The 240082-nt window shown below is 32.7% G+C and overlaps 18 protein-coding genes and 1 long non-coding RNA gene across 35 annotated transcripts; 9 read left to right on the plus strand and 10 right to left on the minus strand.

The window, feature by feature from the left end:
• Positions 1-2162: 2162 nt before the first annotated feature.
• Positions 2163-7504, minus strand: LOC139098300 (uncharacterized). The gene is made up of 6 exons (XM_070650438.1): positions 7242-7504; positions 5174-7176; positions 4152-5109; positions 3916-4093; positions 3371-3856; positions 2163-2872 (listed from the first exon to the last, which is right to left on the minus strand). Exons 2-6 carry the CDS (start codon positions 5428-5430, stop codon positions 2772-2774), a joined length of 1980 nt encoding a protein of 659 aa, XP_070506539.1. The 5' UTR covers positions 5431-7176; positions 7242-7504; the 3' UTR covers positions 2163-2771.
• Positions 7505-7627: 123 nt separating this feature from the next.
• Positions 7628-10200, plus strand: LOC139098073 (uncharacterized). The gene is made up of 2 exons (XR_011545144.1): positions 7628-7849; positions 7950-10200. It is a non-coding gene; the product is annotated as an uncharacterized lncRNA (long non-coding RNA).
• LOC139098072 (chitinase-3-like protein 1) lies at positions 8065-9869 on the minus strand. The gene is made up of 4 exons (XM_070650192.1): positions 9717-9869; positions 9277-9656; positions 8478-9215; positions 8065-8421 (listed from the first exon to the last, which is right to left on the minus strand). The coding sequence occupies exons 1-4, from the start codon at positions 9775-9777 to the stop codon at positions 8122-8124; spliced, it is 1479 nt and encodes a 492-aa protein (XP_070506293.1). The 5' UTR covers positions 9778-9869; the 3' UTR covers positions 8065-8121.
• A 20390-nt stretch (positions 10201-30590) lies between the features above and the next one.
• ec (ubiquitin specific peptidase echinus) lies at positions 30591-103245 on the plus strand. 5 transcript variants are annotated; one of them, XM_070650030.1, is made up of 7 exons: positions 30591-31243; positions 45317-45562; positions 78063-78155; positions 92958-93251; positions 96468-96584; positions 97901-98206; positions 98280-103245. In XM_070650030.1, exons 2-7 carry the CDS (start codon positions 45389-45391, stop codon positions 102630-102632), a joined length of 5337 nt encoding a protein of 1778 aa, XP_070506131.1. In that variant the 5' UTR covers positions 30591-31243; positions 45317-45388; the 3' UTR covers positions 102633-103245. The 5 variants fall into 5 exon arrangements, with proteins under 5 accessions (XP_070506131.1, XP_070506135.1, XP_070506133.1 ...); XM_070650034.1 differs by lacking the exons at positions 30591-31243; positions 45317-45562 and adding an exon at positions 66395-67680; XM_070650032.1 differs by lacking the exons at positions 30591-31243; positions 45317-45562; positions 78063-78155 and adding exons at positions 86355-86428; positions 92332-92860.
• Positions 103246-103607: 362 nt separating this feature from the next.
• Positions 103608-106101, minus strand: Brd7-9 (Bromodomain containing 7/9). The gene is made up of 2 exons (XM_070650150.1): positions 105953-106101; positions 103608-105843 (listed from the first exon to the last, which is right to left on the minus strand). The coding sequence occupies exons 1-2, from the start codon at positions 106008-106010 to the stop codon at positions 103706-103708; spliced, it is 2196 nt and encodes a 731-aa protein (XP_070506251.1). The 5' UTR covers positions 106011-106101; the 3' UTR covers positions 103608-103705.
• A 32-nt stretch (positions 106102-106133) lies between these two features.
• Positions 106134-107012, minus strand: Ercc1 (DNA excision repair protein Ercc1). Its single transcript, XM_070650518.1, has 2 exons — positions 106706-107012; positions 106134-106648 (listed from the first exon to the last, which is right to left on the minus strand). Exons 1-2 carry the CDS (start codon positions 106965-106967, stop codon positions 106164-106166), a joined length of 747 nt encoding a protein of 248 aa, XP_070506619.1. The 5' UTR covers positions 106968-107012; the 3' UTR covers positions 106134-106163.
• A 53-nt stretch (positions 107013-107065) lies between these two features.
• rig (rigor mortis) lies at positions 107066-110809 on the minus strand. The gene is made up of 5 exons (XM_070650280.1): positions 110589-110809; positions 109038-110530; positions 107908-108969; positions 107634-107772; positions 107066-107571 (listed from the first exon to the last, which is right to left on the minus strand). The coding sequence occupies exons 1-5, from the start codon at positions 110753-110755 to the stop codon at positions 107205-107207; spliced, it is 3228 nt and encodes a 1075-aa protein (XP_070506381.1). The 5' UTR covers positions 110756-110809; the 3' UTR covers positions 107066-107204.
• Positions 110810-110841: 32 nt separating this feature from the next.
• Positions 110842-112646, plus strand: LOC139098160 (zinc finger protein 93-like). The gene is made up of 3 exons (XM_070650282.1): positions 110842-110997; positions 111051-111449; positions 111503-112646. The coding sequence occupies exons 1-3, from the start codon at positions 110893-110895 to the stop codon at positions 112502-112504; spliced, it is 1506 nt and encodes a 501-aa protein (XP_070506383.1). The 5' UTR covers positions 110842-110892; the 3' UTR covers positions 112505-112646.
• Positions 112647-113172: 526 nt separating this feature from the next.
• Positions 113173-116076, plus strand: eas (ethanolamine kinase 1). Its single transcript, XM_070650284.1, has 4 exons — positions 113173-113362; positions 113666-114078; positions 114169-114627; positions 114975-116076. The coding sequence occupies exons 1-4, from the start codon at positions 113255-113257 to the stop codon at positions 115033-115035; spliced, it is 1041 nt and encodes a 346-aa protein (XP_070506385.1). The 5' UTR covers positions 113173-113254; the 3' UTR covers positions 115036-116076.
• An 8-nt stretch (positions 116077-116084) lies between these two features.
• On the minus strand, positions 116085-118520 carry Dbct (Dihydrolipoamide branched chain transacylase E2). The gene is made up of 3 exons (XM_070650283.1): positions 118349-118520; positions 118165-118277; positions 116085-118102 (listed from the first exon to the last, which is right to left on the minus strand). The coding sequence occupies exons 1-3, from the start codon at positions 118430-118432 to the stop codon at positions 116914-116916; spliced, it is 1386 nt and encodes a 461-aa protein (XP_070506384.1). The 5' UTR covers positions 118433-118520; the 3' UTR covers positions 116085-116913.
• Positions 118521-119532: 1012 nt separating this feature from the next.
• ND-75 (NADH dehydrogenase (ubiquinone) 75 kDa subunit) lies at positions 119533-122389 on the minus strand. The gene is made up of 5 exons (XM_070650281.1): positions 122285-122389; positions 121872-122049; positions 120768-121806; positions 119880-120712; positions 119533-119819 (listed from the first exon to the last, which is right to left on the minus strand). Exons 2-5 carry the CDS (start codon positions 122040-122042, stop codon positions 119676-119678), a joined length of 2187 nt encoding a protein of 728 aa, XP_070506382.1. The 5' UTR covers positions 122043-122049; positions 122285-122389; the 3' UTR covers positions 119533-119675.
• A 430-nt stretch (positions 122390-122819) lies between these two features.
• Positions 122820-126572, plus strand: Usp16-45 (ubiquitin specific protease 16/45). Its single transcript, XM_070650111.1, has 4 exons — positions 122820-122970; positions 123238-123580; positions 123652-125650; positions 125876-126572. Exons 2-4 carry the CDS (start codon positions 123251-123253, stop codon positions 126256-126258), a joined length of 2712 nt encoding a protein of 903 aa, XP_070506212.1. The 5' UTR covers positions 122820-122970; positions 123238-123250; the 3' UTR covers positions 126259-126572.
• A 1172-nt stretch (positions 126573-127744) lies between these two features.
• Positions 127745-146068, minus strand: bves (popeye domain cAMP effector bves). Of its 8 annotated transcripts, XM_070650668.1 has the most exons (8): positions 145974-146068; positions 144413-145550; positions 138794-138951; positions 137259-137505; positions 136752-136896; positions 135890-136313; positions 134070-134102; positions 131385-131476 (listed from the first exon to the last, which is right to left on the minus strand). In XM_070650668.1, exons 2-6 carry the CDS (start codon positions 144869-144871, stop codon positions 135967-135969), a joined length of 1356 nt encoding a protein of 451 aa, XP_070506769.1. In that variant the 5' UTR covers positions 144872-145550; positions 145974-146068; the 3' UTR covers positions 131385-131476; positions 134070-134102; positions 135890-135966. The 8 variants fall into 8 exon arrangements, with proteins under 8 accessions (XP_070506770.1, XP_070506763.1, XP_070506764.1 ...); XM_070650669.1 differs by lacking the exon at positions 135890-136313 and having other exon boundaries at positions 127745-131476; XM_070650662.1 differs by lacking the exon at positions 134070-134102 and having other exon boundaries at positions 127747-131476.
• LOC139098455 (transmembrane protein 205) lies at positions 141469-143682 on the plus strand. The gene is made up of 2 exons (XM_070650670.1): positions 141469-141883; positions 142120-143682. The coding sequence occupies exons 1-2, from the start codon at positions 141633-141635 to the stop codon at positions 142757-142759; spliced, it is 891 nt and encodes a 296-aa protein (XP_070506771.1). The 5' UTR covers positions 141469-141632; the 3' UTR covers positions 142760-143682.
• Positions 146069-147117: 1049 nt separating the features above from the next.
• Positions 147118-167279, plus strand: sev (receptor protein-tyrosine kinase sevenless). 6 transcript variants are annotated; one of them, XM_070650683.1, is made up of 14 exons: positions 147118-147508; positions 153849-153920; positions 158363-158425; positions 158508-158858; positions 158928-159161; positions 159526-159670; positions 159812-159894; positions 159947-160320; positions 160390-164960; positions 165025-165323; positions 165395-165767; positions 165828-165969; positions 166056-166184; positions 166254-167279. In XM_070650683.1, exons 1-14 carry the CDS (start codon positions 147308-147310, stop codon positions 166927-166929), a joined length of 7713 nt encoding a protein of 2570 aa, XP_070506784.1. In that variant the 5' UTR covers positions 147118-147307; the 3' UTR covers positions 166930-167279. The 6 variants fall into 6 exon arrangements, 5 of the variants coding, with proteins under 5 accessions (XP_070506784.1, XP_070506788.1, XP_070506786.1 ...); XM_070650687.1 differs by having other exon boundaries at positions 165028-165323; XM_070650685.1 differs by having other exon boundaries at positions 159815-159894.
• Positions 167280-167470: 191 nt separating this feature from the next.
• Positions 167471-168455, plus strand: LOC139098098 (WD repeat domain-containing protein 83). The gene has a single exon (XM_070650216.1). The coding sequence runs from the start codon at positions 167512-167514 to the stop codon at positions 168415-168417; it is 906 nt and encodes a 301-aa protein (XP_070506317.1). The 5' UTR covers positions 167471-167511; the 3' UTR covers positions 168418-168455.
• LOC139098527 (uncharacterized) lies at positions 168438-178034 on the minus strand. The gene is made up of 5 exons (XM_070650757.1): positions 177891-178034; positions 170436-170932; positions 169907-170321; positions 169560-169713; positions 168438-169464 (listed from the first exon to the last, which is right to left on the minus strand). The coding sequence occupies exons 1-5, from the start codon at positions 177907-177909 to the stop codon at positions 168510-168512; spliced, it is 2040 nt and encodes a 679-aa protein (XP_070506858.1). The 5' UTR covers positions 177910-178034; the 3' UTR covers positions 168438-168509.
• Positions 178035-179435: 1401 nt separating this feature from the next.
• Positions 179436-183060, minus strand: LOC139098349 (transcription factor Clamp-like). Its single transcript, XM_070650519.1, has 8 exons — positions 182592-183060; positions 181568-182524; positions 181445-181509; positions 181292-181378; positions 181136-181208; positions 180174-180194; positions 180016-180106; positions 179436-179955 (listed from the first exon to the last, which is right to left on the minus strand). The coding sequence occupies exons 1-8, from the start codon at positions 182808-182810 to the stop codon at positions 179756-179758; spliced, it is 1713 nt and encodes a 570-aa protein (XP_070506620.1). The 5' UTR covers positions 182811-183060; the 3' UTR covers positions 179436-179755.
• Positions 183061-185027: 1967 nt separating this feature from the next.
• LOC139097971 (putative uncharacterized protein DDB_G0282129) lies at positions 185028-235952 on the plus strand. Its single transcript, XM_070650028.1, has 4 exons — positions 185028-185241; positions 199711-199899; positions 224602-225157; positions 229876-235952. The coding sequence occupies exons 2-4, from the start codon at positions 199813-199815 to the stop codon at positions 232185-232187; spliced, it is 2955 nt and encodes a 984-aa protein (XP_070506129.1). The 5' UTR covers positions 185028-185241; positions 199711-199812; the 3' UTR covers positions 232188-235952.
• The last annotated feature ends 4130 nt before the right edge of the window (positions 235953-240082 follow it).

A 240082-nucleotide genomic window follows, 5' to 3' on the forward strand; every position in this document is an offset into this window, starting at 1 on the left:
ATAGAATTTGATCATTCGGAAACGATTTACAACTTTCGATAAATTTTAGGTCTGAAGCTGCACAAGACCTTTATAAACAATTTATCAAATCATTAACTTAATTCACAGCGCAGATTCCTTTAATCTCCCAAGTCAAGTTGGTATCTTGGAATGAAGATCTCAAATTAACAAGAATTTCCCATAGATCAGTGATGGGCAACCTGTGTGTCGTCAAAAAATGTTTGAAATGCCATGAGTTGTATGCTGTGTTAGGTTTCAGGTCATGGCTTGCGGCCAATGTGTGAAAGTTTGCCCACCACTGCCTAAGTATACCAAAAACAAAATAGAAACACCAAACATAAACCGGCTTCGTTTGTCTTCTCCGAACAGAAAATGGATACCCTAAGATACAAAGAAATCGCTCTTAGGTACCGTAGTAGATTTTTGCCCTGAAAGAGAATTTTCTTTGCCTGTAACATACATATTAAGCCAAAATTAAGCTTATTACGCTCATTTAATTGTAATGCATACTCAGTGATTGTTAGAGTTCCATGGCATCCATATGGACACCACATACTGACGACTTGCATTTGGTGTTAACATAGGAAATCTGAAGGTCGCCAAGCCTTTTCCATTTGTAATGATTGTTATCCGATCAACACAAATGACAACCACTTGGTCACCACATGGCAGTCACTTGCTCTGGCTACTTTTGATTGATTCCTAAAGACATCAATATGAACAGTTGTATATGAAGAACCAAGCCTCAAACACTGAACCGGCTTAAACCCAAGCCTTACTAATGTTAAAGAGAACAAGATAATTCTTCTAAAACAATGTCTTATTTATTTATTCCATACAATATATATATACAATCAACAAAAAATAAAATTCAAATATTTAGTAAGGAAACCTTCCTGTATTGTAATTATTTCCATACGGCGTTCCATACGGTGTACCATATGGAGTTCCATACGGCAGTCTAGATATGGTGTATGGATATCGTCCACGATATCGTTTCTTTTCTTTTGATTCTCTTGAATGACTGTGTGAGTGACTATGACGTCGATGATGATGATGAGAACTGCTATGACGTGCAACGTCACGACTCAAAATTTTGATAAGCTCTGCTTTTCTCTCTTCAAAGCTTTTTCCATTGAGTGTCAAGGCATGGACGCAAATTATAGAAATTATCATAAATAACAGTAATACTTTCATTTCTATTGGGCACTGGAGTTTGACTTTTGGAAGGTAAATTAGGAATGTTGAAATATTCTAGTTCATTGCTACATTTTATATACGTAAGGTGAAAAGTTATTTATGAATGAACAATTAAAATAATTGAAGTTCTGATTGTTAACGTTTTTTCAATAATTGTTTGTTATGGAAATTCCAAATCTGTTCTGTTTGTTTTTAAACCTTGAAGTCCTTTTTGGAAGTATTTATTTATAGTTTTCAAGGTTGAATTTAAGTAAATTTGTGTGCTTTAGAACAACCTTAGCAGGCAAATGGTAACAGGCATGCTCATCTAGTATATTAAAGATGAGCATAATCTTTGCCTGTTAGGAAAAGGTCGGTAAAGTAGTCTCAAATTGCACAAATCTACTAATGGATCCAAAATATGGCACCAGAATGACGTGAATCTGGCATTGTTTGATTTCCTACTGACATAACTGCATTCTCTTACACTTGGTTAAAGTACGAAATAGTTCTATATCGACAAATTCCCGAGAATTCCCGATACAATCCTAAGTGACCTTCATTTTGGTTCCTTTTCGAGAAACCTGAACATTTTATTGCCGTCTTCAAGAGGAGGATTCTCAGAGCAATTTATAAGCAAGGGCAACAAGAAAATTTTTCAGCATTTTAGGGACGCTGACATTGCAAAGAATAAATGGAAGCAAGCTGTCGATCGAGATAGTGTTGCATTTGGAATCAGGAATTGACTGGCTGCTTTTGGGGCTGGTTTTAGGAGACATTTTAGGAAAGTCCCGGATCACAACTGATCTGTCCGGCCAGCGAAGTAAGTATGTAAATAAACCCGAACAGACAAATACAATGCTCAAGTGTATGCTCAATGCTATTGATTGAGTATAGTCATTAGTACTCTCATTAGGTGAGTATGCTCAAGATCTGTTAGAACAACATTTACCAATTCAATAAATAAGTAACAATATATACAATTGAAATTTTAATAAATCTAATTATTTTATTGACCATAACAAACAACATTCAGTACATTCAAAACATTACTTCTTCTTCTTTCCAAATAAATTCATAGGAAATGGCGGTGGAGTCGTGAAATAATAAAATGGAAATGGCAATGGTGGAGCTGTTGTGAATAAATTGAATGGAAATCCAACAGTTGTGTAGTAAGGATTATAGTAATTCCCACCATATCCACCATATCCTCCATATCTGTTGCCTCCATAATATCCATAAGGTGCATTCGGGTTTTGTCCATATCCATTATTATTATATCCATTATATCCACCTGGATATCGACGCTCATGTGATCCACTAAAAAGCTCAGTTTTGTCATTTTTTAGATCCTTTATTAAGCTTGCCTTCTTATCGTCGTCCACATTTATTGAGTTTATGGACACAACAGTTAGTGATAAAAATATCCATAAAAGTTTAATTCTCATTTTTTTGGTACAACTTATGCCGATAAAACCAGAACGATGAATGATATTAAATTTCATGAATTTTAAGCATTTTGAGTAATGACTAGCAATTATCTTCGAAAAAACGGGTGATTTTGTAACTTTTGATGACCTTTTTAATGTAATTTACTTCATGGATACTGGCGAGTACGGATGACATCTTGGTAATTTGGATGATGGCTTCGGCATTTGATCAATCTCACCAACTTGGACTATTAAGGCCATACCTAAATTGGAATAATTTGAGGTTATATTAGATACTCTAGGCATTGGATCCTAGCAGGCAAAGAGCGTGCTCATTAGAGTAGAGTAAGCTGGAAGCAAGCAAGTGACCATACTTAACTTGTATGTATATTAAAGTACAGACTCTTGAAAACATACTCATTGTCTGTTAGGGGATGGAAGGAACTGAGAATCTACTGAATGAACTGATTAGCTACTGAAGGAACTGATTAGCTACTTTAGGAATTGATTAACTCCTGAAGGAACTGATTAGCTACTGAAGGAATTGATTAGCTACTGAAAGCACTGATTAGCTACTGAAGGAACTGATTAGCTACTGAAGGAACTGATTAGCTTCTGAAGGAACTAGAGCTTGGACATACTTAAGTATCACACAGAACTGGAAGTCGACTCAAATTCTATATGGAGTCGAGTCAACCTGAGTTGACAAAATCCAATTCGACTTCAAGTTTTGGTATCAAATCCCTAAATCCACAACTTACCAATCGATATATGCCAATCAAAATGACAATGAAACAGCCAAAATCCTGGATTATTAGCATGAAACCTAAGTCTTGTATATCCAGGGAATGGTAAGATAGTTGTGTCCTTAAACGGAGGATTCATGCCACTCAAATCTAAATCATCATTAAGCTCTGATCGTTTATGAATATCCTCAAATAATCCCTGGTCTATAACTTGAAATTTATGTCCATGAAGATGCATTGGATGTGGAATCTTATCCTTAATGTTGTAAATGATAAATTCAACTTTGGAGCCAAGATCAACTTTTAATCTGTGAATGCATTTACAGACTGTTGCATTTTCGCCGTTCAGACAGTCCATATCTTGTAAACTATGTCCATTACAGAACATGGACTCTACAAGACGATCTGGTTCCAGTAATAATGGAAATGGTGGATATGACAGTGTTATGTTGTTGATTGTGGCTACAAAACTTGAATTTGAGTTCGAGTCGGAAGTTAAGACTGAAAAAGGATATAAGATTAATGACATTAAGTAGCAGAATCAGGAAATATGGACTTACATGTAAATTCCTTAAGATTCTTCCTTTTGAACATAATTGAGTTGAGAAATGCAGGCGAATCCACAAATAAATGATAAGAATAATCAGGTTCTGTCTCAAGTAACATCCTGTCAGTTTCAAGTGACTGCAAATTAATCAGCGGAACATCCTCGACTTTTGGCTTTAGAGAATTGTAAGCCTAGAATGACAAAAATAGATTTTTAAGTCAATAGCTTAATAAATTCATCAATACTTACCATTATTTTAGGATATGATTCATTCCATGACGGCGGTTCCTTAACAACAAAGCTCATTTTCGACTGTGATGCTCTGACTTCCTTATCTTGATACCGAAGTATAGCAAAAGCTTCAATATTCTTCCAACATGGTTCCAGTTCCCTTATTCTGATCCAATAATCTCCTGCTGGCTGATTTGCATCAATAACAATATCAAATCTCTCACCAGACAGATAATAAAGGGTATCAGCAACAACTGGCTTGATATAACTCAATTCTGTTGCAATAATCGTAAAGTTATGCTTCTCAATTTGGAAGTGATAAGGACAGACATTTGTTGCACCATTAATGAGCCTAAAGCGATATCTCTTTCCTTTCTGGACATAAAAAACAGATAATGGCGATTTTGTGTAGTTTCCAGCAGATTGCAAAAATCGTCCACGACCATTAATCAAGATTGATTCCGTCAATGCTGATCGTTTTGCCATACCCGGTAAATAATTGTCAGAAAAGTCATGCATCCAATCAGACGTAAAGAGCACATGTTGTGGTAGATCAAAGTCATAATATTTGCGTATCGGGTTATCAGCATCGACTTCTCTCACAATGAGAGCACCAGAGAGTCCATCGGCTTTTTGATTACCCGAATGTGAATGATAGAAGTGAGTACCGACGTCATCGGCATTGAATATATATCGGTAATTTGAAAAATATGGAAGTGGACATTGAGTTAGGTATGGAACTCCATCGCTAAATTGTGTACCCATTTGTTTCATTCCATGCCAGTGGATACTTGTGGCAATTCCTTCAGCTTCATTGAAGACGTCAACAATAATGATGTCATGTTTACAGACATGAATGGCTGGACTTGGAAGTTGAAAATTGATGCTCAAAAATCCTCGTTGAAATCCATCGCCTGTGACGCATTTCTTGATAATACACATTGTTATATTTCCATTCAGGCAGTCATCGCACGCCCTTAAATGTTGAAAAATATTTACAGGAATTATGATGCACAATAAAAGAATCCAATTGATCTTACCCGCTCAAAACTTGATAATATTTAATTTGAAATTTAAAATAACAAACTTTTGTGTCATTTTTCTGACAATCGCGATAGCACGTATCACCATGAACTGCATATTTCATCAGATTCTCCTTAATGTCTTTATGTTCATCATATTTTATTGATGTTAAAAATGTATCAAGTACATTTCTTGCAAAAAATGGATATGATAGAAATCCATTAATGCACAACGCAAAATTAAGCAGCACAAATATTAAAATGATGATCTTCATTCCGATGAATTTAAAATGAGACTGCAAATCTTGAGAAATATGAATTGAAACTTGATAAGAAATGTTCTGAGAGAATTTTGATTTCAGTATTTTGAGCGGCGCCAATAATAACAATAAAAAGATTAAGGCAGTGATGAGTAATCTGTATGCCACGACATACTAGTGTATCGCCAATTTTTTCATGGATATGTCAAAATTTAGCCAATGCTTACCATCTAGGTGCGCCGAGAAAAATAAAAAGGTTGTCCACCACTGGAATAAAGACTAGTCAGCGGAAAATCTGGTCAGATCTGGGCCAATGATCCGCTCAATTTGTGCGGATTGTGATACGCAAATTGCCGTCAGGTATATTGCATTGCCATACCCTAGGTCATGTAATTGAGGGATTAATTGCCATACCCTGGGTCATTCACTAAAAATTGACTTTTAGGTTAAGACGGCTTCGGTAAACAGGGTCAATATCAATGCTTCCAACCAAAATTGACAGGCTCTTTGGGAGTCCTGACCTAAAATGCCCAAAAAGACGTCTCTCCCATGAAGTCGTTTCCCAATAAAGAAGGTCGCCTCCAATTAACTCCGGACTCCAGTAAAGGTGCCTCCACTTTGAGTCCCAATTCTCCTCTGCTCCCAACAAGCACTGATTGATCATGCACATAATTTATTGTACAGCTTTCAAAATCCATATCAAAATTTTGGAACAGCTTTCAAGTTCACAATATTAAAATAATTATGTCACTGACCCCATCCAAAATGCTTTGAACTTGTATTTAGTAATGAATTTTTTATCAGCAAGCCCAAACACATTCTTATCATCTAAGTGACTTAAATCGCGATGAGCAATGAAGTAAATCAAGCCACTTTGATGTCTAAGACTTCCATACATTAATCATTTTTTAAGTAAAACTAGGAAGCACTTTAAGTTTTTCAATTATTTACAAATTGTTATCGATATGTCAATGAAGTGAGTAGATTAAAAGCTTTGAAAGTTGTAGAAACGTTGCTTGCTATCAGTGGGGGATTTTTCGATGCAGGCTTTTATGATTGTTGAACGGAAACATTGAAGCAGCATTGGAGAATCTTTACTCGAGCGACATAATGCAGAGAACTGCATTTTTTGATGTAAAAATTGGTCGGAATCAGTAGTAATGGAATAGTCAGAGTAACTAAGACTGTTGACGGAAATAAGGCGATGTAGCTATGCTCTAGCGAACACGTTGCACCTAACAGACAAAGAGCTTGCTTGAATGGTACAGAAAGACCACTACGGTTACTAGAAGTGGCCTCTTTGTCTATTAAGGGATGCTGTTCGGATTAAAGGATATGCCTCTTCATATTTGAGCAAAAAAGGCTGCGATCAATCGACCGTATGTCTAATCATTACTTACATACTCCTTCCTTGGCGGTGACATACGTGGGTGCATTGCTGCGCGGAGATAACGTCTTTATTTATTGCATTAACTTGACATTATACGCCAAGTTCCACAAATCACTTTAAAAAAACTATTTGAAAAGTAAATTAAGAAATTAAATTTTATTGTTCTATCCAATCACTGAATACAGCATTAATCAAAAACACTCAAATTTCACCATACTTAAAGCTAATTTTTTTTCATTTCATCTGATTTTCAAACTTGATCCCTTAACCAGACAAACCAAAGAATCAGGAATATAATTCCGATTATGACTAAAGGTCCAACAATGAGACAGCATATAAGTTGAAAACCACAGGCACATGCAGCACAAATTCTGAAGATTTTTTTTTTTTTTTTTAATTTTTTGGCATTTTTGAGATTATTTTAAATTTTTAATACCCAGTACAGCAGCATGAGCACGTCTCGCTTACACATACTTCACAACAATTGTCATCATCACTCATTTTGGACTTTCTTAGTTACTTCCGTATGTTATCAAATGCTAAATATTACTGAGACTTTCACGAAATTGACAACTTTACAGCTTTTAATATCAATAATATTTTATTTATTGACAATAAAACTGATAAACTATCTTGTTGATATCCCTTATCCACTAATGAGTTAAATAATACTGTTGTTAGTAAGCGTGTGCGTTACTAAAGTACTTGCTTTTTTTCCAAATGATTCATTTCTCATCGATTCAATCGAGTCTCTTTAAATGATAAGATATAATTGTCGTGATAAGATTAGCATGCGAATTCGCCTTTGTTGTGATAGTTGATGGAAGTACGTTTTTCAGTCTGTGAATTGTATTGGGGTGGAATTGACTGGGACTAAGCTCATTTTTATTGTTGTTTGGAAATCAGAATCCCACTTGAGATCCGTTATTCCAAATTATACTTTTTCTGTCAAATCAGCACATAAAACGCTTAAAATTGGAAACAGTGTGCCCAGTTCTACACCTAATTTGACTTTACCCAAGAAGCTAGCTCCCATTCCTACATGTAATATATAACGTTCATTTGAGATTTGAATAATATTTATTGAACATAGTTGCAAACCCCTTTTTCATACAAAAGCTCATTCTGTTTTTAAATTCCAAAGAATAAACATAATTGTGAATTGGAGAATCAGCTTTAGGCATTATCTGAGTGAGACCATGGATCACAGTTAATCTGTACGTCCAGCAAAGTTAATAAGTAAGTGAATTGACACAAAATTTCATTTAATCAAATTCATTCCATTTTATTCAATATAAATCCACAATCAAACTGATTTAACATTTATAGTTACTCGGATAATCACAATAACCATTTGGATTATAGACAAAGCCTACTTGACAATATTGAAGCCATGCGACTCCACCCCAACAATTATAAAATGAGTTACAGTCAGCTGGATTCTTGAATAATCCATTTCCAGGGCAGACAAATGGACCTGCTGGTGAAACCGTTGTGGTTGTTGTTGTTGGAGCTACTGTCGGTGCCACTGTTGGAGTTTGCGTTGGTCCAACTGTTGGCGCTACTGTCGTTGGTGCAACTGTAGGTGGTACTGTAGTTGGTGTCGTGATTGTTGTCTGAAAATTTCAAAGTTCATACCTTAAACTGTATTTAATTAATTGAATCTACTTACATTTCCAATCAATGCCTGATAAGTCATTTTAATTAACGGGAACTTGCCATTTCCACAAATATTATTAAAATCTTCAGTTTCAATGCTCCAGAACATAGCACCGCCTAAATTATTATCTTGAATATAATTTACTTTATAAGCTATTGACTCAGCGTCATCGTATCCAACCCACTGATTTCCACCAACTGCATATGGAACTTTTTGTGTATTTTCCCAATATCTTGCAAACACGCCGTTCTTAATGTTATAGCAAATTTCATTATATGGCAAGAAACCATCTTGTGCAACAAATTTACCAGCTGTTCCAGCACCACTTGAAGGAGCTCCAACAAAGTAATTACTCGAATTTGAAAGTGTGAATGAATTTCCATAAAGAGGAATTCCAACAATTAATTTATCCTTTGGTGCACCTTGTGCTAACCAATATTTTATAACTGCATCAATGTTCAATTGCTGTTGATATGATGTAATGTCTCTGGGTCCTGCATATAAAGGAGCATTGATTCCTGTTACACCATCCCAAGATCCATGAAGATCATAAGTCATGAGATTAATAAAGTCAACATTTTTAGCCACATTTGGAATATCATAAGACAGAGATGCTGATGCTTGGACAACAGCTACGGCAATTGTGAGTAGCTTGCCATTTGCTGCTAATTTAGTCTTCAATGTTTGAAGGAGGGCAACAAAATTGGCCTTGTCAGCAGATCCATATGCTGTATCACGTTGTGCTGGATACTAAATTTAATTAATTTAAGGTTAAATAGATTTAAATCCACAAAAAACAGCAGTTGCTTACCTCCCAATCGAAATCAAATCCATCAAATCCATGCTTATTAAGCATATTCAAAACATTTTGTGCGAAAGTGTCACGTATTGATGCACTAGCTGCAATCTTTGAATATACAGCCGAACCAGCATTCCATCCACCAATTGACATCATGAATTTAGTGTTTGGACTTTGAGATCTTAAGGCTATGAATTTGTCGATGTAGCCTTTTCCCCAATTGTCTGACAAGTCCATGAATGAGTCAAGATAAGTTACACTTCCATCTTCTTTAGCGCCCATAAATGAGTAGATGATGTGCGTGCAGATTGTTGGATCTATGTTAGTGACTTCAAATTTTCCATTTCCAGCACGATAAGCTGCCCATGTACCCCAAAAGCAGACGACTTTTTCTAAAATAACAGAATCAATTTTATAACGTCATTTAGAAATTTAAATGAGTAACTCCATACTTTGAGCTGATATCAAAACAGCTGCATGCAGCAATAAGCAACAAATTAATGTAAATTTCATTTCAGTATGTACACTTAACTCTTTGAGAATCTTACAAGCACTTGAATATTTTGCACAATTTTTATCGTCTTTTATATCAAAGACAATCCTAACCAGAACAGCTGATAAGATACATACTAGAATCATCAACGAAATTTGTTTATTTTCTTTATTTTCTCCGAAGACTTACGTCCTTATCTTTATAAGTAAATAGCTCCTCATTAAGATTTTATTAGACATAGTGTTATTATTTCAGTGCAGCAAACTTGAACCTAGTTTCACAATTCCTTTAACATGATTGATGGCTACTTGTGACAAAGGGTACTGGATTTGTTGTTATTATGCTTTTAATTGATTTATAGCTTGATTTTGTAATTTAAACTGATAAATATTGATTCTAGGGTAATAAAGCAGATGTTTTTGTTAGTCAATATTTACAAAGTAGACTTCGGGTTTTGTTCTTTAAGTTCCTTTATGCAGATTTTACTAGAATTTTCATGAAAATCAGTTCACGACCACTGATTTGAATGAAAGGTGCTGGGGTGATTTTCTTAATACTTACTTACTCACTTCTCTGGTTGTACAGATCAAGTGGGATCCATGGTACATCGCTTGCTACCGCTTGCCAATTGATAAACTACACATTATACCTAAAAGGACACGGTGAAGAGAAGTCATGTACGGTAAAGTATTGGTACAGCACTGATACGTTACAATTGTATGGCAAAGTGGACATGTACTGTACCAGTGATGTATCTGTACCATACGATTCCTACCATGCCATACCATGCCTACCAAGCAGTATCGTTTTACCACTGGAAAAACTTACTGCTGGTAAATTGAAGAATTTTGGTCCAAAATGGATGATGTGAAATTCAATAAGATTCAGGTCATTGAGATAAAGAGATGCGGCGCTAGAGTAATTCGATGAGAGCGCACCAGACCTCTGTACCCAATAGACCAGCTACAATTTATAGTGAGATCAGATCCACTCCTTTAATGACATTAATTACTGTAGCTTACATGTGACTGTGAGCTGTGCTACAACTGCATATGATTCAAAAAACGATAAGCAATGAAAATTTCTCCTGCCGAGTCTCGAACCCATGACCTCATAGTCGAGTCTCTTTTGCCATAATTATGTACAAAAGTACTAAACCATTCCGCCACCAAGCCACTACGACAACTCATTCACAAAACACTAATTTAAATATTTTTCTGAATTTTTATAGCTTGCAAATATGCGGAATAAAAATTTTATCTAAAATTGTTGATTTAATTTTAACACCGGATGTCATATCTCTCAGGTTTTTGAGTGTATAAATTATTTTATTTGATTTTGTGTTATAAAGAATTTATTGGTGCCTTTTTCTACGTAAATTTGAATAGTGTGGCAAAATACTTCTTATGTGACAGTGATTCAGAATATTTTGGAGCGGCAGATCAAGACGATGACGTTGTGAATGCATTTTTCTGGATGTAATGGACCAAAAAGCTGACAACTCTGGTAACAAGTTACAAAAATGTAACAAATAAGTGACAAAAATTTGACATACTTTGACATGCTTGAGTTGTGCACCTCCTGTGTCGCTCGAGTTATCCATATGACAGTTGTGTGTCACTAGAGTTGCAAATACATTGAGTTGGTGGAACCAAGATCTTGGAAAATCATTTTCAGCTTACAGCCAGACAAGTGCTTTTAAGTAACACGACATGGACAATTAATGAGTATAATTAATTGTTTGAATTACATCAGGAAATACGTTCATTAGCTTAATTGACAAATTAGATATTATGTGTGCAATTAGAAAGGAGTGTCAAGGCTGTAATTGTCTAATTTATACAATAAAGTTCAAGAGAAAGCTTTTAGCAGATATTGTAAATTTCCTTTCATTGAATTTATCCTTCTGTTCGTCCGCCAGTGTTGAGAATTGTATGAAGAGAATCTGGAAGTAATCAATAGCAAATTTATTGAGATTTTTTCGGAAAGGTTCCCTATCAGGCAAAAAGGTCGCTATGAGGTACCACAGTGGTCTTTGTGCACGACGAAGACATACTCTTTGCCTGTTTAGGATTTTCATTTAACTAGCTTGTATATTTATTTCTGAGGACGATTTATGTCGATTTGCCATTCTTAGAGATAAACCCTGAACTAGATGTGTCCGTTTGACTGCCTTTGCAGCAACATTTTAATATCTCCCAAGCGGCACAATGTCGCGAGGTACAAAAACATGAGTCGTCATGGTGAAGTCAAGTCAACTTTGCATCTTATCACGTCTTTTTAAAATTTTACATAATTATAAATAAATTACCAAATATGTCATCAATCCACCGACGATTGAAACAAATAGTCTGAAATTTATGTTAGCTATGCTGCTTGAATGAAGTGTAATCCTTTCCTGATGAATTTGAAGTGAAAAGTAATGAATCTGGAAGTAAATATTATTTCAATTAGTCATATGGCTTACAAATGGCTCATAATGGATCCTCAAGCAATTATAGCAGTGGTGCACAACCTTTTATTTTATGTGGCACACCTTGATGGTCAGCCTCAACCAAAATCGCATAAAGCATACTGTTCATGGCATTTTCAAAAAAATTTGGGTCCACACAAGTGTGCCACGGCACACAGGTTGTCCACCACTGTATTGTATCACACAATATAGTACATTTCCTTACAATTTGATACAGCTCCACATCGTCCTCATTCTTCTTAATCGAATGCAATAAATATCCAATTTTTGATGCTTCACATTGTATCAATTCAGCCTCATATAATGGTAAAAACATGAAAATTGTTGGACCAAATGCTGATATATAGACAGTGAATAAATTGTCATCTATAATCTGACTTAATGATATATAAATGTAATAATATTCAGTTCCACTTTCGATGAATTCATGAATAAAATTGAAATTAATTGAAAAGCAAAAGAACTTGTTGGTTGAGTCTGTGATTTTGTAGAGCAGCTGATAAAAATGCTTTAAAATTTGTAGTCTTTTAGAAATGATTCCAGTTCCATCTCGTGTAGTGCATTTTGATGAGTACAAAGCAATCATTTCCAGTTCCTGATTGATCATTTTGGTATAGAATCTGATCAAATTCAGGTAGTAAATGTACTGCATAGTCCGAAGTCTGCAAGCAACAATTGGTATGACAATCAACAGCCAATAACATTTCCATTTATTTGATGTCACTGTCGAAACAATTTGAACTTCCACAATAAAGACTAAGGCTGTCATGACAATAAACTTACAGGCATAAGTCTTCCTCATGTGGAACTGAAATTTATTAAAATTTTCAATTCCTTCAAACCTTTTGCAAGACATTTGAAGCTTTTGGAGTCGTTTCCATCTTAAATTAGTTTCAATCACATTGATTGCGAATGCAGCATAGACAGTAACAAATTTAAGAATGTCATTTGCTCTTCCGATTATATAACTACTGAATATTTCATCTTGCCTGCATAAAGCATGTGATATATAAAATAATATTCCACTAATGATGCAGAATGACCAAACTTTTAATGATATTTCCACAAGTTTTTTGTAGGTCTCAGCTTTACATGTAGAAATTGGGAAGTACCCAAATGACTGAAGCGATAGCTTGAAGAAAGCTTCAATGAATTTGTAGAATTTTTCCATTTTCATGATGTCAACAGCTGACCTATTTGGTATGCGAAATGGAAATGCAATGCAGTTAGTCATTGTCAGGTAATTATTAAGCCTTATGCTTAGTAAATTATTAATTAATTAGCATTAAGTAATTGGATGATAAGTATAGTCGCTAATTTAATGGTCAAGTTTTTATGTCTGTACTTTTATGCAGTTGATTGGCTGTGTAGATCAAATGTGATACAATGCTTCCTTTAGATGGCATTTCAGACTGATTCAAACGCTGCATTCAGCTGGCTACAGCTTGTCAATTCTCAAATTGAATGTCATTATATCCCTGAAAGTCAAGTTGCGACCCAGATGTGACATTATGAACCGTTTTCTGTGTGTTATCGACACTTATTATTAATGTGAGTCCCAAATGGCGACGAGGCGGCAGTTCACTAAGAACCAAGAGGCAGCCACTTCACGAAAAAAAAATTAAATTTGCGGGACTGTATTAAAATGATACATAAATAGAAGTTCCTGTGTTGTAAGGTCGTTTTCATGTCTTACATTAAATGCGACGAGTTAATGGCTTTCTAACATCTTCGTTGTGCTGTTCGAAGTCCTTTCAAAAGCTTCTATCTCGAACAGCCCAACGTAGTTACTGAGTTATTGCTTCATTATCTGTATCAACGAAAAGAAGTAAATTTACCTTAGTGACACCTTGGAAGCTGTTTCTATCCAATATCCATGACAAAAAATGAAATTTTCCACATTGTTCCTCTTGGCTATGAATTCTTAAAAATCTACAGCATTCTAAAAAATATCCAATCTCAAAATCCACAGCTACTCATCCGCCGAAGCTCAATTTCATATTCTATCCATTCAGCACCATCTACACGTCAATACAGCAACTTAACTCAATCACTGATCTTATAACTAACACAATCACACAATAAATACACAAACAGGTTTCTTTAAAGCTTCCATTACTATTATTATAATCATCGACAACATTACAATATTACTTTGTAAACACAATACGTGCTGAATTTGTTACTAACGCATATTAAGACCCAAGTCAGTTAAATAAATATTTAAATATTTTTTTCTTCACTTCTTGTCGTGTCGAGGGAATTTTTTCATCTTCAAACCTTTTGTTTAACTGCATCTCATGAATGACATCATCGTCGTCACTGTAGAACTGTTGCTGTCGTCAACAGTTTTTTTCTTTACATAGTAATTGAAATGTGAGATGCTTATGACTGCATAATGTGAATAGAACAGACAATTAATTATGGCAACAAGAATTGTCATAAAATATTAGAAGAACTGACTTTGAAGAACTTTTTTTAAATGTCATGAATTTAATTTGAATTAATTATGGAAATTTTTATGTCAACTGAAGGACTATTAAGTATTTCTGTTCTGTTTGATCTGCTTTTTCTATGTCTTTATGCTTGTGCCGAATGTTGATGATACTAGGCTGTTATTGGGATTGATTTATGCTTGGGTTAAACACTAATAAGATTCTTAATTTGCATAGATTAAAATAAGGCTTTATGGCAAATCGTTAATTAAGATTTTGGATGCTTATTTGATGACTTTTAGTCATGAATTCTGCTGATCAACTCGAGTACTATTCCCTAAATCTAATGAATCTAAAATGGGTAAAATCCTCGAAAAATTAGACTTATTCTTACACTTCTTCTTGGCCGTGCAGATCAAGTGTGATCCATGGTGTGGAATGCATACGGTGTTGAAATGGTCGGAAACTCAGCCATAGGTCAGCTTGACTCTGGTTTAAGACTGTTTACATAGAAATCAAGTTGGGTATGTTAAAATGATCGGATTATCCACTCCCAGACCGACTTGACTCTCGTCGGATGCTGATCTTTTCGAAACTGGCCTTAAGTCAGGGTCAAACTGCCCTGGGATTGAATATCCTGGCGTTTTTACGCCGTTTGCCTTCCGAAAATGCAGGCAACTATAAAGGATATAGAGCTAAATTCAATACTTCTCTAAAAATTAATCTATATGCGACTAAGAATAAGTAAGCATAGTGATGATCTATCAGAATAAGTATGATTTTGAATAGCGGATCCTGAGTTGGATTCGAACCCACGTCGTACAATTTTCCCACAACTGACCATTATCCTACCACTGAGCTATCTGAGATTATCAAAGTGTCATATTAAAATTATACATCATCTATATCCACCTTCCTCCTTCATTATTAATGCTATATGTTGATATTATAGTCCTATTCCAACACATAGCCTCACAACCTTTCATTAAAAATTCATACCCAAGTTTATCGCAAAAATTAAATCTTTACAGCACAAAATTACATCTTTCAATCCGATGATAAATCTACAAAAATACTTACAATTATAATTCAATTAACGCCTTAAACGAAACAGCACATAATTATGATCTTTAAATGACCAACTCGGGTTCTTAGTGCGGTTTACAGTCGCAAAAGCATTTTTTCCTTAGTTAAATCCGATTAGTTGATTCTTTTATTGTTCCTTATATCAACATTTTTACTGCGAGAATCGCTTGGGGGTTTGTTCGGTTATTACATAACGTTTGTAGGAGGTGTGGATGAGAGCTGCTGACAAACTCGAGTGCTATTTTCTTGTGGGTGTGATTCTGATGTAAAAATAGCAGAAACTCTACACCAGGTGCAGATTGACCAGTTTTAAGGCTTAAAACTGACCGAAAATCAGTCTCAGGCTGTCTTGACTCTTGTCTGAGGCTACCTACATAACAAATGGACGTCCCCGCTTCGTGAAAATCGCTTTAAAATGCGTTGAGATTGATGAAGCATAAAGGTATAAATTCTAAAAGAATTGAATTGATTGCGTCATAAATGGCCACAGGAATGAAAGGCTTTAGCTCTTTTAAAAGGTTTTTTAAGAACTAAATCATTAAAAGATGAAGTTTTAAAGACGAAGAATTTCAAATTATCATCATCATTGTTTGTTTATACCAATTAAGTGTGAGAGATGCAGCCATTTGTGAAGCATAAATGCGTGATGATGATGAATAATTTTATGTCCATTGATTCATGTCTCATCATCTTCATATGCTGTATACAAAATATTTTTATGATTTTAATGGGAAAAAGAATATTTTTTTGATAAGAATGAGAATATCCAATAAAGTAAGAAGACATTGTGCCTTAATTGCCGTTTAAATATTTAAATTAAAAATATTTCTTCGCAGCTTCTGTTGTGCCTTTAATTAACAGCATGAAGTCTTTATTAAGAAAAAATCTCATCTCCTGTCTTCAAAAATGTTGTTGGACATGAAATAGTTTACTCCAATTTTGGGATTGTTGCTGCATCATTTAACGATAAAAATCTCAAATTAATATTTTTTATACATCATAACAGAAGTATTTCATGATGGGCACGAGAAGAATTGGAGCTGCTTTATTTACTGACTGATTCCATTTCATATTCCAATATTGCCTTCGTTTATTCTCTTGTCTTCTTGTTATTGTGATTTAAATCTCTTAAATGCCTTTTTTGTTCTTCAATTCTTTTGCTTTTCTCGCTCTCTGCTGCTTGCTAATGCTTCTGATGCTGATCATGATGATTAAAAAAATAACTTTTTTGTTGTTGCTTTGTGCGTTTGCAGTCTTTATTTTTTACAACATTTTCTTCTTTCCTTTTCAATCCACAGACACGAGCTACGAGCATCAATTGATGATATTCTTATGCTTGTTATTCTCCTTTCGATTCTCGTTCGATATTTATTGAAAAGAACTTGGTTCTTAATTTCTATTCTGTTTTCATGTCCATATTCTTCATCAAATAGACTCAAACTTTACTTTTCATCCTCTTAGCCACAAACTATATCCAATTGTTACATTTTATTGAGGCATTGTTTGATTTCTGACTTGAAAAATCAAAAAGGATTTGACTGCATTCCTTAAAGGAAACAATATCAATTTAACCACAAATATTAATCTAATTAAATGCATAGAAAGTGTTCCTATTCATCCTACATATTTATTCTTATGTGCATTCAATCCAAAATAAGATATACAGCATATAGGAATGATCGATTTCAACATTGTTGCCTTTGTGTCTCTTGATTCTCAAATATTTTTAAACTTGTAGCATTTGTGATTGATTGAAGGAACGAAGGATGGAAAATGAAGTAATTCTTGTTTTGATCTTTTCAGCTTTTGGACATCCACAAATGATTTTTAAATACACAAAAAATATTAAGTTTGAAATTTTCTTCCACGCCCATTCGAGCAACAACAACAACAACGGAATTCCACAAAAACTGAGTGTTAATTAAGATTTGGACTAATGACATTGCATAATGTCTGGTACATGAAGTATGTAAACTACATCAATTACTTTTCAAATTTATGTCCAATGCAAGATAAACAGGCAAGACACAAAAAAGTGGCAAGTAATGGCCAAATGAATGAATAAAAATGGAAATGAACTCAAAATTTTTCATGCCTCATTATGGCAAATTCAGACTAGGCACACAAAAGAGTCCAAGAGTGATTTTGGACATACGCAAATGAATGAAATTGAAATTTTTATTGCTGCTTCCACTAAAATCCATTCGAAATGCTTCCAACATTAATTCATCTCAGCATGTAGCTTTACACATTCTGTTCCTATATGCTGAATCAATTCTAGATTCTCAAAACTCGATTTCTATTCATCATGACTTGAATGGCTAACGAGAACAAATGATGTGCAGCACTAAGTGAAGAAATTGGATTAATTTCAACTTTTTATTTATTTTTCCTTCTTCTTCGTACTCGCGCGTGCTGCTTGACCACAATTGCTCATTCTTATGCTGTTTGTTGCTGTCGTAAAAATTTTCATTCGCATTTTTTGCTTCTAAATCAATTGAAAAATTTGCAGCATTTCTGGTTTTTAATGAAGTGCAAAATGCTTTTGCCAGAACTTGCTTGACTCGTTGTTCTTCAGCATCTGCAGTGGACATTAACAGAACTAATGAAAAATGGAAAGACATCATGAGTGTGGATGTTAATTGATTTCATAACATTAAGTTCAATGTTGAAGCCACACAAAGGCTTTTCATTTAATGGACATGGAACTGACTTTGATGATGATGCTTACTGTAAAGGAATTAAATGGAAGTGAATTGTGAACCCGGAAGGAATCAACATTGAAGTACGATGATTATGAAAAATTTCTTGAATCAATGCTGTTGCATGATCACATGCTGGATGTTTACACAATATGGAACTGAACAAAGCATTTAAATTATCATAAACAAAGAATCCAGCAAATGAGTAATGAGATTCACAGTCAAGTGATGGTGCTGTTGATGAGATTCTAATTTGATTCATTTATTTCCATAATATTCAGTTCCAAAAGTTCTGTCTGAAGTCGTAAAAAGTCATTCTGGATTTCAAAACTAGATTTATGATCTGAACTGCTAATCGTTCCTTAAATGGACATCCATAAATGCCAAATTAATTCACTCATAATTCTGTTATGTCTGCCTACTTTTCTGTGTGTTCTAATTTATGTTCCTTAATGTGCTGCTCATGAAATATTGCTGCATAGACGCGCACACATAAAAAGGAGAGGCAGCAAGTAAATTGAATTAAAATTCTATAATTCACAATTCAATCTTAAAATGGCAAAAGGAAAGAATCCAAAAAGGCAGAGTAAGCAATAACAATTGAAATAGTTCTGAATAAAAGCAGATTCTGCTTAGTGCCGTAGCTATTATTTGAGTTTAATGATTATTCCATTAATCACATCATTCTCATTACAACGATGATGATCAGCAATAACTATATGTTGCTGATTATTACTTACGCGAACATTGGAATGAGATGAGAAGATTGAGTAATAATTGAAAGTTTCATGCACGGATCATTCAGTTCTTCTTAATCAGAATTGTCTGTGAATGGAATGTGACTCAATTTTGAGACTTGCATAAGTCATGTTTTGATGCTGTTGTAACTTCCTGTGGATCACTCATTGTCTATTCAAAATTGATCATCAATTCAGCTTCTAGTCACTGCTGTCAATGACGTGCTTGTTGTCGATTGATTGATTATGTTTTCGAAAATTACATTAAGTACGCTTACTTATGTTGCTGCTTACTTTCGTGTGTCTGAACTGTGCTTTTCATTATCTTCTGTTTAATAACGGAATTAGCTATAGATTCATGCTGATCTGATGTTTCATTCAGTGATTATGTGATGAGCATGGGCGATGAAAAGAAGGAATTGGAAACAAAGACTTTTTGAACTTCTTCTTGAAATTTTTGGGTTCATTCCAGGTGAGATTCTGAGAATTTTGAGTAAGAAGACATGAAGCTGATGTCTGACCCTGAATATTATGATCCAGTGGATTGACTCAATACTGCAAGATTCAACTGAGCAACTTGACTCAACCTTGACATTCTGAATCTCTTTAACTTAATTAGCCACAAAAAGTAATGGATATGCAGCATAGAGCATTAAACGAAAGATTCAAATCATTAAACAAGCAATGAACTTGATTGTGATGAAATCAACGGAACTGAGCATGCAACATAAACAAAAATTATTGAAAATGTGTGAAAAATTTTTCATGCTTTATGCTGTACATAAATTTTTATGTTCTTCTTATGAGCCGCAAGCATTTTTCTTAATTCCTTACGCATAATTCGACTTTATGTCCAGCAATTAAAAATTCAAAAAACTTTTTCTCATAATTTTAAATTCCGTGAAATTTTCTGACATTTTTCAGCCACAAAAAATGAATTAAAATGCGTGCCTAGCTGCTCATGTTCATGTTAATGTTATTTCAACATATTTTTATGTATGTTAAATGCTTAGAATTAATCGATCGATTGTTCTCAAAATACAAGTGCATTCATGTGTGTCCACTGAACATGTTTTATTGCCCATATTACTTTTTCTGACCCTTTCGAGTTCAGGCTTGACTGTATTTATGTGTAGAACTAAACACAGAACAATATGGTTCAATTTTATGTAATTTTCATGTTCAAATAAGAACAATTACTCAGGTGCACATGTTTGGTGAAACATTTATCGACTCATTGTGCATCAATCGGTGATGATTATGTCTTGTAAGTCTCGCCTCGTCTTGCTTCATTTCATTTTCACCTTTTCATCATTTATTTGGTGTTATGAGACTTGTTTAACCATCTGCTATTACTTCTATGCTGCTCATTGCCTTCTAATTTCCTCAAACTCTTCTCAATTCAAATATACAGCATAATCATCATCTCAAGTGCTTCATTGTCAAGTGGATTTTGTTTAATGATCTTCACAAATTTCTTATATGCTGTCTTATTGGAACTATCCACTTGAAATTGACTTTCTGTCACCAGACAACAATTTGTTCTTATTTTTGAATGCAGCATGTGATGAGTTTATGGGAAAATTTTTATGATATTTTCATTAGCTGTGCTATAATTTTCAATTATTGTCTGTTCTTAAATGTTTTGTGGATGGAACTAGAATTTGAAGATTTGGTTGAGTTTGCAGATCAAGTCATAAACGCAGAGCTTCATAATACTAAGCATAACGAGTCACAAAGCTAGTAAGAATAGATAAAATAGAAGTGAATCAGCATGAAATGGAACCCTTCACTTTTAGATGCAATCATTTCCATTTTTAATATCAAGGCACATCTTATCAACATCTTTAAAGACTTCTTATTGCCTTTTTTTTATTCCCATTTCTTGTTATTCTTTCAATTTTTTTTTGTGTGTTTGTGAGGTTAAAGAAGGCATAAAAAAGATCCAAGACAAGTGAAGCATGAAGCACCTTTAAGTTTATTTCATGTGATTAAAAAACAGTCAGTTTTGTGCTGCATAAAATTGATTTTTAAATCTTTTTTGCTCATATTCAGAAATGAATTTTTTTATATTTGATACTTTGTTGTCTGAGCTTAATCCAGAGTAAACGGTGAAATGGCAGCAGTGGTCTAAATTGTAAAGCGCTGACCTTACGAGCCAAAGATCCTGGGCTCAATATAAGGTAATGTCTAATTGTCGAAGCTCTTTTTTTAATTTCACCGTTCTAGTTATGAAGCTCAGTTCGTGTGTTGGGTGGAGTTTTGAGGTCTTTGGCTCATGGGTCTTACTGCTAGGTATATAAGGATAAACTCGTATTTTGATGACTTTCCTTACGAAATCTTGTACACACAAATTGTTATAAGTTATATTATAGGGTACATCAGGTCTTATGACGTGTCTTTGAAATATGCAGAGCTTACAAGTGATTCGGATCCCACTTTAAACTGTAGATTTAAAGGGTGTGGTAAAACAGATTTAAAATCGCAGTGCCTCTAGTTCATAAGGCTGGGCCCTTCAAGCATTATTTATTAATCCCGAGCTGCAAAAAAAACAGCTCACATTTGGACGTTTAGAGGAGCCTTCTTACACAAAATCAGTTGAATGAACACATCATATCATTTAAGTCTGTTTTATCTCATAAAGATATGAATATAATAATTTTTTATTTTATTGAATCATCAAAAATGACATCAGAAAGATTATTAAGATAAACTTAGAGAGCAGTCCGCAACTTCCATTATTGCGCTGACCGTCAGAAGTGTGATTTAGAGGAACATACTCTACAGCTTCATATGACGTGCTGAAAAGCTTTCTGTAATCCAAACTTCTGATGACAGGTCGGATATAACCAGAATAATTAGCATCATTGGTGTAATGGATTAATGTGATTCCAGACAATGGAGACTTGATGTCAAATGAAACTTCATTTCCATCAAAATATGGAACAAAAGACTGTCCAGCATCTTTATCCTCATTACTAATGCCAAATTCGACTCTTCTGTTCGTTCCAATTGTAAATTTTTTTCCTGATGATAGTCCAGGAATCAAGTCTGTTGCATTAAATTTGACAAGTGATCCTGTGGTTCTTACTTCAACTTCATTTCCTAAAATTCCACGGTTGAAATCGACAATTTGTCTTCCATAAATTGCCCATGATGCACCAATGTAGGAACTTTGGAACTGAACACCTACGAGAAAAGAATAATAAAGGATAAGGCAATTAGTCAACTATAATGACCAAAACATGAATGTCTAGTGCTGGTTTGAAATGAGCTTCTGAGCAGGGCAGCACAATATAGTCACTAGAATGCTGCTAAAATACCAAGTTACGTCAGGCAATCTCACATTGTAGCCCAATGTCCTGAATTGTAGCCTAAGTTCAGGCATTGCACCCCAATGTCAGGCACTATAGCCCAATGTCAGGAATTGTAGCCTAAGTTCAGGTACTATAGCCCAATGTGAGATTCCATGACGGCTGAATTCAAAGATTGTAGCTTAAAGACAACTTACCAGTCACGACAGAATCAGTAAATCTTATTATCGATGGATCTCCAAAGTCAATGCCATGCTTATCATAATCAAAAATAACAAAATTGTGAAAACTTGGAATGTCAAGCCAAAAAACTGAACTTTGATCAACTGTGGCCAATGGAAGGAATTTTCCAACTTGAATTTGTGGATAAATTGCTTTGTCAGTTGCAACAAATTTGATTCCAGTCACAACGCTGTGAATGTAGCAAAAGTTATAAGTACATGCATGATTCATAAGCACAAAAGTACTTACTATCCATCTGGTGCTGTTATCTTTCCAGTGTAAATTTTTCGTAATGTCTTACTAAATGAGTGCTGATCACAAACACATTTACAGACAAAACAGCCGTGCACACGTAGTAATCCAATCTGTCAAAGGAAGAAAGTTGTCTTCTTGCAGATAAATTAAAGTGTCTTCACGCAGATTGTGTCTTCCGGTAGACTTCCGCAGACAACTGTCTTCCTGTAGACATTTTCTTTTTTGTCTACCAGAAGAAACAATCTGCGTGAAGACACTTTTATTTATCTGCAAGAAAATAACTTTCTTCCACAGATAAAATATTTTGAAAGATAAATTCTGTGGAAGAATCGACTGTCTTTGTCTTCGGCAGGCATCTTTCATTACTAACTCGTAGATATGATGTCTATAGAAAAATTGGAGCAGATGATTAATATTGAACAGATTTGGTAAGGACTAAATAAATCTAACCTTTAGTTCCATGTCTCGATCGCTCTTATCATCCTTTCCATATCCATACCATTTATCATTTAAAGAATATCCTAAATAAATTCGATCAACTTGTGGATCTTGTCTCAAATATCGTTCTGTATGATAAAGTGCTACTCCATACTTGCAATCCCTTACACGTCCTTCGCATCCACTTCCATTGTACTCGCTGTTCTTAAAATGATCACAACGGTCAAAGTAATTACCGATCTGACTAAGCTTTTCTTTATTTTCCCAGAAATATTGTAGGACATTAATCATCCGAACACTACTTTGATTTCCGTTGACTGAGAAATCGATGAATCCGTCCATGTCACTGTCGTGAATTTTACTGAATGTTTTTTTGAGGGATTCGAAGAAATTTTCTAAATTTTTATTCTTCATATGATTGTTGTAGCGTCTATCCGCTTCATAATTGTCACCAGTAATGGCTGTCTTTAGATTTACAGCACTGTCAAGGATAATATTAGCTTTGAGAATGGCCATGAATGCTGTAATGTAAACATCATAGACAGTCTTCATTGTGGACGATCCAGATGAGCCGGAATTCTCCTTATGATAGGAACGACTCAGCGATATTAAGTCATCAACAATAGAATTAGAAATTCCGGCACCAGAATCGAGAATATTCACAAGCTTAGTGTCTGAGCTTTGTTGCCAATAATCTTCAATGAATTTGTTTAGTTGATACATAACTGATTTAGAATCGGAAGTAAAACTTGATATGATAGCTTCAAAACGTTGCTTTAATGCTGTTAATTCATTAACATGTTTCAAATAGTCTCGGAATTTTACTTCGGATATGATCTTTTTTGTAGACTGTGTAAGTTTAGAATCTAAAAACGTGATCTAAACAGAATGTCAATAAAATCAGACATTAGATTGTCGAAAAATTCGAACTCAACTTATTTTAAAATAAAAGAAGAAAAGAAACAGTAACGGTGATAAAAAATTTGAATTTTAACGACAAAATATATTTTTTTGAAAAAAAAAAATTAACGGTCGTTTTTGAGAAAGCCACAATCTGAATAAAATTTTCTTTGCCAAAAATGGAAAAGCATTAAAAATTCATACCTGTTCGGATATGGCATCGAGTTTAGCATCAATCTTATCCAATTGTTTTGTGATGTTCTTCAAATACTCTTCAGTTTCATCTTGATCCTCTCCAACAATTGTCAGTACAAATACAAGTATGTCGCCAGCTGGACCGGCATATTTACCAAGCTTTTTAGAAATTGATGCAATTTTCTTGAATTTGTCCCCAAGCTTTGTGCCCCATTCTTTAGCAAGATCACTTGTTACTAGGTTATTCAGTAATGCAATTGATTCTTTTGATGCTGTGGTTGCAACTGTTTCCGAATTATCTATTGATGCTGATAAACACAAAATTAAGAAAATAAAGATTTTCATCTTTTCGTCTCAAATTAAATCTCACAACTGCCTGAAAATAATAATGTGCTTAAAAAAGTTGCTATTTTTATTCGTCACAATAAATGAGTCGTTCACTTATTTCGTGCGCTTTTTAGGGTGAATCAGGGTTTGACAATTTTAGAAGGGGCCGTTCACTGATTACGTTACGCAAAAAAACGAATTTCTAGAACCCCCTCCCCCCCTCGTTACAAAATGTATATAAAAAAAATTTTTTGGGTTTAGGCTGTTACAAAAACCTAGATCCTCCCCTGCCCCCTTAAAAGGGAACTTAATAAGCGAACGGCCCCTAACAGGTTTAACAAAAGAGGAAGGTTAGGGAAAGGAGTCTAAAAATTCCTTACGTCATAAGTGAATGGCCCCCTAATAAAAACTTTATCTTTTTTTATGCGTAATATTTTGGAATTATGAATTTTTTTGGAAAACAAATGACTATAACTTGTCATTTGTTTTCCAAAAATATTTCAAATCATCATTTTATCAAAATTTTGATATTTTTATGAGTCCACATAGCTTAGTAATGTTAGTTGATTCAGAAAAGTAATGCCTGGATCTATCATTGACCCAGTTTGGACGCTGTCTTCAAAATTTCAGAATAAACCAATTATGATTCCTATTTCAGAACTATGCATGAGATAACTTTATCATATTGGCACACAATTGCAACACCTGTCAGAATTTCAAAAAATTGCCATGTGCTCTACGCTACGCAAAAAAATTGACTACAAAATTACTTTGCAGCAGTTACTAAATGTGGTCTCGATTTGAGGCAATTTTCTTAGAGCCTAAAAGCGATAGAATGGAAATAAATTTAAATGTCTGAAGGTTGAAGAAGAAGAAATGAGAAATTGTATGTGCCCTAAGGCAGCAGAGCAACAATGAGAAGGAAGAATAAGATGTAAGAAATTTGAGAAGAAATTCAGCGAAAAAAAACTGAAATAAGAAGGCAAAGCAGGTGAATTGAGTTAGCATGCTATGGCTTATGCGACCGATCTCATCAAATTAAGTTTGCCTTTATGTCTTGTTCAATTTATGCTGCAATTCATAATTTTTATTTGCAATTTATGCCAATTTTGACCATGAAAATAATTTTTTTATGCAGCATAAAACATGAAAATTAATTTGAATAGAAAAGTTCATGAATTGGCAGAGACAGAAGGTAAAATGGAAGAGTTAAAATGAGGAATTGGAAGCATCTTCCCATGACGAATAATTAAGAAGGCAGTAACTGAGGCAGTAAGAAGTAATAGATGAAGAAGAATCAAAACCATAATAATAATATTAAATTTTTAATCAAGCAGCTCTCATGTGAGAATATTCAGTTCTTTCTCTCTGTCTTTTATTGCTGTGCAGATTGTTTTAATTACTTACTATCCATTCACACACAAAACATCCACAAAACAAAGTGATTATTACAAATAAAATGTTGGAAGTGACTTGAATCTGTAAATTTTGCAAAATTTATGCAAGAATCGGAACTGAAGCATGAAAGAATGGATGTTAGGCATGCAAATGATGTTCCTGTAACTTCCTATCAAGACAAAATAAGACTCTTGGACATCAAATCCAGTGAAAGTTTCTCAATTAATCAATCATGTCATCAATAAAATTCATCATCTCAGCAATCATTTCCAATTCCATGCAGCGCATATCTAATTTATATTCATGTTCGCATTTTTATGCAGCATAAATTAACATTTCTTATGATTGATTGGATTTGAAAAAGTTTTTTTTTTAAATTATTCAAGTCACATCTAAAATACAAGATTGAATTGCCATTGAACATTTCCATTGTTCCTTTAAAATGTCAAACATATGTTTGGAACAGGAACAACAAGATGTTCACATTATGCAACATAAATATTCATGCCTGCATAAATTATAGTAAATAAGTCAAAGACACTTACCTGAACTGCACAATTAAGGAAACAATTGTTTTGTCCTGGACCATTGAGAAGTCCTTTTGTGTCCATTAAATGATATTGTTGATTTACAGGCGGTGATCCATAAAAATTCCTTAAATTTTGCATCATCGTGTGCTGTTGTGTCTGTTGATGAGTATGAAAAGCTCCGACTGTCATTTTTATTGTTTCGTTGTCAAATTTTCACCTCGTAATTGAATTTAGTGCTGCTTACTACCTCTAAATCATCATCTGGAATGGACAAGAAGAAGTAAATAATGAAAAAATTATGTGGGCTACAAATAACTATTATTTAAGCAGTTCCGAATACAGAAATTCGATGAGCTAATAAAATTGACTACGCTTATTTGTTGCTGATCAAGAAAATATTTTCAGAATTGGACATAAAGAAAGTAAAAATCACGATTGGAAGTAGAAGTAATGCCGAGATAAAAAGAAGTCATTTTAGTTCCGAAAGAACAGTTACAGAATTTCTGTCAGTTCTTTTTTGTTCCACGCAACGTGATTATCATCATCATTGACTTTATTGGAATCAAGACTTGATGATGCGATGTCTCATAATTTCACGCACCAGATTCAGTCATGCATCAACGTCGCCAATGATTTTTACTCAATTTACCGCTGCTGCAGTTGATTTTGTTGTTCTCAAATGCCGGTAAATTGGTTCCAATTGGTAGCTGTTGATGCCGACTTGTTGGAGTTACAAATTAATTGACCAAAATAAATTCTTGTCCACGATTGTCGTACAATTGATGTTCAATAGAAGATCTTCTTCTTCCAACAACACCAAACTACTCATTGCCGTCCTCTTCAGTTGGATATACTTTCTATGTCATCAAGCATAATTATGGACATTATGATCATCATACGATGAAAAGCAAATCGTTTTGTAAGTTCAGCATTGAAATGTGACGAGCAGTAACACAAGAAAGCATTGCCAAAGCAAGCAAAATTGCCAAAGCAAGCAACACTTGAGAGTCAATGGAAGAAAGTTTAAAAGGCAATCGACAAATTTTTTCGCTTTTCTTTTCTCATTTATCGGCCAGTTTTGACACATTCGACTTACTTTACTTCCAAACTGGAAGAAATCATTAAAATGTTGGAGATGATGAACTAAACTGATAAGAGCATAAAGCAATTATGTTGATGACATTCAACAAATCAATTCAGGTTTGTGATTGGACAGACAATAAGCATCGAGAGTTCTTCATGTCAAATATTTGGTCTTGAAAATTGGAAAGGAATTAAATTTTGGCATTTATTGTTATTTCTGATGTTGTGAAAGGTTTGGCAGTTTTCAGGCATTTTGGCAACAATCTCAAGATTGTAATTCACAGGCTCGTCAACATCTAAATTGATCCATTAAACTAATTCGAGTATATTTAGCAGAAGTAATGGAAGTTCCCTTGAATTAAGTCTCAAAATTGGAGTCATTTGCACTCAAAAATCCTTCAAAATGCAAGCATATTAAGCTACAACTCATTTCATATCCATGCAAAATAGAGCATAACGTGCTTAACAATTTGTCGACTTTTGACTCATTAGCAGAAAATGTTTAGATCTAAAAACTCTTTCTTATTTCCTTTTATAGTTGATTCTTCCACACCCAAATGTAATAACAGCAACAATATGCTAAACAGCTGAACAGCATGGATATAATATCAGACTCTGATTTCATGTGGCTTACTCAGAAAGGCTTGTAAATGTTGATAATCGATCTCAGGCACGAGTCATACTTTGCGGTAAGCTTTGAATGGACCAATTAATTGAATTAAGAAGCTTGCTGATCTTCTACGAATATTTGGAGCAATAAGCTAGAGTGGAAGTAATTTTGGATAGAAAGTAGCAACAAAAAGTTCAATTTAATTTAATTTTCCTTCTCGCTGAACTGCTTAAGGCACAAAACACAAAACGAATGACAAAAGCAAGCGACAAAAAGCGATCAGCAACAATGTGTCAACGTTCATGTAAAACAGATTTGATCGCAAGTCACAAGAAGAAAATGGCAAAATAATATGTGCCATGAGCCCATCCTACAAGACATAAACTTATTAAATTATTCTTTTGTATGTAATTCGATCTTAGTTTAGAATTTTAAATTAGATCCATAAAAAATTTTATTTTGTTCTCATTTAAGGGCCTTAACATTCTCCTGATGTCATTGCCGAATTTTTTATTCCAAAGATTAGCGGAATTTGTGGCAATAAAATGTAAAATTTATTTTTTATTAAAAAGTCTTGCTTAATGGCAAGTGAGATTACGGAATTGATGATTATTTTGTATTAGTTGTTGCCTTTTATGGCTACATTTTCGATTGTAATGTACAAAATGTAAATGTCAAATGTAAAATAAAATTCAAAATTTAAAAAGTCGTTAAAATTTCTTTTGAACGTTTCAAATTATTAAAACGCTTCAAATGTTTTACTTCAAACTTACTTACTTCGACTGTAAAATATGGACTGTAATTACATGCAGCCTGCCAATCATCAATACGATCGTCTAAAACACATAAAATATTAAAAAATTGTCCTCAAATTCAACAACCAGCTTACATTCATTAGCATTAGCGAATAATGAATTTAAATAAGCATCTGCAGCTATTGTATAATGCATTCTCAATCACCTGCATGCCATTGCATCTCGATATGTCATTAATCTTTAATTCAATCGAATAAGCACTTAATATTAATTATTTAAAAATTTACAAACAAAAAATGAACTTGAGGAATTAAATTTACAGATTCTCATTCCGCAAATTCCTTACGATGCTCGATTCATCAATTTTAAATCACGATTTAATGTAATTAATCTCACATTGAATGACTTACCATCACGTGCGCCATCTGGTAGTGAAACAACAGTCGTCTGACAGCAAACAAATCAACCAACACATCCAAACTTGTTGATTTTTTCAACATTTTCTCTTTTTTTTGCTTCTTATTTATGCGGTGCGCGCTTGAAAAATAAAAATTTTACGTGCGTCTTGTTTGAAAAATGTTCCACTGGTACTCTTTAGTCTCTCAAAGTTGTTTAACGGAGGTAGATCGTACGCCGTTTTACGTCGTATGTAATACAAAAAACAGGATTTGTTTATAGTGATGATCACATTGGAATCTGTCAAGAATTTACATGGAATTTTAAAAAATCAAAACATTTGAAAGTGAATTTGAAATTAGAATATTTTAAATCTGAAATATTTTTAAATGTGAAAATTTAATAAATTGAATGAAATTTTTAAGCAGTCTTAAGGAATTAAAAGTTGAATTTTGAAGAAAAAAAGTGAAATTTTGAATTTTTGAAATCAAAAATTTTGAATTTTTAAGTCAAAGAAGGCATTGAAAAGTGAAAATTGAACTTAAATGTTGAATTGTGCAACTGAGAATTTGAAATTTGTAACTAAAAATTTGAATTTTAAACTGAATTTTGAAAAATGATTAATCAAAGAAAGCATTGAAAAGTGAAAATTGAACGAAAAATTTGAATTTGATAGCTGGAAATTTTAGATTTGTAACTGATAATATGAATTTTAAAACTGAAAATTCAAATGGGTTTTGAAAATTCAAAAATCAAAGCAAGCATTTGAAATAAAATTGAATCGAAATTGAACAAAAAATTTGAATTTTTCAACTGAATTTTGAAAGATAAAAGCAAGCATTTGAAATAAAATTGAATCGAAATTAAACAAAAAATTTGAATTTTTCAACTGAATTTTGAAAGATCAAAGCAAGCATTTGAAATGAAATTGAATGAAATTTGAACAAAAGATTTGAATTTTGAAAATTCAAACAAAATTTCAAGTGAAATTGAGTGAAAATCAAACTTAAAAAGTGAAAAATTCAATAAATTACAAACAAATTCAATTCATGAATACAAAAAGTGTTGATAAAAAGGAATGATCAGTGACAAATCAAGCAAAACTCACAAAAAATATCCAAAATAATTAACAGTGACAAACAAAAGTGCTAAAGTGAAATTCACAAAAATACAAAAAAAAAAAAATTACACACAAGCAAGCCATGAGCCAGAAAAGCTAGTATTTACTCAATAAGCTTGTTTACTTCCCGAAGACAACTTCTTTTACTTTTTTATTATTTTTATTATACGTGTGCTGTGTATTATTTAATTCTTTTTTATTGTGTGTACGCTTAGCTTACATATCCAACAAGATATATACATGAAAACAAAATGAAATTTGAAATAGAAGTGGAATTTTGAAAACAAAAAAGAGAAAAAATGAAAAAATAATTAAGGAAGAGATTCAAAAGAAGAAGAAAAAGGGATTTAAAAAAAATCCATCCATCAGTTTAACACCAAAACAATAAAATATTAAAGGAATTAAAGGAGAGAGTCATTAATTATTCTACGGTTCTACTTACCTTTTTGGATAAATTACAACAAATATTGGAATCATTTATCATTCACACGTCTTATAATCCATATTAAGGTACGTTCATTTATGGTCTTAAAAATATTAATTACGCAATTATTTTTTTTTGCAATTTTTGGGGATTGATTACAGAGTTGGGAGTTAGCCTTAGGCACTTTAAACTCTTTTTGTTGCTGATAAATCTGATGATTTTCGTCTTTTTTGACGTTTTTTCGGTCATATGACAAAAAAGTCTTGTTCCTAAATAGCACAAGTCAGTCGATTGATCCGAAATCCAGAACCAAGCAGACAAGACTCTGGCATGGGAATCTCATACTTGTGCTATTCAGGCACCAAAATATCAGTCATTAAATTTAATTCAAACTAGTTTATTTCTATACACTTTTAAAGTTCAAGAGGAATTGATTTCACCGTGGCAATGAGCATATAAACAATTGAATTGGGGGGAAACTAGCTTAAATTTAAATTATATATCTACAAATTAGGCATTTATTTGATGCTTTATGCCAAAATCATGGTGAGACTTCAAAAAAATATTTTTTATGCAAAAATCGTGCCAATTAAAATAAGGTTAATTAAATTATTGGATGTAGATTGTTATCCAACGTCAGACATATTTTGGGAGGGAACCACTTGCTAGGCTAAATATTAATAATGATGACAATGAAAATATTTAAGTCATAAAATGTCAGTTGATGTTGCTTCTATATTACCGAAAATAGACATCAATCATTGAAATTTTGTTGGATATACAATACATTTTAAGTATGTCGGCTTAAGTTTGGATTTAGATGTGTCAATAGAAGTGTCTGAGTTGTGCTTAGTGGCTTAGTCAGGGACTTGCTACCTGGTGTGATGTGTTCGTTGTTGCTGCTTGGCTGGGGCGCATGAGGACCTATTGTCGCGTCTATAACCATCTCTATCATTTGAGAACTTCTTGGTGTACAATAGGATATGTCCACTCAGGTCATACTTAAGTTTGAGTGACTTTTATCTGAATTTTTAAATTTTTTAACGGTTTTGAAAAATTCAAATTTTTGGTAGATTCGCCCCTTGAATAAAGAGCATGTGTACCCATTGCCGCGCGGAGAGAATGTCTTAAGTCTTCGATAACTTCTTGGTGTACCATAGGATATGTCCACTCAGGTCATACTGAATTTTTATCCAAATTTTAACGGTTTTCAAAAATTCAAATATTTGGCAGGTAATTAGGGTAATTCGCAGTAAAGATTATCAGCCCTACCCGTTCTTACCGACAAATAATTTCAATTCCTAACGGTGTTTCTTAATAAATCTCTTATAATCTCAACAATTTATCATCAATCAAACAACAAATCTCCCCAAAGCTATTCAAGTCTCGCAAATAAATTCGAATGTCAGGAGCTAATATAAGTGCTTCCAAAAAAGAAATTGATAAGTAATTAGCTTTATTTTCTTCATCATCATCAATAGAGCATTGAACCTTATTTCCCTCACATTCTCCTTTCTCCCTCCTCAATTCTTTCAATCTATTCACATATTATTGATGATTCTTGTCTCGCTACTATCGAGATCATGTTTTACTTTATCGATCAAACCGTTCAAAACTCATTGTTTCACTTTTCGGTAGGTGGAGAAGTCTGTTTTTAATGAAAAATTTTCTTTTGTATGTTTTGTTGTTGTTTTTTTGTTCTTTAAACACACGAAATTCAAAAAATTCGACAATCCAATCGACTGTTGATGAGTTATTAGGGTGATGTCATGGTGAATTTGATATTTTTTTCATGACATTCCATCAATGTGTATGGTATTGCTTTCTCATAAACTCGAAATAGCTGTCCCGCTTAATTATTTTTAGTACTTTTGTTCTGTTGATGTTCGTTATTATCGCAACTTGAGAAGTTGGTGCTGGAATAATTGGGTATATGGGATTGGAAATGAGATCATTTTGGCAAATTATCGCAATTAATATGAAGTAAGTCAATATCATGTTAGTCATGAAATTTGGTAAGATAAATAACGGCATTTTAAAATTCAAATTTTTAACGGTTTTTGAAAATTTGAAATAGAAAATCTGAAATGAGCTTCAACAAGCTTCAAATTAGTTATGAAATTCAGTAAGCCAAATAACGGTATTTTAAAATTTAAATTATTAACGGGTTTTGAATGTTTGAAATGGAAAATTTTAAGAGAATAAGCTTCAAGTTAGTCATAAAATTTAGTAAGGCAAATAACGGTCTATTAAAATTCAAATTTTTAACGTTTTTTGAACGTTTGAAATGGATAGTTTGAATTGAGCTTCAAAATTTTTCCATATTTAGTTTATAAACATCAATTTTCGAGTCTAGCGATTAATTCATGCTTCCAAACTAGTCAATAAGCCTGTAACTCGATGGCACAGATCTAACAGTTGATCTGCCAACTCTATACAATGTAAATCTAGTTGATTAACTAGAAATTTCGAGGTTATATACCAAAAATTTCACAAAATATCACTCAAGTGCGCTATCAAGAACCTTATATCCCACCGACATTCTAACCACCATTTCTCGCTTTGCTTACTGCTTATAAATAACAATGAGATCATGTTGCAATATTATTTTTAGCATTTCTGTATTTTTATACACAATAGTTTTCGCGCGAACTCTGATAAATATGAAAAAAAAAAAACACAAAAATTATATACCATGATGGTTGTTCGACTGTATAACGGCAGCGACGAAGAGCCTTGAAAAATCTGAAACGTGACACCAAAGTTGGAATCGAATAAATTTCATGTGAAAATGTGATGGAATCAAGTGGAAGAGCAATGATTGCTAAGATGAGTTGTTTTAAATCAGCGATAAAAAAAAGAATGTGCTAATAATGGTCATCAAATGAGATTTTTCAGTGCATTAAACTTCTAATTTTGTACTCTATGATGAAAGAATGATGAAAAAAAGGCAATTTTTTTCTGTACCACGCTTATTGCCATCATTATCTTCACTTTCGATGATGAGTGTTTTGTTTGTGGGAAGAAAATTGTAGTTATCGGTGTGGGTTGATTTGGCACTTTCCATTGTTTTATAAATTTTCTCAATACTTTGAATTCTTTCACCGACTTGATTGAGTATTAAATTTATTTTTTGTAGGAAGAAAAAGAAAATTGCGGAAAAAAACAATCATTTGTCGGCAATTTGAAAAGTGTTTTCACTTTCGGACACATTGATGTTGAGAAAATGTAGAGTAATTGAATTGATTTGAAAGTTAACGGCTAATTTGAATTCAAACTTTACTTAGAAAAAAATTTTCCACTTCGAAAAGTTTTTGCATAAAAATCTACTTTAACTGACAATTTTAGATCGTATTCAGATACAGAATTGTAGAAAAAGATGGCAAAAATAGAATGCAAATATTTTATTACAATATATCCTGCAGTTTTGTTTAAAAAACAATAAAAAACTAAGATTAATCAAGTGCACGTGTTCATCAAAAGTTCGTTAAAAAACTGAAATAAACTTCACACAATTAATGAATTTTGATACGCTTCAATATTAGCTGATTTTTTATGCATTAGTAGTAAATTTGCGAAATTAAATACTAACAACTTTGTGATTTATGCAAACTATTTCCATTTGTTATCGACTTAAATTACACTGCAATTTGAGATTTTTTTTTCACATTCTTTTTCTAAAAACCACTGGCATTAAACTGCATAGAATGCTTTTAGCAAAGTACTGTCATTAAATCTATGACTATTATCTACGTCAGTGGTGGGCAACCGATGTGCCGTGGCACCATATTGTGAAATTTTTAGGAATGTCATGAATCGTATACTGTATGCGGTTTTGAGGCTTCTCACCAATATGTCCCGCAGAAAATAAAAGGTTGTCCACCACTGAGCGACGTAAAACAACCACGCCAGCACAAACTTTCATGTTTGTTTTCCTACTCGATGGGAAAAACTTCTTATTTTTCTTCTGTAACATGGCAATTATTGCATTTTTTTATTATAGCTAAAACAATTTGCAATAAATATTATTTAGCTATTGTGTCTTGAGGGAATTTTTGTGGCCAAAGGCAGTCATAGCTCATAAGAAAGAATTTTCTGATCATTAAATTCAATTTGAGAATATGAGTGAGAAGTATTTTGCGGATAATAAATGACTTGTAATTTGTTAAAATTTATCTGATTTTAATTCATGAATATTTAATTATATTAATGGCCATGACATCCCATTTAATTGCTAATTTGATGATGTTATTTAAAAAAAAATTGTTTTAAATATTTTTTAAGGACTTTGTCGACATGTTTGATTAGGTTTGATGACAATCTGAATCAAATTTGCAAAACAAGCATTTGTTACAGACAAAAACCGTACAATTTCTTGGTAATTTGTATGATTTTGTAAGAATACAAATTACATTAAAAGCTGTACAATTTCTTCTTATTTTGATGGTTTTTCTTACAAAACCATACAACTAACAAGGAATTGTAGGGTTTTTCTTCCAGAACCCTACAAATTATCAAGAAATTGTACGGTTTTTGCCTGTGACATATGCCAGTATTGCCAGTATTGCAATTCTGATTTGATGATATTATGTCTCTATAAAACAGTTGGAACTTACTTTATTTTATTTTGCGAAACGAGTTCTTGTTGGGTGGCTTATCTAGCAAGGTTGTGTCTTAATAGGCAATAAATTTTAAGATCCTATCGAGATAATTCTTAGATTAAAATTCATCTTGTATTTTTTAATAAGCCACAGGAAGAATTTTATTACTTTCCTGACTTTAATGATGTTTTCTTAACTTTAATGATGCTTTAGATCAGTGGTGGCCAACCTGTTATTCTTAATGGCACTTATTGATAGCAAGCCTCGATCAAAATTGCACTCGACATTCAGGTTTGTAGCATTTTTAGACATAATTGGCTGCAAACTAGTGTGCTGCGACACACATGTTGTCCATGACTGATTTAGATCAATTTTGGGCCTGTAGGAGGGTGTAGGTCTCTGGTGTGTCTTGAAAAATCTTAGCTGTACCGCGAAAATTCCTCAAAACTTGCCCAACCTCACAAATCATCGTCTATTTGCTACCGGTTTCTGGTAGGATTCGAACAACTTCTTCGATGACATTCTATACCTCTTAGACTTCAATTAGGTTCATGTCATGTTACCAGACAATCATACAATCGAGTCATTCAAACTCATTAATTCAATTGTCCTAAAAACCACAAATTGGCCATTTACCTAATCATCAACCTGTACTTGCAAAGTCTCAATATCACAGACCATATTAAGTAATTTCTTATCAATCATCATCTTTTATGAGTACATGAGAAGTAAAAGTCAAATGATATTCAGGCCAACAGGTCAATAAGAGAAAGAAAAGTATCTAAGCAATTTATTAACATTCCGTGTGATCACCACAACATAGCTAACACGACATCGACACACAAGATGAATTATGTCTATAAAAAGTAGATTAAACAACGGAATTGATCCAAAAAATTTAATTTAATAATGGAGCTTTAATTAGTAATGTGCAAAAAAAATACTGTAGCCATAACCGTATGTGCCAAGGAATCAAGGTTGCACGCAAAAAACCACAATCAACGAGTAATGGCAAAAATAATAATAATTGAGAACCTTGACAGCTTGTGAGTTTCCGTATACTGAAAGTCTTAAATTAAAAGCTTTCGATACTTTGTTGTGTGAAGATTGTCGATTTTACTTCCAACTTCCATTCAGCACTTTAAGTTTTATGGTTATGTATTTTAAAAACAATGCAAATTGAAAAAAAATAATGAATTATCAAGTAGAGTAGGCATGTGTTGTGGGTGGATAAGGCGCATTTTATTTTTTATTTGAGTAGGGTCCTTAATATCCTTAACTGACTGAAGTTTTCGAGGGATAGAGCTGTCTTTACTTACTTACTAACTGCAACCATGTTCCTATGTGAAGCCTAGGTTACAACAGAAGGCTTTCCATCTGACTCTGTTGCTGGCTCTTTCATTTAGTTTGTACAAATTCCCTGTCCGCACATTGAGCCGACAGTTTTTCAATACTCTTCTGTGCCAAGTAGCTTTCGGAGCTCCTGGTCGCCTTTTCTCTTGTGGATTTCATCCAAGGGCTGTGTAACAAACTTGTGTTTCTGTCCCAGCTGTCTTTAGACATTCCCTACGCGTGGCAATGAATCCTCGAGCGACGTAGCCAAGGAAGTAAGTAAGTGAGTAGATTAAAATGCTCTAAGCTTAATCATGTGGAAAATATCCTTAACTCATACTTAGTTACTGAATGAACAAGAGCAGAAGTGAGCAATCTGTGTGCCGCGGTACACTAGTATGCCGGCAAGCATTTTTGGATATGCCACGAACCGCATACTGTGAGCAAATTTTGATTAAGACTTACCATCAAGCTTTGTCCCGAAAAATAACAGGTTGACCACCACTGAACTAGAAATTCAACATTTTTTGACAATTCAAGGTCTCTTTAAAAATCAGCAATTTATGATTTAGCATGCTTAAAATCAGTCTATCCAGCACACTGTGACACATTTTCATAGGCATTAAATAAAATATAGTAATTTATAGTCAGCATATAATTCACATACTTACCACTATGCCTGTCCAACGTAAAATGTCAATTAATGATCACTTAGATTAATAATACTTTTTTTTTCTTAAATGTCAGTAAATTCCAGTGGTGAGAATAAAAATTCCATCAATTCAGCACAAACTTCATTAAAAGTTACTTTATTCTGCATAAATTATTCCTTCCCTCCATCGAGTCTAATTGCTTAGTCGTTTAATTTACACAAAATTCCAGTTCTTCAATACAATTATTTATTTTAATGAGGAGAAGTAAAGCGACTTCATTTCTAAAAACCTTTGACGATATTTACCTACCTATAGAAATTGCCATTGCCAGTATACGCATAATCACAATACGGTTGTTGGAAAAGAGAAACAGCTTGAGTGAAATTATTTTGCTGACGAGGTCATTGCGGCAAATTGCAAATTACTCATCATTTCCGTGACATTTATTTGTGGCTTAAATCCAGTGGTGGACAACCTTTTATTTTTTGCGGCACACCTTAATGGTAAGCCTCGATCGAAACTAGCATACGGTATACGGCTTATAGTATCGCTATACATTTTTCAAGTATGGTGCCACAGCACACAGGTTGTCCACAACTGAGCTAGATAACACATTTTGTAGCAATATGAGACTTACCGTATGATTTGAGGCACAAAGATTTCACATTGAATATTTCTGGATGAAAATTCGTCACTTTTGCTGGATGATGATGGGGTATGGATAGTATTTATAAATTTCAGTAATAAACGTGAATTTGTCAATGCCTCGAGTATTTTTAGTAATTAAAAGTGAAACTTTTAGAGGCATTACTGAAAACAAATTGGAATTTTGTTGAAAATGCTATTGTTTGTGTTTTGTCTGTCTGTCTGTCCATCTGTCTGTCTGTCTGACCGTCAGTCTGTCCGTCAGTCTGTTCGTCAGTCTGTCTGTCAGTCTGTCTGTCAGTCTGTCTGTCAGTCTGTCTGTCAGTCTGTCCGTCAGTCTGTCCGTCAGTCTGTCCGTCAGTCTGTCCGTCAGTCTGTCCTTCAGTCTGTCCGTCAGTCTGTCCGTCAGTCTGTCCGTCAGTCTGTCCGTCAGTCTGTCCGTCAGACTGTCCGTCAGTCTGTCCGTCAGTCTATCCGTCAGTCTGTCCGTCAGTCTGTCCATCAGTCTGTCCGTCTGTCCATCTGCTATTATTTCTTTGAGTCTTTTATGTCATCAACATCCATCCAGTCACCATAATTGATACATGATTCTTGTGCCATTCGATATATTGCAATATGTCTGCAGATGGACACAACTATTATGTAATCCAATGAGATAAAATAATTATGTCGTGGGTGAATGCAGCACATGAAATCAGAATTAAGGCAATTTAATTGAAATTATGATTCGTGGACGATGCAAAATTTGATTTTGGACATAAAGAGTTGCTCATTAGTGACTTTACATTAATACAGTGATGGTCAACTTTTTATTTTACACGGCACACCTTGGTAGTAAGCCTTGACTGGCATTGCATTTTCAGAAATTCTAGGTTGTACACTAATGTGCCGCGGCACCAACATCAATGCATTAATGCAGACAATTTTTGAGTACGAAGTAAGGACTGTACACTAATAAATCATTTTTGATGGATGTCATATCCTCAAAAAAGAGTCGTGGAATGACGACTCACGATGACTCAATCCCCCTTTTCATCCCATCCTGTCATTCATTAAGCCACAAAAAATCTCATTCTCTTTCACAAAATTGCACTAAAAAAACATTAAAAATCATGCAGCAAGTCATTTTCATATGAAATTGATTAATTTGTGGGAATTCCTCAGCAAATAATGAAAGTTGATGTTAATAATTCTGGTAGCTTATGATCGTGACTTAACATCTCGACATCACCATCTTCACGAAGATCAAATTTTACACATATCAGTATGTATTTTTAGAAAGGCTTAAAAAGTTCTTCAGCCTCAATTGTCATTAAAAAATATATAAAAAATATTATTTACCATTCCTACATTCGAATCATAATCTTTGTTGATGGCTCATTAAAAGGCTCTCTTCTTTCGTTTCTAATTAACCGAATGGAAATCGGTCAACAGACGATGATGTTAAAAATTTGAACATAATTAATGTAAATCTCTGTTGAATATCAATGAATTTATAATCAAATGCTTTGCGAGATATTTTTATATTTTGTGCCTTTTTTTTTCTTGATTTTCTTGATTCAAAGTCGAAATTTTTAATCTTGTAAATTGAAAGAAATCAGAGAGAATGAGATAAAAAAAAAAGATTTAATTAATTAATTTTTGCTGAGTGTTTGAGTTTCCAGTGTTGTTATGCTGGTTTATAGCAGTAAAAAGCAGAAATGGCGTAGTGGCTAGAGTGTCGTATAACTGATTCTAACGACCCAGGTTCAATCCCAGGGAAAGCCTAAATGAGTTTGAGATGTTTTTTAAGCTGTTCTGACAACGACAACTTGTTTTGTGTGATTCGCGACACACAAATTGTGGCTAGGTACAAACTGGTTGTATTGATACAAACTGGGTCATGAAATGTGCAGAGTTGAGAATCTAGCGTTATCAACAAGCTTCTGGCTAGGTGTCTTACTCACTAACTTCTTTGGCGAAGGCACACGAGGGCTCATTGCCGCATTTAGACTTCGTCGGAAGCTGGATCGGTCTTTAGATAATGTCTACCAGTTTCTCAATGAAGTCACCAGTACGACATAGCAATGACTGGCTTTAAATTTTTCAATAGAAGGGTGTATCAGCAGAGTTGAATTTGGAGTATCGAATCATATATAGGCAATTATGCCAGTGTAATAGGAAGTCCTCTGAGGCCGAGTAGTCGAACAATCGAGTTTCATGGGTTCGAATCTTATCAGATTCCGTACTTTTAGTCGTTATATTGAGTCGTTTCGACATGACATTGATTAGAACGACATTGTAAATATCCAAGCTTTATACCATGTAACTAGCTGCAATAATTAGAAGTCTCAGTCTCTACAAGGTTCTTAAAAGGCAACCCAACCCTGTCAATTTCTTCATCATTTACTTCATATCTTTAATTTTCAACTAATCGTAATAATAATTGGATTTATTTATAAATTATGTGACATTTGTGCCAATTTTTAAGGTGTTATCTAAATTGTGACAAATTTGTTTATCAGCACTTTACGTTGTTGATTAGAAGAAAGTTTTTAAATGAATTGAAAGCTACGAATATGTTGTGCTCTATAGCAGAGAATATACAGACATAAGAAATCAATAAGTATTCAAATTTTATTTAAATTTCCAATCTATTTTGCAAAAATATCATCTTGATTGTTATGTCTTCTGACTGTATTCTATGTGATTTGAATAAATTGAACCATAATATTAAGCAGTAAGACATAAAGAACTCATATACCACAATTTACCGTTCGATTAACCGCTTAACTCCAAAAACATCAATCAGAACATCAAGAATTGTCAATGTAGCTTAAACCCACTTAGATATGCCTTTAAATCCATCATGCATTAAATTGAAAATAAGAAAATCATTATTTATTTCCTCATATTCACATCCAATAACATTAGCAATAATCATCATCATCAATTCGACTTAAATAATTGAATTATTCGACATGTACAGACCATAAAAAAATTGATAAATCTTTAAAAAAAGAGTCACAAGACATTATTGGCAAATAAATCCACCAAATATGGCCGAATCACAATAAACATAAATATAAGAAAAATGAGATTCAGCAGAAACTGAAACAGCCAAGTCTAAATAAAAATGTTTAAAGTCCTCGTGTTATTGATCGAGGAGCTTAAACGCATTTTCGCTAATTGATCAGGATTAGATTGACAAATCAGTACAATAAACTCAGTGCTCCAACTATAATGGAAGTTACTGTATGATCAATTTTGTTATTTAACGGTTTTTTTCAAATTCAAACCTCTTAACGGCTTATAAAAATTCAAATTGAACATTTTTTGAAAGTAAACTGAAAGTTGTATTAAAAAATTTGATCAAAAGTTTTTGGAAAATTAACGGTCAGAAAAATTTAAATTGTCGTCGAGGGGAAAATTTTATCAATTTTGTTAATAAAGCAGGAAAATCATTAGTTAAAGCATTAATCGATAGTTTAAAGCTAGTAAATCAAACGGTAAGCCAGTAACTTGATAGTAATGAGCTAATGCTTCAAACCCGAGCTCTCAATAATGTCTGGTTGCTAAGATCACACGTTTCACTCAGCAAGCCAGCAAGCCTGAGATTCAGTCATTCAGCAAGACAGTCCGTCAGTCGTTCAGCCCGGCTGTCCGACTGTCCGTCTGACCCTTAAGTCCGTTAGTCCATTAGTTAATTAGTCCGTCAGTCCGTCAATTCGTCAGTCAGTCAGTCAGTTAGTCCGTCAGTACGTCAGTCCGGTAGTCCGTCAGACAGACAGGCAGTTAGTCAGTCAGTCAGTCCGTCAGTTAACTCGTGAGCCAACCATTTTCTTAAACATGCTGAAAAATATTAATGAAAAATTCCAGCAGCGATATCAATCGGACTTTTGAAAAATTTTATGCGACATGCTTTGATTTGATAGATTTGAATAAAAAGTAGAGATTGAGTTATATCTATTATACATGGATATATATTTAGATTATTGATAGCGCACCTGTTTAACAATCGGAATATTAAGTAGATAAAGGAATGAAAGACAAGACAACAGAACAGTCCATACATGTAGGAATGCTTTTTTTTATTGTCAATTTTGATTGGAATTGAAAGCACGAAAAATCCATCAAATAAATGATATTCAAATCATGATCATAAAATGAAGTTTTACGTCTGTTTTTGATTTGTAATTTGTGATTTTTTTAATATTTTTTTAACTTTTTCATAAGCATAAAAGAAGTTTAAGAAGCATAAAAAATGAATCTTCAATAAAAATTTCCTCTAATTTGTCATAAATGACTTAAAAAGTAGTTAATGTTGTGGCATCATTAAAAATGAGACGTAAATTTTTGGTAATAAATTAAGCTAGTTGAAAAGCTTTTGTTACATTTTTTGTTGGGTGAATAAAGCGCAGTTGGATGTGCTTATTGTCATGGTTTTTTTGGTGTATTGTTGCTGTAGAATGTGTCAGACATTGTAAATTAATGGAACTGCACTGAAATTTAGGAATTGATAGCTTTAAAGGAGCCTAAGCTCCAATTCCGAGTATGGTTTAAGTTCCAGTTAGTTAGTAAGTTTCCTCAGCTTCTAAAACCTAAAATAAACCCAAGCTAGGCAAATTAACAAAAGACTTTCCAGCCCCAAAGCCTAAATCACACAAAAAATTCAGTTCCTACCTTCAATAATAAAAGAAATTTTATTCAAAACATTTTGTAGACGAAATCATCATTAAAATGACATTAGAGCATAATTTCATATCCATCAGTAGCAACAAAGTATTTCCCTCACAGCCTTAAAACAATTGTTAAGCTACAAAGAACAAAATTGAGACATTTTATGTAAGAACAGAAATGCCGAATGGCGATGTTATGTTCATTTCCTGAAAAAAATTTATCATCATCATCATGTGAGGCAGAACAAGCAATTTACTATACGATCACTACTGTTTTATAGACATTTAAACTTATTAAGTGAAACATACGAAATGGAAGTGAATATCTACTAGAACTTGTGGATATCGAGATTGTAGATCTTGGATATACATTGACAATCACTGCTGTACCTTTGTGCCATTCTGTAGATATATCAGCATTCGAATTGAAATTAAAATCACAAAGTTTACAAACAAATCAGGAAAACAGTATAAAGTCATTGCTATAAAGGTTGGGCGCGCAGCATATACAGCACATGTTATTATACTCGTTGCTTTTCTTCTGTTTTCGCTTACTTTTTAATCTAACAAATCTGTTTTTTACATGAACGTTGACACATTGTTGCTGATTGCTTTTTGTCGCTTTCTTTTGTCATTCGTTTTGTGTTTTGTGCCTTAAGCAGTTCAGCGAGAAGGAAAATTAAATTAAATTGAACTTTTTGTTGTTACTTTCTATCCAAAATTACTTCTTCTCTAGCTTATTGCTCCAAATATTCGTAGAAGAACAGCAAAACTTCTTAATTCAATTAATTGGTCCATTCAAAGCTTACCGCAAAGTATGACTCGTGCCTGAGATCGATTATCAACATTTACAAGCCTTTCCGAGTAAGCCATACTAATATTATATCCATGCTGTTCAGCTGTTTGGCATATTGTTGCTGTTATTACATTTGGGTGTGGAAGAATCAAATATAAAAGGAAATAAGAAAGAGTTTTTAGATCTTAACATTTTCCGCTAATGTGTCAAAAGTCGACAAATTGTTAAGCACGATATGCTCTATTTTGCATGGATATGAAATGAGTTGTAGCTTAATATGCTTGCATTTTAAAGGATTTGCGAGTGCAAATGACTCCAATTTTGAGACTTAATTCAAGGGAACTTCCATTACTTCTGCTAAATATACTCGAATTAGTTTAATGGATCAATTTAAAAGTTGACGAGCCTGTGAATTGCTGTCTTGAGATTGTTGCCAAAATGCCTGAAAACTGCCAAACCTTTCAACATCAGAAATAACAATAAATGCCAAAATTTGATTTCTTTCCAATTTTCAAGACCAAATATTTGGTCTTGAAGCAAATACTTCTTCTACTTTTTCAAGCAAATACTGGATTTGCTGAATGTCATCAACATAATTGCTTTATGTTCTTATCAGTTTAGCTCATCATCTCCAACATTTTAATGATTTCTTCCAGTTTGGAAGTGAAGTAGGTCAAATGTGTCAAAATTGGCCGATAAAGAAGAAAAGAAAAGCAAAAAAATTTGTCGATTGCCTTTTAAACTTTCTTCCATTGACTCTCAAGCGTTGCTTGTTTTGGCAATGCTTTCTTGTGTTACTGCTCGTCACATTTCAATGCTGAATTAACAAAACGATTTGCTTTTCATCGCATGATGATCATAATGACCATAATTATGCTTGATGACATAGAAAGTATGTCCAACTGGAGAGGGCGGCAATGAGCAGTTTGGTGATGTTGGAAGAAGAAGATCGTCTATTGAAAATCAATTGCACGACAATCGTGGACGAAAATTTATTTTGGTCAATTAATTTGTAACTCCAACAAGTCGGCATCAACAGCTACCAATTGGACCCAATTTACCGGCATTTGAGAACAACAAAATCAACTGCAGCAGCGGTAAATTGAGTAAAAATCATTGGCGACGTTGATGCATGACTGAATCTGGTGCGTGAAATTATGAGACGTCGCATTAAGTCTTGATTCCAATAAAGTCAATGATGATGATAATCATGTTGCGTGGAACTGAAAAAAGAACTGACAGAAATTCTGTAACTGTTTTTTCGGAACTAAAATGACTTCTTTTTATCTCGGCATTACTTCTACTTCCAATCGTGATTTTTACTTTCTTTATGTCCAATTCTGAAAATATTTTCTTGATCAGCAACAAATAAGCGTAGTCAATTTTATTAGCTCATCGAATTTCTGTATTCGGAACTGCTCAAAAAATAGCCCACATAATTCTTTCATTATTTACTTCTTGTTGTCCATTCCAGATGATGATTTAGAGGCAGTAAGCAGCAGTAAATTCAATTACGAGGTGAAAATTTGACAACGAAACAATAAAAATGACAGTCGGAGCATTTCACAGTCATCAACAGACACAGCAGCATACGATGATGCAAAATTTAAGGAACTTTTATGGATCACCGCCTGTGAATCAACAATATCATTTAATGGACACAAAAGGACTTCTCAATGGTCCAGGACAAAACAATTGTTTCCTTAATTGTGCAGTTCAGGTAAGTGTCTTTGACTTATTTACTATAATTTATGCAGGCATGAATATTTATGTTGCATAATGTGAACATCTTGTTGTTCCTGTTCCAAACATATGTTTGACATTTTAAAGGAACAATGGAAATGTTCAATGGCAATGAAATCTTGTATTTTGGATGTGACTTGAATAATTTAAAAAAAAAAACTTTTTCAAATCCAATCAATCATAAGAAATGTTAATTTATGCTGCATAAAAATGCGAACATGAATATAAATTAGATATGCGCTGCATGGAATTGGAAATGATTGCTGAGATGATGAATTTTATTGATGACATGATTGATTAATTGAGAAACTTTCACTGGATTTGATGTCCAAGAGTCTTAATTTATCTTGATAGGAAGTCACAGGAACATCATTTGCATACCTAACATCCATTTCTTCATGCTTCAGTTCCGATTCTTGCATAAATTTTGCAAAATTTACAGATTCAAGTCACTTCCAACATTTTATTTGTAATAATCACTTTGTGTTGTGGATGTTTTGTGTGTGAATGGATAGTAAGTAATTAAAACAATCTGCACAGCAATAAAAGACAGAGAGAAAGAACTGAATATTCTCACATGAGAGCTGCTTGATTAAAAATTTAATATTATTATTATGGTTTTGATTCTTCTTCATCTATTACTTCTTACTGCCTCAGTTACTGCCTTCTTAATTATTCGTCATGGGAAGATGGTTCCAATTCCTCATTTTACCTCTTCCATGTTACTTCTGTCCCTGCCAATTCATGAACTTTTCTATTCAAATTAATTTTCATGTTTTATGCTGCATAAAAAAATTATTTTCATGGTCAAAATTCGCATAAATGCAACATAAAAATTATGAATTGCAGCATAAATGGAACAAGACATGAAGGCAAACTTAATTTGATGAGATCGGTCGCATAAGCCATAGCATGCTAACTCAATTCACCTGCTTTGCCTTCTTATTTCAGTTTTTATTCGCTGAATTTCTTCTCAAATTTCTTATATCTTATTCTTCCTTCTTATTGTTGCTCTGCTGCCTTAGGGCACATACAATTTCTCATTTCTTCTTCTTCAACCTTCAGACATTTAAATTTATTTCCATTCTATCGCTTTTAGGCTCTAAGAAAATTGCCTCAAATCGAGACCACATTTAGTAACTGCTGCAAAGCAATTTTGATACCAATTTTTTGCGTAGAGCACATGGCAATATTTAGTGATGTCGACAGGTGCTCAGGTACTCTCTATTGTAATAAACAATGTTCGTGTCATGCAATTCGATTCTTATTTTAATCTGATTAGATTCCTAACCAGCAAGTCTGTCAGAATTATTCAGGATTTCTTTCGGTTTCTAATTAGCATCTATGACGCTTCTGGTTCCAATGGAATGAAGGAGATTAAAATGAAATTAAAGATCATAAAAAGACTTTCTTGACGCTTTTTTTTTCGGTGTTTTTTTATTTAATCTGAAGAATTTTTGTAATAAAATTCAACTACTGGTCTTTAAGCAGTTCCTTTCTTGATGCCGGCATAGAACAAATAAATGAAAAAAGAATAAGCAATAACAGAAGATGTGTGCGTTGGAAGATGTAAAAAAAAATCAAATTCCATTCAAAATCTGTTCTTTTTTTTGTTGTTCATCTTGATGCCGCTTGAATTTCATTTCATTTTGATTTAGTGTGAATTGATTTATTTGAAATTATTTCAAAAAATATGAATGGAAATATTGGGCGTGGATGTAACCAACCTAAAATAACTCAAATGACATTCAATGCTTTTGAAAAAAAAATTTTTTTTTTTGATGGAAAATGGAATATTTTTTGATAATGTAGAGCTGACTGTTGAGGTGGACGTCCATCTGAGTGACTTTTGGTGGGACAGATCCACTTATGGTATCTGACTTATGGCTGAATCCTAAGTAGACAATTTGACGTTCCGTTTATTAAGACGGCATTATAAGTCGGAATCTCAATGCTCTATACATATCAAACACTCATTAGATGAGAACTTGAGTCTTATTGAACGGTACAATACGCGAAACCACATCTGTCACCATATAAATGGTTTAAAATCAACCATCAAGTTGCCATCAGCGTATATAATTCTTGAAGGTCCATCCTTATGAGCTGGAGACACTGCGGTTTAAATCTGTTGTACCACATCCTTTAGACTTAAAGTTTATAGTGAGATCCAAACCACTTATTAGCTCTGCACATTGCAAAGACACGCCTACAGTGTAACTTACCATTTTACTGATTATACCCCTAATAGACACTAAGGATACTCACCCTAGACTAGATCGCTAGGCTTTTGCTGCTTAAACTTGGTTCTAAATTAGAGAGAATTATAGCTGAATATTGAATGGTCAGCCTATTGTTGAACGACATTTTAATGCATAATTATGGCGTGTATGATCACAATCTTATTTCTAAAGCACTTCCAAGCTGAATAATAGATTGTTGACTATTCGAATACTCAATAAATTAATTATACTAAAATATCAACTAGATGATAAATTCATCCAGAACAAAGGTACAATTTGTAACTCACAAAAAAGTGCGCTTTAATCACAAAAATTCAATCTGAATTTCATTTCCACACCTATACTCAATTCCACTACCTTCATTTATTGAATTCCTAATGTCATTAATTTCATTATTATGATTATTATCACATTTGTACGAAGCATCAAAATTATCATCAAGAAGCAGCATAAATAGGAAACAAAGAGTTCAAGAACCTTCAACAACAATGCTCATCAGCATGATTATCATTATGTAACTTTTTTTTTTCATTCTTATGCTCGACTGCATTCACGGCTTCTTGAGTAAGTTGACTGAAAATGTTGCACAAAAGAAGTGGATTTTCATTTTTGTGACATTGAAGCAAAATGTCTTGAAAGTGAAAATTTTGCAGGACTTTGAGGTGCTATAAATTATTGCAGAAGAGATTTTCACACAAAGTCATGAAAAATGCAGCACAACTGACTGATTTTTAATCACATGAAATAAATTTTCTTAAAGGTGCTTCATGCTTCACTTGTCTGGGATCTTTTTTATGCCTTCTTTAACCTCACAAACACACAAAAAAATTGAAAGAATAACAAGAAATGAGAATAAAAAAAGGCAATAAGAAGTCATTAAAGATCGTCAGATGTTGATAAGATGTGCCTTGATATTAAAAATGGAAATGATTGCATCTAAAAGTGAAGGGTTCCATTTCATGCTGATTCACTTCTATTTTTCTATTCTTACTAGCTTTGTGACTCGTTATGCTTAGTATTATGAAGCCCTGCTTTTATGTCTTGACCTGCCAAATCAACCAAATCTTCAAATTCTAGTTCCATCCATAAAACATTTAGGAACAGACATAAATTGAAAATTATATCACAGCTAATGAAAATATCATAAAAATTTTCCCATAAACTGCATCACATGCTGCATTCAAAAATAATAACAAATTGTTGTCTGGTGACAGAAAGTCAATTTCAAGTGGATAGTTCCAATAAGACAGCACATAAGAAATTTGTGAAGATCATTAAACAAAATCCACTTGACAATGAAGCACTTGAGATGATGATTATGCTGCATATTTGAATTGAGAAGAGTTTGAGGAAATTAGAAGGCAATGAGCAGCATAGAAGTAATGGCAGATGGTTAAACAAGTCTCATAACACCAAATAAATGAAGAAAAGGTGAAAATGAAATGAAGCAAGACGAGGCGAGACTTACTATACATAATCATCACCGATTGATGCACAATGAGACGATAAATGTTTCACCAAACATGTGCACCTGACTAATTGTTCTTATTTGAACATGAAAATTGAACCATATTGTTCTGTGTTTAGTTCTACACATAAATACAGTCAAGTCTGAACTCGAAAGGGTCAGAAAAAGTATCGACAATAAAACATGTTCAGTGGACACACATGAATGCACTTGTTTTTTGAGAACAATCGATTGATTAATTCTAAGCATTTAACATACATAAAAATATGTTGAAATAGCATTAACATGAACATGAGCAGCTAGGCACGCATTTTAATTCATTTTTTTGTGGCTGAAAAATGTCAGAAAATTTCACGGAATTTATGAGAAAAAGTTTTTTTGAATTTTTAATTGCTGGACATAAAGTCGAATTATGCGTAAGGAATTAAGAAAAATGCTTGCGGCTCATAAGAAGAACATAAACATTTATGTACAGCATAAAGCATGAAAAATTTTCACACATTTTCAATAAATTTTGTTTATGTTGCATGCTCAGTTCCGTTGATTTCATCACAATCAAGTTCATTGCTTGTTTAATGATTTGAATCTTTCGTTTAATGCTCTATGCTGCATATTCATTACTTTTTGTGGCTTGGTAATTAAGTTAAAGAGATTCAGAATGTCAAGGTTGAGTCAAGTTGCTCAGTTGAATCTTGGAATATTGAGTTAATCCACTGGATCATAATATTCAGGGTCAGACATCAGCTTCATTCCTTCATACTCAAAATTCTTAGAATCTCACCTGGAATGAACCCAAAAATTTCAAGAAGAAGTTCAAAAAGTCTTTGTCCAATTCCTTCTTTTCATCGCCCATGCTCATCACACAATCACTGAATGAAACATCAGATCAGCATGAATCTATAGCTAATTCCGTTATTAAACAGAAGAGAATGAAAAGCACAGTTCAGACACGAAAGTAAGCAGCAACATAAGTAAGCGTACTTAATGTAATTTTTGGAAACATAATCAATCAATCGACAACAAGCACGTCATTGACAGCAGTGACTAGAAGCTGAATTGATGATCAATTTTGAATAGACAATGAGTGATCCACAGGAAGTTACAACAGCATCAAAACATGACTTATGCAAGTCTCAAAATTGAGTCACATTCCATTCACAGACAATTCTGATTAAGAAGAACTGAATGATCCGTGCATGAAACTTTCAATTATTACTCAATCTTCTCATCTCATTCCAATGTTCGCGTAAGTAATAATCAGCAACATATAGTTAGTGCTGATCATCATACTCGTAATGAGGATGATGTGATTAATGGAATAATCATTAAACTCAAATAATAGCTACGGCACTAAGCAGAATCTGCTTTTATTCAGAACTATTTCAATTGTTATTGCTTACTCTGCCTTTTTGGATTCTTTCCTTTTGCCATTTTAAGAATGAATTGTGAATTATAGAAATTTAATTCAATTTACTTGCTGCCTCTCCTTTTTATGTGTGCGCGTCTATGCAGAAATATTCCATGAGCAGCACATTAAGGAACATAAATTAGAACACACAGAAAAGTAGGCAGACATAACAGAATTATGAGTGAATTAATTTGGCATTTATGGATGTACATTTAAGGAACGATTAGCAGTTCAGATCATAAATCTAGTTTTGAGATCCAGAATGACTTTTTATGAGCTTCAGACAGAACTTTTGGAACTGAATATTATGGAAATAAATGAATCAAATTAGAATCTCATCAACAGCACCAACACTTGACTGTGAATCTTATTACTCATTTGCTGGATTCTTTGTTTATGATCATTTAAATGCTTTGTTCAGTTCCATATTGTGTAAACATCCAGCATGTGATCATGCAACAGCATTAATTCATAATCATCGCAGTTCAATGTTGATTCCTTCCGGGTTCACAATTCACTTCCATTTAATTCCTTTACAGTAAGCATCATCATCAAAGTCAGTTCCATGCTCATTAAATGAAAAGCCTTTGTGTGGCTTCAACATTGAACTTAATGTTATGAAATCAATTAACATCCACACTCATGATGTCTTTCCATTAGTTCTGTTAATGTCCACTGCAGATGCTGAAGAGCAACAAGTCAAGCAAGTTCTGACAAAAGCATTTTGCACTTCATTAAAAACCAGCAATGCTGTAAATTTTTCAATTGATTTAGAAGCAAAAAAATGCGAATGAAAATTTTTACGACAGCATAAGAATGAGCAATTGTGGTCAAGCAGCACGCGCGAGTAGGAAGAAGAAGGAAAAATAAATAAAAAGTTGAAATTAATCCAATTTCTTCACTTAGTGCTGCACATCATTTGTTCTCGTTAGCCATTCAAGTCATGATGAATAGAAAATCAAGTTTTGAGAATCTAGAATTTATCCAGCATATAGGAACAGAATGTGTAAAGCTACATGCTGAGATGAATTAATGCTGGAAGCATTTCGAATGGATTTTAGTGGAAGCAGCAATAAAAAAAATTTCAATTTCATTCATTTGCGTATGTCCAAAATCACTCTTGGACTCTTTTGTGTGCCTAGTCTGAATTTGCCATAATGAGGCATGAAAAATTTTGAGTTCATTTCCATTTTTATTCATTCATTTGGCCATTACTTGACACTTTTTTGTGTCTTGCCTGTTTATATTGCATTGGACATAAATTTGAAAAGTAATTGATGTAGTTTACATATTTCATGTACCAGACATTATGCAATGTCATTAGTCCAAATCTTAATTAACACTCAGTTTTTGTGGAATTCCGTTGTTGTTGTTGTTGCTCGAATGGGCGTGAAGGAAAATTTCAAACTTAATATTTTTGAGTATTTAAAAATCATTTGTGGATGTCCAAAAGCTGAAAAGATCAAAACAAGAATTACTTCATTTTCCATCCTTCGTTCCTTCAATCAATCACAAATGCTACAAGTATTAAAATATTTGAGAATCAAGAGACACAAAGGCAACTATGTTGAAATCGATCATTCCTGTATGCTGTATATCTTATTTTGGATTGAATGCACATAAGAATAAATGTGTAGGATGAATAGGAACACTTTCTATGCATTTAATTAGATTAATATTTGTGTTTGAATTGATATTTGGTTCCTTTAAGGAATGCAGTCAAATCCTTTTTGATATGTAGCCATGAAAATCCTTTTGATGGATCAATTTAGTTCCTTTTTTCATATTTATCATGCCTTTATTCAGTTCTGTTGCATTCTTTTGTCAAAAATTTGATTCAATTTCTAAGCCGATTGATGAATTTTTGGATATTAAGGAACATTCCATTCCTCAACACATATTTTACTACAGCACTAATTAACTTTATGGATTGAGAAATGATATGTAGAGTATAGGAAGGTATTAATGACTCGAGAGTCAAAATACTAACAAATTGTGGACATTTAAACAAAAGAGAATCATTTTTCAAGTCAGAAATCAAACAATGCCTCAATAAAATGTAACAATTGGATATAGTTTGTGGCTAAGAGGATGAAAAGTAAGGTTTGAGTCTATTTGATGAAGAAAATTGACATGAAAACAGAATAGAAATTAAGAATCCAGTTTTTTTTCAATAAATGAATCGAACGAGAATCGAAAGGAGAATAACAAGCACAAGAATATCATCAATTGATGCTCGTAGCTCGTGTCTGTGGATTGAAAAGGAAAGAAGAAAATGTTGTAAAAAATAAAGACTGCAAACGCACAAAGCAACAACAAAAAAAGTTATTTTTTTAATCATCATGATCAGCATCAGAAGCATTAGCAAGCAGCAGCGAGCGAGAAAAGCAAAAGAATTGAAGAACAAAAAAGCATTTAAGAGATTTAAATCACAATAACAAGAAGACAAGAGAATAAACGAAGGCAATATTGGAATATGGAATGGAATCAGTCAGTAAATAAAGCAGTTCCAATTCTTCTCGTGCCCATCATGAAATACTTCTGTTATGATGTATAAAATTTATTAATTTGAGATTCTTATCGTTAAATGATGCAGCAACAATCCCAAAATTGGAGTAAACTATTTCATGTCCAACAACATTTTTGAAGACAGGAATGAAATTTTTTCTTAATAAAGACTTCATGCTGTTAATTAAAGCACAACAGAAGCTGCGAGAAAATATTTTTAATTTAAATATTTAAACGGCAATTAAGGCACAATGTCTTCTTACTTTATTGGATATTCTCATTCTTATCAAAAATATTCTTTTTCCCATTAAAATCATAAAAATATTTTTTATGTACAGCATATGAAGATGATGAGACATGAATCAATGGACATAAAATTATTCATCATCATCACGCATTTATGCTTCACAAATGGCTGCATCTCTCACACTTAATTGGTATAAACAAACAATGATGATGATAATTTGAAATTCTTCGTCTTTAAAACTTCATCTTTTAATGATTTAGTTCTTAAAAAACCTTTTAAAAGAACTAAAATCCATCATTTATGACGCAATCATTTCCAGTTTTCAATTTCTATCTTAGATTTTATTCCTTTATGATCCATCAATCTCTAAACATTTTCTAAGAATTAATTCATGTCATATTGAAGTAACTGACTTACAGATTGAGTGATTAATAAGAATAAAAGTCTAATCGGATTTCACAAACACATAAAAAAAAGGTTTTCTAAATGGAGACAAATTTTAAGCTCCTTTGGAAAGGATTAAAGAAAATTTTTTGAGGCAGTCACATAAATTCACTTAATCCTGACTGGATGAGTTAGTCAATGACAAATTATTATTCTGGACATCATAGTTCAACATTTAGACATAAGTCTCTATTATTTAAAAGTTCTCATAACCTTGAATTTGCAAACTACGCCCCGGAATAGATACATTTAGATGAGGCTGAATTGAAGATTTTTAAACCGATTATTATTATGAGTAAATTATGACATTAGGTTGTGAATATGATGATTGTTTGGGATCTCAGTTTGTCTAGTTGATGATTTGTTAAAGGATTGAGATTGAGTTTGAAATATGGAGGAAGTCGAGCTTGGCTAGAGAATATTGTTTATGATTTTGGACTAGTATAGATGCTTGATAATGAAGAACGTGATTGTTAGGACTTGCATCTATGATTTTGTGCAAGTTTTGTGACATTTTTTACAAGATTATATCGACTTGTCTTAGTCAGATTCTGAAATATATAGTTAAGTGCCTTTGTATATCAATCCGCTACGCGCTTGGGTCAAATTTGGTGTGGTAACTTGAAAGTCGTCGGTTCGAATCCTGCCATTTCGAAATTTGTACTTTTTAAGAAGCTTTACATGCTTCAACTGCTTAATGTACGATCAAGATAAAATTGAGCATCTTGTCAACTTAAGATTAGATCCAAGAGTCGGACACTCCAAAATTGCCACATACTCTTTGACATTCGAGTCGACGTTGAGGTCTGTTTGGACTTAGGGACGGGTCAGCAACATGAAGTGTAGATAGAAATAAAGGAACTAGACATCAGTATGATTCAGGCATTAATATTGATTTGGTAAGTCCTTCTCAAATGGGAAAGCCACTAAATTAGTAAGCCTTACTTCCTTAGCTTTCTAGTAAGCCTTACTTCCAATGAAATATCAACATAAGCCTCAAAAATTCAATACTTTAATGGACTTCATTTAACTGACAATTTAATCCAAAAAATTCCAAATTTAATTCAACATTCGAAAATAAATCATTAAATCCAAAATTAACAGTCAGTAAAGTCATTAAACTTCCTCAATAAATTCAAATCAATTTCCACAAAAAAAAGATATTCGCTACAACCTCCAATCATCAATATTTCCTTACTACATCACTAATTTATGGTTTGTTGATATTTTATGATCCTCGGTAGCTCTTGTTACTTTACAAAAAAAGAAGAGATCTCACATCCAAATGTGTGTATGATATTTGTATTTCGAATTAAAGCAACAAAAATGCCATTGTGTAAAGCAATTCTCTTTCATTTGATGATGATCCATAAAAGTATTAAATTTCTTAATAAATCAAACCTGATTTTTGATTCACGAGATATAAACTGACTGCACTGTTGCTTGTCACATGTCAAATATTGAAATTTAAGTAAGAAGAAAGACAAACGCCGTCATTTTGTAGCTTATATGTGTGAGACACATTGTCACATGCTAATTTTTTTTTGGTTTTGTTCCTATACCAACAAGATTATTGTTTATGGAATTGGACATTTGTCAAGCCAACACATTATTTTGTTTATTTCCGTTCAACCAACTTGAATAATCGATCTTGATGAGGTCTCATGTTTCTATACCTATGAAACTGTATACGCACCAATATGTATCTAGACCCCTTGAGATGCAGACATAAGTTAGAGTTGAAGGTTAGGAAATATTTTAAAGTTGGGTACATAAATATTAATTTTAATTATAATTTACATGCCGAGATGAAATTTGACTCGAATTTAAGATCCATAAAAATGGAAATTCAATTAGACTCAAGCAACAAGACACAAGACAATGATGAGCATTGATGTGGACAGATAAATTGGATAAAAAAAATGTTAAGGTTGAGCAAATTAAATAAATCACGAGATTTTTCACGGCTCTTATGGTCAAATTCATCAGATTTAAATTTTTATGAATATTTTAAGCAATGCTTCATAAAATCAAGTTGATATTCATTCAAAGGGGTCACGCATGGAATTGACTTATGCATCTTCGTGCAATCGAAAAAAAATTCCAAATGATTGGTCTTCAAGGGCACTTGATGTGTAATGAATATGTACATTCAACCTGCAATCGAAAGCAATCTTGTTTTCTTTAATTTTGGGATTGTTTTTAAATGATGTGCAGCATAGATCAGGGAGAGTTTATGAGACAGTGTAGTCTAAACTGTGTGACGCAAGAATACTATGATTGCATACTGAGCAGTGAGGTTATGGATCGTAATTGATCTGTACGGCCAGCGTTCAAGTAAATAAGCATGACGTGTACGGTTTTGATTGTGGCTTATCACTAAGGCTTGCTATGGGACAAAGAATTAGGAGAATACTGAATTATAGTGGAATTTTGAACAATTCTAATCTCAGAATGTTGCAAAAACATGACAAACTCCTAACAGACAATGAGCATACTTACATAGTACACTGACAAATGGTTCTGGGTTCTAAATAGGCTTAATAAGAATTCGAACCCGTATTCGTACACCGCAGAACATGAAATAGATGAAAATCACCAGATTTTGCTAACTCCAGCTCCATGCCAGAGTCACGCCGGTCTGAGGACACTGTTGTTTGCCATTTAAGACACTCCGAGTCAGCAATTATTCCAATGATACCAAAATGAGCTCCAAATCAGAGTTGTCAAACAGGCACCTGGAACAGGTACAAAAACTGTACAATTTCTTAATAATTTGTATGGATTTGTAGGTAAAGCCATACAAATTATCAAGAATTTGTACGGTTTTGTCTGTCACAGGAGCCTCTTCTCCAAATTTCCCGCTTTAAATCAGGAAATCAGTTTTGACCTTCAAATCTCCCATATCCCCATGAATACGCTCCTGCTTTGACTTCAATTCCCAAACATACATCATTTATCATCGACCCTTCATCAAAAAGTAATCACATGAAGATGAGCAAAAAGGTGAAAAATATTTGAAAACGCATAATTTAAGAGATATTTATCTTCAAGCATATACATATACATATATTCCTGCATACATCTCATCAAATATAACGGAGAATGTAATGATCAAGAAGAGCGTGTAATACTTGAAGACGCTTATTTATTGTGACAGCATCTCAGGAGCTTATTTACATTCTTTCGCTCTCTTATAAGCTTTTAAATTCTTTATTCTCTCTTACAACTGTACATGCTTTGAAGATTTATGCATTGTGTAGATTAGTCTTTTTTTTGGGGCTGTACATTAGCTGTACAAGAATAGGAGGACTGGTCAGCTATAGACATTAACATTTATTTTTTTCTCTAAGTAAATCTCTCTTGACAGGACTTCAATTTTATACTTAAATGGACTTTAAAGATGTTAGTCACTCATATCAGATGATGTTGGACTAGAAATTTTATGTTTTGAGATGTAGATTGTGAGGTATTATTGACAGTTGAGATTCAAACTTTCATTTTTTGATAGTCAATATTTTTTAATGTTATTGACACTTAGCCAGCCCTTCTTGATACTGGTGGGTCTAAGTACATATTGCCTGGAGCTACAAGCACACTTTAGTGTTCCACAACATTAATCCCGAACAGCATAACATGGTCGGCATCACAAAGGCTGCTTTAAGACGCGAAGCTGCCTTGACAGCAGATTACGACCCATTTTTATGGCAAAAAATGCGTGTATGCAGCACGGGAAATAAATTTACCTTTTCATCATTCTCTCGACTGCCAATTTCTACTCCTATATTACAGCTACAAGCTAGTAATCAAGCTTATCCGTCCATCTATGCAGATTGATAAATACCACCGACCAAACAAGGAATCCAACATACTCAAATCCATTTGTATCTTTCAATCATATAAATGTACTTTTTTCTTCCAAATTGCTTGCTTCCAGCCCCAAACACATTCATTCCAACAGTCATAATAGTACATAATGTGGATATACAAAATAAAAAGTTATTTTTTTTTTATAAATGAATAAATTATAACGGATTAATTAATAATATGATACGCTGTTGCTGCCGACATTGCCTTTTGCTTACTGCAACGACTGCATTTCTCTTATTTCTTTTTATGACTTGTTTGTTGTCCACAATGCACAAAAATAATATTATTGTAATCCAACAAATAATGCGAGAATGCACGCTCGCGGGATTAAATAGTTAGAATGTATGGTATGGGAATTTTGATGGAAATTGGATTCTGTGGCGCATTTTACAGAAAATCACATATGTCCAGTTAATTTGCTTTGTCAGCTATACTTCATGTGAATCTCATACGACACACTACTCTACCGAGGAGTATGGTTTGAAGAACACTGGTCAAACGTTTCGAAACCTGAATTCTAAACATACAGAAACAAAAGTGCGGAACTGATCAATCACCTTTTGACAGTTTTTGATCATTTTGTTCAGTTTTATTCCAAATTCTCCACTCAAACTTACAAAATGTTCATTAGTTTAAGTCTCACAGATACAAATGTTCATGTAAGTTTGTATTGTCGTCAAAGCAGTGGTTCGAATCCTAGTTTTTTATTACGTCCAGATCTAACTTGGAAAGCATACAACTTGGAAATGTTCGAAAATCCTATCCGCAGGACGACCCGACTCTAGACCAAGACCAGACTCATTGAATTCTGGTCTGATGTCTTTGACTTGTTGGCTTTAGCTGGATTATTGGTCATTTCTAAGTCTTGTTTCTTTATAGTTAGCACGTGGTTTTTCATTAATTATCCTTTTAAAGCAGAGCTGGGGGTGAACTGGACGATTTCTCATGAAAAAGTCGACTTAAGTCAGCTCAACTCCATATAAAATTCGAGTCGACTCCGAGCTCTAAACCAAATCTAGTTTAAGATCATCGACAGCTAGGTTGTCGGTCATCTTAACACCGTGTGGTCCTCATGGTAACCAACGTGATCTTCCAAATACTAATTTGTCAAAGATACATGAAACGTCCCTAACGCATGTGCAGCATCTGATTATTTTCAGTATATAAACCTCAAGAATTTCGATTCCGTTCTATCCAAGCATTTAAATCTTCTGAATTATTTTCAAAATATAATTCATTTATAACAAAAATCCAATTGCAGTTCACGACGATAACCTTTTGCCTGACAATCTGACCAGCCCACGACAGTCGCTATCTTTTACCCCAAACAATCAACTCATTAGAATAAGAAGTAAAGAGATTTGAAGAATAAAAAACACGAAGATTGATGATACTTTCAATGCTCACAACACGACTTATTTACTAGTTCTTAAATCTCTATTCATCCGTTATTGTTACTATCATTAAATGTTGTAGTTGTGGTCCGCTATCATCCATATTTTAAGTATCTCATGATCAAATAATATAGAGTATATAAAATATTGTGGCTAGTCCATAAATGGAATATTTCAATAGCTTTTATTAAAAAGTATGGTCAACGTCGTCGTCGCACGAGAGACAGTCACAAACCGCAATAAATAGAAATAGATAAAAGACAAAAGAAAGAGAGACAGAAAAATTGACTTTTTTTTATTTCGGGAATTGGAGTTTGGTAATCAAAAATGCAGAGTGCGTTGGCTTTAGGCCTTATAAAGATTGTCTTAAGTAAGTGTATTGCGTGTGCGGTTTTATGATGGATAATCTTATTCACGATGTGTCATTATACATTACATTTATTTTTGCTTCCATACCGGACTCTTCAGCAGCTATAATAATAATTGATAGATTTCCTCTCATATCTCATTTAGATGCTTCATGATTATTTATTATTGTTAAGACATTGACATTTAATGTCTATTCATAGAAAAAAACATTGACTAGGCTTGTGTGACTCAATCAGCTTTGTGATCTGGTGTCTATAATTGTTCTACAATTTCCTTCCTCTTACTTCCTTTCTATGTCATTTACTGCTTATCGGGAGCTGTGACAGCTACACGAACATTTTTATTATCACATCCTCTATCTTCCATTCATAAAAAAAAGTTCTGTTAATTTGCGTATACATAACTGAATGAACTTTTTTAGTGCATATTTGATAAGAATACAGCTTGAAGTTTCACTTTGATCTGCAGGCTGACTTTGTGAGACTTGATATATTAACTCCTAGATATCCTAGAGAGTTGACATTTGAAGTATTAGCTTTGTCTTATTGAGTTACTGGATTATTGCTTGATCTCTTTGATCTACTAGGTCTAAGACAGTCTAGAATAGTGGTGGACAACTTGTGTGCTTCCAAAAATTGTTGACAATTCCATAAACCGTATACAGTGAGCAATTTGGGTCGGGGCTTACTACTAAGGTGTATCGCGGAAATAAAAGATTGTCCAACACTGGTCTAGAAGCTTACGACTGTTGCCAAATTCCTTAATTAATGGTTTTTCTGCATTATTTACAAAACTCCTTAGAATTTTCCCCTTCGATAACAATTTGAATTTTCTTTGACCGTTAATTTTCAAAAAATAAATTGATCGTTATTTTTCATGAAATTTTTGCTGAGGATCCAGTATTGATTGAATACTTTTTACTAACCCCGAGTGGACAAAAATACGTTAGAACTAGGCATCAATTACTCACTAACTTGTCATTTATAATGCTGATCGATGGACAAAAAATGCGTTCAAGTTCCTCGATATCACGAGAACTTTCTTCATTTTGTTTACTTCAAACAACATCCGATCAGTTAATGTTTATGCTTATTATTCCCTTTCCATGCTCATTTGTTGCAATTTTCAATCTTTATTTTTCACATTAACCTTGCGGTTAGCTTCTGCACGATGAATCTCATTTTCATTTCATTAACTTTCGATTTTTTTGTTTGAGCGGCAATTGTTATGTGCTATTCATCGTTATTTACTTTTCATTAATTTCGGCACAAGATGAAGCTAGTTTGTGATGAATTAGCATGAAAATTGATTTTCCCAGACTGGAAAGACTTTTTAAGACAATTTCCAACTTTAAAGTTGAAATTCTGAGATCTTTCTTATAAATGAACGACATCTGGCTTCTCTGATTTTTTTCCCATCCATAAAACCACAGATCGGTATCAAATTTAATTCATGTATCTGTTCCTCATGAATTTTTCACAGCCTACAAATATTCAATGCACAGCAATAAATCAAAAATTTGAAAGAAATTTAATAGAAATGTTGAGTGTTATCACAAAAAACCTTTAAAATTTATGTCCAGCTCTACCTGCTCATCCAATATGCTGCATAATAAATAATTCGGCAGTCTCATCCACTCAATTACGTTAAAAATAACAACAAGTATAAAGAAGAAAGGCAAGAAAAATTGAAATTGATGACCATATTTCCATATTAAGGCATAAATATCAGGTCAAGAAAGTCAAGAAATTTCGTAACGCTTACCAGAAAATTACAAAAAAAAAAAATTAAAAAAAAAACTTGATTACAAATCTGATAAATTTAAGTCGAGTGAAAGCATGGGAAGTAAGCAATTCATAAAAATGCAAGTGGATGATCAATCGAATTGTAAATAAAAAGGAAACAGTAAATAAAATGCATGAAAATGTCTCCTTTTAACATGCGTATAAACAGACACAGTTGGTAGCAATTTTAAACAATACATTTTCTAAATTCCTTTCCAATGACGATCGATCTTCCTTATTTTCTGTCCTTTGAGGTTGATTTTTTTGGGAAATGAGCATTTTTGGGTTGATGTTGTGGCTGGATGGCTGTTGGTTTTGATGAATTTTGATGCAAAACATAGAGACGACTTGGATATTTTATGAAGAAGCTAGTTCGATTCCACACAAAAAGTGAGACTAAGCTGAACTCTGACTTTGGTTATGTTACCTTAACATGCAAACGACTTTTTAACCTACTAAGGAAGAAGTCACTTGGAACTCTTATGCTTATACATAAAAGTATCGTAGATTCTTTATGACTGCCTGAATTTGCCTGGTAGGGACGTCTGAGAAGTCTCATAATTATCTAAATGACACTTAAATGTGTTCGTTAGGCAATGGCACAATCATCAATTTTATAGTTTCAGGAGGGATTGCTACTGCGACTAAGTCTCGGTCTTGAGTGGGAAGTCTTCATTGACTAGACTGGAATGTCTTGCTTTCGGTCTCAAAAATCCCTAATTTTTAGAATATTCTTGAATTTTTTCTAAAAAAATCCCTAAAAATTGAAGACAATTTTTTCTAGACTCCGCTGTCTTTACAGATCATCAGTGATGCATGCCCTCCCTCAGTTTGCGTCTAAACTCAAACCCTCAGTTTGGGTCTATCACTGGTTGCTCTTTGTCACTTGTCAATACCAAATACTTCACTGACTCTATCAACAGCCTCTCTCCAAGAGTTCTTTTTATCATATAAGCTACACTAAGTAACTCACCATCAGCACAACCTCAAAAAAAAAACCTTAATTATTTATATCTAATTACCCAAAAATGCGCCTTAAACATCCAAAAACATCAAATATCCAATTCTAACTTGTCATTAATATTTTCTCGCATGATGACAAATCTAAGGACAAACACAAAATATACAGCAAGGTAAATACATATTGCATGGTGCAACATAAAATTTTTTTACCTGCATGTTTGTACAAAAAACACAGCAGAATGTTGAGGGTGGGATAGTAGTTAAAAAGGACGTGTATACACAAAGGATCTTAGAGGATTTAAACAAGAATATGATGAAAAGGAAAGGTTGAATAATCTCAATTTTTATGGAATTTTATGATGCATGTCTAGGGATATAAAGAAAACATTTATGCATTTTATTGTTACTGAAAATGTTTATGATTTCCCTTCAGCCAATTGATTATTTCTGTTATGGGAAAGTAAGAATATTTCGGGTCGGTGCATGTCACTGCTTATTTTTTTCCCATGCCCATGCACCACTAAGTTACGCAGAAAAGGAACTATAAGCTGCCATAAAAAATTTAAATGAGTTTATTTGTGATAATAAATTTTAGGTATTTTTTGGCAAATTGAAGACACCAACTACATGCTGATGTTTTATGGCTGTTGGATGTTGTAAATATAAATTCCATATACAGGACATACATCGCATAACTTTCATTCCATTCAAAATTGGTTCATCACACGAAAAAAAATTTCTCTCTCATATATTTATGGCCTCAATATTCCGGGGATGGGAAGTGGCAGAAACGACAGCGTTGAGCATTCCACTATCAATATCACGCTTTATCATGCTGCGTGCTTGAATGTAGAAGAGATGATACACATGAAATATGTAAATTGACAAAGATATCTCTTCTGTATTTTTCAGCATAAACATAAAACAGCCATTTGAATGAGGTACAAATGATGCTTAAAAATTCCAAAAGATCCACAAAAATTTGAATATTTATTTAAATTTATTGCTAACTGTCTGCTTATATATTCAATAAACTTGTACAGAAAAAGCTCCAAGTTTAAGCTTTTCGCGTTCGCCGGCAAGTCTGTTGCTTGTTCAGCGCTTGTTTACGCGCGTCTATTCCCATAAGATTCTTATTGTATTCATTTTCAAGCCTGTTTCTTGACTTTGTCGATCGCGCGCATTTTTTTGTATTTGTTGTCTTCTTCTCCTTCTCTTCATCTTCTTGTTCATGGTTTCTTTTCATTTTAATTCCAATCTCAAAGAGTTTTTTAAAGAGATAAATTGTACAGCATAAGCATATACAGAGATTTCTTATTTTGTTGTATTTTTTCTGTTTCTTGTTGGAAATCAGAGAACCGGTTTTGTTTGTGTCTCTTGAGCTCTTTGCGAGTCTCTTACAGCCGGAATACAGCGAGGTTTTATTGCTTTTATAAAGAAAAAGAAGGAATAAGTTGTTGTTGTAGCCAAAGCGTATCGTAAAAAAAATACTTTATTTATAAATAATATTGAAAATAAAAAAAACGTGTATTTGATCGCGCTGTGCCTGTTTTTTTTCTTATGGCACGACATTGCATTACTCTTTACGATTCTCCTTATGGCTTTTTATATCTCTCGATATTAAGGAGAATAACAAAACAATAGAAGTGAGACTTATGTCCTGAATAATCCTACTTTACATTTATAATCCCATTCATCACGTCTTGGTTCTGTTTAATAAATCCCATCAGACTCATTTAACCTTTAAAAGCATGAATACAAAAACGAAATAGCACAATGGTCAATATTTGTGGACTAACTTATTTACATTTGCGAGAGAGCTTAATGAACATTTGCGAAATGAACGATCAATAAAGCCATTTGGGAATGTTTTATTTGTTGAACATTTTTGGGAGGAATTGCCATGATTTTTAAAATTTTTTGAAAAGGTAAAATTTGAGGATCAATAAGCTGGGACTTGATGAAGTCGATTTGAATTTTGAATGAAGTCGAGTCGACTTCGAGCTCTGAATATTCCATTATTTATAAGTTGATAAATGAAGTATGTGACATAATGTTGGATACAAAGAACTGCCCTGAACATGGTAAATTCCGGACTTTAGAATTAATGATGCTCGTGCTTAATTTCGATAACATGATCCTTAAGGTAGTTGTTAACCCATTACTTACTTACTTCTTTGGCTGTATGGATCAATTAGGATCCATGACCTCCCTTAGAAGTCTCCTAAAGTTAACTCTTTAGCTGGCTTACGTCGCTTAGTTACCAATACCGAATCCACTACTATTTATACATCAACTTATCACATATTTCTGTGGAAGGCAACCAATGTGCCGTGACACACTAGTGTGCAGCCAAAAATGATTGAAAATGACATTAAACATATGCTGCGTATGATTTCGGTAGAGATACCACTAAGGTGTGGCGAGTATAGTAAAAAGTTGTCCACCCCTGACATAAATGCAAAATCTGAGCATCTTACAATTTAAAGTGTGACAAAACTCAGACCTCTTCCTGCTTTTCGGTACCTTAAAAAACTCATGACCCTTAAATCAGACGTCATAAGCGGATCATTCCCTAATACCAAACATCACCATTGAATGCCTCCCAAAATAACTAATCAAACAAACTCAATACCTCATTAAATAGCAAAAAAACCACAAGAATCGACCATAATATGCGACAAACCTTGAATCATAAATCCATACCACACAATTGTTATGACCATATGAGCATAGAAATACAAACTAACGATTTATTTTCTCGAGCAAACTCTAACAATAAACAAAGCAAAGCAAAAAAAAGGTTTTCAGCACTAAATTTCATTTTTTTTTTAGTATTTGCAAAATCTTATGTACCTTTAAATTGTGCCCAGCCTCACGAAAGAAGAAAGAAAAGCAAAATATAAAGGCATAACGTAACAATCATTTGTGTTATGCTTCTTACTATACAATTCGCGAAATGGCACAAGAACAACAGATTGTGTGGCGTAAGAATAAATTAAGGAAGAATCAATTTTTGTGCCTTTCTTTTAATTTTTTTTTATTTTTGGCTGGAAAATTGCGCGCAATTTCTTTGGCGCGAAATGAATTTCTTTTCTCTTTTGATGCCCACAAAAAAATATTTTCTTCCTGATTACCATTAAAATACTTGTACGATCATTAATGCTGCAGTGCATTGATCTTGATTCTGTTGGCAAGTTTTTGCGCGCGCTCTTAAAACAATATTTAAAGAGTCCTCGCGAAATTTCAAAAGTTGACCTCGAAACAGCTACACAACAGTGATAGTTTGCTGCTGTTTTGGATGCTGTGGCTGTTTCATTTATGCTTTTTTAAATCGACTCATAATATTTAATAGCACTATTGTGTAAAATCAAGTTAAGATTGGATACTTTTGCTATTATATTTAACTATCGCAATGTATATATGTTGTGCCTTTAAGCCTAGAAATACCTTAATAAATGAAAAATTTAAATTGATCTCGCGAGATATTTTTTTTTTTTCAATTCATACGTGTAAAGTCATAGATAGTCAATCATTTTCAATTGTCCAGTTGACTTTTCGTACAGCATAAAAAATGTAGAAAACTATGAAGAAATACAGATTTGTATGTATGCATGCCTAACTATACCCTTTCAATGTGTCTTGTCTTATAAGAGCGATCATACATATATTTTATACTGTCAGTAAGACAAGCTTGTTTCTTATTTTTTCGAGTTCAACATACCAGCCAGCGTCAGCAAAAATAATACTCGTACACATATATCGTGACCCTCTTTGTAGCTTGTTGCTTGTTTCTTTATTCCATCCATTTAACGAAGCATAAAAGAAACTCTTTCGTTAAGTTATCCGATGGAGCTGAATGTTTTCAAAATGGCTGGCATTGCTACACACTTTGCTATTCAACATATTTTATAGCAAATTAACTTGTATTTGTAAACTACATGCGGTACAGTTGTACAAATATACAGTCACCGTACACAAAGGTAAGATCATTTTCTTACCTTTCTTTTTACTTCGTTCTTCTTCGTCATCGGCAACATCGTCGGCAATTCTTCGTTGAATTTTTTTTTTTTTCAAACAAAGCGTTAGTTTGAAAGTAAATAAGTTAAACATAAGACGTATTTTTGCTGTACGTCGTGAGCATTTAAATGTAAAATCAAGATTAAGGCAATAAAGAGAAGAAATTTCACTCAAATACACAGAAACAAAACCTTCAATAAGGATTAAATGTCTATGAATATGTGAAAGTGACATAAAAAAATTGAAAATTTAACATTTGATAAAATATTTTTGTGCAATTTTTATGAAGAATAAAGGAACGAATGTAATCAAAATAAGCAATTATAAATCACATGCGATTCCAAATTAAAAAAGCTTAAAAAGCTCTGAAAGCTCAAAATAATTTAAATATTAATAAGCATAAATTTTTTGTGAAAAAGTGGGAACCAAAAAAGTGAATGTATTCATGCTCGAATGTCCACAATATGCTTGGGAATTGAAGACCATAATTTTTTTTTTTCGAGTGAACTTGAATTTTTTTTTTATTTTTAATTAAAACAATAAGAAGCGACCGAGAACATATTCAAAAGTGCATAAATGTTGTAATCATCATTAACGCATGACATCACATCCGTTGATATTTTCCCAAAAAAAAAGAATAATATTATTAAACATGTGGATTGTCTTATGGTAATAATAAACAGAAACCCAAAGTGAAACAGAAGTTGAAACTAAAAGACAAGTGCATGTTCTAGTTCCATATTTGTATAAGTGTATTTGATATTATTTGAAGAAGATACGGAATTGTAAGCAGCAAATGCAAGCAACCAAGCAACCCCTCAGAATTATATTTTTGACATAAAAGTGAATCATCTTTATTCTACTATTTGTGCCTGTATGTGTACATAATGTTGAAGAACTCAACATAAAATAAAGAAGAATAAGAAGAAGAACCAAAAAAAGGTAGAAAGATCGCAGGTGCGCTTGGGATTCTATCTTGAATATAATATTTATACTCAAATTGAATATAAAAGAAGTGACTTAAAGCATAAAAAGAAATAAGAATTTATTAAGGGTGCAACCAGAAAAAAATATATAAAAATTCATCAAGTGTACAATTCTTATGTGAGAGATTCTTATCGTATATCCAATAAAAGAGAAGTAACACACTTGAATGTTTACATCACGTGTATCCAAAAAAGAGACCTTAAGAACTGTGAAATGATGTCTGATCATTAGATTCTAGTATAGAAAGTGGAAACATATTAAATAATTGTGGCTGTTGATCACAAATATTCAACGAGAGGATATAAAAGCCCGGAAGCAAAAATGTATATGGATAAGAAACATAAAAGCGCCGTCAAGGATAATATCGGTGCATTCTTTCAAACATGCAAGGTAACAATTATATTTAATATTCTATGGATTAGAAGAGTTAAGACAGGAACAACAATCCACGACTTTCACAATCTTACGACCAGCGACTTAATGATGATTAAGCATTGGGCGTCCACGATAGACTTGAATTTTCATCTAAAATTGGATTTATATTTCGTTTCGGCTTTTTGTCGAGTCATTTATGGTCTTAAACATGCTGATTGACTTTTGCAAGTTTTTAAGAAAATTTGGGGGTTTGGATATATTGGCGCCGAACTTAATTGATTTAACATATTTTTTTTTTGTGGATCATTAAATGTTCTGGTTGGCATTTAATGTTTGGCATTAATTTTTTCCTTATTTTGTTGGTTGGACAGAATATCTGTGGATCATGGTTTGTATTAGTCGATGTCTAAATCTGGCTGTATCGCTGACTGCCCTTTGCGAATTGCCAATACCAAATATTTGGCATTTGATTCTGAAATTTGAGCTGTTAGGAAGTATGTAGTTGCTGGTTAGGCTGACCATTGAGTTAGCATTTAAATGCGGGTTATGTACCGAGTTAGGGAAGGTAATTTGGTACTTACTGCAGGATGCAGCACTAAATATTGAATCTTACATTATCCCACCAAATAGTTCACATTCAGACATCCCAAACAACAATGCATTCCAACTAACAATTGAGCTATTAAATCATACATCCAACCCACATAGTAGTATGCAAATATAAATCCACAGAATGTACAATCCAATCATTAGAAAACAAAAGATTCATAAATGTTGTTAATCTCCTTCCGCAAAAATGCACTTAAAAGCATGGCTTTGCTGATGCATTCTTTTATCTACCTTAAATTTCCCTAAGCATGAATGTTGAAGTTATTTACACTACATTCCTAAAAATTATCTCTTCTTCCTTTCCACAGACATGCCCTTAGAAATAAAAAAAAAACCATTAAATAGAATTTGTAAAGAATTCCACAAGAAATAATAAATAATAAAGGGCAGTAGCTTCATAGAGCAGGAAATGACCTTATTGAAGATCATGAGAAACTCACACACATCATTAATGTGAATTATTATGAATGCACGGCAACCCTTTTTTCATCACCGCTGAATTTGCCGGCTCATTAGGTTACGACCCCTAAGAAAATTGAGGCATTCAATATGTCAATTTTGTGTGCTTGTTCCCATGACACAATTTCGATTATTGGCGCCTGAATTATGCAATTTGTTGTTCCTCATCGATGCAAATGGTATGGCTGTTGAGTTCATAAACTTCAACTCAATTATTTGAATGACCGTCCATAAAACACCAGAAAAAAGAGTGTATAATAACTAGTGGATAATAAAAGCATGACTAATAATTACGATTGCGTTATTTTGCGTCATAAAGCACACCAAAAAGTGTTACAATTTGGTCCAAAAAGCCTACTGATCTCGTAATCTCTTTTATTTCTTTCCGCGATGCAATAAGGTGTCGATTAGCCATTGATAAATTTAAATTTAATGGACATTAATCGTGTTCGAGAATAATTCATGATGCAATGTTTGGCATCTCTATCTCTTGTTATGTAAAATTAAGCTTAAGCATAGCGATGATCTCTTCTTAAATCGTCAATTATTGCTTTTATTTCACATTTTTCTCTTTATTCCACTCATTAACTCTTCTTTTTCTACATACTTTGTGTTACTTACTATTTGCTCTATCGCTTTGTGTATGTGTTACTTAATGTTTATGGAGATTATTTTTCTTATGTACGTAAAAGTTCTTTGATCTTTTTTTTTTGCTGCGCGTGAAGTTAATAAATCTATAATTTTAACTGGAACAATGTTTTCTTAATTCTTATGCTGATTTTTCTCTCTTTCCGTATTGTTAGCTGCTCTTTAGATTCATACTTTTATGTCTTCTTCTACTAATTTGGATATTTATATAAAAATAAAGACTTCATAGGAAGGAAACAAAAATTCTAATAAGTCCTATTGTTCATTTTGGAGCGTGATTCATTTTGTTTGGCGTATCCAAAAGGCTTTATAGTAAGGTAGAACATGGCTAATGAGTCATTAATGACGATTCTTTCTACCTTCCTTGAAATTAGAACTTAAAAATTATCTTAATTGCTGTTTTCGATCCTTTTTTCTTTTTTGAAGGTTAGAAGGTTTGATTTTTCTAAATTTCGAGCTCATAATTGCTGGGTTACTCCTTTTGATACTCGATACGAGACTTTCCCGGTCTCGGTTTCGATCACGACATCGAGAAAGCTGAATCCTGCAGCATTCTTGATTTCCTAATCTGAAACGCATTTGTTAAGAACATCTTAAAATAGATTCATTCTTCAAAAACTTTTCTGTCAGAGACTATACCCGAACAGCAGAATTCGGCGAACCGCACTTTCTGTTGTAAAAATGAATCAAAATAAGCCGTCATGGTGCCGTCAATGCAACTTTGCGTATTACTGTCAATATGGCTTAGAGTCATTTTCCAAACTTCCAATCAATGTTCCCTACCAAGAAAAGAGCATGCTCCTCAATGACAATGATCCGGAAATACCATTAAGGTACCTAAAAATGTTCAATATGACTGTTAGGATTTACAGCATTCAAGTTCCAAACTACAATTCTAATGCGCCATCAAGTCACTCCACCTAACACCTCACTACATCCAACTTGCTATAATTTCCATCCAATGTATTTTTTCTAGTATAAATTTTATAAAACTGCAGGGAACACGGCAGCGATTCCTCTTTAATTTCTGATTAAACTGTCTATCAAACGAAGAGAAAAAGTTGTAATTTTACTGTTGTGCTGACTGTATGATACATATTAAAAGAATATCAGATCTTCACACAATTCAACTGTCAGATTGTGCAATCATCGAAAAAAGGTTGAATTCATGAAAAAAAGATGGGAGAAATGTCTTCTTTATAGCCATGAAATTTGTTATTCTGCATATAATTAGAGCAATTTTCGGGCATGTTGACGATTGTTGTTGTTGTTGTTGTCGTAAAACTCATTTTGCGTTGAATTTTTAATGAAAAAAAGCCACGAAAATATTCTGAATTATTTTATATTTTATATGTGCTCTTTAGAAATGGATGAAAGAAGCTAAATATGTTTTGAGGAAAGCAATGGCAATAGTTGTAAAATAAGAATAGAATAAGAATATAAAAGATTCCCATGCCATTTCCATAGAATGGAGTGAAAATTGAATTCATTTCGTTGTGTATAGAACAATCATGGACACAAAAAACGGAATTGAAATGAAATTTCTTAAGAAATAATTAGATTTTCCGTTCCTTTGGCTTGTTGCTTACCAAACAAGAGATGATGGTAAAGAAGAAAATATCTTCTCGATTTTATGGATGCCTGTTGTTATGTGAGCGCATTTTTTTGCTCTATCGATTGATTGTTGTGCTTGTTATGGGTACGGTCTGAAACGTGATAATTTGTGGAAGTGATTATTTATTTGTTACACTTCTGTGATGTTGTTCTTAAGTTGTGGAAATGAAGTTAAAGTCTATTTTTAGACTCACCAACAAGACTTTACCAACATACCTTCTCGCGGTAGAGACCGTCATTCCAAGCTTCATAGTCAGGTGGAGTCAAACCTGGGTCTGGTTAATACAGGGTGCGTTGGCCTACCAAGCAACCATCCTTAAACCAAACGTAAAGAGACCAAAAATTGAGGAAGTCAAGGAACCTTTTATATCCTCAGATCCAATCCCGCCCTATAAACTTGACATAATTCAAGAATGACATCAAAAATGCTTAGAATAATCCAGTCAAGTCGACATTTCCATATAAAATTCGACTCAATTTCGATTTCTGTACCAAAAATCCAACTAAACTTCGACTTCTGTACCAAGAATCTTAACTTTCTACCCATGACGCATTCAAACATCTGCTAAATTCTATCCATTGCCAAAATGAGATCCAGAATCACATTATATCCACCAAAAAAATACCTTATTTGTTAAATTTTCCTTTATTAAATCGCCATAAAATGAAATCGAATCTATAAATCGAAATGAATAAGAACAAAACAAGAATAGAAGTTTCGCACATTGCCTCTTGATTCTCAAAAAATCTCTTTTGTAATTCTCGTCTTAATTCTCCTCATCCACACACAATTTAGCGATCACTTACGGAAGTCGAACATTAACTTGACCCGATAATTTACCAAAATTTGTTTTGTTGTATTGTGGATGAATCAGTGACGAGTGTGTAAGTTTACTTTCATGTTATTCATTCCTATCATGCGTTGCATGTCGCCGGCAAAAGCGAACGGAAGAAGAATTTCCCTCTAAAAAAATCGTATAAATAAGCAAGCAAACCGCAGAATTGCAAAGTTTTGATCTCAGAGAGAGAAATTCCCTTTTTTCCGTATGCAATGAATATAGACTGAGGTAAAGCACTGACCGATGTTGCTTATCCATTAGACATCTTGCAAATTGAACATTTACGATGTGTGTAAAATGAGAAATGAAACGAGATGCGACCGATTCTCTATGAAAATAATTTCAGACATCTCATCTCACAGCAAGATGATCTTCTTCCTATTCAAGTTTCTTCTTTTAAATTGTTTTATTGCTGTTGTTGTAATATCTCTTCTACTTATTCCACTTATTGTTGGTGTTGTATTTAAAGATGTGCTAATGATTCTTCTTATTTTTTTTGGAAAAAAATTATATTCATACTTCTTTTTTTGCACACTTTAAGAAAAATTGAAATTCAAGTTGAATTTTTGGGGGTTGTTCATGAATGACGTCTATTGGGAAATTGGATTTTTGGGGCCTAATTTGAATTTATTATAGAGAATTTTTAAACAATGGGATCTGCGCATCTAAAATTCAGACCTCAGACTCTTCCCCAAACCCTAAAAACCCCAAATTTTCAACATTCTGTCACTATGTACACTATACATCACTTACGAACTTTCCCCCCCCAATAAAGCTTCAATTGAAAATGAGTTTGAAAAAATATTATTATGGATGAAATTATCGAAGAATTAATTATGAGTGGAATTAAATATTTGTAATTAATTGAATTATTAGCTAGTCAAATTCACTTTTAATTTCAATACTTTCATTCGCTGCTATTGTCTATTATAATATTATGTTTGGAAAGCAATTTAATTATCTAAAATGGATTAGATCCAGTGGTGGGCAACCTTGGTTTCGCGGCACATTTTAGTCGTAAGCCTCAACAGAAATTCATGATTCATGGCATTTCCAGCATTAATCACTAGAGTGTCGCAATTCACAGGTTCCCCATCACTGGATCTGTCAATTCAGTTGAAAATGAAAGGTGTTTGTTGCAGAGGAAATTGAAGTTTTTAGATCATCGAAAGCTATAATTAATTAAACACCTTGAAATCAATCGAAATGTTTCCTTGAAAAACTCATCTTTTGAGGCTTATAAACTCATACTTGAGGAGTTCCACAAAATTGTTCATTTCATATGAATATCCATCATTTATGAACAAGCTAAATCTCCTCACAAAGAATCAACTTTCCGCTCGACTAACCAAACCAAACTCAGTTGCCTCACAGTCAATAGATTTGCTATAAAATCTTAAATCCACAATATGTCAATTCACAATAATCCATTCAAAATAAACAAGCTTAAAAATGTCACAATTCAATAAGCTCACGAGCTTAATATAAAATCGCACAGATATTCTTTAGGCTATTAAGTTCTTCATCTCAAAACTTGTTATGGTTGAATGAAAACTAACAGGACGATCAGAATTAAACATTTTTATAGTGTGAGAAATGAATCGTAACTAGAATAAGAATGATGAGTAGACATAAAGGCAAAGATGTCGGCTTATTCTCAAGATTAGAACTGGAAATTATGAAAGAATTATGTCAACAAAAATGAACCGTTTTGATTCTTTTAAGCTGTTTTTTTTTGCGGAATTGCTTTTAGACTTTAGAATTGCTTTTTTTTTAGACTCTATTTAATATTCAAAAGCTGTTCACAAACTTTAGGATTGACTTTAAAATAAATCTCAGCATTCCATCCCGTATAATCCAGAACTAATTCAATGAATTCAAACATTAAATCCCAACATAACCAGCATAACTACAAAATCATTCTTGTAAGAATTAAGTTCATAATCTCATCATCCATGACGAGGAAATTACTTTAAAACATGCTGTAATGCAGTGTAAGAACATGAAAGAACATTCCATAAAGTTCTAAAGTTCCTATAATAACATCCAGTATGACATAATCATACAACTACATAATAAAGCATACATAATTACAGAAATTATTTTTTTATGCTTTATTAAATTAAATTTTCATTGTTAATTACATTCAGTGATCATCTTGCAGTCATTAGACTGTAAACATTTCTACTTCTTCCTTCAATTGCTTGTAATTTGCGATTCAAAAAATTATTCATAATCGCTAAAAATTGAACAAATTTGAAAAATCTTCATCGTTAAGCTATTTATCCTCAATTCCAATAATTCATCAATTTATATCCATCTGTTAAAAACCTCAAGAATGATGATTCATATTGGAAACCTCATCAAAGCAGAGAATTCCCGAGCTCAAAGATCAATCAATTGTATTTACAACATTAAAACCACAAATACACACGTACATCATTCTAATTAATCACATAATCTGTAAACAGCAATAAACGAAGGAATAAGACACAACAATAATTGTAACGAGATGCGCACATCCACAAAAAAGAATAAATAAACAATAATAATAATGACTTTATGTTTGCGAAGATCAAAAGATTATCACAATTTTTCCTTTCGTTCTCATTCTCGCGGGTAAAAATCAAGTAATTTTCATAGCAAGAAATCACAGACTGGATAGATGTTAAAGAAAAATTTCCGCAATTCTTTAAGTAAAATTAACTGTTAAATTAGTCAGAAAATTTCTTCATTCGTTCCTCACATGCTGTTGTTGCTGTTCTTTAAATTAAGATCTTACCTCAATAGACTTAGCTGAATATGAAGAGATTCCCTTTCTTACAAAACAATACGTTAAGTTAATTACTTTCTTTATGCTGTGTATTTTTGGATAAATGAACATTTTTGGCGCGATTTTATGCCAGACACTGCGTTTTCTCGACAATCTGTTGGAACTTGTTGTTTACGCACTAAAATCCCATAAAGTACAAGGCTGTAGATACAATAAAGATCTTCAAGATGATTTCTGCTGTATCATTCGGAGGTTCAACCTTAACTTTTTGTACAAAACTATCATTTATCTTAATTAAAATTGGGAGTTTCCATGAAAAGCTTGAAGCAAGATTTAGAGGAAATTGAATTTGATTTTTGAGAGATTTGATGATTTTCTTTGGGTTGGGTTTGGTATGGATCGATTTAATTAGGAATGCATAGCCTGTGTTGCTGATATTGATGATATTCCTGAGCATATTTGGGAGGTCTTTGAAAGTTTGGACTCCAAAAAGGCGACTTTTATGGAGTTTGGACAACATAAAACTAGAGTCTGGACTCAATTGGTCTCGCCTTCAGAATGCAGTCCAACCAACTCTGTTCAAGAGTGCAATATGCATCAGAATATCAAGCTACCGACTTCAAGTACATTAAAATCCAATTTTAAAAGCAAAAATCCGCCTCACAAGTCCATTTTAACTAACAGTCAATTTATGTATTAGCATACTACCGCATTAACCTCTTCAAAGAATAGCAAATAGCATAGAAGTGAGAGGGAAATTTCAAAAAAATAGCTAAAATTATAGAATAGACCTTTAAAAAGTGATTCAAACTGTTTCTTACACATTAAAATCTAATAATACATTATGTATACATGAAAATTAAGATGATTCATGAGTTATGCTGAGAAAAGATATAAAAAATAATTTCAAGATGATGTCATGAGAAATAAGAGAAATTTACAACATAAAATAAAACGGTCCATGGTATGGAGATAGATGGATAGATTGAGTTAGAGAGTATCATGTAACACATATACCCAAATATTTCTCTTGTTGTTCAATAACGAAGGTATATTAAGACGACGACGAGATACCTTCCAAAATGTACAAAAAGAAAACGAAAACTGAAAAAGATAAAAAGAAGAAAAGAAATATCATGCACGTACACAAAATGGCTGCCATGCGCTGCACTGTTCTGTATGTATATATTGTTGTTAAGAAATATTATAAGAAAAGCCAGCATAAAGGAGAGACACGAAAATATTTTTTTTATAATGCACAAAACACAAAAAAAAAAAATCTCAAAATTCTTCTTTTTAAGGGCATTCTAAAGATATATTCTTATTCTTATGCTGGTTGCTCACATGATTAGTCTCATATCACGATATTGAACTCATCTTATACTCGTGCTTACTTTGCCGCGCAATTCCTTAAATGTGCGTATGAATTTTGATACTTTATTTGCGCTAAGTACACAATCCATCAATTATGGACGAATGCTAAGTCAAGAAGAAGCGATCAATCTCCAAAAAAATAAAATAAAGTATCGAGTTGATTGTTTTATGGATGATCTAATTAATTTTTATTCCTCATTTTGCCTTAAAATGGACTTTAATATGATTCTTACCATTTTCGGATTGGATTTTCGGCCATTTATGCTTCAGGGTCAGTGTTCTTTTTATATCTCTTTTTCTTTACCTTTTTGTTCTGTCCGTGACATGAACTGAGGGCCACTTTTAGCCTGTCTATCCACATAACAGTGAGACGAGTAATTTTCATCAACTGACAATCAATTGTGATTTTTTTTTTTGTTGTTGTGCTGTGTGGTCGAGATCACTTTTTATTGCCTTTCTTTCTACCTCTAGCTAGAATAATTTGATTCTCATTCAGTTTTTTTGGCTTGATTGTTAATTAAAATTGAATAGAATCGGTGAATGTAGGAAAGAAATGAGAATAATTTTAATGCCAAGTTTGGGCTGACATTTTTATGATACTTACAAGCCAATTTTTTGTTTTGTTTTCATTACGACGATTAAAGAAACACGAAAATGTAATTTATGATGGAAATTGGATGAACAAAATAGATCTTCATGTTTATAGACAATGTTTTTTTCGGGAATTGGTGAGAAGATTATAAAACTGATGCAATAGAATCATTAAAATCTACGAATAAACTCATGAACTGCTCATTATTGCTTGTTTTGTTCTTGATTTGAAGGTGAAGTCGTGGATTGATTTTGGATTTAATTTGTTTGGCAAAGTTTTGAATTGATGAATGTTTTGGCTAGGATTCGGCTTTTGTTTTACTTATATTATGTATGCAGAGTATTGTCTTCACTTGTTAGGTCTACTTCTTGTACTTAAATGTGTATTTGGACTGAAATATTGTTTCAATTATTAGAATACTCAATGTTTATTATTCGAAATTCAATAAAAGACTGAATTTTGACACGAAAGGGGCTAGCAACTATAAAAAATTCAAATCTAAAATGACCGTTAAAACTCAATTCTTTAAAAATTCAACAAAAAATTAAAAAGAAATGAAAATGAAAGGTGAAACATGCTAAAAACATGAATATCAAGCGGAAAGTCACACATTCCATTTCCAAATAATATTCAAACAATCGAAAAAAATTTCAGCACTTGCTCAAAAACATCACAATCTTAACCAAACAATCAAAGAATCTCGAGAAATTTAAAAGATTCATTTAAAACTCATTACTACAATATCTATTAAGACCTTTCATTCCATTAAAATCACGTCGAATATTTTCGTTATAATGAAAACCTTTCAATCTCATTTTATTTTATAATAAACGGCAAGAAAAACACAAAAATCTTCTACGAATTGCCATCAGCGCAAAGACATTCTTCTTTCTATTTTTTGCAACAAATAATTGGCATCGTGTGAACAACATGAGCATAAATTTGTGCTGATTGTCGCATATGTTTGAGCCCAACTTATTCTCATCTTTCACTGACATTTTCCTCATTTTTTTTGTTGATGATGCAAAGAACAGAAAGAGAAAATAGGTAATGAATGTAAAGAAGTAGCTCGACTGGCATGTAAACAATGAGGCGCACTCACAAACAGTCGAGAAAAAGAAGTCACAAAAGCGATAATTATCACACTTCCACGAGATCTTATGCTTGCAACATGCGCATCATGCCTTGTGTTTTGTTTCTCGTGAGAATTAAACAATATGGCTTTACTGTTCTTTATGTTAATTCATGAATTCTTTATCTAATCATAAAACAAATTTTTTTTATTATATGGAACAACGATGTCAACAGATAGATATGAGGTCGACGTACTCTACATTTCATTTGTTTTGCATCTCGTTGACTCTCTTACTCAATAGAATGAAGAATTAATAAATTTCACATTCTTACTGCATAAATTATATAATTAGCACAAACGAATAAAATATAACATAATAATAATAATGAACTTTCCGATATTCTGCATTTCTAGGTCTTGTGGCATTTAGATGCATTTAGACGTTCATTCAGACAGCTGAATAATCACAATTGCAGCGGATCAGAATGTATATTTTGTGCCTTAAAGGTAAGTAATTCATCTTTGTATAATTTATATTCATTTTTCTGGTGTATTTTTCGCATAACTGCTGTGTGGCTGTGTGATGCTGATGATCTTGATGGCATGTAATTTGAAATTGCTGTCCTTAAGACAAAGGTTGTGCTTAGAGTTAGAATTATCAAGAGCATGGACATCCAGAATTCAGAAAATCTGGTTCAACTCTATTTTAGAAGCATTTTAAGCATAACCCCGCCAAGTTAACCTAAAATACTCCAACAAACATAAACACATCCAATTTATATCTTATAAATTCAGCATTGAACTCGTCGAGATTACGGAAAGAAAAATGTTAGCAATTTCACAACCAATTTTGCTAATTTGACATAATTACAAGCTTTATAGACGGAATTTGATGTCATAAACGACTTGGCTCGATTCAAATGGAACTAATCAAATCACTACGTGAACAAAAAAAAATATAAAAAAAAATTGAGGGCTCAGTCTCATTGACCAAATGGCTCTATTTTGCACTTTTTAAATCTTTCCTCATTTCCTCTTCATCACGAAAAATCGACATGATGAATTTTAATTTTGATGAAGTTTTTTTTTATTTTTTTATACGACAATAAAATTCAATGTCGACTTTGTCGTGTAGCGAGTCCATTTACACAGATGCTTTGCGCTAAATGCTTAAATTAATTTTTTTTTTAATTCCAATTTCTTCACGGTATCATGGACACTTAAAATAAAATAATTTATTTCTTCATTTATATGTCTTACTGGTCAATTTCCGAGTGTTATGCTGTCTATCCACTCATATGTGTCTTTAGAAATTTTATTAGACATGCGGTTTGCATAACTTCAAGGAACTTAATGGAGTTCAACTCCAATAAATATTAAAGCACAGCAAAGACACAAACCAAGCGTCTATAGTCACGAGCAGAACATTTTCTACAGCTTTAAAGTCACAAAGCATAAATCATACAATTACGTAATTTTCATGAGTAAGGCAAAGAAAAAAAAGTGAGCGAAATAAATGAGAAAAAAAAGGAATTGCAAAATGATGTCATAAAAAGAGATTTAAATCTGTACAAAGTCTGACTTACTTCCTCATTTAAAGTCATAACAATAATCATAAAATTTTTATTCTAGAATGTACACTTAAATTCCCATTAATATTTTGCTGTATTTGACAGATAGGACATATTTAGTATTGTCTGAATGTAGATTTGGAGACGATGCATTTGTTGGAATTGAGGTTGGGATATTGGATGTCAGTTTGTCTGAGAGCTTGAAGTTGAGTCGAATTTTGGATGTCGCCTTAGGTCGTCTCGACTCCATAAAAAATTCTGGTCAACTTTGAGTCCTGTAGACTTCGAGTATGGAGCCGAGTCGACAATTTCATCCAAAATTCGGGTCAACTTCCAGCCTTGGTTTGTCTGATTTTTGAACGGTCGACCAAAAAAATGAGGAATGATTAAAAAAGAGTTATGAAATATTCATTGATGACCATAAAATTTTAAGTTTTGAGATTCGAACTCAGGAATTCAATTGATACCATCTTAAATCCACAAATCTAATATACTGTCTAGTAACCATAAACGTCCCATATAAATACGCCATTACCATCCACTTTTCAAGGACTATTCCTACTTAAACTACTTAAAGATTATTGTTATCTGACAAATTTCTCCATCAAAAAGGTCATTCAAGCAGAATAGAAGTTAAAAAAATGTCATTCTAACAGGTAGTCACAGAAAATTGTTTATTATTGTGCTTTGGACTATAAAAATTTATAGAAAAAGACTTAAATGCCTGAATAGAAAATGAACATTTTTTTATGAGAAAAAGAAATTCTGGGTATGAATATAATTTGCATAAATTATTGGACGTGCTTTGCGTAAGAATCATGATAACATTGTAAATATTATTTTACGCACATAAATTTATGCCAAAATATTCTGTATCAAATTTTATAAAATCTCAATCTATCCACCCTTGATTCCAGTTGACTGCCTCGTATTTTTCTCATTCATTTACTGCTCTTCTTTAGCTGCCTTATTTAATATTTGCAAAAATTAATAAAATCAAAAGACTACAAACTTAACACAAGACAATTGGTGGGAAAAGTCTGTGGAAAATTTTCTTATGAATTCATTAAACTTTCATGGCATCAGTCAGTTCATTCAGCTTTTATTTTAGCATTTAAAAGAACAAAGGTCAATGAATTCTTCGCGTCTACCTATTGCATCTGACAAACACCTCGATTTATAAGTTTATAATCGTGCGTTACTGCCGCTGCTGCAATAATGTCTCATAATAATTGATTCTGTTTGGGGTTCATTCATGAATGACGGAGTTGTGGTACATTCTAGGATCAGGGTTGTCTAAACTGTGTGCAGAACCGTATACCATGTAGGGTTTTGGTCGAGCCTAATCACCATGGTGTGCTTAGACACAATACAGTTTGGACAGCACTGTTCTATATGAAGTTTTACAATAGACATAACTTTTAATCAACCCCGTTTTACATTATTGGATAAATTCTTATCTTGATTAGAAATGAGACATGAAAGTTTATTGAGAGATGTAATCTAATAGACCTCACATATTCCGCGTTATGTTCATTCGAGATTCTATACGCTTCTTTATTAAACATGAATATTAAAGCTGTGTAATTCATCATACGTTAATGGCCTTTTATGATAGATGCACTTTAGATGTTACTCGACTTCTTCTGTTCTTAACTCTCATGCAATGTAAATTTAATTAACATTTCAAATCGGAATTTCATCATAAATTTAAAAATTTTAAATTCGTTATGAATAATATACAGACATCCAGTTTTCTGTATACAGAAGATATTCTCAGTGAATTATTCTTCCGATTCACTTTCATGGCTTTTATCTTATCATACATAATAGGAAAGACAAACTTGTAGCGCATGAATGACATTCCCGCTTCATTTCTAGAAAAACACGCTGTTATTTGGAATCAACATGTGCTTTACATGTTTATTTGTTCTTATATGTTCGAGTTCTTGTGAATAATGCTTTCATTTTGGGTTGGAAGCTAGAAGTAGACTTGTTGTTTCCTTTTTAACTTACTTTTGCTGTTCTTAAGATAGGAAATATGTGAGTAGTTCTTGTTAATTCACTGTCTGCTGCTTAAAATTAGCAAAAAATTCTTAAATATGGGAAAAAAAAAATTGCCATTTCAAAGTAATAAAGTTCAAATTTTATAAAACCGTTAAAACTAAAAAAGTCTTAAATTTCTACATAAAACATTAATTAAGCAACAAAAAACGCTTCCTGATGTGTTCTCATCATCAACATTCATACTCAGTTCATTAAAGATTCTATTTACACAGTGTTGCATCACACAGACAACAGTTTATTTAACTTTACTAGAAGGAAAAAAAAAGTAAAAAGCGATTATAGAATTTTGTCTCCACCTTAAAAGGCACTTTTATTCAAGAACAACTACTTTAGTAATAAAAAATTTGTGTAATTTTCAATAGTGAGAGAAACTTTTTCTTCATTCATTCAGTATTCAGATCGTGAAACTAATTTGAAATTTGTTTCATGTAGAACAGCAGTAAGAAACAAAAGAATGAGAATTGAACATTATGGAAATTAAATTATTCAAATACATGAGCATATTTCATAAGTATATTGACTATTGGTTAGCATAAAATGGCAATTATTTATTTATACTGATTATTTATAACGGTCAAGGATGATTAAGTGGTCGAATCAAAAGTGCCACTTTAAAACTAATATAAATGAAATAAAACTTATCGTAATTACAGACTTGATAATTAAATTTAATTTTATTGCACTGATTAGATCATAATTAAGTAAAATTACAGACATTTTTTTTTGCATAATAACGTCGTTAAGAAATTTTATGTTGAGGTGGAAGTCTGATTGAGTTTAATGTTGGGAAATTATGTGGTTTTGAGGCTGTGCTTAATTGTCAATTGAAATGGAATTGATACTTAATGGAATAAGATTTGTTTCTTTTGAGAAATGTGCGCTTGAATATTGAAGGAATTGGATATTGAAGGGTCAAGGGCGGCATCTAAAAGCGGTTCCTTTGTCTATTACAGAACCATATTTAGGCAAATCTGCCGGATTTAGAACCAAAATTTAATGACAGATGAGCTAAAAAGCAGAACGGAACTCATCAACGTTTCTTATAAAATGAGACTTTAGGTTCAATTCCCAAAGTATGCAAAAGCACATATGATACAATCGCAACCAATTGAGTTTAACAATCCTTCATCTCTTTTGCAAAAAGTCAACAATTTCTTTCCAAATCACTCAAAAAAATCCCAAGCAATTATTAAAGTCAAATCAAGCAATAAAGAAAAAAGGCACAAAAAAATTAATTTGCATCACAACACTATGGGCCAGAAATGAATTTTTTTTCTAAAAATTATTTTCTTGGCTTTTTTGATAGTCCCTATTCTGCTCTATATAACGTTAGTCAAAAAACTTTTCAAGTCGTTACCTTGTGGGAGATATGGCATTTTGAAGTTAGTAAGTCGACCATTTTCATGTATCATTAAAATTGATCTCACCGATTACTGTATTGATGAATCTTCTTGAAACTTTTTTTGTTTATTAGCTTAATATATGTCCTTAATTTTGAGATATAAAAAAATTTCCCAGGCATCGGAAAATTATGTGAAAAACTTGGTTTTTCGTGAAAACCACGTGGTCACAATACTTCCGTTTGTCTAGCTCATTACTGGTGCAATTTTTAATTCTTAATTGTTCTTTTTATTAAAGATAATATAATAATCTACAACTTTTGTGAACATATTGTATAGTTTTGTCCAAGTTCTGATAGTGAAAAAATAGATTTTTCCTAAAAAAACTTCAATTTTTTGACAAAAATTGCTCTAGCGCTTCAGGAGTATAAATGGTAGTGGAATTTTTTTCCGGATTTTGAAAGCTCTCTGTTACTACTATAAAACAATGCAATAAAATAAGAATGCGTTCTCTTGGCAAAAGGCACTTTTTTGGCTCTGAAAGTCACATGCCACGCACTCCTCATATAGAAAAAAATTCATAAAATTTTTAGATCTTATTAAAATTTACTATTTATAGTCTAGATTGATAGATCTATTCAATACGCATATTTTGAGTATAAATATGTCATGGTTTGGTCCAGTTTTAAGGGCAAAATTTCAAAATTTCGATTTTTACTAAAATTTTTGAGAAAAAAATAACTTTTTTTCTCGAACTCAATGAAACTTGTTCAAATTTTTTTTAAAAGCTGTATTTTTATGTTTATAACAACTTTTGTTCAGCAACTTCTCATAAATATTTGATTTTTGGCCTGAAATTTTGAAAAAACTTAAAAATACCCTAATTTTTGGGTATTTTTTGAACAAATCTTACGAAATCTTATCAAGTATCAATTTTTAACAAGAGATTATTAACTAACTTTATGCTTTCGAGGATGATCTTTCATTTTCCGATGAGAAACATATAGGTTTTCATATAAAAATGTTCTAAATAATGACTTTAAGTAGTTCGAGCAAGGAGATCAAAATTTTCAAATTCACTTTTCCATAGCTAAAACTATTCAGATGACTTTAAAACTTTCTGAATTCATTTATTATTGAAGATATAACTGATTTATTACTAGTTTTGGTAGTAATAACAGCTATTCCATCAGATTTTAGTGATTTTAGCAATTTAAACGTACCAAATAATTTTTTTTAATCTGACAATCTTAGTTCTACTCAAGATGCACTGCAATTCTCAAATTTCTTTTTTAAGATCATTTTTGACTAAATTTTGCTCTAGTTCCATAAAAGTGTAGCCGCAAAAATTCTTCAAAAAGCATTAAAAAGCATGATTGAACAATTGATTCATTTTGAGTTTTTTATGATCACTAAATCTTGGTTTTGTTTTAACATTTTTACATTTTAATAACTTTTGGCACAACCAGATTGATAACAGATAATAAATATAAACAAATTAATAATTAAAACTAACAAAAATCGTGATTTACACGATCCTAAATTTTTTGGAAATTTTCGATTGTTTAGTCACTAAAATCTGAAGGAATAGCTGTTATTACTACCAAAACTAGTAATAAATCAGTTAATTCTTCAATAATAAATGAATTCAGAAAGTTTTAAAGTCATCTGAATAGTTTTAGCTATGGAAAAGTGAATTTGAAAATTTTGATCTCCTTGCTCGAACTACTTAAAGTCATTATTTAGAACATTTTTATATGAAAACCTATATGTTTCTCATCGGAAAATGAAAGATCATCCTCGAAAGCATAAAGTTAGTTAATAATCTCTTGTTAAAAATTGATACTTGATAAGATTTCGTAAGATTTGTTCAAAAAATACCCAAAAATTAGGGTATTTTTAAGTTTTTTCAAAATTTCAGGCCAAAAATCAAATATTTATGAGAAGTTGCTGAACAAAAGTTGTTATAAACATAAAAATACAGCTTTTAAAAAAAATTTGAACAAGTTTCATTGAGTTCGAGAAAAAAAGTTATTTTTTTCTCAAAAATTTTAGTAAAAATCGAAATTTTGAAATTTTGCCCTTAAAACTGGACCAAACCATGACATATTTATACTCAAAATATGCGTATTGAATAGATCTATCAATCTAGACTATAAATAGTAAATTTTAATAAGATCTAAAAATTTTATGAATTTTTTTCTATATGAGGAGTGCGTGGCATGTGACTTTCAGAGCCAAAAAAGTGCCTTTTGCCAAGAGAACGCATTCTTATTTTATTGCATTGTTTTATAGTAGTAACAGAGAGCTTTCAAAATCCGGAAAAAAATTCCACTACCATTTATACTCCTGAAGCGCTAGAGCAATTTTTGTCAAAAAATTGAAGTTTTTTTAGGAAAAATCTATTTTTTCACTATCAGAACTTGGACAAAACTATACAATATGTTCACAAAAGTTGTAGATTATTATATTATCTTTAATAAAAAGAACAATTAAGAATTAAAAATTGCACCAGTAATGAGCTAGACAAACGGAAGTATTGTGACCACGTGGTTTTCACGAAAAACCAAGTTTTTCACATAATTTTCCGATGCCTGGGAAATTTTTTTATATCTCAAAATTAAGGACATATATTAAGCTAATAAACAAAAAAAGTTTCAAGAAGATTCATCAATACAGTAATCGGTGAGATCAATTTTAATGATACATGAAAATGGTCGACTTACTAACTTCAAAATGCCATATCTCCCACAAGGTAACGACTTGAAAAGTTTTTTGACTAACGTTATATAGAGCAGAATAGGGACTATCAAAAAAGCCAAGAAAATAATTTTTAGAAAAAAAATTCATTTCTGGCCCATAGTGCACAAATCCATAAGAAAAATTAAAATACCAAAATGAATTCCTCTCAAGTACCTAATTGAAATTTCGAAACGGTAGTCAAAGAGTTAAATATTCTCGCTTTATGTTCGCAATTCCACATTGACTTCATAATGATGCAACGCAGAAAATGCTCAATAGAAAGAAAATATACTCACAAGAATGTCTGGCGCGAAAAGATTAATGATTTTGAAATCAAGACATACCAAACAGTTAACCAACAGGGATGATTAAGTTAGATCAAGAAAATTGATGATTATATCCAGCTAAAATTCCAAGAAATTGACTTTTTTTCTTTGTTTGGGATATTCAACAAATGTTCGGGTACAGGGTGCGATTGCACCTTCAAATTTTGCACATTTTACACAAAAAAAGAACCAGAATCTTCTTTGCATTTATGTTCTGATGATAGTTTAGAAAATTTTCATATTTTTACCTGTTCCATACAAATCTCAACATGAAGCATCCATCGTTGGCTTCAAATATTGATGTTTGTCCAACAAGCAATCACTTCTCTCTTCTTTCATACCATATTCTTATTTACACTGATACACTCATGCATGCACGTGTGTTGATCACTTAAGGTATATATACATGTTCAGAGTCCTACATGCGATGGAAACGAACAAGTTGAGTTGAAAAGAAATAATAAAAAATAGAGAAAAAAAAGAATCAGAAAAAAAAGTCTTGGAAAAGAGATTGTAAAAAAAAAATTTATGATGAAGAAAAAAAAAGGTAGAAAAACCAGTCTTGCTGAATGTGCATGTGTATTTGTGGCTTGTATTGCTCCGCTATACCTGCGCTCTTTTTCTACAAACTCTCCAACATTGCACAGTTTCGCTTTCATACTCGATTACTATAGACGTGCTTTTTTATTCGTTGCGGTTTTATATTAAAATTTTTTTTTTAGTTCCAATACTGTGTAAGGAAGACTTTTTTTAATGTCTAATAAAATTCAATAGAAATTTAGTGTATGGATTATGACGTCATCATCAATACTTGATTGAATTTTATTGTTTAGTCAGAAAAAAGTGCTTAATAGTTCTCATCTTTACAATTATTGTATTTCTTGTGTCTGATCATCATTTCAATGGAATAATAAGATAAAAGAAGAAATAAAGAAGCATGTATCATTAAATGTGAAATTAAGACATCAAGGATTACTGAGAATTAGCATATTATGTGCCAAATTTGGGAGTGGTTTTTATGTTTTTTAAATTTTAAAAGTCGTAAAGAGAATCAATCAGCTTGAGCAGTGTAATAAAAAATTTGTGAATTTGTGAAAATTGCAGATTTTTGTCCGTTGTGGATATTTTGTCAGATTTTTTGGGAGATGATGGAGATTTTTGGATTTGATGTTGAATTTTACTTCACTGTTGTTACTTTTGAGATTTTTTAATATTGATGCAGATCTTAGACTTGAAGTCAAATCTTGCTTCATGAGAATTGTTCACATCTGAGCGACACAAATGCAGAAACCTTCGCCACGAAGCTCTATAGACTCCGCTAAACCTCTTTTATTTACACCAATTGCAATCCATCTCCGTTTGGTCATATGACTGACAATAAAAGAGGTTTAGTTGATCATTTAGAACTCCGTGGCAGAGCTTTCCTTCATTTATGTCACTCGGGATTGACTACACGAATCATAGACCACATGCCACAATATAAATTTTCAAAAAAGTCCTCAGAATGCGACTCAATTCTCTTATACCCCCAAAAATGTTTGAACTCAATGCTAAAATCAACAAAAGCCCAACAAGGAACAACTCCAAAAAACAATCCCTTCAACCGAGATAAAAATCTGACAAAAATGTCCATAATGGAACTCAAAAGCCAAATTGTTGACAACCATGGTGAATTTATGCTCGCGATTTAAACATTAAAATGCAATCGCAATAAAAAAAGAGTGAATGAATTGAAAAAAAAAACCAGTTGATTCTGTGCTTCGTGCATTTCTGTGTGCTACAATTATTTTAAAATATAATTTTTTTTTTCGTGTATAAGAAGTCAACCACAAGGTGTCTTTATGAACATGCATGTATCATTTGATGTTGTTGTTCTTATTATTTAGACACAACTAATGAATATTTTTTATTGCATGTGCAGCATAAAAGAATGGCACAAGCCAAAAAAAGTATGAAATTAATTCTGTGTTTTAAAAAAAAATGAAGAGAGACACAAAAAGAATCGAAAATTGAATGTGATGGATGCGTATCTTCCACCTGTTGCCTTATGTTTAATTTAATGCGACATAAAAATAAAGCCAAAAAGGAGAATAAAAAAATGTTTCATGCAGTCAGTGCACATAAAGCAATCGCAGTACGAAAAATTATTAGGGAGCAGATGATGAGATGAACGAGTTTATTGTGAATTTTAAAGGCAGCAATTAAAGGTTCTCGCGCGCGATAAATGTGTATATATGCTGTACATAAGTGAATGTTGTCCTTGTTATGATTTGAGACATTGTGCATGAGTTAACTTAATTAAATCTCCATGGGACTCCTGCATGGATTGGAATATTAAAAATCTATGGTTTGTTGATCATGAACACAGCATTAAATTGGCATAATTTTAATCAAATGCCACCAAAATCTTCTGATTATGCTTTGTTTTGGTCCAACGCAGCAAACAGTAGCTACTTAATCTTGTTTAAAGGTCATGCATTACAACTTGCCAATTACTTGTCATGGATTACACATGCTCCACTTAAAAACTGATTTTTTATTACTCACTGTCTGTCCTTTCACTCCACTTAATGAGATTTAGAGGCGTTGAATTGAAAAATCTGAACAAATCTTTGGCCACGTCTGCTTGACTTAAAAGCAATTTTCATGAATAGTTAATTAATGACTCTAAATTAATTAAAGAAGCTTCGGGTTTTATTGCCAATTTCAAGATTTTTTTTTGCAATAGCCGTTTACGGATCAGAATTAATACAATTTTAATGATAATACTTCCAAAAATAATTTCGTCCACCAATCATTGCAACTTAATTTAAAGTCCATTTTAGATGTCCTCTAGTTTATAAGTCCAGACTGGCTGTGGGGATATTCTGGTTGTCTTACGTTTTTAATTGATTGTGACTCGATAATCTCAAGTCAGGGACAAGTCAATAAATTTTCGTATGCAGTTATTAATTTTATTGTTTATTGATGTTGACAAATTCCAAGAATGAGCTTTTGCGTGGACTTTTTTGATGACATTTTCGGAGGAAATTTGTCAAAATGGAACTTTCCCGAGAGGTTCAAAATACTAACTTATTTCGCTGATCGTAGAGATCATCTGTGATCCATGGCCTCTCTCAGTTGGTGTCTAAAACTGGTTTTAACGCTTGCTGGCCTTTGTCAGTTGACAATAACAATACAAGTTAATGACTAGTTAATAACTGATTCTAACGGTTTGTTGTGCGTTCAGGTTTTGGGCCAATGTCACTTGATTGGTCCAATGTCCTTCCTTCTAATAAAAACCCTCAAACTTCGTGGATATGAACACAACCCTTAAACACTAAGAATTTATCAATGAAAAATATCAAGTTTCTGATGGAGTGTGAATGATAATCAGAATGAAGTCCAATAAAATTATTGGGATCTAATTAATATTTCCTTCTTGAATAATTTATTTCGAAATTTAATATTCAAATCATTTTGATTTTTGGCAATTATACACCCGTACAGCAGTTTTCATTGGTTTTCATCTTCTTCAGAAGCCTGTTGATTTCCATTTGCTGTTTTAGCCATAAAAAGCTATCAAAATATTTTTCAAGATTTTTCTGATAAGAATTTCTCGTAAAAAAGAGGTTGACTGTTAAGTCCAACTTGTTAAACAATGGCTGAAATCACGTAAAATTTATTGTGCGAATATGAAACATTTTAAGCAATTTCTTTCGGATTAAGCGAATTTACCTCAAATCATGTCACATAAAATATCAATTTTATTGCTTAATGAAAATTCAATTTTGGCCGGCATTGAATTTGCGCAATCGACAAGAAACCAAAATGAAGCCTAAATGACTGAAAATAATCATTAAAATATTTTTTTTGAGCATGTTTCTTTCACCAACAAAAAATTGAAATTAGTTCCAAAACCATAACCATAACTGCTATCATTATTCAAATGTAAATATACATGAGTATTTGTTGCCCAACGACTGATAATTCAAACATAAATGTCCTCTTAATTAAACCTGACTCATACTGCTTTTATGAGACAAACGACATTAAAAGAGAGTGAAGTTAATTGATGGCTTCCTCACAAAACAGAAAATTGGGAACACTTTTGCGCATTAAGAACCAAAACTTTTGCTTCTTCTTACCTTTTTCAAGTAAATGCAATGGCAAGAGAACAAGAACATAACAATTGAACATTTCCGCTTTGCCAAAATATTGTGAATAAGTTGAAGTTATCTTTCTGGAGTGATTTAAATGGACGCATTTATCAAACTTAACAAGCATAGATTTATCTAAATGCTCATTATGAAATTTAACGGAAATTTAAAATTTGAAATTTTCTTTCCCACCTCGAAAAGTTTTTCTCAAATTACTTTAATTAACTTCATGATTCAACCTTATTTCCAGCACAATATTGCTTTAAAAAAATGGCAAGAACATGTCTAAATAACTGCAAAAATTAAAAAAGATGTGGTTTTTAAGAAAAAACATAAAAAAAAAGTTTTTGAATTCACCAATTTGTCTTGCCATCCAACCACACAAAGTGAATAATTAAACGCAATCATTCTTTAAATAATTTTGCTTAAACTAAAGTACATAAAAGTAAATTCGCTGAGACAATGGAAATGTTTGTTGTGGTGTGCGGAAAAGAAAAGAATAACTTTTTTTATTTTGATGACGCTTGGGCTTTATTTTGTGAAATTACGATAAGAATTTTATTTGTTCGTTATTTTTTGTTTTTTTGTGGATGTTTGCATTTTGATTGTCCATCCGTGGAAATAAATGTGTGGAAGAGAAATAAAAATAAACTTTCGGATGACGTGTGCCATGAGAAATTGCGAAACATCCACAAAAGTTAATATGTAAACCGGAGATGAGGGAACGGTGAAAGAGTATTGTTGATCTTATGGGGCATGTTCAGCACTCGAGTTCGATATATAATTTATGAAATGCTCGAACGTTATTCTGAGAAGTGTAAAGTGATTCACAAAACGACATTCTTATGTGCTCGAATCACCTCAGGTCACTGTCTACCGTATAACGTATATACACACTTATGTACCAATGAAACCATCAATTATTCAAGTTTTTTTATTTTTTTTTGGTACATTCACGATTCTTTCCATCATCTCATTGTATTATTGTGTGCAAATTTATTTCCATACACAAATTGCGGTCCGAAAATTGCATGTGATGCTTGATTTATGAATCTTCTCACAAAATGGTGCACAATTTATGTCCGATGACGATGATGTGGTATTGTCCCGGTCGATGGCCACCGTAAAGAAGCTTTTTTTTTCCTCTTGTATTGCGGCAATTTTTCAACATGATTGTTGAGGATATAATCGAAGAAAAGTATAAAATCCCCAAATAAGGCGATAAAAACAATAACTCGTGCCCAATGTCTCGTCGCGACTTGTATTTTTATTTAATTTTATAGATGATATTATTGTTATTACGTATAAATCTGCCGTATCTGATAAATGCCCTCTTTCTTCGCCTTTTAGCGAGTCAATAAATCCATCATAATCTCCTTGTGGTAACATTAAAATGCCGAATTGCTTACTATTTGCTTACTACGTTGACTCTATCATTAAAAACTCACAAAACAACATTGTACGGATCATTGGCTTTTGCATCTTTTTTTTTTGTTTCTTCTTTTATTATTGATTCTCTCTCATTTACGCCTTGTGAATCATTCACATAAATTTTTATATATTTTATAAAAAGAAAAAGTAATAGAGATAAAAAGAAATATTGTAAGATTTCATTTTTTTTACGTTCTCAAGTATCGAGGAAAAAGAGAAATAACTAATAAAATAAGCTTTTTCTTTTTTGTGCGAAATTTTGGTGCAGTTTTGCAAAGTTAATAACCTAAAATTTTCAGTTTGGAAGAGTTTTTTGTTAGATTTACTGATAATTGAGTGATTTATGCTAGTGAATTAAACTTTTGTCACTTTTTTGAGTAATCTTGCATCTTAAAAGTTTGATCTTTTGTGTATTTAAGCTGTTTAATTTGAATTTTAAGTCTTGAAGTGGGAAAATTTAAAACACGTGGTTTTTCAAATAAGAATTTTTAAATATTCAGATTACGTTGAAATATTGTAAAAATAAGAACCAACATCAAATGAATAATGCGCTTAAAACACACAGAAACTCAAAGCACAGAAACAAATTAAGCAATCTTCTTTTGTAAAGTCTAAAAATAGATTGCAATACGTCGATTCTCATTAAGTAGATGAGTTAATGAGATATGAAAAAAAATACAATACAATGTGATGAGCAAAAGCAGTTCGATATATCCAAAATATGGTATTGATGATGGCGATAATAGTCATTTGTTTCATATAAAGCTAGTTGTATATTTGATGGTCAAAATATGATTAATTTGTGATGCAAATAAATTGGCTTTAATTAGTGTTACGGATAAATATTTTGTCCTAGAGTTGGAAGTGCTTAATATTTTCACTAATTTAATGAATAAAGTACTCAATTTAATCAAATTATGCCAACAGATTCTCTCAGTATTCATAAAGATCATTGAATCAGAGAAAATAAACCACTCGATTCACTGACTGACCATCAAATAATGACAAGCATTATTATTCTTCTTTAATGTAATGCCGTGTTATTGACATCTACTTTCGCTTCACAGAATTTCACACCAATTAGCATCGTCGTCTTCTACTCTTAGACTTGAACCAAAAAAAAAAGTAAAATTAGAAGTGAAATAAAATAAAAATTGATGAATAGGAAAAGTATAAAGCTAAGAGAAATATTATGAAAGAAATTAAAGTAGAGATCCAGAAACACAGAAACGTTGCACAGCAAAATTGGAAGAGGCGAAAGCAAATAGACGAGATTTAATCGCGTGTAACAAATAAAAAAGTTAAAAAAATATAAAATAAAATTTAAAGATATTTAATTAGTGTGCGAGTTCGAGAAGTAAAATTCATAAGCATATAACAATGATCAAGTTCCGTTACAAGCGCAAAGAACAGACTCAAAAGCCTCAATCGCTTGACACTAATGCGATTAAAAGTGCAAGTAAATCGGAGAAATTTGCCACATTGAAGCGTGCCAATAGTTCAAATGACATCCTCGATTCACCTCGTAGCAATAATAATGATTTCATTGATAGTTGTGATAATACTCGAATGAGTTCATGCATAAATGCTGTTGTTGTAAGATATAATTCATTTTTATTGCCATTTTAATTCCCTTCAACTTTCTACTTTTTGCATCAATTTTACAATTTTTTTATTTTCTATCTCTTTACAGAATTTATTCACACAATTACAGACAAGTTCAGAGCCGGCATTATGTCCGGAGCCTTTAAGAAGGGCATTAGCCAGTGGACCGCTTGCCAGTCGACGATTTCCACTCGGATGTTTAGGCGATGCTGCTGAATGCTTTGAACTTCTCCTTCATCGCGTTCATTCACATTTATCACCGTCAGATGGTGACTCATGTGATACACCATCATGTGTCGCTCATCAGAAATTTGCCATGCGTGTTGTCGAGCAGAGTGTCTGCAAATGTGGTGCCAATTCTGAGCAGTTGCCATTCACACAGGTAAGAAAATGTTATTTTTATGATACATCAAAAAAAATATGTTTGATTTTTCATTGACTTTCGGCATGGCCTAAAAGCCACACAATAAGTATGTGATTTAAAATTCAAATTTTATTCTCTTGAAATCATCTAAAAAAATGAAATTAATTTTTAAGTAATCGCCTTAAGGAATTTCCATCTGTTTTGTAAAATATACAAATTCATCTAAGTCTGGAAGCTCTTATGTCATTTTGGAATGACTTGTGAGCTTTATTGTAAAGTTTTGATATGTCCAATAGATGTTGGGGTCGTTGTGTCATGTGATTTATTGAAATAAGAGGCTGAACATACTTATTTGACTGCCTGATTGTACTGATCAGTTGTCAGACAATACTGTCTATAGCATCTTTAGCAAAATATGGGAATCTGAAGATCCATTTCCTGAAGTCGATTTCTCCGGTGATGGTTCGGTACGGTACAGTATAGGTAAACCATTGGCATGGCACAATGGATACCTGTCCCGTATCCCTGGTACACCAGTGATGTCTCAGTGGTTTAAAAAGTGGATCCATCAAATTTCATCTCCAACTCCCTCAAAAATCCACCTGATTTGAATAATATTTCTTTCGCTACATCATCTTCTGAAGAATTTGTTAAAAATATTAATTCATCATCGAATAAATTAATCCCTTATACCTTCATGGACCAATGCAATGAACAAAAGGCTTGATAAAATGTTTCAACATTCCGCATGAATGATTTTAATGAAGAGAAAATCTCAAACCATTTTTGATCTCAAAAGCTGATGACAGCCTTTGCTTGTTGTGTCACCTTATTTACCATCGATTTACTCAATATTGGAATAAATTATTTAGTTACATAATCAAGCAAGTCTGCAATAGACATTCTCTGTGTATCCACCTGTCACATTCAATTAACTTTTCTTGAGCATTTTTTTTTTTTTTGGAATGTGCAATTTTTCATTAAGCTAATTAATAAATCAAATTCACGAACAAAGTGACCTCAGTGACTATTTAAAGCTCAATTTTTTCGGTCTTATTGGCCATAACCTTAACGAAATGCTTAATAAATGATTCTTCATTCATAAATAAATTGTTGATTTTTCACAATTGACAGTTTATGTCATTAAAATTTTTTATATTTGAGGTTATGTTCATAAGAATTTGATTTTGGCATTAAAATCGAATACTTTACAGTCAGAGTTTCATGGAATATTGAATTAATTTTTTTTTCTTTGTCTAAGTAATTTCCAATATGACATTGAGTATAAATTCTGAAAAAAATTAGTTTTGTGCTTATTTCCAATTAAAATATCTTGTGCGCACATAAATCAGGCTGTTAGTAAGTTACGGACATGATCATATTTTGGTTTGAGACACTATTTGGCATAAAATACACTCTGGAAGTTGTCATATTGTGGTTTACTGTAGATTTTTAATGTTGGAAGCACATCCAGTGTGACTAGTCGCACAACCATTGATATGTCACTAACCAATTGACCCCCAAACAACACAATATTGACGAGAAGAAGAAAATTAGTGTCAAACATGAAAGGAAAGACTGCACCGAGTCAAAAATTACATGATAAATGAAATGTATTCACCGCACCTATACATTATGATCTTGTTGGCACTGAGATATTAATCTAAATTGCAAGTTACTCTACACCTATCATGCACACACAAGTTGTATGCACTAGATTTCAATAATAATCTCAAAGATTTCATAAACAATCTGACGACTTATTATAAAGTTATATATCAAGGAAGCTTGGAGAGACAGAAATATAAAGAAAAAATACCTGCCACTGCACAAAATCTGTCTACATCGCCGTGATGTGGGCGAAGTCTTAATGTGAAGAAACAAAACTTGTTGCTTATTAACGATTGGCGATTGACAGGCTTGTATGAAATAAGAATGTTTTGTGAAAAAATTATTAATTGCCACCTGAAGTAAAAAAATCTTTTTTGTGTGTGTTGTCTATTCCATTTCAATAATCAGTTTTGAGGGGCTTGGAATAAATTATTTGGTGGATATATTTACATTCTTTTAATGGCTTATGTGATGAACAACAATAATTTCATGCGTTAGGTGATAAATTGGAGATACTTGTTGTCCGATAACACACTGATGATTTGATAGCTGGAAAAATGAGATGTAAATGTTAAAGGCAATAAATTTCATGATTTTTACCTTTCTTTTAATTCGATATTGCCATAAATTATGTCTTAAAATTTTCTTCTTTTCACCCATTGTCTATTCATAGCTGGGAACATATCTTCGGGGCTTTAAATTTCAGGTAGTTTTATTTTTTAGATACAATTTAATGGGCAATAAATCTAAGCTTTGAATCGCTTCCTATAATCAGTAGATAACATGTTCAGTTAGGGATTGTATCAGAGATTGATAATGTTTATATGAAAAGCCACAAAATATGTCGTATCAAGTGATTGTTAAAGCATTTAACACTTAGTGATCAAGATTAGATTCTGTTGGATCTAAACTGTAAAAGTAATTAAGAATTCCTTACGAATTAAAGCTTATAACTGAGATGTTTATTCTCCAAAGTTCAAAAACAAACTAAATATTCCAAAGAAGGGGTTTTCAACTATGAAATTATAATCAACTGATTGAAATACAATTTGAATCATAAAAGACGGTTGGAAAATTCTCAATTTAAAATTCCAATTTGATGAATCATTTCACAGCATTTCACAAGAACCAGCGATTCATTCTAAACAGTTACATACTTTACCTCATGACAGCATGACTTGCAGTGTCACATGATGAACAATTTGTAGCCATTTCATGTAAATTATTTGTCAACTTCTTTGAATTTGCATTAATTCTGCTTAACATGAATTTAATGCTGTACAGCACGACAAAACACCAAAAATAATATTTTCAGCAGAAAAATAAAGTTCCGCTATGTGTTAAACATATGAGCCAGTTATCTTTGTCACTTAATCTACTTAATGGTGCTAATAAGTTACAAATACTCTTTTTCTCCAAACTGTTCCCTAATACGCCAACATTAATTGACATAAAAACAGATGATGATGAAGAGAATAGATGTGACACGATGATTAGCGAGATACAAATGAATTTGTTTGTTTATCTGCTGTATAAAATATGCCGTCCCACGACTAATTAACTAATCTTTCCTTTATTTAAGCCATTTATTTTAATCGATTTTTTTCTATATCCTATTCACAGATGGTGCATTACGTTTCGGCATCAGCATTGACATCACAGAATATGATTGGAACACAGCAATCATTTGGACAATTATTAAGGAATGCAGCAAATATGGGCGATATTCGAGATTGTCCGGTAAGTTAATTTGTCTTTTACAGCACATGCAATTTATTTAAGTTCGGTTCTCCAATTCATTGCACTTTGTGTAAATGGATTACTTGCATGTGTAGACTGTGTGTGGCTATAACAGAGCCACTTGTCAAATTAACACACTTTTACATGCTGTATATGCTTTAAATTGTTAAGGTGAAAATTTCTTTATGCCGCGAATATGTTGAGAGGCATGTCAGCAATTATGTTGCAATTTATTAGAGGATTATAATCATGATAAATGCAAGTAGGGCTCTCAATCATCGAAAAAGCAAGATTATGAAGACGAACAAAAAAGTGAAAGTAAATGATCAAGTCATATTCATCTGTTGTGCTTCTTCTTCTTCAAGCTCCATCTGTGTTATGGAACAATGGTTATCGAATAAACACACTACCGCATGACATTTTCCATCTCATTGTACTTTAATGTGTGAATCTTCATTTGACATTTTGCAAAATATCTAGTAATAATAAAAATTCATGTTTAACTGCGCATCATTAAGCTTTGAGATGCATAAGTAAGAAGAAGATTGCAGTCACAAAGCGCAAATTATGATAAATGAGCGAATATAACAATTAAAGCTGCTTCCTTTTTTCAATCACTCATTTGAATAAAGTTTGTGCTTCTGGATCTTCATTTTTGTAACAATTCAAAGATCCAGCGTTATAAAAAAGACAAAGCGATCAAAAGGAACACTCATCTCGCAGAAAATGCACAAAAATATAATAAGCGACGATGTTTAATTTACTTACATGCACACTTCATGCCTTTCCTGATTTATGAAACCTTCAAGTCTTATATTTTTCGTTCAAAGCTTTAACTGCCGTACGAGATTTATTACAACAGATTACTTTTAAGTCTCAAATGTATTCATATACTTGTGTTTATATTTATATATGCTTAAAGCATAGCTAACATGTAACATAATTGAAAATGAATTCAATACATAAATTTATTAGATCTTTCATGCATCGCGCGCATTTCTATGAGACTCTTAACATGTTGAAATAATTGTAATTGTTGATAGCCTTGAAATGAATATAAAAAATATACAAACTATAAAGGCTTTGAGTCGTTTGATCCATTTAATGTGTACATATTGACTATATTAAAGATACTTAAATTGATCGTACACAATTGAAGGAAAATCCATTTATTGGTAGCATATTACACATGTCCATTTGTGAATTGGGAACCTAAAAATCTGAATAGAAACGAAATAAGTTTTAATTACTTCCATGCTGATCAGAAGAAATAACAAAAAAAACTAATAAATGTTTAATCTCGTCACTTCCTACAGAATTCGTGCGGAGCTAAAATTGGCATATGTCGAGCGCTGCTGAACAAGCCTGATGTTGTATCGATTGGTGTTGTGTGGGACTCAGAGAGGCCTGCAGCAGATCAAGTCCATTCAGTACTTAAAGCCGTTGGAACATCACTAAGACTTGGTGATGTCTTTCATCAAGTGTCTGACTCACGATGGGCACATACAAATTCACATGAACTTGTTGGTGTTGTGTCATATTATGGAAAGCATTATACGACATTCTTCTTCCATACGAAACTCAAAGTATGGGTTTATTTTGATGATGCCAATGTACAAGAGGTAAGATTACTAACTTTACAGGTTTTGTTAATTATTTTACTAATTAATGTTTATAATCCTTTCATAATAACAGGTTGGCCCCAATTTCGATGCAGTTGTCGATAAATGCAGTCGTGGTCGATATCAGCCATTACTTTTACTATATGCCCTGCCACAACCACCAGCACCAACATTAAATGGTTATCAATCAGATGCCTCGGTGACAAGTTCGACATTGACAGGTTCAAATCGTCGTGCAATCACACCAAGTCCAGAAAAGACACAAATTGGTCTCACGAGACGTGCCATAACGCCAACACCAAATCGAGCTGTATGCGAATATCAAAATCTTAGTGTCATACAGAATAAAATATTTAATACAAATGGATCTGATGAGACAGACGTTTATATAAGTCGGCGGACAGTCGAGAATGTGATTAATGCTCAATACCAGAACTTAAATGTCATTCAGGAGAAAATCTTCTATAATAATTCAAATAACCTAACAAGTTCTGGAAATAGCAGTAGCAGTAGTGAGGAGAAGGAATACATTAGTCGTAGTCAGCTTGAAGCTCAAATGGCTAAAAAACAGCAATTGGCAAGAAGTCTTAGTGCTGAATCAGCATCAATCTCATCATCGCCATCACATTCCGATGGACTTTCAATACCAGATCATTTAAATCAACCAAGAAGGCGGGATTCAGGCAATTGGAGTGGCGATAGAAATAGTGCCAGCTCATCATCATCAACAACACTCGATAATCCATATCTATATTTGATGAACAAAAGAAACAACAATCCAACTAATAATAATGGCTCAATGCCGCCAAGTCCAACACGAAATGGGCAATTTTATGATGGTGGATATGATTCATATTCATTATCATCGACTGATTCATATCCTCCAAAACATCCCATTATACATTTGGCAAAAATACCCGAATCTATGACAATGTCAGGCGATTGTGAGAAGCTTTGTCTTGAAGCTGATCAATTGCTTGAAAAATCAAAATTAGTTGAAGATGCTCACGATTTTGAGACAGCATTAGTATTATGCAATGCTGCAGCTGGTAAAGCTCGTGCAGCAATGAATGCACCATATAGTAATCCACACACAATGACATTTGCACGTATGAAGCACAATACATGTGTAATGAGAGCGAGAAGCCTTCATCGTAGAATATTTATGGAAAAAGGCTCAGAGCTTATAAAAGATCAATCGAATACAAACTCATTAAACGGTCCACGACATGGACGACAAAACAGTAAGGACAAGACAATGCAGCGACAGAACAGCAAGGAGATGTTGGGTCAAGAAGATAACAAGCCAACAAAAAGTATTGAAATTTATGCGACACTTCCAAAAAAGAAGGTTTCACTGAAACTTATGGATCAGGAAGATCAGATTGTTCCAATTGAGCCAATAACTGTTGCTGACCCACCGAAAAAAGCCGAACGTGAAAGTCGTAGTCTCTTTGGACGATCAAAAGAGTCAAAAGAGAAGCGTTCAAGGAGTGAAGATCGCAATAAAGCAAGTAAAGATTTTGAGGCAGCAGCAAGTCTCACAAATGCAAAAGATACATTAAAGAAGCATAAGGAAGAGAAAGATGAGAAGAAAGATAAGGATAAGTCCAACAAGAAACAGCATAAAATTCGTAGAAAGTTACTTATGGGCGGTCTTATTCGACGAAAAAATCGCTCAATGCCTGATCTCACAGAGGGTGCAGTGGATACACAAAATAAGGAAGTTACATCGACACCACAGAAATCAGTTGATGACAGTTCAGTCGGTGTTAGTCCAAAAATTGTCGATACATCAACAAATAGTGGATATTTGTCGGAAGGACATCTTGAGTATCATGTGACTGGAAATCCAACATTAGAGAGAAGTAAATTGATGAGAAAGAGCTTCCATGGAAGTGGACGACAATTAGTTGTAGCAAAAGTACCACCACCACCGCCATTAAGAAAGACTTCAGCACTTACACGTGAGCTTGTTGAGGAACATCACTTACAGCAGAAGAATGGTCCAAGCTTCTATGCTACACCAAATGACCAGCCAATTGAGCCATTCCATAAAGCAAACATGTCAATAATCTCAAATGTAAGTTCCAACACATCAATGAGTGAGGATTCATGTCAAACAATCATCACATGTGCACAAGTTCATCAGGAACAGAGTCCATTAAAGCCAAGTGACATCATGCCACCGCCTACAAATTATCAACAGAAATTCATGCAACAAAAGACTGATGTTGATGAAGTCGATTGTGCTATAATTCCACATCATGCACGATTCAATTCACAACTAGACTTGCCACCATATCCAAGTCCACCGTCAACAACTTGCCATTCACGTCAAGCTTCCGAAGACTTCCCACCACCACCGCCATCAATTGATCTCGAGCCATTAAATGAGCAGCTTAATGAAATTCAAAAGAGTCTACAAATCAAGCGTACCGATTCATTGGATACCGTTCAGGGATGCACAAGTATACTCGCACACTTACAGCAACGACAAGAGGCATTAAAAGTTAAAGATTTTATTGAAAAGAGACCAGAATCATCATATACATCCGAGATTTGGCTCAAGGAACTGCAAATGAAGCAATTAGCATTAAAAAAGATGCAAACAGACTCAAAAGTACCTGACAATAATGTTAAAGATCTTGCGTCACGTTTCGAGCAGGTTAAAATGTCACCATTAACTGAACCAAAACGTTTGAATGTTCGTACAGGCATGAATGGATTATTGACACCAGTAACACCAATATCAACAACACCACATACCATAAAGCGTATGGACAATGGCGAGGAAGTTGAATATGCGATTGTCGATAAGAAGAAGAATCAAATTAAATTTGAAGTACCAGCGAGTCAAGTGCAAGAAGAATTACGGGAAGTTGAGATGTTAAATCAGGTTGTGCAAAATACATTAAATAATTCAAATCCACCAAAGAGAACCAAGAAGAAGAGCGTATCATTCTGTGATCAAGTGATTTTGGTAGCAACAGCAAATGATGAGGAAGACGAAACATTTGTACCAAATCCAATTTTAGAGCGCGTGCTTAAGAGCATCAATGGCAGTAGTGGAAGTGAAGAAGAGTCAAAAGATCAAGTTGACACACCTGCTGCCAAGTCAAATATTTTGGCTACTAAACAAATTCCACTTCAAGCTCCTCATGAGTCAGTGCCGCAAATTCCAACATCTCAATACATGTCACCAACACCCATTCAAAATTATCAACTTAATGGACTTCCACAATACAGTCAATCACCAAAAGATGACTTCGGATATCAAACACTTGAGCAGATTCAAAAGCCAACTGTTTACCATTCAGTTCCTCCCCAAAATCCATCCACAAATCATCAAATCTATCCTCCAACCCAGCAACAAAATCCTCCAAATCCTTCACAACAATCCCAATCCCTACCCCAGCAATATCAAGCAAGTATGATGAATATGATACAGAAGAAGTCAGATATCACATCTGTTGGATCAAATGTCCAACAAATGCAGAATATTGGACAATATCCAAACAATAATGTAAACAGCAATAATAATAATATGCAGCAGCAGCAATCGTTTGACTATATTGCTAATCAGGGATCAGGATTACCAAATTTAGGCATTCCATTGCAATCAACATCTAACATGACTGCATCACCATACATGCAGATACCACAAAATAGTACAATACTTCGTGATAATCCAACCGGATATCCAATGCATCCATATAACCTCCAAAGACAAACTCCTCAAAATTATCCCCAAAATCCACTCGCTCAACAGACACCGCCATCAATGATGCCAAATCAGATGGTTAGTCCACAACAGCAACAACAAATGAATTACATGATGAACCAGAATAGAATGGGAATGTATCAAGCACAACCAATAAATCATCAAAATGTTTACCAAAAACCACAACAAATGATGCAACAACAATCAATGCCAATGGATATGCAGAATGGCTATGCATTCCAGCAATCACCATATCAACGTGTGACTTATATGCCACCACAAGATATGCATTTTGAGGGAAGTCCACAGCAGTCACAACAATTGCCATTAAATCCAATGAATCCACTTAGTCAGCTTCATCAGAATCCAATGAACAGTCTCTACTTGAGCTCATCGCAGATGCAAAAAGTCATTCCAAAAAAGGTAAGTTTTGGACCAGACACAAAAGGCAATGATGGAAGCAACTCACCAGCACCAAACTCAACTGATGGCAATAATAATGCAACGACTCAACAAGCACCGCCATCAACAGCACCAACACAAGTGGTTCCAACGAAAATCGCATTTAATAATAATGCAATCGTAAAATCGTCCGCGAAAACAACAGTATGCAATTTGTGCCGTAAGCAGCACACAATTGGAACATCCTTATATTGTACAAACTGTGACAATTACTTGTCCAGATTTAATGTGAGACGTTAAAGATATAATTTAATGTATAAAGGATATACATTCCATAATTTTAAGGACGAACAATGACGCAATTCAGCGTGGAAGTTCAGAAATAATTTCAATTGAAAAGTGCAAATTTAATAGAATTAAGAATATACATTTTAAGCAATTAGTTCTGCATATTGTAGAGCTTCATACGATTTAACTTTAATTTATGGCATTTGATGAAATTTAATTTAATTATAATAATTTTTAATAAATATAAATATAATATACATCGAAGGTAAGTTTGATACTTCCATCGACCTCCCTCCCCTCTCCCATTTTAGTGAGACTTAAGATGTTTATACGCTAAGATTTCTTGTGATATTCACATTGAAAATGACTTATTATTATTTTTAATGCAAATATATTGTTTTCATATAAATATTTAATGCTCAATCTCCTTGAGATCGACAAATTCGTTTTATATCATTTTCATTATACTATAGACGTTAAGGGCAGCAATGCATTGATCATTTTTACATACATTCCTTACAATTTATTCTTTTTATTATTATTATTTTAATACTTTTTTCTTTTTACAGATTTTAAAGATACGATTTATAATGTTTTTATGAAAAAATAAGACACAAGACGAATTAAAAAATAAAGAAGGAAATATCAAAAGGTACACGACTGTCTTTTAATTACTTCGTGTGTTTATGAAAACTTTTAATTTCAGGAATTCAAAAAAAAAGTAGAAAAAAACGGTTAAAAATTATTTGAAATAAACCGTCGTTTTTTGAATAAATTACATTTGTATGGTTTTGAGTTTCAGCATTTGTATGGTTTTGATATGTAATTGATATGTAAATTTGAAATTGTAAGGTTTTGAGGTGCTTTTCTCATTTTGAAGTTTTTAACGTTTCAGATTTAATATGCTTAAGAATTTTTAAGGCTCAATTCTTCATATATTTTCGATTATTTAGCTGGAATTTTAAATACTTCAATTAGCATACAAAATTTAAAATAAAATTTGTCGTTTTTATTCTTCTTAAAAGTTTTTTTAAATTAATTTCATTACAGATATAAAATTAAAGTCAAGTAAAATTAAAAAAGTTCTAATCTGTCCCGAGTAATTGCCTTATTTCATTGTCAAATTCAGCTGTTGCACCAACGGCTGGTTCTATATCCATATTCACTTCATTACCATCAATATCGATTGGTTTATTGAATTTTGACATTCTTTTTAGCTCATTTTCAAGTGGAATATTGGACATTCCCATAGCTTTTCTTACTCCACCGACAGATGATATAGCATAGGGTGGCAATTTCTTTGCTATTGTTGTAATATTTGATGTAATTTGATCAGCAAGTTCCATTTCTTGTTTATTAGGATGAGCAACAAGACTTAAATGCTGAGGAAGAGGTGCTGACAATCGATCATTTTGGACTTGATGAAGCTGCTCAATAAGTGTCGATGTTGTGTCAAGTTTCGTTTGTAGATTATTCTCAGGATTTTCATTTCCATTCATTGTTTTCTCGAATGTACTTAAGAAGCTTATATCAACTCCAATATCCTTGAGTGTCCTTAATTCATCAAAATTAACAGAAACATTTTCAAGCTGCTTTGCTTCTTTTTGGTAATTTGGCAAAAGCTTATCAACATCCTTTTGTGTCTGTTTTACATGTTCTGATTCAATTAAAACTTCCATTGTCTTACTGTGTTCTCCACTGGTCAGTAAATCAAGTAGCTTATTAGCCAGTGTACTTCCATAAACTGAATCTTGAGTAAATCTAGTAATAGATGTAGCATAACTAGCACTGTCGTCATTTCCATAAGTATTTAATATCAGTTCCGTTTCATCAACAGTCAAATTTGAGAATCGTGTGTCAAATGTTGGTGCAAAGGAACTAAAGGATCCATAATTTAGAGGTTTCGGCAATTTTACAGCATTTCGTCGATCTTCACGGAAACTTTGTAAAAGACCAGTTCCTTTTTCTAATTTTCCAGTCAATTCACCAAGCTTTCGTGTCTTTTCTGGAATTCCATCTTCAGACGGGATGATTATTTTCATTGAAGATGTTCCATCAGAATTAGCTCTCAAAAAGCCCATACTATGAGCCTTACGCTTATTCAATCTTGCCTTAGCGTCCCTTGCTGCTTTTTGAACTTGTTCAAGAACTTCATCTGCAGTCATTGGGTCTACAAAAGGTTCAAACTGTGTTTTTGGATCCATTTCAGCTTTCATTCTCTCACGCTTTTCACGTTCTTCTTGTAATGGATCTGGCTGTTCAGACATTAGTCCAGTATCATCACATTCAGCTGAATCAATACTATAAGCTTCATCATGATGCTCAAGTTTTAATGTTGGATCAAAGCCTAATTCTTTAGCTGTTACATCTTTAATAAATTGTGCATATGGGCCACGAACGAGATTTTCTGACTGTAATAGACGCATCCCTGCTTGCAGTAAACGACGTGCTGCTTTGTTATAGACAGTTTCATGATGATTATATTTTATAGCATTTTCACACATTAATTGAAAATCATCAGAGAATTCCTGCAAAGTTTGATACTTGCTCTCTTCATTCTTCTGTCTAATTGAACTGAAATCCATGGGATTTGAGATAATTGATGAATATCCAGGTGCTATATCATCCGTAACTGGCCATGCAAAAAACTGATGAGGATCTCTCTTCTCTAAAGCTTTTAATAAATGATCCAATAATTTTGCTAATGGATTTCTTTGTTGTTTCAATTTTAATACGCATGTACGCGGTTCCCTTGTTGCTGAATCAACAGATTGTGGTGTCATTGGAGATAATTGTTGACTTGGTGTTTCAGGTTTTATCTCTGGCAACGGAACATTCTGTAATGTGTGGAATGACTTTTCTTCTTGTACCATCGGAATCATAGGCTTTGTTGCTGGACTTGCTGAAATAGCTGACGATGGGAACATCGAAGCGTAATATAGATTCATATTCTCAGACACACTTTGAGCATTTTCTTCATCATCCATAATTGTACTTTCTTCAACACTGGATCTTCTATTATGACGGTCCTTTTTGTGATGTTTATGTCTCTTTTCACGGTCCTTCTTCTTCTTCTTCTTTTTTGATTTTTTATGTTTTTCTGAATGATCCTGTGAATGCTCATAACTTTTGTCTGGCATATTAATTTGATATGGAGAATTACTGGATCCATATTCTGGCGTTCCGCTCACCTTTAATATTAGTTTTAAACTTGGTGGACGATCTAAAATTAAGAATATTATGTAGAATTTTGATTTATTTTAAGCAACATCAACCCACAACAATCATTAAATTTATGCTATAAATTTTTCTTAATTTTTTCACTAACTTACCTTCATATTTTGACTTTCTTTCAGATTTATGCTTTTTATGCTTCTTATTTGAACCCATTTTGATTAATTAAATGGGACTCTTAGCTGTTTAAGAACTAAAATTTAAATAAAATCATAAACTTTTGAAATGTTTACTGATGTTTCACTGATCGGCGTCATTAACTGTCATTAAAATGAAAAATTTGAATTTTTAAAAACCGTTATTTTTATTTTATTTCAAAAATGGTTCATTGAATAATTTTATTAACTGAGTTGCCTTTTTAGGACCTAATCCAATACATGAAGCTAATTGATTTTCTGAAGCCTTTACTAGATTCTCTAAAGTACCGAAATTTGTTAAAATTGTTGCTGCATCCGTTTTATTAACTGATTTAATTGATGTCAATGCATTTATGACTTTTTGGTAATCATCCATATCATCCTGTCTTTCCATCAATTTCTCTGCAGATACATTCTCGTATAGTTTGTAATTCTCAACGATTTTTCCTGCTTCTTCATACGACCAAGCCAGCATCAATGTTAAGTCGGCTAGGAGGCAAATTCTTGTCAAATGCTTCAATGGATTGTGACATTCCTTAACATCTGCATGAACCAGTAAAATTCTTAATTCATAATTTTTGCCTAGTTGCTTCAATCTTTCATGTATATAGTCTGGTTTTAAGTTGTGATACTTAATCGATAAGAACAAAATGCATGCTGTAAAGGAAGTAAACATTCATTTTCCAAATTTCATGAAATTTCACTGTAATTTACCATGTTTTCCGACGACATAATCAGGAACAATTTTGTCATTATATTCCCAAGGTACATTAGTTATAGACTTGAGTAATGGATTTCCTCTTTGATTAGAATGAACTTGAATTTTAGCCGATGTTATTAACTTAACTTCATTTTGTGCCTTAATTTGACTTGTTTCCTTAGAACTTTCACTGCTCTTTGATGTACTTGGCTGGATATCCTCAGGAATATCCATATTAGCCAGCAAGTCATTCATAGAATCGTCTAAATCTTCCATAATTATTTATTTGGTTCTATCACAGAAATGTAATAATGTTTTGATGACTTTAATGACTGCCGAAAAAATGCGGGAAATTTTGAATTTAAAAGCAACGGTTTTATTGGCCAATTTTTCAAATTCCAAAAATTTTAAAACTTTAATGCATAAAATATTAAAAGTATTAATTAAGTGATTCTTAACAAAGCTAAATTTTAAGACAATTTCGAATTGTAAAATGTTAAGTCTTTAAATATTTTAAACTTTAGAAGATAAAATGTTGAAAATTTCCATAAACTTTTCATCCTTATTCTGTCTTTTTTCCAGTGCTTCAAAAGCTCGCTTCCAGTCTTTCATACAGCATAATAAAGCAGCAGCAGTTTCATAATTGCCACTGTAATCCAAATAAGAAATCCATTTTTGCATGATTTTATCATAAACTGGATCCTTTTCATCTTTTCTCATTTTAGCAATCACCCAAGCTTCTCTAAAGTATTTAGACTCGCACAGCATGTCGACACAATTATCGATGTCATTTACAGCGAGTAAGAAAGGAACAGCACGTATAAATTCGTCGATTTCGATGCATTGTTTTCCGTATGCCAAGCATGATTTCTTCCACAGACTGAAAATATATTGATTATTGATTAATACAGTACAATAAATTAGGTATAAGGCAAGACTTACTCGTATGAAATGGATGGCGAAATAGAGACGTGAACTTCAGTCAATGTCTTATTTTCGATACGTTCCAAAATGTCATCCTTGAGATCATCAGTCAATTGAGGTAGAATAATCGTTCCAAATGATTTCTGATCGTTTTCCACTGTAATTAAACAGAATTGTATCATAAGACTGTATAAAAAAATTTAACGGACTTTTGAAATTCGAAAAGTGAAGGGGTAGAAAATTATGAATTTTTCAAATAAAAAAATAGCCGTTATAAATAACATCAACTTACATTCTCGATCAATCATCTTCTTAACATCCTCACGATTTCCGAACATTATTTCATTCATGCTCATTTCTCGTCCACTTTTTTCACTTAAAACCATTTGAATGAAATTAAGTGGATTAACAGAGATTTCACGACTTGCAGCTGTGAATATAGTCATGATTTTCTTGTTCCCAAATTTCATCTGCTTAATTCCGTTAGTGATATCTGAAATTTTATTGTTTGGAGATACTTTCTTCTTAACACGACGCTTCTTATTGTATTTTGAGATTGTAGTCATTTCCGACAAAATTCCCCATTCGATATGCTTCAATTTATCATCATTTTTTGACGACTTTTCTGGAACTTCTTGACTTTGTGGATGCTTTTTCCATTCAAATGCATGAATTGTTGAGTCTTGTCCACCACAAATGATCACATCTTCATTGTTAGGCATAAAAATAGCGCAATAAACTGGCGTGTCAATATTCATTACTGAAATTATGCTGGATGTTTCCAGGTTCCATACATTAACAGTTCCAGTGATATTGGATGTGACCAAATGATTGCCACTTTTATCAAATCTGACGCTATATACTCGCTTTTGTTGCTGTAATTTTATCTTATTCTCCTCAGCAATTTCCTCGTTCATTCCGTCATTCAGGTCTTTAATGATGGTGATGCCTTTTTCGGATGCAATTGCCAATTTATCATTGAACCAAGTCATCATTCCAATATATTTCTGACAAATCTTTGTGTGCGCTATGACTTTAAAGCCTTTAGACATGTCACAGATGAAAATACTTCCGTTGGTATTTCCTAAAGCAAGTAAATTCGCGTTTGATGCCAATGAGCATATGCTTTTAAATTGTGGCAAGAGATTGATCTTAAAATCTTTGTAATTATAGTATACGCACTTTCCATTGCTACAAACTATTAATACTGTCATTTCTGATCCACTAGAATCTGTAAATTTGGCCCAAGTCATTGAATAAATCTCATGACTTGAAAATGATTCCAATATAACTGGCACATTTGTAAACTTGTTCGTATCCAATATCCCAACACGACCTTCACGTGTACTGAATGCTGAAAATATAACGTTCAAAAATTATTTGAAAATAACTGTCAAATTATTCAAAAATAACGGTTCGTACCTAAAATATTATCCTTATCTGGATGCCATGCAATGCACAAAACACTCGACTGAATTTTATTCATAAATGGCTTCAATGTGATCGTGTGACGACTTGCATCTGATGTATTCCATAAGCATAATCTCTTGTCATTTCCACCAATTGCAATCACATTAGACTCAATTGGGTTTTCAATGATGTAATGAATTCTGATCTGCAATGTATCAAGGCTGACAATTTTTGTCAGATTCTGTGTTTCTAAGCAACAGATGTGTCGATGAATTGAGGATATCCATAGTAATGAACTGTCATTACTCTTGCAGAAATTAAGAACTCCCTTAACTTCATAGGTTCTCTTTTGTTTCTGATCTGTAATCTTCTTATTTCTGTCATCAAATCGGATTTTGTGCTCAGTTATTTCCCCATTATTGTCAGTAAACAACAACGTTTCCTTATCCAGCCATAAAACATTCGTAAAGATAGTTGGAAGTAAATTCTTAGCTTTTGGATGCCAACGAATTTTGTGCAGTGCTGTATGCTCAATAATGTCCCATAGCCATACAACACACTCTCGAGATCCAGAAGCAAGGACAACAATATCTTGATCATTACTAGCCTTGTCATCAAGTTCCTTTAATCGTTGACATTCATCGATGTAATTAAGAGATTCTTCTGTAAAAACTGGCGTATGTGATGAACGATTTGAAGCAATGGACACATCAACAGATGGATTGTCTTCATTGTTCATGCCATATTGATCTTTATTATCATCAAAAGTTCCAGCATTTTGATTTGTTGGAGCTGAACTTTCATCATCACGATTTAGTATTTGATGCTTTAAGTCACTGCAGGCTTCCAAGAAGTTAAAATCTGATGTAGTATGGACTTTTTCTTTCATTGCTGCATCATTTGTTTCCTCATCATCACTTCTATCCTCCATATTTTCTTGAAAAGCTCCAAATTCATCCTCAATCTTATCAGTTTTATAAATATCAAAAATATCAGAATCATCAATTGGAGCTGACTGCTTAAAAGCTTTTTTGAAGTTATTAACTTTTGTGATGTTTTGTGAAACCACGGGAAACACCATAAAGTCAAGTGATGTGATTTCATTATCTTGTCCACGAAGTCTTGCCTTAATTTCCATTTTTTCACTGTCAATCAGTAATATTAAGCCATTTTTAGTTCCAGCTGCAACTAATTCACAATCTTTTGGGGATCTCTTCAAGATTGTGATAGCATTGCGATTTGAAAAATCAGGAAATGACTTAAAAGTATTTGATAACATGCAATATTTGATGACATCAGAATTAAGGGATGATAAAACAACATTGCTGGATGTAAATGTTATTGCGGAAAACTGATATTGCTTGTTTAATTCATCACAATGGCCTTTATGTCCTTTGACAATTTCTTCAGTCTGGAAGTTGTAGACTAAAACTTGATAATCTCCATTAATCAGTGCGATACGTTTCGTCTCATTGTAATTTGGACATAAAGCGAAGCAGTTGAGTCTATTTATAATTAAGAATGTGATAAGCCTAAAGATATAATTAGAAAAACGACACTTACTTTTTCTTCAAATCCAAAATTTTCATTTGAGTCTCTTCCTGCTCATTTTTCGGTGGTATATACGCTATTTTGGATGTTGCTCCATATATCAAGCCATTATCTGGCGTACAATAGCAAATTGATTGCGAAAACCAGTTTGGATTAGGTGGAATTATTAAATTATCCATTTTTTTGTTGTCTTAAATGCGGCGAACTTTTGATGACTGTTGTCGGAATTTAATGACTATTAATGATGAAAATTGTAAACATTAATGATTTTTCAATGATAGTTTGTGATTTCTAAACGATTTATAATTTTGTCAAAATGACGTCCAAAAAATGTATCTGTTGCTTCACAGACAATTCAAAGATTAAATTAACAAAAGAGGATGTACAGCATATACAGGATATTATTGGAGATTATTGTGAAGTAAGTAAATCAAAATATTTTTCTGTAACTTTTGTTTACATTTTGTTTTTTAGTTCCTGAACGATCAAACAGTTCCATCGAATGTCATATGTACTGACTGTCATGATAAGCTGACTGACTTTGTGGATTTTAAACTTAAAATAATTAAAACACATCAAAAGTTCCTGCAGAATCCATTAATAAAATCAGAACCAAATGAAGATCCAGAAGAGATAAATGTTGATTTTGTTTCAACGAAAAGTATTAAACAAGAAATTGAGAAGGAAGATGAGCAGCCAAATTATCCAATAGAACCAATAACTATAATTAATGAGCATGTTACAAAAGTTAAGAAGTCGCCACAAAATATTTCAATCAAATTAAAGACAGTCACTCAAAGGAAGCGAAGAAGAAAAGATACACCGTCAGAGAAGGATCACTATTGTCCAGTTTGTTCTAAGTATTTTACAGAGGTAAGTTGCTTAGTGATATTTAATTGCCGTTCCTTAATATGAGTGTATTTTAGGCGCGAAAAGTAAAGGAACATGTCAAGAGAATCCATTTAAAGACCAAGAACTATCACTGTGATATGTGTGACTATTCAGCATATAAAAAGTATGACATCTATCTACATATCACAAACATCCATAAACCCAAGAATCTTCTTGAGAAAAATTCAATTTGTCCTACTTGTGGCTTAGCATTTTTATCAAATTCACGACTAAACGTCCATATTAGACGAAAACATTTAAAGTCAACGATGAGGAGGATAGCATGTGATTTATGTCCACATAGAGTTGCAACTTTAAATGAAATGAGATGTCACATGAACGTTCATTTGACAAAGGAACTAAGAATTCAATACAGCTGTGAATTCTGTGATGCTGTATTTTATTCTAAAGGCAGTCTTAAAACACATCGAGATGTCAAGCATTTATTCAGCAATGTAAATATCACTTGTTTCTGTGGCAAAACATTCAAGCAGAAATCTGTATATCAACGGCACTACACAGTCATACATATGGGACAGAAAAAGTTTAAATGTGATGAATGCAATAAAGGCTTTAGTGGAAAAACCCATCTTGAATATCATAAGAAGGCAGCACATTCAGATATTGTGCCATCAATTCCATGCGAAATATGTGGAACATTATATAAGTCACTAGAGACACTTAAACGGCACATGATCTATCATGGAGATCCTAAATTTAAATGTGATGAATGTGGAAAAATGTTCCATGAGAATAAGAAGCTAATGGATCATCAAAGTGCACATAAAATACTTGAATTTCCCTGCCAATATTGCCAACGTAGCTTCCGCCTAGAAACACAACTAAATTATCATTTAAAGAAGGTTCATTTTAAGGAAAAATTAACATTCAGATGTGAGTTATGCTCGTCAACCTTTACTCGGAAATCAACATATAGGGATCATGCATTAAGACAGCATAAGGAACTTAATCAGGATATGATGACGGAATTTTTAAAGAGAATTAGAAAATGTCTAGCAGAAGAACACAAAACTTAGACACTAGCTTAGTATTTAATAGATTTTATGAGCAATTCTCAATTTTCTCTCTCTCACTTACTCTCTTTGTAGTGTATAATGCTAGGGATTAATATTGTTATTTTTTAAATAAAATACCTAATTGATTTTGACAATGATTTAACTTTTGTATTTTAAATCCATTAAAAATCCGTTCCATCCTTTCATAGCGAAAATATGCAGCATAATCCTTGAGCACTCTCTCATAATCGTATGACTCAGTTCTCTTCTCAGTTAAAGTGATATAAAAAATTGAGTAAGGGAGCAATAAAAGTAAAGCGGAATCGACAAATTTCTGTCTAAACTCAATTATTGACAGATTTCCTAAATTATCTCAAAAACCGTTAAAAATATTTTAAACCTTTCCAGAAATTTTGAAAATTTCCAGTCAATTCCATTTTGATCTTCCATATTCCAGTCAAAATATATTTTGAATTTCATAATGTCGTTATTTTTCCAGTTAAATTTGACAAATTGATAAGCAGCTATTCTAGTCACCTTCTAACCTTCTACTGAAAAAAATTACAAGAGAACTGATAAGTCACTTTTCGACCGATTGAGTTTAGTTCCAACATTTTTCGGACACGCGCATGTACAAAATTTTTTTTTTCATGTATTTTTTTTGTTGTTTATAAAAAGAGTCGCAAAGTTTTAATTCTGTTCAGTAATCTGTGAAAGGTGGACTTATAGAGAATAGTGGATAATATTGATAAGCTTTAAGTGTCGTTACTCATGGAAGATCTTGATATAATTGTCGATGAAAATAATTATGAAACAGGAATAAGGAAAATCTTAGAAATCATTCGATCCAATTGGAAATATTCCGATATTAAGTTTAAAGTAAGTGAATCATCGATGATAAAAAATTGAACAGGACGTGGGAGAATATAGATAGAACATTCCACAATTATTTTTGATTGACGTAGATTTATGATCTTATGAATGCAGATAAGAACTTTACATGACGAGATAATAAATCTCTTCTTATGTCTATTAATCAATTATTTTTAATTTAATACAATGTCATAAGCTACGCTTTATTTAATTCCTTACTGCTTATCTACTTACATCCAATTTAATGTTTTTTTATTACTTTTCATGTGTTTCACTTCATTTAATGATTGCGGAACTACATAAAATTAGCTATTCACTGATGGTATTACAAATAAGCTAGTTGGATGCTTCTACAGCGATCCGGAAAGTGATTTTAACGACGTGATCCTAGTAAGAATTTATGGAAATAAAACGGATTTGTTAATTGATCGAAATGCCGAGAAGACCAATATTAAACTTTTACATGGTCACAAGCTAGCACCGCAATTATATGCAACATTCAAGAATGGATTATGCTATGAATATGTGCCAGGCATTACTCCTAATTCAGAAAGTATCTATGATCCCAAGATATGGAGATTAGTCGCAACTCATATGGCTAATATGCACAAACTTCCATTAACCCCGACACAGGCATTAAAAGAACCAATGCTAAAGACAAAGACACTCAAGTTTCTCGATCTTATTCCCGAAAAATTCACCGATCAGACGAAAGATGAAAGGTATAAATAATTGTGCATGACAGAATCAGCAGCACATTCTGTGTGTGTGAATCATTAATAATTTGTATTTTTTATTAACACATGTTTCAGGGTCAAAACAGCGTTTCCATCAGTTACTCGCTTACGAGATGAATTTTATGAATTATACAGTGCACTCGAAAAAACGAATTCTCCCGTTCTATTCTGTCATAATGATTTGCTGCCCGGAAATCTTATTTATACGGAGGAGTTGAATAAAGTGACTTTCATTGATTATGAATATGCTGAGCCAAATCATCAAGCATTTGACATCGGTAATCATTTCGCCGAATTTCCAGGCATCGGATCAGACAATATTATCGACTATACAAAATATCCATCAAGGGAATTTCAGCTTGAATGGCTGAGAGTTTATTTGAAAGAATTCAATGGAACAGCTAAGGTAACTGACGAGGAAGTTGAGACGCTTTATAAACAAGTAAACAAATTTGCACTTGCTTCTCACTTTTTATGGACGTGTTGGAGTCTTATTCAGGCAGAACATTCGACCATTGACTTTGATTTTCTCAGGTGAGATCAAACGTATTTTTGTGATTTAAAAAGAATGCTAACCAAATTCGAATTTTACAAAAACCGTTAAAAATTTGAATTTTACAAAACCGTTAGATAAGACTTTTTGATAAAGGAAATTTGAATATACGAAGGGAATTTGAAATTTGACCTCGTCATGCGATCTAAAGTACCTTGATACTTTTATTATTTCTTGAGACGTTATTAGATTTTATCTTGTTTGAGAAATCTATTTTAAACTTTAATTGCTTGCAATGATTTGTTATTATATAGTTCATTCATTTTTTTGACATTATCTTTATTTAACGATTTTTTGACACTATCTTTTTACGTCCTATTTACTTTAGGTTCGGTGAAATTCGCTACAAAGAATATCTTGCCAAGAAAGATGCCTTCTTGAGTTTATAAATCATAGTACAATCCAATAGCCTAATCGGGTTTCTAATATCAGTTGAATTGTTAAGTTATCGTCGTGTCAACAGCTTTACTTCATTACTTATGTCTCGAGCCATTTAGAAATTATCAACAAGTATTAATTTCTATTATCTAACTTTGAAACAACAGCAATTGACTTTAAAGGTATTAAGTGGTTAGCAAAAGATATCAAGCTCAAACCCCCCTTTGATATCAACAATACTTGGGGAAAGATAATGCGTGGCCGATTAGTGGAATACTTTAAATGCTCAAAATATTAATCACAACGTCAACGACATCGAGGATTTTCAACATTTCAAGAGTCTGGGATTAAAATTGATCAGAAGCAAGACTGAGGACGCGAAAATTGCCTAGCAATAGGCTTAAAAGAAATCCAACAAAAGTTAGATATTGATGGACATTCATAATTGGAAGTGATAGCAAGAAGACATCATACAAGCTTGATATTGATACCAAACATTACATCGCAGCTCAACTAGATTTAAAGCCCACAAATAAATTATTGTATTAATCAGCATCATTTTACATGATGACATCACAAACACAAAAATCAAATCTCAGTCAGATCCTAAGATAATTAAGGAGAACTGGACCAAAAAAAATTGTTAAACCAATTCCAAATACCAAAATTATTATTCTAGTTGTTAATGCCTAATAGCTATGGACAGAGATTTTACGTTTTCACGAAACAAAGTCTGCCGTACTAAATTTAAAATTTTTAATCTAAGACAAGCTGTAGCTGTTTTTGTCCATAGCTGTTAGGTCATGCCATTCCAAAAAAAAAAATTATATTTGCCATTTAAATATTTTATATTTTATCAATTAAAACTTTTTATTTTTGTATTTATCTCCTTTTTGTTTTGGTGCTATAATTTATATGATTATCAATGTTCTTTTAATGTAGTATCCCGTACCTAGTTTAAAAAACTAAAGAATTGATTTATATTTTTTGTGCTTTCTTTATTTTAATCTTCTTTTAATCATTCAACAAACAAACAAAAAAGTTATAAGCAATTTAAATGTCTAATTGTTTCACCATTTTTAATATATTTTGGATGTTGTTTAACAACATTATTTTATTTGTTTTTGTATATTCCATTTGAAAAATAAAAGTTGTAAGTCTTAAAATTACAATTATTATAAAAATATGTTTTTTTACTCTTTAGTCAAGTAATAAATGCATCAAGTTCCCTTATAAATTTGCACTTTGTTTCATTAAATTCTCAGAAAAATATTGTTCAGATTTTGTGTGCGGCGTTATGGCTGGCTACATCCAATTAATTTCAATCTCTATATCCACTAATTTTTGTACTTTATTGCCTAAATTATATTTATAGAATTTTGGATTTTCCACATTATAAATTGAACACATTGCTACATTCCCTAATTGACATAAATTCGTTGAAAATTTTGAATTTAACGGCTTTTGAATATTCAAAATTTATTCCACCAATTGCCATTTTAATTTAAAATTCGACAGTTATTTTTGTTCTAAAATTTAGAACTAATCTACTAAAACATAAATTCGTTTAAAACCCTGTAAATCCTTTTGTAAAACCACATAAATTCCGTTAAACATTACAAATGTTTTCCCATAAAACTATATAAATGCATAAATGTCAGAACCCTTAAAATTCTATTTTGATACATTACAATTTTTTTTTGAAAACCATACAAATTATTTTAAAATTGCTCCAAATAATATCAAGTTTAAAACCAACTACCTAGTTCCAAAAAAACTAACTGTGACTGTCTAAAATTACATAATTCCCACCCAAAAACATCGCACTGGTTGAATCTGACAAAATTTTTCTAAAGAAGACTTTTAGTCTAAAAAAATAAAATGCTTCTCTAATGTCCATCCAACATGAAAAGATTTGGATTCTCAAGATATGAGACTAACAGTGACACAAAGCTTGCCATAGTAACACCATCGATTACACGATGATCACCGGAGAAGCTAACATTCATGATACTAGCTTTAACGACTTCACCATTAGGTCCGAAACGTGGAAGAGTTCTAATTCTACCCATAGCACCAATACAAACCTGTGGCGACATAATGACTGGAGTCAAAACAGTTCCACCGAAGTTGCCAATGTTACTTAATGTAAATGTTCCGTGTGAGAAATCTTCAGGTGTTAAATGACCCTTTAAACCCTTTTCGTGCAACTTATTTAAATCTTGAGCAATCTCCATAATGGATTTATGATGAACATCCTTAATATTTGGCACAACTAATCCCATTGCAGTATGCATGGCAACAGAAATATTATGATATGGCTTATAAATGATTGATTCGTGTTCAATGTCGATTGAGCTATTAAGAATAGGATATTTATGTAAACTGATACTTGCAGCCTTAATGAAGAACGGCATGTATGATAATTTGATTCCACGAGCTAATGCTTGATGTTTACAATCATTACGAACTTGAATCAATTTAGTCATGTCAATGTCTTCGCTGTACATGAAATGAGGAATTTTCAAAGCTTCAGTCATTGATTTGAACATAACTTTTGGCACACCCTTCAATGGTACAACTTTGTGCTCTAAAGGAGAAGCAACAGTACGATGAGTTAATGGTGGTGGAATCAAAAATTCATCAATTGGCGTTTCTTTAAGAGTTGGATGTGGTTTTTGTGTTCCTTTTGGAATTAAATTCAAATATTCGAGTAAATCTCCTTTCAAGATTCTTCCATGCTTGCCAGTTCCATGAACTTTAGCTAAGTCAATGTTATTATCCTTAGCAATTTTCCTAACACTTGGAGTCGTCAAAATTTTACGTCCTTTAATCACTTCAGAATCGCTATCAGACGAATAAGCCGATGATTCTGAATCACTTTCCTCGGACAATTTATCATCATCCTCAACTTCAAAATCGACAAGTGGCTTGCCAACAAGTGCAATATCATCAATTGAATAATATAATTTATTGACTTTTCCATCATAACGAGAAGTGATTGTTACAGACGCTTTATCAGATTGTACCTCGCAAATATTATCAAATTGATTTACTACTTGTCCTTCTTCTACAAACCTGTTAATGTATAGAAAGTAAGTTCACTTGTTGCATTACAATGCAAAAATTTCACTACTTACCATTCTTTAACCGTAACTTCATGAATTCCTTCACCAATATCGCTTAAATTAAATGTAACTAACTTCTCTAATGCGAGGGTCGTCTGGATATTCCTCTTAATCAAGTTGCCAGTCTAGTAAAAATAATTAAAATCATGCGCTAGAGTGACGTCAAAATATTATCAGAATAAATTTTTCCACTTACCAAATTCGAATTGATTTTTGATGCAAATACAAATGGATTCTTACGAAGGAGATTTAGGCAGTGATTACGAAACAATTGGGCCATTTTAAAACAAGGAAAATAGTCAACAAAAATATAGATAAAAATAATTAAAATAACAAAAACCAATCCGTGTCAACTAAATCTGACGATCACCGGCCGACACAATCTGACAGTCGTTAATATGGTCATGTCTGAAATTAGATTCTGTTTGCCGTACATTTTTTTTATTTTAAGCTCAAAACTAATTTTAAAACAACTACAGCTCATGGCACACTCAGATGTTGACTTTTACATCAATGTCACATGACTGTCACACAACAATTCAATCAAACATAATTGCAATAATCTGTTATCAAACAGTCAAAAGACACATGAAATTTTTGTGTTGCTCGGGATCCTTATCAATTCCATTACTAACTGCTATTGATTGATTAGGAACCAGCAGAATTGTTCACAATGCATCTAAAATAAGTTTCTAGTATCTAAAATCAGCTGTTATACGGTATTAACTGAATTAATTAAGATTATTTAATATCATGTCCATGAGAAAAATTTGCATCAATTGATTCAAATTAATTTTGACCGTTAAAACATTTGTTGATTTATGAAGTTTACGCGTCAAGCAGGTTACACTGATTTTCTTCTCGAAAAGTTTTACTTCTGGAAAACTTAAGATTTATTAAGTTTCTAGCTGATTAAAGCTAATCTTAAACATTAATCTAAATCCATCAAGTGCATTATTAAGCAAAATATCACAAAACAATCAAAATCAAGCAATGGGAAACTCAGTTCAAGCATCAACAAAAGATCCAGTAATGGTTACCGATAAAAAGGAGACAGGCGAGAAACCAAAGTGCAAAGCATGTTGTGCATGTCCAGAAACCAAAAAAGTTCGTGATGAATGGTAAGGATAATATAATCATAATGAGTTTGGAAAGTTATTAATCTATGTCATTTAATTACAGTATTATGAAATACGGAGAAGAGAATTGCAGCGACTTAATAGAAAAGCATAAACAATGTATGAGGGACATGGGCTTTAAAATATAAATTATCATCCCTAATGAGTGCTTAAGGTTATTAAATAATTTATTTTTATGTATATAGAATTCCCTGACCTTGAAATATGTAGGAACTAATGAAATAATAAAAAGTTTGAAATCTAAAATTTTTTAAATCTTTTATTTAATTTAATTTTTTGAATCATTCATGATTATCTCTCAAAAGTTAGTTCTTCCGAGAGTAGTTTACAGCTTATATTTGTTTTATATGACAAAACTCGTTTTCTAAATACATAAAAATTTCTTTATGCTGTTGCCTGAGCTTTCTTGACAGCTTGCACGCATTTAGCCATTGTTGGTGATGCTCTTGAGATGGAATCTGTCATAAAGAAGTCAACGAGTGTTTTCTGTTTGACATCTATTTCTCCTTGCAATGATGTAGCTTGTGACTGAAACAAAATGAAATTATTTATTAATGACTCATTAAAATCCCATAAAGCTTAACTTACTTTTGCAAGCTGTGCAGCCTGTGCATAGAAATTGTTTTCTTCTAAACGTCCATAACGAACAAGGTGAGGTGCAACATCTTCTAATCTGTCTCTAATTTCGTCCAAATTATCATAAGGTAATGAAGTTCCAATTACTTCCGATAATGCTCTAATGATCTTCCAGTCTTCACGTGCCATTCCTGGTGGAGTGATTGCAACTAATGTTTGTTGTGCACGACCTTCAGTATTTACATACGTTGCTTGTTTTTCAGTATAAGCTGCGCCTGGCAAGATTGCGTGAGCAAGTGGTGCTCCATTGTCACCATGATGTCCCAAATAAACGACGAAGCAATCTTTTGGAATATTATCTTTATTCATAGCACCACCATCAGCACCGAGGAGGAACAAGACTTTTGGACCAGCTGCAATAATTTCTTCAACACCAGCTTTATATCCAATATCAAGTGCGGCAACTTGAGATGCATTTGTTTGAAGGACATTCCATACTTTCCAGTCCTTATCTTCTGGTTTCAATTGGCTGGCAAATGAATGAAGTCCAGCTAAGAATGCCTTACCATCATTACGTGAAAGGGCATTAGCACCGACAATAATCAATGGACGCTTAGCTGACTTTAAGCGTTGAGCGAATGGATGATTTCCATTAGCAATTTCTTGAACAATTGATGCGCTGTTTCCTAAATGTTCATAACGATAAGAAAGATCAACTTTTGGTCCAATCAATGCAATATCTTGTTCCTTGTGAACATAGCCTTTACGTAAGCGTGTATTTAACAATGGAGCCTCATAGCGTGGATTTGTTCCAACCAAGAGTACTAAATCAGCATCCTCGCATGCTGTAAAAGAATACAGTCAATTTAAAAATCTAAAGAACAAGAGTAATCAACTTACCAGCAATAGATGAATTGAGTAAGTAGTTAGATCTGAAATCTGTTCCAGAGGTACCGTCAGCTGTTGGGAACTTCTGTTCAGTGCACAACAATTCTGAACCTAAGCGATTGAGTAAGTCTTTAACAGCAACGAGTTGTTCAGTATCAACTAAACTTCCAGCAACAGCAGCTACTTTATCTCCAGCATTTTGAACTGCTTGAGCAACACCAATAAGTGCTGTTTCCCATTCAACAGCTTCCAATTCACCATTTGGTTTTCTAAGCATTGGAGTAATCAATCGTTGACGTTTAAGTCCATCGCATGCAAATCGTGACTTATCTGAAAGCCATTCTTCATTGATATCCTCATTTTCACGTGGAAGAATTCTCAAGACTTCTCCAGTTCTTGTACTGACAACAATGTTGCTTCCTAAAGCATCGAGAACATCGATACTGTCAATCTTTCTGACTTCCCATGGACGAGCAGAGAAACTGTATGGTTTGTTAGTAAGAGCACCAACTGGACATAAATCAATAACATTTCCAGAAAGCTCTGTAAGGAACAATTTCTCAACATATGTGCCAACTTGCATTTCATTTCCACGTCCAGTTGTTCCAAAATCATCAACACCAGCAATTTCTGATGCAAAACGGATGCAACGTGTGCAGTGAATGCAACGAGTCATAATTGTCTTAACTAATGGACCAATGTCCTTATCTTCAACGGCACGCTTTCCAGCATGATCAATATCAGTAAAACGTGAACGGTCTGATCCAAATACCATAGCTTGATCTTGTAAATCGCATTCACCACCTTGATCACAAATTGGACAATCTAATGGATGATTGGCTAATAAAAATTCCATAACACCTTCGCGGGCTTTACGTGTCATTTCTGAATTTGTCTTAATTCTCCATCCTTTCATTACGGGCATTGCACAAGCGGCGACTGGTTTAGGACTCTTTTCTACTTCTACTAAGCACATACGGCAATTTCCAGCAACTGCCAATCGTTCGTGATAACAAAATCGTGGAATTTCAACACCGATTTGTGCTGCAGCCTAATAATCATAATAAGAGACTTTAGTAGACCATGATTCAGTTAATGACAAATGAATGAATTTACCTGTAAGACTGTTGTGCCTGGTAAAACCATAACAGGCTGATCATCGATGAAAACTTCGACTTTTTCTGGTGCTTTTGCCGGAGTATTTGACTGTAAACGAGCTGATGTTGTGGCCAAAACTCTCGATGAATGTGTCAAGCATATTGCCCGAGTTAGTGGAACACGGAGCATGATGGAACTGCCAATTTAATTAAAAATAGAAGATATAATTTTGGAAACGTAATTTCGGCAAACAGAAAATGATGAAGGAAGAAAAAAGTTATTATCTAACACACAAAATAATTCTTATCCACTTTATGCTATTTATATTAAAGATTGCTAATTATAAAGCAGATATTTCTAAAGTTAAATTAACAATAATTCTTATGAAATGTGCTAATATCTAATTTAAATCGATTTAATTGTGTAAAAACCTTAAATTTTTATTTCAGCCAAAAAAATTACAATTTTTTCGAGGAAGAAAAAACAAAGTTTTCGCGTCAATTTATGGGCTCTTTTCGTATATTGAGTGGTCGATTTTATTTGACGTATTCAACTTTTACTTATGCTGCCAGTTTTGATTAGCTAAATTATACAAAATTTTATTTTGTTAGCGTATTTTTAAAGTTTGAATTCCAAGATCAAATGTTGATTCTTTGTCAATGATGTACAGATCATTTTCAAAAATTTTCAATATCTTGATGTTTATTAGTTAAATTAATAGCAGATAATATTATATTTGGTATTTAAAATATATAAGAAGCATTATTCTTTACCATAAGTCCTGAGAAAGCTGTTTAAATGAAATCTTTTGCAATGATAAAATTTTTAGTACAAAAGAGTAATTTTTTCATCGACTACTTTTCCGTTGTTCTCAAAAGTTTAGTTCAAAATTGTTTAAAAATTTTATAAAAAATTGTTTGGATCGTCTTTAAGTCATTACAAGTGTCAATAAATATTTCTGGACGTAAATAAGTGATTTAGCCCCACTGTGTCACATTTTGCGTCATTCTTTTGTCTCAATTTATGAAATTTTACAATTTTTGTGAGAATTTTATTAATTCTTAAGATTTTCTGCAATGCGAGTGATTAAAGTAGTCGTGAAATAGTTAAATTAACTGTAAGTATCATAAATAGCTAGTTGATCAATTAATAATTCAATGATAAGCTTCGAAATTTACAAAAAATGCACTTTTTTTCTTTCAACGTGAATAAATGAAGATCTTGAACTAATTAAATTAATTAGCAATTTCAGTAAAATTTATGTCCAGCATTTTCATTGTTTATGCAAAATTTTCATTATTAGTAAAAAGTAAATTCTATATATAGCACAAACTAGACATTTATAGAGGTTAAATGATTAATCAAGAAAATTTGATATTTGCAGCGTATTAGTAGACATGGTTAAGACAACATCCAAGGAGAATAATGATGGATCGTCGACAGATTCAGGCGATGAACGTGATAGAAATGATGAGAATACAAAAGTAACAGTCAAATGTCCACATCTTCTCAAGTCTGTTGACTTCACAAAAGTCAAAAAATACATAAAACAAAACGGTTTCAGTGCCAATTGCTCTGAATGTGAAAAGCAAAAGGATACACCAATAACTAGTAGCGAAGACGCTGAGGATGGATATGAATATGATCGATCGCTGTGGATGTGCTTAAGATGCGGAATGCAATTTTGTGGACGAACTGTCAATAAACATGCAATAGCTCATTATGAAGTAAGTATTGCCCTACTTTATTATTACTTTTAAATTAATAAACATACTTTATTATTATTATAAAATTGTAGAAAGCTCACAGTGATATGCACGCGCTGACAGTTAATACGACAACATTTATGATTTGGTGTTATAATTGTGACGAAGAACTCCAAGAAGATTGCCACAAGAAATTGTTGGAATGTGTATCATATATAAGAAAGGAATCATTAAAGCCACCACCAATGGATGTATATGATGTGGAAAGTAAGATTCAAATTGGAATGCAAACATTAGTTCCTTTGTTGTCAAATATTAACAGCTCAGAGACCGACAAAAAAGAGATTCCTGAGCCATCTATGTCTGTTTCTTACAATCTAACGCTTCCGTCACAACGAAAGACAAATCAAGATAATACTGAAAATACCAGCACTGTTATGTTGCCTCGCGTACGCGGATTAAGTAATCTAGGCAATACATGTTTCTTTAATGCCGTCACTCAAAATTTAGCTCAAACACCGTTCTTGCTTGAGATTCTAACTGATGCCATTGAGTCACGAGAAAATTTTGAACTTCCTGGTGGTGAATTAGAAGTTTCAAAAGATGAGAAAATTCAGTTGAAACCAATTAAAGGTGAACTTGGCGAAGCTGGATTAATTACTAAGGCCTTATATACAACAGTTGATCAACTACAACGATCTGGGGGAGTTTTTACGCCTCGAGAATTACTTTCACAATTTACAACAAAGTGGCCACAATTTGGCGGCGGAGATCAACATGATTCTCATGAGGCACTACGTCATTTACTCGAAAGTGTACGTCACGAAGATTTACGACGCTTTCAGTCTGTTATTTTAAGAGAATTGGGCTATAATAGTAAAGTCGATCCAAAACATGTACGCGATGAGGATAAACAAAAGATTAAATATTTTGGCAAGAAGGCTGAAGAGCGAATCTTAGTTCCCGAGCCATTATTTAGAGGATATATGGTGTCGACATTAACATGTCAGGATTGTAATCATATCTCACCGCGTCAAGAATATTTTCTTGATATTTCGTTGCCTGTAACTGTTGACAAACCACAGCCACCGACTAGAAGAAAAACATCTCCGGAACCAGTCACTAATCCGCCAACAATAAGCAGCGGTCCATCAAAATCGCAATTGAAACGTGAAAAGCGTGCAGAACGAAAGTCTAAAAGAAATCAAAAGAATCAAAATCGTAAAATTTTCTCAAATGCATTTGGTGATCAAGTCGAATTAAAGCCATTGGCAGGTGAAGGAGATGCAAAAGTAAAAGATGATGATGATTTATCGTCAGCCTCATCACCATTAAGTTCAGACGCTGATGTCGAAGACAATTTAACAGATGAAAAGCAATCGAATAAGAAAATTGTTTGTGATGCAAATGGAAATCAATGTACGGAGACTGTCTTATCACCGCAGAATCCTGAGAAGCCAGATGACATGCCTGAAAATCCATTTAAGAGTGAAGTTAACAATATTGTATGTGAAGCGAGCATTAGTAGTTCCGGTATAGCCAATTTAAATTCGCAAATATCGAAAATTAAAGTTGAAGATAGTGAAATAATTGATGATGCTGAACGTGAAAAAGCTATAAAAGCACAACAACAAAAGTGTCAACAGAAGCAACGTGAAAGATTAATTTCACATATTGATTGGAGTAATACTTTATCACCACGTTTACAATGTCCAGAAGGTGAACTTTCCCTTCAATCATGTCTCAACAATTTTACGTCTGTCGAATTAATGACTGGAAGTAATAAAGTTGGTTGCGAAGCATGCACGGAACGAATAAATGGCAAGAAAGGAAAGACAGTTTATACAAATGCCACAAAACAATTCTTGATTTCGAGTCCCCCAGCTGTTCTCATTTTGCATTTGAAACGTTTTCAAGTTGGTATGCGTGGAATGTTTAGGAAGATTCCAAAGCATGTCTCATTTCCTCTCGTACTCGATATCGCGCCGTTTTGTGCATCAAAAGTTAAACTATTGCATCATGTTAAACGTCATCAGAAGAAGGTCTTGTATTCACTTTACGGAATTGTTGAGCATTCCGGCGGAATGTTTGGTAAGATTTAATTTATTTGAATTTTTAATTTCAAGATCAAGCCAACGGATTTTCTAATTTTGAATTTTATTTGATCTTAGAATTTGAATTTTAGAAAACCGTTATTTCAAGATCAAATTTATTTGAAATGACTACTAGTTATTATTGATTCCTCACGTTTCTTGCAATAAAGTCGTTAATAATAACTTATGATTCATAATAAAATATTTTTTCTCATAAATCTAGGTGGTCATTATGTTGCTTATGTGAAAGTTCGTCCAAAAATAACAAAAGATGATCCACGCTGGAAGTTCTTGGCGCAAGGTACGAAAACCGAATTAGATCAATTGGACGAGCAAAAGTTTATATTAGAAAAACAAACGGAAAAGGTCAAGAAACGACAAATGTCTATGACTAAAGATAGTGACGATTCTTTCTCAAATACATCATCATCATCTCAATCAGATGAAGAGGAAGAGAATGCAGTTGGTGGTTCTGATGAGCCCGAAACGGAGAAGCCATTGCCCGGAAAATGGTATTACGTTAGTGACAGTCATGTTCGCGAAGCGTCTGAAAGTGATGTGCTAGGTGCGCAAGCTTATTTGCTCTTTTACGAGAGAATTTTCTAAATACCCTTACTTTTTTGTCTTGATTGCGTCTTTCCACGTATAATCCAAGATATACATTGTTGCGTTTCTAACTAGATAGCGAATTCTCTTGTTAAACAATTTTTTTAATTGATTATTATACAGATATTAATTATTATTATATCAAATGAATGGATGCTTTTTTTCTTTTTAATGGATATAGTTTATTTGTAGCTTTTGTTTAATCAAAAAAGAAAAGCATAAAGAACCTACCTTTTTTCTGCTATAAATTAAATGTCACTTTAATGTCCTTTTTGAAGCTTTTTATGTACTTTTTTTTCATTGCATAATTTTCATCAATTGAATTTATAACAACAATTTTTTCTGAAATAAATATAGAGGAAGAACAATTTCAAATCAAGTTAAATAAATATCAAAGCATTGATTCTTGTGGAAATTATTTATTTTTTTCAGGTATATGTGTTAATGTGTCAGATATATATAGACTTTCGCACAATTTTTTGGCAACAGTTTTTATGAAAAATTTCATACTTTTCAGAAAAGTAAGCAGCTATACAGCACAAATTTTACTACAGCATGTTTGATTTAAATTAAAATCATCAAGCGACAATGCTAAATGCGTTGTAGATCACAATGCAACATTCAATGTTGCTCTCATGTTGTGCGACATGTAAGTTTACCTTAAACATCAAAAACACGTGTTTTTTATGTGCGGTTGTAAAACTTAAATACGTTGTGCCAGTGCTTTATGATTAATTTCTCTTCGGATTAATTCCGCTCAATATAAATTGGTTCCTAGGAACATAAAACTGCTTGTGACTTTTATTGAGATATAAAATTATTCTAGAAATCTGACTTCTGTGAATAAATTACTAAAGTAAAAAAGTTAGACTGCTTATTTTTTCAACACTTATTTTTTTATTGGGAGCTTTTGAGTTAGATTCTCATTTTATACACATTTTTTACTTTTTTGCAAAAATTAAAAACATTCAATATCTTTCAACACCGCATTAAATTCATTTTAATACTTTTTCAGTATATTTTGTTTAGTTCCAAGAAAAAAATTTAATTTAATTTATTTAAGGACATGACGATAAAGCTTCTTATCATATGAAATACAAAATGCAATAAAATCAGTTTCTTTTTTTCACCAAAACTTTTTTTTTGTTAATTCAATAAATAGAGACAGATAAATTTCGTATTTACGAAATTTCCGCGAATTGTTGCGAAAATTTGCATTTTTTGGCGATAAATGCGAAATTTACAAAATTTTAAACAAATGCGAAATTCCGAAATTTTTTGAAATTTTAGCGGAAATTTTTAATGAATATTAAATTTTAAAGTAAATTAATTGAATATGTAACTTCAGGGCCCAATTTTCATGATTTCTGTTACGAAAATTTAATTCTATCTCATAAAAAATTTTCATAAAAAAATTTCCTGCAAGAATTTCAGTAACAGTTTTTTGAGATTCAAAATATCTAAAATTTTTATGTGCGAATCTCACACAAAATAACATTGAAATTACAACAATGTTATTCTATAATGATTTGTAAGTTCTTTAAATAAATTTTTTCTGCCAAAATATTTAATAAAATTAATTTTTTTAATTGATGCGAAATTTCAGCGAAATTTTTAATTCTCAAAAAAAATAAATGCGAAATTTACAAAAAATAGATGCGAAATTTATCTGTCTCTATCAATAATAAAAAAATCAATCCACACATAAAAAAATCTTTTTTTGGCAAGTTTTCCTCGTTGCTTTATAAAAAAAAGTTTGAGAATTTAAACAAATGCATTTGCTTGCTTTTTTTAAAAAATATCGCATTTTTCGATCTAAATTAATAATTACTTGGGTTTAAAGGCGCTTAATTAAATCTTTTCAGCACAATACAATTATTATCATAATCGTTAATTATTATTGGTATCTCTTTAATCTTTGAATCTGTTTTTTTAAAGTATTCATAAATTGAAACTTCTATAATAATTATTTTTTTTAATAATCTTTTTGTAGATATAATTCTTCATTATATTTAATTCATACTTTTTTCAATACAATAAATAACTTTTGTTATATTTTAACAAATGATGATAGGAGTTTGAAATGTTGTGATTTCTTTTTCATTTGCATAAATGCAGGTACAAAAAATAGATAAAAATTCAAGGGGTGCTAACTTTTGTTGGGAAATCTTTGTTGGTGCTATGTACATAAATGAAATAGATTGCCTGGGCTGTGACATGACAAAGCCTATTAGTTACTGTCAAATAACAAAATTTAAAGTCGGCATGAATTATGAATCAAGTCACATTCATAAAAATGGACTGCAAGCAACCTTCGTTCGACATCTTTACGACATGCCGTTAACATGACGACATAGTGATGCCCAAAAGACAGTTTTGTGCTTCTCTTGACTCAGAACTTTTTAAATCTAAATTAGAGTTCAATTATTGGATTATTTCAAATTCAGCTGTTGCTATATCATGTCGTACAGAAAGCAAATGTTTGTCCGAAACATGTCACTTTATAGGCAATTTAATTTGCTGGTATAGCTTTAGTTCGTTATAAGCTATTCCATGAAAACGTTGCACAAAGAAAAATGAGTTGCAATTCTACCTCTACTTGTTGAAATTTTTAAGAAAAGAATTCTTTAACTCTAAAGCATACAATTGTCAGATTTCTATTCAGAATGCATTATTAATGAACATTTAAGCTTTTAAAGATGCAATAAGTGGGAAAAAATCAATTAATTTAATGTTTTATAAATTTAACGGTTTTTATGATTTTAAATTTGTCTCCACAAAGCGTCTTAAAAATTCTACAATTACTCTGTTGCCATCAAAAAATTTCCGTGGAATTGAGATTGTGGCTTAATTAAAGATATTTAAGGCTCAATATTCGCACAACATTTAGTATGAATCAAAAACTATTACATTAGCTATTCATATGAGGTAAAATCATTGTCAAATTAAGAAAATTATTGAAAACATATTGGAGACTCATTCATTGGCAACAGAGTAATTTTTCGTAGAATTGAAATATTTCATTAATTAACCACTTTAGACATAACATGAAAAACGAAATAGGTAGAATTCATCTGATTCTAAGTGTTGAGATCCAAAATGTGCTGCGTTATGCTTCAGAAAGAGAGAAAATTTGATTTGGAGAAAAAATTGTAGAAAAATCAGTTCATGGAATTGCTCTTATTCATACAATGCACAGCAATATTCTCTTAGTACTTCAAAATAGAGTAATTGGATTATATAGTTTTTTATTTCCAATATTCTTATGCTTGTTCTTAGTTTGGAAAATTGCTCTATATAAGTTTCAAACTCATAGTTTACTCTTAATGACTTTGACACAGATCTCGCAGTTATCTTGAAATTTTTATGGAATAAATTCGACTTTCCATGCAAAATGTAAGTTAACTTCGAGATCTGGTTCCAGATAAGCACTTTAGTCATTTCCATTAAGTTGGATCATCTTTGATTAATTTTGGTGCTACCTTCATATCTATCCCTATGGCCATAATCAGTTCTTGGACATCAGATCATAAATACTTTTCTTTCAGATCTATCACCAGAAATTCGAATAATTTTGAGAAAATAATCAAAAAATAATGTTAAAATGGAAGAAGATGATCCAATTTAAAGGAATTAACTGTTTCTTGCTATGGATACAGTTTGCTCTGGAAAAAGCTTCATATTATTCTAAATGAGCTGGAAAAATACAAATTTGCTAGTTTAGCTGCCTTAAAATAAGCTGCAGCATTTTCCAGGCAAAATAAGTTCCAAATGAACATAAAAATTTCCCAGCCAATAGCTAACACCCCTCGATACACATCGGTAATTAAGAAAATATGAAACAAAGGAACGATGACCAAGAGTCCTCCAGAGTATAGTCGAACACTAGCTTTATGTTGTTGATGTTTAATGTTTTGTGCAAGATATATAGATGTGTACATACAAAGTATACTCGACCATACTCGACCATACGGAATTTCGTATACTAATGTAAACAATAACATTTAAAAAATATTGTAAAATTACATTCAAAAAATTTCAAACAAATATAAAATTATACCTTATTTTTGAGCTTTAGTCAGTTAGATTAGCATATAATAAAGCATTTACAATGCTTCTGTACTAACTAAACTCATCTAAAAGGAGAAAATTTTGTAAATCAAAATTTTAAAAATTTTAGCAATTTTCTTTCGTAGTGTTAGTGATTACAAAATATTCAAATTTTTGACCGTTAAAAACGACCGATTTTTTATATGAACACATCTATATATCTTGGTTTTGTGTTATGAAACATTTTCCTTATTTTTAGCGCATTTTTGTAAACTTGTTTACAAAAGGGAGCTTAATAATGCACTTTGTTCGTTCGTTCGGCTGTTCGGCTGTTCGGCTGGAACGCGAGATCTCGAAAACTAGACATCGTAGAGAGCTCTGGTTTGTTTTAATAGCTTCGTTCTATCAAGTTATTGGGTTATCGATCATTTAGAAGTTTCAAATCATTGCATAAATACTATAATTAACAGTTTATCATTTTCATATACAACAACAACAAAAACAACAACACGCTTTTTCATTGTTTTACAGTGTTTTTCAATGTTTGTTGATGTTTCTACAGTGTTTACTGTACAATGTTTGAATTTTTTTGACCGTTATGAGGTTTGAATTATGAAAATCCGTTAAATGATGATGTTCTTGAATTTGAGGACGTTTTATATGGATCTTGGTTTTTAGGTCTTCAAGTGACCTGGATCTTACTGGATCTTGGATTTAAGGTCTGGAAGTGACCTGGATCTTACTGGATCTTGTGTTTTAGTTCTGGAAGTGACCTGGATCTTACTGGATCTTGGTTTTAAGGTCTGGAAGTGACCTGGATCTTACTGGATCTTGTGTTTTAGTTCTGAAAGTGACCTGGATCCTACCGGTTCTTGTTTTGTGAGCTGGGAAGTAAACTGGATCCTTCTGGATTTCATTTCGTGGGCTAGGAAGTGACTAGAATCCTACTGGATCTTGTTTTTGAGGTCTGGAAGTGACTTATTAATCAATTACTGATCGCTGGGACAAAAATGCGCTTAAGTCCCTCGATCAATAACACGAGGACTTTTGTAATTTTTTTTAGAATTTATTTTTTACTATTCGAAGCTAAAACGATGCATCCACTAAACTGAAGTCTCGTCATTATCACTCTCATCGATTCGATTTAATTTCGCATTTATATCGCCCACTGTGGAATAGAAAAAGAAGTAGAAAAGAGAGGAAGAAAGAAAATGAGATAAATTAGAATCAAATTTGAATAAAATGCATAAATTTTCAATGTTTTATCATCTAATAATCATTTGGATTGTGGTATTTTTAATATAACTAGTGTTCCTCCTTCATTCGGGTTATAATTTCTACATTTTCATAGTCTGAACAATCTATTATTAATTTAACAATGTGAAATATCTAATTGCGTAGCTTTCAAAGTACTCTCGATTGGGGATTTTGGAAGTTAAGTTTCTATTCATTGCCTTTTTCTAGAGCTTGATGTCGACTCCAGTTTTATATAGTCAAGTCGATTTTTTCATACAAATTTCGATTCAACATCCAGCTCTGTATCTTTTTAATAACCTCAAACATTCAGAATTGTTATCAGGATAACTTGAACTAAATTTTTATTGCAGACCATAAAATTCTGTGCTTATGTCTGGGATATTTTAAACAGACCGGTTTTGCATTTGGGTCAGATATCCAAAACGTCTGCTACATAGCGGAATATTGGCATCTTTAAAGTCATCGAAATTCAAATTTCTTCATTTTCTGTTCATTGCCATGTTTTAAAGGGAATTATCCGGTAAATTGGATTTCCTAATGATATTATTTCCGTTTGTGCTTTTTGTCTGAATTTTTAGGTACCGATTCAATGTTGTGATTTGAAATTGATGCTGTGTGTCTATTGAGCATTTTCAAATATGTATTCATCTAAATTGAAATTCTTCGATGCTTTGCATGCATGTGCGATTATACACAGTTCTTCTGTGTGCTGCATAAAACCAATTTCTATCTAGTCAACCAGAAAAAAGTTCATTTAAAATTGAGGGAAACACTAATAAAATTTTAATGGCTTTAAGATTAATCGCTGACAAATTTTCCTTAATTTTATCCATTCATAAATTCAATGTCTAGTCATAGCGGCGTTTTTATGCATCTATAAATTTTAAAATTATTGGAGAAACGATTTGAAAAATATTTTTAATTCCCTGAAACGTCAGTTTATCTTCTTTACTGTTTCTTATCTCACAAAGTATGCTGTTAATACTGAGTTTATAGGTTTTCCGTACCAGAGAAATTTTCAGCCAGTCAATTTAACGGGCGTAACTATCTGAACATGATACAGCAATTTCTTTAATAAAGATTTTGATTTTTTAAAAAAAAAAATATCGCGAAGAAGAAAATTTTTAATTATGAAACTGAAGATGTTGAGTATCAAATGGATTGCTACTTTCAATAATTAAATAATTTAGAAAATAAATTTTTAGACTGAACATAAAACTTAAACTTTCCCATAAATCATAATTTATGGAAGATCTATTTCTGTTTTCATACAATTTTGACTGACTCTGAAGTCTTTCGGAGATAATCCCTGACAGACAATGTGTATATATTTCGTGCTCATGAGTATACTCTTTTTCTTCTTCTTCGATGGCCGTACAGATCAGTTGTGACCCATGGCCTCCCTCAGATGTCGCCTAAAGCTGGTTCTATGAGTATACTCAATCAAAATAATTGAACATGCTCAGTTTTGTAAGCATAATCATGAACATGCTCCTTGTGTGTTCGGGAATGACACATTTAAGAAGGTTTACCTCCGCGTTGTGATGAATAATTTTGAAATTTTATATAGAACACCACAATATGCTGGTTTGGTTACCGAAAGGTCACCGTATTAACGGTAAGACAGGAAGTTACCCCGACGACATCGATACGTCGATAATGAGATGAACGGCATTTCTCTGTATTGTGTTGCTTACGCGTGCAACAATGTTTTATAACCTTTAACCGCTACAATTTTTACTTAATACTGTATTATGATGCATAAGCTCAGGTATACAGTCTTCAGCATTACAATCTTCGGTAGCAATTTAAGTGTGTCCAGCAGCTATATCAATCATTGATGTTCTTATGGAATCATTTCTGATTATTAAGTTTTAACATTTGCATTTAATAAATTACAAGAAGTTAAAACGAAGGTTAAAGTCGGCACGATTCTATCATTAAGTCAAATCATCTCGACTAGACTTTCCCATACAAAATCCATGACAAATCATGTCGATCTGCCCAGAAGAAAACTATGAAGTTTAAAATGCATCATGATGAAGTTCACTCGAGTTGACAAAAAACCGTTAGAATTAGTCATTAAATAGCCTTCCTATCACCTAAGTTTGAAATCTTATATCTACAATTCTCAATTTACCTAGTCTACTACATTCTTAATAACCTTCAAGAAACGATTACAAACGGCGAAATTTCAAGGCTAATGATAAACAATTTGTAGAATGAATGTTGACTCTACAAATATTTACTTCCACCGTGTTGCCAGAATTCAAAATAAATTTCACGATAAATGCAAGCTATTCTTATCAGCTGCGCACTTACAATTGAGAATTTTTATGTTACGACTTTTTACTGAAATGACTTCACTTTCCCTAAATATTTATGACTACGTGATGTTAGTAGGAATAACTATAAAGTGTGCAAATTTAGCCTAATTTGATAATAACTAATTGAATTCTAATGATATCCTGATAACAACTCCCATCACTAAGGTCTAAACTTACCACAATAATAGTATTTAGAAATCCTAGGCAAAGCTACGTGTTTTAATAAATTAAAAGAAAGATGTGGAAGATAAAAAAAAGAGTTATGAGAAAGAGTTATTGCTGTAATTAAATTTCCTCATGAGAAAGAACAAGTCTAAGTCAATTAATTGCGCTTTTTAAAGATACTACATCAAATGTTTTTCTTTTTGGCTCGATACTCAAATGAAATGGAATAAATTCTTCATCTATTATTACATTTCCAAATCTTTGTATCGATAAACATGTATCAATAACATAAAGTGAAATATATATCAAATTTATCAGCACAATCGCATAATAAAACGAGTAAATGGAAATAAAATTTGAGAAATGGAGGAAAGAATAAAATATTATAAATGAAATAAATTATTGAGGAAATAAAAGAAGCAAGTTTTTTTTGGAAACATTTATAATAAAGTTTTTCTATGTGCAATATAACAATTAAACTAATTATTAAATATAGGGTTGGAAAATGGAATAATTCCATGCTAGAAGTGACAGAGATTTGGGTAGATTTTTGAGGACAAAGAAGTATGTCTCTAAGGGGTTGTTGACTATTATGTTCAGATGGGTAAGATAAATTGCAATGATAGCTTTTCCATAAATTCCAAAGTTCTATTTTGGAAAAAGTTTGTCAATACTCCAAACCAGAGTTACAAAACAGGTGTCTGAGACAAGCAAAAAAGCATACAAATTCTTGATAATTTGTAAAGATTTGTAAGAAAAACTTTAGGTTTTTGCCTGTCACAGGTACCTGGTTTGCAACTCTGCTCCAAACAGAAAAAAAACTTTTATAGAAAAGAAATACCACTAGGGTACCTAAAAGCGATATCTTTGTCTGTTAGGGTACGGACTTGTTAAATAGTAGTTGAATTTCATGCGGTTGAGTAACAAGGGTGGGGAAAGTGGAGCATTTCTCCGGGACGCAACGACTTACTCCTCGGAAAATATCTAATTTTAAAATTTGACTTAATTATACAGATTTCATTCAATGTTTGACGAAGGACAGCTTCGCTGAAAGGCAAAAGGCGCAAAAATGGCAGAAAATTTAGCCCTAGCTCACGTAAATCTAACCACTTGCCAGAATCGATGAATTTCAATCTCAGACAAGCGTCAAGTCTATCTGTGATTGGATTTTCGGCCACTTCTCCCCAATGCGCTTTCCGGGCTCTTTAAAAATGTGAATACGCAACTTAGACACTCAAGCTCCGCTCAAAATCTAGGTTCAAATGTCAATAGAACCTTCCACAAATTCAACGTTAAAATAAAAATATTGACTCAGTAAAGTGAAACAAACCCCGAATTTATTATCTAAAAGAATGAATCAGTTTCTTATAAACAAGACATGACACATTGATTGAAATGAACGCGAATTGATAAGATTGTCATGACATTTTAATACCACCGAGCTACTTAATCATTGAACTTTTACATAAGTATGAGGAATTTACGATTTCTTGACATATAAAGTCAATAATAGTTCCATTTAATAACACGATAATCTCACAATTAGAAGTGTCAATAGTGTCAAAGAATTCAAAAGAGTCAATAGTGCAGAATATTTATAGTAAAATTTGTTGACAGATTTGATTCACATGTTGGATACAACATTGTTGCCAATTTTTCTATCAAGATCATTGAATCTGTCATCAAAAATTTCTCCAAATTCTTTCATTGCCAGTGGAATTTCGTGCCAACGACCAGCACAACATGTATCATATTAAGAATGTATGTCAGTCGTTGGCAACATCCATTTCCAACCCTAAATCTATAGATATAACATATATTTCATAACTCACCAAAAAAATAGAGCATAAATATTTTTTGTATGTTTTTTGAGTAAAATTTTTTATATGAAAATACAGTATTTGGAAACCTAAATATCAGCGACATAATTTGAATTTTTCTTCTTCCTTTTGCTTTTCATTTCACATCCAACAGTCGTTTCAGTTCCATTTTCATCAAAATTGACAATGACATTATTAGTTCTGTATTGATTCAATCGTGATCTCATGACTTGAGCGGCCGATGTGTTGCTTGATAATAAAACTGATGATATTTGGAATTGACGAATGTGATTTCGCTGATGTTGTTGCTGCTCGCTATTATTATCAACAAAACCATTTCCATTTGTCACTTTATTATTCTTAATAAAATTTGATGCATTTTGTTTATATTGTGATGATGGCGTGACTAGCAGTGGAACATGCTCGAGATTATCAGCTATTATTGAGTTTTGGATAGTTTTTTTTTTGTGTGTGCATTTATGTTTGGTTTAGGGGATTTTTTTTATCAAATTCAAAATTGTCAATCATGTACCAAAAAAATATTAACATCAAAAAATTTAATTTTTCACGTAGTAGATATAGATTGAGGGGGGTAGCATAAATCGAGCATAAATAAATAGTATATTTTTTTCAAAAATGAACAACATATTGCGGGGGGAAGAAAAAGAAAGAATAATGAAAAAAATTAACAAAAATCAAAAATATGCCAAAATTAAAAAAATACAGCATAAAAAAATTAAGGATAGTTCTGCATGCATAATATCCATTTAATGTTTGATGGGGATTATCATTCCACAGCTATGAACTACAAACTAGCTAATAGCAAACATCCATTAAATTTTCAACATAAAATTTTTTAAAAAATTTGACTCACCTTGCAGTTGCTTATTTATTAAAGCTGTAAGACCGTTTCCCTGACTATCAATTGACTTTTTCATTAATAACATCGGTTTATCCTCCTCATCGTAGACGCAATTTGTTGTAATATAGCCATTACTTTGTGCCATTGTTTCACTGACCTATCATATATACATTCATATTTTATTAGGTCATGCTTTATTTTTCATACTTTTATGCTACTGCTACTGCTGCAATATTCTTTTAACGCATTTTTGGTAAGCTTTAGCACAATAAAGTTTAATTTGGTTGACTGGAATCGGTCCAACAATTTTTAAACCACAAACCTGATTCCGTTTTTTTGAGTCATTCACATATGACGTCAACCACAATACACTCTGATGTCATATGTGATGTGAACAGCCATAAATAGCTCAGGAAAAAAATATAAATTTCTCTATTTAAATGCATTTACTGATGAAGTCAACAAAAATGCGCTTTAATCAGTCATCATGAGTAGTTTTCTTACTTGTTAACAACATACCTGTGATACCTGCATGAGCTTTTTCACAACATCTTTTGCGAGTATATGATCAAACATCGTTTTAAGATATTCATCAATTGATAATTTGAGTTTATCACGATGCCATTGTAAAACTTTTGCCTCCTCAATACATGTTATTGATACGTTAAAATAGTCATCCGTACTGACTCCAAAATATTCGGGCGAATCAAGGAACTGATTTGGAAACACAATGTGAAGTGCTTTTTGGTTTTGTGAGACGACGAATCTTCATAATAGGCGGATGAGGAAAGAAAAAGAATGAAATAAAGTGTGTTAATTAAGTACTGTCAATTTTCTTTTTAATAGGCCACGCCTGTTGTCAGACACTTTTACTGTCTGTGCATAATTTATAAGTAATTTTTTCTGTCTATTAAGCGGAGTAAAAATTTCATGAAAGTTTATTCCCTATGTGAAATATATAGTAATGATGGAAACGACTATGAAAATTTAATACAGAATTTCTACGAATTAGTGACTAATGATCAGTTGGTATTCTAGTGCTCAGCCACAAATAATACATTTATTGATGATGCCGAAATTTATACTAACTAGCTGCTCACGATGGAAATCCCACTTTTAATTAAATTAATTCGATTTCTATTTATCAATGTGTGCACTTCATTGCTTTCAAGCACATGATTGATTTCTTTAGAAATGATACAAAAATTTGGAATGGTCAGTGTCATGCGATTGCTTGAAAATTTCATCACTTATAGTTGATTTGATTTTGAATCTTTTATTTGGCATACACGTGTGAGGCTGTTCCTATGAATTTTAGATTGTTTGGCTTGATGTGATGAGTGCTTTGACGTATTTTTGATTTGGAATATTCTTTTTCGTCAGAATTCGTAAACAAATGATGTTCAACAAGTTGTTTTCATGACTTTGATCCAATTTTTGTTGTTGATACAACTTCTATGATAATGTTTTATTGATCATCGATTAATGTCTTTTCATCGACTTTCACTTGAATCTGATTTGAATATCTTGTTTGATGTTGTCATTCTTGTTTGAAATTGAATAAGAATCTTTTAAAAATCGGAAGACAAGCAAAGTTTTGAGAACATTCAATATTTAAACAACAAGTTTACTGATGATGACCAAAATAAAATGAAGGACTTTACACCCAATCAATATGTCACATATGACTCATCTCAAAAAATCACCAAATCAGCTTTAAATTGAACGTGCCAAATATATCCAAAGCTTCATTCGATCTTAAAGATTCAACTCAATCTATATATTCAATTCAATTGGTATACGTGAATATTTTAATATAATTCACAGAAAAAAACTGCATAGAGACATTGACACGTATGTGCAAAATAGCCCTTAATGCATAAAATAAATTCAAATTCGATTGAATCGACAATTTTTTGTAGAGCAGCTTTATTCTCAATGAAAATCGTTTCCATCCTACCAATGCAATAATTCATGGCTAATTATGGCGAATATGTTATTAATTACATTGTATATCAATAAGACATGTCTGTCAAATTCGATTCTATACTTACTTTCCTGATAAAACTAAGCTTAAACTATCGACTTTCGATATCTTTTCTTGTACATAAATTTCCTGACTCTTAAATTTTCGCACGGTCTTTAAACATGTTAAAATTTTTTTGAATCGTTGACGTGACACACGTAGGGGCTTGAAGAGCGCAACATATACCTGCAAATAAAATAAAATTAAAATAAAGCTGAATGAAACATTTATTTTTTATTGGCAAATGTAAAATGCACGTTTTACAGCAACAATTAATGAAATAAAACATATTTAATCAGCCGAGTTGATTTTCTGTCGCTTTCTTTCACACTTGGTACAATTGCGCTTAGCAACAAGCTCAATTTTTTAACATATTTTCTTTCATTTTCATTCCTTTTAATTCTCTCTCTTTTTATGTTTAACGTCTGGCGATTGAACTTACTACAAACGATAATAATCGCACGTTAATACATGTATGTACATACATACACACCTTAGGCTCTTCTTCTCTTTCGAATTTCATTCTTTTTTTGTGACTTCATTGCATCACAAATTAGGTGGAAAAAATGGTATAAAGCTTAATGTATGTAACTTAGATTATACATACATATATGGATTTATGCGAATGCATAAAAAAGTTTTAACGCATTTCCTTGCAAAAATATGATAATGTATTCATTTTATACAGCTGTGGCAGACTGTCTGCATTAATGAGTTGTTGGTAGTTGGAGATTTAATGCAATTAATATTTTATTTTATACAACGGGTTCCGGTTAGTTTTGAGACAGAAGGTTGCAAACTGTTAGATGCGATACTGATCAAGTGTCTCGGTACAGCCAAGTGGTTTTATGGCCAAAATGTCCACAATCCAAATTTGAGTTTGAATGGATGACAACATGAGGTTTTCATAAATATTCCGGAATACCATATGCCGATTAATCGATCCAATATCCGGCAACAAGACGGATTTTAACCGAATTCGACACCAGGACGGATTTAAACCGAACCCAGCATCAAGTCAGAATCACGCCAGATTTTGATCGATCGACCGATTTGTGCTATTCCGGATTAGAGTCCGAGATTCTCCATTACATTCTGGGATGCAAATTAAGTAATAATTTATAAACTACGTGAGCCACAGACCAAATAAGTTTCCATAAGTAATGAATAAGAATTATTTTGTACCTCATAAATTCGATTACAGTTCCAAAGATATTACAATTTTTATTAGGAATACTTCCATATACGAAAAATTTAAAATTTCAATAAAATAATATTAAATTGTAAAGCAATCTCATATTTATGGGAATGTCTGGAAGTAATACAGTTTTATTAGTGTGATCCTGATTTCCCCGCAATTGCATTTTATGGTTTAAATTTTATACGTTTTTCATCCGACAAAAGAAATTGTCCCAGGGGAAATCACAAGAAGATTACTCAGCTGGAATGCGCTCTCATAAACTTTACTTTACAACCGCAGCCTTACTAACAATTTTTTCTGCGAAGCAATTATGCGGAATGATCGTTTTTGAGATAGTTCTTGACATAATTTTGATTTGATTTGTTCAATAAAAATCGATAATTACTAGGAAATGCATGTGCTCGCTTCTGTTATGTCACACATGTATGTATGAAAAGTGATTGATGTTTCATACAGCACAGCTTAATATCACGTTTTATTTATCAATGAAGGAAAAGAATATTAATTTGTACGAAAAAATATTTTTTTCAGAATTAAGCGAGCATTTGCGTCAAATTTAACTGTGGGAAACAATGTCAGCTGATTGACTCGACTAAAGAGTACAATATTTTTCTTCTCCTCATTTCTTTACGTCACAGACATTAAACAATTGATTTATTTGTTGTCTTCAATTTTATATTTTTTACGTAAAGTGGAATTAGATATAATTTGTTTGGTAAATATTGTAGGCGAACCTTTAAGGTGACCGTGATGAGATGCACGATACATGGCTTTTAACTCGTCTATTACATCTCATTGAGAAGTAACAGTTACGATTTATCACGTACATCGATCATTAAGACACTTAACAATTTCTTCTTAATCGTACGATTCTTTTGAGAATTTTCACAAGTGCCGTTAAATATTTGACTTTCGTAGTAAACGACTTATTGATAAATTGTTAGAGGAAATGAGAGACAATTCGATTTTCAAAATACACACGGAGAATTTCATCAGCAAATTTCATTGAACAAGCATTGGTAAAAATTAGTTTAATAGTTCATTAACAAGCACATGGCATATAAGGCATCTGTGTGTCATTGAGAAACTTTTTTTTCCAGTAGCTTCCTCATAATTATTTTTCTATTGATTTTACATGAATTTTATGACACTTTTATAATGCTCAAGGTCAATGTTAAAAATAAATCGCGCTGATAAAGTCTTCATTTCAAAAAATAAGTCCAAAGTCTCATAGAGAAATGTGTAGGAAGTGGAGGCTCGACAACACGACAGAAAAATTCAGTCGTGGTGATAAATCATGAAAAAAGAAAAGAAAAATCACAAGTTTAAAGTCAAAATAATATAAAAAACGTTAGTGCTCATCTATAACATGATGCTGAGAATTAATAGAGAACAAAAATAATAAAATACACGTGACATCGCGAAATAAAAACGTATAAAACTAACACATAAAAAGGAATTACAAAGCGGAATAAAAGAGAGAGGGCACAGACCGCAACATTCACGTATATATGTGAGTAAAGGAGAAAATTTTAAAGTTTCTTTAAATAATCGTTCATCACGCTAGACAGTTCAGTTCAATTTGAAAATTGGTAAAGAATTGTTCGAAACAATTAAAAAAAAAAAAATAAGTCATAATAATCGTGAATTTAATAAATATATAAGCATGTGTATGTCTGTGAATAAAGTAATTGAGAATTGCTGTGAATCTATTAATGAATTTCTGGGGGCTCGTCCCATTGAAGAAAAAATAGAAAAAAATAATGATGACGCGGGCGTCAAAAAATTTCTCAATGATGAGGAAGTGGAAAAAGTATTCATATCTGATAATCTTGCATTAACAACTCAATATACAAGAAAAATATTTAAAAAGTTCTCAACAAGCATCATGACGCTTCATAAATCTAATTTTTATACGTAAGTCAATACAATTTTTGGATATTCAAATGACCTCAAACTCACGTGATGATGGATCTTTCTTATTATATATGCAAAAGAAAAAAGATCATCTCATTTCTTCTTACTTTACACGACAACAACAAAAAATTCATTTAATTGTGGCCTATCTACCTTGTGTCACGTACACCAAGCCACAATGAAATTTTGTTCTTTTGCTAAAAAAGATTTCCTTTTTTTTATTTTTTCCACAATAGAATTTTAACCAAGACAACCCAACCAGCTCATGTGGCATCAATTTTATTAGTGTTACTTGTAAGCTACAACGTGTGGCCAGAAGAAAATCAAGAAACAACGACTAAAGCAAAATGTCCATTAACGACTTTCATCTACTTAGGATCGTTTGCCGCACATTTTGGTGCACAGATTTGGATGACATTTGTATCGGGACTTGCATTATACTTCTCATTACCTCGACATACATTTGGAATGTGCCAAGAAGTTTTGTTCCCAAAATACTTTTTGATTAATACTTTATTATCAACCATGACTCTCATCACGTTCACAAAAATGCACACAAACTTCTCGGACTTACGTTGGATGACACAACTATTAGCACTAACAATTTGCTTATTCATTGAAATGATAATTTCTTTATATTTGACGGAACCATTGTTGAAGTTAATGCGTAAAAAATATCAATTTGAGCAGAAGCTTGGAAATGGAAATGAGATTGGATATCAAAAGACCTTGCCATCATTCGACTGTCCAGAATATAAGGAAGTCCATAAAAGTTTTAGAAAAGTCCATTTCAAATGTGCAATTGGAAACATAATAGCGATTTGCTGCACATCAATGCATTTGTATTATCTTGCATCAAAAATTACAATTCTATAATGCATGAGAGAGAGAAGCTTAATCAACTTAAGTGCCTTAAATTTCTATAAGTAGATTTTTTTTAAAAATTAGGTATTAAATTAGGTAGACTAACAATTTTTTGAATCAAATTTCGAAATCACCAAAGAGGACAAGACTGCTTATGAGATTAATTAGGTCTAGAACATGAAATCGAATGTGCCCATTAGAGTAGCTTTATGTAATAGTTTTAATAAGCAGTCATTACAACTCTTTAGAGAAAAAAAAAGATAATTACAAATCATGAACACAGAAAAAAATCCCGAACGACATAAAATTTTGATGATTTATGTAGCACAAATGTGACAATGCAATAATGTCACATCCACATGATAATGAATTAATTAACGAGTATGATTCACAGCTGTGTAGCTGATTGAAATGCCATGATGTTGCTTAGCAACTGTCGATTAATGATTGTTGTAATACAATTTAATTGGCGATTTTGTGGTTACATGAACACAACCTTGCCACGTGACAAGAATTAGTAACAGTTGTCATTATACAAAATTTGATGTCGCACGGGAAGAAATTCAGTATTAGTATTTAAGTAGCTTTGTATGCAAATTAATTTCCTACTCTTTTATTTTTTGACAAAATCTCATCCATAATTGGAAGTGTGCCTTTTTTCCTTAAGTATGTATCAGAAGTGTGTCTCCAAGTAGCAAAAAAGAGTTTATAAAGTAATTATTACCTAATTTAATCAATCACAAGACGTGCTTAAAATAGCCAAAATTTTCTTTTCTCTCTCGCATATCTTTTTTAGATTTTTAAGTTTTTATGTATACATTCATACAGGTCTTATGAATAAAAAGAAAAATTTTTAAGTTTCACAAGAACGAATAAAACCTTTCGAATGCCTTTTCTTTCCATTCCGTGCCGACTTTATGCCTTTTGAATTTTGATGAGAGCACACAATAATAAGCTCCCCGTCAGACAGATACGGTGGAAAAAATATGTAAGGAGTTATATTTGTGATCTAGAATATACATTCAATTACTTTTGCATTTTCGTCTGCAATAAAGCAAACAATACAGCATTTATAGAAATATTTATTGTTTTGTTCTCAGGCATAGCTTCCCCAATATGTGTTGGAAGCATGTTCTTCTTCTGTGTTTGATTTTTGTTTATGATACTCGATTCGTACTGAAAAGCTTTAGGCAAACTTTTATATACGTATGGTTTTTTTCATACTTTTTCTCATTTTTATATCGCTTTTCTTATTCGGGTAATTTTTACACAATGGAAAATCGATAAAAGTAATTTTTTCTCTTTTTTATTGCTTCCACCAGTTTTTAATGCCACCTTTTGTCCGCATAAAAAGGATACAAAGCAGCTAGTGTAATGAATATTTTTTGTCTTTTTATAAAGAGGTGAACTTTTCCTTATTCTAAGCTTTTCATCAACGAGGACCATGATATAATGAAGAAGCATTTTTCATGAAAAGTCACAGAGATAATTAAGAAAACTCGAGAATGAGAGAGAATCATGAATATTTAAAATGTCAATGTATTTAAAAGTCAAGATTGTTGTATAGTGGCTTACGATGACGATGATTATTATTAATTCTCTTTATGCATGTACGTACATACAACAAGTTAAAGTAAAGTGTATATATATGAATGATTTACTCACCTCCTCAATCTCTTTCTCAAATTTAACCGGTCTCATTTTACAGATTAATATCGCCAAATGAATAAGGTTTACGAATAAAAAGAGTAAAGTCCATATGAGTACGTCAGGTCGACATTCGACCAAATATGACCACATAAGGAAGAGTATACAGCCAAATATTAACGTACATCTCATATAAAGTGCGGGACCATAACGATAGCTCGGTGCCAAAAATGCTAATAAAAAGAATGCACAGCCTATATGATAATAAAGCGGTTGAAGTGAATATGAAGATTCGCATTGAGCTGCTACAAAGTTTCCAAAAACCTTCATCACATATGTCGCTGGAAGGTCATTTGATTCGGTGTTGAGTACATCATTGTTGGTTATTTTGTAAGGATTTGTTTCTGTACTTGACTGATTTGTAGGTGATGTTTCACTCGTCACGGTGTCTACTAAACCGAGTGCCATAAGTACCATTATGTTTTCTTATCTTCTTCACTTCTTTTTTTTTTCACTGATATCTTTTGCCTCTCTTTTGTTTAATTTTTTTCTTACTTTAATTTAAGACAATAATAACTAGTAATGGCTTTCTTTCGTTCCTAATTATCACCAATTAACACTATAACTTTTTTTTTTTGTTTTTATCTCTCTTCGTTAACACTTTTGTGAAATAATATTTACCAAGCTTAAGATCCAAAAAAAAATGAAATTGTACAATCAACCTTTTTTATTATTTTATAATACTACGTTTTATCTTGGATTTTTTCAGGCCTCTTTTGTTACTTAGTCTTCACCACAATCCATACAAAGATGATGAGCAAAGTACGTTTGACTCATATGCCATATTTCTTATTTAATTCAATTTCATTAAACTTGTAACTTTGACATTAATTCTTCTTTTTTTTCTGCCGTAGTAGATGAAGACTTTTAGCTCTTAATATACTGTGCACACATTCAACATTCTTTTCATCTCAATTTTGGTATATTATACAATATAATAACATAAGTGGGTGGTTACAGTAATGTACTTTCATCCTTAAATGGAAATGCAGTTTGTGGATGATGGAGTTAGAATGATTATTATTTTTTGTGTATATTATAATTCACTTCACATTTAAAGTGTCTCTAAACGACATAGCACGATAAACACATGATGCTAAAAATATAAATTTTTAAGAAAACTAGATCAGTATTTTTTTCTCATCATGAATCATAAGTATAGGAAGTGTTTGAATACTTTAAAGCAAAAAGAGATGAAATAATGGAACTAATAAAGAACTATACTATGCATTATATGAGACCTATAAAACTAATTCCCATAAAGAAAACTTAGAAAAAGTTTTAATAAATTATTTTGTGGGATGGAAGTAATCGATGAGGAGGATTGAATATCACAAAAGATACACTAGATACACTGATATAAATGCCAAGAAAACTTCGGAATAAAAGGGAAAAAACTTTTGTTGTTGTTTTAAACTTTTTTTTTCAGGAAAGAAATGTTTTTAGATTTTTTCGATATGATAACACAGATTTTTGCAAAAACCTTGATATTTATTCATATGTTTAGCATCTTACGAACTTCTTTTGACGATAAACTACATTACTGCGTATAAATTAACACTTTAAATAAAATTAAATCACGATTGACACTATACTGTATTGTACGAAAAAAATAAAACTCTGACAATCCATGGAATGACTGACTTTATGATACATTCAGTTTGGTATCTATTTTTCGGAAAATGGAAAAATTAGGCTTAGTTTTGAACTAACTGGACTGACCTTTCTATAAATTGCTGTGTATTAATACATTTAAATAGAATGTTAATTGATCAGAAGCTGTCAAATTGTTTTATTTAATAAAAATTGCACAAATTGATAGCAATTGATAAACTGACATTATTACAATGTTGGATTCAACCATAACAAGTTTGAGCCCCGTTATTTAAATAAATTTGATACGTTATATTGAATAAAATTATTTATTCAGGATCGATGAACAGCTGTTGCAGGGGTCGTTTATTTATGATATGCAGGACATTACTTAATCAGTGGTTGTGGTTTACAATATGTTATTAAGTTATTTTGGGGAGATTAGGATTGATGACAAAGCTATGATCAATATTTTGGAGAAAAAGGAAGATACGGCCTTGACATGTCATCTTTTGTATCATACAATTGATATTCTCTCTATGTTCATATCGAAGCAAGCTGTCGATCGAGACAGTTTAGCACTTGAAATTGAGAATTAACAAGTAGTAGCCAGCGATGGAGCTAGTTTTAAACGACATCTATCAGAGACCATGAATCACAATGGATCTATAGGCCTAGCGAAGGAAATAACTTATTCAAACAGCACAAGTCGGGTAATCGATCCGAAATCCATCCCTAGGACGTCATGATTCTAACTCTGTCTTGCTCCGAATTTTGGTAAAATATCAAAAAACCGTTAATAAAATTCAAAAACCAAACTGCAACACGTGACTGCATAGGCAGTCATGCAGCAATCACATAGCATACTCAGAGAGTCAAAATTTTATATCGTATTCAATTAATAAGCTAAAGTAGCCTACTTCAATATAAACACAAATACATTCAAATGTTCATTCATACTATTTTTCCCTCGTATATTTATGAAGATGATGATCAAGAGCAGCGAGAGTAATTTTTTAAATATTTGTTATGTGTGTACATTCATTTGCTATCATTCACTCATCGGCCGGCTAACAATTCACACGGAAAAGTTGAAAGCACTTAAAGCGATGTACGCGTTTATTGAAATTTTCTGTTGATAACAAAATTTTTTGCACAAAAAAAAAGGAAGGAAAGAAGAAGAAATAAAAAAATTAATAATAAAAAAAAAGTTATTAAGTGTGAAAGTGCTAAAAGAAATTTTTTATTACTGATAATAAAATGAAATACAAATTAATTAGCAATAATAAATCATGCAATAATAATAATTATTATAAGAATAAATGTGTGATAATTTTAATAATTTTAATATTGTGCATTATAACAAAGCCACTAATATGTAGTGCCGAGGAGAGTTCGGAGCTCGAAACACCACCAATTAATAATTTTGTGGAAAAGTGCGAGCAAAAATGTAAAGATCAGGTCAGCATTTAATGATCACAAATCATTTCTAGTCTTTTAAAATACAAATTAAATTGAGGATTATTAATTCAATTTATGATGAACCAAAACATGAGTTAATTAAATAACAACTAACGAGTTAATAGAGCGGACATATTGAAGCTATGTGACATACAACGCAAAAAAATCATAATTCAATAGACAAAAAAATGAACAGAAAGAGATAATTTGATTAAAACTTATTATACAATAACTATATGGTGGACATATGTTAAGATAGAAACGAAATATGGATATTTAGAAAAGAATATATAAATTAATGAACAAGAGAGGGAAGAATGAACTGCTTATGATGATGATCAACATGTGATACCCGAATATTTATTATAAATATTCCATAAACTTTAATCTTCTTAGAAAAATGACAAATCTTCATCCACATAAACTCTCACCAGAACCGATTATAAATAATATAAATGAAAAATCGTCAGATATTTTCGATTAAAAACAAAACAAAAAAAATCTCACAATAATCTCTTCCAACTCGATCATACTGTTTGCATTGCACTTGAAGGGGGCGGAAAATTTGGAATAAAATCACATTGACAGTGACTTTTTAAGTGAAATGACCTGGAACATGGATTTTATTTGTTGTTGTTTTATTATTTGGGGGAAAAACCTTACTTGCTAGAGCACCTGCTATTCCCAAATATAACACTACTCATCCATGCGTGGCATATGATCAACTTTAATGTAAATACGCATTATTAATGTAAAGTAATGTGCTGTGTTGGACGAGAATTGCGCAAAAAATATTCATACATTAATTTAAATTAATGACAATGGACAATGAACAATGATAGCTTAGAACTGTAGTGAATTTTTATGCAAAATAGTTGATATGTAGGGCAGAATAATATTATGCTGGTCTGGAGAGCTGATAACATCAAAATTACTTTCTTTCTAGGAGTTTTTACAAGAAATTCATTGTGATTAGGATGGAATGGGGTTAATGAGGAAGTGCTAGTTTAAGAGGGTTGGTATCTAAGGTTATCCAAAGGCCAGAATCTAAGACGATCCATAGACTGTTATCTAAGGCTTTCCATAGGCCAGTTTCTAAGGCTATCCATAGACTGGTATCTGAATCTATACACCGACTGGTAACTATGACTATCCATAGGCTGGTATCTGAGGCTATCCATAGGCTGGTATCAGAGGCTATCCATAGACTGTAGTCCAAGTTTGTTTAGAGACCAAGAACTTTCCAAACTCCTTTTATTGAGAATTAGCAAAAATTGCCAAAAAACAAAAGTCAAATGATTTCTAACTTCCTCACTTAAAAACTAATCATCCAAGAACTAAACAGTCTCTAAGCGACATTCCACAACAACAACACTGATTCATATTTCTGAGCTTATAGCTCATAGCAATCCCCTTTAAGAAAGTCAATCCAGATGATAACCTTGATGTATTTTTTTTTTAAAAAAATATATAAATTTCCAGAGAGCATAACAAGAATAGAGTATATTTATTTATTCGACGATAGCGAAGAATTAAAGGCTGTTATCAAATAGCCTGTTTTCTATGTCTGGCGTCTGATTGAAAAGAAGAAAAAAATTAATTAAATTAGCTCATTCTCCTTTGTTAATATGAAGCGATTATTATTGACCTGAACTCATCACGTGTAGATGAGAGTATGACGACTTCTTTAAAGGATTGGATTTATGCATCTTTTGATTCTTTAATCAGAGATAAAAAGAGTAATTAATGTCTGTTGTTTACAATTTCTATGACCAAGAAGCCCACAAACAGTTCTGATAATATTCAAATTTTAATTGTCCGTTACGACATGTCGACTGATTTATGTGAAAATTTATTTATGAAGAGTGAAAATTCGTGTATTTTTAAGCTATAGAGATTACTTACAACATAACTTCTAACTAATGATTCTATTCTGTCATTTAACATAGCTAATAAAAATTGAAATAAATGTGTTATTCTGCTTAATTTGTTTCAAGATGTCTCATCGACTGATAATTATTTGTATATTAAAGTCCTAAAGTGTCAATAAGTCATCAACGAATATTCAAAACATAATATTGTCTTTGACAAGTTTTTAGCGCATTTTTGAAACTTGTTTTCAAAAAGGTAGCTTAATAAGACACTTTGTTCGGCTGTTCGGGCGAAGAAAAACTTTTTAACTAGACATCGTAGAGAGCTCGGAATGGTTTAAAAAGATCAGTTCCATTGTTTTATTGGCCGCAAAGTATTTTAAAAATCTTAAAACAATCTCTAAATACGATAATTAATGAATTTTATATTTCAGTACAAAATGTAAACAAACTTTTGCAAGAAAGCTTTGAAATTTTCAAATCCGTTAAAAAATTTGAATTTCAGAAAAACGTTATTTCAAAATATTAATATTAGAAAATTAATTGCTTGAATTCTTTCTTTAACGAATCTTATTGATCTTATTTTTGCAAATCGGACAGAAAAGACTTAGACCTTACTGGATCTTGTTTTTGGGTTTGGAAGTGTCCTGGATCTTACTGGATCTTGTTTTTTAGGTCTGGATGTGACCTGGATCTTACTGGATCATGAATTTTAGGTCTGTACGTAACCAGGATCTTGTTTTTTAGGTCTAAAAGTGACTTATTAACCAATTACTGATCGCTGGGACAAAAATGCGCTTAAGTCCCTCGATCAATAACACGAGGACTTTTGTAATTTTTTTTTTTATTCAAGTGTAATTTAATTCAGGCCTGTATGATGCAGAGCGTTAGAAATAATAAGAAATTTAATGCAAATCATCGAAATAATTTCTGCTTCCTTCCCATTGCGATTTGCTCTTTTTATTTGAAACAAACGTGATATATGTGCGCACTTGATTACTTCATTTTGTGCTCATTTTCATGACTGACTATTATTATGTTGTTATTTATTTGAGATTATCAATTGCATTTTACTGAAAAAAATTGAAGCACTAGGTTCTATTAATTATAAAACTGTGCGAAATTTGCTGAGAAAAGGCCAAACTTACAGCAACAAAAATGACCATATCATCTGTATTTTGAGAGATGTAAAGGAAAAAAAAAGTGTACATATTCAAATATTTCTGTGAGAATTAACTAAATTGAGTCGAAAGCCACTCGAGCAAATTTCATGTATATTGAGTCATGTACATAGCAAATTCCATTCAATTGAAATGCATTCAAAACTATCAAGTGTATTAAAAATTGAGCACAAAGGCTTTATGTGGCTGTTTCTAATGTATGTACACACATATCATCAATTATATGAGCATCATGATGATCATTATTATAGTTACTCGACATTGAGGTCTTCCCACTATTACAATTTTATCTATTATGTCAAAAAAAAGCTAAATTTTCGCTAGAATGCCGGATTCTCATGTGTTAGAATCGTGAACAAAAAAAAAATATTTAAATATCTTTTGTATTTGTGAACAGTTTGACGGGAAATTTTTTTTATATTTTGTTATTTTTTCGTCTGCTAAAAAAACATTCAGCAATTGTAAATGAGGAGGTACGAAGAAAATTTTTTATTTTGGATGTATTTTAATGAACGTCATAAATTAAAGGTCAACATTTTTCGCATAATTGTCTGATAAAATGGAAATGTTTGCAAATAACAATAGACTTTTTCACTTAGATTGATGACGCTTTTTAATTAAGAGTTATTTAACGAGTGACATCCAATTAATTCCATTAAGCGAAAGCATTTATTAGAGTGCTACTGAATTTACATAAGAAAAGTTAGCTAAGGAAAGACATTACTTAATTTTTGGAAGACCTTCATCGAGGAATGTAAGCCGGTGTGAAAAATGAATGATTTGATGGTTTTTTGCAGCTTACAAAACTTTAAAATCAATTATAATGAGCTAATCATGATTATTTCTAATAAAATTCTGAATTTTGCTCAATTATGCAATTGAAAAACTTAATTTTGCGTAGTTTCCAGTGATCTCAATGCGGAATTCAGAGTTGAACATCAATATTATCAGATATATTTGCAAATCACTCTGGATTCAAGTATATTCAAGCTAGATTCTAAATAATAATTTATATTGATTTATGTAGAATGTAATCAGTTATTGAAGGAATCATATCAATGCACTTGTCATGAAAGATTAAGCGCATTGCTAGACAGAGAGTCGACTAGTCTGTTCCATTTAAGATTGTTTTCAAATTTAAGTATGCCCTTCATCTCAACACACTTTATCATCTAATTCTAAATTTAAAATCTCAGAACTAATCACCCAAAAACTACTTTTCCATAGAGTCAGATAACCCATAAACAAATTCTTGTTTACTATTTAAGTTCACTCTAATCACTAATAATAATTAAGTTTATAAATGTTTATAAACAAGAATTAAGCAACAAATTTGAGATAGTCAAAACAATTAATAGATTAGAGTCACAACATGATAAGCTTCACACCAATTTACTACCGGGTATCACGAGTTAAACTACTTTTGAACTTTGCAGATCTTCAACAAGCTGTATCGGCCGCATATCATTGTCAATGTAATAAAATAGCATAGCAATTACATTTCTCGCACATAATTCAAGCCATAAAGAACGAATAATAAATTTAATTACAAATTATTCAGTTTAGTCTGAGATTTCGTCAATATTCTTTCATTTCCCTCATTCAATTCGAGCATCAATTCCGTTTAACTGAAAGATGAAGATGATCATGATAAACATTAATTGTAAAGTTGTAATTACTCGATGAATTGCTCAATGAAGTGTGTGAAAATATTTTTCGTTGTTCTCACACAGTGTCTATTCTTTGATCTTCCTTTAAACTTTTTTTGCAATGGATATATCTTACTTTAATGACACAAGAAAAATTTTCACATTTTTTAAATTTCATGTGATTTAATGAAAAACGGATATAAACGCAATCGCACATGAGAATTATTGCGTGCTTGTTGGCAGTTCTAGTTTCTCTTTATTGGTGTTTAATTTTTATTCCGCCAACCTGTTGAATATGACCTGAACCTCTTTATTACTACGTTCCGTGGACATTGTCATTCATTTTTTACCGGAAAAACTTCCGGTCGTCGAACTTACCGATACGTTCTATGTTCTGGCCTTATGCTCTGCCATGCAAAAAATTATATTTTTCAATACGAAAACAAATCATTATGAAGAGCATAATTTTCGGTTGCATAACTTATACACGTAAAACAGTTGTTTTTTTATTGTCAAGTGACTGTTGAACGCATTTTGTCATAAAAATATCACCAATTTAATCTCTCTGTTCATATTCCGCGACCCTTCAACTAAAATAAAAAGTTTTAAATTGAGTATGGTTGAAAGAATGAGTTTGATTGCAGATTAGGCGCATTTTTGGAGCATCCTTAATAAAACAATTTATGTGCCTATGTTAAGTGAAATGGATTTAAGACATAACAGTCAAACAATCCCAAGAACATTAATTAGATGGATTTTTAAATTGATTTAATTATGCTATTAGAAAAATAGATTTAATTTCATTGTTGGGAAAGATCCCACAATAATTGGATATAGACATATTCTAAGTCAGACACTCTGGAAACATTAAATTGTTTCAGCATTAAATTCACGGTACACTGATTTGACGATTTCGTGTTTTTAGACATAATTTTGACACACAAATGTCTGAAATTGTCCACAAAATTGATAAAGAAATTTAATCTCTAAAAAAGACATAATTTTAAACTTTCGGACAGTTCCATACAGATTATTTGTCTTGCAAGACACACAATATGTCAAAATCACACGTACATCACCAAAATATGCTAAAAAAGCAGAAGAGAGAGGCTCCAAAAAAAAGAATATTATTCTGTTTCCATGTATATTGCGTTTAAATAAATCTTCCGGTCTAATGCGGTGAAATGGAAATTAATTGAGTGCTATGTATGTACAACAAAACGAAAAAATTGTCAGTGTATTTGTGGATTGCATTAAAAGCATAAATCTCAATTTTTATTCTGTTGTTATTATTTAGTGCTATGGCAAAAAAAAATAATATAAATAAGACATGAACGTGAGGATGACGAATATGATGAACCAAAAAAATAAAAAGAAGAAACGACAGTTTCGTAAAGAACAATTGTCCATGACACAATGTGAAATTTTTTTTTATTTATAATTTCTTTGTATTATGAAAAAAATATTTAATTTCGTATTTGCAAATCAGACAGATTTTTTTATGATGGAATATAATAAAAATATACGACAGTACTTTTTAACTCCCGTGAGAGAAGTTCAGAGAGCGGCGAAACAATAAGCAGCTTTTTAATCCACAATTACTGACAAAAAAAATCTTTTATTCTACTTTTAATCGTAGAATCGTACACAATTTGACGATGATGACGATGATGGTGATACACTTTGTAAAAGTGAATGTACAATGAAGCAGGTGAGTTAAAGACATAAGAATGTTTTTTTTATATTTATTTCATTTTCACTGTTTGTATAATGATTTTTGACTTTAATTATTTTATTATTAACTATTGTGGTCATTCAGAGAGAAAAATATTTTTTCACTTGTCTACCGACGAATGGGTTCTCATTCCATCATCCATAAAACATAATAGCTTAAGATTTAAAGTCATTTCTCTTAGTTCTTTTTTTATGTGTGATTGTCTAATGCATTTTTTCCGTTTAGGATTGTGTATGTCATATCTCTTGTCATATTTTTTTTTATCATTCATTCATTCCTCTCACACAGTAAGGGATCTTATTTATCAATTAAACTTAATATGTTTCTCTCTTTTTTTCGGGGCGGCAAAAAAAATAGCGGACTTTATGATGATTATGATGATGATAAGTATGAAAATGCATAAAAGAGTGAAAAAAAGGAATTAATATTAACCGTCAATTTCCGTCATAACTTTTTATTTATTTTTTTGGCGCATTTTCCAGAGAATAATGCACTTTAAGTGGCGGCAATTTGTCCACGTTGTTTGCGTATACAATTCGAACTCCTTGAAATTTTGTGTTTCTATGATTGAATCAGATAAGAAAATTTTTAATCTGTTGACATTGTCGTTCAGGTGATTTATGTGCGATTTGATACGTAGAGTTTGTTATTAAAATTAAAAATAAAATTTGAATTGAATTTGAAGCCAAAGAGATTTGCTTAATTTCAATGTAATGCAAGTATAATTAGTTTGTGTTATGGGATTTGTCTTGTGGTCTCAGATACTAAGTACATTTAGCCAACATTGATGCTTTTGGATCAAAAACTATTAAAGTTTCTCTTTTAATTTAATCAACTCCTTGACCCGAACGAAAATACGCGGCAAACCGAGAACTTCGCCTCTTGTTATCGACTCGGTGACGTAGTGTTGCTTGCTTTCGACTTAGCAAATGCGTTGTGCAGTTCAAATAAGTAAATACAAACTAAGCCAATAGGCAACACGGTCGAATTAATGAAATTTTGCAACAAATTAAGTTATTAAAGATTTCTGTCAATTTAGCTACGTGTACACGAGACTACTCATTTGAAAGCTAATTAATCATTTTTAAGTCAATGATCCTGAACAGCAAATAAGGAATCATTTTTTTCCACAGACGAAAATATATAATTCCAAAATTAAATTTTGATAAGACATAAGGTTAAGGCGTATTTACGCGGAAAAAAAATCTCAATTTTTGTTATTCCCCAAAATAAATAAAAATCATCTGTTTTCATGTTGATAATGTTTTTCACAATATTTATCCGTCAAATCGATCATTTCCTCGGAAATGCGCCTCTTATCTTTTTCGCATTAATGATAATTTCACACAATTTTTTTTATATATTTTGTTTGTAGTTTTCTCATCGTTTATCATTAAAACGAAATTGTTGCCTGCTTTATATATATATATATATATCCGAGCACTTTCGAGTGTGTATATCCATATATGAGAAAACAATGGGATGTAAAATGCAAATTAATATTTCTAACAACAGAAATAAAACTTTTTTTTTTATGTATGAGAAGTAAAATGCATCAATTTTGACTGTCATAAATAAAGTAGAACGAAAAAAAAAAAATTCTTCAATATTAATAAAACTTCATGATGCAAAATGATTTCAATGTTTCAAAATAATCAAGTGTGAACGATGCGCATTTTAATTAATTTTTGTTGTTATATATTTTTGAATTTATACGAATGCCGATTAAAGTGCATTTTCAACTCGCATCGTATCGGGTGTTGCTGAAAATTAATTAATATTAAATGTTAAATCCACTTTCTTTATAATTGAAAAAAATTATTTTAAAATAATAATGTACTGACATGGGTCGTACGTGTTTAATTCTAGATTAAGGATAATTGCTTATTTTTTGTTTTGATATTCTTAATTGTGGGATTTCTTGCAGTATTTTTAGCTTAAAAATAATCGTGAATTGAGATTGAACTTTTCTGTTTGAAATTTCGGCATTGTATAGATAAGGTGTTTATGTTGTTCTTAAGATAAGATGTGAATGGACTTAAATTTCAAATGTTTTTATTGATTTAATGCTCCAAGAGTACTTAACAGCTAGAAAACTCTGAGATCTATGACACAGTTTTGGTTTTGAATTTTGCAAAAGTCATTCAAATCATAGATTCCAGAATCCAAAATAGTACAAGTCGGTCAATCGATCCAAAATCCATCATCAGACCGGCATAATTCTGGAATCCGGTGCCAAATCAGAATCATGCATTCTTAATCTTGAGATCAGGTTTTTGACAGATTAACCGAATTTCGCCATTTGGGTAAGCTGTCGACAGCTACAAATATCATTTTAACATAGTTAAGGATCTCAATAATATAAACTCTACTCAATGTATTACATTAAATTTCTCATTTAAACATTCCCAGGGAAATCCATGAGTTTGCATTATTATTATTGTATTCAATTTAAAAAACAAAGAACTTTTAAAATAATATTTACATTCCTTTGAATGCAACAAGATTTCCATGAGAAATCTAATAATTTTTGCTCCATAAAGTTCAACTTTACGACAGACTTTAAGGCTACTTTGTAGGAAATTGAGTCCTCATCAATCATATTGTTCTTATTATGACTGGAAAATGACAATTTAGAATGAATAATCAGTTTATACGCTGCATTACGCGCTTAAATCTGTAATGTGTTTATTATTGCTTTGCGTTTCTAGTAAATTGATTGTTATTTATTTATTGACACATGCATATCAGCAATGAAGTTATTAATTTCTATTACTCATTTTTCACTCAATAAATAGTTAGAAGAATAGCTATAATAATTATTGAAATAGAAACTTTGGAGGTAAAAAGAGAAGATAAGCATACACATACATATATCATCATCATAAGAATGAACATAATAACAACTAACTAACTAAGGATGTAGTCAATTCAAACGAATTAAGTATAATTAACGAAAAAAGAGAGAGGGAAAGAGAATAAAGAAGAAGAATCTCATTTTTTATTACATTAAAAGGCGTTCAAATTAATCCTCGCATGACATAACGTAAAAAATAAGAAAAAATACGCAAAAATTTCATTGTCACGTGTTATGAGATAACATAAGTTTATCAAAAAAAGGACACATGTGCTGTTCTAAATAAGTTCTTTTTTCACATAACCCCTTTATATACACCAGATACTTAAATAAATAAAATATTGAAATTAATTTTTAAAAAAAAAAATTCCCAAACAATCTAAAATGTGAGAAAAATTTAGAATTCCAAAGAAAACAATTTTTATAAGTAGAAGTTCTCAAAGAAGAAGGTTCTAAAACATGTGTTCAACTCTTGTCATTAAAATAGTTTACACACTCGAATAACTTTTGGGCAATTGTCAAATTTAGTAGCAGATTTTTTTAGTAGTCGATGGGAGTTTTTTGGTCATCTTGGGGTATTGCAGTTGCTTCTTTTACGAACAGTACAAATCGGTTCATCAATCCAAAAGCCTGTCCAATACCGGCGTGGATTTAGAATGGTTCCGGATTTTGATTTGAACCGAATCCGACTACAAGACAGAACCACTCCGGTTTGGTGCCGGATTTTGGATTGATTAGCAGATTTGTGCTCTTCGGATCAGAGTATTTTGAAACAGTTTAAATCAAGTCTAAAGCATGCAAAATCTTCAAATTTAAAAGAATTTAAATTTACGTTTCTAACCTTGTATCATTTAAAATAAAATCATTCGTGTATGTCCTCATTTTAAATCTTAATGAAATTTGTTTGTTTTATAAGGGAGCGTTCGGAAATTAGGTAAAGCTTAAGAGAGACGGGGAGGTGGGGTTTAGTTTTGCAGACCTCGAAATCGACTAGAATTGTATATCAAATCAAGAAGTTCTAATTTGATTTTGTTCATTAAAAAAAGCGTCTCTTCCTTCTATCCCTTCTATCACTTTTCTACTATACCTCACACAGAACTTTGGAAATGGTAATTATTTCCATGTCTTATAATAACAGAACTGGACTAATGATAAAATGATGGACTATTTTCATAGGACATTAACATTGTGAAAAGGTGAAGGAAGTAAAATTATACGTAAATTATCATAATTTCTCTATTACACTGCCTCTCGGACATAAGTACTTTCTATCTACTTAATTGACATTGAGAGAAACTAAAATTCAATAATATAAAAAGCAGGGCAAATTTGATAAGTACAAAAAGCGGATAGCGGAGGCGTTTGATTTAATCTTAATCTTACATTTTATCTTATATTCTCTCTTGTGATTCTTTATATCAATGATGATGATATGCGCATATGACCCGCAAGATTATCGCGCGCTCGAGCCACAAAGATGTGTTTATTTTTTGCTCGAGGTCAATCACTAAAAAGAAATTTGTTTTTTGCATTTCTTTTCTTTCTTTTTTTTATTTTTAAGCAGTGCGATGTTGGATGTACTCTTTGGGAAAGTGCCTTGGATTCCTCATGTCAGAGAGTTTGCGTTAGTATCTTAAATTATATATTTATTTTCAGTAAATGCGCATTCATTCGGACTCATCAATCTTATTCATTTATTAATACAGAATAAAACAGCAATAAATGATTTTGACAATCGTCAGATCTATTGTATCAAGGGATGCAATGAGGCATCAAATTTTTATTTTCTATGGATAAAACAGGAAGTGCAATCGCCGATGGCACCAGCATTAATTCCCGACTCACTTACATCAACAAGTTTATCACTTGAGTGGTCTGTACCGTCAAAATTTTCCGAACTGGCCAAAGGCAATTTATTTAAAAAGACAAAAAATGAAACTTATTTTGTGCAATGCTATGAAGATTATGAAGATGATTGGAAATTGTGTGGGAAGCAAACGATTTATGAAAATTCTACAATTCGACTTGAAAATATTCATCCATATACAAAATATAAAGTGAGTGGTGATAATGACATCATGTGCATTTAAATGTTTTGAAAATACACTTTTTTTCATTGTTTACAGTTCAGAATAGCCTTACTTTTATCAGAGAATGAGGCAATCTATTCAGAGCCGAGTGTTGTCATCAGTACAAATGAGGAAGGAATTCCTGAGAGTGAACCGATAATCTTACAAGCAGGAGCTGTTGATCAGACCAGAATTATGGTTTCATGGAAGTCTGGGCTTAGAAATAATGGACCTATACTCAAATATGCTCTTAGAATTGATGATCTGGTGCATGGGTATAATGCAATTAAGGTGCATTGAGATTTTACAGATTTATTTCCTCTAATTCTATCAATATATCTATTTATAGCACAATTAATGCTTTCTTTTGCCGCTAAACTCTTTCTCTGCTTATTAATACTGAATTCTTATATATTTTTAAACATTTATTTATGTAAATAATGTGCATTTTATATGTGTGGTTTATTTTTACCATCCAGTCAGTCAATTACGGCTAATTTCATAATGTTATTGTTTTCATTCATTGACTAATGCATGCATGCTGCATCAATATTAACATAGACAATTTTATTGAAAATAATGACTTTCAAATAATAACAGTGACTTGTGACTTCATTCCGATGAAATTAATTATATATCATCTTAATTTATTCAGGAAGTGGATCCATCCAATGATACTAATTACTACATTTTCGAGAAGTTATCTCCAGAACGGAATTATTCAATACAAATAAGAACAAGAAATGCTCGTGGAGTGGGACCCTTTGCGGAAGCTAGAACGATGACCGCGCCATACTTAAGTAATTTCTTATTTATCTTAATGAAATTTGATGCTGTAGATGAAATTTTATCTGTTTCAAGTACAGCATTGCTAAAATTAGTTAATCTACAGACCAAAAAGTATTAAGTAACATAATTTAATCAACGAACTTTCTTTACAGAAGATGATGGAGCTTCTGAAGATCCAAAATTAATACTTGCAACTGAATACAAAATTGTATCACAAGGAAAAGACTTTTTAATGGTAAATAAACAAAAACATTTGTTCCTATAAATTCTAAAATTAAATTATTTAGGCACAACCGACAACATTCTATGCAACAAATACGTCTAAAATATCGGGAATTGCACTGGATGTCAGAAAGAAGCTAATTTTTGTTGCAGAAGAAAATGGATGCATATATCAAGCATCACTTGATATATCACTGAAAAATGAGAAGAAAGAAGTCATTTGTCAGAAAACTGGATTAAATTTCAAGCCTTCACTTTTATCTGTTGATTGGCTCAATGATCAACTATACATTATGGGTGAAATGACATCAAATTCACAACATCAGTCAATTAAGAGCTGGTCGATTTCAAGATGCGATTATGATGGAAAGAAACTCATTGTTGCTGTCGGCGGGTTGAATGAGAAGCCAGCATATATTGAAGTCGATCCTTATAATGGGTAATAGAATGCATGACATCAGCAACTTTATACTAAAAAAATCATATTATATTTATTTCCATTATCTAGTTATCTGTTCTGGGTGATAACAGGCGAATCAGCTTCATCAGATGGCTTATTTAAACTCGACTTGGGGGAGATATCCAATGGAATTAAGCATGAAACAAAACCAAATCGATTGATTGCCGGAACAAAATTGGGTGCATTTGTTGTTGAACCAACAAGATTTCGTTTATTAGTTCCATATCAAAACGATAATACAATTATGGCTGTATCATTAAATGGACATATTGAGGATATACGGAAGAACACACAAAGTCCATTATTGCATTCAGTAAAATCCCTCGTGCAATTAAATGGATTGTTTTATTGGACTAATGGAATTGAGTATCGTGCTGAAGAATATCACGAGAAGCATAATGTTTATTACCATAATTCCTATAATGACGCCACTAATTCAACAATTGTAGCAATTCGCGTGAATTCATCATATTCACAACCAATTCCGATTCCATTAAATCCACCAAAAAGCTGTCAATCACTTTTGAGTTCAAATCAAGCTCGAATCTCATGGGAAACTCCAGAAGCATTTGGTGAGCAAGGCAAAGGTGCATTTAAAAACTGGAATTACAAATTAGAAATTTCAAGTGATTCCGACACGCGAAAAGTTGAAAACATCACAGGCAATTCATTCCTAGTTGAAAATTTAGAACCAAATAAACTCTATTCATTTAAAGTTGCTGCATATACATCTGGTGGATCGGGTCAATGGTCGAAAGAGTTTAAAGCAAAAACATTGAAAAGTTCAGATGAACGTCACTTAATATGGGCATCTAATGAAGGTCTCATGCAGTCAGATGTAACAGGGGAGAATATTATTACATTGATCTCAAAAGAAGAACTTGGTGATGTCATCATTAGTGATGTAACATGGTTTGAGGATTTACTTTATATTGTAGCCAATTCTACATTAAGATTTTACAATCGTACAAGTGGCGTAATAACAAAATTCGATAAATTTGATAATGTTGTTGGACTTGCCGTTGACTGGATAGGCAGGAGACTTTATTGGTCAAATCCATCACAGCAAATAATTCAACATAGTCAATTAGATGGTGAACATGACGAGCCACTCTCATTTAGTGCAACGGTTCGCGAAATTAAAATAGATTCGTTGAGGGGAAATATTTACTACTCGACAGGCCTAACAATTGAAAGTTGTCGTTTGAATGGAAAAAATGAGCGAAAATATTTTCGTGTACAGCCATATAGTGGTAAATTAGTGATGGGATTGACACTCGATATGGATAATCAAATTGTTTATTGGATCGTACGAAGTCATTTGGGTTCGAGTTTATTTTCTGCAAAGTTTATGGATCTTATGGGTGAAGATGATGAGCCAATTGAGTATAAATTGACAGAACGCAATTTAAGTGGTCCATTGACACATTTTAGTGATCGTTTAGTGTGGAGGCAAAACGATAAAACAATTGTATTTGGTGATATTCAAGGCAAGAATCTTGCATTCTTTGAGAATGAGAAGCTTAATGGATTGACATGCATCGTTGTGATTGATAAAACTCATCATCAATTCCCAGACAATGTATTTGGTGAGGTTAGTGTGATTCCAGAACAAGTTTCGGAAGATTCAATCCAAATTATTGGTACTTATAAATTCTTTAATATTACCTGGAAGCCTGTCAAGAATGTAAATTATGGAAAAGTCTATTATGATATTAGAGTTCAGTCACAAAAGATTCCTGATGTCACATCAGAGCAACAAAGTAATGTCTTCCAATTCCCAACAAACAATCTAGAACCATACACAAAATTAGAAATCTACATCAAAGCCTTTACATCCTGGGGATCATCCATAATTGCAAAAAGATCAGTTTTCTCACCTCCCGGATATCCAAGTGCACCAATCAATCCAAGAGTCTATACACGTCATCTTCATCGACCAATGGAATCAAATGTACAAGTCAGTGCCATTTTTAGATGGTCATTGCCAAAACAACCAAATGGTAAAATTTTAGGATATAAAGTTCGATGCAGTCTTATTGAAAACAATGTGACAAAATTGGTCAACAATAAAACAGTGACTGGACTTGAGCATACCTTCGACAATCTCAAGAAAGACACACACTACATCTTTGAAGTTCAAGCATACACAGAAGTTGGAGATGGAAACAGTTCAGAAAGCATTTACATTCGTACAGATGCACATTTAGAACGACCCGTACCAAAAATATTAGTTTCAACACAAGAAGAAATTCTAGAAGTTGATCTAGATTTACAGCAATCGAAACTATTACAAAGTACACGAAATCCAATAGTTGCATTCACTCACATCGCACATGAACAGAAACTTTACTGGTTTGATGATAATAATGAATTAATTTCATATAACATAGAGACTCGAGAATCAATAAAATTGATAAGTACAAAATCAACTGTACAAGCCATGACTATTGACTGGGTTGAACGCGTGCTGTATTGGTCACAAATCGATGACAATAAAGGCGTCATTTATTCATATAACTTGAACAAAGCTGAGAATGTTATATATAAGCCATTCAATGATCAGAATAAAGCATATCAGATAATTGACCGTGAGAATGTTATTTCTGATCTAGTTGTATCGCCATTTGATCGAAAGCTATTTTGGATTGAGAAGCATGAAAAGCTTGAAGAAGAATCAGGCATTTATTACTTAGATCTTGAAAAGAATGAAGTAAAAATGTTATTTGAAGAAAATGAAGAGTGCCTTAACATGACAACTACAACAATGTCGCCAAATCCTGGATCTTTGACATTTGCAACCACACCAATCTTATCAGAAAATTCAACAGTCAGTAACCGTAAACATGAATCGATTCTTATCTTTGAAATGGGCAACGATCTAACAAGACAATTTGCAGCAACTGATGTCAATAACAAGAAGTGCATTGATTTTGGCAAAATTTACATCGCAGAACGAACAAATTTGGCTAAAGACAGCAACAAAGTTTATTGGATTAATGAGGATTTAGTTTATGCACGAGAAGATTTCAAACGCAATTCATTTTCCCAACCAATACCAGCAAAGTCAAATCGATTATTAGCATTTTATCAGCAATATTTTCCAAAAAAGCGCTGTCTCATTCCAATCAACAGAAGTAAACGGGTAAAACTATTGAGCAGCACAGACACAACATTAAAGATTGAATTACCAAAACCAGAACTACCAGAAGATTGTAAGCTTAAAAGTGTACCTATTAAATACACAATTATCTACAGTGATACAGAATTCGGGAATCTGAGTGTAGCTGATCCAAGCTGTTTAGATAATGGATGTCGGAAAATCCAGACATACAATCGCATTGAGACAATCGAAAAATTAAAGCCATTCACACATTACTCCATTATGATTGCACTTTCGAGTGTCTTTGACCAGTCAAATAAATTGCAATATGGTGAAATATCAGACTTTCTCACAGATTCAGGAACACCGTCACCACCAAGAAATATATCAGCAATTCCATTGAGTTTTAATGAAATAAGTGTAAGCTGGTTAAGACCAAAAGTGTTTAATGCACCCCGTCTGACTTATCACATACATTGGGAGACAGAACATCACAAAGAACAGACTAGAAACAATCAACAGAAGCAAGTGTCTGATTTAAGTGAGCGTAATGATAATTCAATATCGGATGAGTATTTATCCACAATAATTAAAGTTTCACCAAATCAGCAATATAAAATATGGGTACGAGCGAATTCAAAGAACGATACATTCAGTGAAAGTGAAAAGATTTATGTCCTTTCATATCCAGAGCCACAACCAATAAAGCTTATGTCCAATACATCAACAAGTATGATTGTTCAATGGATTCCACCAGATAATGTGTCACATTTTGACATTCAATATTCAAGACAAGATTCATACGACGATGTCCACAATGTCACTAACTCTTTATCACCAGAACATCCAAATTCCTTCCTTGTTGACAGTTTAGAACCAAAGACAAAATACAATTTCTCAATATCAATCAGATACATTAATAGCAATCGTACATATCGCTGGCTGCCGCCACAAAAGATTGAATTTGAAACCGATGGAGATGTGCCTTCAGCTCCCGGCAAGCCAGTCATTGAATTCTTTAAGGATAATGTTTATAAGATAGTATGGAATGCATCAAAGGAAAATGGAGCACCAATAATTGAGTATGTCCTTGAATCAAAGAAGATCTTTAATCCACAAGAATATCTCGAGAAAAGAGCAAGACGATCTGTCGATGACTCCAATGACATCAATCAAGAAGCAGTAGAACATGAAGATACAACAGACATGATACCACACGAATATGATGATATTAATCTCCAAGAAAAATGGACTGTAGCATATAACGGTGTAGATACTCATTACATAGCAACAGAATTAGAACAAATTGATCAGCATGTTTTTCGTGTAAAGGGGAGAAATAGTTATGGATGGGGACATTATAGTCAACTCAGTGATCTCGTTAATTCAACTCAAATAAATATCGGAAGATTTGCGAATGGAGTTAAGGCTGAATCGTCAAACTTTTTGATGTTGTTACTGTCGCTATTACTTGCATTTTTAGTCATTTTCATGTGTGTGACTTGCTTAATTGTTGGTAAGTTTGAAAAATTGTCTGTAAAATTTCATTTGACTAACATTTGCTTCCAATTCCTAAACAGTAGTTTATCGTAATCGCCGAGAAAAGAAGTTCCGCGAAGAAGGTATTCCTATACCCGACTTTGAACTATCAACTTTAAGAGACCTGCAACTTGGCGATAACATGATATTGAACAACCGAAATATCCTCTATAACCACTTCTACGGACCATTCCTAAACCCAGAAATCAAGCATTTACCACAAATTCATCAAAATCAAATAATTGTCACGGATCGATGTCTGGGTAAAGGAGCTTTTGGTGAAGTATGGAGTGGAGTTGTCAAAAATGACGATGGATCTGAAGAACTTGTTGCTATTAAGGTATGAATTGTTTGACCAAAGCTTAAATTATTGTTGTGTGCAATCATATTCATTTCATATAAACTTTTTAGACCCTCCATAAAGGTGCAAATGACGTAGAAAAACGTGAATTCTTACAAGAAGCACAGCTCATGAGTAATTTCAAACATGATCATATCTTACGCTTAATTGGTGTTTGCTTGAATCAAAATGAGTGTTTGCTTTACATTGTCATGGAACTCATGGAAAGTGGCGATTTATTAAGCTTCTTACGTAATAATCGTCCAGCATTGAACAAGCCATCACCATTAAAGCTTCTAGATTTAATGTCCATGTGTGTTGATGTCGCGTCTGGTTGTCGCTATTTAGAAGAGATGCATTTTGTGCATAGAGATTTGGCAGCTAGAAATTGTTTAGTCAAAACAGCACCAGATTCAAATGGACTTAACTTGGTTGTAAAAATTGGTAAGGAAATTGAGTTTTGGAGTTAGCTTTTGTGTGCTTAACTTAGATGTGACTTTTCAGGTGATTTTGGACTAACCCGAGATATTTATAAAAACGATTATTACCGTAAAGAAGGTGAAGGATTACTGCCAGTTAGATGGATGTCTCCAGAATCACTTGTGGATGGTGTGTTTACGTCACAGAGTGATATTTGGAGTTTTGGGTAAGTGCAGGCTTCTATATTATGGCTGTAGCTTCATTTTATTCCTTAAATCCATTTAAATTCATTGTGCTTAATTCCATTTTCAGTGTTTTAATGTGGGAAGTTATGACTCTTGGTCAGCAGCCGTATCCAGCCCGAACGAACATTGAGGTACTACAGTATGTTCGTAGTGGTGGCAGATTATCGCGTCCAAACCAGAATTGCCCAGAAGAATTGTATGGCTTGTGAATCATTCAAATAATTTTTCATTTAAACTTAATTGCGTCTCAATTACTTTATTCCAGATATCAATTAATGACTAAATGTTGGAATCGAATTGATCAACGTCCAACATTCCGTTACTGTCTGGAAGTTTTGTCACAATTACAAAATAATTGCATGTTTTTATATCCAGATTTAGAATTATCATTTCCAAATGATATCAGCTATAAATATGTATCTAGTGACGATTCATCAATATTAAATGAGAAATTGAGTTCAAAGGATGAGACATCAGGGGAATTAATGAGTGGTCAACAGCCTAAATATTTGGAACTTATGTATGATGAAAATGATGAGAGAAATATTGAGAATATGTGTGAAGCTCCATTAAATTATAGTGATAATAACCAAAACAATAATAATAATAATAATAATAACAATAATATAGACAATCATCAAGGAACTATAAAAGACGAAGGCTATGAAATTCCAATAAGTTTTGATAATTTAGATATTAATGCAAATAATGAACTAAATAGTAATCTTTCTAAGTCACGTACACTCTCAAATTCATCAACAGTTAGTCATAAGAGCGAACCGAATCAAATTAATCATGGATTTTATCCAATTGCATTAGAATCATGTAAAAGATCATCATTAATATTAGAAAGAGATCATCATAGCATTTATCCTCCAATTAAAATAATTTCAAGTGGTCCATTACCGCAGATTAAGCACCATCAAAGTGGATGGGTGTAGAATTTACATATTTTTTTTTGACTGAATTAGTTTTTTTTTTGAATGGATAAAAAAAGAAAAATAATTAATTTTTAAGAAGTACAAAGAAAGTCTCTATTTTCCTCTCTAAATCTTCGTCTTCCATTCTCTATAGTCTACCTATATTTTTAATCAAACGAATTTGCAATAACTCTTGAGTTCTATCAAAGGTTGTGTAAATAGTAGCTATTAAGTATTAATTTTTTTGTAGTTTTTTTAAGAAATCAAACTCGCACACATTTGTGTAGTCTGTAAGTGCAGCTATCTTCCAAAAAAATAAATTATGGAATTCATCAACTTTTTAATGAATTTTGTGACATTTTCCAAAGAAATTTGTAGATTTTTCATTTAATTTGTGTTATTTAGATTTTCAGGATGTCTTTTCCAGAATTATAAGCTAAAAATTAAGACGGTCTCATTCACCTAAACCCGAAACAGAACGCATTCTGAATAATATTCCTTTTAAACGATTTTAACGGTTTTTATAGCAAATTCAAAAAATTTATAGCAGTTTTATAGCAAATTTTGTTTATCAACAATTATAAGCGATTAAGCAGTGCAAAAATGAATTATAGTTTAAGGAACAAATTTGACTGTAACCAAGGAGCAATTCGAGCCGTTCGATACAATATTGATGGAAATTATTGTTTGTCATGTGGTGCCGATAGAAAAATCAAGCTTATCAATCCTGAATCAGGCTTAATGATCAAATCCTACAGTGCTCACGGAGACGAAGTGAACGATGCAACTGGATCTTGTGATAGCTCCTTTATTTTAAGCGGTTCAAAGGATAAAAGTATCATATATTGGGATGTTTTTACTGGATTACCTGTTAGACGATTAAGAACGCACGTTGGCGGAGTTACATGTGTAAGCTTTAATGACGATTCAACAGTGGCCATCAGCGGAAGTCGAGATAATTCTGTGCAGTGTTTTGACATTCGAAGTCGAGCTATGGAACCAATACAGACGTTAAAGGAGGCAAAAGATTGTATAACAGATTTAATAGTCACTGAAAATAAGATCATATCATCATCCCTAGACGGAACCATTCGATATTATGACATTCGTGCTGGAGAACTGACAAGTGATAAAATTGGAATTCCAATTGTTTCTATGGCGATTACTTCCGATAATCAGTGTATCCTTGCTTCATGCCAAGATGAGTCCATAAGACTGGTGGATTTAGATGGTGGAGAAATTTTAACGGAATATAAAGGACATAAAGGATCAAAAGACTACAGAATTGAATGTGGAGTACTAAAAGGAGATGGATACGTCATAAGTGGTTCTAAATTTGGAGAAGTAATCATCTATGACTTTTTAGAAGCAAATATAGTAAAGCGACTACAAATAGGATCTGGAAATACAATTTCATCATTGTGTGTGCATCCGTCTATGGATCAAATATTATGTGCAAGTGGACGAGATGTACAAGTTTGGTCAATAAACGATTCCGATGAAAATTAGTTCTAATAAAATTTGTTACCTTATATCTTGAATGACAATCTTGAACGCTTTTTATTGAATTACAGCAAAAAACAACACGAACAAAAAAAGGTTTACTTCTCCTCTGCCTCTTCCTTAACTTTTGGTTCTTCCTTCTCGTCTTTCTCCTCCTCATTATCTTCATCAGCCATATCATCATCCTCAGCATCCTCTTTTGATGATTCATGTAACAAAACATATTCACGGGAACTAAATCCAAATTTAATGACATCCTTTTCAAGCAGTTCCACATACTTTTTAGCTTCGATTTGCTTGTTATTCACAAAAGTGCCATTGGCAGATTCTAAATCGATAATGTACGGTCTGACACGTTTGCCTGTTGAACCATCTTCACGTTCATATGGCACCAATCGGAATTGTAATGCTGCATGCTGTTTACTACATGATGGATGATCAACTGCAACATCGCAGATTTTTCTGTCACGGCCTATGAGATAGCCACTTTGTCTGTGTATGTAAAGTACCGGTAAAGCAGTTTCTCCTTTGAATGGATAAAGCCTCCATCGACGTTTTGGCTTTTTTGCTTCTGGCGGTTCTGCATATTTTATGACGATTCCATGAACTTTATTAGTTTCTTCTGTAAGCTTTCCTGACAATGCGAAATTTGGCTTTTCCTTTTCTTGTGGTTTTTCGTCTGGATCTTCTCTGCCATCTCGTTTACCCCATTCATAATTTGCATCATCTTCGCCTTCATCACGTCTACGACGATTCTTATTGTTTTGCCAAGTCTTATCTCTAGATCGTCTACGTTCTTGATCACGATTTCGGTCAGGATATTCTTTATCGCTTCTATGACGGTCACGTGAACGAGATCGACTTTTCTGACGTCTTTCAAAGTCTCTATCTCGATCACGTCTATCCCTTCTGTCTGGAGATCTTTTGCGTTCCGGTGATTTTCGCCTCTCTTGTCGTCTGTCATCATTACGGTATTTATTTCTTGATTCATCGTCACGATATTTACTTCTGGATTCTTCATCTCTATGTTTGCTTCTATAATCATCTGGTGATCTGAAAAATAAGAGAAATTTTATCATTACTGGATCTTTTGAAATTGTGAAAGTGAAAGTTTTGCCAAAAATAAAATAATTTATGTATATTCATACCTGTCTCGATCTTTTCGTTTGCTCCTATAACTACTGCTAGATTCTTGTCTAGTTGGACTATCCCATTTCGACATTATTACCTTATTAATTAATGCAATAAAAAAATCCAAAAATATTCGTTTGCGATAAACAAAAAATACTACGCCAACTGACCCTGCAAAATTTGAATTTTTAAAAACCGTTGAACAAAATGAGGGGCTGTAAAAAACGACAACGTGAACAACGTGAACAACTGTTGAAAACTATATCACCGTCATAAATACAGAAAGCATAAAACAATGAGGAGCTACTCATAGAAATTAAACAATATAAAAAGTATTTTATTTAATATTTAAGTAAATAATTATTTATAATAAAGAATAAAATAATTATGCCTAACAAAATAATACTTGAAAGGAATTTTGTGTATTCTATATTTCGCTTTTTATCGAGTAGGCGATAATGTAGATCAAGCCATCCATGACTTTGATCCGCTAGCCATGAAATCAGCTCATCCTCAACAACACCACAAAATCCATCAATAATTTTTGGTAAAGCTTCTTCATGATTCATTCGTACTAAGTCAATTGATAGTCCGGCCGTGACACAAAACAATGATATAATTTTACCCCATGTCACTTCCGATTTAAACAGGAATTTACCAATTGTACCAAGTAGAATAACAGTCTCTTCAGGATTCTCCATATCAGCTGGCCCACGTGAAATTTGTCTAGCTATATTCGTATACACTTTTTGATGCATTTGCTCTAAGCAAGTGCAAGCCTATTGTAGTGTTGGAAGATGAATTAATAAGAAAACAAAATATGCATTTAAATTAACAATTCTATGCAAATTACTAATCTCGTGATCACTATAATGATCATGACTATTTCCTACCTCTTTTATCGCGAGAAATACTTCTTTAACATCACCAAGACCGAGCATATTTCGCTGTAATTTCTGTAAGCCTAATTTCTTTTTTTGCTGATTGAGTATCACGGATCTCTTAATACGAAATCGTACATACAGTGTAATTAGAAATTTAGCTTGTGATAAGAGAATCTCTTTTGATGGCGATTGATTCCATCCAAGTCCCATAGCTGTTGATAATTTCCGTACTCTTTCACTAACACGATCACTAACATTTGCACTTAATCGCCGGGTCGTTCGAGCTATAACATTTGTATTTGATTCTGTTGTTAAAAGTGTTGATGAATGAAAGCTTGCTGGGAAACTAAACTTTCTTTTTGTTTGATTATTAACACTAAGTGCATTTGCTGTTATATTTAATTTTGTTGTTGTGGCTGAGATTTGTGCATCGTTTGTTGTGCTAGGTGTGAATATCACTTCCGGACATAATGTTGTTGTGGGACTCGCCATCATACTTTGTGCTACTGTAAATTAGTAATAATTAGAAAAAAACACATTTTTATTGATTTTAATCAAATATATAATAGCTATAACGGGTAATAAATAAGGTATATATGCAAAAAAGTTCACAGCTCAGGGGCGTAGACGCGCAGATGTGAATTGTGAGGTTGTGCACCCCGAGCGACAATAGACAGATTGCATTCACTCGTTGCTATATGTCAGGTTGTTAAGAAATAATTAGCATATAAATGTCACATGACATAATGTATCGCTCGGGCAGATTAATTGATACAATCACTTATTTCTCAGTTCCCCATATCGTAAATCATTCAATTACGCTACATAAAAGATTTTGGTACCAAGTATTTTTGCCTCTGTCTACCTCAATACAATGTTATCGTTTCATGTTCCTATATCTACGTCTTAAAATATTCTTAAAACTCATCAGGGTCAAATGGTTGCTTAGAAAATATTGATGTACCTTTTGTATACTTAATTATAATGTAATCAAGGCTTGCTTTGCAAATACAATAACTTTATGATCTTAATAATTGGTTTTGTTACTTAATAGTCGTATGTGACGTGCGACTTTGTGCAGTTTTGCTATTTTTATCGTTTAAGGTTTTAATGCAATCTATATGAGATTTAGGAATTTGGGTTTTCTAATCCACTCTAACAACGGAATTCCCGAAAAGCACAAATTAGTTAATCGATCCAAAATCGGGTGCCAGGTCGAAGTGACTCTGGATTGTGGTCAGATTGAAATCGCAATTTAGTACCGTGTCTGTTCTTTAAAGTTTCGTTAAGCTTAAGAGCTTCTAAATCTTTAATATTTAATCTTTGTTTTTTCCTTTAAAACATCATTAATATATCAGATATGATTCATGGCATCTTCAAAACTTATAATAACAACAGTGTACATACACCTTAGGTAGTCTGAAATACATCATGTACTTAACAATTGACGTCGAGAACACTAAAACATCACGATACTTAGATTCCTAATATTCCACTTGAATGGAGATTTATGGATTAGTTAAAGCTTCATGTTTCATATGACTTGAGAATATTCATCCTAATTTTATGATTTTTTAAAGCTGTTGATTGAATAATTCTCATAAAATATTCCACGTGCTTAGATACCTGTCTAGATACTTATTCATATCTCTGAGATGATACTGCATATTTAAAGTTTTAACCCCTTCACTTTTTTGCTATAGAATAGCATCAGTTTGAAAAATGATATATCTTGCTGGTGCTAAATGGATTTTGAAATTCAATGTGAATTAGCCACATGAGTCTTATTCTTTGGCTACAACTTATTTCAGTCAAGCTTTTTTCCCGCCATTTTTAATCGTATGTCCAAAATTTTGTTTCCAAGTCTCAATCTATGTAAACTTTATTGGTCTGTAATTCCCAAACTATGATCACGTCATACTATTATATCACCAAAACCTTTGGACATATCGTGACAAGCTTAAATTGAGGAGCTTAAGAATTTTAAATTCATACCCGACACAGCACTTAGAACAGATCATTAGTAATCGAGACAAAAGATGCAAAATTGACAATTTACAATAATTTACAAATTGAATCATAGTATGTCGTGAGATTTGTAAACAGTACGTAGAAAAAGTAAACAAAAATATTTACTTCGTCACTTTTTAACAATAAAGTAAGTCTTGTAAATGGAGGCAGGATGATTATAATAATTATCTGATCATCAATAAATACATGTGGATAGACATTTGTTAGATAATCAACAAATTACGATATTAGGAACTCTCGAGTGATTTGATTAACAAAGCACAGAAGCAAATCATTTGTGATCTTAATTGAGTATGTCGTGATGATGACTATTATGATACATTGAATTCGTTTATTTAATATTGATGATAATCGCACAAAGTCGAAGCGCCAAAATACACAAAAGAGTAGACTGTGACGTAATCTGTGCTTTATTATATATTGTGCGAACCCCACAGATACAAGTACAGATTCTAAAAATTACGATATCAATTGGATTTTAAGAATGTGCTGAAAATGTGACCATTCTATCAGAATGTTTGTCATTTTTCATTGTTTGTGTTCGAGTCGCGTGTTTTTCACGCAGTTGTAAAAAACAAATTTGTTAATTAAATATATTAAGACTCGCTAAATATTTGAATAATTTTCTGTGTAATTACGATTTATTGGACAAAAGATTATCTTCTCTCTTTTTCTCCTTTTTAGCAACGTCAAGTATTTGCTGTTCACAACAGCCAAGATGTGAGTACATAATTAAAATATAAATACTTTCGATTGTTGTACTCGAAGTGCTAAATGCCATGTAAACAGCATCGAGATGATCGATTGAAATGAGAGCGAAAAAAAATGGATAAATTAGTTGGAAACAGTCTGGTAAGTTGGTTTTCTAGCTTGACTGGATGTAGAGTTAGGCGCATTTTGTAATTTGATCCGTAGCTGTTTGTGGTTTGTCACCTTATAGACTTAAACTTGAAAATATTTTTTAAAATAATTCTAACCTTGTTTATCATTTAAAATCTTTACAGTTCAGCAATCTAAGACTCAAGAGCAGACAGACCAATGGACTTAATCAGGATGTTTACTCTTATACAAAATTCCCCATCCAATATTGACACACTTCCAGTGAAATCAACGTGAGAAAAAAAAACGCGTCTGGATCTTAGCAATGCATGCAAAATTAAGCATCACAAGATAATATACGGGTATCAGACATTAGATGATTGATGATTCTTAAAAAATCTCCTTCATTAGCAGTCCGAGAGAGTTCAGTTTTATTGACCAAAAACGGACATACGGGTAAAAGGTAAGTCCGCAAACATTATAATTATTGACTACTTTTATGGCATTATCTCTGTTTAAAAGCCAATGATATATGTCAATAAGTTACAGTAAGATAAATTTCACATATCATTGTCTCGCTTACTAAGACGGACAGTGGAATTATGAGGAGAAAAGATTCAGTGTCATAAAAATATTGTATTATTCATACACGCAACGTAGTCGACTTCATGACTCTTTCTTTCCGTCTTATCATTTATTTAACAAAAGAAAGAAATACGGCATATAGGACGAAAGCATGCAAGCGACATTAAGTAAGGTCAGAACAGCCTTGATAATTATTTTACTAAATCTTTTTTTGTTTTGTGTGTGCTATGCTTGATAAATGAAGTTTAATAGCAACTTAATTTGCATTCTTTTACTGCGATAGCTTTTTAAAATAGACTCATAGATCGAGATAAAGAGCTCTATACTATGCTAATGAGTATCAATTGCTTTGAAGTTGCGGTTAATTAATAAAAAATTGCGATAATTCTTTTGAATGATTGAAATGACTTTTAGAGACAATATTGAATTGTGTAATTTGATGTTTGTTTATTGTAACAGAACTATTGAAAAACTTTAATAGGAGTATCAGGGCAATAATAGTACTTGTCGCCGAACGGCACAATCCGACGAACCGAACTATTCGAGGTAAAATGGATTGAAATCAGTCGTCAGAGTATCTTCGCGTTTTAACAGTGTACTGATCGGTGTCACTGGTATTAATTGTAATTGGCAAATTGCAGTCGACAATAGAGTCAGTTTCAAACCTCAACATCATGGAGTTCATGGATCAAAATTGATCTTTATAATTAGCGATTTAAAAAAGTTTTAGATCAGTGAAAGCTTAATAAAGATTAAAATTGAGAAGATTTGAGGTTACCAAAAGCTCACTTAGTTAATCTGATTTTAGTATAGAGTTACCCAAAGTCTCTTCCAACTAATTGTCGAGACTGGGACTAAGACCGAGACTACAAAGGAATTATGCAAAGCATCTGGAATTCCTGGCCTCAACCTCGAAAATAGTGGTTGCCTCAGATTTCCGTAAAGAAATGGAGAGATATGCAATCATCCATTTCCCAATTCAAATTTCATTTTTCAAACCTTTGCAAAACTAGATAAACGTGGAAAAGACAAAAATTAGGTTTTTCTGAGGGAGCCTATAACTAAGTGACAATTTCTTAAAGAATGTAAACAACAATAAGAACTAGATTCAAATATTTGCTATGCTTCAGTAATTATTTCAATTGTTTTACTTCAAAACATGTTTTTATCTCGTTTAGTATATAAGCTTAAACATTAAAGGTATGTAAAAATCTACGTAATTAATTATTTATCCAAGACGTCATTAATTAAAGTTTGCTTATTTACAAAGATTTGTTGACGTAATTGTTGTTTTGTACATTAGAAAAAGAATCATTAATGCTTAATTACGAAGGAATTAGAATTTGTTTTGAAAAATATTGGAAGTCTTAACATTTACTTTCAAAAGATGATGATGCTGAATATTCTTTTTGAATAGAGTTAGGTAGGATTTGCCTTAAAATGGACTTGATGTCATGATAAACAAAACTATTGTTAGAATCTACTCCAACCCAGAATCATAGCTCGAAGTTGACTCGACCAGCATTAAATACGGAAAAGAACGAGCCGAAAATACGGAAAACCTTAATGCTTAAATAATATGAAGTTCTTAGATTGGTACTTGCTGAACTTTCCAGCACATATCTAGCTCTTTGTTGGTTATGTTAACAGTTACCCTGTCTACAACAAAACACTATCCTAGACACAACTATACATGGATCACTTTCAAAAAAATCCAGTCACTTAGTAACGCTCAATAGCTTATAAATAAAATAAAAAGGCGAATGTTTTGAATGAAATTAACGAAAACAAATGATTAAGAAATCGTAAAGTATCTAGTCAGGTCTGAAACACTCGAGACTTTGTTATAAATTCGTAAAATTTAATCAAAATATTTCGTGAATATACCCGAAAAAATTTACAATTTTTTAAACAAAGAATTGAAAAATTTGCAAAGTACAAAATGTGTAAACATTAAGTCTGAATAAACAAAAACGATTCACGTTATATGACACTACCGTACAGCAAATGCAAGAAGAGCATTTTTATAATAAATTAAGTATCAATTCAATTCGTATCAATTTATATCATGTCATTCACGATCAAATTCATCAAAAAAATGATACAGATAGCATGAAAATCAAAGAAGCGTGTGTTGGCACATGTGATTCAATTAATATCCATTAAAGCATGAATTAATAGCTCTTCATAGATACAATTCAAGTTTATTGTTTGTTTATATAAATTAAAGTCCGAAAAAAAAAATGATTGCATGGGATTAAATTTAATTTTTATTATGCTCTTTTTTATACTGTGCTGAATGTATCGAGTGTTTATACTGCACATAATCGACCACTGTTTATAACAGAGAAGAAAAAAAATTTATAAAACCTCAATTGCTCCACATAAAGTATCACATTTTCGTTCTCTTTGCAAATTTTAGGGGTCACGCGTATAATAATAATGCACATTGGTGTCCTACACACAGTCACACATATGTCGGTAGACATATTATTATTATTATTGTGTGAATGACTTGTGAGCTCTCGCTAAGCTTTACAATCATCTGTCCTCGTAAAAACCATTTATTGATTTCATTTCACACGCATATTACTTGATCGTATCATGTACGAGGCTTCTATGCAGCATGACTCAAAATTTTTAGATGACGTAACTCGCAGACAAATTTTTGGAACAATTAATTAATCTTCTCAGTTGGCTACTGTCTTTCTCTGGTATTTTATTGTTTTGTTATGTTTCTTTAATTAAAAGGCTAGCTGGTAGTCTAAGGCTTAAAATGTATAAATTTGGGATTTGATAGTAATTTTCCGTTTTGGAGCATATTCCTGTTGAACAGCCCAAGTTTATTGAATATTCTAGGTTTAGCAAATGCTCATGTATTTAAGACCATGCAACTGAAACTATGCTTTACGACACACTTGTGGTAGCGACACAAAATCAAGTGTGTCGCGAACATTTCTGCAACACACATTCAAAACACGCAAATTCTTGCAAAATTGCTCGAATTTCTTAATCAAGGATTTTATGGTGTGCGCGAATTTTATTCGAATATTTAGACTGTTTCAAGCTGTAGAGCCACTGCACTAGAATTACGAAATTTAAAGTTTCTCTTGAATTTCACGTGCCACTATAGATTTTCAAAGATTTAGTCGTCACGAATTCATGAGGTTGACATTTTTTTATGGAGACCCATTGGTACATCCATTACTGATTGTCACTCAGCTTCAGACATTTATCACAGGCAAATGCCTGCTATCACTACTTAGAACAGTGTTTCTCTAACGTTTCAAAGCGCGACATACCAAACCACATATGTATTTAACACAAAATTCGTTCGTCACATGAAATTTGTTGCAACACAGTGGTGTGTCGTGAATCACAGTTTGTGTAGCACTGCCTTTTAAGCTTTAATTAATGCAAAACATCACGATTTGCGACAAATCATCAGATTTAATACTGAAATTTTCCTTCGCACGATGAAAACAAAATAAATTGTGAACTGATAACTCTAAACTTGCGATGATTAAGAGGCTAAGGATTTTTCACAACAAAATTTACTACTGCCTGCACATGATTTATATCAGTTAAACCAGTAAACAAATGTATTAAAATTATTATCTATTTTTTTAATTAACTTGGAAGCATTTTGTTGGTAAACAAATAAATTTTGTGTATTAAAATTGCAGGGTTTGCAGACATAAACGACTACTTATGCTGTATATTTTTCACCTAAAAATTTAAATCACTTAATCACCTCCCTAAATAGGATTGAAAAAGGTGCAATTTTCTCATTCGTTAATAAAATTTAATGACTGATCGTGTCACTATGTCGTGCTGCGACAATACTCAGAACTTTTTATTATTCTCACATGAAGCACCATGCAGTCGGAACAGAACAAAGTCGTAAAACCCCCACTTGAGATCATTAATAAAGATATTAACAGCACAACAATTGAATAGTGATCCAGATCACTTTGTACTGAACAGTAAATTGGATTATTTGCTTAATTTAATTTTTTTAAGACTGACCACTTTCAATTATCACCATTTATTACTGCAATTACATTTCCACACTTAACAATAATAATTAAGTTAGTTATTTAAAAAATATACAAAATTAATAATAATAATTCACAGATTCGCGAGCACGATACTTAAAAAATAATATTGAACTGATCGTTGCGAATGACGATAAGAAAATGAGCTGTAGGCAGCGAATATCAAGTAAAGTGTAGTTCTCGTAAAGCTTTTTTTTTTTATTTTTCGTTACAGTCTGCAGCCATAGTATTGAGTGAGAATGTGACAAATTTTTGAAGTAGTGGTTTTGTGGATGAATAGTTTAGTTTGATGCTTGGTATGGATGTTCTGCTTCGTTATTGTTGAATTTGTATATTAAGGTTCAGTCAAGAGCTGCAGGTCTGCTTTTCTTGCATTTTAGAAGTTCAGGCCCTAATAGACAATGAGTATATTCACCAAAATGAGCGTACTCATGAGTGCATTCAATCAATACAATTAAGCATGCTCAATGTTATGACCGGAGTTGCAAAACAGACAAAAATCGTACATTTTCTTGATAATTTGTATGGATTCTCTTACAAATCCATACAAATTAACAAGAAATTGAACAGTTTTTGCCTGTCACAGGTGCCTGTTATGCAACTCTGGTTAAGAGCACAATCATGAATATGCTCGTTGTCTATTCGGGAGGTCTTCAGTTTTGGGGTGCACCTTATTGTTCGTTCAAGTAGGCAGATTTGCGTTTTTTGTCTGCAGGGTTAAAATTATAGATGAACCCTGGCGTTTATTAAAAGGAAATTTGGTAATTGATGATATTCTTTGAAGCCCTTTGCCAAACTTTCATGGACAATTCAGAGACAGGCTCAATTCCATGATTGTTTTTAATGTTATGTTTTACTTGCTGACTTACTTACTGAAACCATGCACCGATGTGGAGCCTAGGTTGCTACAAAAGGCTTTTGATTTGACCTTATTGCTTACCTTATTACACAGTTTATACAAATTATACGTTTTAGCATCTAACTGGCATTCTCTTAGAACTGTCCTTCAACATGTCGCTTTTGGAGATCAAGAGTACCTTTTCCCTTGTGGATTCCATCATAGGATGGTACAGCAAACTAGTGATTCTTCCTCTGCATTGATATGTTATGTTTTGATGCAAGCAATATTCTAATAGGCAAATATCGTCCTTTTTTGTACAGAAATACCATTCTGGTATATATAAGTGTTAGCTAAGCTTTTTAGGGACATTTTTAAGGTTTGCTGATTTTGAGAAGTTTGTTCCAGTATTTCCACTTTAGCATAATAGAAAATATTGTCGCTAGACATTCAACTTTCCCTAGCATTTAAATATTATCGTAGACGTAGAACGCAAATCACACCTCCCTAATAAACAATCAACTGCTAACAAGGTTAGCACAATTAAACCAATATCAGTACAACTTCCTTTTTTGCAATTTGCATTTTTATTTTTCATAGAATTTTTGTATAGTATACAATAATTGTGAAACTTTTTTAAAACTTTGCATTTTTCTTGTCTCTTTTTTTTTTATAAAAATAGTTTTTTTATATCTTCACTTTTTTTTACACATATTCTAAGGTATCGGTCAAAATTGGATTTAAGAATAATATAAAGGAAGAGGAGAAAGAAAAAATGTGTTTGTGTGACGTATGGAAAATTTATTTAATAATTTACATATCTAAGGGCTTTTTGCGAGAGGAAATATTAATTTAGAAAGGATTGAAAAAAAAAAAATCACTTATTGTTCCTATATATCCTACGTATTTTTCTTTTTCACAATTTTAACTTCCAATTTCTTGAAGTTAATTTACTTTAATTATAGTAAAGATCAAAGCTAGCTTTAGGACATCACTGTTTAGGCCATAAGCGTCATTTCGTCTTTAATTGAGGAATCATCTTCCTCTTCTTCCTCCTTTAACATCTCCTCATCCTCATTGCCCATCATGTCTTCAGCCTCGCCTGGTTGTAACGGTGCCGTTTGTCCATACTTTTGATGAATATTTTGGTGACGTTTGAGCGCAAAACGATCTGAGAAGGATCCAGCACATATTGTACCTGTGAAAATAGATTTGTAGCATTAGATTCTGGGGACATAAAGTTGGTCTAATTCCTTACATTTAAATGGTTTCAAACCCAAATGTACTTTCTCGTGATTCTTTAGATGAGCTGCCTGTGAAAACGCTGAACTACATCTCTCGCAGCGATACTGTTAAGGAATAAACATTTGTTTAATAAATTTTAATGTTTAACGAGATTTATTAACAAATAGTTACCGGTTTCTCTCCTGTATGAATCTGTTGATAAAAATATAGGGAAAGAAAAAATATATTAAAATTAATAAATTAAGTGTGACGAAATATGTTTTTCATAGTCGTTTGTAGGCCACGATTATTTATTTGGAGTAGCGAATTTAATGACGACAGCTTATTTTTTATCAAATAGCAATTTTGGGAGCACATGGAACTGTAGATAATAAAATGTTGCAAGGGTTAGTCAACAAAAGGAAAGTAAACAGGCTTGTTGGAATCTAGAAAGATCTTTGAACTTGAAGGTTCATAGCTTTATTTAGGTATGGATAGTATCTTGGTTGGATGGGACTATGGATCAGTATTATGGGTGCATAGTTTTTTGAAACTTTTGAAAAATTTAGCCAAGACACTTTTTGCTTATGTTGAAAATCTAGTACGTCAAAATTCAAATTTCATTTATCCGTTAAATTGTAAAATAATTTTTAAATGTTAAGTTCTTTAACGATACTGAACATGATGTATTTGTAAACTTTATTAGGGCTCTACCAAGAACAGCAGGATTGTAGTATTCAGTTGTACCTTATAAGTGCATATAAAGGTTCAACCAAGAACAGCAGGACTGTAATATTCAGCTGTACCTTATAAGTACATATAAGGGTTCGACCAAGAACAACAGGACTGTTGTATTCAGCTGGACGTTATGAGTGTTTATAAAGGTTCGACCAAGAACTGGACTGCAGTTTCCAGCCATACCTGATAGTTCATCCGAAACTACAAGCCTGCAGCTTATGACGAACCCTAATGCACATCCACAATATTCCACATTCAATAATAGATAATGACACAAAATAAATCGATATCCAGCTTTGCCCCAAATTCCAAATGTGAATGACTTCATACCACACATATCTATCAGGTTCATAAGTCAATCACTCATAATTTCGTTCAAGTGTTAAATAATTTGATAAAAGTTTTTTATAACTCACCCTCCTATGATTCCAAAGAGTTGCATGTCGAGCAAATCCTTTATCGCATATTTGACAGACATATGGTTTTTCACTGTATCAATAACAGATAGGTGATAAAAAAAATAAATTTATATATTATACATCAATCTGCTTAATATTGATCAATAATCTTACCCAGTATGTGTTCGTTCATGATTCTTCAAATGAGGCGATTGACTGAATGTCATTCCACATGTACCACAACGGTATGGCTTTTCACCACTGTAATTAAATTGTTGAGGGTTGAAATTGATTATATGCCTATATGCTACTCATTAAGTTACTTACCTATGAATCCTCATGTGATTTTTGAGATACACAGCTTTGGCAAATGATGAATTACATTGCTCGCACTGTGAAAATGACAGTCATTAATATAATTAACATGATCCTGTGTCTAATTGTACATACCTTGTAGTTTTTCTCTCCCGAATGAAGCTTCTTATGTGACCAAAGACTCGAATACCGTGAAAATTTACCTCCGCAAATATTACAACTAAATGGCTTATCATTTTGTGATTGTACTGATTGATTTTGTGGAGGCGCATGATGTTGAACGGGATGATGCTGGGATTGTTGAAGTGGAGGTGGTGAAACTGATTGCGGTTGCTGCTGCTGTTGTTGTTGTTGTTGCTGCTGCTGTACTTGTGAAATGGTCTGAAGCTGTACTTGATGAATTTTTTGTGGTGATGATGTAGTTGTTCTTGCTGGCGCACTTTTTGTGCTTTGTTGAATTGTTATTGTTTGATTTGATGGAGCTGAAGATGTTGCTGGATTATCAGTCACAATAACTACACCAGTTCCATTACATGTTGAACATTTTGTAACGGTCGTAACATTCTTCTTTTTTGCCGCCATTTTTGCAGGAAGTGCATTCTGTAGATGAATCACATTTTGCGACTCATTTACTTCAAACTTAATATCACCATCAGGTGATACAAAAATTTGAGTTGGTCTAACATTCTGTGCATTTGTGTCATTTTGTATGCATGACTCGCATCGAATAAGTTTAGGACCTTTACGTTTTGCATTCTGTATATGTCCACCACATGATATACATTTTTGTTTATCATTCTTCTGTTGACTTTGAGATTGTTGTTGAACTAAACCAATTTGTTCATTAATTGTATGATGCAGCTGTGCTGGTTCTAGTGATTCCGTTGCAACAATTTGAATACCTAAATTCTGTCCACTTTCTGTGATTAAATTTTGTGCTTGAATTAAGTTTGGCTGCTGGGTGACAACTGTTACTGTATCATTATGTGAATCGTCTTGATTATGTGTCCTTTTGTGCTGATTTAGTAGTGTTAAATGTGGAAATATTTGACTGCATACATCGCACTTAAAACTTATATTAGATATTGTGTTCTAAAAAGAAATGGAACGGAATCAATAAAATTAATTGAGAATTAAATCAAATTAAATATCAACTTACAGCACTAATTGGTTTATTTTGAATCACGATTTGTCCATTTTGCGTACCAGCTATTTGGACTGGATTAACTAGAGCATACGACTGTCCATAAGTTGTAGTGAAAGGCTGCGTAGCAATATATTGAATAGTTTTGTTCTCTTCGCCAAGCTGTGATGGCGCAATCATTTGTATATTTTTGACATTATAACAAAATGTTGGAAAGTCTTGTTTCGATTCCATTTTTTATGCATCCAAACTTTTTTATCTCTTGTTTATAATTTCGTTCTTTAAGAAGAAACTTGTTTACTTTTTAGAATTTTAAAAATTTTCCTTTTTATCGTGCCTTTTCCATTATATTAAAATAATCTCGACATTCTATCACTGGGGAACTAAATTAGTCAATCGTTTTAAATAATTAATTCTACTCTATTATCCCTTAAACTTTTAAATTTATTAAATTAATTGAATACTTGATGCTGAACTTGTTGAATCACTTACGCGGATTAAATTTGATATTTTTACATGGACATGATGCGGCGGAGCGTTTTACGCGGCAAAAATGAATTCAAATTATTTTTAGCCGTTATTTTAACTCAGCGCAGGAAGCTCTGTAGCGGTTGAAATTAAAATTGAGAGTTAATATCCTTACTTTATGCTCGTTGACTAAATATCAAGGCATATTGGTGAAACTTTATTGACACTTCGCAAGAAGTGACTTGAATTCTACTGGATCTTGTTTTATAGAAAAAGGAAGTGACTTGAATTCTACTGGATCTTGTTTTTTAGAGAGAAGAGGTGATTTGAATACTGCTGGATCATGTATTTTAGAGAACGGATGTGATTTGAATCAGAAAACTTTAAGTACCTGTTTATAAATTAATTTTAAACTAATTAATTAATTTAATTAAAATTCAAAAGGAATCGTGACTTAAAAATTAGTTTATTTAAATCGTATGCGATTTCAAAACACATCCACGTGATTTTCAAATTTCTAACGGTTACACAACGTAAAGATATCATCATCGTCAGAATTGGTAAATTTACTCATGAATTAACAATTAAAGTCGTGCATTCTCGTTAACATGAATTATTAAATCACAGAGAAATATACCGAAATGCTTCGATGAGTTTATGGAAAGAACTTAATTCAATTACTGCACAGAATTACCTTCAAAAATATGAAATTACATAGCAAAATTGAATTATTAATACTTATAGCAATAATATTATAGTCTGTTACACATGACTTGTGTCTACCTGTATGTATGTATAAAGATATATATATAGGTAAAAGTATTGGAAACACACGACTGCATGTGGCAACAATACATCTTCAAGCTAAACTTTAAAAGTTAAAAAGAAAGAAACAAGTTGAGGAGTAATTGGGGTTGGAATGATAAAGCGCATTTTTATATTGAGGTATCAGGATGGAGATGAGGTGTGTATGCAATGGAATTTCCTTGTAAACCAGAAAATTTGAGGTTTTTGTAGGAGTTAGTCTAAGTTGTTTCTCACTTGTGAAGTATTGTCGATTAGTCAGAGTTCGATGCTCTTGCTTATTTATTGTGCTGTCTAAGAGGTTAAGAAGCAGCTATTAGGAATTTTATGGGTGTCATCTCATCTGCTAGTGATCTGGATTTGATTCTACGGAATCTTTAATCAAATGTGAGTGCTTTTATGCTGCAATAAACATCCAGCGTCATGTAAATGAATAGAGTTGGATATATCCGTGAATATTAATCGTCATCAATATTCCTTCCGTCTTCCACGTATTGCCTTTAACATGGAGACACACATAGAGGTGTCCTAGTGATTGTGTATAATGGGCTACTCGGGATGCTCATTGTATCCAAAAATCAACATTTAACGTTAAATTGCTTTAAAACATACATACTTCCTTGGCTGTGATGCACGTGAATCTATATTCTTTACATCCTTTGATTCTTTTTGATAGTTTTGAATATCAAAGACTATTGTGTCCATCAGTGTCGTTTTCATATCTAACCTATAATTTCCAATCAAACCCTCGCAAAATTCTTTTCGAATACAATCTCTTCATAAAGCCAGGCTTCCTTGTTAACAACAATATTATTTGGACTTAGCTAAAGGATTAAATGGCTGATAACCTTTCCTTTATAATTGAATTTTGCTAAAATACTCCAATAAATTAGCAGAAATCAATCTAATCTGAATACCATTCAATCAACGACTGTTATCATCAACCAACACATCCAGCATACATCAAAGTAAGTGAGTAGCACATCCAGTCAGACAATCTGCCTACAAAACAACAACATAAATACATTCATATCTCAAAATACCACTAAAAAAAGTATGAAGTAAATGGGGAAGAAAAGAAGTAACAACTACAAACACTTTATCGGCCGTGGAATGAATGCAAGCCAAGAAAGAACGTAAAAAAAATTTCAATTTCTTTAGTATATTTTCGCTGCTCGGTTGAGTTAGTTGGATAAACTATCAATATAAAGTTTACTTCTCATTATTTTTTTCGGTTTTGTGTTGTAGGAAGAGGTAGAAAAAAAAAATAAATAAATATATATATAAAAAGTGTTATAGTGGAATCGCCATAGGATTACTTCAGAATGTGAAAAAAGAAATTAAAAAAAAAAAAAATTGCACAACTTAACGTAAAAGAGCCAGAAAAGAAAAAGTAATTTATTATTATTTTATTTGAAATTGATAAGCGTGAATAGTAAAAAAAAAATGCAAATAAATTTTAAGTAGTTGCTTAATGCATTAAGTTGAAGCTTAATTAAATTTTTTATCAAAATATAACAACAGAAAATGGAAATAAAAAAAAATTTATAGTATGAAGTGGAATGTGAACAACTTTCGAGTGTTGGATATATGTTTTTTTTTTGTAAAAAATGAGTATGATATGCCTTTATATCCGAAAGAATTTCATTGCTCTGCTTCGCGTACTGAGAAGAGTAATAAGAAGAAAACAAGGAGATGAAGAATAAGAAGGAATAAATAAAAAAAAAATGTTGAAAAGTTTAACTTAAGTGGGTGATTAATGACGCATTTTTATGCTTTAATGAATGAACAATTTGGTTACAAACATCACCGGACTGTTCTAATTGGAATAACAATGGATCATTCCTCAGGAATTTGAGAAATAACGATTTGGAAAGTCACATATTTCTCATACAAGTTGTTATAATTTTCAACGGTTATTATTGACTGTCTTCTGTGAAATATTGAGTTTGGTTGTTAGCTATGGAATATTTTTTAAAATATATTTTGGAATGGACGATTCAAAATTCACTTTCTAGTGAAGCAGAAATGATTCTTTGTAGTAGTTTATAACAAAAGTTATGTTCTGTTCTAAAATCTTGGATTGTTATTTGCTGTTATTTGGTTCAATTTTGTCATAGTCACTCAGGAAGTCATAACATCTTAGAGTAGTTATGCACGAGCGGCATAAAATTATGGATTGGACATTGCAGGGGTGATCAAACTTTTGGAAAAAATTCAATTTTCTTGTAAAAAAATCCCAAAATCCCCATTAATTATTCCGATCCAAACAAACAATTCACCGAACCCCTTTCCATTTCGATCATTCTCCAAAAATTTCTGGCTAAGACCCTGAAGAATCCTGTCTGAAACAGACAATGAACATAATCAAAAGGTATCATGATAACCATTCTATATTCTATACTATATTCTATACTACATTCTATTAGGGTTTGTATGTGGTCTCATACAATCCCGGTTTGATAGATAGACCGTAGTGTTTAACTAGCCATTATCTCAAATTGTTCACCTGGAAACGATAAGAGCTGTGCTATGAGCACTGAATAGAAATGAAGGTTTAATTGTGTATTGTGCCAAGCTCCCAAACAACCTTTGGTATACTAAGTGGCCTTACCCACTTAATATACAAGTGGGGGTGAGTCAGAGTCTCACTATGTTGTAGGGAAGTGTCCTTTTTCCTTTTAGGACCTTAGAGTATGCTTTCTCGCTATCGGGATCGGGAAATCTCATTCGAGATGATGTAGACTTTGGTTTACCAAAACTGTTCCAAAATCTCAAATGTTTATGTTTTTTGACAGAAGATCTCTTTTAAATCGATGAAAAATATTGAAATGTGTATACATGTGTATTTGGATATCCCAAGAAATCTTGGAAAATACTAAGCCAATTAAAACAAGGAAAAACCTCAGTGAAATCATAAAGAATTTACCAAATAATATTGGAATTAATGGAGATTCCTGATATAATTTGCTTTTAAATATTTTTGGGATTTTTAAAGCTTTATTCGAGATTCTTGTTATTGAGCTTGTTAGATCGAATATTGTCTTCAAAAATATCTCAATAATTGGTCGCATTGAAGTCGTTTACATCCTCACGTTCCCTTAGCAATATCAATTAAATTTTCCTAGAAAACGGAGTCAATTCTACCTACAAAACTCAATCTCCACTACCTTAAAAAGTCAGTCAAAATGAAAATTTTAATTATCTCTAAACCTTCTACGCAATTCTAGGTCAAATCCATTTGTTCCTCTCACTTTGAATAGACGTTTTTTTTTTCGTGTGTTTTTATATTTAATTAGAGATAATGAATGTCAACAGAATATCTCTCGACTAACATCTTTTTTTGGTATACGAATACGCTCCCAAAAATATGGATACTTTCTAAATTATCAAAGATTTATGCTAAAGAGAGACAATCAGTCATGATGAATCTCAATAAAGGTCTGAACTTGTTTTTTGCAAGAAAATCCGCTAATTATGGACAGAGTCTCTGTCGATAGATAAAAAAGGAATGAATAATAATAAAAAAAAAATTGATTATTGCAAGAAAATAATAAGCTAAAGGGAAGAAGGAAGAGAGAGAGAGAAATAAACTGGCAGTAAAAATGAAAACCGTTGAGACAACGAGATGAACAACAAAAGCCTTTATTAAATAATTTAATTATTTACCATTGAGGTATAGAAAGATTCAGATCAGAATAGGTATTCATTCACTTCTCTTTAGGCTCTCAGTCTTTATTATTTTTTTTTTTCGAGATTCTTTTCTTTATTGGTTCACAAAGATGACGTGTAAAACGAGTTTGTATATAATTTTTATACCTTTACTTTGCTCTGTAGTACATTTTTTTCACTTTGTTGTTGTTTTGTTCTTTTCTTTCTTTCATACCTCTTCTTTACTCTTTAATTTTTGTGTGCTGTATATTTTTTTTTGCCTTTTTTTTATTCCTCTTCCTCTCTCTTCCATATGAATATCTCTGTTGGCATTCTTTAGTCGAAATGAAAATAGTTTAAAAATGTTTAGGCTATGGATGAGAGTGCATTTTTTTTCAATGGGAAACAATTTATTCGTTAAATTGATGTTTTGAAAATTTAACGGTTTTTTGAGTTTTGAAGTTCGTAGTTGACAACCCTGCAGATTTTTTTTCTCAATTTTAAGAATTTTTGTTGATTATTTCTGTAATTAGCTTGAAATTCTTCTAGAATTCACATGCAAATCGAAGTAAACAATGGCAAAAGCATATTGCAATTACATTGTCTCTTTAAATCCCTTTCAAAACAACCAAAAACTCACACTAAAATTCCAATCACCCAAACTGCAAACTTCTTCACAATACTTCCTCGAGAAATAAGCTCCATAAAAAGATTTGAAAGTAATGTAACTCAAACTGAAAGTCTATTCTATTGTAATAGTCTGTCGTTTCCATTTTGCACTTGTTGATTTCATCATCAACATTACGTTTGTAACTCGATGGAAATTATGAGAAAAAAAGTGCTGTCGTCAAATGTTCATCTGCATATATGTACGTGATGAGTCACGTGACATGAATTTTTTGTCACTAAAAAAGTTGAAAATTTGATAAAAATTATTAAAACACAAAAAAAAAATCTTAATTAATTTTAATCGGTTATGGGGACATGTTTAATTAAACAGAAATGAAATTTATTTGCATTCAAAAATTCCATGAAATTGAAGGAAAGGTTGCATTATGTGGCCTAATTTAATGAATATCGTGAGCTTTTTTTTGCATGTCTGACAACATTTGCAGGCACGAAAACGTCGTAAAATAAGGGAGATATTTCTTTTTTGTTGGAATATTTTTTAATGAGAAAAAAAGTGCATATTTTAAGACTCATTTTGGGCTGTTGATTGAGACATTTAAATTGAATCTTTGGAGTTGATATTTGCGGTGGAATTTTAGTTGTGCAAAGATTAAGACCGTTTAGATCGTTGGTGGGTAACTTTATATTTTCACGGCACACCTTGGTGGCTAGCCTCGACCGAAACCGCACATGACACACGATTCATGGCAATTTCAACTATGTTGACGCCAATCTATTGTGCTCCGGCAGACTGGTCTAGATTGAGTAATGGAATCATTCACAAATGACGTAGCAGTTTGATAAGGGGTAGAGGTAGGGTCTTAAGCTGTTTGATCTTCTAACCTTGTGGTGAAAAACCTTTTTTGTGTATCGGAACACTTGAGATATTCAGGGGCACACCCCGTTCCATGACATAACCCGTTTCGCGATATAATCCATTTTACGGCATACTCCGTCCCGGCGCTCACTACGTTTCGGGGCAAACCCCGTTCCAGCGCACACCACGTTTCGGGACACATCACGTTTCGTGGCACACCATGTTCCGTCGCATGCCACATTCCGGAGTACACCACGTTCGGGAACACACTACGTTTCGGGGCATATCACATTTCCGGGCACACCCCGTTACACGACACACCCTGTTCCGCGACACACAGGTTGTCCTTGTTGCCATTTATCTGTCATACACCGAAATAATGTCATTTTAAGTGACCCTGCTGAGGCTGAATTGTTTAGGTTTGCTTGAAGCTATTCAATCAATAACAACTCAATAAAAAGCGTTTAAAAAGTTTCAAATATCCAAAAGCAAACTTCCCAAATCCGATTTCCAAAAACTATTTGCTATAAAACTGCACCTTATTCATCCTTGTATGGCAATTTCTTACAAACTTTGTTTTCTTTTTTCGAGAAAATCGGTTGTGCTTTTTGGAGTAAAAAAAAAGAACCATGCACGAAAATTTGACACAAAAACTTCAATTCTCTCAATGAATACTCTCCATTTGTTATTGTTTTTCTTATTCATTCGTTAATGTATCGTTTACTTCTTGTTCGCAAAACGTAAGATAGAAGATGAAGAAAGAAAGGAAAATAAAAATTATACATTTACGAAATAACGACTATAAAATTCCAGTTTGTTGTATGAACAAACTGGAGAAAGGAAGATGGAAAGAGTCAACTGAGTCGGAGAAAAAAAAATATTGAACTTTTCATTTCTTATATGTGTACATAAATATTTGCGAATTGCGCGCGATTTCATCTTTATTTATTTATTCTTGTGCTTATGCTTCATTGCATCGATCGATGTTGTACCTGTCATTTGTAGTATTTTTTTTCTTCTCTTTTTTCATGGTGTTGATGTTATTTACAAAGGAATTTATAGAAGATAAATAATAATTTTAAAATAATGAGAAAATTTTTATTTGTTTTAAAAGTTTTGTAGACTTAGACAGTTTTGAAAGACTCATTAAATTGAGATAATTAATTATATTGCAATGTTCTGTGGGAAATAAAGAACTTTTAGTTTGTTATTACTTAACGTTTAACTTTGTTTGTTCAGCTTGAATTCAGCAAGTTCAAACTGAGTTTAGCAAGTTCAAATTGAATTCTGAAAGTTCAAATTGAGTTCGGCAAGTTCAATTTGAATTCGAAAGCTTATTTTGAATTCAGCAAGTTCAAATTGAATTCTGAAAGTCCAAAAAGAGTTCAGCAAGTTCAATTTGAATTTTGCAAGTTAAAACTGAGTTCTGTAAGTTCAAATTGAGTTCAATAAATTCGAATTGAATTCAACAATTTTATTTTGTATTCAGCAATTAAAATTTGGATTCAGCAAGTGAAATTAAAAGCCTCAAAATTTCAAATTAATCAGCTATTCTTCCAGTGTGTGAGTTAAAAAATTGATCACGACTACTTCAGGTCATTATCAAGGGTATTAAAAACCGCATTCAGTACACAATCTTTCATTAAAAAAGAAAAGAAAAAAAATCAAGTTTATTACAAACTTTTTATGACTCAAAAAATCCTCGAAAAAAACTTTTTTGTATACATCTCGCACTAAAAACTTTAATTTGAATGATTTTCATGTCAAGCCACGAAAATTGTCCTGATTTTTAATTAATATCCCCCCAGTAAAAGTGAAACTGCTTATTACTTAAACACAATAAAATGTCTTTTTTTTTTTGGTTGTTGAATTGTTAAAAATTCCCATTCACACAGACAAATGGAATGTTGACATTTCGATAGAACATGATCGATAACATGCTGGTCATACATTTTCATGATATTTATTTATTTTTTCGACTGTATCATTAATTATAACGTGTTGTAGGTTTATTTAACTGTGCTTTTCATCGCGATAAAGAAAAAAAAAAGAGTCACCAAAACAACAATTTCTTTACGACGGAGAGACAGAGTGAAAAGGAGAGAAATTTCAAAAGAATAAAAGAAATTTTGTTGAGATGAATTCGGAGATTATTGTGATTGAAGGCGCATATATTTGTTGAGGGAATTTGTTTGTGGTCATTTTTTGTCTGAATTGTTTGCGGCATTACAACTTTGGTTTTCCATATTCTAGTTGTTTTTCCCTTTTCTGGATTTTTGCCCCTCTTCTAGTTGTTTACCCCTCTTCTAGTTGTTTACCTCTTTTAGTTGTTTTCCCCTTTTCTAGTTGCTTTCCCCTCTCTTTTGTATTGTTTAGAATTATTTAACAATTAACTAATTTACACTGAATTAAACATTATTATTATTGTAATTTCATAACAGCCTGCATAACAATTAAACTGTTGGCATCATACCTAATAGACTTTATTTCAATTTAAGAATAAATTTGAGTTTCTAATCTCAATTTCCCAATAATTACTTAACACAATTATTAACTGAGTTAATTAAATTGTTATTAATTGACTTTATTAATAAGTCCATCCAATTAATTCTAGCAAACTTTATTAGAGAAAACTTTCATTTTCACATACAGGTGCTTTTAACATGAATTTGTGGTTTAAAAGGCATGAATAGCGTGCCTCAAACAATTTCCGAAAGCCTTCAACAATCAAAAAAATCCCCAAAACTGCTCAGTCACCCAAAATGAGACAAAAATTGCATTCATCATGTGAGAAACTATGTCAACAAAATCCCACTCACATGCTATCCACATCTCATGAACGTGCAAAAAAATATTTTTTTTATTCCTGTTGCTGTTGATATTTTTGTTATTGCTATTCTTACCATTTTAAGAATTTCTCAAAAGACTCCGCTCCATTTTCCTTCTTTCTCTTTTCATCTCGTTTTCTTCGGTATTGATGAATACAAACAAAAAAATGAGAAGAAATATGAGCATAATACTTTCATTGACGTGCCGAAAAAAAAAGTTGGACATCGACGTTGAACTTGAAAAATGCGACGAGATCTCGTCGAATTGGAAGAAAAAGAGGAAAACAACAACAATAAAAGTGGAAGATGCTGCAGATTGAGAGAAAGATGTGCTGACTTGAAAACAAAAGTTAATCAAGACACAGCACATCGGACTTAATTAATTCTTCTTTTCTTTAATACCTGAACTTCATTTTAATCATGATTAACATTCAATTGAAACATTTAAATGACTCTCTCTTACTTTATTAATGTTAATGTATTTGAATCCATGAATACATCCAACAGACTTTTTCTTTTTTTTTATTTTTACTTCTCTTCATCTAATGGCACTTAAGAGCTATGATTTCTCCATGACCTTTTTATGTGCCTTTTGGTGCTTATGTATGTTTCTCTTTATGCTGTTTTTTCGCGATTCTTTGGTTCTTCCATCAATTTCCAATTCATTTGAATACTTCAATCGATTTTGTTGTCTTAGTGGTCGTTTGAAGGAACTAACAAAGGCAATTGATTCTATGAAACCCTTTTCTTTGTAACTTGAATTTTCCAGATGTTATGCAAATTGTTTCCTTTCGATTTGACAAGATTGAAGACATCTTGACTATTGCATATGCATAACAGTTGATTGCTGCTGTGTCTAATTTGTGGAAGAGTTTGTTGTTGTGCTGATTTGTGTGAAATTGGATTGAAAAACTTGAAAATACTTTTTGAAGTGAGAAAGATTGCCATATTTGTTTATGCTTAGATTCAAATTTTTAATGACCGTTAATATTTAATTAAAGATAATTAAGCAACTGAACTTTGAAATTTATGCTATAAACCAGAAATTTAATGCCATTTACGTTATAAAAAATGTAATTCACATGAGATAAAGTGAAATGCATGAAAATTTTAATGCAATAATTTTATGCTTACCATTTAGTTCAGAGATCTATATGAGGGAATACATTTGACTGCATTTATACGGTATGTTAAGAAATAGCTAGAAAGGTTTTTTTAGCATATAAACTTTTATTGCGAAAAAATTTTCCCAAAGCAGCATGCAGCAACAACCAACAGCTGTTAAAGGGCAATGCTTGCTCAAGGGCTTCATCCATTGATTCTGTTTTGTGTGTCGAATTTTCGTTCGAGACTGTGACAACATTTTTTTTTTTTGTCTTCTCTTTCCTTCCTCTTGCTGCTTGACATTCAAGCATATTTTCGGTTGTATGATTAACTTCCATCTTCTAACAAAATTGCGATTTCACGCTAAATTTTCCCTCCGAACATAATGTAAATTATGAAATCAAAAGAGCAATTTGATTAGACGTTTTCGACGTTTGAAGGAAATTACGATTTTTTCTTAGATTGCAGACTCATCATCTCTGTCGATGTACTCACTTTGTCTGGTGTTCATTACTGAAGAAAATTGATTTACACTTGAAATGTGTAATGAGCTAATCTTTAAAGTTCAAAATTAGTTTTTGTGCGATGAAAAAACATTTTCTGGGAATTTCTTTAATTAAATTATGTGAGACTAGATTCATGCTTGAAACAAATCGTACTTTTGTTTTGATTCCAATTATATCAAGTGTTTTGTTGAAAATGATTGGATTACGGGTATGAAAATAAGGTGGAGTGCTATGGTATTGACCTAGACCTTTGATACTAATTTTGAACTAATTTTTATTATTATCTTAAGACTGAATTGTTGATACAGCTGTTAGGGGAGTTGGTTTATTAGATTGAAGTGGAATATGAGATATGGAACTATAAGTAGGAGAGTCTATCAGTGCTAGATTAAGGTTTTTTGGGTACTGATTGACTGACTTTAAATTAACATAAATCTGTAAACTTCTCTGCTGTGAGGATGTTGGTTCGATTCTCGCTAGAAACAAAAAATGTATAATTTATATATGACACTTTGTCATATAGTCAAGTAACCCCCGGATAGCTCAGTGGTAGGGACATGCTCCCCGAAATTATTGGACGTGGGTTCGAGTCCCACTCGGGATCCGTTATCTGGAATTGTACTTTTTCTGTCTGATCAAACTTACTTTCCTGGTTTGACAGATCAACTGTAAATTCTAAGCTTCATATTGACCTCATCAAGCCCACTGCTTGCCAATTTTGAATACCAAATGTATTATTGCCCACTATCAATAGCTTTCTTTCATGAGTTCTTTGACTGACTTTAGCACTAAACTCATAAAATCACTAACTAGAGCAAGAATTCTTAAACTACAACTCAAGACACTTTAGTAATAAACCGTAAAATAAGATAGATTCCAGATATATCGCCTAAACGTTAAAACATACTTTGAAATCCTCTACTTACTCTATTTACTATTTCACAAATTCTAAGAAATTCTGACTAAGATTCATGCCCTAATTGCATTCTTAAGTGTTGCAGTCTAATTTAAATCCAATGATTGGCATGTCTTTAGAACTGTTGAGATCTCAAGCGCTGCATGACAGAAAAATTATGACTAATCAATCGAGTAGTAAAGTTACTAATGCGGAAAATTCAAAGTTAATTTAGTTCTGCAACTGTCATTCATTACCTTGTCATATTTCATTATTTGCTTCAGCGAAAGACAACTCATTTTATGGAGCGAAAATAAAGAGCCAGAGTGATGCAAATGAAGAGCAACACCAAATGGAAGTTGGCTATTTTTGCGAGCCATGTGGACGTCAAACTCAATTCGAATTGGTAATTGGCAAGCGGTTGTCAGCGATAGAGTCAGGTTCAGGCGCCAACTGAGGGAGGCCATGGAACACACTTGATCTGTTCGGCCAGGAAATTGAGTAACTAAAATATGGACGTCAAACGGAAGTGGCTTTCATTTTGTGCTAATATTAAAGAGGTTTAGCGAAGCCTTAAAAACCCTGTGGCGGAGTCTTCCTCATTTGTGTCATTCGGGTACTTTCTTACTTGCCTTAACCAAACTCCTATGTGGAACTTAGGTTGCACCTAGTTCTGGGTTTCAAACTAAGTCTGTCACCTAGTTTGTACCAAAAGTTTGTTGCTCGGACAGCAGCCATAAAAATCTAATCAATGCGCAATTACCATCCCAAAAGTCTCATCGTCGTCTCAAACTTGTTTCATTTCTCGTAATTTTCTTTTAACAACAACTTTAATAATTACTTTTTGAGGCCCATCATCAAGCGAGAATTTAAATTTTGTTTTTTGTTGCTGTACATTCCGTATATATAATTTTCTCGCCGTGGTCACTGCTGTGCTGTTTCTTTTTTTTGTCCCTTCTTCTTCTTTATGTCTCTTGTGTTTTTTTTTGTCAATGCTCACAATTGCGACAGAGCTTTTCTTTTGTTGTTAAACTTTTTATTTTATGTATATACAGTCTGACCTCATTTTCAATTCGATCGGCTTTGATTGAAAATCGGAATAAAAAAAAAAAAGTTTCACGATCTTTTTTATTTTATTTCTATTTCATGAGTGATTCTTAATAAGCCTGAGATGGCAAACGAGGGATTGTTCCAACCAATTGACAACTTAACATTCTTGCAAGTTATAATTGCCAAGACATTATTATGCATTAATTCAATAGATCTTTTCACTTTCATAATTATAATGTCATTTTAATAATAATGTAATGGCACAAAGGCAGTGGAGAAACGGATCAAATGTGATGTGAATTGCATGTATGTTGTGAAGACTATAACAAGTCATCAAATCACATTATTGTTGTGTATTTTTTTCCCTTTATTGTTGCTCCATTTTTGGCGCGCTAACGATTATGGACACAAATACATATATTGGTAGGCATAAATACTTCATTTTAAGCGGATTTTTGTAAGTTGATGATAATGAGCTTATTGGATCAGTTTGTCTTGGAATTTTAAGTTTGTTTTGCAATTTTTTATGAGGCTTTTTTTGGGAGTGTTGCAAAATTTTTCTGTTTTATTGGCTGGTGTTGGCCTAATTCTTTTAGCTTCTTAAACTGAATTTCTGGATTTAGTTCCAATTTTTTATTGCTTGTTTTTAATTCCTTTGATGTGTTGTTACTTAGTTGTTCCTGATCGTCACATATTGAAGTGGTACCATCATGGCGACGAGGCGGTTGCAAATCCGGATTTTTTCGCCAAATGGCTGCCACTTGGTTCAAAGTATATTGCCACCTCGTTGCCGTGGTGGCAACATTTCAATATGTGCCAATCGGGGTTTATGCAAATTGTCAAATTAAGGGATGATTTCGAAAATTTATTCTATATGCTTCCCCAGTTATAAATCATGAGGATGTCCGAATAGCACAAGTTGGTTAACTCCGTCACCAAGATGGCATGTCTCTTGAAAATTAGTCGTTTTCCCCTCTGTTAGTCTGTTTCCCCTTTGCTAGTTGTTATCCCAGCATTTTAAGAGTTGAAATGAGTCCGAAACCAAGTCAGAGTCATGCCGGTTTGAAGGTAGATTTTCGGTGTTATTCAAGCTGGTAGTAATCTGTGCACCTTGTTACGAAGAAGAATGAATTTGTATTTTTTATGACTCAGTGTCCATTATTACAGTCGTACTGGATGTCTCATATGTAGCCAAACTTATAATGTACTCCATCTTATCCTCAAAAATACCATGATACTCCAAACCAGTGCTGTGGGCAACCTTTTACTCTCCACAGCGCACCTTATGAGTAATACTGTATCTAGGAGCTAGATTGAGTAGCTAGACTGAATCCACTCACGGCATACGATTCATGGCAGCATTTTCAAAACTTTATGGCGACACACAGATTGCTCTTCGTCCATCACAGCTCTTAACATTCACCTTTATCACAATATTGTTGTGTTACTCATCATTATCTCCAAAAAAATGAGTTCACCTCTCTTAACATTTCTCATTTAGATCAAAAGATTCCCTAATTTATTTCAAACAGACCCTCATTATTCACCCACAAAACTTTACTTAACGATTGTTTGCATATTTATATCCTTATCAAGATCCAAAACTGTAACAAACTTTTATTTTTTATTTTTGCATATTCAAGTTCCTTTTTATCACAGATCGTCGTGTTCCATAATTTCTTTCAGTCATGACTCATTAATATTCTGTTCACGTACGAAAAGGTTAATACTTTATTATTTTTTGAGAAATACGCTACTTCATTTTAATCATGTCGACTTTTTAAACTCATTTTTCACTATAAATCGACTCTACGAAAGTGAATGAGATATATTGAGAGTGTATTGCCCAATCTGCAATAATATGACTCGTTGCCGACGCCGCCACAATATGAATAAAATGAAGTACGGCAAACCCTACACACGAGAAATAAAAAAGCTCTCTTTTATGTTCGCTGTTTGCTACCATTAAAAAAAAATGTTGAACTGTTATGGTCCATTCCCAATAGCACACAAAGAGATCTTAGATTGCTGCACCCAAAAAATGTAAATTGAAATAAATTATGAACTGCTTTTTTTAGTCAGTGTGTCATTAGAGCCAAGTCCATGCTCGCATTTATTTGTAGTGACTTTATGATTTTTTTTTTTATATTACAGCCCGCTTAAATATTTTTCGTTAATAAATGCGAATAAAGTTGTATGGAATAGGGGGGAATTTGGTAATGATGTGAAGGGTTTAGGTAGGGGTAGAGGTACGAGGGGGAGATGATGTTGTTAGGGTATTCTTAAGGTTTACTCAATCAAGTTTCTACCCTTTTCATTAACCCATTGTAATCCAGAACATGCTGTAGTTGGTCTTTTTCATACTACAATTTAAGTTTCTGTCTCTTTCTCCAATCCATTGTGATCCAAAGCACCAATATCGTCTTCTTCTCAACAATTTGGAAATGACAGGATTTGAACTAAAGACATTCGAGTCACCACATCATATTTGAGTCAAGTACTTTGTTGATTTCTCCACAGAGGCAAGTAACTGATTACAGGGTAACTGGGGTGATAAAACTTACTAGAACTATAAGAATTACCCCGTGCGCGTTGGGGTAATTAACTGCATACAGGGGTACTGAGGTGATAGAACTAAGTAGAACAATGAGAATTTACTCCGATTGACTTAGGGCAATTAAATGCTTACAGGATAACCGAAGTGATAGAAATTACTAGAACTATAAGAATCTACTCCGTGCGTCTTAGGTCTCAATGGGTACCATTCACAATTCACACATTTTTGGGTTAATTCATATTATATCGACTCCATATGGACTCCCCATCATAATTTATGTCGCTTAGGTTCAAAATCCAACTTCTAGATAGACATCATTTATGATTATCCCCAGCATACAGAAAAATACTTAATACATACAGACAATTTTCTCTCTATCCCTCTATGTCATTTATGAAAAAGGTAGAAAAAATAAAGAAAAAATAAAAAATATTAAATCTAAATGGCATTGTGAATCATGGGAAAAATGAACGGTTACAGGGCTGAGAATGATGAAATTAATCGTGAAGCTTTTTATGGTGCATTAAGTCTTACAATTTTTTGTAACTATACAAACGAAAACTTTGCTTGTTCCTACAGTACTTCCATTCAATTGCGCTTGTCGAAATAATAAAAAATTTGTTATTATTTAATTATATTCAACTGTGTTCTGTGTGCAAATACAAAGTATAGAAGAGTTGCCTCTTCTTACTCCACTTTTTTACATGAAACTTCCGTGCGGGAACTTGAAAGTGAATTAGTAGCTTAATTAATGAAACAAATATACAACTTTGAGGTGATTTTCGTTGAACAAAATTTTCTCTTGGCTATAATTTTCTTAATTAATGTGTAGTTAGCATAGCTAGAGGTTATCGCAGAACTTGAACTTGCTGAACTTCCTGACAATGATTTTTTTTGGTTTTTAAATTATCTGTGTTAAGTGAATTTTAAGACACTGCTGTGTTGTTGAGTTTAATAATTATAAATAGATTGAAAGAAGTAATTTATTCTGCTGGATATCCTGAATTTTTGAATATTTTAATTAGGTTGATGGGGAATAAGGGTTGGAATTTGTGTTAAGAACATACTGTACGGGCAGTGAGCCAAAATTATGCTTCTTATGACAGAGTTAGGCAGGATTCCGAAGTACATGTATTTCCATTGCATTATCGACTCCATTAGAGTCTGTACTATCCATTTTTTGGAATCTGGACTCCAATGGAGGCGTCTTTTTGGACTTTTGGTATCTGGAATCCTAAAGTACGGACAACTCTGCCTATTATGTTCAAAACTATACTTACTCAACGTACAGATCATTTGAAATCCATTGCCTGAATCAGATAACGCCTAAAGCTGGATCTATCGCTGCCAATCTTCCGTCTGCCAATTATCAATATCTTATGCACTATTGTCTCTATCGACAGCTTCCTTCCAGGAGATCATTATTCTTCCAATACTATGACAAACCCAAAAGCATACTCAAAGACACTCTAATTGACTCAACTACAAGATAAGCATGACCCAAATAAATGCTCCATTAAATCATTCAATCCCTAAAACTTCTTCATCTTTAATCTCCCCTCGAAAGTTTACAAACAAAACTCGGAAGTCGTCGATCATTATTCATTATTTGCAATTTTTTATTATTATTTTCTTCTCTTCATGATTTTCGTACCTTCAATAAGACGTTCACATTCCATTGACGTACCAAAATAAAAGGAATTTTTTAATGATCACTCTTACAAGCATGAAAATGATGAATAAGAAAACAAATAACAAAAATACATAAAAATCTTCAACTTTCAGAAGAATTTTTTTCTCTTCGAGCGGAGTGGAAACGGAAACGGAATTAAGTATTTTTCATCACAACAAAGCAACAACGAGCAGCCGAAAATAAATATCACAAAAATGAAATGGACCAGTGCGAATTCAAGTGACCGTAAGAGTGTCTTTTACACATCAGAGGAATCAAATAGCATTATCTCGTTGACTAAGGTATGTTAATTGATCACATTAATTACAATCACATGATACATGAAGTAGACGATGAAGAATAAGCGCATTTATTTTAATGTTGATGATTTATCAGACGCTACTTCTTCCATCTCTTTAAAAATAAAATTAACTGATTATTGGATTAAGAATGTGAATAATGGATGAATTGAATATAAAATAATCCTTTACGGTGAATTTAATCCTGAAACGAAAAATGTGAAGATGACAGTAAAGCTTTTTATTTGTGGCGTAATTGAGCAATAAAAATAGAATTAGATGTAATAAAAAGGGAATTAGTGTGATTATAACAGACAGATTAAGTTGAACCATAAAAAAGCATGCTTTTGAAAATTACTTTGACATAGTTTCAAGCCCTTCGAACTCTCCACTTGGAAAACACTTTCCTACTTTATTCAGCATACACGCGGTATAAACTTTACATATTCACAGTTATTAATCCAAAAATATGGCAAGCATATACAGCAATACGTTGCCAAACATATTTGTTTACTGTTTGTGACTTATGACTCATTTCGTCTAGTCAATCAGTCAAAATAAATGCAAAGCTGCATTTCACACGAAAACGTTTCTCAAGAGGAATTAATTGATTGTAATTTAATCCTTTCCTAATTGTTTTTTTTCGTATAATGCGCTTTTGTAAATGTTATGAATGTTAATGTTGGGAGTTGGGGTATGGGATTGTACTTTAATGATGTCTATTGGAAAATAAGGATTTTTCCGAATAAGATATCGGGCTAAGGTATTGTTACATCAGTGCACGACGTGACGTTGCCCTGATGTCACTTGACTTACTTACTTTGCTGGCCCGACAGGTCAATTGTGATCCATGACCTAACTCAAGTGGCGTCCAAAGAAAACTCCTGATGCCTCCATGACAGCTAATTTTATCGTATAGTGTTCCTCAGGTTTGTGACTTCTATATTCATTTGCCACCAATTTGCCACACTAATTTCATACCAAAATATTCTATAGAACGTCAGATGTTCTAAAAACAGCTCTAATTGCTTACCATCAGCCATGAATGACCCATTATCATCATCATGTGGGATATAAATGTTCTCTACCTGGAATTTTAAGTGTTATATTCATTAACACGATTACTATAAATATTTGTATGCTTACAGCTTAAAATAATAATCTACATTTTCCGTGCTAAAATCTATCCAAACAGTTTTGCACGTTATACATTTCTTTCAATTCCAAAAAAGTAAATCTTCAAAAGGCACAACACATCAAAGTGTCGACCCCTTTATGCATTAGCTCGTTAACTTCTTTTATTTCGTTTCTCATTATTGCAAAGTGGCTCTTTAAAACTGACGCTCTATAAAGCACATTGTTAAAAAATATATATGTGGATATACAACACGAAATGAAAGAAAACGAAATCAAAGATTTGCAATTGGATTTAAAGTAAAAGTGAATTATTCGCCAATTTGGGAGTTTATGAATCTCATTTTCATCTGAGGAAACATTACCCCATGTGAACATTTTTTTTATTGCCTTTACATTTATTTATCTCTGTTTTCTGCGTACTTTTTTGGGTGTTGATTAGCAATGACGTCTGTGAGTTAGGCGAACTGTCACATTCGATTGAGATTTATTTGTACATTAAGTTGTGATGATGAGATAGAGCAGTGGTGGGCAAGCTGTTTATGCCATGGCACACCTGGGTGGTAAGCCATGACTGAAACCTTACACCATGTATGGTTCTTGGCCTTTTTGAGTCGCGACACGCAGTTTAAACAACATTGAGATGCATCAATTTTGTGGTGGGCAACCTGTGTGGCTGTATCACACCTTGGTGGTAAACCATAACCGAAACCGTACACGGTATAGGGTTCATGACACTAGAGTATTCCGGCACACAATTTTGACAACACAAAAATTGAGGAATTCCCCAAAAGTCGTCAAATTTTCATGTACATCACTTACAAACAAACCATTCCCGAGTTTATTTGGACTTCTTTCGAAAAAAATACAAAAAATATTCAGACATCAACATTATGCAAACAAAACAGTTGCAAAAAAAAGTATACATTTCTGCTACGTCCAATTACCGAATGGAAAATGATATGAATTTAACGTGTGATGACGATGATGGTGGCGGAAGAATAGCGGTTTTATGTTAATTCTTGTTATCGTATGTATATGAAGCGAAAAAAAGTATCATGGCAGTAAGAAGTTTAATGACTTTTTGACGATGACGATGATGATGACACGGAAGGAAAGACAACGGGGAAAGAATTAGCGTATTAGAAATGTTCTACAAGCGTTTAACTTCTTACATGATCTAGTAAATGAGTCACAGTCATGGTTGGATGACTAAAGTGCATTTTCTAAGACAATTGCAATAAGACATTGTCTGTGCTGTAATTTTGCTTTGTTAAATTGCAAATGATTCAATGATTTTATAACTTTTGTGCAATAAGCTGAACTGAGTCAGCATTTTAATTGAGAGATAAATTTGAAATTAACGGTCTTTTAAGATTTGAAATAACACATGGAAATTTTTTTCCACTTCAAAAAGTTTATTGAGAATTTTTCAGGTTTAGGGAGTTTATGATGCATGCTTTTAGATCCAAAAGGCTTAAAAAAGTGGCAAAACATTACCAACATGTACACTGAAGCTGAAACTTAATGAATTTCAAAATTATGTGCATTTTAAATTTTTACAACGGACTAACCGAACCATAAAGTTTCATTTTCACTCGCCAAAAGATGCACAACAAACTCATAAAAGTTAAAATATGCACAAACAAGATTCCAAAAAAGACATCATCGAATTCTAAAACAACAGGTGACACTAATCTAGTTTTAATTCCAAAAATGTTTGTCATCTAAAAATATCCAAGAATGTCCACAGCAAATAAACAATCCGGGTAATTCCAGATGAATTAAAATGTCACGGAAATCCTAATATTGATGTTATAGAAATAAATTTCAATTACGCAAATCTAACGTGTAAGCATTTTTTGCATACAAAAGCACTGAGCTGCTACTTTCTTTTTCCAACAATTTCTTTCTTTGTGTTAAGAAGTTAGCGCTTGACTAATAAACGAGTTTTTCTTCGCCTCCATCGTTTATTTTGATTCCGGTGAATAGACGAAAATATATAAAAATGATACATAGTGCTATATGTGATAAAAATCTTTGTGGTTTGTGGGCATTTTTGCACCCATTCGAAAAAAGAGTATAAAAGCAAAATATAAAGCGATTTAACAATGGTGATAGCAATCATAGATTGTCATGATTGTAACAAGGAACTGGGAAGAGAAATATATATATAAATGGATGTAATACAATAAAGACAGCATAATGGGAGTGAAAAGAAAAAGAAACTACAATTGTAATGCTTAAGTCCGACGTTGATCTCTATGTCTCCTCTCGAAATGACTTTTTGGAGCTTAAAAGTGTAATTCACATAATAAAAAAAAATTATTAAAAATTTAGTAGTAAAAAGTGAGTTTTGAGCGCTTATTTGTTGTGGATTATGTTGAAGATTATTGCTTGTTGGTTGACAAAAAGTGATGTCCTCAAGAAGAATGGTGTGTATAATATTTTTATCTTGAAGGATTTGAACCTCTGAATGCTAATTGAATCGCATATTGAATCAATTTAATTACTTATCAAAATTGTGGCAATTTGCTTTATAATCCAAAGTTGGAATTTTAGTCGAATTTTAAATTAAATTGAATTTTCCATTCAAAATCCGAGTCAACATCGAGGTCTGCTTTGTATAATGAGTTGTACATTAAGGTCTCAGCATCGGAAATCCTTACTAACCACTAAGTCTATGGTAAGCAACTTTGTATTTTAACAGCACACCTTGATGGTAAACCTCCGACAAAACTGCACAAGGCATGCTGTTCCTGGCATTTTGACCCTCTAGTGTGCCGCGTTACATAAGTTGCTCATTACTGCAGTAAGTACTGCAGCTTTGTGATTCGGACAGCAATAGAGTCAGATGGAAGGTATTTTATTGCAACCAAGTCAAAGCATGGTTCCAGTAAATAAGTGAGCAGCATGCACTGAAACATTGAACACTTGGTACCAACATATACTGAATCCCGAGATTTAACACCATTCTAACCACCAAAGTGCATTAAGACATATCCATACAGCATCAACTACAGCAATATTAGATCCAACTAAACTCGACCATTGTTGCCATGAAAGCTAAACCATAAAAAACTTCAATTCATATTATATTATATTTTTTTCATCAGAATTAAGACTCCATCAGTCAGTTAGTCAGCCGGCACACCTTCAATTTGTTACATTTATTTTTAATATATATTATTGCAGCAGCAACAGTAATAAAAACACAAAAAAAAACAGTTTGTAGATCGCAACTAGAGCGGCGCTCTCTAGTAAAGTTCCTTGAATCAAGCGATCAGCAAATGACCTTCTTAAAAATCCGTAGCACACCGTACAAAAAAAAAAAGACTCTAATTATAACAGATTTATTCAGTCTCTCGCGCGCGCTCTCTGTCTTGTTGCTTATTTGTGATATACATTTTATGTATTTCTGTGATTGAATTAAATTATTTTTGGGCGAGTCATATCATGTGTAAACGCGCTCGTACTCATAAAGTATTGCACCATAATTCCTCCTTTTGATATAGCAAATGAGCTTGTTTTTGCCACATATGAAGGCAAATAAGACTGCCACAACTGATTAACTGCTTGTGACTTGTTTTTTATTTTATTTTTTGTAAAATGGTAGCAAATTATTCTTTATCATTTCGTACAAGACTTGAAATGGAACGAAAAATAAAAAAATGAGCATAAATACCCTCATTGAAATGCGCATTGTTACAATTCCTCACGCCAATAAGCAACAAGTCAACTGAATTAATAGCTCGTGAATTAACCATTTACGTTGAGTCTTTTTTTTTTGAAGTAATTTTTCACCCAGAACTTTCTTGAGCGAAGCACATTATTTTATTATTTCCAGTGGAACAGTGTCGTGGCAGGGGTTGTGACGTGGGACAACTGAGGAGGTAATTTCATGTGTCATGTGCAATGACTGTTAATAATACTTGGTTAGGCAAAGGGACAAATAGTTGTTAAGGAATCTTTCAGTTTCTAGCATCTAAAGCCTCTAAAGGATTTTCCCATTCCCATCAACTCCTCTCGACCTCCTCGAGTCTCCTCGACTCCCCTCGACTCCCCTCGACTCTCCTCGACTCTCTTCGACTCTCCTCGACTCTCCTCGACTCTCCTCGACTCTCCTCGACTCTCCTCGACTCTCCTCGACTCTCCTCGACTCTCCTCGACTCTCTTCGACTCTCCTTGACTCTCTACGACTCTCCACGACTCCCCTCGACTCTTCTCGACTCTTCTCGACTCTCTTCGACTCCCCTCGACTCTTCTCGACTCTCTTCGACTCCCCTCGACTCTTCTCGACTCTCTTCGACTCTCCTCGACTCCCCTCGACTCTTCTAAGCAACCCTCGACCTCCATGGACTCTCATCCGCTCCCCCATATCTGTATTTGCTCAAAATTCTTCAACTCCCTTAGATTTACCCACCTGACTCCGTCCCTGCCCCTTTACAAACTCCATCACTACAATGTAATGTTCTGTGTGTAATTTTTTAAGCATTTACAAATGCTATGCCAACGCAAAATGTGCCTTACTTAATGAAGGCATGGAATTCATTCAAATAGTTCTGGTCTTATGGTATAGAATGCTGCTGTAGTTAATGCGGTTGTTTAAATGAGAACGAAAAGATAATTTTAGAACGGAAAAAAGTTAATAAAGCAACTGTTGGTGGGTGTATGACTGAAGTGCCTTTTTTTGTACTCAAGATGATTTCAGTTAATGAGCTTGAGTTTGCCTGCAAGTGGCTTACTTCAATCTAATTCAAGAGGTCTGAATTGCAACACGTAAACTTCTGTATTTTAGATGTCAGACTGGATAATTTATGTCGTTTTTCAAGAGATTTATAATTTGGTCTTATTTTTTTTACTTATTCTGTTGCGCTGTACGGAAAAAACTTGAATTATGCTTTGATGTTGCGTATCAGGTACATTTTTACATCATGACACAGATTAGAGATTTTACATTGAATTTCCTGAAAAATATAAAAATGGTTACAAATAAAACTTGTGTTTAGATAGATGTAAGACAAATATTTTGAGTACGGAAGTAGGTTGTGTGACTTGTTGTGTTTCTAGGACATACAAAAGTGTCGCAATTCTTTGGATGGGAATGATATGAAGGAATGTTTTAAAATTGACCCGATTGACACATATTGAAATGTTGTTGACAAAAGACAATGGGCAGTATACTTAGAACCAAGCCTAAGGCAGTCAACTGGTCAAATTTGGTTCTTTTGTCCAAGAGGCTATCACTTAGAACCATTTAGCAATTAACTGTCATATTTGGTTCTTTTGGCCAAGTGACTGTTAGTTGCTTACAACCAAGTGACAGTCAACTGACAAATTTGATTCTTTTGAACAAGTGACTGTCAATTACTTAGTACCAAGTGGCAGCAAACTGGTAATTTTGGGCTTTTTGGCCAAGTGACTGTCAGCTATTCAGAATCAAATGGCAGCCAGCTGGCAAATTTGATTCAATCTTTTGGTCAAGAGACTGACAGTAACTTTGAACCAAGTGGCCAGTTATCTGTTAAATTCGGTTCTTTTGGACATGTGGCTGTAATTTACTTAAAACAACGTGGTAGCTAAATGGCAAATTTGGTTGTTTTGGTAGAGTAACTTTTAGCAAATTAGAGCCACGTAGTAGCCCGCCTAGTGGCGATCACTTAGTTCCAAGTTTACTGCCGACTCGGCGTCGTCGTAGACCAATTCAAGTTACATGAAATTTCACATGCCTGAGCACCACAAGACTTCATTTTTGGCATCTTTACTCACCATTTAGTCATCCAGCCATAACTAATCTACAACTCCAATTGTTACACAAAAATATACACACGTAAAATTTATGAATAGATGATTTTTGTTTCTAATGCGGATGCTTACATAAAAAACATTGGTTCTTTTATTTTTGCAGCATAGAGAAGGACTCACTTTTCATTTACTTCCATTATTCACATTACAGCCCATTAAATGTGAATGTAAATTTTTTGCCTTTTCAAATCGGAATTTAGAGAATGTTGCTTTAAAGTACATTTTTTGAAGGATGAACTTGTGCGAGTCGAATTGATTCGAGCTGCCAATTTGGCATTAAAGAAAAATTTTTGTTACAATGGAACTAGAGAATTAATGAAGTTCAGTCGATGTTGAACCTTAATCGGCATAAGTTTTATTACTTCATGTGCCCATTAAACTGAATAATTTGATTAAAAGAATTATGCAATCATGTTGGTGATTTATTAAAAATTTTGTGAGAAAATTTTCATGATTATGAATGAAAAATAATAAAATTACAGTTAAGATAGACGATTGTACAGCTACAAATGTCTAATTTATGTAAATCCACTTTTAACGTATTTTTTTCTTTATTTACAAGCCCTTTGGAATATTGTTACATTCTGCTTGTTCTTCCCTAAATAGAAAATTACCTTAAAATTATTATAAATAAACACCTAGTGAGACTGTAAATTATTGTAGAAATAAAGGCAGTTTGTAGTGTGAGTTATGAGTGTAGACTGGGGTTTTTGAATTGGATGTTTTGATAGTTAGTTACAGTATGTCCAAGTTATTGTTGTAGATGAGTTTTGGGGTAGCCAAGGAGGCCATTGTTGGCAAGGCTGCCTACCGAGAGTCGGAAAACCGTTTATTTTTTAACGTTACATTTATTTTTGAAATATTTGTTTGCTTTTTAAAAAAAATATACAAAAAAAAATGGTCGGGCCCCTAGGAAAATTTTCTAGCTACGTCTCTGGTTTGTGTCATTTCTAAAAAATGTTGAAGACACACTAGCGCCGCGGCACAAATGTTGCATATCACTGATGTAGATTATACTTTAAATTGTGTTTTTTGTCATTTTAAATTCAAAATTAATTTGCAAGATATGAAAAAATTGATACTTACTTTGTAAGTGAAGGTTCGAAACCTATGATGAAATTTCAAAGAGATTTGCGTTTTTAATTTTATTTTGTGTCTTTTTTCTGGAACTTAATTAAAAATTAAGGCGGCCATCTGCTGTATTTTTCCGGGACGCTGCTTTCCTGTTCTTCTCCCTTGCTGCTATATCCCGACAAAACCTCAATATGCCCGATTTTTCAAGAAGTCGAAAGTGGAATTTTTGATAAATTTTTAACATTTTCCATTAGTAGGTCCAGGTCAAGCCCAGGAATGAAAATATTTTTTTTCGGAATTTTTATTATTTTATGCACTTTTTTGCAAGTTTCTAACCTAATTTACCTAGTTCCTTGAATATTGAGGCTCGAAATAGTCCGAAAGAACCCTAATAGTGTCAAATTAAGAAGTGTCCCGAGTTTTTTCAAAACTGTTCCGACATTTTGCGAAAATCCTCTTTCAAGTTTCATCTCTGCCAATCAAAACGTTAAAATATATTTATTATTGTTAAAATTTTAACGATTTTCGAGGTTCAAATCCTAAATTTTAACAGGCTAATTATAAACAGTTTCGATTTTCTCTGAATTATTTTGCTAGTTTCAAAATTTAACAAATTTATTTTTGCCACACACCAAAAAAAAACAAACTTATTTTCCACTACAAAATGTTCCATTTGAATAATTATTCTACAAAAAAACACACAAAAAAGATTAGTTAAACAATAGATAGAAATGTAGAAATGCTCTTTCTTATTATTTCATTATACCTTCTTCTTTTCCGTCTTCAAAACATACAATAAGTTATAATATATTCTGGCATTTCCAATGCTTTAATTAAAGAAAGCAAAAACTTTAATATAAAGCAGCTGCAAACTACCATATCGTACTCTTTGGCACATCGTGAGCTAGATATTTAAATTCCAAATGTTACTAAGTTTATCGCTGATAGTGCAAATAAGCTATGGCAAAGAAAAAAAAAAAAAGAAATTGAAATGAAAATTGTTGGTTTTTTGCTTCACGACTTTGATCGTTGAAGAGAGGTTAGAAGTTGAAGATCAAGCACGAAAGACATTGGTGTAAAATGGGAATATTAAGGTGCATTTATGGCAGTGGAATTGACGTAATTGAGGATTTACTTAATAAATATGCTGTTTTAATGATAAGTATGTCATTTCTTTGAGCAGTAATATGGATTTGCTGACCCGGAAAGTATACGGCATAAATATGGTCGAAAGTCCGGTACCGGATCAACGTTACTTTCATCCCAGACTAGATTCAATGAAATTTGGACTCAGTTTAGAGTCAAGTCGGTCTGGAGCCAGATTTTCGGCTATTTTTTGCCATGTCTTTTCCGGTCGACGTGTTGACGGCAGGACGTGGACAAACTCTGGCGATTCTTTTGGTACATTTTGAACGCGGTAACTTCGGGTTCTATCTTCCCGGCACACATATGAGGTAGAAATGATCAAAAATTCAGCTCCAAGCTAACGTGTCCCTTGCTTTAAATCAGAATCCATGAAATCCGGCTTCAGATCAGAGTCAAGTCAACCTGGGGTCGAATTTTTGGTCATTTCTCCGTCGTGTGCTTTCTGGACATACTCTGGCACTCCTAGACCAGCACTTTCTTGACATTCTAGACTTTAATCCATTTCTCTACAAAATTTTCGAATCATTCCCATTAAAGCAGACAAAATGCACCACCAAGACCCTCATATCCATCAACACAACATGCTATATGTAACAAAAAAGGAAGAAAAAATGAAATCATTAATTAAACTTACGTAATTTGAATTACGGATGTATCAAATTTCTTAACGAAACAATAATAAAAAAAAACAACTTTTATTCGCTATATCCAGTGTGAATGGCTCTCCACATTCATAAACTCATATATACACAACAAAAAACATTAAGAAATTCTTCAAAGGCGCGAAATCAAAAAAAGATTCGGAATTCTTGATTATTTAATACATTTTTAAACCATTTAAATGAGCTATTATTCCTCATCATTCAATAAATCATCAATCAATTTATCTTTCTACGATGTTTCATTGAGAATTGAGTATGATGTGATCTTGAAGATATGTGAAATATTTATCGAACTTTATTGACTAGAATGAAAGGATTTGGTTAATATTTCTGGTGGATTTTTAGGTTTTGTGAAGAAATTTAGCATAACTTTTGGAAGAATAGGTTATTATTGAGGTATGTGTGTTATATGGGGTGACTATCCAATGTATTAAACTCAATGCGCACAATGCTACAAACACAATGCGCACTATGACCAAATACAATGCGCACAATGCACCAAATACAATGCGTACAATGCGCACAATGCACCAAATACAATACTCATAATGCACTAAATACAATGCGCACAATGCAACAAATACGATACGCACAATGCGATAAACATAATGCGCACAATGCGAGAAACCGCATTTTTGTCGTAAAATAGATCGTAATGCTCCGAAACGATGTTGTCAGGGCAACTTCGCGTTTTCTACTATCTTCAAATATGAAGTGGTGCCTTATAGAACTTGGCTTGCTGTTCGGAATAATTACTAAAATTTGGGAAATTAATTTCTAGGTTCATTTCAAATTTCGAGTAGACTTAAGTCATCTTTCCCATACAAAACCTTAGTTGACTTCGAATTCTTACTTGAAAAATTCAAATTCTAAAAGTTCGTTAACATTTAAACAAGTTGTGTGCAATCTTTTAGTTTTTTGGCATACATTGCTGGTAAAACCGAACACGACATACGGCTCATGACATTTTTAAAAAATGGTCATACTGGTGTGTCGCGGCACAAATGTTGCTCACCACTGAGCTAAACGACACTCAACAAATCCCAAAAATCATTACAATTTTACAAGCTTTTCAACAAAATTGACCATAAAATCGAGATAAATGCCCTCCTATTGCTCACTCATTGAACTCGTGACTTTCATACTCACTTAATACATATTTCTTTATATTTCTCGTTAGATCGACACAGCATCGCATGCTGCCATTCCTTTTATAACGTAAAAAGACATTAAGATTTACCTTTTAGTTTTGCATTAATATAACGTGATGAGATGATGACAACATAAATGAGAATAAGATTTTTTATGTTAAACATGCATTAGATTAGCTTTTAAATATAAAAATCTTTGATGAAGTCCAAAGAAGGTTAGATATAGGACTTTTAAAAGTCCATTAATTGACATCATTTCCTCTTCTGGCTTCTATTCAAAAAGAAGCTTTCAATAGCGGAACATTAATGCCTGATGTGATGAGTATGTCGTTAAATTGTGTAATAACTTTTAATGCTGTGTGTTCTTCACATCTCTCTTAATATTTTTGGTCAAAGTAATTTATTATTGCCTATAATATTGCCATTAGTGTATTATGATAAATTGTATATTAAACAGAAACAGGGTTAAATTCATCAATTATGTCATAAAGAAGCGTCATCGAAATGTCACGGGATGTCGTGTTATTTTAATTACATTACAATTTTAGGTAACAGTTACGTTCTGATCGTAATAAAAATTCATTGTCTAATAAGGAAAATGATGAGTCGGCCATCAATGATGGAAGACAAAGGAAATAATTTCGCATGACATAAAACATTAGCTAATTAAAAAAATGATTCTTTTATTGACTTTGCTGGTGAGAAATAAAAAAAAACGCAATCAGAAGAGATTTGTGAGGTTCAATGATTTCTTGAGAATTTTTCTTGTGTTTACACACGACTTAGAGCGGTGGTGGGCAACCTGTGTGTCGTGGTATACTAGTGTGTTGCTACTAATGTCGTATTAGTGTGTTGTCACTAATGTGGCACTAAAATGTTTTCACTAGTGTGTTCACACTAGTATGACACTAGTGTGCCGCAACTAATGTGGTACTGGTGTGTCGACACTTATGTGACACTAGTGTGTTACCATCAATGTTACATTAGTGTGTCGTCACAAGTGTTTTGTCACAAATGTGGTACTGTTGTGTTGCCTCTAATGTGGCACTAGTGTGTCGTCACTTGGTGTGCCGTCCAAAAAATTGGAAATGTCATGTGCTGTTTCAATCTATGCTTATTACCAAGATGTGCCACAACACACAGGTTGCACACCACTGACTTCGAAAATTTGTTAGGCAATGTAAAAAGTAAACAAAAGTGGTGTTTGATTTGGATGGAAATAGAGATTGACATAAAAGCTTTTTTCTCTAATCGGATTCTGATGCTTGAGTAGCTGTAAATTCGAAGAAGTGAAATAAATATTTTATCGACAGACACACGCGTTATTACTTACAAGCTTACGGTAAAGCTTTTACCCAAAAATATCAGTTATTGTAAGAATTTGCTGACGTTTTCTTCTTTTAGGGTTTCAGTTAAGGTCGTTGCTAAATTGTTTATGTTTTTAATTATTGTTGCAGACAATTAGTCTACTTCCCTTGAGCCAAAATGGAAAGATTTTCGCCAGACTTTTTTTGTCCGTCCGATTTTGCCAGATTTTTGCAAGATATTGGACGACTTTTTTTCGACACGAAAAACTCCGTCCGATTTTGAAAGATTTTTGGACGATATTGCCAGAAAAAAAATCTTGCATTTTCTGGCAAAAATCTGACGAATCTTATGCGTCCGACTTCTGCCAGAATTTGCAAGACAAATTTTCTTTGAAAACGTACGAAAAATCTTGCAGTTTTCGGTCCGATTGTGCAAGATAAATCTTGCGAAAATCGAATGAAAAAGTTTTTTGAATATCGGACCGAAATTGAAAGATTCTTGAACGATTTTGCCAGATGTTTTTTGGGTTTTTTTATGGAATTTTCAGAAAATCTTATAAGTTTTATATTTCTGATTTTTACCAGATTATACCGCACTTTTGTGTTACTAGATTAACTAGAAGTAGAGATTTTGGTTTCTCGTTACTAAATTTTTTTGAAAATAAATCCAAAATGATTTGATTAGAAGATCACTTTATTTCATAAAGGGAATTTGGCAATTTTCTCGCAATCCCTCTTCTAATCTCAATTCTGCATCTAGATTATGATGTAGAATAAAAAAACAAACTTATTATAACTTACTGTAATTTACCATTCGTTAAAAAATTAACTTCTTAATCTAAAAAAATTCAATACATTCACATGTAAATACGATGTGAACAAAATACATTTAAACTAATTATTTTGGAAAATTAAAAATATTTTTCTGTTAAATAAGTACAACATAAATTTAATTCAAAAGTTATATTTAAAATATAACTATATTTCATCTTGAAATTCATCAGTAACTTATATATGTCTTTTGCCATACATAAAGTTATATAATTTCAGATAGCGGTGGCTCAGCGGTTAAGTGTACGACTTCAAACAATCTTCAAAACAAGCGATCCTAGGTTCAAATCCCAAGACAAAACTGGCAATATCTGGCAAAAATCGGACGAGGATAAAAGGTTTTAAAAAGATTAATACACTTGTGAAGTATTTGAGAAAGAGAAAAAAGATGGGAAAAATTAAATTTTTAAAATTTTTTAATTAAAAATCTTGCAATATCTTCCATAATCTGGAATCTGCATGCAAGTTAGTCAAGTTATGGACGATTTGTCTGGCAAAATCTTGCAAAAATCGGACCGATAAAAAAAATCGGTCCGATTTATAGCTGTTTTCTTGCATTGTCGTGCAGTTAAGGATTTTCAATGTATGGAAAATCTTGCAAAGTCTGGCAAAAATCGTTCTCGGGCAAAAATCTTGCATTCGAATTCTGGCAATATCGTCCAAAAATCTTGCCATTTTGGCGCTAGGGTTAATGGCTTCTTATTCTTTAAAAATTTGTGAATAAAGTACTGGGTACTTAGTTCTGTTATATTCTGTGTTGAAACTTGATATTTTTAGATCATTATATTAGTCATTAAGATGTGTGATCTGAATAGATACTTTCCGACACAAAAGCACTTTATGGCTATTTATTGTTTAATTTACAAAATTTAGGATTCTTTAATCTGAATCTTCAAAAATCTGAAAAACCCTCAAATCGAACATTAAAATGCCACGCAAGTGATGGTCAGGCAGATAGCGAATATGAGAATGTAGTGGCCGCTTGGCGGTGGCCTACACATTGCTAGCATCTAAGTGACTTAAACTGCCAAGCTTACTCTACTTGTGTCTAATCAAACTATCTGCCTGACTATCTTGTAGACATCATTTCACCTTTCACAGATCGGGTTAATACACTCAATAAAGCCTACAAACAATCCCATCTTCATACTTTCTTATCAAAACAAAATTCCTCACACAATCTATCTTCATTTACACAACTCAAATTTCATGTTCAAACACAATATGAACTGATTGATATTTCAAATTCACAACTAATTACTACCAATGTTTTCATGCTGTTGATTTCAATTACTTCCCATTCTACTTATTGTAGAACTAATCGGAACTTTTGTGTTAAAACAAACGAATACGCAATCATAAATCACTCTAGACAACCAGGAACAAACTAAAGTATATTGTTGCACAGAAAGTGGTAGTTCGTGGAAAGTGGCAACGAACATAATAAATTGAAACAGCTCATACAACTTAAATGGAATGAAAAAAAGAAATAAGGCACAATATAAAGAAAATCAATAGTGATTAAATATTTAGTTCACATTTCACAGAAGTTGAAAAAAAGAATCGATAAACATTCATGCATCACATAACATTGCATCGTATTTCCATAAAATATCAATAAAAGGTGAAAAATTTTCCACGATAAAATTGAAATTTATTGAAAATCGTAAATGTGTAGGAGGAATTTGTAAGTGATGTAGTTACTTACTTCGACGATGTTCCTCAGATGTCTCCTGAAATTAGTTCTATCACTGGCATCAGCTTGCCAATTTCTAATACCAAACGCTATACTTGCGCTATACTGCCTCTATCAATAGAATCTTTCAATGAATTCTTTGGAAGTCCTCGGAAGTGATGTAAATTGGATAATTAAACACGTTAAGGCAAAAGTTGGCAGGACTTCAAAGTAAAAGCGCTTCCACTAGACTCTATGGAGTCTACATTCTATCTATGTCTATGAATTTGATAGAAGTGACTTAACTTGTTTATAGAACCGAAATTGAATTCAGGACATAATTGGAGTCGATTTGTTGGACTTTTAGAGTCATGATTCCCAAAGTCCTCCCAGCTCTGCTTAAGAAACTTGAAATGGAATATAATTTCATGCCAGAAAAGTTCCAAATCCTTAAAAATCACTGAATTTGCCCTCAACCCAGTGTTGTCCAAACTTTAGGTCACCATGGCACATTTTTGTGTCAATCCATAACCGAAACCACACACAGCATGAGTGTATCGCGGCACCTACTTTGAATAGCACTGCCTCAACTCCTGAAAACATCTAAAATCCTTTACGTCACTTAACAACACCCAAAAAAGACATAAATTCTCAAAATTGAGTTTCATTCAAACACTTTTCAACACTCAATGTGTTTTGATTCCACTCGTCGGATTATCCTTGTAGATTTTTTTTTCAACAGTCAGAGCAAAAAAAGGTTCGCCAAAATTAAATTTCGTTTTGTATGCATGAGGAGTGAAAATTGAGTTTTGAGATTATGGTCTCGGATTTTACACGCTCAATTCTTTCTGTGCTTGTTAGAAATTTTTTAAATCTTTAAAGCAAATATTTATTCAGAAACATAAGATTCTTTCTCTTTTTTTGAAGAACATGCAGCATAAGCTGAATGTGTAAATTGTTCATTAATTTTTAATACACACAACATCGTTCTTTGCAATGAATTCATTGAGTCATGTTTTCATCATATGTTCTTGTTATTCTGGTTGTTTTTGCTGTCGATTTCTAAGCCATATGCTGTTTAAAAGGGCTTGGGATGATTTTGTCAGATAATTATTGAGGGAATTTTAATAATTGTGAGCTATTTTGAGGTATTTTAGAGCATTATTGGACAGTTGTAAAGTGTGAGAAATTTCAGAGCATCAATAGAAAGGAGTAATGTGCTTCTGTACCTATGTACTGTCTTACTTAACCTGACTATCATTCATTACAGAACAGGTCCGAATCTCAGTATGAAATGTTAGTCTTAACCAACTTTGAAGACATTTCCTCCATGTGAGTCGAAGTGGCTCGTTGGCGGAATGGTTTAGTACTTCGGTACCTATGTTATTATTGCAATACCGACTCTTGGATCATGGGTTCAAAACTCGGTAGATGAAATGTTTCACTAGTTCTTTTTCGAAATCATATGCAATAGAATCGTGGCTCACAGCCTTACTTTATATGCTAAATGCAGTAATACCAACAAAAGAGTGGCTCTGATCCCATTTTTAAATGGAATATTCTGAGCGGAATATCTGACGAATTCTTACTCATTAGACTATCAATAGCCAGAAATCGGAATAATGTTGTAGCTGCAGGAGAGACACAAGCTTGCTTTGCTGCCTTTGGTTGGAATCCACAAGGAAAAAGGCGTTCGGGTGGTCTAAGAGCAGATTGCGTATGACGGTAATGAAGTAATGGTCAGTAAAACGTCAAAACTGAGAATTCGTACAAGCTTTGTTGGTCGACTAGCATTTGAGTCAGATGGAAAGCATTTTATAGTAAACTAGACGCAGTTATGGATCTTAAAAATCTGATCAAAATTCCCACAAGGGCTTTACCCATCAACAGCATTCTTAAATGCTGTTCAAAAAGGAATTTTTACGGACTCGTGTACGATAAGCACCGCTAGAATTGATACGATTGGAAATGAAATGATGCATACTTTAAGCTTGAGTAGAAGAAAAGAATGTTTTAAAGTAATCGGATATCGAGCAAGGCAATGGAAGCAGTAACAGTAGTTTGTAACTTTACCGTGCCTTTTGTTAAACGCAAATGTATATATACTATCTATTAAATTAATTATTCCATACCATATTCCATAGTACACGGATGAATGCAGCCACCCTTGAAGTAGATGTAATAAAATAACTAAAAGAAATCGAGTTGATTTTTTTGAAAGTGATGGTTGAATTGAGCGCATGTTTTGAGGTGGAGTTTTGGGAGTAATTTGGAAAATTTAAGGCAGTTTGAGGTAGTTCCGGTCAACTGCCAAAAGTAGACATGATGTTTATTAAATCATAATTAATTTAATTGAAATATTTGAGGAATTTGGAAGTAATAATTGAAATGGTCATTGATTATTGGTTGTTAAGCTTCCTGCATGATAGTCAGAGCAGTGGTGAGCAACCTGTTGGTCGCGGCACATTAGTGTGCCATCAAAATTATTTGAAAATGCAATAAACCGTATACCGTGTGCCGTGTAGATTCGATCAAGGCTTACCACTAAGGTGTGCCTTTAAAAAAGGTTGCCGACCACTGATTTACAGCTAGAAAGCCTGGATTAATTGACTCATAAATTCTGATTCCTTCCAGGAAGTGAAGTATTCCTGCTTCTAAATATGTCCCTAACAATGCTAACTTAAGCTATCAATAGCCATAAATTAAGCTCAAAATAGCTTAAAATCCTCATAAAACTAGGAAATTGACTAATAATAAATTCATGTTCTTTCATAAACCACACATATGTGTAATTCTACAACCAATTCTTGTCTAGTTCTCATTCGTAATCTAAAGTTATAAAGGCAGCAATTAACATCCAATAACATCCTTATTTATGACACACCTATAAAAAAATAATAACAACACATAATCTCAACAAGGTAGATACACATATCAATGGTAGTTCCGTTATCGAGTTATGACAGCCACACCCACCTCCATTCAACAGGCCAGGCCACCTAAACTGTATCAATCGCCACATGCTATATATTTTTTTGTCCCAAAATACGCTAAAGACATTTACATCAGCGGAAGAGATTCATAACATGGTAAATTAATTTACATTTTATTTCGAGTCGTGGACTGTACCTTAATAAATTTTAATGTGTGCATGCATGCAGGAGATCATGCAGCGAACTAGAGAGAGTACAGTAATTAACTTGAATTTTCTTCATTCTTGAGGAGCTTTTTTTTCATGTCGAAATTGCTTAATTCCGCTTACATGTGTACATACTCAATTTTCAATTGTGTATTTTTGCGGACCTTACACATGCTGTACATCGTACATAAGTAAACAGATTCGATAATTTGGTAATGTCACATGCTCATTAAATTTGACGAGTCTTACGGCGAACATTAGATGTAGACTGCAACGAAATGTAGATGGATGGATAATTTGTCTTTGTTGTTAGTTACGCATTAATATCGTGCAATGTTGTAGCAATTAAACATGAAAAAAAGCTCACATTTCAACATGTTAATATTTTACAACATACGAAAAAAAAATCATTCAGACACAAAAACAAAAACCACAAAAAATGTGCACGGCTATTGTCAAAATGTTATGGTACTTCCATTAGCGCCATGCGGTGCTATAGTATAAAGGCTTTTAATATAAATAGAAGATTAATGGAAGCAAAAAATTATTAACGACAACGAATTGGATTTTTCTCACACTTTAGTTTTTAATTCTTGTATGGTGAAAAATAATTGGAGTTGATTTTTGACTTGCCCGAGTGACACAAATTGAAGAAGGTCCGCAAATTTGCTTTACAGTACTTACTTACTGCAACCATGATCCGACTCGAAGCCTAGATTGCTACAAAATGCTTTCTATCTGACTATATTGCTGGTCGAACCACAAAGTATGTGCAAATTCTCAGTTTTGGCATCTAACTGGCATTCCTTCATTACTGTCCTACGCCATGATGCTCTTGCAGCACCAGAAAACCTTTTCCTTCGTGGATTCCATCCTAGTTCAGTATAACAAGGTTGTGTCCCTCCCCAAGCTACAACACCATTACCATTGCTATTTGCTTTACAGTCGTTGGATAGAATCCACAAGGTACATGGTGACCAGGACCTCTATAAGCTACATGGCGCAGATCATTAGCGAAAGAATGTCAACTCAACGTGCGAACCAAGAATTCATACACGGAGCCTTTAAAACTCTATGTTAAATCCTTCCCCATTTGAGTCACTCGGGCCAGTTTCGATCTTCTCAATACTCAGACTTCTTGATGCTTAAAATGCTCACTGAAAATTTATTTCAAGGGAATCCATAACACTATTTAAATTTATTGTCAATTGCTTACATGTTCAATTGAATGAGAAGCTTAATTTGATTCACTTTGTGGATTTAATTTGACATTTTAGGTAATCTGATTGTCTCGGGTTAAGATGGATGTTGAATGGTGTTGTTGATTCCATTTTGAATGCAAAAAAAAAATCATGTAAATATTTATGGTGATTTTGTAGATTGTGAATGTGTGATCTTGGAAAAGGAGGTATAGTAATGTGTGGCAAGTATGAATGCTGCAATTTGGTTTGTTTTTCGAATTGTTGAGCTGTTTTGATGGGAATCGAACCTGAATACTTGTATGAATTGGGTTAAATGGTCAATTGACATCACTTACTTACTTCCTTCGCTGGTTGTACAGATCAGTTGTGATCCATGACCTCCCACAGGAGTCGCTTGTAGCTGGTTCAATCGCTGCCTACCACTTGCCAATTTCCGATACCAAGTGACATCACTCTAGTCTAAAACACCAAATTAAAGTATATTGTAGCTCTGCAAATTGCAAAAATTCAATCAATTAAGACATTTGGTAGCCACTCGGAGTTCGGAGCTCATTACCCGAGCAACACAAATGAAGAAGGTTCCACCAAGGAGCTTTAAAGTCTCTAATAGCTGGCTTCCATTTGGTGTTAATAATGGAAGTTTAGCAGAGCCTTAAAAGCTTCGTGACAGAGCCTTCTTCATTTGTGGCACTCGTGGCACTCGAGTTAAGTCTCCAAATGGATTCCTTTCACTACCTTCTATCGCTCAGCCTACAAATGACTCATTAGCATTCAAAAACTCATCATAAATTTCCCCAAATCATCGATATTCTAGTCATCATACCTCATCATCATCATGAATTAATTCGAAACTCATCAGCACAAAATTCTCACACTAAACCCCTCATTTATGAATAATATTCAAACAATTACAATGAGTAAAAGGAAAATTTGCTTAAACTCATTTACTTGATCATTACCGCATACAATTATCGAGATTAGCTCAAATTAACAATCAAAATGTGTAATTTAAACTCGATTCTCTCTTCGCTTAATTACAATTTGCATTACTATTATTGTTATTATTTACGAAAAAAATTAATAGACATATAAAGTAGATTGAAATTAATTGCTTTTGCGTGAACATCTTTTGTGCATTGAATGTGTGATCAGATTTGTTGAAGATCTGTTTCTTTCCCCTCTCACTTGCTTTGCTGTATTTTGCACTCAAACCTGAATGAAAAGAATTAAATTAAATTTGTTAAAAAATAAAAAATTACGAGCAAGGTCATCGCACAGCAAACCGCAAATGGTGGTGATGATGATGATAATTTTGCGTACTTTTTGGCGGTTGTATGTAGCATAAAATACAGATTTTTATACTTTTTAAGACAGAGATTGGAATGCGCCACGAATATGAAAATTGGATTTTAATAGAATTGTGAATAGCTTCAAGACATTCACATGTAATAAAATGAAATGCTTCTAGCGTTTTGTGTTCTGTTGGGGATTGGGTGTGAGGAATTGGGTGCTTCTTTGTGCATTTGAAGATGGAATTATTTTTTTTTGTGTTAAAGGAATGTCTAGACTTTTGGGTTTAAAGTATCTTGTTATAATTCCATTTGATTTGGGAATTTGAGGGTGTTAATCCTTTGTTTGAGTACTTTATATTTAGAACGGATGGATATGACCCACTTTATCAATTTTTGGTGAGATTCGAACTCACATTCTTACAAGATAGAGCTTCAGTTATTTATCATTTAGCTGCTTAATGACTCGACAGTGGCTCTAGCTTCATACTGACAAATTTGTCTATTTATGACTGGATGTTCCAGAATTCAGCCTGATTCAAGGTCTGCTTCAACTTGTGCTATTCTATTTACTATTTGGAGTCCTGAATCTGACACATGCATTAGTTTGGTTTAGCAGTACTCTATGTATTTTGCATAGTTAGCAGTTAGTTGTTCTACCTGAGTGACACAGAGCAGATACAACAACTGTAAGCAATCTAAACTAATCCACTTGATCTAAGAACTCTGTTTGACTTCCAAATGGCTGAGACTTGTGTCGCCTAATCCATTTTGTTCAAATCAGTTCTAGTTACTTTTAGATTGAGGCTATTTTAAGGTATTATGGCATTTCGTCAGAAGCAATTCACAATTCACATCTCCAACATCCAATTTGAATCTCTCCATCTCTAAAATTTCCTCCAAAAAAAATTCAGAACCTAGCCCTCATCCACAAGTTTAATGAATATTCAGCCCATAAAAATCTCTTCCAAGCCACAATCCTCATAAAATTTGCATCTATACGGTAGACATCTAACAACTTTCAAACAATTTTTTATATATACACACATTTTACATTCATCAGCGGCCGGAGATTGCAAATATAAAAATAAAAATAATATAAAAAAAATTGAATTGAGCATAAAAAAGATGGAAATTAATAATAATAAAATAAATGTATAGGCAGCAGTAAGATAGGAAAATGCTTTAAACTTGAAAGACTCGCATAATGCGTTCGTCAACCGCTAATGCGATATTCAAAGACATTTGGATGAATTGGAAGTGAAAGATTTCTCTTGCATAGCAGAAGTGAAATAAAAATGATCGTAAAACGGATCTGATTAATGATCTGCCCCTGTCCGACCTTGCATTAGATAGTTGCTTTATATTTTATCGCTTTAAATTCTTTAACATTTGCGATAAAAATTCAAATTACTTAGTAGATAACTTGATATGAGTGTGATACGCGCTCTTGACACGCTCTCGAATTTATAAGTATGATGTATGCACATATGATTAATTGCTGTTAAGATATGCCTTGATGTGATTGATGAATGCGCATTTTTATCGTGATTGCAGGTGAAATTTTTTGTTTTGGCTCTTTTGCAATTTTTTTATTTTTCGATCATTTTGCAGTGAATGATGAAATTGATGTTGAAGATGATTAGAATGTTATGTAAGTTGGTCATATGGAGGCGAATTTGCGAGGCCTTGAAATAAGTCTTTATGACTGATTGGGTTGAATACTAGAATGTTCGAAAATGAGTTACTGTTGAGGGTTCGAATCCTTCATATGTATATTCGCCTACTAGGCCTTGAAATAAGTCATTGTGGTTGATTGATTGGGTTAAGTAATACAATATTCATGCTGTTGAGGGTTCGAATCTCATTCCAGAGAATGAGCTTGCTGGGCTACATAATTGTAGCTTGCTATTCTAAATGAGCATGTCCGGAAAGTACACGGCCATTTAAATGACCGAAAAGCGGATCCTTAGCTGACTTGACTCTGACTTGAAGCCGGATTTCATATTATCTGATCTGTGGTCATAGTCTTGATGGTTTGGGACTGCAATTTCAGCGATTTCTACTCCTTGTGCCTTCTAAGTTGCTAATTAGTATTTTTGAGCATGTAATATTCTGATTCGGTTCAAATTTGTCACCATATCGGAGTGACGTTGACCTGATACCTGTCTGGTGCCGGTTAGGGATCGATTATCTGACTTGTGATATTCGGGTATGCATGCTAGTGTATGGATAGCATTCCAACCCTCAATATCTTATTGACTGTTACAATTTTACATCTCAATAAATCTTTCTATCTTCGCTCGTGTCACATTCGTAGTCATAACGTCACTATTAAGTCTTATGATGAGAAAATAGCAATAAATATCTCAAAAAAAACCTTCTAAAATCTAAAGCTTGTCGACAATTTCGCAATATTTTTTTCCCATTTTATTTGATGATTTTATTATCGACTAGGCTATAATCATCATTATAGCATCAAATCCGTTCGATAAATTTAGTCATCAAATCAATCTATACAATAGAATTAAAGCTCCGTTCATTCACATCGCAGCTTGATTGAAATCATCATCAATTCTCGATTTTAGAATCACGTTACAAACAAAACAGACAAAATGCAAATTACAGCATCATTTTCTCTGGCAAATTCGCTTATAATCTCAGCATATACGTATTATAAACAGTTTTATGTAAATAAGAAGAAATGAATGCAAATTGCCATATGGCAATGTGCTTAATATAAAACTAGTCTATTGAGAGTGAAAACCGCATTGGATATACTTTATTACATATGCATAAAAATTGTTGTTTAGTCTCAAAGCATGTGCTTACTAATCTCATAATACTTAAAGTCTTTTTTTGACCACAAAAATAAAGAATTCTGTCGTGCATGACAATTGACTTTATCATGTTTGTTGTCTTTACATTAAACTTCATATTGCGTACCTCAACGGCCTATTCTCTATTATCTATCCCGTGTGGCTGTTTTACTTTATATCAACAACCATTATCATTTTTTTGTGTATTTACTGTTTGTATTCTCATCAATTATTAGTCACAACAGATGACATATTGCTGGGTAAAAATACATTTATGACCTCACAAGAAACTTTCCATTACTCTTCCGCCTATAACGTTTTGATGTACATTTTCACCTTATGACAAATTAATTGTTGAGCACAGAAAAACCATTTATCAAATTTGATAATGAATTATCGCGATTGTTTAAATCTACTTGGCGGGTTTTTGGGGATTGGTGTTTGATTGCGAAATTCTATTTTGTCATGTGATGTTTTTGATGGTAAAAAGGGTTAATTGATGACGATCTGACGAAGTTTGTGCTAATTTTGGTAGTCATTGAGTCTAATAGGGTTTGAATTAGAGAGAAAATTAGCTTTAATCAAGCCTGAATAGCACATGTTGGTTAGTTGATCCAAATTCCGGAACTAGACTGGTGTAATTCTGACATGGTGCCGGATTTAAGCCGGATATGGCACAAAGTTGAAGAAGCATTTGTCTGACTCTGATTTTGGATCGATTAACCCAGTGTTTTTCAAACTGCGTCTCGCGGCACATTAGTTTGTCATCGTTATTCTTGTAAATGCCATGAATCGTAAGCCGTAACCTATTTTGGTTGAACCTTGTCACCAAGGCGAGCTATCGATTGGGACAACACTGTATTAACCGATAAGAGCTATTCGGGTATGCTCTATAGGTTCTGCTTGACCGTGAACATACCCAAAAAGCACACGACGTAGAAATGGCTGAAAATCCAACGTGACTGGCCAGCGTGACTCTGACCTGAGGCCAAATTCGACAAAATCCAGTCTCAATCCAGAGTCAAGTCACCTGGAGACCTGATTATTAACCATTTCTTCGTCATGTGCTTTCCTGGATAGGTTTTTGTTAAAATACATCCAATAACAACTCTGAATACAAATCAAAGAATCCTTTGTCATTAAACACAAAACCCACAAATGCGCCATATCCACCGAAATTCCACTTAATCCAATAGCATTTATTTCCTTATCACACTTCATGTTCATTAGACTATTATTAATGAAATATGGAAGTAAACAGTAGAGAATATTGTTATACAAAGACAGTTGAGGTATTATAAAAAAAAATAATAAAAATTGCGACTGTGCGGAATTGCTATCAATAATGATAAATGATAAGAGCACAGCTAGCTATATAGCAATAAATTAGCTATTTTATGATATACTCCAACCTTATTACTATCATTGTGATTTTAACTACATTATATTATTAATGCCCTATATTCAACAGGAACAACAGCAGCAACAACAACAGCCGAAACAGCATAAGTTAAAAGGCAACAGTTTGACAGATAACAGCAATAGTCTTTTCACCTATAAAATGGGCGTCGACGATGAAACGACAGAAAGTCAAAATTCCAAGTCATCGAGTGCTAACAACAGCATTGAAAGACATAACAATAACAATAATGGTACAGACTTGAAGCGCTATTTAAAGAATTTCATGCTATTTTCAAATCTGGAAATAGAAAGTGAAAAGAAATGTCGTGACGAGCATCTATCAAAAATCGTGAAGGCGTTAATGTTATTTGAAAAGAAATTACGAAAAGAACAGGAAGTTATACAGCAGCAATTATGTGAGAAAGATAAAGTTATCAATCGACAAATGCATACAATATCAAATATGAAGGTGAAGCTTGGTGTTGACAATGATGATGATACAATTGGTAACAATGAGACGGCTGAGTTTTGTCCGATGTGCAGGAAAAAATATTATTTGAGGGCAACAAAAAGTATGGCAACACAAACAACAAATATTAATGGATTTTCAAACAACATCAGTGATGGTGAGTTGGAACTACTTTTTATTATTTTACAGAAAAAAAAATGAAATATTATTAGAATAATTTTTAATTCCTTATAAGAGGATTACTTAGAGTTGGAAACAAAGTTGGTCTTTTTTTTCTTTACATCCATAACCGGATGTTCTGATACATTGTTGATGATTGTTTTATTTCAATGAATTATAGTGAATTGAATTGTGGCTGATTTTCTTAGAAGATGAGAATTCTGGACAATGTTTTAGGATTTTTGTGATCTTATTATTAAGACTTATTTCCGTAGATTTACATATTGAAAATATCATTCTGGGATTGTCTTTCTAAATATAGTTATTTTATCGGACTAGATTAGGCATTTTAAGCAAGAGATCTGACGAATCCTCTCTCGTTAAACTATCAATAGCCATGAAACGCACTTAAACGCACAGCTATGGACCTTAAGGTCTAAAAAGCTAATGTTTATTTTTTTTTAGATTTGGCATAGTTTAAACGATAATAGATTCAAATGAACATCTATAGTCTAAGAATCCAAGGGTCAGACAATCCAAAAATCCAGTACTGTACTTATTGTATTTATATGAAAGTTCAATAAACAGAGTACTGGACATACTGTATTTACTATACTTTGAAGTGTCTGATCCTGGTAAGAATCAGAGATGGAGCTAGAAATTTCTCCTCAATCTTCTAGAATTTTCTTCGTAGCTTCCATTAAGTGATGTTGTTAATATATCAAAATAATTTAGACCTTCCCATATCTTATCTATAACTACACAGTGAATGCATTTCAAGGCCAATTATAGTATAAAGTAGTATCGTCCAAACTGTGTGACTCAGTACACTGATCTGCCATCGACAAACACAAGGTCAAGATATTTACCCAAATTGAAAATTTGGTGTGAATATGACTGAGAAAGCTACAAAATTTTCAATTCTGAGTTTCGAACCCATGAATACTGTGGTCATGTGCAATAAATAAATGCCTAGCCACTAAATCACAATTCTACCGAGCTATTCTCGAATGAATAATTTGACATAATTACACATTTCACATGCAACCATGTTTCTATGTGGAGCTTAGGTTACAGCAAAAGTCTTTCCGTCTGACTCTGTTGCTGGTTCTGTTATCTAGTTTGTACAAATTCTCTGTCTAAACTTTGATCTGACATTCCATCATCACTGTCTGAAGCGTCATGTAGCTTTAGGAGCTCCTGGTCGCCGTTTCCCTTATGGATTCTATCCAAAGACTGCATAATTACTAAATGCTCCAGAGCAAGTGTCATTAGTCGATTGAGGATCTTGCTATTGCCTAGACATTATGTCAAGTTGTCTACCTAGAATGCTAGTATGGCAAATACACAAAAGATCTAAATGTCTTCAAAAACAGTGCGAATTTCATTTTGACAGAACAATTTCGACACCACAAATCATGGAATATGAGTAAATAGCTGCCATTAACTGACCATTAACATCATTTTCTGATAATCTCAACTCTGTGTAGTCATTGCAAAATCCGATAGCTAGATCAATCTACTTTTAATTAAACTAAAGGAAGTTCCATTAAGTTCCTCGTTTGTCATAATTGTGTAAACGAGTATAAAACAGCAAAAAAAAAAAAAAAATTAGCAATTAATTTCAAACAAATAAGGAATGACTTTGCTTGTGCTTTATTGGTAGAATTAAATGCTCAACACAAGAATTTATACATCAACGCTTATTGTTAATTGCGGTTTCTATTTGATTAAAAAATTGTAGTCGATAAAAGTTTACGAAAATAAATGCATTTAAAGTCTTTTTTTTGTGTGGTAATTTATCAAGTTTATGGCAACTTTTCAAGGCTGTAAATTTTCACACCGAAAAGAGTAAATTCGCGATAATTGTGTAATGTACTTTAAATCTTATCACAAAATTGTGATAAGCGGACGTGGTGAAATATGAGAATGAGGTTTACACTTTTAATATAAAAAATGAGTCAAGCTTCTGAGTGCTTAATGCAGTGGTGGGGAACCTTTTGTTTCTTGTAGGATATCTTGATGGTTATTTATGGTTATGCTTGACTGAATTTGCATACGGCATATGGTTCATGGCATTTTGGAAGAACACTTGCGTGCCGCATCACACAGGTTGCCCACCACTGTCCAAAGTGCTTAATAGGACTTAATAAATTTTAACAAGCTTCAAGTTAGCTTCAAAGTCAACACTGTCTGCCGCGACACAAAGGCTGTCCACAACTGCCCAAAGTGCTTAATAGGACTTAATAAATTTTAACAAGCTTCAAATTGCCTGAAACTCAACACTGTCTGCGGTTCATGGCATTTCCAACAATTTATAATGACAAACTAGCGTACCGCATCACACAGGTCGCCCACAACTGCCCAAAGTGCTTAATAGGACTTAATAAAGTTTAACAAGCTTCAAATTGGCTCGAAGTCAACACTGTCTGCGGGTCATGGCATTTCCAACAATTTATGATGACACACTAGTGTGCCGCAACACACAGGTTGCCCACTACTGTCCAAAGTGCTCAATAGGACTTAATAAATTTTAACAAGCTTCAAGTTGCCCCAAAGTCATGGTGAAATGAAGTAAAAATCACACCTCATTTATATCCATTCAAATAAGCTTTATCATAGTCAAACAGCGCTGCAGAATGCTTTCCAGCGGTTTGCCTGAATTAACAGACAAACAAGAAAATCTAATAATTTTTGCATTATGTTAAAAATCGCACACACAAAAACTTTTTTAATTGCCATTAAAACGATCAACAATAACAATTTAATCCACACAAAAAATTAAGAGATATTTACAGAGCTGCTGAATATATTTTTTCAACAATGAAAATGAATTAAAATGTAAATCGTTTAATTGACATAAAAAAATCTGTGCATATATACTTTTTCTTCTGTTGGTTTTTATTTCTTCTGATTTATAGCATATGGCATTCCATTTTATCATATTGTAGCTCTCGATGATTGAATTAATGTCATCATGTGCACACTAATTCATTCATATTTTCTCTTTTTTTTGTTGGATATTTATGAGTTTCACTGTCCATCTCTGTCTGTCTGTGTCAATTGTGTTGACTTATCTCAAGCAAATTATTATGCTATGGATTATAGTGTTTTGCTGGAAGTTATTGCTGGTCAGGGATAAATTATTTTCTGAAATACAGAATGGACATATTAAAATTATCAGCATGATTTTGATGATTATAAAATTTTAGGGATCCTAAAATTGAGGATAAAAGGAATCAAGTCCAATAAAGACAATTGAAAATGTGGGTTGCGGTAGTTGAAGTGAATCGATGCCTCATTCTTTGAGACATAATTATAGCACACTGGTCAAGCAATTCCTCTCTGGATTAAAGACAGTAATGCCGACTTAGAAGTAGTGCAGACCCCATTACTCGGAAATCACATGCCAAACAAACTACCAGAGATCGAAGTCGCTTAATTTCCGCTTAGCTAAGCTGATTTTTAGCCGTCGCCGACTAAAAAATCAACGGCTTTGATCTCTGCGAACTACCAAATCCGGCCAAATACAGCATCAAGAAGACTTGACCCTGGCCTTAGACCGGATTTCATCTTATCTGGCCTCCAATCAAAGCAAAATTGGCCAAATGCTGGCTTTTCGGCTATTTTTACTTATTTCTGTCTTTTGGATCATTAACTGTTGATCTAGGTTTGAACTGACTAGAATCAAATACCCTTGAAAGCACAAATGAGTTAAGTTAATCGATCAAAAATCCGGGTCTTGGCCGACTGGACTCTGAATTAATGCTGGATCTGGTTTAGATCTGTCACCAGGTCAAATTGACTTCAGCATAATGTCGAATTTTTTATCGATTAACTGACTTGTGCTGTTCGGGTATAGATGAACATTAAGATTAAAGATTTATTAGCAGTTAAATTATACTTACTTACTTTTACTTCCTTGGCTGGGACGCACGAGGGCCCAGTGCCACGCGTAGGAAATATCTGAAGACAGCTCAATCCTTCTAAACCTTCTGTCAGTTCGGGATATTAAGGACTTTAATTTTAATTTATACGACATTAAAAACCAGAACTAGTGGTCGACCCGAATTTTGCATGAAATCTTGGTCTTAAGTCGACTCAACTCCAAAGATGAGTCAACGTTAAGTTCGGGTAAAAACTGATCCTGGATCGACCATTCTTACCTTCACTACTAAATTCCCAAAACCCCTACGTAATTTAAGCGATTTTCATACAATTTTAAACTTCAATCTCATGACCGTTTCCCGGTCATCAAAATCTTACAATCTTCAATTTTATGAATCCCCTAGTCGATAAGCATCCTATTAATTAGCAGTGCTCACACATGATAGTAAAAACACATAAAATTATTTTATATGACAATTTGCGAGTCGAAAATATGTAAATTTTGTCGTAAAAAAATTTAATTGCCTTATAAGAACTGTTTATTGTGTCTGTTGGGTATCCAAAAATGACCCCGGAAAGGTTTCCCTTGGAGTGGAAAGTAGACGAACTTTCAATGATCATTTGCATATGTTTTTTTATGCTTAAAATGTAAATGCGCATCAACCGCACATAGTCATAAATTCTCAAAAACCAATAAATCCGTTTTTATTTGTGTACCAATTCTGTGCCTCCTCTTATGCTTTTTATTGGCCATAAATATTATTTTTTTTTTATATATTCGCAATAACTAACAACAATTTTCTTTTTTAAAATCATATTTCATTTTAGATTATTCATCTATACAAAGTATAGAATACATGTCATCAAGTGAGGAACAAGAAGTGCTACTTAGTCCAAATCCATTTTCAACAGCACGTCGTAGTAAAAAGTATACGAGTAAAAAATCATATAAAGGTTATTTACAATCTCGCCCACATAGTGGTAGTGTTGACAGTAATAGAAATAAGAGCATAAATTTAAATGCAAATGCATTGTCACAATCAAAAGACTTTCCCAGCAGTAACAACAGCAACGATAAAAATAATAATACAATAGGTGCACGTGGTGCAAGCAATGAGCATATAAATGGAATTAGTAAAAGTTCAATATGTGGAGGTGGTGCAAAATTTTCACTAATTATGAATGATATTCATGGTATAAAACAACAAAAGCAGCATGTAGAGGATACACATTCATTGAAAATAAATCGTATGCATGGTATAAGTCTAACAACATTAAATGTTACAGCTAATGATGGTAAAGAGAAAGAAATATTGTCAATATCACCGCATAATAATGATAATGTAAGCTCAATTGATGCTGATAGTCATGATGATGCAATTAAAGTGACAGTCACTGATGATAAAAATGAATTTAATGATAATAATAATAATAATAATAATAATAATGGCAACCATCATAATCATACAATAATGAGTGATGGAAATGCAACAATAACGAGAAAATATTGTGATGAGGGATTGGAAGTTAAACAAAAGATAGTAACACGCGATGACTGGTACATAAGTGATATAGATGAGAATGATATCATTGGTACACCAAAATCACCATATGGTAATATATCAACGGGTGTCTCAAACAGTGTCCTCGAATGTGTTAATCAAATTCTATTACAACAATCTATGGATGAATATATTGAGTCACAACCCGATAATAAGCCAAAAGAGTCAACAAAAGAATCGCAAAATAGCAGCATAACATCAACAAATAATGTTGCACCAACGCGATCACATAAGCGTGTTCATTTCTCAACGAAAAATAGTATGGTTCAAATAAAGTCACTTCCGCGACATCAACATCATCATTCATTACCATCGGACATAAATTCTGATGATGATGTATTAAATTCAACATATGAGAATCAAAGTACATACAGCAATGAATATGAATTGATTGGATCATCACGAACATATGTCGATATGGATGCAAAGAGTACAATTGATAACTTTAAGCCAACGCTTCCACCAAAACCAAGTAATCTTATGAAACTGCAACAAATTGCAAAGCAACGTGCATTCGTTCAGGATCAAATTTATACAAAAAAATCCAATTCCGATTATGAGCTTAATGAATCGGAACCGGATTATGCATCAATATCTGAAATACAAGATACAATTAAAAGTGTCAAAGTTGTTACAGCTGAGATACATAATGATGCTGATAATTTAGTTGATAATGAATATTCAGAAATTAAAGAAGTTCCTACACCCACACCTGAATGTGTCAATGACGATGATTCGTTTGCCGATGTACCAAAATTACCGAACGTTTATTCAATAATACCCGGCATCGAGACGCCCACATCACCAACAACAAAGAAAGAATCATCACCAAGTAACAATAATAAATGCATTGGACATGACAATTACATCACAAAGTCACCAATGAAGAAGAAAATTCCAATTGGAAGTTTCGTTAACGTTAAGAAAGAAAAGGAAAAGTCAAAGATCATAACGGAGATGAATAATGCAACAAATAATAAAAAGCAACAACAACAACCACCGCCAGTGCCAATGAAACATCAACAAACAATTAAAATTATTGATGAGGAAATCCAACAAGAATTTGATTGGTATAATCTAGATGCTGAATATACAAAGACTGATATTGTCATAACACCACAAATTGAGAATATCAAAGAGATGTATCAATTTGATGACGAGAATATTGTAAATAGTGATGATGCTGTCGTTAAAGTTGAATATAATCTTGAAGATTTTGAGTACGAGACAGTACCATCATCAGAATGTAGCATTAATGGAATTGAAATTGAGACAAATAATAATAATTTTACAACAGTTATTAAAATTAATGAAACATCATCAGTCTCATCCTCACAATCCACAACATCATCATCATCATCATCCGCATCATCAACATCATCAACCTGTGAAATTCATAAAACATCACCAGTGAAGTCAACGACAACAAATCTAATGGAATTGGCTGAAACACCAAAAGTTGATTTTAAGAAAAATAATAAAATACGATATGAGAAATTTTTAAAAGAGTCTGGCTTGATATCGAAGCCCATTTTGATGTCTAAAAAGAAATTTTATGCTGAAGGTTCATTTGTGTAAAGTGCCTCTTTATTTTCTTTTACATTTTAACTTCTTCTCTTCTTTATATTTTTTTATTTTTCGCCTCTGACAGATAAGAGGTTTATGCTTAATGAACGACTAACGAAGGCGTTTCGAGTTGAAAATGTGAAAAAAAGCATTTTTTTATATTTCGTTTGATTATTTTCCTGTTTTTTAACTGATGTATTTCAAGATTTGAGAGGAAAATTAGAAGGTTTTCTGGGAAGGCATAGAGGGATGTTGACTAGTAGCGTCCATTGCTCTAACATACAAGCATATGCTTAAAGAGCACTTTACAGTACAAATGAGTACGTGTAATAGACATAGGCAGAACGCGCCCAAGGAATTTGGTAACTCCAATATTTAACATTAGAGAACTGCTGTATTGGAATTACCTATTTCCTAGGAAGCGTTCTGCCTGTGTCTGCTACACACGCTAACTAGGTATCGTAAGATGGCCATTAAACATATGCTTGTATTCTAGGGTTGATACAGGATTTTTGATTATGAGCTTTATTGTGGGATGAAGTGGGTCGATGGCTTAGTGGTTTAGTTATTTGGGACCTCTTAACTGTAATGACTTGCAAGGTAAAGAGTTCAAAACTCATTGGAATCAACTTCCAAGTGCACAAAAATACGTTAGAACTAGTTGATGGCAACTTAATGTCCAGTTGATATCTGGTTTTAACGTATTTTTTCTAATTGGGAACTGATAATTTTTCAATCAAATTTCTGAGAATATGTTCTATATTCTACAGTAGGGTAGTTAACAACAGAACCTGGTATGTTTTGGAAATGTATATAGTATGTGCCACTTGTAGAATTAGGTGAATATATGTGGAAAATGTGTGAACTATCACACATATCCACAAATTTTCCCTTGTGTACTGTGAACTATATATGTGGAATATAATATATTCTGTGAAACAGTATGTAACTCTGACTGTTGGTTGAATATCCTATATAGATAATTAAGGGGTTCTAATTGAGTGGAGGAAGTGCTGAGCAACATAATTATTACATATTGTACCAAAAGTGAAGGTCATACTGGGGCTTGTTTTTCAAGTTGTGTTATCAATGCGGTGCAGGACGGCTAGTACCAAAATAGAGGTGCATTCATATAGAATTCAAAACAGTGAACTTACAGTTCCTACAGTCAAATTGCTCAATATATGACTAGTACACAATACTGGTTCAGGGGTAATAACCCGTTTGACATCCAAATTTCTTTAATTTATTAGGTCTTCTTGAGCAAAAAAATCAAGAAACCCTCTAAAGTATTTGGGAACTTCCCTACCCTTATACAGCTCCTATTGGGAACTCCCCACTTCCTTTTCCGGAATCTTCTATCCGGAAAAATACCGGACGTCAAATTCAAATGACCCGTAGAAAACTGTTTATTCAAGATGCAAAAAATAACTGTTGTGCCACCAGATACATTTCCCTCAAAAAAGCACATAATCCACTCAATCTCAATTAGCAAGCTAAGCAATATTTTGACATAAATTACCCATTAAATTTATTATTTAAAAATAGAATTTTATTGAGAAATTGCAAACAAATTTTCGACGACTGCTCAAAGCGAGAAGGTCGAATTAGCGATGCAATTTCACATTTATGTTAAATAATTGACAGCAAAAAACGAGGAGAAATTTTCACTTCAAGCATTTTAAGCCTAAAAAAATTTCCGTTAAATATTGCAAGTTGTGACCGATGGCTGCATAAGCAACAAAATATGAGATTACAAATTTTTTTATATGGTGTGAAATTGAAAGAAGTTAATTTTTTTTTGAATAGTCATGAATTTGCGTCCAACAAATCACAAACTTAATTTACAGAAGAAGTCATAAAAAAATTTATTGACACAACAAATCATGAAGAAATTATTCATAGGAATCGTAAACATTTTAGGTATTTCATGAATATTCAAATTTTTTTAAGAATTTATTCAAAGACCTTTCGGATAATTAATTTTCTTCCATAAAAATAATGATTATGGATGATTATTAAAATCCTTCCTAAATTTTTATTAATGAAGGAATGGAAAGGATGGAAATTTTTCTAGACCTTTTTGGAGTTAGGGGTGAAGTATTGGGTTATGTATATGTGTTTAGATTTATTGTGGGCTTCTTTCTTGAGATATTCTCTATATTGAGCTGCTGTGTTGTAGGAATTGCTCTATTTTATGATGTTCTATGCAGCTTTGGAGCTAGAATTTTCTCTAACAATGCTGTTGCTTACTTTGTAGAGCTGAGTATTCTGGTTTATTTAAATAGCCAATCTGACTTGAGAATACAGTCGTATTTTTGGGTATAAACTAGTTAGGAAGGGAAAAGAGCTTATTTATTGAGCAGAATCTAGTGAAGCTAGGGAACGGGAACAGATTAGGAGCATGCACTCGATTTTTCTTTTTGAAGCTCAGACTCAATAGTTAATGGCTTATTAGGAAGGGTATACTTCAATCAATCTAGAAAATAAAGCTTATTTAGCTATAATAGATAATTCCAGAAAGTGCAAGATGGCCAAAAATCCGGCCCCAGGCCAACGTGACCCTAGCTTTTAGCTAAATTCGATGAAATCTAGCGATGTGCTGTGGAAATCGCAGAAAACTCCAGATTTCATCGAATCAGATTTGAAGCTTAAATCATGTTAACCTGGAGCTGAATTATTGGCCATTTCCATGTCTTGTACTTTACAGTTATATAGCCGGTCTCTAGAGTCAAAATTTTTAATGCTAGATAGTTTGTACTATGGTACTTTAGGTACCGGTTCCAAAGGTTGTTCAATTTATTTAACATTTGAAATTTATTACTTTTAACGATTCTATTCTATTTGAACTCGCAACTAAGGCTTTCAATCCTAAGATTAAATTGTATGTAAATAATCTAGGAGTTAGCTCCAACTAAAATGAATCGAAGTTTTAAAACTGTAATTAAAATTCCTAGCAGGCACAAAGATCGGTTTTAAGTACCTTATTGGTCTTTCTGGACCATGAAAGCATCTCTTTGCCTGTTAGGGAATCTTTTGACAGTTTTACTATACACTCACAGTTTTTTAGTCACCTCCATTTCTCCTCACTCGAAAATTCTTCTAAATTTTAACTCAAAATTTAAAACGAATTAAAAATTCAACGAAACGAAACGAAAATTTTTTCAATGGAATTTTTGCAAAACAAAAAATAAAAATTCTATTAAGATGAAAATTCCTCTTACAAACACTTGACCCAAAAACCAAAACCCCCATCATTCACACAGCATACAACATCATTTGAAGGCTCATTCTCATTTAATATTTTAGAAAAGGGACTAATTTATGGAAGATGCTAAATGCTAATTAATTTTCGTTAACTTATATACCCCCTTAATGATGAGCTAATTGCAATCTCTGTTTTTATTTTCTACGATATTTCGCGCGTCAACGAAAAGGCAAAAAAAAAAGTGTATATAAGGCAGAGCGTGGGAAACAATGCAATATATATAAAGTATGAAGAATCATAAAAATATTTTACTATGCCATTAAAAATTCCCCATTAAAGAATCCCCCCACGAAAGAATTGAGTTGAGCTTTGCAGGCTCTACATGCTGATGATATATAAATATTTTGTCCCTGATGCCCCCTTACATAATAATACTATTACATTAATGCTTGTATAAAATAAATTTATATAGAGTATATTTTACGCGAAAAAAAAATGTAAATTAATGAAAAAGATATGAATATTTATTATTTTATGACGAACAAAAAATAAAGAAAAATTTATTTTGCTGAAGAAATACTTAAAAATATTGCGTTTATTTTTCAATTATATCCCAATTTACAGAGTGACACAAGTGAAGAAGGCTCCAATACCAAGCTTTTAAGGCTTTAATTTTTCTTTTATTGACACTAAACGGAAGTAGATTTTATTAGGCAGCCAGATAGTCATATAGAAGTTAAATGAAGCCCCTTCTATCAGACAGTTATATAAAAGCCACATGGAGGTACCTCTGGTAAGCAGCCATATAGAAGTCAAGACTCTCCTAATAGGTAGATTTAGAAACCATCATAGACGACTCTACTTAGCAGCCTTACAAATGCGTCTCTATTAAGCCACCATACGGAGCGACTCTACTAAGCAGCCATATAGAAGCCATACGGAAGGGTCTCTACTAAGCAGCAATATAGCAGCCACACAGAGGCGCCTCTACTAGGCAGCCTTGAATAATTCATGTGGACGCGCTTCTACAATGCACCCATATAAATGCTGCACTGAGGCACCGACACAAATATACTCAAAGGCGCCCATTCTGAGCTACACGACGACGAAGAAGAAACTCGGTGGCGTTCTATTAAGTTCTATTAAGTTATCAACAAGAAACCACAAGAAAGCTCTATTTTGCAGTCATATATGTAGATGCCATATGAAGGAGCCTCTCCTAGGCAGACTTTTATAAACAACACTAAGGCGTCTCTATTAGGCAGCCTTATAGAAGTGACATGGAACGCCTACATAAGGAAGCTACATGGCTCCTAGACAGTCATATAGGAGACATACCAAGCCGCCTCTGTTAGACAGCCATACAGAAGCCACACTGAGACAACTTCCATTTAGTGTTAATAAAAGAGCTTTACCAAAGCCCTAAAATCTCCGTGCCGTACCCTCCTTCATTTATGCTGCTCGGGATCTATTTTATAGATTCTTAAATTAATTAAAATGTCAAATTTCAGGATTAATTGAATGTAAAAATAAGAATCAGGTTTTGTAGCTTCTACTTTTATTACTATGTCATTATTCTTTTTAATTCCGTCGCCACCCAGAATGTCGTTGTACAATTTTTCAGCTTCTCACAGAAATAACAAAAATTATTGCAGAGATTGAATATAAAATGGTAAGGAGGACAATAATAGTCGAGGTTGACAATACAGCATTTATCATTTAAATTTTGAGATAGTTTAAGTCTAACAATGGACGATTAAAGGATCATAAAAGGTAGAAGATAAAGATGACAATTTAATTGAATTTATTATTCATTTATGGTTGAGTTAGTAAGTAATTTACATTAAAATGGATATTTTCAGATTGAATTGTAGCTTAGTTACAGAAATATTAGGTTGGTAGAATGAATAGCGTTTGGCTTTGTATGAAAATTTGAAATTAATATTTATGGATATTTTGTAAGTTTTGTGTATTTGAACCATACTTAAGTTAAATTGCTTAATGTTCAAGTTTAAGATGAAATCAGAACATCAGGTTGGATAAAGGAGAGGGTAAGAAACATCACGGAAAGATCACAACGTTGAAATGGCAGTAAATTCGGTCTCATGATTGGGTCTGACTTGAAGCTGAAGCCATCATTTAATCTGATCTGGAGCAAATGTCGCGTTGGTATGGGGCCGGTTTTCCGATCACTACAATACCATAGCTTTTTCAAACATGAGATGTCACTGAAAGCTGGCTCCTAGAAAAAATACGACGAGGAAATGACTGAAAACCTGACCCTTGCCTGGCATGGCTCTTCCTTACTTACTTACTTCGCTGGCCGTACAGATCAATTATGATCCATGGCCTCTCGAAGATGTCGCCTATATCGGCTTCCGCCTGCCAATTGACTGACTAGACTCTTACCTGAACCTAAATTTCATCGAATTTAGCTTGGGACCAGAGTCACGTTGATCTGAGGTCGGATTTTTCGGACATTTCTACCCGTGTTTTTTTCATGATTATTTCAGCCTTCAAACTAGATACAAATAAGGAACATCAAATTCTTTAGGTCTATATTTTGGTGTTTTATATACTAAGAAGTTATTGAATTTTCAGATCAGGAAAATTTACCTGTACAGGAAGTTTCTGTTCCTCATGGATTAGGACTTGGCTCAACACATCATCTTGACACTTTATTACATAGTTTTAATAAGTTTTGTTGAGCCATGCACTCATCAAATAGATACATCAAGTCATTTAGATCACTTACATTATCAATTCCTAAATCATCTCTTTATAATCAAGACAAACTGCCGCAATGAAATTCAGTTGCCTAAATCAAAATTCCATTAAAGCAAGTGACCATTTAAGTAATGTTAAAGCGGTAGCAAAGGCAAAGAAAATAACAAAATTGTCACATAATACAGGGCGGATATTAAAATTTTTAATGTTTCCAAAAAGAATTTTTTTATTCAGAAGCATTGGGATGGAATCATCAATCATTCTTATTCAGTACAATTTTTTGTCATTTTTATTGTATTATTGTTGTCCAGTCGATGATCAAATAAATAACAGCAACAGCAGCAGCAGCAGCACTAACCACATTATAGTAAATGCGAGCATTTTGTTGGCTTTTGAAGGCTTTTTGAACAATTTTCAAGATTTTTTCCTTTATTTACAGCATATTCCGATCGTCTCACAATTGCTTCCATGAATACATTGAGAATAAAAGACAACAAAACATTGGGGCGAGAAAAAAATAAAGAATAAGAATGCTGACATTTTAATGCTAGGTCCCTTTTGGACATTACTTAATATTTATCATTTTGCCTTGGATATATGAGATTGCCTGAGGATGCTTACTCAATTGGAACACTGCACTTTTTTTTTCCTCATTTCAATTTGTGTGTTTTGCTTGTGATTTTTTTTTTGTGTGTGATGGGAATGATTTAAAAATGATGGTTGATGAAGAAATTGGTAGTTTGAGCATTGTCGGCTTTATGGTTTTCAGGGACGGGGCTGAATTGACTGCAGCATTAAGGATAAGTGTATAATAAACTCTAGGGTACGCATTATGTTTGGTGTTTACACTTAGCCTATATGCAAGTGGCTGTGGAAGAGACACAAGCTTGCTATACTGCCCTTGGTTGCAATTCACAATAAAAAAGGCGTCCTGGTGGTCCAAGAACATCATGACGTAGGACGGCAATGAAGAAATGCCAGTAAGGTATTAAAACAAGCTTTGTGATTTGACCAGCAAGAGTCAGATCGAAAGCATTTTGTAGCAACCTAGGCTTCGAGTCGGAGCATGGTTCCAGTAAGTAAGTGACTAAATTCAATGGCAAAATCACCTACTTACTGCTTTGACTAGAGCGCATGTGATCATACTGTCGCATTCGAATCTTTTTGAATACTGGAACTGATTTTTCCGGTACTGGTATGGTACAGTATGGATGTGTAACTTTACCATACTAGGTGTCATTTTACTATCTAGTTGTGCACCGTACCATATTTGTCACAGAGAATTTGCTTCCTAATTAGTTATCTTTAGTCATCTTCTTTTAGTTTATAATGGTCAGTATGTTTTTATCGCTGACTACAATGTTGCTCTATGTGTTACTATATGCTTGCCTTTCGAGTGTGAAGGTAAGTGACAGCTTATGTGCAGCTTAAGTGTACATTAGGACATATTCCTTAATGCTGATCCTCATTCAAATATTTTACAGCATTAATGCTCAATACCTTGAATATTCTCCTTTCTACACAATGAAGGACTTTCCATGACTCCTGACTAACCCTTAGACGTCACTCACGAATACCCCCAATACGTTGATTCAATTTTACAAACCGTACCGCACACACACATGATTCATGTCATAATAAAAATGAGAACTTAAAGAGCAAAATACTATGAACATCAGTCAGCCGACAATTCTACGGTGGCGGTGCATGCAAGTATGAATAAAGAACATGAAAAAAATTTTTAAGATAATTATTGCTACTGTCAAAATTGCCTGCCTGAAGTGCAATATTTATAGTGCTTAACATCTGATGTTTATGAGCTTATAGAATTACTATGAAGGCACCTTAATTAAGCAATTTTTTATGATGTTGCCTTGAATAAAGCAATATCCAGTTATGCTTCTGTCCCTATTCATGCCTGTGTTGGTTCAATTCAACAAGCGGATTATCCAAATATTTATCAAGTCATTCA

The sequence above is a fragment of the Chironomus tepperi genome, unplaced genomic scaffold, assembly GCF_022539635.2.
Source record: "Chironomus tepperi strain 1889 unplaced genomic scaffold, CSIRO-AGI_Ctep_v1 contig_445, whole genome shotgun sequence".
Classification (NCBI taxonomy): domain Eukaryota; kingdom Metazoa; phylum Arthropoda; class Insecta; order Diptera; family Chironomidae; genus Chironomus; species Chironomus tepperi.

Bases quoted from the DNA above. Each gene is read 5' to 3' on its own strand.
- LOC139098349 (XM_070650519.1), bottom strand. From the start codon at position 182,810: ATGGAATCGAAACAAGACTTTCCAACATTTTGTTATAATGTCAAAAAT. The intron at 181,379-181,444 runs GTAAGTAACTTA...ATTTAATTACAG, and splicing joins AATCACATGAGGATTCATAG to TGGTGAAAAGCCATACCGTT. The intron at 179,956-180,015 runs GTAAGGAATTAG...CTATTTTCACAG, and splicing joins GGGTTTGAAACCATTTAAAT to GTACAATATGTGCTGGATCC.
- LOC139098072 (XM_070650192.1), bottom strand. From the start codon at position 9,777: ATGAAATTTACATTAATTTGTTGCTTATTGCTGCATGCAGCTGTTTTG. The intron at 9,657-9,716 runs GTATGGAGTTAC...CTGTTATTTTAG, and splicing joins TGTTTTGATATCAGCTCAAA to AAAAAGTCGTCTGCTTTTGG. The intron at 8,422-8,477 runs GTAAGTAGATTC...TGAAATTTTCAG, and splicing joins ATCAGGCATTGATTGGAAAT to ACAACAATCACGACACCAAC.
- Ercc1 (XM_070650518.1), bottom strand. From the start codon at position 106,967: ATGGAAGATTTAGACGATTCTATGAATGACTTGCTGGCTAATATGGAT. The intron at 106,649-106,705 runs GTAAATTACAGT...CTTCCTTTACAG, and splicing joins TTATGTCGTCGGAAAACATG to CATGCATTTTGTTCTTATCG.
- Dbct (XM_070650283.1), bottom strand. From the start codon at position 118,432: ATGGCCCAATTGTTTCGTAATCACTGCCTAAATCTCCTTCGTAAGAAT. The intron at 118,278-118,348 runs GTAAGTGGAAAA...TATTTTTACTAG, and splicing joins CAAAAATCAATTCGAATTTG to ACTGGCAACTTGATTAAGAG. The intron at 118,103-118,164 runs GTAAGTAGTGAA...ATACATTAACAG, and splicing joins GAAGTTACGGTTAAAGAATG to GTTTGTAGAAGAAGGACAAG.
- eas (XM_070650284.1), top strand. From the start codon at position 113,255: ATGGAAGATCTTGATATAATTGTCGATGAAAATAATTATGAAACAGGA. The intron at 114,079-114,168 runs GTATAAATAATT...CACATGTTTCAG, and splicing joins GATCAGACGAAAGATGAAAG to GGTCAAAACAGCGTTTCCAT. The intron at 114,628-114,974 runs GTGAGATCAAAC...TATTTACTTTAG, and splicing joins ATTGACTTTGATTTTCTCAG to GTTCGGTGAAATTCGCTACA.
- LOC139098527 (XM_070650757.1), bottom strand. The intron at 170,322-170,435 runs GTAGGAAATAGT...ACACTACAATAG, and splicing joins TATTTCTCGCGATAAAAGAG to GCTTGCACTTGCTTAGAGCA. The intron at 169,714-169,906 runs ATAATTATTTAC...CAAATTTTGCAG, and splicing joins TATTTTATTCTTTATTATAA to GGTCAGTTGGCGTAGTATTT.
- sev (XM_070650683.1), top strand. From the start codon at position 147,308: ATGAAATACAAATTAATTAGCAATAATAAATCATGCAATAATAATAAT. The intron at 159,671-159,811 runs GTAATTTCTTAT...CTTTCTTTACAG, and splicing joins GATGACCGCGCCATACTTAA to AAGATGATGGAGCTTCTGAA. The intron at 165,970-166,055 runs GTAAGTGCAGGC...TTCCATTTTCAG, and splicing joins AGTGATATTTGGAGTTTTGG to TGTTTTAATGTGGGAAGTTA.
- Usp16-45 (XM_070650111.1), top strand. From the start codon at position 123,251: ATGGTTAAGACAACATCCAAGGAGAATAATGATGGATCGTCGACAGAT. The intron at 123,581-123,651 runs GTAAGTATTGCC...ATAAAATTGTAG, and splicing joins ATGCAATAGCTCATTATGAA to AAAGCTCACAGTGATATGCA. The intron at 125,651-125,875 runs GTAAGATTTAAT...TCATAAATCTAG, and splicing joins GCATTCCGGCGGAATGTTTG to GTGGTCATTATGTTGCTTAT.
- Brd7-9 (XM_070650150.1), bottom strand. From the start codon at position 106,010: ATGGGTTCAAATAAGAAGCATAAAAAGCATAAATCTGAAAGAAAGTCA. The intron at 105,844-105,952 runs GTAAGTTAGTGA...TCTTAATTTTAG, and splicing joins AAGAAAGTCAAAATATGAAG to ATCGTCCACCAAGTTTAAAA.
- ND-75 (XM_070650281.1), bottom strand. From the start codon at position 122,042: ATGCTCCGTGTTCCACTAACTCGGGCAATATGCTTGACACATTCATCG. The intron at 121,807-121,871 runs GTAAATTCATTC...TATGATTATTAG, and splicing joins CAGGCACAACAGTCTTACAG to GCTGCAGCACAAATCGGTGT. The intron at 119,820-119,879 runs GTAAGTTAAGCT...ATTTTGTTTCAG, and splicing joins AGGCTGCACAGCTTGCAAAA to TCACAAGCTACATCATTGCA.
- LOC139098098 (XM_070650216.1), top strand. From the start codon at position 167,512: ATGAATTATAGTTTAAGGAACAAATTTGACTGTAACCAAGGAGCAATT.
- LOC139098160 (XM_070650282.1), top strand. From the start codon at position 110,893: ATGACGTCCAAAAAATGTATCTGTTGCTTCACAGACAATTCAAAGATT. The intron at 110,998-111,050 runs GTAAGTAAATCA...TTTGTTTTTTAG, and splicing joins TTATTGGAGATTATTGTGAA to TTCCTGAACGATCAAACAGT. The intron at 111,450-111,502 runs GTAAGTTGCTTA...AGTGTATTTTAG, and splicing joins GTTCTAAGTATTTTACAGAG to GCGCGAAAAGTAAAGGAACA.
- LOC139098300 (XM_070650438.1), bottom strand. From the start codon at position 5,430: ATGAAGATCATCATTTTAATATTTGTGCTGCTTAATTTTGCGTTGTGC. The intron at 5,110-5,173 runs GTAAGATCAATT...TCAACATTTAAG, and splicing joins TATTATCAAGTTTTGAGCGG to GGCGTGCGATGACTGCCTGA. The intron at 2,873-3,370 runs GTAAGTTGTGGA...ATTCCAATTTAG, and splicing joins TGATTGGCATATATCGATTG to GTATGGCCTTAATAGTCCAA.
- LOC139098455 (XM_070650670.1), top strand. From the start codon at position 141,633: ATGTGTATGTCTGTGAATAAAGTAATTGAGAATTGCTGTGAATCTATT. The intron at 141,884-142,119 runs GTAAGTCAATAC...TTTCCACAATAG, and splicing joins CATAAATCTAATTTTTATAC to AATTTTAACCAAGACAACCC.
- LOC139097971 (XM_070650028.1), top strand. From the start codon at position 199,813: ATGAAATGGACCAGTGCGAATTCAAGTGACCGTAAGAGTGTCTTTTAC. The intron at 199,900-224,601 runs GTATGTTAATTG...TATATTCAACAG, and splicing joins GCATTATCTCGTTGACTAAG to GAACAACAGCAGCAACAACA. The intron at 225,158-229,875 runs GTGAGTTGGAAC...ATTTCATTTTAG, and splicing joins TTCAAACAACATCAGTGATG to ATTATTCATCTATACAAAGT.
- bves (XM_070650662.1), bottom strand. From the start codon at position 144,871: ATGGTACTTATGGCACTCGGTTTAGTAGACACCGTGACGAGTGAAACA. The intron at 138,952-144,412 runs GTGAGTAAATCA...TTTTATTTGCAG, and splicing joins TTGAGAAAGAGATTGAGGAG to GTATATGTTGCGCTCTTCAA. The intron at 136,314-136,751 runs GTGAGTCAAATT...ACTCAATAATAG, and splicing joins AATAAATAAGCAACTGCAAG to CTGATAATCTCGAGCATGTT.
- ec (XM_070650030.1), top strand. From the start codon at position 45,389: ATGACAGTCGGAGCATTTCACAGTCATCAACAGACACAGCAGCATACG. The intron at 78,156-92,957 runs GTAAGTAATTCA...ATCTCTTTACAG, and splicing joins GTATATTTTGTGCCTTAAAG to AATTTATTCACACAATTACA. The intron at 98,207-98,279 runs GTAAGATTACTA...TCATAATAACAG, and splicing joins ATGATGCCAATGTACAAGAG to GTTGGCCCCAATTTCGATGC.
- rig (XM_070650280.1), bottom strand. From the start codon at position 110,755: ATGGATAATTTAATAATTCCACCTAATCCAAACTGGTTTTCGCAATCA. The intron at 107,773-107,907 runs GTAAGTTGATGT...GTTTAATTACAG, and splicing joins GAAGATGATTGATCGAGAAT to TGGAAAACGATCAGAAATCA. The intron at 107,572-107,633 runs GTAAGTCTTGCC...ATATATTTTCAG, and splicing joins TCGCCATCCATTTCATACGA to TCTGTGGAAGAAATCATGCT.